This window comes from Amblyomma maculatum, chromosome 2 (genome assembly GCF_055883805.1).
Source record: "Amblyomma maculatum isolate TAMU_Amacu chromosome 2, ASM5588380v1, whole genome shotgun sequence".
Lineage (NCBI taxonomy): Eukaryota > Metazoa > Arthropoda > Arachnida > Ixodida > Ixodidae > Amblyomma > Amblyomma maculatum.
This window is the reverse complement of record NC_139345.1, coordinates 204,785,344-205,070,459: the sequence shown is the minus strand read 5'-3', so window position 1 is coordinate 205,070,459 and position 285,116 is coordinate 204,785,344. Positions and strand designations below refer to the sequence as shown.

The window sequence follows — 285,116 nt, the reverse complement described above, 5'->3', positions numbered from 1 at the left end:
GAGTTGGAAGCGACTCCACGCACGGCGTAATAATTAATTAGGATATTTGTAACCGCAGCTTCGTTATGCTGATCGCCTCAGGGCCATAACAGTTGCGAGCTGTGCAGCAGTGGTTAACTGCTATTCGCGTTAACTGCGGGTAAGTTCGATCCACAGTTAAGGCGTCCGCAAATGTTGATGTAATCGTTATCGCCTTCATCTGTGCGCCTGGAATTAAACGGATTAGTGGAACGCTGTGAACTTAGGTACGCTGTTAGCGCTGCACTCCGTTTAGGGCCATATTTATTTGAAGCACGCCTATAGACGAAGGCCGGTATATTGTACCTGAATATTGCCCAAATGCACGCCGAATTCGACATAGTGAAATAATGTAAAAAATAATCGGATGCAGTGTGCAACGAGCGCATCGCGAAAGGCGAGGGATATAGTGTATCCCTTCGGCTCGCCCCGTGGTTTGGCTTGTCGGCTGCTATTTTGGCCCGCCGTGTGAATGCGGTCGCGGGTCGGACCATGCGCGGTCGACACCACGTGACCAGCGCGCAGCCCAGTCCGTGGTCTGTCGTGCGGATACACCTTTATTGTTCTACGGATCAGATTTCTTTGTTATTCGATTGGCGCCATCTGCTGCCAATCTATGTCACTTTTGGACATCAAAACTGCATATATTATATTTCATTTCACAAGCAGAAGTAAGGTCATCCTTGCATCTTGCTTCAAATAACCACCTCTTACCACAATAACCACAAGAAAGTAAAGGCCGAGAGTGTGTTAGTTGGCTAAAGAATATCGTGGTTTCAACAGCCTTATTGGATTTGGATGTCAATTCATTAGATGTATGTGCATTTGGTCACCTGCATCAGATTCACACCCCTGTATCTATCACTGGTGACAAAACTTGATGCAGTTTTTTGTACCTGGCACAGTGACCTCTTCTGTGCTAGCATTATGGAAGCCGCAAAGAAGGCAATAAGGGAGTAATTACTCATTGACATCAGCCCAAGCGCAGCCGTACGGCTAAAAAGGAAATCTATACAGCTTTCTCAAAAACGTCGTAGTTAAAGAAAAATTCGTCTAGGTCCGGGGATCAAACTAGGAACCACCGCCTTTAAGGGGAAGTCGCTCTACCATTTGATCTCAGCAGGACGATTAGCAGATCAGATGATAGGGCGAGAAAAACTTGATCAATACCTCTGAGTGGGAACGGTGTTGATCGAGGTGTAACAATGGAATCTTGGAAAGCAAAACAGCGCACTTCAAAACACAGACACAGAAAGGGAACGACAACACAGCGCTGTGTTGTGGTTCCCTTTCTGTGTCTGTGTTTTGAAGTGCACTGTTTTGCTTTCCAAGATGATTTACCAAATATCCCGTTCCTTCACCCTTGCGTGTAACAATGGGCCTCTTCGATTATCAGGGCTTGGCTCGCCGCGTATCACCACGCCATGGAGCCAAGCATTCGGCTTTTTCTCGGACTATTAAGGCCATTTCCGGTTGCTGCCACAACTTCATTTTTCTTTGAATGGGCAGTTAAGGGTGCCTGCTGCCAGTCAAAATCATCAGAATGCTTTCGTGCTGGATGCACTCGTGAACTTTTATCTTTTTCTCTCTTATGTACATTTTAATTTGGTATGTCTGTGAGTTTCTCTAAGTAGTTTGTTATTCTTCTGAGTTTGCATACTTCTGTTTATTTTTTTGTTTTTTTTTTCTTTCCATGACAACCGATCCTGCAGGTGACTAGTATAATCTAGTAGGCTAGTCTAGAGATCGCAGCAGCAACCCACCTTTCAGCATTCTTAATCCACGTTGACTGATAGCTGTGCTGCTCACTCAGCAGTGTACCTAAACATTTAAAAAAACAATATACCAAACTCAATTCCAGTCGAAAGAAATTAATTATGACCAGTTAGACATACATAATGATAACTTGAGGCTACAGCGAGTGTCATGATTTAATTAACGTGGTTTGGAAAAATAGAGTATGTTCAAAACTTGTTTATACCTGTTAGTTATTGCGAAAGGCTTGAGACTGGTTGGTTTGTGGCGTTTAACATCCCAAAGCGACTCAGGCTATGAGAGACGCCGTAGTGGAGGACTCCGGAAATTTAGACCATCTTGGGTTCATTAACGTGCACTGACATCGCACAGCACACGGGCACCTTGCTTTTCGCCTCCATCGAAAAGCTGCCGCCGAGGCCGGGATTCGATCTCGCGTCCATGGGAACAGTAGTCGAGTGCCGTAACCACTGCGCCACCCCGGCGGGGCTTGAGAGTGGTTTAATCTCCCTACCCTGCGTACTTTTTATTTTGCTTTTGTTCAAGGTCAGACTCTCAACTGTGTAGAAGCTCGGGATAGCGATTGAAGGACGTACCTCGATCCAATTCTCCGCATGCAAACAGGAGCGATTAAGATTATTGCGTTTTTAAAGTACATTGACTCAACAACGCATTTATTGAAATCGCTAAGATTGCTGCCTTTGAACTCTGTATGCCTACTTAAACTGCGGCAACAGTGCGCGGTATTCCACTGTCTAAGGACCCATTTCCACTAAACCTTTTCAGACTTCCAAGTAAAACCAAAAGAGCTGGAACCCTTTTGGTTTTACTTGGAAGTCTGGAAAGGTTTAGTAGAAATGGGTCCTTAGACAGTGGAATACTGTGGACTGTTGCCGCAGTTTAAGTAGACATACAGAGTTCAAAGGCAGCAATCTTAGCGATTGATTGATTGATTGAATGTCCTTTATTGAATGGGAAGGCTCATGGCCATGGATGGGGATAAAGGGGAGTAGACATAATCTTCATTGTTTATTTAGGTCGTCACTCGAATCACATTGCTCTAACCAGGCCACTAAACGAGCCATACTTGGCAAATATCATCTGTGTGTTTGCATCAGTTTCTAGAAGGGAACGGTAGTTCAGGCGGTAGGGTTCGATCTCGGGGCGTCCAGTAGAAAAAGCAGGGCATTCCCAAAGTAAATGAGATATGTCGCCGCAGGTTAGAGTCGTACAGTGGGGGCACGTAATCATTTTCTCTTTATACTGACGCCAGCGGGCCATAATACGTGGCGTGTAAGCCGCATGGGCGATGAGCTTATTCAAAAAGACTTCTTGACTTCGGGTGAGGTGGGTTCTTCTCGTAAAAGGTGGGTCTGGTGTGGCCACCTGCATGCGATGCTGACTGAGGCTACGAAGACTGGTCCGAGTATAGTGCATAAGGGCAAGAGAAGGGGTGAGTTGCCCGCCCAAGGTCGAATACGGATGAAGCAAGGGGGGTGGGGAAGTAAATGTGGACATCCCACCTGCCAAGGCAGCCGCGGCGTGTGCCGCCGCATTGCCCCCTGATTCGTCCGAGTGACCTGGGGTCCAGTGAATAGCGACAGTTCTGGTCGAGAGTTGGTGGCGTTTAAGGAGGCGCTGTATAGCCGTAGCTGTTGCATCTTGTGAACCCGGAGTAGCGATTTCCTTGTAAGCTTCAAAGGAATCAGTAAGAATACGTATTGACCCAGGTCCGGTGCAAGGCACTCCTGACAAGGCTCCCCAAATCGCGAGGAGTTCAGCGTGAAGAGGGGTACCCTGAGGTAGATGGCAGGCATAAGCGCCTGAAAGGGAAGGGTTGTCATCGCATACCCAGGCCATAGATGCGAATTCGCTTGTAATGGATGCGTCGGTGTATATGTCAGTCGTATCGGGGATTCGCTCTTGTCGGTGATGGGCAGCTAGGAGCTCCCGGGGAATGACAAAATCGCGGTTTATAGGTCGGCGATGGACGCGTGTGACTACTGGCATCTCCCAAGGGGGAAGTGATGCATATAGGGCTGGTGTTTTGTCGTTACGCTGTTCATCCCAGGCCAGCAGGCGACGCCCCTGGACAGTGTTCTCTAGACGTATTCGATGACGCGTCTGTGACTCGGTAACGATGGTAGTGAGCGGTGGAAGAGCGGCCAAACGCTCAAGTTCGGCTATAGGAGTGTGCTTAGGTAGACCGGTAATAGTGCGCAGTGTAGCGCGATGAAGGCGTTCGACCTTAGCGAAGTCAGTCTTCGACAGTTGGAGGACCGGTGTACCATAGAGGATTTTTCCGACCGCCGCTGCTCTGGCCATCGCACGGCAGGCATGCTGCCGCGCACCGCCGTGCCGGTTGGACAGGCGACGAATAGTATGTAGCAGTGCTGGCCAAAGGCGTTGTAACTGACGAACCCATTTCTGGGGGCTGTTGCAGCTTGATATGGGCAGGCCAAGAATGCGGATTTGCCCATTTGAGGAGGTGATGGTGTTGCCTCCGATGTGAAGATGGATCTGCATACTGGGGTTGGTTTTATGTTTTCCGTCGATACTAATCAATTCTGTTTTATGTGGTGCGAGTTCGAGGCCAATTTTGGTTAGTGTATCTTCAAGACAAAGAAGGGCCGCCTGAAGTTCAGTCTCCATAGAATATTTGTCTACGTAATCCGCTGCCTCAGTCCAGACGGTAATATCATCGGCATATATAGCGAATCTTGCGCTTGTGCTGATTTCCAGATTCTCGGCGACGCGTGTCATGGCCAAGTTGAACAATATGGGTCCGAGAATGGAGCCCTGAGGTACACCCCTATCCAAGTAATAGGTTTTGGGCACCCATCCCGGAGCTTTGCCATGTAGCTGAATGGGTCTAGATGTCAAAAAATTGCGGATCCAGATTTGGGCACGATTACTAGGAAAGCGTTTGGCGAGTTCCTCCAGGATAACCTCATGGCGAACATTGTCAAAAGCTTTGTGTATATCGACAGCCAGGAGATAGTCAGGTAGCGTTTTACGATGAGCTCTATTCAGAACTCTTCGCAAAAGCCAAAGGCAGTCATGCGTTCCAAGGTTAGGGCGGAAGCCGGCTTGAGCTGGATGATTCCACAGTTGGCATGGATGCTCACCTGGCTAACCTTTGGCGTCGCGCAGATCACCTCACGCAACGTTTTCGGACACGCGGAAAACGTCACAAAGATCTCGTGCTTCTTCGACGACAATTCAAGCTTATCCGGGCATACCAGCTTCACCTGCAAAGTGAGGCTTGGCACTCTACATGCGACCGTCTTGGACAAGTACCGGGCCTATCACAACTTTGGCGCATCTTTCGTGGCCTAAATGGCAAGGCACGCGGGGCACCACCTCTCGCTGATCTCCTTCTCAATGGCAACCCGGCTGATGTTGAAGATGAAGTTATACGCACCTTTTTCCCACACGCCAGCCTAATGCCTCCACCAGCAGTTTCCATTTTCCCAGTCGGAAACCCTGATCCAGACCTGGATCGCCCATTCTCAAAGGGAGAACTGCAAGCAGCCCTCGGAAGAGGCCGAGCTCGCGCCACACCCGGGCACGACCGAGTTAGTTGGCAGGAGCTTAGCAATCTCGACTCGGCAGCCCAGGATGCCCTTCTCGACATCATTAATTCTTACTGGGAGACCGGAACGGTACCGGATAACCTCAAGCTTAGCGATTTCAATAAATGCGTTGTTGAGTCACAACTAACCACAACAAGGGAAGAGGACTTCTCTAGAGGGCTCACCGACAACGCCAAGAGTGGGAGCCTACTCCGATTCCTTACCGAAAATAATTTACACGAATTTCTATAATATGTCTTATGTCAAGCTTGCGTAAAAAAAAACTGCAACCCTTCGCAATTTTAACCTTCCACCGTGCCATAATACTTATTGGCAAAAAATAATCGAATTTAATGGTGCACAAATATCTGATGGCATTCCTATCTAGAATTGTTAATGAATTGTTGCTGTTTCATCTGCTTACACTTGTACGTTATTCTCTATTGGACCCAACACTAGCTCTCTGGTTATGGGTTGTTGAGCACTTTTTACATTGTGTGTCTAATAAAGGGAAAAAACGAAAAACGAGGTACCGAGCGAGTGCAAGAAAATGAATATAGTGGCCAGCATAAGGAAGCTCCCAAGGTAGAACAGAATGTGGGGCCCCAGTAGGTCCGATGTAGTCAATTGGAGTTGGGGCAACCATCATAAAACCTGCATCGGTCCCCGATGGGGCAAAAGTGGGCGAGCCCCATTTGGGCTTGCCCCTGTTCCTCCTACATGGGTCCCATAGCGGCGTTGCTCGGGCTAATGCAGAGCACATTCCTGCATCCAGACCACAAGAGTCCCTTGTCGTATATTCGAGGGCAATTCAACCTAAATGTGGGCTGTTTATGGGAAAGCCTTCATAGATTCGATATGAGGCCGTCCCCATAACATCTTTGTGGGACCTACATCGGCCTTAGTGGTGCAAAAAAACGAAATGCCCCCATGCTGCCCCAAACGGCCCCTTGTAGGTTACATGAGGGCAGGTAAAATATGAATAAGAGCTCAATTTTGGAAAGCCCAGGTGAAGCCCAAATGAGGCAGCCTTAGCTAAACCGCTTTATGTCCCACATAGGCTGTAATGGGGCTGGAAGGCGGGCGTGCCCGCATGATACCAAAATCGGTCCCTTGTTGGGAATTTGAAGGCACTTGCAGCAGCAGGTGGGCTCTAAGTTCAAAAACAACAACTAGTCCAATTGGGGTTGCCCACACAAAACTGCTGTAGGTCCCACATCGGCCGTAATGGGGCTAGAAGGCGTGCGTGCAATTGTTTCATCATTATTTCCAACCTTTATTTGTATTAGATGGTGCCCTAATAACTATTATAGATTATTTGTATAACAGCTGTTGCCATGTTTAGTGGGTTAGAAATATTACGTGGCTTTAATTTTCGCGCTCATGCAAATTACGCTAAAATACTAAAACATACTGATTGCTGACTGTTGCTCCTTGTGTGGTTGCTGTGGACAGCCTGCAACTCTCAGCACAATATTACTGTTCAGAACACACATCTCCATAGCCTGATCAAGATGTACATGAAGTCATTTAGGCTAGATTAATGTTATGAATTATGTTATGCCTAGTAAAGAGCAGAGACATTAGTCGGCCAACCAAGATCCGTATAACTCGTGCTATGGTATTTCCAGTTGTGATGTATGGATGCGAGAGTTGGACTGTGAAAAAGGCTGACCGCCGAAGAATTGACGCGTTTGAATTGTGGTGCTGGCGAAGACTCTTGAGAGTTCCTTGGACTGCCAGAAGATCAAATCAGTCGATATTGTCGACCATAAACCCTGACTGCTCATTGGAGGGTCAAATTCTAAAGTTAAAGCTCAGCTACTTTGGTCATCTGATGAGAAGAGAGGAGTCGCTGGAGAAAGATTTGATGTTGGGAAAGGTTGAGGGTCGCCGGAGAAGGGGTAGGCAGTGAACGCGATGGTTAGATGGCATCCTCGAGGCACTGCAGATAAAGTTATGTGATGTTAGGAAGAGAGTGAGAGACCGGAAAGCGTGGCGTAACATGGTCCATAGGGTCACGAAGAGTCGGACACGACTGAATGACTGAACTGAATGTTATAAATTATTGTAAAATTTATTATTGTGGCTCTTTAGAAAGGACAGGCATGTATAAATAATTACTTATGTGCATAAATATTGACTGGGAAAACTTAGACTAGGGCTTCCCATCAATTTCCTGCGTCGGACCCCTATGAGAATATCGTGGGCACGTCCAAGTGCGGCTTGCGCTATAGAACTCGCATCGGTCCTATGTCATTGTCCGAGGGGCTAACCGAAATAAAAAATAAATGCTCATCCAGAGCGGCTGCCCGAATCTGTCCAAAGTAGGACCATCGGGGGAAGTTGGCGGAATGTTAGCCCTTTTGGCAATGAGGGAAAAATGTAGGCAGCCCCGCAAGGGCTGCCTGCATCGGTTCCTGGTGGGGCCCATCGGGGCTTTGTCGACAGCCCCCTTCAGGCTTACGTCTGCCCCTCTTGCAGCACCCACATTGAGCTCACCGGGGCCGTCCTGCATTGCCTACAACGGACCCACGAGGGCCACCCCCCCCCCCTTCATAGCCCACTTTGTGCTACCTGGGATATATGACTAAGTGGAATGATACCCAACGTGCACAGAGCATGGAAAGTCAAAAACAGAATCCCTGCTTCTAACCACAGTGCCAGCATACCCATAAGACAAAGTCGGCATAGACCTCTTCATATTTGATGGGAATTAGTACGTCGTAGTAGTCGATTACTGCTCCCTTTTTTTAGCGGTAACGGGTGCAGAGGACACCTAGAAAAGTCATAGCCATAGTCTTTAAATCAATATTTGCACGATTCGATGTTCCGAAGACAATACGCATGAATGATGTAGAGTTCGAAGAAGTAGTGCATCACTGGGGAGCCTCACACACAACTTCAAGCCATTACTATACGAAAAGCAACGGTACGGTATGGTTGAAAGGACTGCGCAGGCAGCAAAGCTGTTCTTGGGGGTCTTCTAACGTATACGAAGCGCTGCTTCTCCGCAGGGTCACACCCGTTGCGGAAGAGTGTTCACCGTGAGAACACTTAATAGGACGCCGCTTGAACACCAAAGTACCAACCACCTCGAGAATGCTAGCCCCGAAGAGGAGATGATAGCTAAATACGACACAATAATGAATCCTACAGAGCCCGAGCGAAAGTTACGACACACAGCACAAGGAACGGAGCTCAGAGTGCTTCCACTAGGTACAGATATACGCATCTTCTCTGAGGCTGCATTACATGACAGCGACACAGCCAGCACCACACGCGAGCGCCTGCACTGTATAAGCTGACCGGGGACCAACAAGATGTACAGCGACACATTTCCAACCCCTTCAGGACGTGAGCACCGAAGACATCGATGCGTTTTTAGGAGACCAGGACGCCTGGAGCTATAGAGCCTGAATCCCAAAAGGGGGTTGTTAGGGGAGCATTGACAGCAGCGCACTAACGGAGAGAGAACCTGGCGGACCACGCGGTAGACGGCGAGATAAGAAGACGAAGCCCCTGTCGATACCATTGCTTTGAGGTCAATAAACAGCCTCCTACCTATAACGGCTACAGTTAATTGCTACAGTAACTGAAAATGTTTTCAAGACCATCGGCCATACCGTATTCCTCATGATGCCCGCAGCCCTGACGTTTAATAAAAGCAGATCCTCAAGAGGGGATTTGGGCAGTTGTAGCCAGGGCAGTTGTAGGGATTATCATTAGGCTGAACAAGGTTGACGACTGGGCGAGTTGGCATTGGTTCATAGTGTTTCTTTGGTTGATTTTAAGATGAATTAATAGACGCATGGTGCAAAAAGGGTGTCTGTAAAAAGGTATACAGAAAGTACCAGTCCGGGTATCAAAATAGACCCAGAAATCTTATTTGGTAAACTTTTGTGTGCGGCCTAATTGAAGTATGGTCAACTAAGTGATGACTGTGATGTTGGTGATGGTGATCGCGAGTGCGTGGGTGACGAGTGCAAAACAAGACAAGTGCGGATGCGTGCGGGGGGAGCCAGTTCATGCCAATTTGTTCGAGGCGGGCTTGAAGAACGGACGTTCCCGAGAGTCGCTAGGTGATTCTTCCCTGTTCTGGGCCTGGCATCAAAAGGCTGGCTCACCAGAACCCGCCGGACACCTGGTCAGTGGTGTGGTGCCACACAGCGCTCCATCACGCTGCGGGCTACTCCCGAAGTCAGCTCGCCTGCACCACCGCACTTGATCCGCCGCAATACCAGGCGTGACCCGATGCAATACCTGGCACTGGGACACCGGGGCGTGAACAGGGCCAGTGTCATACCCCGGCCGCCGGTATCTGGGAACCAGGGATTGGTTCATGCACAGTAATGCGAAAAGTGACTGCTGCCGTTGGCAGACCACCATCTCAACCCAACTAGGGCACTGTCGAGATCTCCTCCACCGGCATCTATCCACCGACCTGAGCAAGCAACAGTAGGACGTTTTTGGACATGCACTGTTAGACTTTAGGTGTTAGGCTGTATGCGTGTAGTGGTTGTTTCAGCTGTCAAGAAAATAAAAGCGTGCGTGTGTCCGTGAGCCTGAACTGTTACCTGCCCAGAGCTCCTGCACGGGCCTGGGCCGACTAACATCACAGTTATGCCCGTCCTTCAGCTCTGCCTCAAATACTGAAGCGCACTGGCTCCCCCACACATGGCCGCACTTCACTTTTCCACTGGTCACCCGTGCATCACAATAACACCCAAATCTGGGTGAAGCTATTGCAGCCTCTTCTGCTGATTCCGGAGTGGAGGTGGGTGGAAGGGATACAGAGATTAGTGGGCGCCCTGTGTTGTTCACAAACGCCACTGCAGAGCACGTATCCGTGCAAGCTGCATCGCCCAAGGACTTATAAAACGAGCTGCGGCTGAATCGGGCCAGGACGACTCGAGAGAGCGCATGCATACCTTCAGTGAGCTTGAGCTGACGCATGCCTATCGAGTCGAGCGTCAGCTCTACCCCCCACCCCGCCAATCCCTTACTATCCACCACCAAACTTTATGGCGCCGCCTGCAGACCCGAATCCTTTCCACACCCTACCTACTATCCCGCATGCACCCAGGTGTCTTCACCCCATCTTGTGCCTTGTGCTTTCATCCCACCGCTACACTAACACATATCCTGACGGAGTGCCCGGCTGATCCTCTCCCGCTGGGCTCGGAGCTCTCTACCTGGGAGGAATGGGAGGCCTTACTGCGCGCGACGGACCCCCATCGGCAGAAGACCGCCATCACGCGGGCCGCGGATGTGCGGCAGCAACATGGACTGCCACACATCTAGTGCAGTGAGGCCGTGCCTGGCCCGGGCCCACACCAGCAGACAATAACGTTTTCTCTCTCTCTCCAAATCTGGGTAGTTCACACCGAAATTCGGCACCCCTGGACTTCCAAAATTTCACCTCGTGAAATTTGGCGCAAATTTAGCATCCATCTTAAATCGAGTATGACCAAGTAAAGCGCCTGCGCAAGTCGTTATCATTCATTCTAGATTAAATTACGTGAGTAAATAAGTACAGCAGCATAGATTTTTCAAGATTCCATACGGCAACAGAAAGGACGGATTAAGTTGACGGACTGTAAAAATAGTCGTTGGCATGGACTTGCGACCTAATCAGCGTGATCCCTGCCAATGTCGTCACAAGGGCCCGGGAATCATTACAAAGCCCTTTCGTAGTTTCCATGTTTAAGCGTATAATTTTCAATGATTTCTAACAAGAATAGTTCTCATGATCTGTCCAGCAAGGCAGACTACATGTCTTCCATGGAAGGGCGAAACACAGCCTATTGTCGAGGAGTTTCTGTGCTATGTGGCTATTCTCTTTACGCTGAGCAAGGACTTCAAATACTGGGTTCAGCAGGACCCCGGGGATTGGGGGTTCCACCGGCTCTCACTTAATTATATTTTTCTGCGTTTTTGTTCTGGATATAAAGATCTGAGAATCAGTTCGAGGTTGCCATTTATTAAACACCTGGCTGCCAAAAGGAAGAAAACAAAAAGCTCCTAACAAAAATAATCCAAACGACAAAAACACTAAGATGAGCTCGTTCACAAGCAACATTCATTAATTGCGACAGCAAAAGGCGGTACTGTGGAACATACAGATGGCTGTTTGTGTTACACACGGCCGAAAGGTTTGCGCATTCGCGAATCTTTATGCCGCGAGGAACACGACGATGGCTTTGCCAAACGAGATGTTCTGTTGCGAAAGCAACACTCCGGCAGCCAAAGCGAGACTTCGGTTGGCCGCAGACCGTGAAGAGGAGCTACGGTCTCCATATAAAAGAAAAACTTGTCTCCACCTTGAATCGAACCTCCATCCCTCGGATCCCCAGGCGAGCGCTTTAACCAACCGAGCCACGCCCGGGATGTTTTTTTCCAGCACAGTACTTATTACACGCGTTTACATAGAGCAGTAATCAGCCTGTAGCCCAACAAATTCAATTGAAGTATACAACATCACAAAAATAAAACACGTCCTAACACTGCACTAAACGATCGCTGAGAAAACACATCAATACAAAATGTATATTAAAGCCACGCCCGGTATCGTGAATAACGCATCTTAATTCTCCTTCTCTACGTGAGCACCATAATGATGATGATAAGCTAGTAAGCGAAGCATATCGGACGAGCTTGTACTCAGCATTGGACATGATTAAATGCAACTGCATTTGATTGGATTGGACTGGTTTGGACTGAATTGGACACGATTAGATTGAATTCGACAGGATTGGATTGGATTGTATTTGACTGGAATGAACAGTACTTGATTGGACTGGATATGATTACACTGGAGTGGTTTGGATTGGGTTATATTATGCTGGATTGGATTGGATCACGCTGGATTGGATGGGATTAGATTGGATTGGAGAGCAGTAGACAGCCCAGCGCCAGGCACACATGATACCGCTACGTATATCCTGGCCTATCTGAGCTAAGAAACCGCCCATTTCCAAGCGTAACCGTAGCTCCCTAGCTTTCGCTAGCTCTCGGTTTTAACCAGAGCTAAACCACAACTAATTTATTTTATGCCGATAAGTCTACAATATTTGTAAGCTCCTTCGCGCTGCATGGCCAGAGGCAGTTGTCGCCGAGGTGACTGCATATAATAGTACGCTCAACTGTATTGTTCGTCGAGCAATGGTATGCACATGCGGTAAGCCAATATGTGGTGGGGTGATTATTCTGGATATCCACGTCCAAGGAGCAGATGCTGGGTTGCTCAGCACAAGCGAAAGGCCCCACGACGACAAGCATTCCCCGAGCGCGGTGAATTTGAAAGCAGTCGACTTTGTGATGCGTGATGTGTACATCCCAAATGCCTTTAGTGATGACCAGAAATGACTTCCCGCGGCTACTAGGATATATAGAAGTAGGCGAGGATGCATGAGGGAGCCAATAAATCCAGCCTTTTCCTCCTACTGTCCATGTATTTTTCGGTTTGCGTTTACACGAACCACGTTAACCAGGATTAGAGGATTCAACCTGCTCTTTCAATCAACAAACATCATCAACGGATAAACATGGCCTAGAAAGTGCTATTGACCGACATTCTCACAGCGCCTCTTAGCAGAAGCTAGATGACTACAGCTTTTTTTCAGCTCGCGACCTAGAAAAATGGCGTCGATTACATTGTCTAGCTACAGGGCACAAACACGAGGAACCTTCCACAGCCTTTGCCTTCCACAAGGCAACGGTAATGAGCGCCATGATTACGAGCCGCAGTACACAAGTACAGACTCTGTCGGCATTGTTTGCAAAATCTACTTCAGCACACCTGAAATGCCACTTCGAATCAACCGGCAATATTCTTGCCAGCCATCGGTGGAATACAAGCAGCTCCGAACAACTCGCACTGCTCGATAGTACTGGGCTGGAAATGGCGGCCGTAGGATCCTGAACTGATGCCATAGACTATTCGCAACTCAAATAAATGACAGAGGGCACTGCGAAGTCTGGCTGCGAAGTTAGCCATGTGGTTCGGACGCGTGTTTCATCGCTCCTCCAATTGCACGCGGCCACCGGAAACGGACGGACTCGTGGCAGCGGGAGCATCCGAAAGCGTCAAATAGATGAGTTCTTTCTTTTATTACTTTATTAGTTTTCTGTTAGGTTAGGTGCAGCCTACAGAATAGATTTTAGCTCTTTGTCCTAGCGGCCTGGTTTTCGTGCCGGCAGCTAGGTTTTTCGACGCTCATTATTTGACTATTTTGTTAGCTTGTTAGCTTTTTAGGTAGTTATTCTTTTTTCTAAGTTATTCGCATTCGCATAATTTATTTTAACGTGTGTTTGCTAGTCGTTTTTTTTTTTTTGTCCTTCCATTGCAGTCTGTATATTCTGAGAACTCGAAGTAGGAATAGTTGAGTTGATATAGGCTTAATGTCTTTAACCAAAAGAAGGTTAAGTGCACTTATTGTGAGGCGCAGGTTATTCTCAAAGAAATGCATTTCGACTCGGTAGAGAACGCGGAAGGCACTGACATTTTGTGCCGGTTTTGCGGCGCTGAGTGCGCGTCTAGACAGATTTGAACAAGAAAATGTCGGTCTTAGAAAATGAATTAGCTTTATTAAGGGCAGAAAATCAGAACCTGCTGAGACAGCTTCCTCAAATGAAAGGAAAAATGGCCGACACTATACTTGGAAGCGACGAGGACCGATATTCCAGTGCGGGCCACGTGGCTAGGATCAGCACTGGCATGAATAACAAAAGCAAAATAGGTCAGGCGGAGCCGAACCGAGTTATCCAGGAGTAGCTACTAAGAAGTCTGGAAAGAAGCAAGAAGTAAGGAAGAATGGAAAATCTCAGAGAGGACACAGATAAAAGAAAGCAGGAGCCAACAATTGGGAGGGAGAGAGAGAATGCTCGGTTGCTTATCGCTGGGGATTCCAACATGAGCAGGTGCAGTCGAGATATCATGGAACGCGTAAAGGGTGCTTAGCAAGTATTAGTTGGAACCTTTCTAATGATGACAATGAACGCAGTGTTGACAGAGACCAAAAATAGGCTGTCGAAAAATTCTCCAGAGCTCAATATGGTGATAGTAACCGCGGGGCTGTACGATGTCCTAAATGGTGACGCTGTAGGAGTAGTGGAAAGTTTAGCTCAGGGAGTGGGCGATATCAGGGTGATAGCACAGCAAGCGCAGATCGTTGGGTGCACAGCACCGGAGGTGCTGGGAATTAACGGAAAGCTTGAGAAAGACGTAGTTAAAATTATTCATCGCATAAGAACGTTAAGCCCGGAGAAGTGTGTCGAAGTGGTTGAGGTGAACAGGGGGTGCATAGAGCAGGTTTTGGCAGGGCTGTTCAGCGAGATGACGTCAATTTTGACAGATGGGTGGTAGCAGAGGTCGGCTGGCGCCTGGCAGGCATGGCTGTAGCTTTTTTAGGGGATCGGCGAGGGCTCCAGGCGCAGGGCTAGTTGGAAGTGAAGCAGAACAAAGCGCTATAAGGGAAGCTGAGCCCAACAAAATGGCAAAAAGGAGGTAAAGAAGGAAAAGTGAAAAAAAAGATTTAACACTTGGATCGGCTACATAAACATGCAAGGGGCAAAAAGAGCGAAATGGTTAGAGATAGAACAGCAGTTAAAGGACGACGAAATAGGTTTGTACGCTCTATGCAAGACTCATCTCAGGGATCTAGAAGATCCGCCGTTTATAGAAGGCTACGTCTAGGAAGGGTGCAACAGAACGAGAACGGAAAAAAGGGGTGGAGGGGTAGGTATGTTGATACACCAGGGAAGAAATTCGCAAAAAATAGAATCATCTTGCAGAGAACATATCTGGGTATCAGGAACAATTGCCGGCATAAGGACATTGCTAGGGGTAGTTTATTTATGAACAGGACCCCAATGTGGGCAGGAAAACAAGGATCTCGTTGAAAGTCTCAGCGACAATATAAGCCAATTTGGAGACGGGGCCGATATTATTCTACTGGGGGACATGAGCGGCCACATCGACGATCTGGATGGATCCACGGATTTTAACGGGAAGCTAATGCTAGATGTCTGTGAGTGACACAACCTAGTTATTGTAAATAGAGAAACAAAATATGAGGGAAAAATTATGTGGAAATTCTGTAACACGCAGACGACCATTAACTACTGTTTAATGTCGCAGGGAATTTATAGCATCCCTGCAAAAGCGGAAATAGACGAAGAAGGGGAGTGTAATCTCGGAAGTGATCATAAGCGTATTAGTCTGCAGATGGGACCCTTGATGAAAAGAGAAATGGAACTTAGACAAAACGTAAACGCAAAATTAAACGACGATCAAATAGCGCAGATAGCAGCAGACATAAAGGAAGCAATAGAGAAAAGCCACATGGAAGACTGGGTTTATGAACAGGCGGAACTACTCATAAGGAGAAACATTCAGGAGGTTAAAGTAGCAAACCGCTGCAATGCAAAGAGGAAGCCCCGGAGCTGGTGGAATAAGAAAATCATGGAAGCCATTGAACAACGACGGTCACCTTCAAGGGAACACCGAGTGGCGAAGAAAGCACAGGTATCTCAGGAGGAAATCGACCAAAAATGAGAATCATATCGACAAAAAAAACTTGATGTACAGGCCCTCGTCCAAAGTAAAATAAGGCAGTCAGCCTATCGCTGGATGGCTGAAATACACGATGCCACTAGAGGCGGACCAAGACAATTTTGGAACACTATAAGTTGGCTAGGTAAAAAGAAAAGAAGAAAGCAGGACCGGATTCAAGATAACGAGGGAAATTGTTTAAAGGGAGATAATGCAGTGAACTACATTACATCAGTTATAGCCGAGTCATTTAAGAGCGACAATAGGGTAATCCCCGCAAATCAGGAAGCAACACAAGATAGCCGAATGCAAAGCAGTTTAGAATTGGCCAGTCTAAACTGGAAAAAGGCAAAAAAACATTATTCCTAAAAGCACATCTACAGAAATAGATGATATTCCGATCAAGCTGATTAATCAACTTGGTTAAAGAAGTAAGGAAACGTTAAAATCTTTGGAAACAGTCATAACGAATAAGCGCATTCCGGACAGCTGGCGGCAGAGTAAAATTAATTTGATTTATAAAGGGAAATGAGAAATGGTGCACATAAAATCCTACAGGCCGATTACCATAACATCTGTTATGTACAGGTTGGCCATGCAGGCCTTGAAATTGAAGATGCAATCACGGGTAGAAAGTACGAAGATACTTGGAGAACTTCAAGATGGCTTTTGAAATGATAGGCGCTTAGTTAAAAGCCTGTTCGTGCTTACCCAAGGCATCGAAATATCTAGACTGGAAAATAGACCTTTGTATTTGGCCTTCCTGGATATAAACGAGGCGTACGACAACGTAAACAGGGAACTCCTGTGAAACCTATTAAAAGAATGTATCGGCCATGAGATAACAGATTTCCTACAGGAAATATACCAGGATAGCAATGTAGAAATTACATCGGAAGGAATAAGAAGTACGGAAGGTGTCAAGGTATGCAAACGATTATTTATTTATTTATTTATTTATTTATTTATTTATTTATTTATTTATTTATTTATTTATTTATTTATTTATTTATTTATTTATTTATTTATTTATTTATTTATTTATTTATTTATTCATTTGTACCCTCAGGGCTTACAAGAAGCGTTATAGAGGGGAGGGGCTTTTGCACATCAATATATATATGAAATACAAACAAGGTGAAGAACATAATTGCATCGGCAAAATAGAGACAAATGAGTAATATGGCAACTGAACAAAATAGATACACAAAAACAGATAGCTTACGGTACGCGAAAGGAAAGGAAGTACGGAAAAAAAACCTAACAAAAAAAAAACAGTCTTATATAGGAATAAACTCACTTCCTGAAATATTTGTTAGTGCTTTGCGAAAATGATCGGTGTCGGTGATAGCAACTAAAGACGCCGGCAGGTGGTTCCACTCGTGACAGGTCCTGGCAGGAATGAATATGAGTAGGTGACTGTGCGCTGCGAAGGTACATGAACTTTGAAACGATGATCCACACATGAGGAGATATAAGACGCTGGTGTAATGATCCGTGACTTAAGTATCTGGTTATGATAGTAGACTTTGTGAAAAAGGGAAAGACGTGATAGTTTTCTACGGGAAGAAAGAAGGGGAAGGTTAAGTGCGATCTTCATATTAGTAATGCTAGCAGGACGATTATAATTGTTAAGAATAAAACGGACAGAACGATTTTGTACGCTTTCAAGGATTTTTATTAGAGTGGCATATCCTGGGTCCCATATTGAACATGCATGTTCGAGGATAGGCCTGACATTTGTGATCTAGAGTTGTTTTTTTAGAGGTGCTGGGGCTAGAGAAAAGTTACGTTTGAGATAGCCAAGAACGCGGTTAGCTTTCGATGTAATGTATTGAATGTGATGATTGCATGTGAGATTGTTAGTGATATGCACGCCAAGATATTTGTATGAAACAACCTTGTCAAGTGGAGTATTATTAAGTATGCAAGTGGAGCAAGTTGACTGATTTCGAGAGATTCTCATTGTTTTACATTTTGAAGTGTTTAGTTTGATTACCCAAATCGCGCACCAGTTTGCGATGTTATTCATATCATGCTGGAGTGTTATTTTATCGTTACTGCTTTCGATTTGCGGTATATGACACAATCGTCATCGAATAAGCAGATGGAACTTGAGATTTGATTAGGAAGGTCATTGCTGTAAATTAGGAAAAGCAACAATGCTAAAACGGATCCTTGAGGTACCCCTGAGCCGACTGGTACCTCAGAAGAGTCACTGTCGTTAGTGGTAACATACTGCGTGCGGTTAGAAAGAAACTCTCGAATCCAGTTTAAAACCAAAGGATCAATGTTTAGTCTGCCCAGTTTTAATAAGAGTAGGTGGTGGGTAATTCAATCAAATGCTTTCGAAACATCCAGAAATATACAGTCGGTAATAAAGCCAGTGTCCAGAAATGTATTAAGATCGTTACAGAATGTTAATAATTAAGTTTCTCAAGAAAAGGACTTACGTAACCCATGCTGACTGCTATGAAAAAAAAAAAATTATTTGATTCCAAGAAGTTAGCGAGATGTGAGAAAATGACGTGTTCAAAGATTTTACATGGAACTGATGTCAATGAAATAGGTCTATAGTTGTAAGGGTTATGTTTGTCACCGGCCTTGTGAAGAGGAACCACCTTGCCTGTTTTCCAGTCCTTCGGTAAAGAGCTATTCAAAAGGAGTTTGTGAAAATTATGTTTAGTATAATGGAACTATATTCTGCAGTGCTCTGCAATACTTTGGACGTAATGCCATCGATGCCGCACGAAGAAGACCTTTTTAGATTGTTAATAATCGAGTGTATACCAGATGAATCAAATACGAACGGGTTCATTGGAAATAAATTAGAGGAATTGGGTAAAGCTGCTAGAGGATGCGGAGCTAAATGAATGGGTGAAAGCAAGGTTAGTACAGAAGCACAATGACTGCTTGGTATTACATCCCCTGATTCGTTACTGAGGGTAATAGGTTGATTATCGTGGCTTTTCGCGACATTCCAAAAGCGCTTCGGGTTTGTTTTAAGTAACGACGGGAGGGTGGTGGTAAAGAAATTAAATTTTTGCTTCCTTGAAAGCTCTGGTGTATTCTTTTGCTGCAATGGCGTAAGCGGACCATTTGTCAGCAGTAGGCGAGTTTTTCGCTGCCTACCTTTGATGTTTGATAAGCGGTTAAGGTGTCTTGTGTACCATGGCGCGTTAGATGATTGATAGACTTTCCTTAGGGGAATGTATGCTTTTATTAGGTGTAACGCTTTACCTTTAAAAGATGCCCATAGGTCATGGACTGATGCATTAGGATTTAATAAGATGCAGTCGAGAAAAGAAGAAAGATAGGCATTGATAGCGGCAAAGTCAGCTCTATTATAAGTTTCAGGCGCTTGTTCCTTTTAGAGGCTGGTACGGAAACAGAAATATGTAACAAGTCATGATCACTGAGTCCGGGCAAGTGGATTACTGGTGATGTAATATCAGGCTATGACGTTAGTATCATATCAAGTAAAGAAGATGTGGTAGAAGAAACACGTGTAGGATGATGAACTAGTTGAGATAGATTGAAATCTAAGCAAGTGTTAAGAAAGCTAGTAGCTTCAGCGGAAGCCGGCATTGCAAGCGAACAAGAATGAGTCCATTGAATTTAAGGGAAGTTGAAATCGCCCAGAAGGAAAACTGGTGTACCGGGTAATCGTACCAGTACTTGGTTTAGGCTGTCATGAAGATCTTCGCAAAAACAGCTGTTTGAGTCAGGCGGACGGTAACCAATTCCAAAAACGATCTTTCTAAAACTAATGGTTAAGCAGCACCACACCATTTCTAACTTGGTTGATATATTCAAAAGAGCACAGTCAATGCAATCATTCACAGCAATGAGGACACCACCACCTGTTCTCTCATTTCGGTCACAACGATACACATTGAATTGTTTCTGGTACTGAAAAATTTCACTGTTTGCAATTTCATTAGATAACCATGTTTCAGTTAATAAGATTATATCAGCATCTGTGTCATTAATTAAAGCGCTCAGGCTGTCTCTTTTTGGAACGAGACTGCGAATGTTGATAAAGAGAATAGATAGTTCTCGCGTGATCCTAGCTCGTGTTAGTAGGTGCGGCCTGATATGGTCGCCCTCGAGGAAGCAGCACTGGCATTTGGTGAAACAGATGGGGGTTGCAAGGAAGTTTGGTAAACAGAATTCTCGGAAGCATTGAACATGTAGCACTTATTATTTGCATACAGCCTTTTGTACCACAATTTGAAGGTTGTGTTTAAGCTAAGGCCGAATTCCCCCTTTCCGCTTTCTACGAGCGTAGCGAGTTGATGCAGAAAAATCTTCGGTCATGCTTGTGCCACTATCCTTTAGTTCGGATCGTTTAGATAAGAGAAGTTCTTTTGACTTGTAGCTGGAAAACTTGGCAATAAGTGGTCGATCTTTGCCCGGTATATATTTACCTATTCTGTGCGCACGAACTATGTCTTCAGATGTTAGGCGACAAGGTTATCCTCTATCACCACTGCTGTTCATGCTTTATATGATAAATACAGAGCGGAGGATACAAGAAAGTAACCTAGGTTTTCACCTGTCATATAGATTAGGCGGAAAGGTGGTAGTGCAGCACCTCCCCAGTTTAATGTATGCAGACGATATTGTGCTGCTAGCAGATAACAAGGAATACTTGCAAACTCTAGTTAAGTATTGTGGAGACGAAGGGGACGCTCTAGGCTTCAGTTTTTGCGAAGTTACGTCGGGTCTGATGATTTTCAACGGCTCAACTGATACAACTAATCAGGGTCTTAAAATACAAGACCATGAAATACTCACAGTTGCAGAATATAAATATATCGGGGTATGGGTAAATGAAGGATTGGCATACATTGAAAACATGAGCAATCACTTAGGGCAAAAGGGCGAACAAATGCCGGGATAATGAAGCATAGGACATTGTGAGGATACAACAGGTATCAAGTGTTGATAAAGAAATTATGGTGCCCGGGCTCACTTTCGGAAGTGCGGTTTTGTGCCTAAAAGCAGAGGTACAGTCGACATTAGAAATAAATCAGAGAGCCGTTGGACGATTAGCACAGGATGCCCACCGCAAAACCACAAATGAGGCGGTAAAGGGAGTACGGGCTGGGAATCTTTCGAAGTAGGGAAGCTAAGAGTAAAATATTATATGAGGAACGCCTGAGGAAATTGGATAATAACAGATGGTCAGCTAAAGTATTTAAATACCTTTAGTAAAAAGCGCTGGCTCCCAATGGAGGAAAATAACTAGGAAACTAACCAGTAAGTATGCTGGTCACAAAGACGAAGAAATAAAGAGCGTTAATCAACAGCTGAAAAACACAAAAGGTAAAAATTGGATACATTATATGAAAAAGTTAGAGTGCTGAACTACACCAAAAGTGGAAAAGGGTGCTTCAGATATCAGATAGCAGATACCGGGGCTGGCAAACATCTTTTTTTTTCCTTTTGTACATACAATAAATAACCACTGCAACAACAAGATAAGGAAAGAAGCTTTCCTTATTAACTCAAGAGGCAGTGCCCTACTTTTTGAAGCTAGATCAGGGTGCCCTAGAACAAGCAGCTACAAAATGAAATTTAACCATGAAGATGACACATGTGCAGTATGTGGCAAATCCACAGAAACAAATAACCATCTTATACTCGAATGTGATGGTATCCATCCGGAAGTCGATGCAGGCGCAGTCACTCATCCTGAGGCCCTGGGTTATAGAGTTACCAGTGGCTGGGTGAATGAACCTGCGGTGGAAGCTAGCAAAAAACGGTTGGAATATTAGTGGCTTAAAAGCAGAAAAGTAACATAATGTTAGTAATGTAGAAACAAAAAATCAATAAATAGAAATACACTATAGTTATCCTATCTAAAACAATAATTAAGATATAAGGAAAAAACGAGTATGATAGTAGCTGCTACCACCCCATTTCAAAGCGGACGTTCCTATATTCGATTCATCGATCCATCAATACTCCGCGCAAAATGGCGAAAATATTGAGGTTCCCGCGTAACTCTTCCCTTGAAAATGTATTGCTGTTCCTTGCTTGCCACAAAATGTGTGGTGTTTTGTAAAAATTGTCGCGTTTGTGATGGTTCACGCTTGATTCTGATATGCTCCGAATGCACCAGGGATTATCAGACCGAAGTACAGGCACCGGCGTCGCTGAAGATACTCAAGAGATCGTGATCAGCTGTCGAACCTGCTTACGAAATCTACCGTGGAGGAAAGCGACGTGTTACTTTGTCGCCGATGCTTCTGAGAACCGGAAGCACGTTGGCATTGCAGTGTGTTCACATACTGCTGCAGGTAAAGGCTTGAATGATTTCGCCATTATTTAGCGCTCACCGTGCAAGCCTTTGTTGGTCGCGCTTGTTGACGCTGTTTTATAGTGATCAGCTGTAAAAACTTTTTTTTTTTCAGTCTACGGTATTTTTTCGTTTCCGAGGAAAATATAAAGCTATTCGACACGAGAAGGGTCATCGCGAGTATTTAAAAAAAAAGTTGTTTTGATGATATTTCACTTGTGCACGATAGTGGGCCTTAAATAACAGTGCATTTCACTGAACTAGTACAACAATTCCTTCGTGATTGATGGTGCCGCTTGCATTGCTCGGTGTCAATTTCAGCACGCAGGTGTCTTGTGTTTCCATGTTATGTCGCTAAGCCGACTGTCTGTCATGCACGTATGCATTCGCTTTCCTCGAGAGTACGAACGTGCTAAGTGTGCCTTCGAAAAGCCTGCGTGCTGCGTGGCCTCTTTCGCGTGTGTATTTACGTCTAAACTATCGGATACCATAAACTCGTTCCCTAGAGAGACCCTCGGGAAATTTCGCTTCGCAGGCAGTCTGTGACCGAGAAGCTTGTTAGTATAAATAACGTATTGTGTCGTATTCACACGCTGCTCGGTCCGTCTGGCTTGTGTCTACCTTTCGACGAAGTACTTCCAACCAAGTTTTAGGGTTAAACAAAAAAGGCGCTAAGAAAATTGCTAAAACAGCAGACAGGAGAGTAAATTATAAGACAGTGCTTTCCGTTATCCTGCATGGTTCGTCAGCCTCGATTTTGTCTTGCTCTTTGATACTTGCACCAGCGAAGTGATTTAAGAACTAAAGTGAAAGTGAAGTTATAGCACCTTTGCATCTCCTACTAGGCACTCTACACAGTAGTTACCAGTTGTGTTAAGGCGTACACCCTGGATGTGTGTGCCTTGATCATTCGGATACCTAAATCGGTGTGCCTAAATCATTTGGACCATAACATATTGTTACGACGGGGATTTGACGTCGGAGCGCTTCACAGGTCGAGGAGGCAGACAACTCAGCTGGTGAACGGCTGCGAGTGCGGCACGGGCACGAGAGTCTCCTCGTCTTTCTCAACGTTCTTTTCCCTTTCTTCTTCTAAGTGTTTTCCTCTTCAGGATTGCTACATTTCCCCCCGAGACAGCCGAAGCCCCCCTGGGCGAGGGAGTTAGTCGTTCCCATGGGATTGGCACGGCTTCATCCGGGCGACATGAGCGAGTCCCGTTGTAGCTGAGCGACGACCAGTTGCAGTCATGGTTGCGATTTGGTAATTCAGGTGACTGACGCGGTCGAGGACCACGTAAGAGCCAGCGTAATGCGCCGGCAATATCTGGGCTAAACCACGTTCCCGGAGAGGTTGCCAAAGCCACACTATGTCTCCAGGTGCGTAAGACACATGGCGATGCTGTCTGCCGTACCGAACTTTGGAACGCTCTTGCGAAGCAAGAATCCGCAAACGGGCGAGACGGCAAGCTTCTTCGGCCCGACAAAGAGTTTCGGCGATGCAAGGTTCGTCATGGACGGAATAGAGAAGAATGGTGTCGAGGGAATACCGAAGATCACGGGCATAGAGAAGAAAAATCAGGCTGTAGCCGGTCGTCTCATGTGTTGCAGTGTTGCAGGCAAACGATATAAACGGCAGTATTGTATTTCAGTTCTTGCGGTCTGATGCAATGTATATAGACAGCTGTATATGGACATGGGCAGGACATGTAGTGCGAAGAGAGGATAACCGATGGTCGCTTAGGGTAACAAACTAGATTCCAAGGGAAGGAAAGCGTAGCAGGGGGAGGCAGAAAGTTAGGTGGGCGGATGAGATTAAGAAGTTCGCAGGCGTCAAGTGGATGCAGCTAGCACAGAACCGGATTAAGTGGAGAAATATGGGAGAGGCCTTCGCCCTGCAGTGGGTATAATCAGGCTGATGATGATGATGATGATGATGATGATGATGATGATGATGATGATGATGATATAGACAGCATGTTGGCGAGTGTGCGGTTGATGCGCTCCGTAAAACCGTTGGTGTCAGGGTGGTATGGTGTGGAGTGACGAAAATGGGACGAGCACAAACGAAAAAGCTCTTCCACAACATCTGTCGCAATCCACGACCACGATCACTGATTATCAGTCGCGGAGGTCCATAGCGCAGGATGACGGAACGGAGCAAGAACATGGACACGTGGGGAGCGGTGGCTGGAGGAATAGTGGCCGTTTCGCAGTAGCGGGTGAGGTGGTCGGCACAAACCACGAGCCAGCGATTTCCATCGGAAGATTTCGGGAAGGGACAAATAAGGTCGATTCCAACTTTCTCAAATGCACCATGTGATGGAGTCAGAGGATGCAGCAGGCCCCGTGGCGAGGGCGCAGGATGTTTGTGCCGTCGGTACTCAGTGCAGCTTGCCACATATCGCTCAGTCGCCTGGCGCATCTTCGGCCAATAAAACCGGTCGCGGGCACGGTGGACGGTTCGTGCAAAGCCCAGGTGACTGGAAGTGGGGTCGTCGTGCATGGCACGCAGGATCCACGAGCGGTAACTCTCGGGAACCACAAGTAGAAAATTCGTGCCGGTGCTGGAATAAGCCTTTTTGTACAGAAGGCCGTCAAGGAGACATAATGGGCTGGGAGCTGTGGAATCCCGCGCCGCTCAGCAGTGGCTCGAGGCTTTTGTCGGTCTCTTGCGCAGTCCGCAGAGCCGAGGCGTCAAGAAGCTCGGGAACAACGGATGAGATGTAGTGATCAAAGTCAGCAGACTCACATTCGGTTGTGGGAAGGGGGATACGTGATAAACAGTCTGCATCGGCCTGTTTACAGCCACTCTTATACGAGACAGTGAAGTCGTATTCCTGCAGACGAAGGGCCCAGAGTGCCAGACGAAGGTTGACGAGCCAACACAGGGCATGATGGTCTGTCACAACCGAGAAATGGCGTCCATATAGGTAGCACCGAAACCGCTGAACAGCGAAAACTACAGCGAGACACTTGCTCCGTCACAGTGTCGTTACGCTCAGATTTGCTGAGGGAACGGCTTGCATACTCAATTACATGCTCGCCGGTTGCCCAACGTTGCACAAGCACAGCACCAACGCCAATCCCACTTGCACCAGTGTGAACTTCCGTCGGAGCGGAGGGTTTGAAGTGCCGTAGTATGGGATGTGACGTAAGCAGAAACTTAAGCCGGTGGAAAGACACGTCACGATCTGAGGTCCAGTCTAAAAAGGACGTCCTTTTGTAGAATGGACGTCAGAGGGTAAGCGACGTCGGAACACCTCGGGATGAATCGTGGAAAGTAGGAGCACAGCCCCAGAAAACTGCGGAGCTCCTTTTGATTCTTTGGTCTTTCAAATGCTGCAACTGCTGCAGTCTTCTGTGGATCTGGCCGAACTCCATCGCGGTCGACGAGATGTCCGAGTACCAGCGCTTGACGCTCGCCAAAACGGCACTTTTTAGAATTCAGGACAAGGCCAGCCTTCTGCAGGCAATCTAAAAAAATAGCGAGGCGCGTGTTCAGTAAAAGTCCGGCCAAAAATAACAACGTCGTCTAAACTGGGCATGCAGATTTCCCACTTGAGGCCACGCAGTACTCTGTCCATAAATCTCTCAAAAGTGGCCGGCGCATTACATAGGCCGAAGGGCATCACATTGAATTCAAATAGGCTGTCCGGCGTAACAAATGTAGTTTTTTCTTTGTCAGCGGGGCCCATAGGAATCTGCCAATATCCCGCTCGCTAATCAACCGAAGAGAAATAAGATGAAGAGAAAAGGCAGTCTAAGGCATCGTCGATGCGCGGGAGAGGATAGACATTCTTTTTGAGTAAATGAGTTGAGGCGACGGTAATCGATGCAAAACCTCCATGTTCCGTCCTTCTTTTTTATCAATATCACGGGGGTAGCCCAAGGACTGGAGGACTCCTGAATTACGCCCCAGTTCAGCATGTGTTTAACTTGCTCGGTGATCACCTTGCGCTCTGACGGCGACACGCGGTACGGCTTTTGGCGGATCGGATGGGCAGATCTCGTGTTAATCCTGTGGTGTGCGCGCGACAGCGGAAAACTCTGAGAGCCGTCGGATTGCGCGAAATCAAAGACGGACATATGCTGGGATAAGAGGTTCTTCAACATCTGTCGTTGTGAGGTGTTCAACGATGCTCTGATCATCGGAAGAAGCTTCTCGTCAGGAGGTGAGTTAGTATAGCGGGGTTATCAAGGCAAGAAATAAGGTCAGTCACATAATTCGGGAGAGCTGCGCTACATGAAGCTAGTTTAGAGCCCGCTGGAAAAATAACCGGTTCCGGTGAGCAGTGTATAGTCCACGGTCCGGTACGGCCCTCTTTCACGCAAACCAAACAATGCGGCACTAATACATTTTTCTTTACGCGCTATATATTAAGAGGCACCACAGTAACCTCAAAAGAGTCATTAATAGGTCGGAAGCAGGACACCTCAACGCACACTGCAGAATGTGGCGCCACATTGCACGGTACGACGACTTCACCACACACACACAAAACGTCTTCATAATTTGACGTCTCTTCCAAACGTTCACGAGGAAGAAAATCACTAACACTTAGCTCTCCCGTTCGACAATCTACTGCAGCACCGCACATACGCAGGAAGTCAAATCTCAAGATTACATCGTGTGTTGATCGGGGCAGTACTGCAAACTCCGCCGGAAATACTGTGCCCCCCCCCCCCCCCCCAAAGAAACTTTAACGCTGCATACCCAAACCGGACTCAATAACTCTCCACTTACTCCATAAAAATTACAGTTTTGTCCCAAACAAACATAACTTTGTTCTTCAAATGGTTCTTAAAATTTGGAGGACGCTTAAGCTTCGCCTTCAAGAGTGGAACGCGATAGCGTTATTGCATCTTGTTCGCACCGCCCACTCATTCGCTCGGTATGCTCTTGAGTCACACAGACATAGTTTTCATACTCAACACTTCTAAGTGCACTGTACAACTTTTTCTAATTATTTGTTCGAACAAGTGCTTCTCACAATCTACATTATCGCACTGTGATGTGCACACTACAACGTTTCTTGCTCCCGTGTTCCTTTAGCGTTCACACGCACTGAGTATGTCGGTCAGTCAGCACACACATACACACACACCAAACTGGCATTTTCACTCATCGTAGTGTAAGTCATTTTGGACTCCTTCAAATCAATCTTATGGCGTGCCACACCTGGATGAATGTCGTTCCGAGTTTTCCTGCCGCTGTTGGCGCCGGGCCTCGGCCTCACGTGCTCTGAACTCGGGGTCTTCCTGCCGCTACTGACAGTTGACTTCAGCTTCACGCGCCCTCAAATCAGGATTTTCTTGCCGCTGTGTGAGCGAAGATAGTGATCTAAAGAAAGGAAAGACGCTTGATTCTACAACCCGTGAGGGCGCACGGCGAAACGTCAGGGGCGAGTGGTGCGCCACGTGTCGGGGCAGCGCCGCACATTGCGAGGAGGGGTTCTTCTGCGTTTGCCGCAAGATGGCTCTGCATGTGCGCAGAGCGCAGAAGAAATGGAGCGGAAACGTACTTCGCTACTCGTGTAACTGCGACTTTGTAAGTAACATGCTCATAATTACCGATATACACCGCAGTATAACGTTCTACGGCAAGTTTCTAAGGCAACACCGCATTCACTAGAAGCGCTTTTGTACCGCTTTCAAGCATCGAACTCGTGGCTGAGTGGTAGCGTCTCCGTCTCACATTCCGGAGACCCTGGTTCGATTCCCACCCAGCCCATCTTGGAAGTTGCTTTTTATTTATGAAGTGTATGCCGGGATTTATCGCTCACGGCCAACGCCGCCTACGCCGACGACACCGGCTTTTCTGCGACACGAGCTCCTTAACGCTACTGCGTTAAGATCTAAACTCATTACTGAGACAGCAGCATCAGTGTCTACCAATGCCATCGTAGGTAAACCATCAACAAGCACATTAACCTTGTTCTTTAACATGCACACAGACGGTGGAATAATAGATAGCAGCGCACATTGTCCAGCGACCTCACCTCCAATGGCCGCGCTGGCTAGTTTTCCTGCATTGGGAACGGGGAACGGCGGGGAACGGCGCACACGAAATGACGGAGGTGGTGTCACACTACGGTCAGACGCTGGAGGATGGCTACTGAGCCCTTCGTTTTGAAAACGTCCCCTCCGGGATGGATGTTCTGGCCGATAGCTGTCGATGTAAGGCTCGATGGCTTGTCAGTTCGATGCCGTCGAAGGATTCCTAAACTGTGCGTGCCCATTTCAGTAGCGGGAAACGTGACCGGTGACACCACGCCTGTAGCACCACGGGAATAGGTCGATCAAACAGCTGCGCTTCTTCAGGATTGCTACGTTTAATTGCTACAATATCTCACCCATTACTTTTGCAACTGACCTGATCTCAATTTAAGGGAGCATGGCATCGTTGGTGTAAGATGGGTGGCAAAAAATTCTTTTATTTTTTTTTGGCACCTGCTTCTTGGAACTTTGCTGGTTACATGATATATAACCTGTTCTTTATAAACTACAAAGTGCCACTAGAAATATATTTCAGACTAGAAAAAATTCTGTTTGAGGAAGAATATGCTTCTGCACATTTTCGGGGCTAATAACTCAAGAATGGTATAAGAAAAGCCACTTTCCCTTTCTTTAGGGTGGTAGACTTTTTTTTACTAGACTGTGGAACAGCATTTGATTGTTATTTTTAATGTGTTATTAAACATGTTTCTTAAGGTGTTGTATACCTTTGGTAAAGGAATCGAGTCTTTTTTTTTTTTCTTCAGTTTCAGTTACTAACTCCCTTTTGAAGTTATTTTATTTGTACGCGGTTTGCAGAGGCTTTCTTCATCGTAATTTCATGCTTGTACAATTTCTATGAACCATAGTGCTCTTTCATTTACTGATAGCTTTTATTTTCATTGTTCTGATTGTGTTTCTTAGCAATGCAGCTGAAAAGGCCGACCACATCAACCTACTTCGCTGAAGCTTCCAAGGCTAAAGAGCTTCTGTAGAAAGCTGCGAGAGGACCGGCGAGTGCCTGTGTGTGGAACATGCGGCGCAGAGGGCGACAGGAAAACAGTCGAGTCTATGACACTAGACATTCTCTTGAGTGGCTCCGATATCAAAAGGATTTCTTCTCGCATATATTGCACATACAATCTCTACCAAGCAACAAGGCTTGCTTCTCAGCCACGTGGTGTATTCCAAGGAACGCATAACATACTATAATTTAAGGAAAAGGGTGCTGTTTACCATGTAGAAGTTTAGAGCTTGAAGGTAGCATGGTACTGTATTGCATGACTAAGAAATAAACTGATGCTTTATCAATTTTTACAAACCATGCATCTGCAGTGTGTGCAAACAAAATTCATGCAAAAGTTTGATCAGACATTTATCCATTGCTCACTCGAATCTAAAAGCAAATCTGTCTGCACTCTAGCCACAATTGCTTAAACGCCAAAAGAATTTTTGTTTATTATTTTCATGCAAAAACGGCTACAGGTAAAAACACTGAGTTGAGATACATAAGATAGGCATCACATCACTTCAGTTTCCTGTCTCTGGGTGCTGCGCCCATGAACTGGTCAATAAAATTCAATTATGGAGCAGTTGAATGGCAGATAAGTAACACAACTCGCCTGAACGCCAACTAAAAGAATCGGCTTTGTCTTTTGCAGTGATGATTATTGTATATTGTGTGAATATATTGTTAAGAGAAACGTACACAGCGGTAAACGCTAGTTAACTGTCAGATGCACACACCACCGGAACAAACCCAGCTTAGCCTGAGCGTCGTCTTCTTCACAACACCACACCAGCGCGTCGTCGTCATCTCGATACGGCGTACCGTAACAGTATTCCTCGCGCGGGAGAAGCACCATCTCGGTGCTGCCTACACAGGAGAATTTGAATAGTATGGCTTTAGACGGGCGACGTCCACGATTTCTGGATGAGGGGTTGTGGAAGGATACTTGGGCTGTAGAGGGGCGATCTCATAGGTCACATCGGTGACTTGCCACAGGACGCAGTAAGGACCCACATAACGAGGCAGAAGTCTCTCGCACATCCCCACACGGCGGGTCTGAAGCCAAATAAGCACGAGGGAACCAGGAGGGTATTGGACGTCTTCAAGATGAAGGTCATAACGACGCTTTTGTGACCACTGAGACGCTCCAAGCCGGTCTCGAGCAACGTAGCGGGTGGCATCAGCGCAGGCGATGGCATCCGAAGCGTAACTACAGGAAGAGTCGTCAAGAAGCAGCAAGGTGTCGAGGGGGAGCAAAGGTCGCGGCCGAAAAGTAGATAAAAGGAAGAGTATATATCCTGCGGTATCATGGCGTGAGGAGTTATAGGTGAACGTGACGAAAGGTAAGGAGATGTCCCAGTCACGCTGGTGATCGGACACATAGATAGCATGTCGGTCAGTGTGCGATTAAGGCGGTCAGTAAGACCGTTCGTTTGCGGATGGTAAGCCGTGGTGAATTGGTGACGAGTAGCGCATGAGCGGAGAAGGTCATGAACAACTTTAGAAAGGAAACAGCGGCCACGATATTTGAGCAGTTGACGCGGAGCGCCATGAATCAAGATTACGTCATGCAGAAGAAAGTCAGCAACGTCGGAGGCGCAGTTTGTGGGGATGGCCCTGGTTACAGCATATCGGGTAGTATAAGCAGTCACCACAGCAATCCATTTGTTTCCAGAAGTCGACGTCGGAAAAGGGCCAAGAAGATCAAGGCCCACACGAGAAAACAGCTCCGTCGGCAGTGAGATTGGTTGCAGGGTCGCACTAGGTTGAAGCGAGGGTGTCTTACGGTGCTGACATGGCTCACAAGCGGCGACGTAGCGACGAACAGAGCGGTAGAGACCAGGCCAGAAAACTCGGCGTCGCACACGGTCGTACGTTCGTGATACTCACAAGTGTCCTGCTGTAGGGGCATCGTGAAGTTGGGCGAGGACAGTAGAGCGCAGATGAGCCGGAACAACCAGTAAAAGGTCCCCGCCATCTGGAAGCATATTGCGTCTTTATATTGTCTCGTTATTGAGAACAAACATGCTGGCGGAAGAATCGGGGTTGTTGCGCAGCTGGTCTATAATTGGTTGCAGGGCAGGATCACGACGCTGTTCGGAGGCAATATTTATAAAGTCCGAGATGGACGAAATGTAGCCGTCAGCAGTATGGTCGGACAAATCGGGAGGAACTACAGGATGGCGGGACAAGCAGTCAGCGTCTTGGTGTAAGTGGCCGGACTTGTATACCACAGTAAATTCGTACTCTTGTATTCGCAAGGCGCAACGACCTAAATGGCCAGTGGGGTCCTTAAGTGAGGGCAGCCAACACAAAGCATGATGGTCTGTCACTACACAGAAGTATCGCCCAAACAAATAAGGGCGGAATTTGGTCAGCGCCCAAGCAGGTGCAAGGCATTCCCGCTCTGTAATTGGATAATTGCGCTAAGATGACGAAAGGAGGTGGTTGGAATAAGCAATGACGCTTAGGACCCATGCTGCGACTGGGCATGGATAGCACCAATACCATGGCCGCTAGCGTCGTTGCGCAGTCCAGCAGGTGCAGAAGGATCGAAGTGCGCCAGAACCGGTGGGGTAGTGAGGGCGGAAATAAGCGTCGTGAAGGCATAGGCTTGATCACAACCCCATGTGAAATGTACGTTTTTTTTTTTTTCAGAAGAGAGGTAAGCGGACGAGCGATGTCTGCGAAGTTCCGAATGAAGCGGCGGAAGTAGGAGAACAGGCCAAGGAAGCTTCGCACGCCACTTGAACTACGCGGGGTAGGCAACTCGCGCACGGCTCGTACATTGTCAGGGTCGGGCTGCACACCATTTGCATCAAACAAATTACCCAGGACTTTGATTTGGCGCTGACCGAAGCTGCATTTTTTGCCGTTCAGTTGAAGATCGGCGCGGCGAACAACGGCCAGGACTGTAGAAAGCCGATCAAGGTGGGTTGCGAACGTATAGAAGAGAAAACGACGACGTCATCTAAGGAGCATAAACATGTTGTCCATTTGAAGCCACGGAGCAGTGAGTCCATCGTGCGCTCGATGGTCGCAGAAGCATTACAGAGTCCAAATGCCATCACCTTGAATTCGTCGGGGGTGACAAATGCGGTTTTCTCGCAATCCCGTTCGTCGACAGCAATTTGCCAGTAGCCTGAACGCATGTAGATGGTAGAAGAATAGCTGGCACCATGCAAGCAGTCAAGCGCGTCTTCAATTCGCGGAAGAGGGTAAACATTAAAACAGAAGCTTCGGCATGTTGGTAATCCATTCTGTAGAACAGCGCGAAAAAAAAACCACAGGGACAAAATAAGACGACAAGACGAGCGCTGACTTTCAACTGACAAGTTTATTGCATGCCTGCATAGATATATATGAACACGTTCACACAATAAAAGAAATAAGAACAGCTAAATAAACACCGGAAAGTGTAAGAATGCAATCGCACTGTCATCCAGAAATTTCACAACGCATCATTTTCTCGTGTTCATAAACCTTACTTCACGTTCCGATAAAGCTATAGACGGGCTGCTGATACAAGTTTCCTTTATCCTGTTGATTTCTTTTGCTTCTAAAATCTCCCGAACTGTCTGGTCATTATGCCGATTGATTATTTTGTTTCCTCTAGAAATGGCTGGCAAGCGTCGCTTTTACAGTCCCTGCAGTGTATGCCCATAGTTTCTTTTACCGTACCCAACACATTATTGTGATGCTCCATTAGTCTTTCGTTAATACAATGCCCCGTCTGTCCGATATAATGTTTTCCACAAGACAGCGGAACTGAGTATACAACCCCCTTCTGGCAAACCACATAAGGGTCTTTGTGTTTTATGGTACAGCCCTGACCTATGCTTCTCGTACCATTAACTTTTCTGCACATTTTCCCTAATTTATCGGGAGCCGAAAGGACAACTTTCACACCTGCCCGATTTCCTATACGTTTTAGTCTATGCGAGAGGTTATGAATATACGGAATGACCGCTATCTTTTCTTTCGTCCGCTGGTTCGTGGAAAACTCTCCAGGCTTGCCTGAGAAGATTTTAAACTTGATAAAATAGTCTCCGCTACCGATACCAACAGCTGCTTGGGATATCCTGCGTTTTGAAGCCGTCGAGTTTGATACATGAAGCTATCTTTAATAGAATGGATGCATGATTTTCTTAAAGCATTAATATAGCATGATTTCACTACGCTACGTTTCAGTAATTTCGAATGTGAAGATTCGAAGGAAAGCAACGGCTTGCTGGCGCGTGGCTCATATGTCCAACACGTGTGATTAGGCACAAATTTCAGTTTAAGATCTAGAAACCTGATCATATTGTCCTGCGGCCATTCACCGGTTAATTTTAGTGGATTCAAGACATCGCGAAATTATCTTTCTACATCTGACTTAACAGTTGCGAAGTTATCACTATCAGGGTCTAACAGGACTAAAAAATCATCTACATACCGAAGGCATCCTAAAACATTCGAGTCACCCAAAGTTCGTTTTAGCATTCGATCTTTTTCCGCCAGTAATAGATTGCTTAACACAGGAGCTATGCATGACCCTATGCAAACCCCTTGTTTTTGCAGGTAGGTGTCACCGCCCCAAGTGGCAAAGGTAGACGTTAAGTATATACGCAAAAGTTCTAAGAAGCCCCCCACCGACAAACCTGTCTCATTCTAAAATGCTACCACCCCTTGCCTGTCTATGCAATCTTCTATGCAAGAAAACAATTCCTCATGTGGCAGGGAATAGTAAAGATCTTTTACATCGAACGAACAAGCCATGACTGTTTTGTTTCTATGGGTTTCTAAAAATTGGATTACTTCTACTGAACTTTTAGTGTAGTACGGATCATCCAGGGTAAGCTTGCTTAGGATTCCTTTCAAATACGTTGATACACATTTTTGGCCACGTACCATTTTCAGAAATAACTCTGAAAGGACAATCTGGTTTGTGGGTTTTGGCACTAAAGAACAGTTGTAAACCCAGACCCTTGCTTTTCTCGATAGATTTGCTTAGTGTTTCCAGATTAAGTTTTTTACAAAGTTGTTTAGCTTCCGCTTTCACCTTTTTTAGAGAAATGTTTGTCGCAATATTAAATGAGGAACAGACTGCTTCGTGGCCTTTAGTTATATACAGATGGGAAGGTAACACAATAAATCCCCCTTCCTTGTCGGCCGGGAGCAAGCACAAAGGATTCTGTCTTAAGTATGAAACAGTTTTCCCCACTGGAAGGGTGTTCACCGGACCTTGGTAGCGAAGCACGGCGTCAACTCCCTCGGAAACACACCGGTCACTCTCAGCCTCAGGTGCCATTCTGGAGACTAGTCTGGCCATCCCTAGAAGTTCGGCAGCCGTTTTCTTTGGTTCCGTAGCGAACTTTGGACCGTGGGAGAGAACTCGACGTACGTCCTCCGGGAGGGAAACGTTGCCTGTTTTATGGATGTCGTTCGTGGTCTTCTCATCTCTGGCTTGCGACGCACGGAGCTCACAAAGAGTTTTTTGCCACATAAAGTCACCGTTCGCGTTAGCCAAGTCCGAATATTCTTTCCATTTCTTCTTCCCTTTCGTAGGACCCTCTGCGGTATGTAGCTTGAGCTATAGGCAGTTGCGGTAAAACCGCGCTTGTCTGTTCCATTCGGACTTGAGGATTTTGCAGATCCTGGAGCAATGTCCCTGTGATGGCTGGAATCCTCCAAACAGCTGGAGAACGTGGACTGGCACACAAGCAACGTTTCCCTCCCGGAGGACGTACGTCGAGTTCTCTCCCACGGTCCAAAGTTCGCTACGGAACCAAAGAAAACGGCTGCCGAACTTCTAGGGATGGCCAGACTAGTCTCCAGAATGGCACCTGAGGCTGAGAATGACCGGTGTGTTTCCGAGGGAGTTGACGCCATGCTTCGCTACCAAGGTCCGGTGAACACCCTTCCAGTGGGGAAAACTGTTTCATACTTAAGACAGAATTCTTTGTGCTTGCTCCCGGCCGACAAGGAAGGGGGATTTATGGTGTTACCTTCCCATCTGTATATAACTAAAGGCCACGAAGCAATCTGTTCCTCATTTAATATTGCGACAAACATTTCTCTAAAAAAGGTGAAAGCGGAAGCTAAACAACTTTGTAAAAAACTTAATCTGGAAACACTAAGCAAATCTATCGAGAAAAGCAAGGGTCTGGGTTTACAGCTGTTCTTTAGTGCCAAAACCCACAAACCAGATTGTCCTTTCAGAGTTATTTCTGAAAATGGTACGTGGCCAAAAATGTGTATCAACGTATTTGAAAGGAATCCTAAACAAGCTTACCCTGGATGATCCGTACTACACTAAAAGTTCAGTAGAAGTAATCCAATTTTTAGAAACCCATAGAAACAAAACAGTCATGGCTTGTTCGTTCGATGTAAAAGATCTTTACTATTCCCTGCCACATGAGGAATTGTTTTCTTGCATAGAAGATTGCATAGACAGGCAAGGGGTGGTAGCATTTCAGAATGAGACAGGTTTGTCGGTGGGGGGCTTCTTAGAACTTTTGCGTATATACTTAACGTCTACCTTTGCCACTTGGGGCGGTGACACCTACCTGCAAAAACAAGGGGTTTGCATAGGGTCATGCATAGCTCCTGTGTTAAGCAATCTATTACTGGCGGAAAAAGATCGAATGCTAAAACGAACTTTGGGTGACTCGAATGTTTTAGGATGCCTTCGGTATGTAGATGATTTTTTAGTCCTGTTAGACCCTGATAGTGATAACTTCGCAACTGTTAAGTCAGATGTAGAAAGATAATTTCGCGATGTCTTGAATCCACTAAAATTAACCGGTGAATGGCCGCAGGACAATATGATCAGGTTTCTAGATCTTAAACTGAAATTTGTGCCTAATCACACGTGTTGGACATATGAGCCACGCGCCAGCAAGCCGTTGCTTTCCTTCGAATCTTCACATTCGAAATTAGTGAAACGTAGCGTAGTGAAATCATGCTATAATAATGCTTTAAGAAAATCATGCATCCATTCTATTAAAGATAGCTTCATGTATCAAACTCGACGGCTTCAAAACGCAGGATATCCCAAGCAGCTGTTGGTATCGGTAGCAGAGACTATTTTATCAAGTATAAAATCTTCTCAGGCGAGCCTGGAGAGCTTATCCACGAAACAGCGGACGAAAGAAAAGATAGCGGTCATTCCGTATATTCATAACCTCTCGCATAGACTAAAACGTATAGGAAATCGGGCAGGTGTGAAAGTTGTCCTTTCGGCTCCCGATAAATTAGGGAAAATGTGCAGAAAAGTTAATGGTACGAGAAGCATAGTTCAGGGCTGTACCATAAAACACAAAGACCTTTATGTGGTTTGCCAGAAGGGGGTTGTATACTCAGTTCCGCTGTCTTGTGGAAAACATTATATCCGACAGACGGGGCGTTGTATTAACGAAAGACTAATGGAGCATCACAATAATGTGTTTGGTACGGTAAAAGAAACTATGGGCATACACTGCAGGGACTGTAAACACGACGCTTGCCAGCCATTTCTAGAGGAAGCAAAAATAATCAATCGGCATAATGACCAGACAGTTCGGGAGATTTTAGAAGCAAAAGAAATCAACAGGATAAAGGAAACTTGTATCAGCAGCCCGTCTATAGCTTTATCGTAACGTGAAGTAAGGTTTATGAACACGAGAAAATGATGCGTTGTGAAATTTCTGGATGACAGTACGATTGCATTCTTACACTTTCCGGTGTTTGTTTAGTTGTTCTTGTTTCTTTTATTGTGTGAACGTGTTCATATATATGGATGCAGGCATGCAATAAACTTGTCAGTTGAAAGTCAGCGCTCGTCTTGTCGTCTTCCTTTGTCCCTGTCGTTTTTTTTTTTTCGCGCTGTTCTACACAAGGGTAAACATCTTTGTTATTTGACAGCCGACACAAAATCTCCAACTTTGGTCTTTCTTTTTTTTGCCCAATACGACAGGGGACGCCCAGGGACTGCAGGAAGGCTCAATATTGTTTTGCGCCAGCATCTTGTCAACTTATTTCTGTATAGCATGCCGCTCAGTAAGGGAAACACGATCAGGCCGTCTGTAAATGGGGCTGGCGTCACCCGTATTGATTCGATGGGTCACAACGGATGTTCGGCCCAATGGTCGATCCCCGAAATCAAATATATCTGTACGACAGCAAAAGGTCGGAGAGAGCTCTGGCTTGGTCATCTGGCAGATCCGCAGATATCACGCTTGAAAAGAGGTTCGAATGAGAAGAAGCTGATATATGCTGCCCCGTCAGATGCTGAGGCGTTAGAGCAGCAACTTCGCTGTCCGCCAAAGGAAACAGATCAGCGAGTGCGATGCCATGGGGTAAACTTCGGTCGAGCGGCTGAAGGTAAGGATGGGAAGATAGGTGCGGTTAGCAGTGACAGTCACAACGGTACGAGGAATTATGACGTTGCGACAGAGAATAACATCGGTAATTGGGCAAGTGATGTATGTGCCGTCAGGAACTGCGGGGAAGAGGCCAGCAGAACATAAATAGCAGCTTCGGGTGGTAGACGTACAAATTCGGCGGATCGCAGGCGGGGCTTGACATCGGTGTTTTCGGAGCAGTAGGGCAGGTCTAAGCGAAGGCCAGTTGAGCAATCTATCAGGGCAGTATGGGCTGTTAAAACGTCGATGCCGAGGATCACGTCATGTGGGCAGCGGTCGATAACAGTGAAGAGGACAGGGGTAGTGCGAGCAGAAATACTCACGCGCGCTGTGCACAGTCCCACGATGGCAGCGACGCTTCCATCGGCGACACGAACGGCGGATGAAGCGGCGAGTATGACAACCTTTTTGAGACGGCGGCGAAAGGATGAGCTGAGGACTGAAATTTGGGCACCAGTGTCAATGAGGGCAGTAACAGGCGCACCATCCACACAGATGTCTAGAAGGTTGCGGCGATGAGCAAGGGTCAGCAGAGGATTTTCGGGTCGGTTCGTCAATGCGGCATCACCTCCGGGAGCTGCATTGGTTAGTTTTCCGGAAGAGAGCCAGAGGAGTGGGGAGATGATGCATGGTAAGGTTGGGGCGAGCGGGACCTCCGGGTCTGAGGCGACACTGAGCGACTGGACATGCGCGGGGCTGGCGAGGTAAAGTCACGAGAGCACGTATCACGGAAATGGTTTGGGTGTGGACCATATACGGCGCTGCGATCAGGAAAGTAGTGGGTTCGAGGTTACGGAATCCAACGACTACGGCAATGACGAGAAATGCGGCCGGCACGTGAACAGTTGAAGCAGATGGGTTGGTCATCTGAACAGTTGAAGCAGATGGGTTGGTCATCCGAGGTTCGCCATTCGTCCGGGTTGCGGTAGCGGTATCGCGTCGGGAAGGGCGCAGTCTCAGCCGCAGCAGCTACCACCAGAACGGTGGGCTGGACAGATGGCTGTGCGTTAGGTTGGAACGAGGGCTGTGTGGAAGACTGGCCAGAGTTGAAGCCCACGTTCGCGTTGAGGCCCACTTTGCGAACTGCTGGCGAACGACAGATTGTATTAAGGCTATAGTAGCATCTGCCGGCTGAGGAGCGAACGCAACAGGCGCCATAGCTTCTATCTCTCGGCGAACAATCCTGGTCAAGTTGGAGGGATAAGATGGCTGCTGCAGTGCTGGACTATTTTCGCACGAAGACGCAGCAGCTGTGTTTGGCAAACGGTCGAATTGGGGAGTAATGCGACGGTGTTTTGCTGGCTCAAACTGCCGGCAAACTTGGATGGCTGAGCCTACCGCCGGACAGGCTTTGCAAAGCAGCAAATTGTAAACATCTTTTGCAATTGTCTTTAATATATGGCCCACTTTGTCTGACTCGGACATGGCGCTGTCCACTTTTCGGCATAAGGCTAGAATACCGTGAATATAAGACAAACATAATGCCATCGAAGACTGGGCACGGGATGCGAGGTCTTTTTGTGCGCCGAGCTTGCGTCTGATTGGCTTGCCGAAAAGGTCGCGAAGCTTCGCCTTGCACATATCCCAGGATGTTGTATCTTCATGCGTCTAAAATCAGAAGCACGCCGTACCCGCCAGATAGAAGATGACGTTGGCGAGCATGAGGGTCGCGTCCCAATGATTGTGCTTGCTGACGCGCTCGTACATACCGATCGAATCTTCTACGTCGACATGGTCGGTGCCGCAAAAGGTGCCCAAGTCATGAGGCTGTGTCATGAGGACGGTGGAAGCTGGTGTTGCTGCTGAAAATGATGTCGCGTCGGATGGCATAGTGATGGTACCAATCTGGCGGCCACTGCGGAGATCCAGGTTTGCTACAGGCGCACTTCCAGCAATCCTCCACCAAATGTTAAGGGCAACGCACACAGCGGTAAACGCTAGTTAACTGTCAGATGCACACACCACCAGAACAAACCAAGCTTAGCCTGAGCGTCGTCTTCCTTCACAGCATCACACCAGCGCGTCGTCGTCATCTCGATACTGCACACCGTAACAATATGCTATGACGGTGCTGTATTCTAGTCACCTAAATACTTCTTTGTAAAAATGTACTAAGCAAAAATCATCACAGTTCCTTCGCAATAGCTGTCGTGCATTCTTAGTCGGCTCTGGGAGGAGGTAAAATACCTATTTGGGCACCCGATCTTCAATAAAGTATTTCACAAACTGTTAACCTGCCAAGCTAGCCTCCCTGGAACTCAGTATTGTGCTTATCCATGATTGTAAGTACTTCATAATGTTTTACATTAAGGCCCCACTCCACTGTCACGAAATCGGCGCACATTTTTACCAAGCCGCGTGGCGCGAGGCCCGCGCGTCGCCACAATGTTCGAGAAAAGCCTCCTTCCCCGCGCGAGAGAGCGCGTAGCTGGCGTATCTTTAGGCGTAGCTTTGTACGCGTCGCCGTCACCCTCTTTCCCACTGCCCGGGGATGATGGTGAATCATCAGTCTGGAACACGCCAGAGCGTTCCAGAATGTTCTACGGGTCGCGGCCAATGACGACGCGCGGCTCGACGGGAGGAGAAGGGAGCGCGCTAACAAGCGAAGCTAAGTGTGTGTGCGCGCTAGCCTTAGCGCACCTTAACAGACAGACGCAACGCGCCCTATTTATTGGGGCTGCGCCGCTTGTGCAGTCAGTCAGTCAGGCAGACAGTGTTTGCGACGTGTTCGCTTGTGCTTCGGCTGGACTCCCGGGAATCACCCGCTGCTGGCAAGTCCACGGACCTGCGAGGGAGCGGCGCTCGTCTTGTATGGCGGCCACATCGTGACTCTCGAGGCGTCGGACTGCAACAGTGCCCGGTGAACAATTTGGTGTTTGTTTATGTTGTAAAGCCTCTGTGTTATATTGAATACCTCTGTAATGCATGCTTAGCGTTTGCATTTTGTGAGCCTCTCGTCTGTGCAACTTTAGTGTTTTTGTGTATTCCCCTGTATCGTCTCTTGCTGTATATAAAGTTTGTTTGTTTGTTACTTCTGACTCCAACCCTTACTCTGGCTTGAACCGGCGACAGCTGGGCACCAAACGGCCACCCCCTTCTGTCACTACAAGGTAGTTGAATTCCGGCTAAGCGTGCCACGCAGGTCGAGGGCATCTCCTTCGCGACCAGAACAGCCACCCCCACCTCACTCTAAGGGTGTCTGGGAGTGTGCGCACCATTAAGGGCGCATTGTTAATAAACCCCCTAATTATTAACGGGTGACAATTATTTTGGCGTCCGCGACAAGACGTTCGGTGCACTCAAGCTCAGAGGACGGAGAACGAGTTGGAAGAGTTTACGAAGAGGTCGTAAACAGTGTAGCAGCAGAGCGACAGCGCGAGGTAGTGCCGCGCGGAAGCGTTTAGGCGAGGTTCGCTAAGCAGACTCAAGGCTACACCCAACGGTTCGCGCTTCAGATATGAATCTGAAAGAGCTGATTGAAGCTGGCACCCAGCTGGGGTGCCGAACTGCGCAAATGGGTTAGCCAGAGAGAAAAAGAGGAAAGAGAGAGAGAGAGCAGAAAAAGAACGAGAGAGGGCTCGAAAGAAAGCCGAGGAAGAACGAGAGAGGGCTCGAAAGGAAGCCGAGGAAGAACGAGAGAGGGTTCGAAAAGAAGCCGACGAAGAACGAGAGAGGGCTCGAAAGGAGCCAGAAGAGGAATTTCAGCGGGAAAAGGAATTACTTACTATAAAACTTCAGCTCCAAAACTCAGGGAACAACGGTTTTGCTGAAGCGCATAGCCCTAGTGAAGGACATAGCAGCTTGCGGATAGACGCAAGTAAATTAATCCCGAAGTACGACGAGAGAAGAGACGATCTCGACGTGTTCCTCTTGCGCTTCGAAAGGGTCGCTATAAATGCAAATTGGACAGACAGTGAATGTGCTGCCATCTTGAGCACTTGCCTTAGCGGCGAAGCATTAAGTGTATTTGGAAGACTTCCTCCTGAGGATGCAGGCAGCTATAACAAGGTGAAAGCTGCATTATTTAAAAGGTTTAGATTTACGACGGATGGGTTTCGTGAGAAGTTCAGGACTGGAAACCCTATGGACGGTGAAACGGCAGCAAAGTATGTTGCGCGAGTGAGTCATTATTTTGACCGCTGGACTGAACTCTCAAAAATTAAACTAGAGTATGGCGCACTTCGCGAACTCCTAACTAAGGAACAATTCCTGGGCAGCTGTCACCCTGGTCTGTCGCTTTATTTAAAAGAAAGAAAAGCGCTTACATTCCGGGTTCCACAGCCGCTTTGATTCTGCATAATGTGCTGCTGCCACTATGTTCAGCATTTTTCGCGATAGTGTCTTTCTTGTTCTTTTTCAGAGGCTTTATAAGCAAGCTGTTTCGTGAATAAATCTAGTTGGAAGTCTGCGCCTTGTTCCTGCCTGCGTGTTTCTTATTCCCGCTTTTCGTGCAGTTTTACTCGTTCCACAGAAATACTCTACGGCAAGGTGATGTGTTAATGCAGTGACATTGGCCACCTGTTCCGCGAATGCACCAAGCCCAAGATCACAGCCACCATCAGGGCGGAGCAGCGACGATCTGGCAAGGACAACGGCACCAGACAAGCGTACTGTTTCTTGCACTCCACTGGCGGTACACTGCCTGTCGTTACACGCCGCGTAAACAAACCGATCAAGATTCGCATGAGAGTGAAGTAAACGTGGGCGAAGATGCTCTTCGCGGGAACATTCGTACGCATGACCGACAAACTACGGATTCGAGTCGTCTTCAACCGGAGCATCATATGAGGCGCGGCAACGCTGCATGTTGAAGTTTGCGATATGAAGGTACTTTTGAGTGACGTTGTCATGACGCTGCTGCCAGAATTCATCCACCTCATTCTTGGTTCGGACTGAAGCCGTGCTGCCAGCGTAGGCATGACCTTCATACGACTAACGACATGGCTCTTCAAATCAGACTTTGCTAATGTGTCATCGAGGTCACCATGTCCGGTGTCAAAATCCGCATAACGAACAGGAAAGGCCTTGATATCATCGCTTTAACAGAAGTCGGTTGAACCTGAACTCAACGACAGCGGCTTTTTGCGGCTAAAAAAAAAAGAAAAATCTCTACTCCGACGACGACTTCACGGCTTTGGTAGAAGACGCAGTATCTAAAGTATCGAAGACCGCAAACGAAAGATAAAAGGGCTTGTTAAGGTTCATTTTGCATATGCATAAAAAGGCGTACAAATAAAAAACGGACACATTGGCACGTGTTATCACGCAGGACGCAGCATTCAGTTGCGGGACGGCGTGCTGATCTCATCGAGACTCCAGCGGACCGACAGTTTATCCGGAAGCAAGTAGACGACTGCCTTACCAAATGAAAAATCCGACCGAGTGAGAGCGAATATGGCGCCCCAACGATAGTAGTGGACCAACCGCTCCACCGACGGCGCCGCAAATGGTGCACGATCACCAAAAGCTCAACGGGAAGACAATTAGCAGAAACGAACAAACTTGCGCAAAACGTGGAGGAAGAAAGAGACGTGACGACAAGATGTCTCTTTCTTACTCTACTTTTTGCGCAAGTTTATTCCTTTTTGCTAATATGAGCCAACTCACCCAGATAAAAGTACTTTTTGAGAAGACCATTAGCCACTCATACCCGATTCCGATCACGGAGGATGTCATTGACAACATCATGAGGGAAGGCTCGGTGCATTTCACTGTCATGGAATCAAATGTCGCCTTCCTAACCACCCGAATAAAGCCCGAAGACATTCACAATATCCTGTGTTCGTCACCCCGGACGGGAAGTACGAGTACCCCCGTATGGTCTTCGGCTTCTGCAAGGCACCACAGATAATGCAGAGTGATGCGTCGCACATTTGGCGGCCTGAAGAGAACATCAACGCACATGGGCAACATCAGACAGGGAGCTGCAATGATGACAGGCGCTTGAGCTACTTGAACAGAAGCTGACAATCATCAACGGTCTCAAAATAAACATACGAAAGTGTCAGCTTGTTCGAGACGAGGCTATCTTCCCGTCTACTCAAGCTGCAAGGCGGCCCAGAGTAGCTGAGGACGACCCACCTGACTATGAGATCGAAGATAGCATCGTTATCAGGCGATCGATTCAATACGATTGCATCTGCAAGCGAGTGATTCTCCACGCCACACTCGGTTGCAACCTAATGGTGGTTTTCAACAACGGCCACCTCGTCATTGAAAAGACCAAAGACCTCATCCGGAGAAAGTACTGGAGGCCATCCATGGTGAAATACATCTGCTAATACATAGAGACCTACCACACGTGCCAGGTGATAAACGCCCGCACCATGCGATATGAAGGATGCCTGAGGCCAAGAGATATCCCCACCGAACCGAACAGTGTCTTCTCGTTATACCAACACGATAGCCCAACGGGCGAGTTGGTGAAACATGTTTTTTTTTTATTGTGCACTTGTTGATAGAGCGGTCAATGTTTCCATATACTGTGTTCCTTCATTAAATAAACTTTCAGTTGTGAGTCAGCGCTCATCCTGTGGTCGAGGCGTGCTCCACCCATGTTCTGCTACTGACATTTGCCTCAAAATTCTGTTGACGCTCAACACAATAGTTTTTACCTCATACATGAGTGCCCACAAACATTGGCTGCATGAATATTCGACAGAAAACTCATAAACGCCATTATAAACCACCGACGCCATACATTAACAGTAGTAATCTATGAAGCCGGTCTGTAATATCTATTAGAAAGAGAATTACGTGAACTCAAAATCTCAAATTGTTTGACAGCTCACTAAGCTTGCATTACCTTGGTTCAGTTCTAGAACAAATATTTCTGGAAAGGGGAAACTTTTACGAATGGAATGTCACTGCACCCAAAATGGAAGACTGTACTTATATGCGGATCTGCCTGCAGCAACTGCAATTCGGTGCGAGTTGAAAAAGGAATGCAGACAGGCATTGTGAAAAATGGAAGATGTCGGCTGCTTTCATGATTTTCTACAGAACCTTATCCCAATCGAGAAAAGACAAAGCGCCGAACAGAGGTTGCTGCAGACATTATTTCGCAAGTGCAAGCTTCCGCTGTACTACCAAAGCAGTTGCATGTTTTCAAGGATTACCGTCTTCTGGCATTTAGTTACCATTTGACTGCGTTGTGCACATGACACTGTAGAATCAGTTTTGCAGGAACGACTAGGTGACATAAGAATATAACATTAAATGCCCTTTAGAAGCAAATTGCTAATTCTCTTCAGAGATAAGCACACTATAAAGAAGCACACTATACAGAATGGATAGGCTTTATTGAGCATTTCTGCTATTAGCATTCTCACAGCCACTGTTTAAAAAATATAATGAAACAAGTTGTCAGCAGTCAATGACCGCATGTTGAAAAAAAGAATATGTTTCGAACACATACGGGTCGCTTCCGGAATATAGATCTTTTTCATAATTAATAATAAGCACAAATAAACAAAAATCAGGTGTTTTCTCTCTGCAAAGAGACAAACTTTGCTATTGTTTGAAAGTGCAAAAAGATTGAATATGTTTTTGAAATTGTTTCTCGTCCAAAATTCGTTTAGTGCACATCACCGCCGTTACAAACATACACTTCATACACACAAGAATTCACGGACACTTACAGTATGCCCTTTCTCTTATAGTCAAGACTGCACAAAAATTTGAGCTTCTTTTCAACACTTAATTATGGCAAAAAGCTCCAGCAAATTTCACCCTAAATTAAAATAAGCATCATTGTTACAATGGAATGCAAATGTAAAACTTACAGGCCCCCAGATAATCACAGTGCATATACTTAAGCCCTCGAACAAGTATCATAAAATTGAAACTCACGAGAATGACCAAATCGTCAATCGTGTAAGCAACCACCACAAACCTGATCATAATGCCACATACTTCGTTAAAAACGCCTTTGCTTTGAAAATATCAATTTAAGAACATACAATTGAACATTCAAGCAGTTCTCATAAAAGCGTCTGCAGCCAATTGCACTGACCAGTTGTGATGACGTCACGGACAACTGGTCTTGCACATCCTAGAGTCAACAAGCCAGCTTCTCTGCCAAGTACAAATCATTTAACTGTAACGTCATGAGAGTATTCCGAAGCTATTGGTCAGCGGAACACCTATGAGGAGTGTTTCCAAGCTTATTTTTTAGTTGTATCCAACTGCTGACTGAAGCCGTAAAAATAATAAAGCATGTAAAATGCTTCCAGTATTTCCCAGTTTTCACAGGGTTTTATAGGAGACACCAACAAGTCTGGTACGATAGATCATGACAGTTTCGACCTCTCTGATGTGGCACCATGGTTGGCATACCAAGCCCTTGTGCTGCATTAAGCAGTTTCATAACAATTAGCAAAGAACCAAGCTACATTGGTGCAATGTCAAATGGCACATCCTTGCTATTGAAAATAGCTGTCACATGAATGATGTGCAAGATGCCTGTTGAAGGTTGAAAACTTACGGAAACGAAGGTTGAAAACTTACGTTTTCAACCTTCGTTTACTAAAAAAAAATAAACTTGCAAGCATCTTTCATGCTCTTGGGCTAAAAAAGGTACAGTGTGTTGCTACTGCACAGAAGTACAAAGAGCACAGTTCAAAGTTGCATAATTACATGCTGGCGCCCGAAGAGCTATTCTGTTTACCAGATGCTGTGGTGCACGATGATCTGCAGCTGCCAAAAAAAATGAATCCTTGCACGTCCACGGCAGTGTAGTCGCAATACTGAAAATAAACCTTCGCCTTGCAGCCTTTGATCGCAGGCATTATCTGACCACTGCATATATAAACACTTTGGTGAAATAACTCATGCTCATCATTACCTTCATTCAATACAGAAGTGCTAAATGTAGAAAAATGCAGGAAAAAAAGAAACCTGCTTTTGTATAAATTATCAATAAAAACTAACCTCAACAGTGAACAAATGTTGACATGTAAAATTCCCATAAGCATCTCATATACTGGAATGTTTCTAAATACAGATATTTATATATGGACGAAATAGTTTCAAAGAGAGAGTAATATATTCAACCGATCTTCTCAGCGGGCATACATGCAGAAGCACGAGAAGACATGTACTGTTGGGAGCAAAAGTGATGTAGGAAATTTCCATTACAACACAACACGGACGAATTTTCAGATAAGATTAACAATGTAAGACCATTTCGTTGGTTTCCAATAGGAGTGAATGTAAATTAAATTCGGTGTAATTCTCGTAGCGCAGAAACCCCAGTGTCATCGTCGTTGTGAGCAAATCATCCTGAGACGCACCAGTTCAAGCGGAGGACTTAGTGGGTAACGTAGAACAAGACGTAACGCACCACATTATTTGTGCAGGTTCCGGTGGATGGCTGTGCAGTGTGCGAGATAACAGTTTCAGTCGTCTGTTTGAGGGCGCGACAATCTCTCCGTTAAAATGCAGCCAAACGTACAGCCGCCAAGTATCTTGGAAAACAACCACCCTGTAACACTCTTATAAAGGTGCTATGCTGTCGCATTTACGAACCTGTAATGTGTTGTTGTTGTTTTTTTTTGCATAATGACTGTGACTGTGAAAGCCGATGTCTGCGTCTCCAAAAAGCAACTGAAACACCTGATGGTGCATATTCACCCTGCAGCGTCATAACCTTAAAGACGGAGCTTAAGTGTCTCCCTAGTTCTTCCGGCGTGGTACATACGCTGAAACTAAAATAATGTTATTGAAGCTACAAAAGTCAGCGTGAAACACACAAGGTAACACACACAGCATTAATTTCCGAAAGCTATGTATTTGTCCTTGCCTGTTCATCCCCGTCACGCTACGTATTCCTTATTATCATGCACCAAAAAGCCCAAGTTTGGTTTATGGTTTGCGCGGTTAACATCTCAAAGCGGCTAAGGCTGAGAAACGCCGTAGTGGCGTGCTCCGGAACTTTAGACCACTTGTTCTTTAACGTGCACTAATATCAAGCCCACGCGTCTACCATTTTAAGGCCGGGGACGGTTTTTAACTGATGTACCTGATTTATTCTCTCAGCTAAGTTTGAAAAGTCACTCATAGGTGACCTACAAAATAATGTACAGCCAAATTTAACTTTTGCAGAACAGACTTAGATCACGCAATGAGAAGCCAAATACAAAAACTCTAAACATGTGTCTGCTACTTACAATGCATAATTAAGCTGTGGTTCCATCTTTCAGTGGAAACTACTAGGAAGAATATGGTTTAATAAAAGCGCAGAGTTTGTTTTGGAATTGAGTATGAGAACATCCTTCGATCAGCAAATCAGGCCCACAACTTTATCCAAATTGCTATGCTACAGGAAATTTAGATTTTGATGTTACATACCAGTGGAATTTATTTAGCGCCTTGAGATCACTGTTACAATATGGCATAGGACCACACTCAAGCGCCATATCATGCCGCTTTTGTTCATAAAGCCGGATACTTTCCTACAGAGCAGTTCAGGTGGTAGGACAAATAAGCTAGACAAAACAAAGGTGCAGAAGAGGTTACGAATTTTGCACTTCATGGATCTCTTTGGCACCAGTTACATGCATTAGAATGCATTTGAACAGACACTTCGCTTTCTCCTAAGCTACTTGGTGGCTTCTATACTGCATTGGAGTGCAAACACAAGCCTCTCAAGAGGATCTGAAATGACTTTTAACGACTAAATGAAAACATTTAGTGGAAATTTCTGCCAGCAATCGACCTTTTACTCCTTTTACATCCAGGAACCGAAACATCTAAACAGTACATATCATTGAGGTTTTCTTCAACAATGATTTAGTTTGCAGTAAAACCTGATCCGGCAAAGAATTAAAAAAGAAATAATTTTGTCTTGTTTTAAGGAGAGCAATCAAATATTGCATGATGATTACAGGACAGGCCATTTCTACAACCTTTATTCTCCGACCAGATCTACCAGTTTCAGAGAGAATGCGTGCGATTCTGTGTACGCTGGCTCGCTAGAAAATTTATCCAGAAAGTGAGCATTGGTATAACTGCAACACACATTTCAAAACACTCGCCAACGAACGTTTTAGCCGCAGCGTTCAATCAAAACAAGACGACCAAATCGAACGATGCAGATGCCTTTTTTTCCACTTTTAGAGTCATAAATTGCCCCGTCGAGTTGGACCACATAGAGCTACAAAAATAGAGAAAACTTGCCTATTGCAGCCAACCACAACCTACTAAGTGGAATAATTTGTAATTGCCGCTCATGTTATGTCCCCCCTGGGGACCCTTGAGGTTCTAATAAATAAAAAAAATATTGTACTCCCATAACGACTACAGATGCGGAGCCAAGAGCTGTAGAGCTTCCTAATTGAGCCCACAAGTTTTCCCTGTTACTGGGTGCGATCGTATGCACGAATGGGCAGGATTTGAGGAGGAAAAAGGCGAAAAGGGGCAGGCATGTCACTACTTGGTCAATTCTATGTTGAAACAAGGAAGCAGCCACGTGGTGCGGGCTCAAGTGCTCTCCAGGGAACTCGACCCGCATAGGACGTTTCAACTGCAAGGCAAGCGACCCCAATAATATTAGCCTTAAAAAAAGCAAGTACGTGAAGCATCGCTTTTCAGAATCTTGAAATTGTGGTTGGAAAACAACAGGCAAGCCGTCCACAGAACACAACTGCTAAACACCTCGACCAGTCATATCGCAAGCAGGATGCGCAGAGTGGAAAGATCACGGAAAGAAAAACGAGGCGAAGACGCGGTCAGACTAGTACAGGCACTTGTGAGCAGAGTGTCATGCGGCCTACTGTTCATCTCTCCTCAAAGAAGCAAAAAAAAAGCTCAATGCAGTGTTCAAGGCAGCGTACAAATGACTCAGCCCTATACCACCAACGAGAGGCTGGAAGCCATAGGCATTCACACATTTTCTAACAGGTACAAGGTATCACCTTACTACCTCAGAGAGAGCACCTTCTCAATGCACAAGGGATCTATCTTGAGAATACAGGGCACAGGTACATGTAGCCCTAATGCCGAAGAAGATGTCAGCCCACACAAACGAAGGCAGACGAAAAGCCCAGGTAGATTATCTGCGGAACAGTGGGACAAAGTGGAAAAGAAGTCTACGAAAATGCAACTATATCATCAAACAAATCAAGCACTACAGCAGTGGCGGCCATAGTGAATTCAAATCTGCTGGAAATCACCAGCATGGCACTCAGCACTGAATGCAAAGTCATTGAGGCAGAAACTGCAGCGACTGCATTAGCCATGCAACAGTCAGATGACATAAACCGAGAAATACAATCACTCAGTCGCAGGCAGCATGTCGGTCCCTCCTAGCGGTATGAATGCATGAAAGATTGCTCAAATTAACAAGCTACAGCAATTGCCCCAACTCTTTGCTCGAACACAAAATCACCTGGATATCAGCAAACTTAAGAGTAGCGGTATCGCAAGAAGGGCGTGGATAGCACACCGCAAAGATATGCAAACCGAGCAAGCTATGCACAGACGCATGCCACCCAGCCAGAGACCACAGCAATAGCCAAAATCTACAACACCAGACTACAACACTTCCGGTCAATCCGTTTTCTTCCCCCGCAACACGAGGGACTGAGAGCACAGGAGGCTAGGAAATGCAGGCAACACCAAGCCAACAACTTCTCAAATTTACACAAATATGGCATATGCTGAACAGTACACGATATTAAATCACGTGGGATTTTACAGGCGGCAAACCAGACAACCCACGAAGTAATACTTGTTGCTGTGCTAGTTGGTTCATGATCGTAGGGGAGAAAAGTAAGCGCAAAAAAAGAAAAACAAAAGCGCGTTGTTCTGTCTCTCGCGTGTCTTTTTTGCGCTTACTTTTCTCCCGTGTAGACAACCTATCAACACACATACACGAACGAACACTGGGAGGCCGCTTTATCCATCTCCGACCTGAAAAACCAGTGAAACCTGGCAAGCGACCGCCATAGTCATTGTAGTCCTGAAATAAGAAGTCATCTGCAGCAGATGGCTTCGTCCTGATTTTGAATTGCTAATAAATGTTCTCGGCTATAACCACTACTATTACTGCTGCTGATACTTCTGCTGCTGCTTGGCCCGTCGTTGTTCTCGCTATACCTCACTTTTGCTCCGCACAGTACTTGTTGCGCAAAACGTAGCATGTAGGTTCCCAAACGTAGATACTATTAGCACTGCCCTACCATGGCAGTTTTCAAGAAGTGTGAAACAGTATAAGTTTAGTAACAAGTGTTGACCATGTGGAGTACGAAACTTTGTCACGAAGCTTTCATGCACTGCATCTCGCCTCGTTTTATGGAATGTCATCGCAACCACACGCAGGTAAAGAAGCATAAACCTCCAAATAAACGTCTCGTAATTATTGCTGCAACACTTTGTTCTAGGGGCATTTGTACAATTCAAAGAGCTCTTAGCAGCCCACTTAGACTACAAATACTTTATTTTTAGCTTGCATAAGCCAGAAAGCCGGAAGAGTGTTTGGCGCAAGGCAGAAACTCTCTAAGGCTTACACTGAAATTTATCTGCTACACAGAAATATAGCTGAAAACAAATGCACAGCACGATGCAGGAGCGATCCGGCTCGAAGTGGTTCATGTGTGACCTGTCGCTGACATAAACTGCGAATTCATAGTATATGCCAACAACTCGTTTTCAAACAGCGAAAATGTCGCACGGGGCAGATGAGGCGCTGACAGATACAGAGCTAATGCAGGAATCGATGCCTCGCGTAAACCAGAAATACATGGTAAATAGTGGTACAATGAACACGTGCGCTGGTCGCATGTGCTGTGGGCATAATTCCTACTTTTGTTGCAGCGCCCGTCACAAAGAGGTCACATTGTAGCTCCTCCCCAAACAAGACAGTCAGCCGAATATTAACCGGAAAATGGAACAGTATTACATATACCAACAAACAGGTTATGAACAAACTGTGTGGCACGCTCCAGTAGACATGTGAGGAGAAACAGCCAGAAAATAGTAATGAAGCGCAATTATGTCACGTTCTGATACCTCTGCTAGAATTAAATTCATAAAAAGATGCAGGCAGCTGCCCCACTGTAATATTCAGTGAAATGATTGACCCATTATTAAATCTGGCAGTTTGTTACCACATCTCAATCCACGCCCTGTAATTAATGCGAAACACGGTGCACACAACCTCAACTCACCAGTAAGTCATCAATCAGCTAGATCAGAGCATGATTGTCTGCCTTTTCGATTACCAAAATTCCTTTTCATGACGTAATACAGAAAATATCCAAAAACAAGATCCAGAGGGTTCCGCAGACGTTTTCCGAAGTGACGGTCACAGGCTAGTCGGTGTGTGCCAGTGCGTAAAGCGCTCGAGCGCACAGCACCAGTCGTTGAAGAGAGCTCGGGATGCAGCCCCAAGCTCTGCTCTCGGTTGAAAGACGGTGCCTTCAGGCTGCAGGCTGCGCAGCTCTGCAAGGTCCTTCCAAAACCCTGCGTAAAGCGAGCTGTCCGTCAGCACTTCCATGACTCTGCTTTGCTGCCAAAACAAAAATGTGGATCGAGAAGAAAGAGAGTAGAATGAGACAGGGAAGAGAAAGGGGATGACAGAGAGAGTGTATTTTTCTCTCTCTGCATCTAGTGAGACCATCTTCCTCTTTGACTCTGTGAGAGAGCTCTCCCTCTCTCTCTAGAGACAAAGATTAGCGAGAGGAGAGACTGTTTCTTTCTTTCTCATCACTGACTGCCATTAATTGCCGCTAACTATAACTCTCGATTACTATATACCAAAACACCACCAATATCCAGGGGAATCCCGCGGCATCCGGCGGACACGTCTGACGCACAGTTTCTGCACACACTTATTGCGGGCGGCACTAATAAGCTGTTAAACACTTTCGCCTTAAAAGACACTGGTTGTACATGCCCTCGTAGAGAGCAAAATAAAACAGTTCATCGATCGCTGGATGGCACCAATCCGCGATGGAACTAGAGGTGGATCAAGAAAATTCTCGAACCATAGGGCTGGGTAAAAAGACCCAGAGAAATCAGGAACAAATTCTAGATACCGAGGGAAATGTTTAGTGAAGGCGATGCTATAAACTACATTACGTCACTTACAGCAGACTCATTTAGGAGTGACGATAGGGTAATCTCACATGACCAGACAGAAATCCGCTTAAAACATGCCAATCTGAACTGGAAAAGGGCGGAAGCAAATATTCTTAAATGCATATCCGCAGGGATTGAAGTAATTCCAATGTAGCTGATTAATTCACTTGGTCCGAGAAGCAAGGAAGCATTGCTAAGAGCTTTGGAAACCGTCATAGCGAATAAACAAATTGTGAACAGCTGGCAGTTGAGTAGATTGGTTGGTTTGGTTGGTTTGTGGGGTTTAACGTCCCAAAGCAACTCAGGCTATGAGAGACGCCGTAGTGGAGGACTCCGGAAATTTCGACCACCTGGGGTTCTTTAACGTGCGCTGACATCGCACAGCACACGGACGCCTTGCTTTTCGCCTCCATCGAAAAGCTGCCGCCGAGGCCGGGATTCGATCCCGCGTCCTTGGGAACAGTAGTCGAGCGTCGTAACCAATGCGCCACCCCGGCGGGGCAGTTGAGTAGAATAAATTTGATTTATAAAGGTAGATTGCAAATTAAATCCTAAATTAAATGATACGAGACTAGATGGCAACCTATCCGTGCTTACCCAACGCATAGAGGAAGCTAGGGTGGAAACACAACTCTTGTATTTAGCTTTCCTAGACATTAACGGGGTATACGACAACGTAAACAGGAAACTCCTGTGGAACATATTAAAATATGTAGGTATAGGTCACGAGGTAAAAGATTTACCTAGAAGAAATACACCACGATAAAACTGTAGGGAGGAAATTACACGGGAAAGGATAAGAAGTGTACAGAAGCTACCGAGACATGCAAAGTATTAACACTCTATCACCCCAACTGCTCATGCAATATACATATGGTAAATATGGAAAGAAGGCTAGAGCAGAGCTTCCCGAGTTTAATGTATGCGGACGATACTGTGCTGTTAAGAGATAGACAGAAAGACTTCCAATGACTAGTTAATTCTTGTGGAGACGAAGGGGACCCTCTAGGCTTCAGCTTTATCACAATTAGGTCGGGTCTGATGACTTTCAGTGGTTGAACCACTCAGGTACTTAAAATACAAGGCCACGAAATACCCAGAGTGGCAGAACATAAATATCACGGGGTATAGATAAATGAAGGATTAACAGAGTTGGAAAAGCAAGAAGAGCATGTTATCAAAGGAGGGTGCAGACGTGCCCAGATAATGAAACACAGGGCATTGTGGGAATACAACAGGTGTGAGGTGGTGAGGGATATCTTGAAAAGAATTATAGTGGCAGGGCTTACTTTTGAAAATGCAGTTTTGGCCCAAAATACAAAGGCACAGTTGCGATTCTAAATAAATCAGGCCTAATATTAGACGCTTAGCACTAGCTGCCCACGTTAAAACGATAAACGAGACGTTACAGGGTAATATGAGCTGGGCATTTTTCGAAGCGCAGGAAGCTCAGAGTAAAATATTATATGGGGAACGCCTGAGGGAAATGGACAGTAAAATGTGGGCAGCAAGAGTATTCAAATACCTGCACCTAAACGCGTTGATGCAACATGAAATGATGTAGCAAACTAACCAGTAAGTATGCAGATCTTTAGGGCGGCGAAATGGAACGTTACAAAGCATGCAAAAGAGACAGAAGGTAAAAACTGGATATATTCTGCACAAAAGAAGAAAGGAGTTGAAATATCTCGAAACTAAAAAAGGCAGAAACAATCTTTATTGTGTAACTAAAAAGGCAGTGCCCTACTTTTTGATGTGGGTGCCTTAGAACGCGAAGCTACAAAGAGATCTTTAAACAAGAAGATGACCAATGTGAAGTATACCGTAAATCTGTAGAAAGAACTGAGCACCTTATACTCGCATGCGATGGTATACCCATCCGCATCTCGATGCAGGCGCAGTCACTCTCACTGAGGAGTTGGGATTTAGAGACACGATGGTCGGGTAAATGAATCTGCGGTGCAAGTTAGCAAAAAGCGGCTAGAATATTGGTGGGTGAAAAGCAGAAAGGTTACGTAAGAAAGAAATAAAACTTTAACAACAGAAATGACAAAAAGGTGAGGGGTTTGTAACAGCATTCAAAATGTAGGAGGGGGAACGAGCATTGTGGAAGTGTGCCCATCCCATTTCAAAGAAGACGCTCTAAAAATACATCCACCCCTCCATTTTCGCAATGCAAACGAAACCCCGGGCAGTCTGGATTGGATGTGCAACGCTATTTCCGAGCACAATACCCGATTGGTGCGGCATGGTTGAGCCGCGAGGCACAAGGATAAAAACGACACCTGTTCTCAAAGTTTATTGCGGTGGGGCAGGTATGAAAGGGAATGGCAGCGGCGTGGAGCGTAACAAGTAGGTCCTTTGATTGGCTTTGGATCACTTTCATGGCAAACGTGCGCCGCATTTCTGCCCTGAATTTCATCAGCTCTTTTGCGGCTCCTAATCTTTGCGGTTGCGCTTCCGTCGAGCGATCAATAGCACAAAAACAAACACTTGCAGCTCGTGCACGTTTTAAATTAATTTAGACGACATGTTCAGTCTGCACCTCATCTTATTAATTCGAACGTTCCCATTCGACCACACTACAGCCCGGGAATCTGTTCGTACAGAAATGGACATAAAATCTGCTATCGGAATTACCTTTAGCGGTCACACCGAACCGCTAAGCGTGATGTTGTCTGAACAGTACGTATGCAAGACTTGTGAAGTAGCGCTATTTTTCAGTTTTCACTTTCGAAAGTTTCAGCCAGTGACCCATCATGGATTCTAGAAGCGACTAAACTTCGTTATACGATCTCAATAACGCCACACAGTGTTCTTTCCCAGCCTAAAATTCTTAAAGCGAAAGCCTTTTTTTAAAAGGCTCATGGTGAAAATGTGGCATGCGTTGTTGTTGAGTTTAACGACGCATAAGCAGCTCAGGCTATCATGCGCCAAGCACATGGTTCTACCTTGTGTTTTGCGGACTATATATATATCCTACATTTTCTTTAAAAGGTTTGCTTTCTTTAGAACGCTAAAAACAGAGGACAGATCCACAAGTTCATTCCACCTACAATCAGTGCTGGATGGAATGGAACGTGTTCATTGTAAAAGCTAGTAAAATACTTTTTTCTTTGTGCTTCAAGTCTTGTGCATGAAATTAAAACAGGATTTACGGTGACTTACTCTCCGCATTTTTCACACACGGGATCGCTTTCTTTCCTCAACAAAAAGTTATGCGTCAGGTGAGTGTGCCCAATGCGGAGACGGCATAATATTACTTCTATAAAACGTTCCTGATGATATGATTTCCATTCCCCCAGAATTGAATACACCAATTGCAGTGTATTATTTAGTTCACTACTCTATGAAGCCTACCATTCTTCCTTTAGTTTGCGGTGCATTAACGTTATGCAGTCTCTGCGCGGCATACTGACTTCCTTGATTTGTTTTTCATGAGCTTGACTAGCGCAAACGTCTGCTCTCTCGCTGCCTTCAATGCCAATATGACTCCGGACCCAACAAAATGTTATGACCTTGAACAGAGGCTGTTGTTATGTTGTGTATGATGTCCCCAAGTACTGGCATAACTGCGTTTCAATGGTGCAGGACTGTGAGAACACTTAAGGTGTCTGTGTAAACAATACCGTTTGTGATGTTTCCGCTGATTATTTTTGTTACAACCAGAGCTAGTGCGTAACACTCGGTAGTGAAAACACTTGCACACTGAGGTAGACTTATTGTTTTTTCCATTTCCTTGTACTACTGCACTACAAGCGTGTTTTGTTGTCTTGAAGCGCCATCTGTATAAAATTATTTTCAATTCAAATATTTTTTTTTAAGAGCTAGCTAGGAATTCGTGCAAAACAAAATGTGTTCATGTGGTGTTTTCTTTCTACAAATTTGAGTTAATGTGAACTCACAAACAATGGGGAGGCTTTAGCATGGTGGATCATATGTTGATGCAATATCAGGAAGGGCATTGAGTATTCCTAGTTCTTGGCATTTGTTTCATAACCGAAGTAACCAAGGTTTAATTGAATGGGGTCTGTTGTTGAACAAAACTCTAGAGGTACACTTAGTATTAATAGGGTAGCATATATGGTTGGGCAGGGAGCGTATTCATACGAAAATGTAAGCGTGTTCTGTGCTCGAGGGAAAGCTCATTTGTTTCGACGTAGAGACTGCTTATCGGAGAGGCTCTATAAGCACCAGATGCGAGACGCAAACCAAGGTTATGCACTGGGTTTAGGCGTTTCAGGTATGATACTTTTGCATACCCGTAAACTACACAACCGTAACCCAAACAAGATCGCAGAACAGAGTGAGAAACGCGTAAACGGCATGTTCTATCAGATTCCCAGTGTTTTTGCGAAAGAACCTTGAGAATATTTAAGGATTTGGCAGCTTTATTTTTAAGAGCATTGATATTTGAGCATTGAGCATTGAGAAAGTTATCCCCAGGAATTCGTGCTCATTTTAAACGTAGAGTGGCGTCAGTCTGTACACGACGTTTTGAGAACATAACTGCCACAGTGTTCTGAGCAGAAAATTGAAATCCATTTTTGTCTGCCCATGCCCCTAATTTGTTTATTGTTATTTGTCTCTCGCACGTTGGTATGTTCAAGGACGTGCACGCTATTTGAATATCGTCGAAGTGGACAGAGTATATAATATATTTTGGTATTACTTTGGAAATGGGTATCATTTGTACCACAAAGAGCGTGGTGCTTAAAATACATCCCTGAGGGACACCATTTTCTTGAACTTTGACAGTGTAGTACCAAAAAGAACCTGTGATGTACGGTTGGATTGCAAATAATTCACAACTTTCAGCATTCTGTCACGAAACCCTAAGTCAGCTAGGTCGCGTAGGATCGCAAACCTCCAGGTTGTATCGCACACTTTCTCTAGTTCAAAGAACACAGCGAGGCATTGTTGCTTGTGTAAAAAAGCCTCTCGGACCGTGTTTTCGAGGCGTACTAGACCGTCTGTTGCTGAGCATGTCCTTTTAAAATCACCTTGGTGGATGTCCAGAAGTTTACGTGATTCAAGTGCAAACATTATTCTGACATTAGGAACGGTTTCAAATTATTTGGCTAGACAGCTGGTGAAGGCAATAGGCCTATAACCGCTCTTGAAGATGTCGGTGGTGTTTTGGTTTTAGGGACGGTACAACTATAGCTTTTTGCCAAGCCTGTGGGATTAACCCGGAAATGCATATTTTGTTTTAAAAAATTTTAGAAGTGCTTCTACTGATGGTTCTGTTAGATGGGCAAGCATTTCATAATGCATTCCATCGGAACCGAGTGCAGTGTGTTTACCTGCAAATAGGACTCTTTTCGTTCTTTGACTGTAATTAAGATATTGTACTCTTCCGTTTGCACTGCCACTTGTTGCAAGTTTTTGTCTTTCAGCTGTTTTTTTTTTTATATTTCACAAAGGATTCCGTGTAGTGTGCAGAACTTGCGACTATGGAGCAATGTTCACCCAATATATCTGCCTGTTCATCTACACTTGTTTTTACATGTGGGGAAGTCAGAAGAGGAAGTACGAAGTGTATATAGGTGACGCTGAGTTTGTGAACACGCTCCCACATTTCCTCGGACGTTATTGAGCTATTTATTAATGATATGTATTTATAGCAGCAATGTTTTTCTGCGGCACGTCGGATACACCAAGCTTTAGCCCTTTCGTTTTTAAAAGTATGAAGTTATCATATGTTGGGTACCTACGGAAGGCGCCCCATGCTTGATTTTTAGTCTTTTTTTTTTTTTTTTTTTTTTTGCTGCCCTGCATTTCTGATTGTCCCAATATTTGTTATTTTGTCTTACCAGTCCCAAGGACTGAGGAATGGCAAAGTGTGCAGCAGGAAGGATGCAGTGAAATTTTCATTGAGTTCATCGATGGTAAGGCTGTCCAAAAAAAAAATATTCTTTCTTGGAACATTGCCCAGTCTGCTAGGTGTAACTTCCAGCGATGGGAATGATTAGCGGTGCAGATGATAATGTTATTAATAGTGGTAAATTGTCACTACCATATGATTTATCTAAACCATCCCATTTGAAATCGTTAAAAACAGATGGTGAGCTAAAGGTCAGATCTAAAAAAAACTCATTTTACCTGTGATTGGGGAGCACTAAGTTGATTTGCCCGCATAGGTAGGTCGAGGCGCAATAGACCAGCAGAACAGTCAATGAGAGCGGAATGACCAGATAAGAAGTCGAGCGCAATAATTACGCCTCGAGGACAGCTGTGCAGAGTGGTGAAAAGAAAATAAGTATGGTGATCGACAACATTTACAGGAGCAGTACACATGCCGGCTACAGCGGAACTACTGCCACCGGCTATCGCGGCTGGGGTCATTACTTTTTTTAGGCGACGGCGAAACGAGGAGCTCATAACAAATACCGCGACACCAGTGTCAATGAGGGTAAGAACTGGAACACCATCCGCCGAAATAACGATCAAGTTACTTGGTACAGCAGAGGTTGGTAGAGGATTTTGCAGTCTGGGTCGAAATTGCAGCGTCACCTCAAGTTTCCCACCGAAGTGGCCGTTGTAGGAAGGCGATGAGCTGCAGCGAGGAAGAGGAGCGGGAGCGACTGGTTAGCGGAGACGGTGAACGACTTAGGGTAGGTGCGGGGGGGACTTGGTCGAGTGCTTGAGACGGAAATGCGATATATAATGGCGTGGTAGATAAACGTCATACCGATTGACGAAGAATCGAGGTGCTGAGTGCCAACGGCTTCGGTACGGCATTAGCGGGAAATATGTCCCACACGATTACATAGAAAGCATATGGGACGACCGTGAGGAGTGTCATTCCACTGCATGCCGAGAGCCGTATCGGGGTAGAAGCCATTAGGGCAGTGGTAGCGGCAATAAACGGAGGTTCCGGAATAGTGCGGTGTTCGTCCATGGTGTGGCCTGCGAACATTCCCATATTAGCCACCTCTTGGCGGACGACTTCTTTGATCAACGAAACCGTGCCAGCGTAGTTAGGAGGTTTGGAGGAGTAGTGGGGACCGCAGGTGCTAGTGCCTCTAATTCTGGGCAAATGATGCGGGTGAAGTTATCTGGCACAGACGGCTGCCTTAAAGTCGTGGAATCAGCGTAGGTGGAACTAGCAGCGGTGTTTGGCAGCCGGTCAAAACGAGGCGATATTCGAAGAAGTTTAGCTTGTTCGAAGGGGCGACAGGTCTGTCACACCTGCAGCATCGACGGTTGCACAGTTTTTACATAGCAGAATATTGAAGGCGTCATCGGCAGTACCTTCGAGGATATGGCCAATTTTGTCTTTTTCAGTTATGTCCTTATCAACCTTACGGCCCAAAGCGACAGCATCTTGTATATACGCAGCGTATGGCTCTATGGCCGTTTGTGCGCGTGACGCCTTTTTTGACGGTGAGCAGGTTCCCAAAGGGCTAATTAAACAGATCATGCACATTTTGCTGAGAAACTTCCCATGAAGTTACTGTAGGGCCGCGCCCGAGGCTAATCATTTGCAGGTGCGTGTCTCTGCACGGCGCCGCAACCTGCCTGTCTGCTTCTGGTATTGTAGAAGCGGTCCCCCTTCTACAAGCGTGCCGCGGGTGGGGAGAGCCGACCGGACCGTCGGCGCCGGGTTTGCAGGACCGTTTTAGCCCGAAGGTCATTCATGGGAACATGCGTAGCGGAACGTGCTGCCGGGTGCTCACATGTATGGCACCCTTCGAACTGGCCGGCAGCGAGCACCCAAATGACCCTTCGGCCTTTTTTTTTTACACTGCGACTTTGAGCAGTGCGAAAGGAAGTTTATCCTGTCTGCAGATGCGACAAAAGAGTGCCCGAAGAAGCATTCAGGAGTTGACTCGGGTATTGTGCTCAGAGCGGGCAAGCCAGAAGCTCCCCTTTTATCCGGCGCCAGGCCTGCAGAATGGCGGCTGGTTGATCTTTCCCTTTCCATGTCGTTGCTCGTAGTGGCAAACACGGGTGGGGCGAGGCAGTGCACTGTGGAAAGGATTCAGCCAGCAGCGTCAGCGTGGATGAGGCGGCGGTGTGCGGGAGACAAGTGGGAAGAAAGTCTCCCGAGAGGAGAGGGTTAGACATCCTCACTGGGGAAAGAGTTTCGCTGTGCTTTGTTTGTTGTAATTTGTATTGGTAGTGGGGCCCTGGGTTAGAGGCTAAGGCCAACCCATGGGGCTGTGCCCAGCTAGCATTTTTCCTTATTGGACAGTTTATGTGTGGGGCTGGCCTCTGAAGATGACCGCCCCTATTTCTTTGTTTTGTGAAGGTGTAAAATAAGACGAATCCACCAGAGTTCAGTCCAGTCTGAGCTGGGGCTCCATGCGTAGCATGTAACGCGGCTGTTCTGCTTAGGCTCTAACTAGTTAGGTCGAAGAGTAAAGTAGCGCAGAGTGTTGTTTTTGTAAATTCATTTCATGTTCCAGTTTTACTTTGTATATATATATATGTCATGCTCTAAATATATGCTCTACCATCATCACCTTCAAGTACGCCTCCTAGTCTTCTCTACGCCGAACTACATAACAGGAAGGGTTTAAAGAACCTTCCGAAAAGAAGCGAACGACATAAATTCTACTGGCGCAGCCGACAGGATTTGGCACGTCTCACCTACAAGGTCAAGCATTGCACCGGCAACCACAAGCCATTCGACACGGAGCAGCGAGGAACCGTCAAGGGACGACTCTACCTCGGCTGCCGCCGACGCTGTTAGAGCGAACGCATCATCCGGGCTCTGGGCGGCAGACAGCAAAAGATATGCGCCGGGTGAGTGGGATTTCTTGTGTTTGTTGAAGTTGGCATGGTGGTTGGTTTGTGGCGCTTATGGTTGAGACGAGGAGAATGCTAGCCGCTAAAGAAAGCGAACCTAATCCTGAGGGTGAATTGAGGTCAAATCCTCAACAGGAGCAGCAATCGCTAGAGGGCGGAGTAGAGATGGCTACTGATCAGAGTGAGGTAGTGATTATGGAGGGCGATTACAATGTAGAGAGCAGGTTACAGGCCGGCTACCAGAGACCGACATTGTCACTAGACGCGACAGGAGCCGAGACAGAGAGGATGGCTATTCGCCGTTTGGAGTTACAGGTGGAAATAGAGCTCCGATTGCGTGAAATTGAATCCCGAGAGCGACTAGCCTTAAAGCAAATGGAGCTTGGGCTGTCGAATGGTCGACTGTCACCACTTGGGTCGGGACGGAGCGATGGTATGGTATGGGCCCAGATTCAATAACACAGTGTGCGAAAGTCCTTAAGGGCTATAAAATGCCATGTGATGCTGATGTGCCACTGTGGTTTGAGGAGGTGCAGAAGCTGTTCGCTACTTTCAGTGTGCCGTGCAGTAGCCGAGTGCATTTAATTATGCCGGCACTGACAGAGCGAGTCCGGTACTTGCTTCGTAACCTCGACGGAACGGAATGTACGGACTATGAGGCCGTAAAAGGAGCGGTTCTAAGTGGACTAAAGCTAACCCCGACTGAGTACCTTGAAAGATTTGAAAAAGCTGTGAAAAGGAAGGAGGAGACATGGGCTCAGTTTGTATCGCGCGTGAAAACGTACCTAGCATACTACATCCAGGCTAGAGAGGTGGGCTCAAAAGAGACGCTGACCGATCTAATGGTGTCCGATCGCATTAAGGCAGGTCTCAGCACGGAGGGCATTGCATATGTGCGCCTTCGCGAAGGAGAGAGTTGGCTGAAGCCTAAAGAGCTATCAAAGGCTCTACAAATTTTTGAGCAGGCAAAAGGTAAAGGCCGGGCTACAACGCAGGTTACGGTGCCAGTACAGCAAGTGAGCCAAAAACAGAGTAATGCAGAAAAGCGCACAGTAAAATGCCACCTATGCCATGGGCAGGGGCACATTGCTAGGAATTGCCCGCAAGCAACGGGAAATTAACCGCGCCTGAAAGAAGAAAATGTGCATGGGCAGAGGCTGCAGAAATCTGGTCGCGCTGGTCGATCAGACAGAGGTAAAAGAACCAGTGGTTAACCAAATTACCGGTTTAACTGCTAGAGTTGAGGTGCCGATCCAAAGTTCGAAGGCAGACTCATCAAAACTTCAGTTTGAAGACCTGGTGTGCGGAGACGTTCGCACAGAGGCAGTTCTTGATACAGGTAGTGAAATAACCGTAATACGAGCGAGCATACTACCGCAGGAGCTGACGCAACCATCAGGAACAGTGAAGCTAATGTCGGCTTTCGGCAGATCAATTCAGGCGAAGTTAGCGACCATTCCTATCAAAATATCTAAGCCAGGACCAGTGGCAGATCAAAAAATAGGCGTAGTATGTGCCCTCACTGATGAGCTGACCGATGGGGTGAACTGTTTGCTGTCGTTAGACGACTGGCAACTGCTAAATGAGACCAGTGCGGGGGTGCACATGAATACGAGTACTAAAGTCAGTGGTCCGCCGGTTACAGAAGTTGCAACCGCAGGAAATCAGAATTCTGAGGCACTCATATACGAGGTAAGCGAGGCACTGAACGTCGACAATCCATGGCGAGAGGAAGCTGATTCAAGTGAGAGAGAAGATGCGGTTTCGTTGTCCAGCCAGCATGAAATGTTTCGAACAGTGCGGGTCGGCAAACACAGCTTGAGATATGCATGGGAGAATGTACCTGAGCATATTGAAATAGCTGGCCCACTAACAGCGCTGACAAAGCGCGGAGTCTCCAACGTAATCCAGTGGTCGGATTATGCGCAGTGCGCATTAGAACAGCCGAAGGACTCGCTCTGTAGAACAGTGGCGTTGAGCACTCCGCAACCTCCCGAGCCATACTGGCTGCTCACTGATGCATCAGCAACGGCTGCTGGGACTTGTTTGGCACAGGCGACGGAAAAGTGCGATGAGAGGCCTATAGCGTTTGCAAGTCATTGCTTCGGCGCGACTCAGGCAAGGTGGTCGACCAGAGAGAGCGAGGCGTTCGCTATTATCTGCGCTCTAAAGAAACTCGATCACGGGCTCTTTGGCGCTGAGGCCAATGTCTTCTCTGACAACCGCCTGATTACGTGTACTCCACACGGGGCTAAATTAGATACGTTGGCGCTGGCACTCCAGCGCTGCAACATAACGGTGCAACACAGAAAAGGCATCGGGAATGGAAATGCAGATGCCATTTCCATTCCCTCCTCATGGCTCCTCAGATTGACCTGAGACTCCGAACTAGCAATGCCACCATGCCAACCTAGACAAGCGTGAACGTTCCTAGTCAGCTGACGCTGGATGCGGTGGGCTGTGTATGTGATATATCGGACACTTGGAAGAGAGTTCTCGCTGATATTCAGCTGGTGTCGTCAGTGTTGTGTGCGCGGACTTGCGAGCCGCGACGAACAATATGACTTCGTATGTACGCCTGTGTACATGAATGTGGACTCCCTGCAGAGTGATATTGCTGACTACTAAGCAGACCTGGATAACAGCATGCACCAATGTTGTGTTTTGTGATTTGCTTACTTCGGTGTATGTGTTTTTCTCTGAGTGTCGCGGTGACGTATAGACATTGGCGTCCCAGCAGGAGTGACATTGCTGCCGTGAAGGTAGTGCGGCCCTTGTGAAGAGTTAGTATGAACGAGCTGATAGCAAGCTCGGTTATACTTTTAGAAGGGGCGTGTAGGGCCGCGCCCGAGGTTAATCACTTGCAGGTGCGCGTCTCTGCACGGCGCCGCCACCTGCCTGTCTGCTTCTAGTATTGTAGAAACGGTCTCCCTTCTACAAGCGTGCCGCGGGTGGGGAGAGCCGACCGGACCGTCGGCGCCGGATTTGCGGGACCGTTTTAGCCCGAAGGTCATTCATGGGAACATGCGTAGCGGAACGTGCTGCCAGGTGCTCGCATGTATGGCACCCTTCGTACTGGCCGGTAGCGAGCACCCAAATGACCCTACGGCCTTTTTCTTTTACACTGCGACTTTGAGCAGTTCGAAAGGAAATTTATCCTGTCTGCAGATGCGACAAAAGAGCGCCCGAAGAAGCATTCAGGAGTTGACTCGGGTATTGTGCTCAGAGCGGGCAAGCCAGAAGCTCCCCTTTAATCCGGCGCCAGGCCTGCAGAATGGCGGCTGGTTGATCTTTCCCTTTCCATGTCGTTGCTCGTAGTGGTAAACACGAGTGGCGCGCGGCAGTGCACTGTGGAAAAGATTCAGCCAGCAGCGGCAGCGTGGATGAGGCGGCGGTGTGCGGGAGACAAGTGGGAAGAAAGTCTCCCGAGAGGAGAGGGTTAGACACCCTCACTGGGGACAGTTTCGCTGTGCTTTGTTTGTTGTAATTTGTATTGGTAGTGGGGCCCTGGGTTAGAGGCTAAGGCCAACCCATGGGGCTGTGCCCATATAGCATCTTTCCTATTGGACAGTTTATGTGCGGGGCTGGCCTCTGAAAATGACCGCCCCTATTTCTTTGTTTTGTGCAGGCGTAAAATAAGACGAATCCACCAGAGTTCAGTCCAGTCTGAGCTGGGGCTCCATGCGTAGCATGTAACGCGGCTGTTCTGCTTAGGCTCTAACCAGTTAGGTCGAAGAGTAAAGTAGCGCAGAGTGTTGTTTTTGTAAATTCATTTCATGTTCCAGTTTTACTTTGTATATATATATATATATATATATATATATGTCATGCTATAAATATATGCTCTACCATCATCACTTCAAGTACGCCTCCTGGTCTTCTCTACGCCGAACTAAATAACAGGAAGGGTTTAAAGAACCTTCCGAAAAGGAACGAACGACATAAATTCTACTGTTACTTCTGGCTCGTGTGTGACGTGCCACTTGCGCGCCGTGCCAGTCAGAAAGAAGATAAAGTCGGCTACCACAAAAAGCCACGCATGTGCAAAAGCTTGACCGGCGTGCTGCAGCGAGCTCCTGACGCAGTGCAGGTAGGGACACAGGAATGACCGTGCGTCCAGTGAGCGAACTCCCTCAAGCTCCGCCCACAACCGGTGCCACCGCGCAGCGGAGTCTGAACACTTAGCTTCATGAACTTCACATGACTATACACGCTCGTACAGCCTCGTCCGCTTCTAGCTAGAACACGGTCACTGCTTTTAAAGCAACATTGCATCCGACCCGGCCATGCAGTAATCTAAAGTGGCTGGCCATGTGAAGCAGCACATCCGTGTCTCTGTGTGCTTGTATCGCTTTGCATCGATATCTGCCTGCGTCAGATACAATGTTGCTTTAAAAGCAGTGACCGTGTTCTAACTAGAAGTGGACGACCCTGTACAAGAAAAGACAAAACAGCGATGTTGTCAGGATTAAGTGCATTACTCGTGCAACAACAGCACAAGCACAAAGCTTGCGGCAATGGTGCCATTTGCGGACGCGCTGGGCGACGAACTGCACTGATTCTTGCCTGGCCTAGTCGCTGCTAGGCCTAGCCGGTGTTGTATCAAAGAGGCAGCGGACCGCGCTTCACAACGGGCCAACACTGTAATAAAGGCTCGAATTTCATCTCCGATATACTGTGAAAACCATCTTATAATAAGCAAAAGCGCGCTTTGCGCGCCGCATTCTGGAGCGGAGCGAGCAGACATTTAGCGGTCGACGGGCGCAGCAGCAGTGGTTTTGTGAAAAAGCTCGCTTGTGTCGCAGTTATCACTCGTAACAGCACTTCAGTGTTGGCCAGCGATCTTTACAATTTTCTCGTCATTGACAGCCCTGTAACCAATTACTTTTTATTTACTCAAAGAAACAATACTAAATCATTTTTTCCACGCCGTGTTGACTCCAAGCGCTGGCAGGCAGGCACGGTCGGGTCGCCCGCTCGGCCCCACCTCGACTGCAGAGCCGAGAAGCGCTTCACCACACAGCAACACAGCTCTCCTGTAAGGCTGTAAGTGATAAACGGCCGCTTTCTTTTCTTTATTGGCGTTTACACGCGTAGCCCGCGCCGCGTCGAAAGGGCAGCCGAACCTGCTCGTCGGAGCCAGGATTGCAGCGTTTTTTTTTCTTTCGCTCCCTTCCTCCGGTGCTGGCCGTGCCCCGAGTCCGCTTGCAACGAGGAGACTTCGTTTTTATCACCTCCCCGCCGTTTGGAGAATTTCGAAGACGCGACAATAGCTGCTCTACCCTCTGTCCGGGAGGGCTCGTTTCCCGGCAACACTCTGTGGCACAGCTTCCTCGGCGGTCCCCCACGCGGCGCCGCTAACGAAAGAACGCGACTGTTAATGGAGCTGCACTCCATTCAGACACCCCAGCTGCACGCTATTCAGCCCGAAAATTGGGAGTGCGCCCTGGAACACCTTACGGTAGATCTTCATCGATGGCCTCCCGCTGCGCAGCTAACGCAGCGACGATGTTGTTAATGCAGCCGTTTCGAGTTTTCTCCTAAGTGAAAGCGCGATCCGACCTCGCCCCCCCCCCCCCCCCGCCACGGTGTCTCTCCCGGTGCAAGCAGCAGCGACGGTGATGAGCCCCTCCCGCTAATGGCCACTGACTGAATTGTCACCCTGGCCCCTGTGTTTAACGGGATGGCATCCTCGTCTCAAAACCCCTCGCGGCGCTACATCGGGAGACGAGGCAGCGGCGCGGCTGGGTCCCCGTGGAGACCGTAGGATGGGAAAGGAGGACGAGCGCCGGTGGGAAGAGGTTGAGAGCCTCGAGCGGAGAGAGCGTGCAGCGTGTATGCTGCGTTTTTATTTTAAACAATTACGAACTTGGGTCCGAGATTAATGACAACCCTGCGGGGTTGGGTCGTCTTAATCAACTGATTTGATTGGCTGCGTAATTTTGAGGCAGATCACGTGAAGCTGCCCCCACATGTCTTTGTCGTTGCCATGAAAAAGCAGCCATAAGACCCGGTTGAGTAATTCTGTTCAGCCAAGCACCACTGGCGAAGCCATGCTAAACACGTAAGCAATACTCTGTGTGAGTTAAGTGGTTCTGTGTGTGAGATGTTTTGTGAATGTGATATACCCTATTGCCACGGCGGTGGCAGCTCTGTGTGAGGCCACCAGTGCAAATTCATTTGTTGTCTGTTTAGAATCTGTAAATATATCTTCCCTTTCCATTCAACACCAAGGCTATCTGACTTGCCATATTCCTCTGTCGTGCCAAATCCCCCTTCTGAACTTTCGGAAGGCGACACCGATCTTCACTCCTCCTTCCTACGTAACCGTGACGTTGCCGCTCTTCGCGCTCGCATTGGCTGCCGCCACTCGCCGGAGCATCGCTTCGCTACGCTTCGCATGCACACTGCCGGTGACATCTGCCCGGCTGGACGCAAGCCTCGAGCGCCGGTCTCCGAAACGGACTCGTTCGGACGCGGCGCGGCGGATCGGACTCGTTTTTCGCACATGTGTCCCCGCCTTCATAGTGGAACCCTACCGATTATTCGCGCTGGCGCGCTCATGCAGGTACAGCCAGTCGTCTACGTCGACGTTGTCGTCAGTGCCACAGAATGCGCCAGGGTCGCGGGTCTGGACCATGAAGATGGCTTGCGAGGCTGTCGCAGCCGCGAGCAACGAGGCAGAGCCAAAGGGATGACCAAAGGATACGGTTGATTCGCATGCCAGTGCGTAACAAAAAGAAGCCGGAGCATCCGGCACTCAGCGTTTATATAGAAAGGTGCTACGCTCTACCAGTGTGACATCACACGTGCTTTGCACGATACCACACTCTTTCCCACAATGTTTATGGCCTGTACCAATCCCGAGGTTTCCTTGCACGAGCAGCCCCGCCGGGGTGGCGCAGTGGTAAGACGCCCGAATACTGTGCCGGAGTTCCGGGTTCGAACCCGACCTCGGCGGCTGCGTTTCGATGGAGGCGAAACGAAGTGGCGTCCGTGTGCTGTGCGATGTCAGCGCACGTTAAAGATCCCCAGGTGGTCGAAATTACTCCGTAGCCCTCCACTACGGCTTCTCTTTCACTTTCACTCCCACCTTCCTCCCTTCCCTTACGGCGCGGTTCAGGTGTCCACAGAGCAAGTGTGACAGATATTGCGCCTTTCCCTTCCTGTGAACCAACCAACCAACCAACCTTGCACGAGCGCTGCGCCGAAGAGACTGCCCCTAGATGAGATGTAGGTTCTCGAAGAGGCGTCGGCTGTGCGGAACCTTGACGTAGGCCATTCCGCTGGTCCAAGGGAGCCAATTCTTCGGGTAGTTCCAGCGGTGCTGCCGCAGAGCTTGGAGACTCCAGACCAGGAACACGATGCCTCGTGTCAGACGCCTCCGGCACAGGGTGTGAAGCTGAACTTGGCACCAAAGAGGGAGGATCACTGGGCCCTTGTTCGTAACTTTCAAAACAACGCGGACGTAAACTATCTACATGCACGAATCTGTTCTCCGGTCCTACACGCACAATGTACGTGATGGCACTGTACCTTTTTTCGACGACCCCAGGCAACCATTACACTTTCGCCCTCTTAGAATGCCCTCCACAACCCTCTTTTTTTCGACTTGGTCCTTTACCTTGGAGAAACGTTTTCCATACGTCTCTCTAGCTCTGCCTGCTGCACTTAGGCGAGTGCGGGCCTTCCATGACAGGAACAGTTTAGCTGGTGTTTGTCCTGTTTTTGTGGTCCGAGTGTTCCGGTACCTGAACAGAAACAGGTCTATGCGGTGCTTTAGGGTCTTCCTAGTGCCCAAAGGCTTTTCGCCGAGAAGCTGTCGCAGAAGATAGCGTTTAACCGTCTGGACGTATCTGTCGGCGCTTCCGTTTGACGCAAGATGATACGGAAGTGTCCTGGTATGACGCACTCATTTCACGAGCAAAAACCCTGTAAAGCATTTCGCAGTGAACTGCAGTCCATTGTCAGTGACGTCCTCGCCCGGAAGGCCATTCAATGCGAACACACTCAGTAGCTTTCCAATAATCTTTTCTGTCGTTGCTGAGTTCATTACGAACACTTCAACACATTTGGAGTGTGCATCTAACAGCACAAAAAGCCACTGGTTGTCTGTGGAAGCAAAATCCAGGTGGATACGTTGCTATCTGCGACTTGGTCAACCCACAAATTTGTAGTGGGGCCTTCAGTGCAGCGTTTTGCGTCGTGACCGGTACAGCAGCTTTTAGCAGCACATTCAATATCTTCAGTTAACTGAGGCGACCATGCGTAGTTACGCGCGAGCATTTTCATACGCGTAACTTCAGGGTGGCCTTCGTGGCAAAGTGCCAACACTTGTTCGCGCAAACAGTGAGGAACAACCACACGATTCCCCCACGTAACGCACTGCTGATCTACGGACAGCTCCTGCCGACGAACCAAGTATGGGGACAATTCACTGTCAGTTATATGCGCAGGCCAGCCACTCCTTGTATACATCAGCACTTTCGACAGCACGCTATCAGTGCTTGTTCTTTTCCTGATTGCGTCATTAGATACGGCAAGTTCATCGACACTTCTGAAGAAATGTACGTAATCTGATGCATCTTTATCATTCGCCAACGGCAAGTGCAAAAGCGCATCAGCGTTCCCAACATTGCTGCCTTTACGATGCACCCATTTGTAATCGTACTCCGCTAGCAACAGAGCCCAGCGTTGCAAGCGTGCCGCTGACATTACTGGAACGGGCTTGCGCGCCAGAAGACTAGCTAATGGCTGCTGGTCCGAATAAATGACCAAACTACGTCCAAACAGGTGCTTCTGAAACTTCTTCAGCCCAAAGACAACGGCGGGAGCGTCTTTCTCAATGTGAGCATAACTTTGTTCTATTTAGTCAATGCCCTAGACACATATGCAATTGGCTTTCCCTCTATACCTATCTTATGAAACAGAATGGCGCCAACGCCGTGCGTGGATGCATCACACACGAGCCCTAGCTTCTTGGCTTGGTTGTATGATGACAAAACCTTTTCTTGAGTTAGTCACATTTTAGTTTGCTGAAATACTTGTTCTGTCTCATGTGATCACTTAAAGCTTTTCCTTGATTAATGAAGTCGTACAATGGCCTTAGCTTCGCGGCCATCTTGGAAACAAACTTCCCATAAAAGGTAATCAACCAGGTAAGCTCGCAGCTTTGCCTCATTCTCTGGTGGTGGCGCCTCCGTTATAGCTTTCACTTTTTCATCTGACGGATGTATCCCCTTTTCGTCAAGAATGTGCCCCAAATACGAACCATAGGTCTGAAAGAAGTTGCACTTTTCTCTCTTCAAGCGTATGCCTCTGTCCTGAAACCGTAAAAGCACACTTTCCCCTTTATGAAAACACTCGTGAAATGTAGCTCCTGCTAACAGTGCGTCATCCAGATAGCATGCTACACGATGATGTCCTTTCAACACGTCATCCATCCATAACTGCTTGAAATCTCGCAGGTGCACTCGTGAAGCGTGGCCAGGATAAGGCGTTTTTTCTGGCAATTCGTCAGCGTCGACCGCGTTTTTCTTTTGCCGCCGGAGAGTATCTTTTGGTCAAAACACCGGGATCTGGCGGAACAGAAAAAAAACGCCGACGGCGGCATAGGGCAGCGACAGGTCAATGAGAGCTGGAGCAGCCGTCACGTAATTCTGGGCAGAGCCACGCCGTTCGACCAATCCCTTTCTCTATGGTTCGACCGAGTCGCGCAAGCGACTCGCGAAAGTAGCCGTTCGTCCCGTGCGGCATGAGCGTCGTGCGTGGTGGTGCATCTGCTGACCCGGCACTGAAGAAGCCGCCCTCCCGCCGAGGGCCACCTACGGGGGCGCCTCCACCCCGTTCTCTCACTAAATGCCTCTCGAAGGTAGCTGCTCAAGACTTTAGCGAACTAGCTAAACTCAAGACTGGAAAAGTAGGAATGGTAATGGCAGCGAGGAGGGGCCTCTATGAAAGGCACCCGCTCCGAAGAACGGTGCATGTGAGTCGCTCGCTCAGCATGTTGTCGAAAGGATCAATTTTATGGCATTTTCAAATCGCAGTCGCATCCAGTTTGTTGCATGAGGGCGAATTTGGTGAAGGCTAAGGTGGGCCACCCGCTGGGACCACTTGGGATTGTCCACGCTGTGCTCAAATACTGCAATGAGCTGCTTGCCTTGCCAGCGGACCACAGACGCCTTGCTTGCACTATGGCTTCTCTATTTAAATCCATAGCGGTTGGAAATGATGCCTGTGTATGTTTTCTTGGCACACATGACCCGGAAGAAAGATAACTAGAGCTCGAAGCTCATGGTGACAGGTAGAACTAGATGAGCGCGGCCGGAGCGGGGCGTGCGTATCGTGGCACCCTAGGGAGAACCGGTTTCCGCACAGCTAGGCAGCGAAACAACGGTGCTCGTCTAATGCGGGAGTGAATTCGTCAACGCTGGCGCGGGCGTTTGGCACATACTGGCAGCACTTAATGTACCTGAACAATCCTAAATGTGTGCTGACCACGACTAGTGACTGCGCCTGCGGATGCAATTCCAGCTGCTGATATGCAGTAGACAGATGAAGCACAGTAAAATATTTGCACCCGGCCATTCTAACAAACATATCCTCCATGACGGGAAGGGGGTAATGATCCGTTCTAATGTATGGGTTTAGCGTTACTTTGAAGTCAGCACACACCCTGACCTGGTTTTTCGGTTTCGGCACGACCACTAGCGACGTTGCCAAGTCACTCTACTGAACAGGTACTAACACTCCTGTCTTCATGAGATTCTTCAATTCCGAAGACATTGCTTCCTCACGCAGAAATTTCACCGATCGCGCATTGCAAGAGACGGTTGTACTACCCTCTTTCATTACTAATTTAATTGCACTGTTCTTGATTAGGCCCACGGTAGGCCCCGAAATCTTAACCCACCTTTCGAGCAAAGCCGCCACTTTATACAAGAAAACATCAAGTACACTAGACTAGCCCAACTTTCGTGCTGCCAGCCAGTCACATCCGGACAGTAATGTTGGTATTCTCGTTTGTCTTAACAACAATTAACGGAAGTTGCTTGTGCTAACCGTTCAGCTCAACCGAAACGTTTATCTTCCCCGTTACCGGCAGCGGAGTACCTCCGTAAGCCCTTAGCTTTAGACTGCATGGCTCTTTAGGTAGCCTGGGCCAGTATTTCTTGTTGAGTGCCTCTGGCACAACCGATACAGACGCCCCCATATAAATCTGCATGCGAACATTTTTCCGCTCTAACTTTAGGCAAATTTGTACAGTGCGGTGCTTTCCTCACAGGAGTAGATATTACGCAGCACAGGTTCATACGCACCACTGTCCTCAGCTATCGCGATCACAGAGTCTCTACTTCTGTCCTTGCACGTCTTCGCTAAGTGTATAACGTTTACACAACCGGCAATACTTGCGATATCTGCAGGTAGCCGCTTCATGCGCTGATCAGCATCGGAAACAGTCCGCTGACTTCGGCGCCCTTTCCCAAGCGGACAACGCAGCAGCGCCCTCCCTCGAACGCGGTGCACGTTTCCCGCTATCTGGCTTGCGGTGGTGCTGCATATAGCAATGCTGCAGATAATCCAACCACTCCGAGCATGCGTCGATGGTCCCTCTTTCCTTCTTCCCCTCCTTTCTTTTCTTCTCTATATATTTCCGAGCTGCAAATAAAGCGTCGTCTCATTGCTCTGCGAGTCGGCCTGGTTTTCTTCGCGTAGCTGCCGGCCTTTGGCCGGTAGAACGTAACAGGTGGTGAACGCTGAGGGTTCCTTGCCCCACGCTGGACTGAAAATCCTGCATTTCCTTGCAGGCCAACTGGATACTCTTTACGATATCACAGGCATTTTTTAACGTTAACTTGCTCTTCTTCAACAACTCAGCTTGAGTTTCTCTATCACAGAGCCCGGCCACCAAAACAGTCTCGAAGATCCTCGTCCAGAAACGCTTCATGCGCTGGTCCGTGTCGGAAACAGTCCGGTGACTTCGCCGCCCTTTCCCCAGTGAGCTACGCAGCAGCATCTTCCCTCGAACGCGGTGCGCGCTTCCAATTGGGCGACCGCTGCGAAGGTCCAGCGTGGGGTAGCGGGATCCAATTGCAGCCTCCATCAAGGCGTCACGGGGGGCCTTAATATGGCCAGTCAACACAGAACACACAGCACAGCGGAAAATTAGTAACGCCCAGTTAACCGCGCACACTTCAGCGTCATCGTCTGTCTGCACAATCTCTCAATTCTTCATCACATTATTTCCGTAGTAACGGTCCCTAATTTGGGAGCATGGGCCTAGGGTGGGTCTTAGGGTGGCCGCCATCTTGGGTGATATCAAGTTGCCTATGGTGGACGCCATCTTGGGTCGCATTAAGTGATCCACGGTAGCCGCCATCTTGTGTGGCCCGGGAGCAACCCACCATCGAGAACACTGCTTCGGACTTAGAGAAATTCTAACTCAAGCCATTGGTGGTCACATAGCAGACCCAGACAAACCAATGCGAAATCGCCAAACGTGAGAAGCAAGAGCTAACGCTCTTAAAAATTGTTTCCATGCCGGAACTAAACCACCATCCGCCCGCGTCCCAGCCGATCACGCTAAGCACTAATCTATGCCTACTTCCAGGGAACTTGTGCATAATTCTCCTTGTCTAGAAAAACGCCGCTATAGGGTCAATAAAGGTCATTAAAAAATATTGTGAAGAAAAAGAAGTACATGTGGAACATTTCTGTCAGTGGCATTGCTATCACTGCGCGTGTTCGACCTGACTGTCTACGGGTTGTATTTGCCACTGTTCTCCGGGTCCCAAAGTCTTTCAATAAACCACCATCCTGCGTTTGGTGGAGTCGCTGGGTAAGAACATCGATCCTGGAGTTCCGCAGCCCCATTGTCTTGCCACCTACGGACGTGACGGGCCCGGCTGTCCTCTGCCGGTTTCATTCGCCAGCGGGACCTGGCTATCTTCAGCGAGACCGTTGACCATTACGTTTAAAATTGGGTCATCTGCTACGAACGGGTGAGCCTCTATAGGACGACACAAAGCTCAGCAACGTCATATTTAGCTTGCCGGCGTCGCTAACTTGTGGTAACGGAACCAGGAGAGGGACATCCGAACTTGAAACGCCTTCAAAATTAGTTTCTCAGTAGTGTCCGGCCACACGGAAGTCAGGAAACTCCGTGCTGAACAGCGCATGCATGAACAGTCGCAGCAGATAGGCGAAAGCTTTAAAGATTGTTTTTTGAAACGCGTGTAACAGGTAATCTGCAGCGCATGAAACAAATCATTGCAACAATTTCTTTTTGTTTCATGTGATATGACAGCACAATTTTGTATCTTTATGCTCATCCACTCCTCTTGGCCACCTCTCTAGGGCTTACAGTGTAATAAATTAAACTAAAGCTACATATATGTCACCGACTTATGCAAACGGGTGAACTCCAACATGTCGGAAGTTGACAAGATAAAGCACGTTTTATGAGCCAATGACGCTCTTTAGATGCTAGCCCGTGACTTGCGTACCGTTGCCAAAAGTCCTTACGCTCTGCCAGAGCTTCGAGGAGCTGCGCAAGCAAAAGGCGCTGACTCGTCGGCACCCAGCTCGAGTGGAAACGCTTGCCGGACTGAAGCCTGCAACGACAACTCCTTTCTGCTGCAGCAAAGAAAATATTTCGTTCGTGAAGCTGTGGCGCGTCAGCTCTCACTTCTGCCTTGACCTAGAACAGCCACCGTATATCGCCCCTGCTTTCCGTCAAACCTTGCAAGAACAGGCGGATGAGGCCGTTCCGTCACTCCGTCCGCCATCACCTGTCTCCGCTACGCTGACGTACGCCAACGTCCCGCGGCTTGTTATCGCTCCCGTGAGTTACGCCAACGCCGCCCCAAAACCCAGCGCCGGTCCACCGACGTACGCCGCAATCCTCGGAAGATCTCGACCGCCTACTTACTTTGCGATGTCAGTGCCGCCGGTATCATCATATGATCGACCAGCTCCACGAGAAAGCAACCCATGGTGCAAAAATGACACCAGTCCTATTTGCTACATTTGAGGATTGCCTGGCCATAGTGAAAGTTATTGCCGTCGCTGTTACCCAGTGCCAGCACTGCCTACCCAAGCTTCCAGATACTGGCACCCATCGCATTACTACTCCGCACCTGATGAGCAAACATCAAGTCATCCTTTCTCTCCAGAACATTCCGCCCTGTCGAGCCACCGTTCCCCTTCGCCGCGATGCCGCTCCATCTATCCGATGCGTCGTCGCCAGAATATTCAAGAGGAAACCTAAGTACCGCAGTTCCTGAGGCAAGAACTGCGTCTCCATCAAACTTTTAAAGGCATCTGCCAACCTTATTGAAATTTCTCTCGAGAGCACTTCTGTAAAGGCTCTTATCAGTGCCGCAACCTCAGTAATGGGCGCTAATCTTTGTCGCTCGTTAAAGAAAATGAAACCTGTTTCAGGAATATCGATGCGTGCGGCCACTGCTGAGCCCATTACGCCGTTAGCAGCGCCGTGTGCTGCCATATCCCTGCCTGAGCGGGCCAGTCCAGGTTGCCGTGTTTCCCAACAAAACCATCCGCATTTAGCCATTCGTCGCTCTCATGTCTTCCTCGCTAGACCTGGGGCGCTGTAGCGTCCTATCACGTGCGACGATGGTACGACCAAAGACAACAGGCACCAGCATGAGCAGTGCGCGAATAGAACAGATTGGTCGTATGGGAATACAAAACTCTAGCTGCGCACAATATCGTTTCGCCTGAATGATCGGGCCTGATAAAACATATTCGTGGAAACCAGGCAGTAATGTCGGTCTAGATTTTCTACGCCGCAATGTCGTCGGGCGTCCGCACGAAGCAACTCGCTCGATTAGGCCAATGAAGTTTTCGCTTCAAAAGATGACACGTAACACAGGCATAACAAGCGGGAGACAATGCATGATCATTCTTTGTTTTTCTTTTGTGATGTCTGTTTTGCGCATCGTCTATTTTTTCGAAACCGTGTACCAATTATCCTCCAAGAGTATTATTGTGATATTTTGCCTCGCAACAGCAGCGGCAACTCTCAGGCCTTAGCATTAATTACTCCCCTGTTCTCTATAATTTTTTTAGTTAATTACAACATGAGAAGGGCAAACAATTTCTGCATTGTTCCATTTATCTATAGGTTGCTACTTTTCACTCCTCTTTGCGACAGTTAGGGCCCGCATAAAATGCTGCTTTTCCATGATGATAATTCCTCGAGAAATGAAATTACTCCTTCAACATCTCGCATAAAAGTAAGTCCCAAATTGACGGAAGCGCAGAAACACTATGCTGTAAGGTAGCCACAACAGCAGGAACTCTGCAGCGGTAGCTATTGAAGGCCCGTTCTTTGGGGTAAGGTTGAAGGCTGGCTATATTGGAGGAAACAGGAGGCTTGCATTGAAGCCATTCATGCGTCACTGGCACGAGCCGCGATTACAAAACACCTGTGTTGTCTTCCCAACTTCCCATTGCTATGATGACATTCCGGATAACATGCACAGACTTCGTCGTTCAGACTCAGGCATTTGTATCATAACTTGCAACATATCTCTTTCCACTTGTCAGACCACAGTGCTTCCTTGACGACGTTTAAGGAATGGCAGGAAACAGCGACTTCAAGCGCGAGTGTGGCTCAAAAATGAATCCACTGCGCTATAACTCTGCACATGCATTTTGCTTCCAGATTGGTAACTTCAACCTATCGAGACGTGATTAACACTACCTGTGCTAAATAAAGCGTTTTGTCCAATGAGGTTTCTCTTTTTAAAGGGACACTAAAGAGAAAACTGATGTGGGCTTGCATCGATAGAATGCCAATTCCTGATTAAAAAAAGTCCACTCTTACTGAAAACAGAGCTGTTATAAGGTAGTAAAGAGAAAGAACAGAAATAGAGGTATTGCCGCCACAGCCGAAACTCGCAACTACAAATCACGTGACGCGCTATGGATCCCGGAGGCTGACAAATGCGAATCACGTTGCCCGTTTGAACGAAGTAGTAGTTTTTGTCTCGAATATAACACACTTTCATCATACGTAAACGACGGCGAAAAGACGACGTAAACGTTTCAAGGCAAATACCAAAATATACTTGGAGGCGCCACAGGCGCCCACTTCAGTTTCGGTTATGTTCCGGCTCAGGCACTTCGTGCGTGCTCGAATAGTTTCAAGTTTGGACCTGCAGCGCCTGAATTACGAGATTGGAGCAGCAGATGCCCCTGGCTCGTTAACATTTGAGCATTCGGAGGCGCGAGCGAGTGAAATTCGCTGCCGCCGACACGCTCCTTCGTTGACACTTCTGAGCCAGCATATCGCCGCCGTCGCCACTTCGACTGCGAGCTCCGGTTAACCCTGACCTGACCGCTCGACTGCAGCTACGTACGCCACGAAAAGCATACATATGCTAATTGCCGAAGGAAAAACGCATTATCATTCAATTGTTCACTAAATCATGGCAACAAGAGCTTCAAGGTGATATTTGCAGGCGTCGTAAACAAAAGGGACCAAGGAGAGCGTCCACCTTATTCCAAATGTCCTCCTATTGCATCCTTGCCTATTGCGCTGGTCGCCCGGCGAGAAAAGGGCCTCGGATAGAAAGTAAAAACTAAAAATAACCAATTTTTAGAAAAAAAACGATACCACTAGCGGGATTCGAACTCACCACTGCTTGCTCCGTAACGTTCGGCGCTAACCACTCCGCGTAGCAGGCCCGGAAATATCTCTGCATATTATGTCACAGCCGCATTTATAATGGGACATGTTTCGAGGTGTACAGGCCATTGTTGCCGGTCTAAAAATTACAACTTCTTGACCATCGGAGCATGCTGCCTGCTCTGACGACTTGCAACTAATGTTCTGGATGCCTATGTGCACTGTATTGTGCGCTGGAGCCATTTTAACATGTGGAATTTCACAGCGCTGGCAAATTTAGGGGCACCGGCTCTTTAGTCATGCTCTGCTACCATGGATGTAATTTTTCCTGAACACAGAGCTGTAGCTCAAACCTTGCAGGCAAAAAAGTGCGACGAAGCTTCAAGGTGGCAATCGCAGCAGCTAGGACACTATTTTGTGGTAACTAAATCTTATTTGTATGTAAACATGTCGGGAAGCGTTGTGATGACCTAGGGCTCGGTTTGTTTATACGCAGTGCAAGAAGGAGCGCGAAAGCTTGAGAACCACCTAAAGTATTGTGCATTACAAGCGCTCTGTTTCTTTTTCTTTCTTTATAGGCCCAACGCTCGGTAAATTACTCTCTTCATCGTTTTATTTATTTCGGCTGTGGCCGTCACTTACTGTGAGCCGATGGTAGATTGCGAGTACGCTGTTGCCATGTTGGCCGATGCTCGACGCCGCGGGCAGCGCCGGCTCGCTAGCAATCACGGAGTCCCCACTTCGGTCATAGTGCGCGTCACTCTACCCGACTACGCAGTCGGAGGAAACAGTTTGAATTCGACCGGCGGGAACATGAAAAAACATCAGCTTTTTATCGCAATATCTCAGCAATTATTCGACTTTTTTTTTTTGCTGCCGGATATGCGGCGAAAGTGTCACCAAATGTAGTTTACTAGATTTTCATAGCATCTTTGGGTGTCTTTAGTGTCCCTTTAAAGCGATGGCTATAAACCCCAGGTACAAATTCAAGGACCGCTGGATTCTATCGTGGTGACCTTGAACCTGAGCCAAGGTCAAAGTGGGCCCACTCCAGCGACAATTCTCCCTCAGTATGTTATGATAGCAACGAACAGCGCACAAATCACGATAATATAGAGAAGCAATGACACGATAAACAAGGGCTGACTTACGCATAGTTTTATTTCGAACCTTGGCCTTGTATATATAGGATGGGTATGGCCATCATCACTCATGCGCGACCAGCGGAACATTCAGGCGCCCACGGAGTACAAAATTTCAATTTGGGTGAGTGCGATGGATGGCTTCGATATGCATGAGCCACTCAGACGATCTTTCATTCCAGCCTTGATAATTTCATGAGTCAGTTTATACGCGATTTTAGAAATCAAAGTGGAGTATTGGTAGACAAGCTGTTATGCTATATTACCCTGGTGCATCACACATGATTGACCATTTGACCAGGAATAAAAACCTTTGACTTTCAAAGGTGACTGATATTCAATAACGTCCGAGAGCACGTGATATGCACGATATCACTTCGCCTGTGCAGATAGTATTAACAAGCAAAGCAGAGCTATCATTCATCATACTTGGTTTAACCACTGCTAATCATTTTCCTAACCAGCTCCGCTTGTGTGCGCGCGCCCACACTTGTCAACTCACCGACAGCAAGACCTGCGAGGTAGGCGGCGCCAAGTGCGCTGCTGTCCCGGTTCGACGAGCGGATGACCGGCTCCTGCAGCAGGTCAGCCAGCAGCTGCATGAGGAACGAGTTCTGCGCCACGCCGCCGCTGAACCTGAACAGAGCAGGAAGCAGCCGCTAGTTGCAATGCTCGGAGAGGCGTCTCGTGATGGACGACACAGCATTACAAGCCACGTCGGGAGAAAAGCGTCGTGGGTCAAATGACAACAATAGTAATAATGACCTAAGATATTAGACACTTAAATATCCCTATCAGTTGATGCGATAACATTACGTCGTCGCTAAATGAAGGGTGCAACTAGTAGCCGGTTAGTGATTCTCATCACTACTTATATTTTGTAGTACAAAGTAGTAGGGCTAACGGTAGTTTTACATGCTGCGACTGCAGGGAAAATCATGTTCGGTGGGATCAGTGATGCCGCAGTGCGATTTGCGTACAGTGTTTTCATAGGCAGCGAACCCTGCCCCGGCATGAGTTGCATTCCACTTGCATTCTAAAACTCGGCACCATGCATGCTCCTGATCTAGTGAGGAAATACTGGCGGCTATTACATAATCACGGCCTTCAAAAATCGAAGCTGTGAGAGAAGCAGTACTGCAGGCCGTGTCTGTTAATCGGCACGGGCTGTTCGAGGCACGCTGGTAGTTTTGTTACAGTGCTATCCGCTGCGACAGCGCGTATGTCTTCTACTTGCACCCCTCGCAACTGGCCTCACCTGATACGACCGGTGTTGGGCAGCCCGCGGGTGTCCCGAAGCAGGGCGTACAGCTGAAAGGCGCGGAAGGCGAGCGACTCGAGCATCGCACGCACCAGGTGAGCAGGCCTCGAGGACGCCGACAGGCCCAGGAAGCCCGTGGAGGCATACGCGTCGTTCACAGGAGCCTACGAAGGTCGCAGTATGCGGCGCGTTAGCGTAAAGGAGTGGCACGGTAAACAAACCTCATTTCCATGCATCGAAGTCCCAGCTCTGATAGAAAAAAGCCAAGAGAAAAGAAGAAAATAAATTTCCAGGCTAACCCTGTCTATTCCAGCCTTAAGCCAAAGTAAATAAAGCGGGGAGACAAAAGAAGGAAAAAGCGAAATGTAGTTTTAAAGCAAAGACCAATCATAATAGGAGAGAGTGGCGGTATGCATTAAGTGAAGCGACCAAGCTGAGGGCAGACGAGAAGGGGAGAAATAAGAAACCAGGCTAAATAAAGCGCTAGATATTTACAAAGAAGTTATGCTGCCGAAATCTAAAATTATCTTGCTTTAATGTATTACCCACACCATCTCGGTAGATGCACACACCTGTTTAAAACGATCCCCTCTATTATTATTACATTCAAAGATTGGGAAGCATAGCGTCGCCATTGACGCAACTAGGATCATGTCCCATAATGCTGGAAAAGGTTTTGGAGCCAAAATCCAGCGGCCAGCAGCGACAGAATTCTCCTCGCCCTTTCTCTGAGATCCGACTTTCGCAAAGGCAAACCGATGCGCGACAATGCCCAAGATACAAAACAAAAACCGCCGTGGTTCCGAATCTACTGCATATTCGGCATGAAGGCTGCGAAAAAGTCCAGGCTATTGGGCTTTTCTGCTCAAAGCCACCAAATAAGCCAAAAGGAAAGTCCAACGTCAAAATAGCATTCCACGCGCGGAGAATGCGTAAACACACCGAGGTTTAGGTGTGGCGCACCTAAATTGAGAAGTCAACACTGAGATGGCCACTGTCACATTAGGTTGTCTACCAGTTCTGGTCAAATACGCACCAAGCCAAATTTTGGGGGTTTCAAGAGGCGAAATTTTCAGGGTGGCCCGCCAGCATTTAGAGCTCACCCCTTATTTGGGCATACCTTAACTCGGTTGCACATCATTTTTGGTGAAAATCATACGAAGCGAAATTCTTAGGCTCCGGAGCCCAAATTCCGGAGACTCTGACGAGGTCAAATATTGGGTTACAAGGGGCCAAATTTTGGAGCTGTATCATTTAAATGTAGAGGGCACCACTACTTTGTTCGACATATATTTTAGTCAAATTCTGACAAGGTCCAGTTTTGAAGCACAAGGGAGCAAATCTTCGAGGTGGCCCACTCAAATATGGAGAGTTCACGGTTGAGTAGCCCTTACTTCAAACAGGTTAGACACCAAAATCAAATTTCGAGTGTACTACGACGGGCCGATTTTGACGGGTCCCAAAAAGACACTTTTCCTACGTATACTATCTGCGGGCATTTTCTACGCACATGTTTTTGTGCCATAAGCCCATTAATTTCTTGTTATTTATATATCAACAACTACAGCGCGAAGGCATAACAGAGGAGCGGGGGGGAGGGGGGGTCACAATAAGAAACAGATAAATACGTAAATATATGATATCTCTGCTACTAACAGAGTAGAAAGTAAAAAGGCGAAAAAAATAAACAAAGGAATGTAAACCACTTGGACATCACATTTATAGCATTGAAAGAAAAAAGAAAGATTTCATGCAGCACCTATTATTTCACTCGACAGCCTATTCTATTCCCGAATGGGTTTAGGAAAGAAAGACACCTGAAACAATTCAGTTTTAATTGCAATTCCACGGATGTTGAAAACATGCTCAACACGGTTTTCTATTTTATTTTTATTTATACAGTACTGCTAGCCTCAAGGTGAGGCTGTAAGCAGGAGTGGGAGACTAATTAATGCATCCGAAAAACAAAACAAGTTACAACAAGCCTGCGTCCGCAAAAAGGATTTGCAAATACATTTCGCCTTCAGCAGGAACTTTTGGGAAAAGCTACAGTGCGTAATTTCATTCCGTGCGTATCAAGCGATTCCCAGTAGAGTGGTTCTTTCGTACGCGTTGCACTGTTCCGAAACCTACGGGTGCCGAAACGAGAGACAATTCTTTGCACCCTCTGAAACTTACACCTTTATCTCGAGCCGTAGGTGGATCTCAAACCGTACACGCGTATTCAAGAGCAGACCTGTCTTGTATAAGATGTTCCGCCATGACATTGGGAAAGTGCTTGAATTTCGCCGCAGGAAACATAAGGTTTTGCATGCTTCAGCAAGTGATATAATTGACATGAAGGCGCCAGTTGAAATCAGAAGTTTAATGCACACCTAAATACTTAAATTCAAACACTACTTTCAACGACCTGATGTTAGAAAATATATGCATGAACGTTCAGACTTTTTTGTACAGCTGCTATCAACTGCTTTAAACAAACTCATGTTCAGAGCTCATTTAACGCACCGCTCAGAAATTATATTCCGGTCTTTCTGATAGCTTTCAACATCGCGATCACAAGCAACTACCCTATAAAGAACGCAGTCATTGGCAAATAACCGTATGTCAGGTCCTATTCCGTCACAAATATCGTTCACGTAGAGCTGCTGATGTATTAAATGCCGGCATGTTGATGCTGACGTATAGAATAAAACACGGCATCCGCTATGTCCAATGCCGGATGAATGTCGTATATAAGATGCTGCTAAAATGCGGTCACACGTATAAGTCGCTCAGACTGAACGCCGTTAAATTAGACATTTTTCTTTACTTCTTCTTAAAACCCAAGTACTCGTGTCAGCTAGGTTCGGTATGCAGCCTTTAATCTTGCACTAGATCGCCTAACTGCTCGCTACAGCAATCTGTCAAGGATCTCGCTGCAGAATAGATATTCAGCTTTAACCGAGGATGATGACTTCAGCGTAAAAGCAATGAACAACAATTTCAGAGATATCATTACTGAGTGCACGACAGAACTTGCACGTAGAATTGCTAGGATACCGGTAAACTCTAAGGGGATGAAAGATTTGGTTAAGAAACGCAAACGTGTGAAAGCTTCTAACCCAGCAGACAAGACAGAACTGGCAGAGATATCAAAGCTAATCATAATCGTAAAGTGGCCGACATAAGGAAGTATAACATGGGGAAAATTGAGCATGCTCTAAACAATGGGAGCAGCCTTAAACTGGTGAAGAAGAAATTGGAAACAGACAAAAATCAGATGTACGCACTAAGGGACAAGGAGGGCAATGCCATCACGAATTTAGACAAGGTATAGTCAAAGTAGCCGAGTTCCACACTGATCTCTACAGTAGCCAAAGTAGGCGGGACAATAATGAGATTATCAGCAGGGAAAAACAGTCAGACGTTCAGCCAGAGACGAAGGACGAGGTTCCCCGCCGGGGAGGTGCAGTGGTTACGGTGCTGGACTACTGTTCCCAAGGGCGCGGGATCGAATCCTGGCCGCGGCGGCCGCTTTTCGATGGAGGCGAAAAGCAAGGTGCCCGTATGCCGTGCGATGTCAGTGCACGTTAAAGAACCCCAGGTGGTCGAAATTTCCGGAGTCCTCCACTACAACGTCGCTCATAGCCTGAGTCACTTTGGGACGTTAAGCACCACACACCAGGACGAGGTTAAGAAAGCTCCCAGTCGAAAAAAACTACAGAACTGTGTCAAAAATACGACAAAAAATCCTGTAGTTCTGTCGTAACCATCAGACTTTTCTGTAGTTCTGTAGTTTTTCTGTAGTATAATTCTGTTGTCTGTAGTTCTGTAGCGCTTTTCTGTTGTAACTACAGAAATTTCTGATGTTACTACAGAATGTTCTGTTGTCACAACAGGTTTCCCGTCAAAAACCGCACAGAAATTATGTCGTAACATCAGAAAATTTTCTGTAGGTTTTTCCGACTGGGCTTTATCTGTGAAAAGAGGGAAAGCTGTTCACGGAATGCCTGATATCGACGGTAACAGATTCACGGAAGAACGCTAATAGAGACATTTAGCTTACCGTGATCCGCGATCTGCCACCGTGACCCTCTACGCGCGTGGGTGGGGCGGGGCACACAAGCTGATTGGTCCCGACGCGGCACGGTCTATGTGCCGACATCCCGTATGTGGCGCCATCTATCGGCGTCAAGGGGATCTGGGCATGCGCAGTGGAACGCGCGGTGGTAGATCCCGGTAGCGGATCGCAGATCACGGTAAGTAAATCTCTCTAATATTGTCTTAACTCATAAGGGGAGGCCAAGGGCTTGAATAATTACAGATAACCTTCTATATGTTACATATAAGGTGTTTACTAAGGTAATCGCTAAAAGAATCAGGACAACCTTAGACTTCAATCAAGCAAAAGATCAAGAAGGATGACCTAGAGGAAAAGTAGTAAGGTAGGCTTAAATATCAATATGCTGAAGACTAAGGTAATGTTCAACAGCCTTTACTTTAGCAGGAACAGGAACAGCAGTTTACTTTAGGTAGCGAAGCACTGGAAGTAGTAGGCGAATATGTTTACTTAGGGCAGATAGTAACCGCAGATCCAGACCATGAAAAGGAAATAACAAGAAGAATAAGATTGGGATGGAGCGCATTTGGCAAGCACTCGCAGGTCATGACTAGCAGCTTACCGGTATCGCTCAAGAGGAAAGTATACAACAGTTGCATCTTACCTGTACTCATATATGGGGCTGAAACGTGGAGGCTAACCAAGAGGGTTCTACTTAAGTTGAGGACAACCCAGAGGGCTATGGAACGAAAAATGGTAAGGGGTAACATTAAGAGATAGGAAGCGTGCAGAGTGGGTCAGAGAAATAAATCAAGTGACTGACATTCTAGTGGAAATTAAGAAGAAATGGGCATGGGCAGGGCATGTACGTAGTGCGAAGAGAGGGTAACCGATGGTCGTTTAGGGTGACAAACTGGATTCCAAGGGAAAGAAAGCGTAGCAGGGGGAGGCAGAAAGTTAGGTGGGTGCGGATGAGGTTAAGTTCGCAGGGGTCAAGTGGATGCAGCTAGTACAGAACCGGGTTAATTGGAGAAATATGGGAGAGGCCTTCGCCCTGCAATGGGTATAGTCAGGCTGATGATGATGATGATGATGATGAAGACTGTGCGTGCTCGATGAGAAACTGATTGCCGCTGCATGTGCGCATTTTCGGACGATGGGACAATGCTTCGCCGCAGCTCGGCCTCCCAGGCACATCGGAAAATTGGCGACTAGTTTTACGGATACACGTCTGCACGAGCGGCGTCTCACTGCATCTATTTTAATAGAACAGTGACGGTGAGATATTATTGACCCCAGGACGCGTGTCGCATCGCGCAAAGCCTCCGTTCCGCTCCCTCTGCGGCGTGTTTTGCTTACTGCGTCGCATATTACCGTACCAACGTTCGCTGAATGTGCTTTAGCTGGTATAACAGGGGTGTTCCTATTGTCAGCGCGATCTTCCTTGTGGATACGTTAAACGCCGAAGTTGCACTCCTTTCAGTGACAAATGAAGCGCGAGTAAAACAATGGAATCGCCCACAGGGCGAGATTTTAGTTGTAGGAAGCGAAGCTCAGTGGCAGTTATTTTCATCTCACAGACGCATTAACTTCTATATAGTAACAATCCCCGTTTGAATTTCTTACCTAAGCTCTTATAACTAGGCACTCAACGCTAGCGTTGTAGTCATCCGTTCGTTTTTCTTTGTTTTTTGACACTGATATGTACTTTGCTTGCTCGCAAAATCTCTTACCCTTTTGTAACCTCACCGTGTCTCGTTTGGATACCTACGCCGAGGTCATTTTGTTATCACGAGGATTTCATTAAGTTCATGACAGGCGAATGAACGGTGGTCGCTTTCTTACATTTCAAGATTTCCATTGTCGTGACGCCTCTATGTAAGTAATCGGGAGTTATTAAAGTCTGGCTTTCGATGCAGCACAGTTTCACTCCTTTATCCCCTCAGTGAAATCCCTCAAGTCATGTAATTCTTATACATGTGCTTGCCGAATTCACTTGAAGGCCCTTTATGTTCAGAAACGTGACTGAAGAAATACGTCCCAAAATACGTTTACATGACGCGCGACGAAAGACTATGGTAACGATGACGGAGCCAGAACGATGCTATGATAAAGTGGTTGAAGATGGCGTAACATTACAGCTAACGTAAAACTTGATAGTAGAAATCCATGTCAAGTAATTTTGGCTGAACAGTTACGGCGTTCATTTTTCCACCTTAACCGCGCATAGTTCTGCCACCGCCACCGTGGGCCTAGTTTTTTGTCCAAAAGTAAAAAAAGAAATCATTCACCGCCAATAGCACGGCACTGTGTCGTCACACGCTTTTGTGACATCACAAAGTCACGTGTTTGCTTTTCTGCACAGTTCGCAGGGGGCGCCAAGAAACACGAAAGCTTTCGTGTTTCTTGTCCCTTGTTTTCGTGTTCGCGCTGTTTATATCAATAATGAATAAGTACCAACTCGCCCAACAAAGTATCTTGGTGCGCCAAGAAAATAAAGCCTCGCTCAGAGTCGAAACGCAGGCTTCTTTCGCTACATCTGCTCTTTCTACCACGTCGGAAGAGCGCAGAGTGGTTCAGAGAAATAACTCGAGTTACTGACATTCTAGTGGAAATCAAGAAAACGACACGGGCATGGACAGGACATGTATTGCGTAGAGAGGACAACCAATAGTCGCTTGGGGTAACAAATTGGATTCCAAATGAAGGAAAGCGTAGCAGGGGTCGGTAGAAAGTTAGATGGGCGGATGAGGTTGATAAGTTCGCATGGGTCAAGTGGATGCTGCTAGCACAGGACCGAGTTAATTGGGGGAATATTGGGGAGGCAGCTACCCTGCAGTGGGTATAGTCCGGCTGATGATGATGACGATGATGATGATGATGATGATGATGATGATGATGCTTAATTCCTCCTAGCACCATTCCACAAAGAATTTACATGCGCCTGCAGCCACTCAATCAGGCGTCATTCAGTCCGACTGACGTATACGTGTGACGACATGTAAGTATCTTATATGGGACACCTCTCTGGCATTGAACATATCGGATGGCGTGTGTAATTACGCCGCGCAATTGCTGAAGCAGTCAGACGTGTACACATCAAGCGTCGTAAATAATACCGCTGTCCCACGGGCCCTTTGGAATGTGTTTGGCAACGATCGTGATTGAAGTTTCAAGCGCGGTCGAGATAGACAGTGCTACCCTTTCCCACTCGATTACGATCGACAAGTTAGATTGCTACGCGAAAGACGGCACTACGCGCGTTGTGAACATCGTGGTTTGTTCGTAATATATATAAAAATATAAGGATTAATTAAACTTTGCTCTCCTTTTTCTGCCCACAGCTTCAGTGGACGAGTAACAGTGTCATCCATTGCGCACGCAGGCAGGTCACCAGGCGACACGCGGAAAGTGGCGAACATGGTCGAGCCAATGTCGAGCCCGCACGCCTGTTTACCACTGCCACTCCACGCACGTGGTGTCAAGAGTTTCAACATTGTTTTGCAGTTCAAATCACATAAATTTAAAGACAAAGTTATTTATTTTCAAACTGTCTATTTTATTATTATTATTTTCAGTAATTTTTAATTTAGTTGGTATATTTGATGAATGTCTGCGAGCGAGAGTGGCAACGACATCTCTACCGCGGTCGAGGTGGCAGGATCGTAGGCGATCACGATTGAATTCCTCGTGTAGGAACGCTGGATCTGCATCGAGCTCAATTTCGATCGACTTGATCACGATCCAAAGTGCGACCGCGCTATAAGGCTAACAAAGAAGGAATTGATTTATCTCTTATGTTCCCGCTGGCATAAAACTGATTCCGATCATTATTTTGTCCCCGTATTATGACCCGCATGGTTTGATAATATACGCCACCAGTAGCAGGCAACTTAACTTGTCGAAGAGGTCACTTGCAGCGGCAGTGGCAAGGAACACCATGAAAATGCTTGAAAATTCCAGCAAAATACTGAAGTCAGGAGCTGAGAGCTAAGCCAGTGATAGCATTAAAGGGACTTTGAAACGACGTCAATGACAATATTCTAATTCAACAGATATGTGATCTTTGCGAGTACTCGAGTCAAATTTGAAAGCTTTGCGCGGCAGCCTGTAATTTTCTTTTTTTAAATTCTCCTGACCGATTAGGGCGACACCTCAGCGAGCGTCCGTAGCTTCCCCCTTCCCGTTGACGTCAATGGGGATTTCTGGATGCTTTCTATCATTGAACGCTTTGAAGAGACGCCGCAGGTCATCGGCTCCTGTCTTGCCGACTTTTTTTTTTCTTGTGCGCTGGTGTACGCTGAGCCGAGGGGGACAGGAAGGGCCCCTTTTTTGATCAACGATACCTTCACTGTTAGTGAAAGTAGTTTTAAAATATTTGTTTTGCGTAGACGTCTGATGGAAGATCGATTGTCTGTGGACGTTATCTGGTTTTAGTAAACAGCATTTCATGATCTCTTCGTGGTCCTGATGCACAACCGCAGTTGTTCAGAATTGCTTCCTGAACCGATTACACCTACTAGGAAAAGGCAGCCCACCAGCAAAAAACAAGAGACGGAAGGACAATACACAGCGCCGACACAGATGCAGTTGTCTAGTCCCCTCCTCCCTCAAATTTGTGCATGGTGCGCTGTCTTTTCCTAGAATGTCGCACCAGTTGGCTCGTCAGTCTGCGCTTTTACACCTAGCCTAAAAGCAGCCATTTCGTCGTGACCAGCTCAATTACCACACAATAGGCTGTCTTCTGAAACTGCGGACTATGGCCCAAAGCAGTCGAGCATATACGTGGTCAGCTGCGACTGTTATGTTTCCGGGGCGGGGTCGGGATACGTCACCCCGCTGCTTTGGCCGAAGGGGGAAGCTAAACATAGACACAGTGCGACAAAGAAAGAGTACAAGGCATCACACGCCCCACAGCGCTTCTTCGTCGCGCTGTGCGTATGGAAGCCTGATGTACCGACCCGCCCAGCAACTGATCCGCGGATTCTGAAGTTTAGCAACCGGGCTTACACGGAGGCTAATTCACAGTGGTTACATATCAGACCGATTCAATTATTTTGCTTTTCGATCTCGTTTGCCACATTTGCCCACCGCTATTCTGTAAACAATGGCAGTCACAACATCAATATATGTATCGCATCATCTGTATCCCTCTTTCATTTTCCGCTCGTGCAATAAAACAACCATTGCGCCGCCTGACAGTTTTGCGAAACGCACCTCGAAGAGAAGCTTAATTGACATCTGACACTGCGATTTAGTGCGCTTAATAGAGGCTTTTGTAATAGAGGCAAGTGAGCGCTAGTGCTCACTGCTACGGCCACCGCGAGAGCGTCAGTACGCATGCGGAGATAACCCCGAGGCCGACAGATGGCACCACGCTCCTCACAAAATCCGCCGGACTCCGCAAGCAGCGACCGATCAGCGCGTGTTGTGCTGACGACGCGCGGTAGCGGTAGACGGCCGCGGTAAGCGGCAGCGGTAAACTCAAAGTCTTTAATTAGAGAGATTTAGCTTACCGTGATCCACGATCCTCTACCGTGATCCGCCACCACGCGTTCCACTGCGCATGCCCAGATCCCCTTGGCGCCAATAGATGGCGCCACATACTGGATGTCGGCACATAGACCTGCCGCGTTGGGACCAATCACGCGCGGTAGAGGGTCATGGTGGCAGATCGCGGATCGCGGTAAGCTAAATCTCTCTATTACTTCTTCTCCGATACTCACAGTCAACGCTCAAGTACGCTCACAGCTTGCCATTGGTTCAGGCAGCACGAAAAGTCCGTGAAATTTTGCCGTGTGTTTGTAAAGCACCAGTGTTATGCCCGAGCACTGCCAACACTATGTCAATATTCGACCCATCGTCTGTGTTGCCTGGACAAGGGGAGTATAATCCACGGTTACCTTTCTCAGCCCGCACAAACGAGTATAATGGGAACACTAACCTGGAGCCCGCTGAACGCTGGAATGAAGAAGACCCCGGCTGAACCTGCGAAAGGATCAAAGTACACGGGGCAAGGGTTTACGTGTCTGAGAGCGGTGGCATCTTCCGACAAAACGTGAGCACGCCACGAGGCCACGCAAAGCAGACTCTAGAAAAATGAGTGCGAATACTACTTTTCCAAAACCAATACGAACAGTGAAGCTTTCCTAGCGAATCGAATGCCAATAATATAGTCACAGACCTAATCGAATATAAATCGAACCGCCGCAGCAGCGAAGCAAATACGCATCGAACACTTTTACGAATATTCGCCACTCACGCGAATGTTTGTACAAAACGAATAGCCTCGCTAAGTAGCTAGGCGCTGCCAGTGGTGCTGTGAAATGACGCTAGAATACTCATTGAGATAAAGCTATAGCCGGCAAAAGAATTAGCACTAGTCTCCACTAGGAGGCGTACGCAACACAGTCAGTATACGCCGTGGCCGTCATGACAAATTGTTAGAAATATTACGTTTGCTACTAGTTACGACAACGAATAAGTTACATTGCTGCACTTGAGTCGAATAGACGGCTACGTATGCGTTATAAACGCCGATCTGTGGCCTCAAGGATGCTAAACCTGCCTGAACCTTGCATAATCACCCATTCTTACAGGTCATTCATAAGCATCACAAACGGCGCCACACAGATTGGCCGCGCATCGCAGTGGGCCATGTTTTTACTACAATAGCAATACTGCGCCAGGTTTCGAGCCGTCGCCTGGTCCCGGCGGAGGCCACGCTTGACCTTGAACAGCCGAGGAGGAAAAGGAGGCTGGTAACTTACGCTCTCGCATCATACTCTTAAAGGATGAGCTTAAGTGTCCCCAATAATGTAGCACATTACACTGATAGGGCCTGATAGGGTTAATGTAGCAGGCAAAATAAGCTTCCGCCGTTGCTATCGCGATTCCACTAGGGTTAACCAGAGTTAAACCACTGCTATTTTTTTCAAATAGTAGTGGAGAAAGTTACGAAGCCTCATATTCAAGCCGTAATTATTCTATAACTACTCGAAAATATGACCGAGATTCGATTAGGTCCAAATAATTTGTAACATCCAATATTCGATTAGTTAAGCCAGTCAAACAGGCGAATATTTGATTCGCTATTCAGAAACTTCTCATATTCGCACACCACTATCAACTGTGAATCGCTACACTGTGACCAGTGATGTGTCATTTCATATCTGAACGAATACAGAAAAAAAAACGACATCATGTGAGCAGCAAGCAACTGCGTCCAATAATTTCAGAGCTCTGCCCTTTACAAATGCGTCTGCGAAGTATAACTGAGGTTTGTGAGCATGACTTTCAAACTATTATCTTGTTAATAACTTACAAAAATCGCTGAGATGTAACTGGTCCCATGCATCCTGTTTTGCGAACACTTTCGCGTCCTTTTAATCCGACGCCGTCGGAAACGTGTGCTGGCCAGTCAACACCGCAGCTATCGTCCGAGGTTAATCATAACTGATCTTCAATTGCAAAAAAAAAAAGAAAATACCAGCGAGTCAACCGTAGTTTGCTGAACCGGTTGGTTGAACTCTGTTCCAGTCGGTTCACCATGGTTGAAACGAGTGCAACAGAGACCAGAGATGGCTCGTTTTTGCACCGTTTTCCATGGCTCAGCGTTTCTGTTTCGATTTTACTCGCCTAGACCTTTTCAACGGTATATGCATATTGCAGCCTAAATTTGAATTGTTTATAACGAATAACTAAATAATTGCAATTATTCTGTAAAAGGCCGGCAGTGTCATTAATAATATGGACCAGAGTTCTACTCACATATATACAGCAGCAGAAGTAGTCAGGATAACAATGAGATTGACAATATTGAAGAGAAATCGGAAGTTCCACCGGTAACGAAGGACGAGGTTCAGAAAGCTTTAGAAGCTATGCAAAAGGCAAAAGCAGCTGGGGAGCATCGGATAACTACAGACTTCTTGAAGGTCAATGGGAATATCGCACTAGAAAAACTGGCCACCCTGTATACGCTATAATTCCTTATAAACGTCGACGCTACCGGAATCCTGTACAAACGCTAACAAGATATTAAAACATAAAAAGGGGGACACTAAAAACTTGAAACATTACAGAGCTATCAGCTTACTACCAGCTACGTATAAGATATTTACTAGGGTAAATGCTAAAGGAATCAGGGCAACCTTACACTTAAGTCAACCAAAAGATCAAGCAGGTTTACGGAAAGGGTACTCTACCATCGATAAAATACATATCAAACAGGTGACAGAAAAAAATAGAACGCTGCTGAATGAATGTGTAGCGAAAGCATTAGCTGCGGGTAACCGAGCGTTTTTCTTCCTGTTCCTTTTCCTCTCCTTCTTCTTATTCTCGTAGGTACGCCTCTTCACGACGTAGCTGCGGCCACCCGAGGTCTTGAAAACCTACCACAGTGTAGCTTTTGCTATAAAATGCTCGAAATATAACCAGCCCCCATACATATCAATCATTGGTTAGGAGAAGGCAATGGGCTCAGTCGAAATCCCAGCAGTCATGCAAGCATTCCGAAATAAGGTGTAGATGAGTCATACCTGAAAGTACTGGAATATATTTATAGTGGCTGAACAACAACCATAGTTCGGCATAAAAAAAAAAAAAAAAAAAAGGTGTTAGGCAATGAGACACGATCTCACCTGTACCACTCGCAACTGGCTTAGAGGAAGTAGTCAGTGGGATCGGGGCAGTTAGGGATAAGGCTTTACTGAGAATACCTATGTAATCCGAGAGCACCGCCGGGGTGGCGCAGTGGTTACGGCGCTCGACTCCGGCCTCGGCGGCCGCTTTTCGATGGAGGCGAAAAGAAAGGCGCCCGTGTGCTGTGCGATGTCAGTGAACGGTAAAGAACCCCAGGTGGTCGAAATTTCCCGAGTCCTCCACTACGGCGTCTCTCATAGCCTGAGTTGCTTTGGGACGTTAAACCCTACAAACCAAACCACAAACCAAACCATTAGCTGATAAGATTGCCTTGCTATGTAACTCAAGGGATGAACTACAAAGAATGATTAATGAACTAGATAGGAAAAGCATGAAATTAGACCTAAAATTATTATGTAGAAGACTACAGTAATGTTCAACAGCCTCGGGAAGCAACTGCAATTTACAATAGGTAGCAAAGCATTGGAAGTGGTAGGCGAATATATCTACTTAGAACAACTAGTACACGCAGGCCCAGACCACAAAACGGAAATAACCAGATAACCAGGAGAATAAGACTAGGATGGAGCACATCTGGCAATTGGCCGCAGGTGTCGCTCAAGAGAAAAGTATACCAACAGTTGTATTTTACCGTTACTCACCTACAGGGCTCGAACATCGAGGGTAACGAAACCAGTTCTACCTAAATTGAGGAGAATACAGAGAGTTCTGGAACAGAAAATCACAGGTGCAGCTTTAAGAGATTGGAAGCATGCAGAGTTGGTGAGAGAAATAACTCAAGTTACTGACATTCTAGTGGAAATCAAAAAGAAGAAATGGGCATGGGCAGGACATGTAGTGCGAAAAGAGGATAACCGATGGTCGCTAGGTTAATAAAGTGTATTCTAAAGGAAGGAAAGCGTAGCAGAAGGCGGCAGGAAATTAGATGGGAGGTTGAGGTCAGGAAGTTTCCAGGGGTCAAGTGCACGCAGTCAGCACAGGAACGGGTTAATTGAAGGAATGTGGGGAGAGGACTGCGCCGTGCAGTAGATATATTCCACTGATTATAAAGATGATGATGAATCACGGCCTAATATTAGCGCAATGCAAACCTACCCGATAAATTTAACATATGAGATATGACGATGTTGCAGCATATATTTTAGTCACAATTACTAATTACGACATTTATTTATAACGTCCATTTGCGCAGCGGAAATACTTTGTGTAAGCTATTGAACGATTTATGACGAAGCTGTGACATAAAGCTTAATATTTATCGCTACCTACTAATCAAATGTAATTAATTACGACGCGTAATTAGCAAATCTCACGATATAACACTTAAGTTGCGATGCCTTGACTCGAAGCTTTGACACTGAGGCTGAGTTGAAGGACGAACGGACACAGTCCGCCGGTGCTCGACTTATGCACTGAGCAGAGCTTCGGCTCTAGAATCTAAAATGCTCTTCACCAGCAATTTTTTTTTTTTTTCGGGAGTTGCTTGCGCCAAGAAACGTTTATGCAGGTCCAAGCAAGCAAATACCATGTTTTCTTTTTTTTTTTTACAGCAATCGCATTTTCTCGCTTAAGCACCGCTCTTTACAGCGGCACGAGGCGAAATTGCCGGGAGCCGGCCGGCAGCAGGCGCGAGAACACGTTGAGCGGTGCCGAAATGTGCGTCATTCGTAATATTATTCAGCATGTCGCAATGACATCTGTCCCAACGTCTCATCAAGGAGAGTAGCCGGGCCCCCCCAGTTGGTACATGATAACTAAAAAAGAGCGCACTTTCGACAGGACACAGGACAGCACCCAATCATTGGCGCTAACAAAAAAGGAAATCAGCTATCTGGACCAGCAACGACGATAAGGAGTGACAAGAGGACGGTTTCTGGCTTCGTTTTCAGGGAATTTTGTCTATTTATTGCAAGCGTGCAATAAATTTTTTTTCAGTTGTTAGCGAAGCCCTGCGTGGTGTCTTACTGTGTTCTGTCGAAAGCACGCTCTTTTTTAGTAGCCGTCGTCTTAGTCCGTTAATTATACATAATGGCACGGGCAGAGGCATATTATTTTGCATTACTTTTGGGTAGCCTCACCATAATATATGTCCCCTCGTCTTCTCGAAAAGCAGGAAGCCATTACTGTTACGTTGTGCACTGCCACACGCAACACAAAAAAAAACCACCGGTGAGATATATCGCTTCTTCGGCATGTGGTATGAGTAGCAAAGGCGCAAAGCGTGCATACCTACGGTCCGCAGAATCCAGTAAATGTCCCATTTCCTCAATGCAATAAAAAGCTGCGCTAATAAGACACGGACGAAGGAAAGGCAGGACGAACAAAAACGCAGACTGACAACTTTATTTCGTGAAGAAAATCAAGGCATATATACGCGATCTCCGCTACTATCTAATCACAAAAAACAGCAAGCGAAGAAGTGACGTGCACTAAATCAACACAAAATGTAACATTCTGCTGCAGAGATGATAAACTTAACTAGGGCCGGCCCACTAAGTACACCAAAACCAAAAATCTTCCAGTCTAACGGATTATCAGCACAACCATCAAATGGTAATGCACGAATACAACAGTGATGCAAGACAAAACCCGTAGTACATCATACCATCATCTTCAGGTTGGACAACGAAACATGGTATAAAACCAGGTCACACAAGCAGCTTATACAAGCCTCGTCAGAAACAATAAATGCAGTGAAAAAAGGCACTGGGGGAAAGTGTGACTAAACGAGACAAGGAAATGATTGTCGGCGAAGGGTTGGAATGCATCTACCGTCATGTGAGTGACTGAGCTATAGTGAAACCGCCGCTCAAAAAAGTAGCCAATTATATGAAGTCAAATAACCTTACGGTTATACAATCTGACAAAGATAGGGCTTTGTAGTTCTACCGCAGGGCTTGTTTGAAAGCAAAGCACTGGAGGCTGTGGCCAAAAACTTCAAGCCAGTGAAGCATGACCCTAAGAAAAGAAAACGGGAAGCTGTCAAACTTTTAAAAGATTTGGAATTGGTACAAATGAGTAAGGCCGTGAAAGATGAGGTCAATGGAAGTCTTTTTCACCGGGAAAACACACAAAATTGATTGCGCCTTTCGTTTAATTGTGTCTGACAGAGAATGTTGGCAGCGCAAGACGGGAAACTTCCTTCAAAAACAACCTGAACTTGCTTCGAGGGAACGACCCGTTCCTTGTTCGCAGCTCTAAGGAAGTCATTGAACAGATCAAGAGTGGGCTTCCAATTGAGACCACAGCCTTTTCAGTGGATATTGAAGACATGTTTTATTCGATTCCACACGGTGGTCTGTTCGCTGCCATCAGAGAAAGTGTTGAGCTTCATGGGGAACTGCGGTTTCAGAATGCTGTTGGTCTCCACACAGGCAATTTCCTAGAACTTTTAAGTTTTCATCTCAAGTCTTCAGCCATCCACCACAACGGACAGTACCACATTGAAAAAGCTGGAATTTGCATAGGTTCAAGCATAGCTCTCGCTCTAAGCGATATATTTCTGGCTTCCTTTGACAGGCGCTTACAAGGGAAGTTGCAAGATTTGGGTGTGATTTGTGTGTGCCGATATGTTGACGATTATCTGGTTTTCCTGAGTGCTCCTGCGAACGGCAACATCCAAGATACGGCCGCGATGGTCCTGTCCACTTTTTCGGGTGTTTCTGGCGGGCTCCGGTTCACCAGCGAGTTTCCTTCAGAGGGACAGCTTCAGTTCCTGGACTTAGCGTTGCACATAGGGGAACAATGTATATGTTGGTCCTTCAAACCCAGGTCGAAAAAAACGCTGCTTCCATATTGCAGTGCCCATTCAAAGCTGGTCAAGAGAGGCATCATTTCGTTGTGCATCACGTCGGCCCTGGAAAAGGCATACGTCCATATGGCTGAACAAAGTTTTCAACATCAGCTTCAGCGTTTGCGAGCTGCTGGATATCCTCCGCACATCATTTTGAGAGTTTGCGAGAAATTGCTACAGAAAATGAAGTCTGGCAGCAATAGTAATGAAGAAGAGCAGTCAGTGAAGATCCACGTAATCCCGTATTTTCATAAATTTTCGCACAATGTCAAGAGAATTGCGAAGAAAGGCGGCGTCACCATTGCTTTTTCCGCACCTTGCAAACTCTCGAAGGTGTGTGCGATGATGAAAGAGAATAGGAAGCCTCCCTGCACTATCTAACACCAAAGGAAATTCACAGAATGTGCTTCTGGAGTAGTTTACCGCATTCCCCTGAGTTGTGGAAAAGTTTACATAGGCCAAACCGGCAGATGCTTTAATGAAAGAGCAAAAGAGCACAAGTTGAATGTAGAGAAAAATGAAAGAGGGTTTTTGGCCGAGCACTGTGCTGACTGCAAGAAAGAAAACAAACGGGAATGCGTGCCTTACTTTGAGAGGACGAAGTTTCTGGCCAGGTCGACAGATAAATGGGAGCGCCTAGTAATTGAAACCTTCTACATCAGCACCACAAGCTTTTGCGCCAGCAAGCCCTCTATTTCGTTGTCGGAAAAAGAGTAAGTTTTTGGAAGGTCATATATAGGCTCTGCTTTGGCCTTCTTTCATTGTCTGCGTTGTGGGTTGCTAGTTGGTCGGATGTCATAGCTTCGCGATATTTTTTATTTTATTTATTTTTTTATTGTTGTTGTTGTGGTTGGTATTAATGTTAGACAATTGATTTTAGCCTGACTTGGTGCCTTTTTTCACTGCATTGTTTCTGACAAGGCTTGTTTAAGCTGCTTGTGTGACCTGGTTTTATATCATGTTTCGTTGTCCAACCTGAAGATGATGGTATGATGTACTATGGGTTTTGTCTTGCATCACTGTGTTGTATTCGTGCGTTACCATTTGATGGTTGTGCTGATAATCCGTTAGACTGGAAGATTTTTGGTTTTGGTTTACTTAGTGGGCCGGCCCTAGTTAAGTTTATCATCTCTGCAGCAGAATTTGAATTTGATATTTGATAGTGCACGTCACTTCTTCGCTTGCTGTTTTTTGTGATTAGATAGTAGCGGAGATCGCGTATATATGCCTTGATTTTCTTCACGAAATAAAGCTGTCAGTCTGCGTTTGTGTGCGTCCTGCCTTTCCTTCGTCCGTGTCTTATTAGCGCAGCTTTTTATTGCATTGAACTATGAACCAACTAGCCCGACAAATTTTACTCCCATTTGCTGTAGTGCCAGTTTAATTCGTATCGCGTAGCAATACTAGTGGTCGCAGTCGTGCCTCACATTCATTCGAAGGGTGGCTTTCTTAAACGAAGGCCTGTATGCCCTACCTAAAAACCGGCTCGCTCGGTGCTTTTCATGCGCTATAAGACAGCGCAGTTTGCGGCAATGTTAAATGAATTTTACAGTGCCGCATGCAACTGGCAGGAGAAAATTTTAGCTAATTTATTTTGAGCCATTCCGAATTAGCAGCAGAACGCGAAACAGATTGACAAGCGGCAGGCTTCCGGCGCTTGTGTGCATCGCATGTGCATGGGGCAATAAATATTATTACAAAATAAAATAAAATAAACTCCGGAAAACTTACTTCGCTACACGAATGAAGAAAATTGTACACAAATTCACACCGACGACGGTTTCGTTCGGCGTCTTGTAAGCCACTGTCTGCGCCGGCGCTTGGCCGTGTTCTACTCTTAAGGGCTTCCTTTGTTTCCATTTTCTTTTTACCTCCTTCGTACTAGTGATACCCAAAGCTTGCGTGGACTCTTGGCATTCGCGCAACTAATATGGTTCGGCGGCGGCAATCCTCGTGGCCTGCCCCTCACGGCCCCTTGTCGGTTCGAATATTTCATTTCATTTATTTTTCCATTAAAGGCCCAAAGGCATTACATAAGGGGGCAGCAAACTCAATATACAATGCGAACACGAACAGGGAAACATTAAAATAACAAGGAAAGAAAACAGAAACAAGAGAAATAATGCAAGGGTTAGCGAAACAATATTAAAAACAAAAATGACAATATACCATAAGTAAATGACGCCGAAAATGTTATACAAATTTGCATGAGAAAAACGCTTTCACGAAACTGGTGAAACTTGAGCCGGTTGGTACGTCATCGATGGCAACGTCAGCAGAACTACAAACACACGTAAAAAAAGTCAAGACAAGGTAAGCGCTGCCTCCCCCGCGCGCCCACAATTCTGCCGACGTCATCAGCGACTTCTTCACGAAAGGTGGTCGTTTAATTTTATCCTGAATGATTTGCGATCAGTGCATGATACGATGGTGTTTGGCTGGGCGTTCCACAGTGCTATTGCGTCCGGAAAAAATGAAGAATTTAGTGCTAAGGTGCGACAGTTGATACGTGCAATGCTATGATTATGGTTTAGGCGGCTAGATGTCCTGTGGGGGGGGCTGTAGCTTTGCATGTCTCGTACGGGGATGATAATAGAAGTGATGTAGAAGACATAGGCGAGATATGATACGGCGTGACATGGGCGATGGAATGGCGATGGACTGTCTCAGTGCTGTGATATTGGTTTTATTTGAATAGCAAGATGTTATAAATCGGATGGCGCGATTCTGCACGGCTTCAAGGTCGGTGGCGAGATGCGCTTGTGATGGGTGCCAAATGGAGGACGCATTATCTAGTTTGGGGCGAATGAAAGTTATATAGGCTAGTTGCTTTATTTCCGGGGATGCGGCCTTCAAGTTACGTCGCAGATAACCGAGTGTGCGTGAGGCTTCTGCGCAAATGTTTTGAATGTGGGTTACCCATGATGTGATGGTGTTAGGTGGAGGCCAAGATGTTTGTGGGATAATGCGGGGGTAATGAAAAGCGAGCCAATACTATACTGATGCTGATTCACCGTGCATCTGGTTCCGCATCTGGTCAGGCAGCAGCGCGTGCACACACATACGCACACAAACACACACTTGCGAGCGGCCGCTTGGTCGGCGTTCAGCTAGGCGATGAAACCGCCGTCTAATGACACCCCTTTTAATTCTGGCATTTTAATTTTTGTCCCTGACACACATTGAACACATTAGAAAGCAGTCTTTCCTATTTGCTAAGATTTCCACACCAAAAATATCCTTCAAGGTGCATATTTTTTAAAAGCCGCACTTCAGCCGGCACACTGCGAAATGAGGCGCCTGAACCACCCGCCTCCCGCGTAATGGAATTCCCGCCGAAGGGGGAGCTGATCGCTTACTCTTGAAGCTCCGCCTGGCCCAGGTTTGGATCCCTTACTGTCTGCACTCCAGGTTCGCTAACTACAGGCGAAGTATATCGCGACCAGCAAGCCGCAAGTCCGACTTCTGCCAACCGGGCGGCCTGGCGACCTAGACGGAACCATTCGCTGTGCCCGCGGTACATAGGTGAACTGAACCGCTTTCTAACCTTTCAGCGCCTTCCTTCCCATAATCCTTAGACCGCAGGTCATGGAGTAAGAAAACAACTTAGGAGAGGCCCTGACGTCACTTTTTTGAAGCCGGCCGCTGCAACGTCTCTCCTCCTCCTCTACCCTCAGCAATTTCTTTCTCCACGACGCTCACGTACCTCGGCCCCTTAGCAACGCCATTGCTAATGACCCGTGCTTTCATATCAACAGCGATGCCGTTGCTAATGGCCCGACTTGGCTAACCCTAAATTTTTAAGTCACTTCCGCCATACTTTCTCCAATGCATTGGGAATGGCAAGGGCCTCTCCTTAGTTGTTTCCTTCCTCCATGCCGCAGGATCATAGAATGGATAAAACATGTGTCAGCGCACAGTTCATCACTCGTGACGACCCAACTCTCGCGTAACCGCGGCGACCCGAAAGGGGGTGCTTACGCCACGCGGATCCACGCGAAGAGCACATTCGCTCGGTCGGTCTGTTCATCTATCCACCTCCGTTACGTCCGCGCGCAGACTTCACAGCCCGCGAACCCCGCCTGAGTTATGTCTCCTCTCGAACTTTGCGCTTTGGAGAAGAAACGCGGGGACTCGACGCCTAGGGGAGGGGCATTCGGAGATGAGATGAGACGACGCGCAGACGCGCACGAAGGCGCACCACATCGAGCCAGACGACCCTCTGCAAATCGACCGAATTTCTTTTCAAGTATTAATGAACAGTTCTATTTTAATTCCTCATCTGACCTCACCGCTATCATGACGCAGCCTACAGGATCTGCAGAGGCGTCTCGCGAATGCGAAGAACCACCGGAATCCACTGTGTTAAGCAGAACAACATCACGAGTTACGAGACCACCTTCATCTGGTCTCCAGCGAAATCGACAATGCGCAGTGTTCTCATCGGGTCGAAAAATAGCGACTGGCCGACGAGGTTCGAACCCGTGTACGACCGTGCAGTGGCTGTAAGGACGCTCTCGTCACAAGCCTCCTGGACGACAACGTTCGCCTTCAGGCCTCGCTGGCTGCGTCCGATTCAGCTACCAGCCAGGCTGAAGCAGTAGACGATGACAACGGAGGAGCGGATACGGAAGGACTGACGACAGTCGAAGTTCTGCAGGCAAGAGTTGACGAACTGGAATGGCATGTAGCCCAACGACGCACGTCACAAGCAGCGAGTGACGCAAAGGGGCTACTGCAGCCAGTGTCGATACGAGCGGGGCACGATACGGACTCCCAAAGCAACGACGGAAGTCTCGCCCCTGCTACGACAACGAACCAACAGCCGGCATACACCAATCGTGGTACACCTCCGCAGTCCTCGCGGGAGAACAACGCTCCAGCTCCTGAGGGTTCGCCAAGCCTGAACGAAATCACGATCATGTTCGCACGCGCGCATTTGCAAATGACGGAGGTATTGTCGAGAGTGTCAGAGCCAGTTCAGCCCGTTCTGATCCAGTCAACGAACGACAACGCGTCCGCCATCCCCAAGTACGACGATAATCCGCAACAAAATGTCCAGATATGGATATCACAGGGTGAGCGTGTAGCTGCGTTGGCACACTGGTCCCCATCACTGACGCTCGCTACTGCAGAAAGGATTGGCACAGCTCTTACGGCATGAATTGCGAATCGTGGGACTCAAGGAGGCAAGCCTTCGCCTCGCGCTTTGACAGGAGGCTCACAATGCAGGAATTCCTGGACCTGCAGGGTGATCGAAGACTGCGCAACTCAGAGACCTTGGTTGAGTACATGTATTCGAAAAACGCTCTGCTTGACAAGTCTCTGTACCCGATGGCGAACGAAGAGAGAATTTCGCTGATTCTCAGCGGAATCGACGAAGACACATGAACTAATCCACTCGCTGCACAGCCCTGCAGCAACCTCGCTGAACGGATCCACCGCGCAGCGCTGCTCGACACCAGACGACGCAAGAAAGTCACGACGCGGTTCTGACAATCTGCTCCTGGGCGGTCTAACCAGATGAGCAGCGACGGATCCACGGCGGCGACCGACGGGAGCACTGATCCCCGCGAACAGTTAGGGCCGCGAGAACAGCCAGAACCGATGCGGGCCACGCGAGTAGATACTTGTTTCAACTGCGGCACAACGGGCCACTTTTCGAGGGAGTGCACGAGGCCGAAGACGGTAGCCATGATCGCTGCGGAACAACGCCGAGCAGCTAGATTCAACGGCGCAGGCAATACCGGGGCGACAAACAGGCAAGGGAATTGTTTTCTGAAATCAAGGGGAGGCAATTTGCCCATCGTCAAGGGCCTCATCGATAACCAACCGGTGAGAGTCTGCATAGACAGCGGCTCAAACATGTCCGTCCATAACGAGAGCTCTGCGGGCCTTAACGTTTGCCCCCGACCGTGGGCGTCTCCAGATCACGTAAAAGTTCTTGACCGATGCATCAGACCGACGAGAGTGGCAGCGTCGGACATGAGTCTCGAAACATCGACCGTGCGGCTAAGAGGTAGTGATCGCGCCCTTGCCCAGTGCCATGAATCTGATTCTTGGTTCAGACTGGCGCCATGCCGCGAACGTTGACGTCACGTTTCACCCTACGAACGATGTCACCCTCGTCCCCATACAACCATCGGTACGTGAACCGATCGTACACACTCCAGGCGCATGCAGTATGAATCGTACTGGCGAGACGCTGATAGCAGCCTTCAGCAACCGCAGTCATAGACGAACCAACAGAGAGATACATCGAATTCGTGAGATTGAACTTGAAGGGCCCGGGTCCCGACGAATATTTGCTTGACCTGGTTGAATAGTCTGTATCTAAAATGACCCGCGACGCGAACGCTAACGAAAGAGATGAGCTCCGCTCAATTCTGCATCGTCATCACGACGCGTTCACAACGAGCACGGATGAGCTGACGCTTTGCGCTCACGTAGAGCACAGCATTGAACTTAGGGACAACTATCCCGTCGCCACATGGCCGTACCGATCTTGCCCTGCGGACCGACAGTTCATGAAGGAACAGGTGAATGACTACTTGGCTAAGGGGATTATCCGACCAAGCGAAAGCCTGTGCTCCTACCATTGTAGTGGACCAACCACGCGCCAACGAAAGGTTCACGACTACAGAAAACTGAATGGGAAGACCATCAGTCCACCGTACCTAATGCCAGTGATGGAAGATGTAATCGACGATATCATGCGAGAAGGCTCGAGGCACTTCACTGTCTTAGACGTGAAGTCCGCCTTCTTCACGGTGCGAGTAAGGCCTGACGACATCCATAAGACCGCCTTCGTTACACCAGATGGAAAATACGAATACTTAAGAATGGCTCTCGGGTTCTGCAAGGCACCCCACACCATGCAAAGAGTCATGCGCGACACGTTTGACGGCATGAAAAGAACATCCGCATACAAGGACGATGTCGGCCTTGGAGCAGCTACGATCCCCGAAGCGCTGTCACTGCTCGATGAGGCGCTGAGAAAAGTCGTCGTTAACGGCTTAAAGAAGTGTCAATTGAGCGAGACGACATCTCATTTCTTGGCTACAAGATTTCCGCAGAAGGGCGAACCCTGGACGAGGCGAGAATCGCAGCCGTCGACAAGTTCCAGCCTGTAGGCAACGCCAAGAAATTGTACTCGTTCCTGCAACTCGCAAACCATAAACGCAAGTTCATCCCTGAGTTTTCGAACCTCACGCACCCACTGCGTCAACTTGTCTCAAACGATGTGCAATTCCTGTGGACGACAGCGCACCTGAAAATCGTCGACGAAATCAAGAGTTGATTGAAGAATCCACCGCTAACTTGCGAACTTTCGTTCAGACTGCTCAACGCAAGTGCACGCCGACGCTTCGCAGACAGGTCTTGGAGCGATATTGACACACACACAAGACGGACGAGAACGTGTCATTGAATATGCCAGTCGATCCCTGAACAAGCATGACAGAAATCTACATTCGAACATGCTCGAATGTATGGCGCTGCACTGGGCCGTCACAGAAAAATTTTCCATCTATCTGCGCAGGGGCCCTCGATTCACAGTGCATACAGATAACTTCAGTCTATCCTACCTGGTGGAAAAGGGGGCGAAAAACCGCCGATTCGCAAGATGGACCCTCGACCTCGCGGAATACAGCTTCGATGTCAAATACACGCCGGGAAGGCAAAATGCGGCTGCTGATGCTCTCTCGAGACAGGCGGTTGGAGCAGAAACAAGCGAAGACGAAGTGATCACCAATGATCTCACCTGCCTCGCCGTGACCGTGAGAAAGCACAGTCGAATAAGCGAACTTCAAGAGAGTGACCCCGAGTGTGAAAAGTTCCGGGCCGAAGGCGGAACGAGCAATTCCAGCTACGAAGTCGAAAACAACATAGTCCTGCGAAAATCAGTCGAAGGAGGCCGCGTTTACAAAAGAGTTGTAGTTATTGCGGCGCTCCGGAGCAGCCTCATGGCGATGTTTCATGACAACAACGGTCACCTGGGAAGTGAAAAAACAAGAAACCTGGTGCAACGAAAGTATTGGTGGCTATCGATTACAAAGGACTATCGGTTGCATGACTCGCCGCTACGTCGAGTCATGCCACACCTGCCAGACGATTAATTCCCGAACAAATCAAGCCGAAGGACGCCTCAGCCCCGGAGAGGTTCCGAGTTTAATCTCTCTCGATCACACGGGTCCCTTCGATGGAAGGGAAGGTTATATTCTGAAGTGCATCGATCACGCTACTAGGTACATGGATACGGTAGCAATGCCTAGCACATCTTCAAAACACTACCTGGATTTCCTCACGAACCGGTGGATTTCCAGATTCGGCGTCCCGAGCATCATCATCACGGATCAAGCAAGGGGCTTCGTGAACTGGAGAACAGCGCAAATCTACCATAGACTTGGAATTCACCACCTGAATTCACTTCCGTACTGGCCACAGTCAAACGGACTGATTGAAAGAATGGTGGGAACCTTGAAACAGATTCTACGAACGCTTATAAGCAAGTATAAAAACTGGAAAAAGGGACTACCCAAGGCTACGTTGGCCATGAACGTAACGAAACATCACCACGGCAAAGAAAGCCCATTTTGGCTAATGCACGGCTACATTTCAAAAGTGGCTGGGGAACTTAACATCGGAGCAATCGGTGAAGAAATCGATGACGCACAAAGACTACGTGACATGGCCAAGGGGCGCCACGACATGAAGAGCTCTCTCGAAAAACGTCAGGAGGAAACAGCGAGACGGTACAACGAAAAACGTCGAACGCCGACCTTCCGGTGTGGAGATCGCGTTCTTCTCGAGCTCGGCGCGAGGACCACATTAGACGACAAATATGAAGGGCCGTTCGAGATAAAAGAACTGATTGGTCCCAACATGGCTGCTATAAGCAGAATTCCCCATCTTCCTGAAAAGTCAAACGAAAAAACCGTCAACGTTGAACAATTGAGACGGTACAAGAAACGCGTCTTGGACACCGATGAATTGACACTAGTGAATACGCGCCCCTGCGGACAGGCGCAAAATTAAGAGAGGCCGTGTCAGCGCACAGTTCATCACTCGTGACAACCCAACTCTCCCGTAACCGCGGCGACCTGAGAGGGCATGCTTACGCCACGTGAATCCGCGCAAGGAGCACGTTCGCTCGGTCGGTCTGTTCATCTATCCACCTCCGTTACGACCGCACGGAGACTTCACAGCCCGCGAACCCCGCCTGAATTATGTCTCCCCTCGAACTCTGTGCTTCGGAGATGAAACGCGGGGACTCGGCGCCTCGGGGAGGGGCATTCGGAGCTGAGACGAGACGAAGCGAAGCGCAGACGCGCATGAAGGCGCATCACATCCATTCAGGTGACCCTCTGCAGATCAACCGAATCTCTTTTTAAGTATCAATAAATAGTTCGATTTTAATTCGTCGTGTGGCCTCACCGTTATCACGTGTAAGTCTTCTCCTTCGCTACGTAGCCGACAAAGAAAGCCATCATAAAGGCAGTGTGTAAAACGTCTGCAAAGTTGAGGAAGGCAGCTTGTCAAGTGTTTTTAGTCATGCACAGTCGAGAGTGAGCATACGGGAGCACAGTTGAGAGAGAGCATGGACTATACAACCTTCACGTCTCCAGGCGAAGGATAATTGCAAGGAACAATATGGTAACGTGCCGAATGCAACAAACGAAGAAGCTAATGTTGCACTGAAATCAACTCTTTATTGGGCTCACTTCAGCCCGCAAAATAAATACACAACAGGGCAGCTGCAATGGCGACCAGCGTGCTCGTCGGTGCGTTGTACGGCACGTGCTTGTAATGTGCGTTGCACTTGTCAGCGCTTAATTTAACGTCGCAAAAGACATGTTTAAATGGAGCCACTAATGGTGGCAACAAAAATGTGGAACAATGTGGAAGCAGGCGAGAGCGGCTGTAGTCAACCGAGATTCACCTCGGAGCATCTTGCGCGACAGAGAAAATGATAAAGCAGCATTATGGTGACACAGAGCGTAAACAACAAAAAGCGCAAAATAGTTCTTCCTGGTACAAACAGAGTGATAAGGCCGCATGCCAGCAGATGTCAACGGCAACAAATAACGGTTACAAAGGTTGACGGAAATATGCCTACAATTATATGTTGCTCATTCAAATAAAAAAAAAGAGAGAGAGAACAGTACACCTCGTTCAGTTCACTAAATACTCGGTTTTACAAGAAACCCAACGATTGTGCACTGGAACTGTCTGCAATTCCTTCATGGAATTGCCTTTCTATATATTGTGCGGCATAACAGTTCCTTGTCTCCATGGTGCAGCATTCAAATGCAATCTTGCAGGGCTTCCAAGGAAGACAATAAAATGAAATATTATCGATTATCGAAAATAACCACTCTTACTGAGGATCCGTACATCCCACCATGTATCGGCATACACAAATACTTACTCTGAACGGACTGAGCAACGGAGTCGCTTTCCCCCGCATTCTTGATCAGACCTGCGAAAATATACAACACAGCATATGATTAAGAAAGGTATTAGGCAAGGAGACACGGCCTCCCCAGTGCTATTTGCAGCTTGCTTACTGCGATTTGCTGATGGCATTGCCTTGTTAAGTAGCTCAGGGGGCCAATTGCAGCTAATGATTAATGATCTCGACAGGAGAAGCAGAAAAGTAGGCCTAAAGATTAATATCCAGAAGAATGTTCAACAGCCTGGGAAAAGAACAGCAGTTTAAAATAGGTTAAACCCTGAAAGTACATTGTACGGTTACTCCGGTCGTTTAACCGATGGTGTTTATTTGAAAGTGAATTTTTATTGGTGACGGAGCATCGATCGTCACAGTGAGAGCGTCTCAAGGTGTAATGCGAGCAGAGGATTTTCAGCGAACTTCCGCCTTTGGTGCGGCCGTAAGTGCAGGTGTGATTGTGCCCTTTGTGTCCGTTGTGCGCGGCTCATGAAAGCAGCGACCGTGCGATGGGCAGGACGCGTGCAAAAGCAGCAGCATCGACGGAAGACGGAGAGAACTGGGTGGCTTGGCCCAAATGAGGGGCCTGGCTTGACTTACAGGCCACACCTTTCGAGACGTTGAAGGAGGCGCGGGAGGCAAAGAAGTTTGAATGCAGGCAATGCGTCTGCATCAACCTGTTGCAGGGAGAGGTGACCCAAGCCATCCGCGACTGCAAGGAAAGCTTTTCTCTACAGATAGAGGACTGGAAAGCGACACTTGAGGCTAAGGAAATGGAGATAAAGAAGTCACAGGTGGAGCTGCAAGAGGAAATCTCCAGCCGCAAGGCACTGGAGTCCCTAATGAGTAAGCTCCAGCTGTCTGTGGGCCAGATACAGGCAACTGACCAGCAGGAAAAGAAGCTTGGTTATGACAAAGCAGCCATGAGCCAGGAAGAAAGTGCTAACAAGTTGGCACAAGGTGACCATCAGCAGAAGTCAGAATATCTCGATGCGAGGTCCCAGAATGGGTTGCTGGTAGGGGCTAAGTCTTACTGCGAAGCTGCCGTGCACGGATCCCAGGGCCAGGTAGAAGACAACTTAGCCGATCCCAAGTCTTTTTATGAGCAGCCAAGCGACAGCAGCAGAGCGTCGGAGACTAGTCAGGACTTAGTGGACCTAACAGAGACTTTGACTCAAGAAAGTGGTGTAGCACCCAGGCAAGGTGGCCCAGCTGGGACTTTGTCATTGGATGAGTCTTTACTCGCCATTAATAGTGCCGCATATGAGGAACCTGAAGAAGAAATTTTGAACTCTATCATAAGGCATATAACAGAACCAATTACCAAACTTATTCTTAATGGTATAGAGGTTGAGCGACATGAACTCGCTAACGCTTTCAATGATTTTTTCCCTTCTGTTGCCCAAACTTTGTCATCTTGCGAAGAGGTACCGCTAAACTATTCTCGCAGTAACTCAACAATACTTTTGAATCCAGTTTCAGAGGGAGAGGTGGTGGCGGCTTTCAACAGTCTTAACAATAGCAAATCTGAGGATAGCGCGGGTGTTCAGATAATGCCAGTAAAATTTGTTATTCATGATATATCAAACTGCCTGACACGAAAATAACTTACGTTTATCAAAAGACGTGTTCCCACGTAACATGCAGTCGGCGAGGGTCACAGTATTATACAAAAAAGGCGATAAAAACGACCTTTCCAACTATCGCCCAATATCTATCCTGCCTACCTTCTGAAAAGGATTTGAGAAGTTAATTCTTGCTCGTCTTACGTCCTTTATTAATCATCATAATAGTTTAAACCCCGCTCAATTCGGGTTTCGGAAAAACAGATCTACTGAGCTTGCCCTTCTCGCACAAAAAGAGTATATATTAACTAATTTTGAAGAAAAGAAACTCGTCTTGGGCATATTTTTAGATTTTTCTAAAGCTTTCGACAGCATCAACCGCAAAACTTTACTCAATAAACTAGACAGGTATGGCATACGTGGCACAGCCTACTCTTTAATATCTTTGTACATAGCCAATAGGACACAATATGTTGAAATAAACGGTTTCTCCTCTACAGTCAAGCCAGTCATCTCGGGAGTTCCACAAGGCAGTCTTTTAGGCCCCCTTCTTTTTATTCTCTACATCAATGATCTTGTTTCCATAGATTTATCTGCAAAACACATTATTTACGCTGATGATACAGGTCTGTTTTTCTCTGGTCACTCAGGCATAGAGCTATCCAGTCGGGCTAACATAACCTTGGAAAACATTGAACACTGGGCGTGTCAAAACAGTCTAAAACTCAATGTCAGTAAAACAAAAGCCGTTCTCTTCCATCCCAGAAATAAAGCATTCGAGCTGCCTTCTTTTGTACTGAGTGGCACGAAAATAGAAATTGCTCACTCTGTGAAAACGTTGGGCGTGTACTTCTCAGAGCACATGACATGGGATGTTCACATAGAATATTTAGTCAACAAATTATCACGCACAATAGGTTCTCTACGCCGACATTTCCGTGTATTTCCACTTACTATTAACATTATGCTTTATAATTCACTGTTTTCGTCTATTCTGAACTACTCCTTGCTAGTATGGGCAACAACAACAGCAGAAAACATTACAAAGTTACTACTCCTTCAAAAACGTGCAATAAGAAATATCACTAAAGCTTCTTACCTCGAACATACTGGACCAATATTTAAGCAGCTAAAAATAGTTAAAGTAACATCTTTGTATAACTACAGGCCTTTGCGATTATATAAACAAGGCATCAGTAAAAAAGACAACACACTAACACTCATAGCAGCGCTTCAAGACAACCTAAAAACATACAACACCCGTAACCCGGAGCATTGGCACGTTACAGCGTGCCGGACGATCTATGGCAGGCAGATGCTTCGCTTCAGGCTTCCTACCATATTAAATCAATACTTTGCTAATAGTGGTCAAGATTTCTCTCTTCCACAACACGGAAAGTTGAGCTAGTTGGTACATATTTTTAAGGAATAACAGCGCGGAGACGAAGGCACAGCGCAGGTGTTGTCTTCTTCCTCGTCCTTCGTCTCCGCGCTGTTATTCCTTAAAAATTTCTCTCTTCCTCCCATTAAATTAATCCGCGAAATGTTTCTATAAATACATATTTTTAAGTTAGGTGTTCTGTCTTGCGGCGTTTCTGTTTTATTTTCATGTATTTTTCCTGATTTACCTAGTGCTTTTTTGTAGTCTAATTATTTCTCCATTGATTGTTTACTCACTGCTTGGGCATGACTTTCTCTGCTGTGAAATGCCGTCATATGCAGGGGCAGCCGCCCCGTCAAGCTGCTCTTTGAAGCAGCTTTTTAGCGGCTGCTCCTTTCCTTTCCTTGTAGTAAAGGAAAAATAAATTATTATTATTATTATTATTATTATTATTATTATTATTATTATTATTATTATTATCATTATCATTATTATTATTATTATTATTATTATTATTATTATTATTATTATTATTATTATTATTATTATTATTATTATTATTATTATTATTATTATTATTATTACAACAAAACAAACTATGCCACTCATACAGTTGCTAGGTCAGGCACTCTTCCACATAGGAACACCGCCGAGGCAGACATCGCGCGGGACAAGTCCTGTCAAACGGCTCAACTAAAGCGTACCAGACTGTCGTCCAAGAGAAGCACGCATCATCAAAAGATCAACAGAATATGGCAAGGAAATGCGATCCGTGCAAACAGCCATGGCAAAACATACCTGGGAGAGTACGAAGAAAAAAAGCAAGACGAGCGTTGAAGCGCAAACATGAGTCAATCATGTTCCTAAACATTCAGGGCGGCAGGCGTAACCAAAAGTGGGAAGAGCTCTATCGGGTATTGGAAATGGGCATCACAATTACTGGTGTTGCAGAGACGCACTTGAGAGAGGATGAATCCCCTCCAGCAAACAAAGACTAAATATGGGAAGGCAAAAATCGAGGCAACGGCGAAAGACGTGGAAGTGGAGTAGGAACCTTTCACAGGGCCAACACGCAATGGCGAAGGATAAAAACAAATTGTACCCAGCATATATGGCTTCGAGGACACATATGTGGCACTGAAGTAGCACTGGGTGTGGTGTACATGTGGACAGGGAGAGGAGCTGAGGAGAAAAATAGAGAGCTCTTCACATGCCTCAAAACTGATGTACAAGCCCTAAGCATCCCCTTCATACTCGTCGGAGATTTCAGTGGTCATATAGACATGCTTGACAAAGTGACCGACCGCACGGGGAACATGCTTCTCGAGTGGGTTGATGAAACAATGGCGGTTCTCGAGAATATAACAGAAAAATGCATAGGCAAAACGACCTGGGTGGCTGGGGACAGGACGTGGGGACGTGCGCGTGTGTTGTGTATCTTCTCTTGTGTTTGTGTTTGTTGCGCCACATTTCTGAATACGTCATCCATAGATTATTGTGTGATGTCGCCAGAATTCTATGACAAACTTAACTTCATGGAAATTGATGAAGGTGTAAAAAGCCTAGGCAGTGACCACAACAGAATCCGACTGGTGTTCGGGGGCAGCCGTCAACATAGAGAGTGTGCAAAAAAGCAAATTTATCTACACAAGCTATCGCCCAAACAAATAGAAAACCTCGTCACTCTATTGGAGGAAGATGCTGAAAATGTTGAGGTTGAAGATTATGAGAATTTTATTCACTGGGTGAAAGAGTGGATGATGAAGTGTCAAAGCAGGAGACCGAGAAGTGGAAGAAGACTGAAAGGATGGTGGGAACAGAAATAGCCGAGGCAATACATAGGCGCAAGAAACTCTGCAGGGAACACCGCCATGCACTCCGAGGAAGAGAACAATCCCAGATAACAACTCTATGGGAGCAGTATAGAACAGCTAAACAAATGCTGCACAACTTGTACAGAAGAAGGTCCACAAACTCATAGCTAAACTTACTGAAGACCTCAAGGCGGCTGGTCGTGATGCCGCAAAGAAGTTTTGGCAGCGTGTCCATGCAGAACAGGCCGGGCCAACTCAGACGGCAACTACCCTTAGAGATCACGTCGCTAGGGAAGTACATGAAGGGTCGGCACGCTTGAGGTATGTTTAAGGTTTCATAGCACAGAAACTCGCCCAAGTCTTGCCAGGCGAGCACCACAGGGTTGAAGCGCTGACAGCTTTGCATGACCGAGAGCGTGAGCTAGAGAAAGCCCTCAAGCATATGAATGGACGCACAGCTGAAGGCCTCGATGGTATACCAGTTCAGCTGTTGAAGACACTGCAGCCCAAAGCGAAAGAACATCTGCGCCAGGCACTCAGCTCAGTAATGGCAAAGGGCACAGTGCCTGATGACTGGAGGTGTTGCAGAGTACGGCTGATACGGAAGAAAGGTGGAGATACCCAGTCACTAGCCGACTACCTATCAATTTCAGTAACATCGGTCCTCTATAGGCTTTTCGCACGCATCCTCTGTACAAGACTGCACTCCTGGCCTTAAAAAGAGGGCATTCTTGGGGAGCTGCAGATGGACTTTCCACCAGGCCGTCGCTTGGACAACTGCCTGTTTGTTGTCACCCAAGCCTGGGAGTTAGCGACGCAGGAAAACAGGACTCTCCTGCTAGGATTTCTAGACATCTCCCAGGCATACGATGCTATAGCGCACAAAACACTCTGGACAGTATTGAATGACCTTGGACTTCCAGCTCAATGGATACAGCTGCTTCAAGAACTGTACAAAGGAAATCTAGCAGTCATACAGTGGGGCAGCGATTGCTCTGAACCGGTGGAGGTACAGCGAGGTTTGAGGCAAGGGCGCCCGTTGTCCCCCCTTCTCTTCATACTGTTCATATCTCCGTTGACCCGACGGCTAGAGACGAGTGGCCTTGGTTTCAACTTTACATATATGCAGGAGGGAATAACCAAGGAGCGATATCTTCCGGCGCTCCTGTTTGCCGATGTAAATTAGTAGCGTAATTATTTTTTTTCAATATCAATGAATTTCACCATGCAGCGATTAATTTTCTGTAACGTTAAAGTGCAAGCTATGAATCAGTAGCCGCGAAGACATCGTAAAAACTGCGCTTGGTCGCTGTCATCCTCTGGCAAGAAATTTTGAAGGCTGAAGGTTTCCTTATGATTGTAATTATTGTTCAGCAGTGACTTGAGGCGGTTCTGTCATTTACTTCCGGAACAGGTGCCTGAAAGAAATGAAGTTCATCCTACCATGTGATTATAAATATGTATTGTGAGCCTTCTGTGGACTTTCTTTCATTTGTACATGCCATCATCATCTTCTTTCATTTGTACATACCATCATCATCGTGCCGCGGCGCGGGCTCCGGCGCGTGCCTGGGTTGGTGACCGGATTAAAACGCTAGACAAGGCTTCGCTGTCCTTGCTGCCACGACCTCGCCGTCTTGTCCTAGCCTTCTTCCACAAGTGGTGGAGGTGAGAATTGATCCCCTTGCTGTTTTGTGCCCTGCCTCTCGCTGGAGCTACGTTCCGGTCGCTGTTTACCGCCTGCCACCATCGTTATGTCTACCGAGAGCACCCACGAATCGGCAGGACCCTCTACCTCGGCTGCACCACCCCCTCCGACTGTGCCCGCACGACAGCGCGACCCGCCGCTGTTCGCTGGTCGTCGCGACGAAGACGTCGATGACTGGCTGGACACATATGACCGCTGCAGTAACTACAACCGGTGGGACGACGCTCTAAAATTTCTGAACGTTTCTTTCTACCTCATTGAGGTCGCCAGAACCTGGTTTATTAACCGCGAACCCCACACCACTAACTGGACAACATTCAAGCAGCAGTTCCGCCAATATTTCGCCGACCCAGCAGTTCGGACTGAGATCGCGAAGAACAAGCTCGCCTCTCGCCTCCAAGGTCCCGATGAGTCGTACGCGTCTTACATAGAGGCCATACTTGCACTCTGCCGGCGTGTTAGTCCCACCATGCCGGAACCTGAACGCGTACACCACATCTTAAAAGGAATTAATTCTGTGGCTTATAATACCCTGATTGCCCAGAATCCTTCTACTGTTGACGCCATCATTGCGACCTGCCAACGCATCGACCAGCTGCAGTCCTCCCGATTGCAGCCCGGCATTGCTACTGGCCCGACCTATGCTGACCTGAATCTACGGGAACTGATTCGAGCCATCATCCGGGAGGAGCTCCAAGCCCTCAAGCCTGTCTGTCGACACGGGTGCGATCATTCTTCCGTACCTTCTAACGACGCCGGTCTACGCAACATCATTAAAGATGAGCTGGCAACAATCACGCGACCTATGGCGTCCGACCCTCCTGCACCCCGCCAAGCATCGATTTACGCGCACGTCGCAGCATCACCCCCTCCTTTTGTTCCGCCGCCCCAACTGGCATCGCCCTACAACCACATCAACGCCGTGACGACGGCTCAGCCTACGCCACCCTATTACGCACCCTGGCGCCCCTCTCGCCCAGTGTGCTACTACTGTGGAATACGAGGACATATATCCCGCTTCTGCCGTCGCCGTATTCAGAACGAGCGGCGTGGTTATAACGCCTTCGAAAGTGACGTACCCTCATATTATCAGCGACGACCTATTTCCAGCCCACCTCGAAGATCATCCCCACCTCCAGAATCCTCGTCTGAGCCTCGTGGAACCCATGCATCCCGACGTCGGTCCCTATCCCCATACCGCCGCTCAGTTTCCCCTCTCCGACCCGCAACAACTCTCCCTGTCCGCCATCCGGAAAACTAAGCGTTGCAGTTTCCGGAGGTCAAACTGCAGTCTGCGAACTTACCAAAAGTCCTCCAGATCGCCCGTATAATGTGATTTCTGTTTTCGCTGAAGGATTACCGGTCGAGGCATTGATTGATACAAGGGCTGCAATTTCTGTCATTCACGCTGATTTGTGCTACCGTTTGCGAAAAGTTACGACACCATATGATGGGCCTGAACTCCGTGGAGCCAATGACGTCCCTTTGCGCCCTTTAGCAAAGTGCACCGTACGAGCTGTTATTGACGGCGTCCGCCATCATGTGCAGTTTGCTGTGCTCTCTCCATGTGCGCATCTGATGATTTTTGGATGGGATTTTTTGTCAACCGCTTCGGCGTTAATTTCTTGTGGCGACCGTGTTATCCATATGACAGACAGCGATTTTTCATCTGAAGTTTCTGAACGACATCATTCCCTCGTTGCCGCCGCTGATACTGTTCTGCCTCCTCAGTGCGAAAAACTGCTTACCGTTGTTTCTGACCACATCGGTGACGGGGACGTACTCATCGCACCATCTTATCGTCATCTTGAACGCGGCATCGCCTTCCCGTCTAGTCTTGTAAGGTTCTGCAACGGCTCAGCGACAGTAGCGGCCACTAACACTTCACGTGAATCACTCGTGCTCCGAAAAGGAACTTCTCTCCCCTGCATGGTGGATGTTCAACCTTTGTCCTTGATGGTGCTCACCGCCCCTCAGCCTCAGCACCGTGTTTCGACAGACGTCTCTCTTTCTGTTCTCACAAAGACTAATAATCCTAACCTCACGCCGAAACAACGCCAAGAACTGCTGACATTGCTTCGACAACACCAAGCCATTTTTGATGCCACTTCCCCACCACTGGGACGGACTAGTGTTGCGCACCATCGCATCATTACTGAAGGTAACTCTATCGTTCGCCGACGGCCTTATCGGGTTTCCCTCTCTGAACGAAAAGTAATTGAAGAAAATGTAAACGACATGCTCCATCGCAATATTATTCGTCCCTCGACAAGTCCATGGTCCTCCCCAGTAGTGTTAGTTAAAAAAAAGGACGGCTCGGTACGCTTTTGTGTTGATTACCGCGCACTCAACAAAATTACCCGCAAAGATGTATACCCAATGCCAAGAATTGATGACGCCCTTGACTCTCTCCAAGGCGCCGAATATTTCTCGACTTTGGACCTCCGCTCAGGTTATTGGCAAATACCTATGCACGAGGACGATAAAGAAAAAACCGCTTTCGCAACTCCCGATGGCCTTTACGAATTTGATGTTATGCCTTTCGGACTCTGTAACGCACCAGCGACATTTGAAAGGATGATCGATACTGTGCTTCGTGGCCTAAAATGGAGAACCTGTTTATGTTACTTGGATGACATTGTCATCTTTTCGTCAACTTTTAACGACCATCTCACGCGCCTGAATGAGGTCCTCACGTGTCTCGCTTCAGCGGGCCTTCAGCTCAACAGCAAGAAGTGCCACTTTGCACAGAAGGAAATCAAAATATTGGGACATCTAGTCAGCCATGACGGCATTCGTCCAGACCCTGAAAAAATCATCGCGGTCTTGAAATTTGCTCGTCCACAACGGACTACAGAATTGCGCAGTTTTCTCGGCCTGGCGACTTATTTCCGGCGTTTTATAAAGCATTTTGCAAGTATTGCTGCTCCACTTCATCAACTACTTAAAGCACGCAGCCCTTTCGTGTGGACTGAACAATGCGAAGCTGCTTTTAATAACCTGAAGCACGCCCTCACATCAGACCCTGTTCTTGGCCACTTCAGTGACAGCGCTCCAACCATCCTGCACACTGATGCCAGTGGTATCGGTCTTGGCGCTGTACTTCTGCAGCGCGATGCAACTTCGCGTGAGAAAGTGATTGCCTTCGCCAGTCGGACTATGACTCCAGCTGAGAAAAACTACACTATTACCGAACAGGAGTGCCTTGCCGTCGTCTGGGCTGTCCAAAAGTTTCGCCCTTACCTATACGGTCGGCACTTCACAGTTGTGACCGATCACCATGCTCTTTGCTGGTTGTCTTCGCTCAAAAATTTGACAGGCCGACTTGGCCGTTGGATTCTACGCCTGCAAGAATACAATTTTGACGTCATTTATAAATCGGGTCGCCAACACCAAGACACCGACGCTCTTTCTCGCTGTCCACTTTCGGAATCGGCTTGCTGTTTTTCTTCCCAATGCATTTCCATTTATGACCACAGCCGACCCTCTCTTTCCCCGACGCATATCACAACAGTTTCATTTGAAGACTCTGAGAACAAACACGCTCTCCGCTCACAGCAATTAGCCGATGCCTACTGCCGTCCCATCATCGACCGCCTTATTGGCGCTTCGGACCCACCCAATGCTCGGCTTCGCCGACAACTTCGCAATTTCAAGCTCGAAGATGGCATCCTACTCCGCTTCGTGTATTGCCGTGATGGAACTCGCTGGATCCCAGTCGTGCCGCGTGTGCTTCGTCAACGTATACTGGCGGCTCTCCACGATGACGCTACTGCAGGTCACCTTGGTGTTGACAAAACCTACGACCGCGTGAAAAAACGATTCTTTTGGCCTGGCCTATCTTCCAGCGTTGCCAAATACGTCGCATCCTGCCCTCTATGCCAACGTCGCAAACGGCCAAATTCTTCACCCGCTGGCCTTCTACAACCTGTTCCCTGTCCCGCCACGCCATTCGACGTAGTCGGCATCGATTTATATGGTCCCCTACCTCTCTCCGATGGGGGTAACCATTGAATTATAACAGCTGTCGACCACCTTACACGCTACGCTGAGACAGCACCTGTACCGACCGGTTCCGCTCAAGAAGTAGCAAATTTCTTTTGGCAATCAATTGTATTGCGTCATGGCGCTCCTCGGGTGCTCCTAAGTGACCGCGGGACGGCCTTCTTATCGACAGTCGTTGCCGAAGTTCTTTACGCGTCATCCACCCTTCATAAGACAACCTCGAGCTACCATCCCCAGACTAACGGGCTGACTGAGCGATTTCACCGCACCTTATCGGATATGATCTCCATGTATATCACACCGGATCATCGAAATTGGGACACTATTCTACCATTCGTAACTTTCGCCTATAACACAGCAGTACAACGGACTACCGGTTATTCTCCATTTTTCTTCGTTTATGGCCGTCCTCACGCCCGACTACTCCACATCGGTACCTACCCAGTTCTTATCTCGTGTGGCCAGATGCCGTCATCTTGCCCGCCTCAACACAGCAGCGTGCCAGGAATACCACAAGAGCCGCTACGATTCTACGCATCGCGTGGTCTCTTATCGTCCCGGTGACGAAGTACTGCTTTATACTCCACTGCGCACCCCTGGCCTTAGTGACAAATTCCACCACCGCTACCTTGGTCCCTACAAGATCATCAGCCAAACTTCTCCAGTTAACTACAAAGTCACGCCTGTTGATCCCCCAGCCGATCGACGCCACCGTGGAACTGAAATTGTTCATGTCTCTCGCTTGAAACCGTTTGTGCGCCGCGCTACATCGGTTAGTTAGGAGCGGCCAGGCTGGCCGCTTCCGACCCCCCGGGCAGATTGTGTGAGCCTTCTGTGGACCTTCTTTCATTTGTACATGCCATCATCATCTTCTTTCACTTGTACATACCATCATCATCGTCCCGCGGCGCGGGCTCCGGCGCGTGCCTGGGTTGGCGACCGGATTAAAACGCTAGACAAGGCTTCGCTGTCCTTGCCGCCACGACCTCGCCGTCTTGTCCTAGCCTTCTTCCACAGTATTTATTTCCGAACTAAATACCGATGGTAAAGCCTGTATGAAGCTGTCTTACTCCCCTTCCAGCAGCACCAACTACCTGCACAGCAGAATACAGCCCCTCCGGAAATTTTGCGAATCATTGGCTGGAATCTTATACCATTGCGGAATGAGATCAAGGTTATGCTCGAGTAAAGCGTTGGTATACAACTTTTGCACTTTAGTATAAAACATGCAGAGCGATTTGGGCGAGTTGGTATCGACCCATCGTATCGAACAGCGCGAGAAAAAACGGAGACTTTCATTAGTCCCATGTTTTCTCGCACTGTTCTATACGATGGAGTATAAAATGTCATACGCAAGTTGGTGGCTGCGCCGCCGGTCGGAAATGCCACGAACCGTATGTGGGACGCCGGTTGCAGAGCATTTTCTCAATGCGCTTGTTTGGCCACCTACGTAGTGTGGGCTACGAATCAGTCGCGAAGTAACGTTCACATAGTCCATAAGTCACGCATAAAAAACCATTTCTAAGCAGTTCGCAGCTCGAAAACTATTCACTCAACGTAAAGGCGAATCTGAAATCAAACCCTTAACTGACACCAGATAAGATTTGGTCTATTAACACTGAGACCCGCTCTCGTAGCCTTGGCTGCATAGCCCCAGAAGGCTATCCCAGGATATAGTCATTTGATTCATAGCCTGCGAGGATATGGCAGCCAGACTAAACCAGTGAGTAGCGATCTGTCTGTCTCGATGTGTCAGCCCTTTACTGCAGCGTCACACAGGTGCAAGGCTTTCAGCAGACTACGTAAGCAGGCAAAGACTGAATGCACTACCCGCGAATAGGGGCTGCACCGGGGGTCACTCACCCATGTCCTGAGCCCAGTCGATCACCGTGCCGGTGTCGAAGCTGCTACCTTCTGCAAAGTAGGTCACTTCGCCGCCGATCTTCCAGCCCACCACCGGGTAGAGGCCTAAGAGAAAAGGAGATGACTCGATTCACTCCGCGCAGTCCGATGTGTGAAGCCTCAAAGGGAGGCAAAAGTGGATAGAGCGAAATTCTCATGTAAGCTTCCAGGAAAGCTGAAGGAGAGAAAATGGGATGTCAGAGGCGACGGACGGTGAACGGGTTTCGCGGACGCGGGAATGAAAGTCGAGGAGCCATGAGAATGAGGAGGGTACGGGAAGGCGCTAAGCCGAAGACGCAGTAAAGACGAAGACTATGCTAGTTCGCTTGCCGAAATTGAGAAACAGCGCACCAATAAAAACGGCAAGAGGGGGACAAGCGCTACAATTACAATTAAATTTCAGCACCACGTCACACGGACTGCTGGATTCAACCGAGAAAGCGGAAAGAGGGAACAGCGAGTAACAGTGTGCGTGGTGGACTAGAGAGGCCACCGGCTCGCAAGGCCTGAAAACGGCAGCGGACCATGAAGAGGGACGCACCCACACTGGACGCGTGCGGCTGCCCAGCCGTGTTGGCGTCGAAGAATGTACCGGTGCCCATCGTGCACTTGACCTCTCCGGGTTCGAAGCAACACTCGCCAAAGGCCGACGCCTGCTGGTCGCCCGCCTGCGTCAAAGCCAGAAAGCGGCACAGTCACTCTGGCAGGGCACCACAGGGCGTCGGTGAGTGATGAACATAGATGACGCTGTTCCTGATTGGAAACAACCTTTCGGCGATGCAATACTCCATGCTTAGAAAATGATGTCCGCTTGGAGTAGAGGAAGGCCTCCACCTCGCTAATTCAGCATCGCGACAACGCGGTGCTTACAGCTAAGCCTAGCGATAGCTGCTCGTCCGAAAACAAAACAAAATCGTTTGCTCATGTCTGCTATATTCTTCCTATAGGACAGTCCGTCACTTGCAATTCCTCAAAAATGCGCACCCAGCTAGGGCACATCCTAAAATGACGATAGCTATTCGCCTGTTAAGACAACCATTTTAGACTTCACAACGTCACATCCGGCCGTCCGAGTGGTTGTTTCAACCTCGCCCGTTGACATAAACACACCCTAGCACTATTGATTTCACCACCTTCAGCACAGGGCACAACCTTTTTCGCAGCAAGCTGACATAACTGGTTCACGCCTCTAAGCCTAAGCAAGTATGTATTTATGTCAGTGTCCCGTTAAAGCGCCGATATGTGCAATATTCACCACACAAATAGGTTTCATTTGCACGAAATGGTCTTATAGGTACCCAGAGTGCACATTACAAATCTTTATACAGATTGCACACATTCACGCCATCTGCTCCAAAGCCTCATGTGCACTTGGATTCCTCCGTCATCTGAAGCAAGGTGCTGACATAAAGAACGTTCGACCGCTCCGAACTGGAATATGCAATATGAAAATGCCTGGCGCCCTTCGCCAGCACAGCTCACCTTGCCGACCTCTTCATCAAAACCTTTTCAGCCCAAACCCAATAAAGTTGCTGGCGCATTCCATCCCAGCATCAATGTTAAACGATAGTTTGGTTTGGTCTGTGGGGTTTAATGTCCCAAAGCGACTCAGGCAAACAGAGACAGCGTAGTGGAGGGTTCCAGAAATTTCGACCACCTCGAGTTCTTTAACGTGTGCTGACATCGCACAGCACACGGGCGCCTTGCTTTTCGTCTCCATCGAAAAGCGGCCGCCGCCGCCGGGATTTTACCCCGCATCCTTGGGCACAGAAGTTGAGCGCATTATAACCACTGCACCCCACCGGCGGGGCTAGCTAAGTTAAACGGTAGTGTCACTGCAATAAAAAGACCTCTTACCCTTACCACTCTCATAACCTACTTCGTAGTAGAAGGCCTCTCTTATCGTTTACCCAAGACAGTGATACGGCATACGCCATATACCGGGTTTCCCAGCTGATTTGTACCAAGGGTTAAAAAATTAAATATTTGAGATAGGCCAGGAAAACCAGTTGCATACAGCTGCCAACCGTCTTGCGCACGACAGGCAATCTTCTGTTTAGGAAATAATTAATCAGTTAATTTGGTTATTTTTTCTCATTTACTGAATAGTGACTTTAGACAATAAATATGATTTACAAAGTTGGAGAGCACCTTCATAAACTCCCATTCTATTTATTTACGATATAGAAAGTCGAGCGCATATTTTTTTCCGAGTTGCAAAGAAAGCCCGCGAAATACAAAAACAACCACTTGATAAGAGCAAACGCGCGGCACGATTGTGCTGCTGTCAAACACATCACTATTTATTTATTTATTTATTTATTTATTTATTTATTTATTTATTTATTTATTTATTTATTTATTTATTTATTTATTTATTTATTTATTTATTTATTTATTTATTTATTTATTTATTTATTTATTTATTTATTTATTTATTTATTTATTTATTTATTTATTTATTTATTTATTTATTTATTTATTTATTTATTTATTTATTTATTTATTTATTTATTTATTTATTTATTTATTTATTTATTTATTTATTTATTTATTTATTTATTTATTTATTTATTTATTTATTTATTTATTTATTTATTTATTTATTTATTTATTTATTTATTTATTTATTTATTTATTTATTTATTACATACTGCAGACCCTTGGGACAGGCTGGATCAATACGAACGGGCTGCTGCATTCAATCGTTGGGATGACGCCTTAAAAGTATGAAACGTGTTCTTCGCCTTGGATGGAATCGCTCGAACATGGCATGAAAACCACGAGTCCTCCCTTACGGGAATATAAGGCATTTGTCAGCGTCGCGAGGAAGGAGAGAGCTGAAGGAGAGAGCCTTCAGTCTAAGGCACAACTCCCTAAAAAGTCATTCCTCGCTTACGTAGAAGAAATTAAGCGCCTTTTTCGTCGCGCGAATTCTGACATGCCCGAAGAAAGGAAGGTGCAGTTTTTAATGAGAGGCGTTAAAGCGACACTTTTTGTCCGCCTTGTCAGCAGCCCTCTGATAACCAGTGCCGAGTCAATTCAGGAATCATCAATCATGGAAAGCACCTTGAAACGCTCCAGCCCGGTTGCGAATTAAACACCAGCAACGTACCGACACCCGACGCTACAACGTACGACGACACGAGGCAAAGTAGAAGCCGGGAGACCAAGCCTGAATTTGGACGCCGTCGCGGACTTAGTGAAACGTTGTTACATTGATGCGTCATACAAAATCCTTCGTCGCGTCAGAAAACTGGAGTGTGAAGTCGTTCTCGACGGTGCGACCGCATCCCAACGGCGACGCGCGCACCGAAAAATCGTACATGTCGTAAAACGTCTTAAGGCGTATTATTAGCGTTAAAGAATCCGTGATGTTTAAAGCTTTTATGTTTACCTTTCTCTGATTATTTTGGTACATCGAGGCGTACGGGGGGAGTAATGCAGCAAACAACAGCCGCCAGTATGCGGCCTTATCACTGTAAATGTAGCGAACGAACCGATCTTGCACTCTTTGTTCATGCTTGGTGAAACGCGTTTTTATCGCTTTCTTCGTAGCACGGGATGCGCCGAGGTTGGTCTGGAATGATCGCAGCCGAGTACAGCTGCTTCCGTATTATTCCGGACTTTTTCAAATATCCCTATGGCCGGCTTATCTAGATGTGCCTCCTTTAAATTGAGCACTGAAGAATTCTGAGTTCGACGACCGACGATCCTCCCTGCCATTATCGCCGCCGCCGAATTGCTCAGTTTTGTGGGCGCAAGTCAGCCCAATAAAGAGTTTATTTTAGCGCAACACCCGTCTCCTCGTTTGTGGCTACCGGATTTGTCACCAATCCAGTTTTTACTGCCAACGCATCTACGACGTGGCCATTTTTTCTGGCATTTGAAGAAAGTCCGCGTGATATGAAAAAATCGCGCGTCACTCTTCTGCGGTGTGAAATTGCAACGCTCCAAAAACTTTCGGACGTCGAACGAAACGCACGCGCCCAAGTTAGCAGCCGGCGCTCATCTGAACAGGCTGCACCAAGACAGATACGCGCATACGCACACACACGCACGCACACTAGACAAACAAGCTTGCTTTGAACTAGGCGACTTTAGTGCTTTTTCTTTCTTGTTTATTGCGTAAGCAATACTACGCGAAGTTTCAGCCCGTCGCGTAACGCCGGCCGGTAGCCACGTTTGACCTTTACAGAAGAAGAATGAAAAGAAAAAGAGGAAGAAGAAGAAGGAGGAGGAGAAGAAGAAGAACAAGAAGGAAAAGAAGAAAAAGAAAAGGATGAAGAGGAAGGATATATGATCGTGCATTCCCGCGCCGCGTCTGGGAAAAGCACAAAACGGCGCGAAAGCTGTGGATATCTACGGCACTTTACAATGATATTCTGAGACGTAACAAGTTATTCGAGCAGTTTCTGAAAACCAAAGACATTTCAAAACTTCAGGAGTACGAGAAATTTCGCAACAGACTGAACTCTGACCTAAGGAAGGCAAAAATGCGCATTATTTATACAAGTTTGAAACTATAAATGATCAACAAAAGTTTTGGAAAGTTTATAAAGAGATATGCGGTCCCTGCACTACTGATATGCTTCCGGAGACACTGACTGATGGAGTGACTATTACATCAGCTGAGTTGCCTTAAAGGCTAAATCAACACTTTCTGTCTTCGGGAAACATAAAAAAACCCCGAAAATATCAGCTCGTGGTTCCGCAGATTATGTGCGGACACGAGTAAAAGATAGCATTTTCTTAAAACCTACGGATGAAGCCGAAATCATAACTATTATTAATTCTCTAAATAAAAATAGTGCATCAGGCTTGGATGAGATGAAGGTTAGACCAATTAAAGAGGCTGCTGTCATGATTGCACGACCGCTTAGTCATGTTTGTAATTGTTTGCTCCAGGAAGGATTATTTCCGGATGACCTTAAGCTGGCTAGACTAACTGTGATACATAAAAGTGGGGTCAAAAATAATTTCAACGATTATCGACCAATATCTGTGCTGTGCACCTTTTCGAAAACTATAGAACGTGTTATTTATTGCCGACTTTCAGACTTTCTGGATAAAGTTAATTTCACCGTACCAGTACGGATTTCAAAAAAATACGTCAACTGAGTTAGCTCTATTGTATCTGAAGGAAAGGCTCATAGAAAACATTGAACGTGAATTATTTACAGTGGGAATCTTCCTTGATATACGCAAAGCATTTGACTCTGTTAAACACCATATTTTACTCGATTAACTCCCGATGTCTGGTATACGAGGACGAGCACTTCAACTTATTGAGAGTTACTTGCCAAACCGTAAGCAATGCGTGATATATAATACAACCTCTTCAACATTAGAACCAATTTTAACAGGTGTGCCCCAAGGCTCAATTCTTGGGCCGTTGCTTTTTCTGTTATACATAAATGATATAGTCAGTATTCCATTCACACAAGAATTGCTCCTTTATGCAGATGACACAAATGTCTTCTTTTCTAGCCCCAGCCTTTCTATATTAGAAATAGACGCAAACAGTTGGCTATGTGAACTGTCTGAATGGTTAACTGCAAATGAATTGGAGCTTAACACAAGCAAAACCAAATACATTATTTTCAGAGCTCGTAACACCAGAATTACTGCGGAATTTTTCTTGAACTTTCAAAGCGATGTGGTAGAGCGCACAGACGTGATAAAATTTTTAGGAGTTTTCTTTCATGAGCACCTCTTTTGGAACGCACATACGAACTATCCTAAACTAGAATTATCTCGACTGATACGAGCATCGTGGAGAATAAGAAACGAAATCCCTGGAAAATTTAGAGCGCTTATTTACCCTACAATGATTCAGTTCCATATATATTACTGTCTTCTCGTATGGGGCACAACTACTGCTACCAATTTGGCAAGCATATTTATTACACAGAAAAAATCGATCCGTGCCCTAGAAGGTTTCAAGTAAAACGAAAGCACGCATGCTTTTCGTTGCAGTTATGGAGTAGTGAAGGTGGATCAACTTTATGGAAATAAACTTGCGATTTATATATACAGTCAAATCAGAAAAACCGTGACAATTTTGCACAAATCAAAATTTTGACCTCAGGAAAAAACAATACAGACTGCCAAAACTGAGAACAAATTACGGTGGGCAAAGCCTGCGATCCTAAATACCCATGCTTTTGAACAAAAATAAGGGTCTTGTTAGCGCTATTGAGCGGCATGCATCACTTGGTGTATTTAAACGTACACTGATCGAGATGTGTACGTTTGGCAGCTCTGCCATATATGGTAGCGCAAATTCTCAGTCCACGAGGTGTTTTTTGTTTTCATATTCCGCGGACCTTCTTTAAATGCTGCACAATACGATCACGTAACAGTACGTTAGTAGAAAAAAAATGAGCCGGTTGTACCTGAACCCGCTCCGAAACTTATTTAAAGGCACTTCGCCCCAAAGTGAACAAGAAAGATTTTGCACAATTAATCTAGGTTAATTCCCTCCGTCATAGCCGGTCATTGGTGCTGATATCACCTACACTTTTTTATTTAATTTTTTATGTCAATGGCATTGTGAACATTAGTGCCAGGCCAGAATATATAATATAAGCGGATATATAAATAATATACGCGGATCACACAACACTCTCATTTCGAAACAATGACAACAGCCAGCTTGTAAATAAATAAAGCAATTGTTGGATCAATTAAGCACACTGAAGCAAATTTAATTCATTAAAATACATTTATCCAAACCAAAAGACATGCTTCTTTTCCACAAGACAGTCACCACTGAAAAACATATGCCTTTAAAAAATATAACTTTTGATCATTCTTCTACTGAAATCGTTTATCAATTAGGAACACTTGGTGTTTACTTCCATATATATATGTCCTGGGATAGGCGCGTAAATGAAATGATTTCTCGCCTGTCGAAAATGGTAGGTATATTAGCAAAATTCTATTTATTTCTACTGCCCAAAATTAGGCTACATATATACAACTCGCTGACCTTGCCTCAACTAAACTACTGTTTCCTTGTAGGGCGCAAAACTGCACGAACAAATTTCAAGCGATTATATGCACTCCACAAAAGGTTATTCATCTTACAGCAGGAAAATACTACGCTCATACCACGCCGCTGTTCAAGAATTTGAGAATAATTCCAGTGCACTATCTCCATTCGCAAAAATTAACAGTTCGCTAGAGACAGCACAGACATCTGAGGCTATAATAGTTGCGATCGCCAATTTCAGAACACTTACACGAACATATCCTTCACGTTCTACAGACACTTCGATTGTTCTGCCCTCTCCATTAAACCATTTTCGCGAAAATAAGGTTGATATTGAAAAGGTTGATATGTAAACAATAATGTTACGAGTGTAAAGAAGACAAAGAACGGAAAACGCTGCGGCATCGCCATCACCATCGCTTGTCTCGGGCGCCCTTCTTTCGCGCTGAAGCTGTGCCCTGCGGCTGGCAATTCGACCCTGCTGTGCCCGAATTACTGGCAGCGCTAGACGTTCAAACCAACTATTAAATCCACATTTCACTTGGTGGAGGTCAACCTAAGGTTCCCTGTACCCATCTCGCCCTGGAACTTCGCAGCAGAACGTTGACTACCCCAACGAAGGAGCCGACTTCATTGCACCTACCTCCGCCCGTCACCTGCACAGGTGCGCTTCGTCAACGGGACCCCGCTACCTTCAGTGGAAGCAGCGACGACGTTGACGATTGGCTGACCACTTACGAACGGGTCAGCCGTTACAATAACTGGGACGACAAGGAAGCCAACTTGCACGGTGCAAAGAACACCACCGGCACACCGTAGCGATTGGCTACATTCTCGAGGTTGTGAAGTACCCTGTGGATATAGGGTACAACAGCCGGTCAGATCATTGGTCTATCGCCACCTTCGGGGGGTGTTCCTACTTTGAATCTTTGCAGCAGCGTCTCTGCCACAGCGACTCCAATTATAGAACTCCGGTGAACTTTGATGCGTTCAACGGAACGCTAGTTGTGTTCTACAAGGGGAGCGCGACATACCGTGTGCAGCAGCAAGATGGTGTAAACTTTATTGGCCATTAAAATGTAGGTGGGGGCACAGCCACTCTCATGACCTATGGGAGGGGCCCGCGCATCGGGCCTCCTTAGAAATGATGTGCCAGCCACTGGAGGGCCAGCCTGTTAGCGGCACTGGAGATCGCTGATCTTGTAGTGATGAGCTCGACATGAGCTGTTCCCAGTGGGTGACTGCCACCTCTGGGAAGGGAGGATGTGGATATGTGGAACAGGTGAGTAATACATGAAGGAAATCGGCTGGTTTGCCACACAGTCGGCAAGAGGCAAAGAAGAGGTAGGGGAAACGTCCGTGCATGACTCTTGGGTATGGGAGTGTACGAGTTAGTAGCTGCCGCCAAAAAGTTGATTATATGCAGGACAGCGATTAGTAAAACAGTGCGTTTATCTGTGTAATGGTAATAGTATTCAAAAATGTCGTTGAAGTTTATCAGACACTCCCCATCAAGGGTGCCGACGTGGTGTTCTCCCGCCCGGAGGGTAAGATCTCAGGCGAAGGCGTGTGCCTCCTAGTTTCCAGGTAGTCCCGCATGGTCTGGCGCCCAAATGAGCGTTACGTTTCTGGCTGGGGTCCGGCGCCTGCGTATAGTGGTGCGTGCCGACAGATCCGTCTAGATCTAAAATTTAGGATTGCTGTTTGAGAGTCGCATAATTTTGGTGGCGACCGAGGTGGCGATGGCTAGAGTGATAGCCGCCTCCTCAGCCGTGATTATAGATGAGGTACAAATGGTTCCTGCAGCAACAAGGCCGCCATTGCTGCGAACGGCCGCTAGCACTGTCTGTGCGCCTGTTGCATATAGCGAAGCATCAGTGTATACACATTGGGATCGTCTCAATAGTCTGTGCAGTGCCGGTGCACAGACCTTCCTGCGTTTTTTATTGCGTTCTGGATGCATTAGTTTTGGGAAGGGGGTACCTGGAGTGCAGCTCATGTGGACTGGGTCAGTACCGGGTATTCCACCGAGTGATTGGTGAAGCGACTGCAGAAGAGCTCGTCCCGCAGTGGTTCGTGTGAGTCTGACTAGTTGTGCCGCTTTGGTTGCTTCACAGAGTTCCTGGAAAGTGCTATGCATTCGTAGCCGAAGGAGGCGCTCTGTGAAGGCGCTCGGGAAAAGGCGAAAGCGGCACGCGTGCTGCTCCTAATCAGGCCGTCTAAGCGCCTCCTGCCTTTCGCTAGGATGGGGAGGTATGGAAGTGCGAATGTGATTCTGTTGGTAATGTAAGCCTATGTAAGTCGAAGCGTGTTTGATTCCCGTAAGCCCGTTTTCCTGTGTGTCATAGGTTTGATAAACCTGATTGTCTGTTGGCGTGCTTTTGGAATGTCTGAATTGCATCAGTGTATGATGTTTCAGGATGTTTCAGTGTACGATGTTTCACGGATGTTTCAACCCCCATCCGTGGGTTGTGAGAAACATGCTTATTATGCGAATCGTTGGGGCTGTGGGAATTGATTTGGTGCCCAAACTGAGCTGAATATTGGGTGGTGTACATTTTGAGCAGGTGAAGTACACTTCGTCACGTACAGTTGTGTGCATGAAAAAGTGCCGATTTCGTGGGGTAGCATGACAGCCCTCTCTCACTGACATAGATGGAAATTATATTTAGCGCTGCTTGAATCAGTGTTTTATCTCCACGTTGCTACCTCGGCATGTCCAGAGCATAATGTCATCGGCATTAAAGCCGTGGTGCAGGTTGGGTACCGAATCTAACATTAAAGAGAGTCGGAGAGAGGACCGTTCCCTGTGGAGTGCCTCGTGCGCCGAGGGAAATGTAGCTGATGGAGTACGGGCCGAACGAGAGATGAACGGTACGGTTATTGAGGAAATCACGAATGTAGTTGTACATTCGTCTTCCAACAAAAAGGGATTGAAGTTTCGTTAAGATAGCCTCATGAGTAACTTTATCAAAAGGCTTATTGAGGTCTACTCCCGATATGGCTTTGGTGTCCTTCGTTTTGGATTCTAGTACGTGATTTTGTAGTTGTAGGAATATGTCCTGTGCAGCAAGCTAAAACCGAACATACTGGTAGACAGGAACTCATTATCCATCAAGTTGTTGTATAGTCTCGTCTGAACAACATGGTCGAAGAGATTGGCTATGCATGAAGTGACCTAGGTTGGAGATTAGTCTGAGGGAGCGGCTTTCCTGGTTTTGGAACAAAAATAACTTTCCCTGTTTTTCACTGAGGAGGTAGGGAGTCATTTTGCTAGCAGTCATTAAAATAGTCTGTTAGGGCTTCAACGGAGGGAGAGATTTCGTAGTTCCCTGCTTGCGATCTCGTCCAGTCATGGGATGGAGGATGCGTTCAGATTCTGAAGCTCCGCCCATACTCAGCCGTAATGGACTGGTCTAAGAGCGACTTTGGGGCGGCTTCGTGGTCGGGGTGCGTTTGAGGTGGGAATGGTGGAAGGTAGAATATATTTAGGTTCATGTAGGAGGTCATGCGGTTTGACCATGCTAGCACGAATGAGTTTAGTGAGGTTGGGATTCCGTGTTGTTTTGGATTTTGTTGGGCGTAGAAGGTGTCTAAATAGGCGCCATGTCTGGGAGAGTCATGTTTCCATTGAGATATAGTTTTCCAATTCTACGGCCGTCTGCTTTACTATTGCTACATTTTTTCTACAAAGTTTTTTAAGAGTTCAGTTCCATAGATGCATATGTTGGCGGCGCTCGAGACCTGTCTTTGCCTCCCACAAACGCAGGAGACGTGCGTCTACCGCCTCGCTGGGGCAGTACTGTGGGGTAGAGAGAGTTGCAGCTCGTATATTCTGTTCTAGCAATCTGTTGTAGGTTTCAGCTCGTATATTCTATTTTAGCAATCTGTTGTAGAATTCTTTCAGATAGTGATCGCTACCTACGTTTCTGTTAGTGTTGCACCATTTGGCATCATGAATTAAGTGCGCAAATGTAAGATTCAGTGTGGTTTCCTTGCTCACACTTGTGCCCACACGAGTGGGGTTATCCGGGTCAGTGAGCAGGGTAAATGCTTCCTGCTGTGCAGCTATCTCGACTCGGCGTTCCTTGGAACTGTTGGTAGGGTACCCCCATGCTCTTTGTGGAGTGTTAAAGTGCCCTAAAACTAATAGGGGTTCTTTTGCTCGAGTTGTTTGACCGCTGAGAAAATGCGGTCGAAGTTTGGAAGGCCCCGTTTAGGGGAGCTCTAAAGGTCGAGAATAAAGAGAATCAAGGATTTTGGATTAGTGAGAACAAGCTCAATGCAGACATGCTCAATGTCGGTGACCGGAAGAGCGTGCACCCCCACGGGGCATGTTCCCTTCAGGAGAAAAGCTACGTTGTGTGGCGCCTCCGATGACGGTAGACAGGGCATATATCCCGGAAGGGTAATGGGATTAATGGGCTCTTGTAGCACCACGACGTCCGCGCCCAAAGCACGTTGCAACAACTTTTGTGTGATCCCGCTTTTTCTCCCGAATCCAAGGCAGTTACACTGCCAGACAGTGCATAACGGTTTGGAGGGCGCCATCATGTGGGATCGATGGGAGTGCTTGCAGCGTTATGGTTGGAGGAGATTGACATACGTTCAATTTAGGGGTGTCTTGATATTCTGATGCTTTTGTTTTCAGCCTACAATAGGGGTGACCGTCAAAAGCAGCCAAATGCTTCTCTATTTGCTGAAATGTATGAGCTGTGCATTCTCTGTGCTCTTCAAACACTTTATCAAAGGTCGTAGAGATTTGACTGAACACTTGGTCGATGTTTTGCAAAAAAGCTGTTATTAATTTAGTTACTACGGTCTTTTAATACGTTCGGCCAGGCGAGCTTCCAGATGAGCACATATAATGTTTCCAAAGCGATCTGCTACTGTTTGGAGGTCTGCTTTAATGAGTTACCCCTTTTATAGCGCTATTTGTCCGGGAGGATAGTGATGCTACATCGGGCTCACAGTCCACGTGCATTGATGGGCTGGCAGGGTTGTCGTCGCTTTGAGGGGTTGCGTCTTGTTGGTTTGGTGAGACAGCATCTCGAGGGTTGATAGGAGTGAAAGAGGGGGGGGGGGGTGAGGAAGGAGGGGATGTCCCCCAAGAGGTGACACTTAGCTTTTCTTCCAGCAGGGCGATGCGTTAGATGAGCATTGCGTTTCTTTTACTGTAGCTGCTAGTATGCTGTATCCTACGTCGTTGAGCCTGCCTGCATCGTTCGGTACGCAGATGATGTACAGCCTGTGGGCGACTGCAGCACTTTCTGCACCCACTTATCCTGCTTGTTTTTCGCGTAAGACCCCGTGGGGCCCTGGTGCTATTCGGGGAACGCGGGCCATGAGAGTTGCAGCTAGATGCAGTCCAGTTCGTTCGAGGCTTGCTTCGGAGGTGGCTGACGGGCCTTACAGGGTCCTATGTCCGTGTGGTGTGGGCCATTTCAGTGGATGCATTTCGGTGTGCACTGTGGGTCGCTACTTGGATGTTTCACCCCATATCTGGGACATAGATGGGTCTTGGGTTTGGGGCAGACGTCGTATCGACGACCCGGTTGCCTGAAGTTCATACAGGCGTCCGGGTTGCCTCTGAAGGGGAGCATCTGTAGATGGTACCCATGTAATCGATCGCGTAAGGAACGTCATCTGCGTCGAATATTATCAGGATAGAATAAGACTTCCCCATTCTCGCGCAGCCAAGATGTGGTGCGCTGGGTCCCTTTGCACGACGTCCTTGTAGATTTATTTCGTAATCATTCCTCGAGCGGCGCCTGGCGGTGGTGCCACATAAGGTTTGCATTCGTACTGCTTGCCACTAAAAGAAAGGTGGGTCACTTGCATCAGGTGTTGGACGCTCTCGATGTGCGCCGTGGCTACGGTGAAAGTGTTTTTTTGTTGGATGCATTCGAAGCAAAGCGTCGGCTGGCAAAGGCTTTGGTAGTTTGGCTTGAACTGCTGCACGTAGCTTCATTCCGGGCATGATAGAAAGCAGGATCTCGCCTCACGGGCGGAAGACAACCCTGACTGCCTCTAAGGGCAAAGGCGGTATTCGTCTGCTGCGCTGCGAGACGAGGGATGAAGCGCGTGCACAATCGGTCGCGGAGCCACACCGGCATTTGGCGTCATGGCCGCGATGGAGAGCAGGGCGTTCCTAGCGTTTTCGTTAGCGTTCCCCGTGGTGCCGGGCCTCTCAAGCGATATAGGAGGAACAGCTGCCTTGACTTTTCTTCCTGCGAGGGTCTTATACGAGCGATCAATACGGTGATCCGCTCGCTGGGCTGCAGTTCTTGTTCTGGGATGGTGCGTCCCTCCACGATAACGTTCATGGTGATACCGCGGGCTCGCCGGCCTGGCGCGATGGCTAGGCTGCCGTCAGGCTTGGTGAGGTGGCGTTCCCGGACTGCAGAGGACCGAGCCGGAATCCAAAAAAAATAATGAGTTTTGGCTCACAGCCGGGTTTGCGCACGCCACTGGTGGTGTTACACTCTTGACTGGTCATTTGGTTGGCCGCTGTGAAACAATTTTCTCAGAAAACACAGACATTTAGCCTCAGCCCATGTGCAGAGCGTGCAACGCGCGTGGCCCCCTGTGCAGTAGCAACACTCAGGCTTTCATATTTCTCCACTGCAGGTTCTGCAGTGCTCTCGGAATTTTTTTTAGCTGCTTCTGTTTGAAGTTGTTTTGGTTGCGGTTCTTGAGTCAGTTGTGTGTTTCTTTGTTTAATAATTTATGGAGGTTAACATCCCAAAGCGACTCAGGCTATGACAGTCGCCGTAGTAGAAGGCTCCGTAAAGTTCGACCACTTGGGGATAGAAAAGCAACCGACGCGGCCGAGATGCGTAAGCATGCGTGCGTGTGTGAGAGAAAGAGAGACAGAGAGATATGCCTCTACATTCCGCCTGCAATAAAGCGTCAGTTATTATTTGAAAGGTTACGTATACTTACGCGAAGACGGGACACAAAAGGCACACATGTACAAAGCGCAACTTCCAACTGGTTTAATTTCGAGAAGGCCGATACATTTAAACCGGCGCTGTGCAAACACAAGATTAAATATCAAATAAACGCACTGCTCATGCAGCGTCTCGCCGGCAAGTGTTCCGCCAGATAACAAGCGTGTAAAACTGATATCCTTCGATACAATAATCAAATACAAGAAAAGGCCATGACACGGATAAAAGGGAAGATGAAGCATGAAGTGAATGATGAACAAATAACATTTCTTAGCAAAAGCAGTGTCAAGGGAATAAAAAACAAAAAAGCGGACAATGTGTAAAATTTGCTCATTGTAGCAATAGCATTGTCAAAAAGTAAAAAAGAACTAGATGCTGAAAGGCCAGAACAAGGCAAACACGGCGGGGAAAGGCTTACCTAACGAAACACCAAACGAAGGCTACGTCAACAACCCACCAAAACTAAGGTGAGGCAAGCAAGAAAAGGAATTCACACGTGTGTCCATCTAAGAATGTTATCTCTTTGTCCAGCAGTACGACAGAAGCAGTGCTAATGCATCTGTCACCAGTGTTAGTAATATGAAAGGCTTCTATTATTTCTCTTTTAGTTTAGTTTTTGCATGTGCCAGGATCGAGGTACTGCTGAACGAAGGCTTGCATTTATGAGTCGCGACATGCTCCGGCAGGCAGCATCTTTCACTGTGTTGCACTGTCCTATCATGTTCCCGCAGTCTGTCGTTGACGCGTTTTCCCTTTGTACAATGTATACACAACCACAAATTAGAGGAATGCTGTACACTACGTTGGTGGCGCAACCGACATATCTTTTTCCATGCTTTTTCTCACATGACTCCCGCTTCCTGGACAGGACAGTGCAAATACTAGATAGACGACTGGGAGCTGAGAAAAGAACCTTTGCATCATGTCTCTGGCCTATCTTCTTTAGGTTGTGGGAAATATTGTGAATATACGGAATAACCTTCATGCGTTGTTGGGAACTGTGGGTCTCGAAGGCTTCTTGTCTCCTGCTTTTAACTTCGGTAGAAGACTCACAGTGACACTCCTGATGACATCGTAGGGCTAACCTGCTGTCTCGAGACGGGCGACCTGATTTCCGAAGCTGTTTTTCATGAGGTGCGGACAACTTTTGAAGAGCGCTGCTCGAAGAAGAGCCGTAACTATGCCACGTTTTATCAATATAGTGTGGGCACTCTCATACGGAAGGAGACTCTTCTTTGTGCGTGGGTTGTATTTGTAGCACAGAGGCATTCAGAATCACCAAAGATGATCTGTATGTCCAAGAACTGGATGCATTTGCCTTGAGGGAGTTCCCAGGTAAACTTGAGGCCTTTGGATTCAATGGTAAACAAACTGACGATCTCAGACACCAAATCATCAAGATTGCATCCTGACGGAGAATCTAGAATAACTGAGTAGTCATCAACGTACCTCAGGATTTTGAGTACTGCCGTACCTGCCAGGTTTTTCTTGATCCGGTTGTCCATGGAAGACAGGTATATGTCACAGAGTACCGGTGCGACTGCAGATCCAATGCAAATTCCATCTTTCTGCACATAAGATTTCCCTTCGAAGGATATCGCTGTCGACTGCAGGTAGAATTCAAAGAGAGTGATCAAGTTTTCTGTGCTGGTTCTGGAGGAATTTTGAAAGCTTATCTTATTTGTGTAACCTATCTTATCCCGAACTGCTTCTAGAAGGCCTCCGTGTGGGATAGAATAGTACAGATCCTCGACGTCTATTTAAAATGCTGAAGTGGCGGAGTCGAGGGTTTGAAAAGCAGTGATGGCCTCTATAAGACTTTTGACTAGTAGCAGGCTCTTGAGTTGTAGCTGTAGCTATTATTAGTAGCACTCGCGTCATCTTTTCCTTTCATCCCGTCGTTAGCGCGAAATTTCAGTAACGCTTTTTCATGTTCGTTGCGCCGGCTTCTCCTCCTTCTACGTATTTGACAGCGAGAGCGCCGCACAACACTACATTTCGCTGCGTGCAGCCTCCCTTTCGTGTAGTTTCTAGCACAGCTCTTTGTTCGCGACACCGGTTGCCACGCTTTTGAGTGCATCGTGCAGGCAAGCGGCGGCATGCGGATATTCAGGATACCTCCGGTACATCGAGACGCTGTGAATAGAATCAGCCTGGCTGACTTCATTATCACTGCTCTGTGCAGCAGATGGACAATTCCTCACTCACCAGTAATGCTGCAGCAGGCAGAGACACACACTTTCCGCGGATTCGTTACATATCTACAGCTGCTGAGTACCACATGTACCTGCTACGTGTATTTGCAATTTTGGCATCCGACAGTGATGGAATCGTTGTCTTTGGCCCGAATTCAAACTGCATCATTTGAATGTATCGCTGCACTTAAGCACTGGTAGTACACTGAGAAAAAAGGATGCTTAAAATTGCAGAACAACGATCTTGTCTACTTCGCGCCCCCTTAATGAAAAAAAAAAAGAAAAAATGTGCATGGATGATTATATCGAAAACCGTACAAGGTGCTCCGCGCGAACCCTGTTCAGAGAATTCTAGTCGTGCAGCGAACGCCAATGGGAAAAGGCGTGCGAGACTTCGTGCACTATTCACTTGCCCCAATTGTGTTGCGTTAAACTTTTGTACTTGATGGAGCAAGCCTTTATCGTGGTATTTTTTCTGATTTTTCCGTTGAGCGGGATCAGTACGCGATTGTTTGAGCCGCTGATTTTCAAAGCTGCGTCACCAACAAACTACAACCCGAATGCATCGATCCTGATTGTTCGGAAGCAGCCGACGCTAGGGAAGCCGCCTGCCAAGCACGAGTCTGAGGCACCATATGCGTCCACCGAAGCCTGATGAGAAACTTGCATCCGTATTCCGAGTTTGCGTCCTTATCGAAATTGTTTCTATCTCCCCGACTTCGAGTCATTCGATCGGTGAGAACGCGGAAACGGGATGTGATAGTGGCCTCCAGTTCCGGCGTTTCCACCAATCATATCACTGGAGGTCAGGGAGATAGAGACCTTTTCGGTAACGATGCAAACTCGGAGCAGGATATGGGTCAGCCGCATCAATAGTCGAGCGCTTTAACCAACTATGCCACGAAACGCAGCTAAGCGAATCCTAAAACGATAGCTTCGCCCCTTAACATTACACAAATGCCGAAAGGCATTGGAAGAACCGCGTGTTGTGCGCGAAATCCCCAACTTATCTAATTTTCCAGAGCAATGAATTCTTCGAACACTATTACCGCTATTCACAGTGCAACGTCTCTTATTTTGGACCAAATTATTTCCTCCGGCTATGTCAGATGGAACTGATCGTTTCTGCTATGTTTTCATTCTGGTAAGGTATAAATCGTTTTCGTGGCGAGGAGAAAAACAGCCTCGAACTTGGAGCGCCACGGGCGCGGCGGTGGACGCCAGGGAATACTACGCAGAAAGCGCACGCGCTACAAAGCCTTTCGCACACAAACCGTCTTGAATAGCAAAAAAAAAAATGTCTAAGTTGATTAGCTGGTAAGACAACAGTCCGGAAAAATTACATAAGATTTTCTGTTATCACAACAAAATTTCTGTCCTGTTTCTGACAGTGAACACGTTGTTACAACGAAACCCTATGTAGTAACGTCAGAATTTTCTGTACTTAGAACAGAAAAGTACTACACAACTACAGACTACAGACAAGTACGACAGAAAAGACCACAGAGCTACAAGAAAATACTACAAACTATAGAATATTTTCACGTATACATTTTTAAGTTCAATTTTTGACGCACTTTATTTTAGTATTTTGTCTCCAAACAAAAAATTACGCTCGGTTCAGCTCTGGCTAAGCCTGGTCGAGTTGCGAAAGCAACAGCTACATGGCTACGCTTATGGTTAGTTGGTGTTTCATAGTGGCAGCCATGACTTTTACAAGAAGGCGAAGAATGGTTGAAGTTGTTTCCAAAGGGGTTGTTCGTGAAACGGCGGTGAAATTCTCGTGCGGCCGACTCAAGCTCGCCCACTCTTTGTGCAAAGTCAGCACGTCTACGATCTTCGACGTCTTCAGACTCAACGATTGAACCGGCCAAAGACCGCTTCCTTCTTTTCTCTAGACGTGCAGTCCGCTCTTCATCCGTTTCTTCGGCACGAGGTTTTCGTTGCGCCTACGTCAGGCTTCTTCTGTCGCACCATCGGCTCTTTTAGCTGCAGCGCCGTTTCTCGAGCCTTCTTGTACATTCTTCCTCGGCACGTCGTTTGTGCTTCGTCTCATTCCGACGTTCTTGGGAACTCAACCCGGAATCTTCCGTAGTCGTCGTAGAGTCACTCTGGGAAGTAGGACAACTTCTAGCTGCATCTTCGCTTCAACGCTTCTCGAGTCCTGTAGCGCATTCTTCTGCTGTCTCTTGAGCACGCCGCCTCTTTCTAGCTTCGTTCTGTCGTTGTTGCCTCTCTTTAAAGCTCTCCATAACGACTAGATTCCACCGAGGCGAAGCGCGCTTATATCCGCGAAGCGTCACCTCCTCTCCTCTGCCCGTGGAACACACGTCTGGCGGGAGCGAGCGGCAGCAATGGAATGGATGGAATATAGGAGCGTCCCCTTTGAAACGGGGTGGTAGCAGTAGCTATCATGCTCATTTTTCTCCCTATATCTTAATTATTGATATAGATTGGTTAACTAAACCATCATTCTATTTATTAAATTTTTGTTTCTACATTACTAACATTACGTCACTTCTCTGCTTTCAAGCCACCAATCTTCCAGTCGTTTTTTGCTAGTTTCCACCGCCGGTTTATTCACCCGGCCACTGGTATCTCTAAACCCCAGAGCTTCAGGAACAGTGACTGCGCCTGCATCAACTTCCGGATGGATACCATTACATTCGAATATAATATGGTCAATTGTTTCACTGGAGTTACCACATACAGCACATGCGTCATCTTCCTCGTTAAATTTCTTTTTGTAGCTGCGTGTTCTAAGGCACCCCGATCTAGCTTCAAAAAGTAGGGCACTGCCTCTTGAGTTATAAAAAAAATCTTCCTTCCTGATCTGCATTTTCCACTTTCGGTATAATTCCACACTCTTTCTTTTCCATCGAATTTATCCCATTTTTACTTTCTGTGTTTTTCACCTGTTGCTTATTGCTCTTTATTTCTCCGTCCTTTGACTACCATACTTACTAGTTAGTTTCCTAGTTCTTTTGCTCTATTGTGAGTCAACGCTTTTTAAGTACAGGTATTAAATATTTTAGCTGCCCATCTGTTACTGTCCAATTTCCTCAGGCGTTCCTCATATAATATTTTGCTCCGAGTTTCCCGTACTTCGAAAGATTCCAAGCCCATATCTCCCTGTACCGCCTCATTTGTGGTTTTGCCGTGGGCACCTAGTGCTAATCGTCCAACGGCTCTCTGATTTATTTCTGATGTCGACTGTACCTCTGATTTTAGGCACAAAACCGCATTTCCGAAAGTAAGTCCGGGCACCGCAATTCCTTTCCAAATACCCCTCTAAATATCATACCTCTTGTATCCCCACAATTCCCTATGCTTCATTATCCCGGTATTTATTCGCCCTTTGGCCTTAAGTGATTGCTCATGCTTTCCAATGTATGCAATCCTTCGTTTACCCATACCCCCAGATATTTATATTCTGCTACTCTGGGTATTTCATGGCCTTGTATTTTGAGACCCTGATCAGTTGAGCCGTTGAAAATCATCAGACCCGACTTAACTGCGCTTAAACTGAAGCCTAGAGCGTCCCCTTCGTCTCCGCAATACTTTAACTAGAGTTTGCAGCGGCGCAGCGAGCGCGGCGCCATCTGATGGAGCTCGGCTAAGCGGTTGCACGGCCGGTCTCGAGGGAGAGCGCGCGCTCTGACCGGCCGTGGCGGTTGCAAGGCAGTCGCTAGGCGAGCTAAGCGTAAAGTCCGGGCTTTAGCTAGGCGTAGTGTTCCTGTATATGCTCCCTAGGGAGCAGAGTTGCGCGACTGACATCCCTGCGCCGCTTTTGGCGATGACGTCAAACGTTCCATTCGAAGGAGTCAACTTGCTAAACGCAATAGGAGGAGCCAACTTTACAGGCGAAACATTTTTCTCCCCGCTTGCAGTGCCGTCAGCTGTCGTCGCATCGGATTCTACAGCGTGTTCCCACCTTTTTTGTGCGCTCTAATGACATGGCTGTGCAGTGCAGAACGTTCTCTTCAAATATGACGGGGTGCAGTGCGCCAAACTGCACAAACCGCACCGAAAGCGGCAAAGTGTTTTATTCAGTGCCCTGCGAAAGGTTTTGTCCTACGTCGGCGACTACAGTGGCTTTTATGTATGGGCCGCGTGAAACAGCCACAAAAGGAGCTCGAATATGCGAGGTAAGTTCTTTTCATTTCATCTGAATGCATCCTTTCCGCTTATTTTCTGTAAAATGGCTTTGTTTATTAACTTTTCGGCGATCCCTGGGCGCGTTAATTTGCTTGCACTTGAGAACTGCTCTTTTTCTGAGTGTAAGACACCAGCTCTTGCAGTATAATATGCTGGCGGTATATACAGTGAAACCTGGTTAATACGTACCCACTTACTAAGTAGTTGTGGTTAAACGTAGTTGTGAAGATTTCCCGGCTGAGCCGCTATTGAAACCCAGGTATGGGTTGACCGTTTAAGGCATAGTGGCTCGTGAAGTGCCTACTTGTAATACGCACTTTTCGTTGCAGTTCGGCTGACGCCGTGCTGCGACGCAAAACGTTTTCATCTTTCAAAAAAGCGTTAGGAACGTGCGGACTGCCGGTGATACTAGAAAGTATTTAGAGAAAATACGCGGTTATTTTGACCATGTTCCAACCACGACTGGCTTTATTACCAAGTAATAAAGCCGGTCGTGGTTCCAACGAACTCTGTTCGCGGCGATGATGTCCATGCAATAGGCAGCCCGGGAATCGTCGGCCGCTCCAATATCATTGGCAGCCCTATCGCAGTAACCATCACAGTCACCTCAACCCGCCCACGAGACTTCGCGCTACGCGTGCAGTTGCGACGTAGCCTATCTTTCTTTGCTTAGTGGATGTGGTGTGCAACAGTTAATTACATCGTCTGCATTGACCTTTGGTGCTTTGCGAAGCGGTTGTTGCGTGAGCGTGTGTGAACGGGCAGCACTATGCCAAAGCCTACCCGCCCGAAGTATCGCGTGATCAGTGTGAAGGAAAAATTGGATATTATTCGTTGCATTGAAAATGGAACTGCGAAGACTGTAGTAGCGCGTGCGTGGGACCTGCCCTTGACTACAGTTTCTGGCATTTGGAATGCTCGGGAAAAGTTGAAAAGCAGCGGGGCTGCGTCGAATATGAAGAGATGCCGCTTGAGGGGATCGGCTTTTACCGACGTGGAAGAAGTTTTGGTGTTGTGGCCCAAGAAAGCTGGAGCTCAAAAGCTGCCTTTCACCGCGCCCCTTCTCGCAGAAAAAGCACAAACGTTCGCACCCCTGCTGAACCACGAAGATTTCTCTTGCAGTAATGGTTGGTTAGCAAGATTCAAAGCACGCTACAGTATAGGTGCGAGTGTGGTGTGTGGAGAGGCAGCACACGCAAACAAAGAGGGTGCTGAAGAATGGCAAAATGGGCAGCTTCAACACGTGTTGGCCAACTACGCCGCGGAAGATGTTTTCAACTTCGAAGAGACGGCGCTTTTCTACCGACTTCTGCCCAACAGAGCGAGGGGTGAGAACTGCACTGGTAGCCAGCATGCCAAAGAACGGATATCAGTCGCTTTTGCAGTCAACATGACAGGAAGAAAGTTGCCACTCCTTGTTATTGGAAGGTACGCCACATCAAGGTGCTGCAAAGGTGCCCGACTGCCCTCAGGTGTTTACTACAGAAGCAACCAAAAAGCATGGATGACCGGAAAGCTTTTTGAGGAATACGTCCGGCTGTTGGACCGCCGTTTCTTGGCAAAAAAAAAAAAGAAAAATTCCACTTGTGCTTGACAACGCATCCTCACATTATGATTTAGACAACTTGGGCGCAATCAAACTCCTCTTTTTGCCATCGAACACCACTGCGCTTGCGCAACCTCTCGACCAAGGCATCATTCGTTCAGTGAAGCATCACTATAGGAAGAATCTCCTGCGTAAAATGTTTCTGGCAATGGAAAGCGGGAAGGTGTATTTAATCGATCTGCTAGGTGCGGTGCACCTCCTAGCATTCTCGTGGTAGCAGGCTGATCCACTAACAGTGCAGAATTGCTTCGTAAAGGCGAAATTCATTGTGCGCTCAGCAACGGCGCCGATGACCGTGACACCCTACTAGCGGAAGTGTTGAAGCCACAGGGCAGTGCTGAGACTGTGGACTTTGAAATGATCCGTGACATCGGCGGCGAGCTTGCAAAGTCTCTGATATGGTCGGACAGCGAAATAGTTGCCGCTGTTGACCCTCCCCAAAGCGATGCGGATATCGAGAATGAGCACAGCTATGATGACTTAGAAAGAGCCGATTCAGGCCCTACTGTGACGGAAGCCGCTCAGGCATTAACTGTTATGAGAGCGTTCGCCGAGAAGATGGGCGTTACGAACAAGCTTACTCGCGGTCCCGCTGATTTTGAGACGGCGGTTGTTGCCGCGCGACTGCCACGCCGGCAACTGAAAATTACCGACTTCTAGTCGGTAGGACGGCAATAAAGGGCTCGTAGTATGTGTATTCGCGGGAAATTTACAGTGTCTGGTTTTTTCTTCACTTTTGGAGGGTGAGTAATGGAAAATTTGTTGTAGTCGGTTAAGGTGTACTGCCGGATAGTACGTATTATTGCCGCGTCCACGCCAACTACGTATTAACGGGCTTTTACTGTAATGCTACATCTCTTGCTTTTGCTGGCTGTCACCTCACCGTTTCGGGAACCACGTTATTACTTCCCGAGCAATATTTTACTGGCCTTCCTTATATTCCCCCTAACTTCCACTACTGTAAGTCTGTTTTCACTCTAGTGTCGCCGGGTCACGAAAGACAGTGAAGTGCAGAATTTAACGCGAAGCTAATGTACTTCTGAAAGTAACTAAACAACGCGATTCATAACTTGCACGAAAACTTATTTGTTGTGCTGGCTTTTTCTCTGGCCGGCTGTGGTTTCAACAGGTATAAACTGCATCCTTTTCCGTAATTTTAATGTCTCGATTTTCTTACTTGCGGTTCAGTTGCGTGTCGTTGTTGCCGTTCATTCGCCAATGTGTGCTACAGTTATTGTGACCGCGAAGCTGCGGTTAAAATTCTGATCGTAAATTCGCCAGCGGGACGGTGGAAAATTGCGCGGAATGTGGTAATGCATGATTACTGCTATTTTTTGCACACTTCCATTGCGGGGGTCATAGAAAATTGTCATGAATTCATGATTGCACTGTCGCATCTCTCATAACCTGAGTCCCTTTGAGACGTTAAACCCCACAAACGAACCATGATTGCACTGTGCGTCACCTGTTGCACATCGACCTTTTTTAAATACAAATCCAGTCAACAGTGTTCGTACATGTTTTCTTCTGCACATAATCCTATGTAGGATCATTTCACAACAGACCAGTTTGAGTGGTCCTACTTCAAAGGAAGGAAACGACTCAAGCCAGATGCTGTGCCTACCATTTTTTCTGGTGGGCGAACCATTTGGAAATTTCAAGCTAGCATTGCTCTCAACTCTCCATTCATTGGGATACCAATAGTGTACTCTAGCTCATGCAAGCACGCCTTTGCAGGCACTGGAAAACAGCATGGCTGATAAGCTGTCCCCACTGACGTTAGGTTAATACATTCAGCTCGATCACGCAGTAGCTGTGACGTGCATGAAAATTATGAGGTGCAAAGTTTTCATTCTGCCTTTTTCCCCTGAACAGCCATATCAGTGTGCTGGGCTTGTGACTGCCCAGAACATGCATTCACTATCAGCATATGAGATCTTTTAGTGTCCAGTGAACGATATGAATACTGAACATTAGGATTTTCTTTGAATAATACTAATTCTTCAGGCTTAGACCTAACTCTTCATTCATTGCAATGTCAACAATGTACTCTTGTTCATGCAGACACGCCTTTGCAGGCACTGGAAAACAGCATGGCTGATAAGCTGTCCCCACCGACGTTAGGTTAATACATTCAGCTCGATCACGCAGTAGCTGTGACGTGCATGAAAATTATGAGGTGCAAAGTTTTCATTCTGCCTTTTTCACCTGAACAGCCGTATCGGTGTGCTGCGCTTGTGATGGCTTATGAGGATGCCATCTAACCATCGCGTTCGCTGCCTACCCCTTCTCCGGTAACCCTCAACCTTTCCCAAGATCAAAGCTTTCTCCAGCGACTCCTCTCTTCTCATCAGATGACCAAAGTAGCTAAGCTGTAACTTTAGAATTTGACCCTCCAATCAGCAGTCAGGGTTTATGGTCGACAATATTGACTGATTTGACCTTCTGGCAGTCCACGGAACTTTTAAGAGTCTCCGCCAGCACCACAATTCATATGCGTCAATTCTTCGGCGGTCAGCCTTCTTCACCGTCCGACTCTCGCATCCATACATCACAACTGGAAAGACCATAGCACGAGTTGGATCTTGGTTAGCAGTCTGATGTCTCTACTCTTTACTAGGCGGTCAAGGTTAGCCATGGCTCTCTTTCCCAAAAGCAGGCGTCTCCTAATTTAATGGCTGCAGTCACATTGCGGGGTGATCTTGGAGCCCAGGAAGAGAAAATCTGTCACGGCTTCCACTTCTTGTCCCTTGATGCTCCAGGACTTGATAGGGCAAAACGCCATGATCTTTGTCTTTTTAATGTTCAGTTTAAGCCCAAACTTCTCACTCTCTTCTTGTACGCGCATCAGAAGTCTCCCGAGTTCCACTTTACTTTTTGTCATTAAAGTGGTATCATCTGCATATCTAAGGTTGTAGATAAGTTTCCCAGCAATATTCACTCCAGCTGAAGACTCGTCCAGACTGGCCTTCCTCATGATGCACTCAGCATATATATTAAATAGGCAGGGCGACAGTATACAGCCTTGTCTCACTCCCTTTTCAATCAGGAACCCATCAGTAAGACCATGCTCAGTTCTGAATGTGCCTCTTGTCCATCATAGAGGTTCCTGATGAGCCAGATGATGTGAATTGGAACTCCTATCTCTTGGAGAGCTTGCCACAATGATCTACGCAGTCAAACGCTTTCGCATAATCAATAAAGCAGAAGTAGATGTGTTTCTAGAACTCTCTTGCGTTTTCCATGATCCAGCGAAGGTTTGCAATCTGGTCTCTCGTTCCTCTTCCCTTGCAAAACCCAGCTTGCACGTACGGAAGCTCCCGATCCACGTACTGCCGCAACCTACCTTGGAGGATTTTCAACATCACCTTGCTAGCATGCGAAATAAGCGCGATCATGCAGTATTTGGAACAATGTTTGGCACTGGCTTTCTTTGGAATGGGGATGTAAACTGACCTCCTCCAATCCTGTGGCCACTGCAAAGTTGTCCAAATTTGCTGGCATAAGTTATACAGAATGTTAACAGCGTCATCGTTAAGGTTTTGAAGCAACTCAGCTGGAATGCCATCAATTCCGCTAGCTTTGTTCTTAGCAAGCCTGGCTAAGGCCCATCCAACTTCACTCTTCAGGATGCCTGGCTCGAGATCAGTGATCACAACTGTCTTATGTTGGGTTTGCACATCCGGGTCTTTCTTGTACAGTTCTGTGTATTCTCGCCACCCCTTCTTTATCTGTGACGCTTCAGTGAGGACCCTGCCTCGTTTGTTCTTTATCACGCCCAGCTTAGCAGAAAAGCTTCCGTTGATATCTTTGATTGTCTTATACAGAGCTCTTGTGTTCCTCAATTGGCTGTTGTCCTCAACTGCTTGGCACTGTTGCGTAGCCGACCCTTATTGTGTCACAGGTTCTCCTTCTGTCACTTAAACTATTGCACTTCTCGCATTGTGGTTAAGCGTGAAGTGTGTCTTCAGGCAACATATTTTTATCTGTGTGCAGGAACCTCGAAAGAAGACCGGGTGCTAGAGCTGGAGTGACCACTCAACCTGGACCTCCTCAAACAGCTTTCAGCTGAAGACACTTAACCAAGTTGAACGTCTTTCCTGGTTTCTCTTTTCTTTTATAACAGTGCAGCGCCTACGATTTACTCCAGCATTGTACTTAAATGATATTTGTATGGCTGACATTGTCTACTTCCCCCTGATGCTGCAACCACCATTTGGCAGCTTAGTCTGAAACTGAAAATAGATGCTCTATATTATTAACCAGCCACACACAAACTCCAATATGGTGACTCATGCTTACCTTTCAGGAATAACCTTTGTCTTTCTACACCATGCATTATCCCAAATAAAAGAAGTCAATGAAAACTAGTGTCTACCCCTTTATGGTGTTATGGCCTTTAATGACTACCAGTGTTTCTGCACAGGGCCTGCATGTCCCTCTGAGTGTTCAGCATTACAGTGAAGTGTAAAGCGATTGTCAAGCACAATCTCTTTAGCCTCTCTACTTATTCTGCAGTAATGGGGTTATGTAGTGTACCTGTTACAGGAGCACTAGTCGGCTGTATACAATAAAGTTCTAAATACAAGCTGTTTGTAAAGTGTTTTTCTAATCCCTATCTCCCGCACAGAAGTAGGTTGTCAGTCTATGTCTGCATGCTAACTAGATTTGCCTACTTTGGTTAACTGTTCTACTTATCAAAAAGCCCTGAGGGACCCTCTGATAACGATAGTATTCAGGGGGGGGGGGGGGATAAAAATGGAAATGAATATACAATACAAATTGGAATACTACAATCGTAGCATTTTGGGTTACAGTGAATGCAGCCGTTAGAAAAAGACAAATTCATATATTAAAAACGGAATGATGCTTACAAAAAGCACGCGACTGGATAAGGGCAGTTGTGAACGATCGCAGCATGGAAAATTTTCAGTGGACGAATGCAAGTCATATATGGTGCTATAGGTGATATATTGCAAGATAATGGAGCGCGAGCAAGCCTGCGACCTGTGCTATTGGTACATTTCACCTGTTAGTCAATTGCATTGCTTTAGGCTGCCTGGCTTTGAACGGCGTGCAGCGGGGTTTTGTTGTAAGCTTCGTCTAATATTGCAGACGATTCCTACAGAATCGTGCACTGTAATGTTCTTTCTGCCGAGGGATGCAAAACGTTTCCACGCAAAACTTGCGTAGTATTGTCATTACTTGTATTTTTACATCATTAATGTCATAACTACGAGCTACTGCAACCGTTTCGCCATCTCTGACAGATCATGCTGTGCTAGCATGTTATGCGAATCAGATGAGTTTTCGATGTTATGATTTCCAGAAAATGCACGATGCGCTGGGCATCAATGCCTGCGCCTTTATAAAGCAAAGAAAAAGGATGCCTGTAAATAGAGCGCGATGTACATGCCAATAAAAAAAGCGAACTGCTTTACATCGTCTGCCCCGCCATGATCACAGCCCCTGTACGCCCAAGGAGTGGCTTTCCAGCAGAGCCCCCCTGTAGACGCAAGGAGCGGCTTTCCCGCAGAGCTTGGAACATAATGGCGGACCTTCGCGCAACTCTGCTCCCTGCGGGAGCATATACAGGAACACTAGCTAGGCGCGGCCTGCGGCGCCATCTGGCAAAGCTCGGCCAAGCGGTTTCCAGGCGCGGCTATTCAAGGTCAAGGTCATTCGAGGCCGCGGCCACGGCATACGCCACGAGCTGAGACCTGGCGTAATGTTGCTTTCACAACAATATAGCGAATATTGCAACTATTTTGGGATACATTAATTTTTCTTTTCACTTAAAAAGTCGGAGTATAAATGATTTCATTCTTAGGGACGTCCCAGCCGCCTGCTTTCCGTGGGTTTAAGTACTCTTCTCAAAGCACGTTTTTCTTTCCTGACAACAAACTGCTAACTGCAGGCACTTTCGCTCCATGAAGACATCGTCTACTTCGTCTTGGTTTGCCACTCGAGCACTCTGCGGACGACTGTCCGCTCGCACCGCCGGTTCTATGCGGGATTGCAGCACTGCTCCCAAATACCGTGCCGATTATTTTTATTTACATTTACGAGCAGTCGCAGTAATATTTACTCTCCCTATCGAGTTGGCTCGAAAGATTAAGATAGCATTCACATCTCTGTTACTATTTGTTGAGGTTAGGTGACCGAACGTGCGTGCAACTTCTGCTTCCCAGCACAGCAGCATCAGCGTGGAGAGAGCAAATTCGACCATCTCGAAAAAAATAATTTTGACGAAGCATCCCTATGAATATTCACTTCATCTCAGAATGCAGCTGTGTTCGCACGACTATATTTGCTGACGGGGCTGGGCTTCTTCCACTGCAATTGATATTCAGTGATTTTTTTTTTCTGTCCCTCCCAACTTGCATAAGGCCGCCGCCGACTATTTAAGTGCACAACAAGGTTATTTGCATTTGGAACCTCTATTACTCAGCCTCAAAACTGAGGGTCCTGCAGCCACTCTTTGCTAAATATCTGCTCGTACTTCGCACCGCGTATCGCGCGTGTTCGAATATTCGCGGCCTTGACCTCGCAGACGTCGTGCGCTTACATAAGAAAATACTATAAAGAACTTAGATTGTTCTAACAAAAATTGGGGGACCACCAAAATCCGCCAATGACCAATCGGATTTCAAGAAGGCTAAATATCCCGCCTCGAGCAATACGACAATTCCCCCTTAAACAGTATTTACACCTGCTAAATTTAATCGCAAATCCCGAAATGGCAAAAGGCTGAGCACATACTCACTCACCACAGCACATATTTTACACATCCACTTTCCAAAATCTGTTACGACGAGCGGCATTTCGTGCTGCTCTGGCCTCCTCCTCCGCGGCGTACTTTCTCTATCTTCTTCGCCCGCGTGTAAGCAGCTTGATAAAAGCGAAGAGGTTGTGTGACGCCAACTACAAACCAGACCATCCCCGAACCTCCAGCTTTATAGCATGTGGCACACGGAAATTTTCTACCCCAGGTGCAAATGTTGCGACAGATGCATAACGGATATCATCTACGTGATACGGAGGTATCCAAGCCTTGGAGAACATCAGAGAGCAAATGAGTCTGGGAGGCACTGCTTCTCGAACAGGACGCTTCTCAATAAGAAAAACTTAAAGTTGTCTGCCTCGCAGTGGCTACTGCCGAGATCCAGGAGATTCGACGGCTCACAGGGAGGACAAGGCTGGCACTGAGCTGCGCCTTGAATGCTCGACAAACTTTTGACGGATGCTAATTAATGTTATTTCTCTCTCCTCGCCCACGGTAACGAATGAAGCTCTGAGCCAACGCGGAGACACATGCAATGTGGGCTGCTGCCGTTTCCCGAACGTTGTGCAGGTGCTGCCGTTTACACTTCCCCCGCCCTCCCCAGCGCCGCTATCCTTTCCCTTAATGCCCTCCGGCGTCGCTGCTGACACTTAACTCGTTAAACCTGGAAAGCGCATAAAAAACAACGGACAACAGCAAGAGACAGACACACGAGCGACACTCTCCGACTGCACTCTGTCATCCTTTCTCAAAACGTCACATTGAAACAGGTTTAGGATTTTCGTCTTAAAAAAGCTAGTCTGTTCGTTCACCTGTCCACCTGGCTGCATGGTACACGCAAAGGTACGCTCGATCAGGTTGAAAGCATATCCGCTGAGTTCGCCGCGAATCTGTGATGGTCGGAGGAGAGGCTAACTCAACAGCGTTGTTAAAGCCTCTGTCTGAAACGTTGTGCCGTTTTTAAACAGCCTTATTTCACTGGCAAAATTCGAGCGGGGTGCCAGCAACTCTTTCTATAATTTTGACAGTAAACCATTCAATCTATTCTCAAATATTTTATCCCATTCATCCGTATTATTCCTGCGGTCGAGGCCCGCACATGCCAATCGCTATGTATCTCGGGGCTAGATACAAAGTCACCGAAGTGGCGACAACTCACCAGGCATGCGATCGGTATCTCAGCGCCCAGGATACCGGGATCAGTTACACCGAACACGCCACTGCAAAGACAAGACAGCGAAGGGCCTTAAAGTGTTAACACCTACCAGGGGCCTTTAAAAATCGCTGCAGCGCCTGCAGACAGACACACACGTAATGGCTCTCTCACAGCGAGTTACGAGTAGCTGCAGAGCGCAGCCGCGGCCTCTTTACAAATACAGCAAGAAATGCAGCACGCAAAAAGTGAAGCTTCTAAACTGCAACCATTTGCGTCGCAACTAAGGCCTTTCAAACAGCGCTCGTCACTCTACTGTTAAGTGCATGGCAGTCATCGCTTCGAAGCTGCTGCGCCGCCTCCACAAAAAGGACCTCCAGACGAGGCTTTCAAGCAAACGCGCCATTTTATTGATTTCAGGTATACGCTTGTAATACCACTCGCCATTCAATCATAAAGTGACTAAGTTCATCGTGCTTTTACTGAACTCAAAGCAGCAAGAAACTTTTCCTTCACCACGCAGCGCTATGACGCACTTCGTCTCTTGTGTGAATTACGAACATCGCACTCGAAAGTACCTTGCAGTGCCCGCATTGGAGTGTTTGAAAAGTAGAACACCAATACAACGATACCATGAGGTGAGAAAAAGTCGGCACTGGCACTTACAATAGAACGATATGGTTTCAACACATGTTGTTTTAGATATTTTTTTCCGTTAGCAATTAGAGAAAGGAATAACCACCACCGTTCAAACTTTCTTGCAGTCATATGAAACAAAACTACTGAGTGTAATATGTGTGAAGTCTAACACCACTTTATAATCACACATTTAGTTCTCTATGCTGCCTCATGAGAAATGTTGTCCTGAAATGTGTTTTGTATTATGTTTTGTTATTAAGTTTTTCTAAGGCTATAGATGTTTGTCCCTTTCCTGTAATAATCTAGAGTGGGATCGGCCGTATTTCTAAAAAATATAGAGGTCACTACAGAAACTACCCCTTCATGGATCACTGCCTTGTCGTGGCGGAGGGGCTTGCGAAACTCGATGAAGTCGTGAGCTCTGCTGTGTAGGGCCACCCAAGATGGACAGGTCACGGCAGAGAGTTCTGACAAAATGTGATTCACTGGAGAAGGTAATGGCAACCCACTCCAGCATTTCCTGCCAAGAAAACCCTATGGCCAGTCTTATGTGATGTTAGGAAGATAGTGAGAGACCGGAAAGCGTGGCGTGACATGGTCAATAGGGTCACGAAGAGTCGGACACGACTGAACGACTGAACTGAACTGAACAGAAACTGCATTTAGGAAAATACCAAAGCATTAGAGCTGGCACGAAGTTTTTGTAATTTTTAGTTCTTCACTTTTTAATGTGGTTATCTTTATTTTGTGCTATTTAATTTTTTCTTTAGCTCTAGTTTTTATTTTGTTATTTTATTTGATATTCCTACATTATTTTTAATTACCACTATCAGCAATTATTGCCACCATTATCACTATTTTATCTGTATTATTATCATCCCTTAATTGTCATTACTTTTACATAACCTACTAAGGTTTCCAAAAAAAAGAAAAGACGCTCTATCTGTCACACTTTCTCTGTGTGGGCAGATACTGTTTAGATATTTAGGTTTCGAAGAGTTAAACCCCACCAATTTTTTCCCCTATTAAACCAACTGCAGTAGTAACCATGTACAGTTCTTTGACAACTTGTCTAAAAGAAGTCAAAACAACCGAATGCTCAGTTCCTGCACCAAAGTCCCCAATTTTAAACTTTTCTTGTCTGAACAGGGGCCGCGCATTTGGTACAACTCAACCTCCCAATTAAAGATGGTTTTTGTTTTGTCAAACCGACTGACCTCATAACTATGTACAGATCTGTGAAAAAATTCCGCATACCTAAAAGCAACCGAAATTCAAGTGCCCACACCAGAACCCACGATCCTGTAAGTATTTTTGTCTCAGCAGGGCCAGGCTGTTGAACCAAATGTCACTTCAAAATATTGTTTTGTTTTTGCCAAATTAAACCCACTGATCCAATAATCATGAACAGTTATCTGACAACATATTCAACTAACTTTAGGAGAACCAATTGCGCAGTGCCCAAAATAGAATCACCCATCCTAAATTTCGTGTCTGAACAAGGGCCGGACAGTTGAATCAACTCTAATCCCAAATTGAAGTTCGTTTTTGCCTCGTTACACAGATTGCCCTCATAACTATGTACATTTTCCTGAAAAAATATTAAAAGAAACGATAAAAAACGACCTACCTGGTGTCGAGTACCTTGGGCAGCATGGCAGCGGGGATGCCCAGCATGTCTGTAATGAGGCTAGACCACTCCATCTGTAAAAGCACTCGCAATGAGATACACTGCATGGAGGAAAGGAGAGGGAGCTTGTTTCACCGTGAAGGGGTCGTAGAGTCCCGTGATGCAGGCGCACGACGGATCGGTGGCATGCACGCGGCCCCCGGTCAGCCGCCACAACAGGAAGCTGTCCACGGTGCCCATAAGGACGCGGCCCTCACGGGCACCCTCCAGGAGCTGCAACAGATTGAAGGCCCGTTCACACTTGCGACTAGCAGCGGTCGCGCGACCGTTTTGGTCGAAAAGCAACAGTCGCTAATGGTCGCATCGGTCGAAAAGCGACTGCCGCGGGCCGATCGGGCACTGCTCGAATTTTCAGTCGCGCGACTACTAGTCGCAAACCATTTCACCAATCAGCGAGCTCCCGGAGTACTCGATCGAGCACCTTCTCAAAAGAATACCCCTACCTTTTCAACAAACGGCACCCGGAATTCAAAGGCAGGGAGATAGGATATGGCCTGGGAGGAGATTGGAAAGATATTCGGACTATCCGGTAAATACCATGAACTTTTGGGAAATGGGTTTTTCACGCAGGTGCAACATTTTATATTGACATCACGGTGATTGACATCGTCTATTCGCCGTCGGCGTTCTTGAAACACGAGAGCGCGGCATGCGTACCGGCTCGCCTGAAAAAGCTGAAGTGTCTGGCAGGCGGCAGCTACCGACGTTCACTGTCATCGCCCAGCAGCTCTCCTACTTCCAACTCGTCCGGAACGAGAACAGAACGATAAGGCGACTGTCGCAGGTGTGAACATCGGTAGTGGCGAGCTCCTCTCCTCTGGTCGCGCGACTGGTAGTCGCGCGTCCTCATCTAGTCGCAAGTGTGAATAGACCTTGAGAACGCGTCTGTCCAGCGCCCGCTGCCTGCGCCACGGCAGAGCGGAATCGGTGGCTCTAACAACCAAAGGAGGAAAGAACAGATGGAACCGATCTCCCTTCACCCAGACACCAAGTCAGCCGTGCAAAGTGGGCTCGCTTAAGCAAACTGCGAACGTTACGGCGCAGTGCCGTACGTCTGGTCAAGGGCAGTTTGAGCGGAGCAGGCTCCGTGGTCACAATGCGGACCTCAATAAAACAGCGTTTCTTTCTGTTTTTTTTTTTTTCGTATTTGAGGGAAAAGAAAAGGATGAACATGCCCGGAGCAAAATGAAAAACCTAACATAATGGTAGAGAACAGCTTCGCTGAGTGTAGTTTGCATGACGAACAATGTTTGCTACCGATAGGTAGCAAACGTTTACACTACTCGATTGAGCGGGGGATAAATGTTTGGGCGCAGTTATGTATTTCGCTGGTTAATATGTGTAAATGTATAAGGGAATCTACATACTCTGGCCACTGATAACAATACTACGCGACTAGATCATGATGCAGAACATCTTTTTTTTCTTTTGAACATGCGTGTCCATAAACATATACGGCCGGTAGTATGTACACCAGCTTAGCGGACTGAAAACCACCAACACATCTGAAAAGCGAAGGCTTTCTGTAACTGATATACCCTGACGCACGCACCAGCGTGTATACCCATTCGATTTTCTTCAGCCTGAACGCGTGAGCGTCGTCCGCCAAATCGACAAGCGCCGTGCAACGTAAGAAGCACAACGGTGAACGGTGCAAGAATACGCGCAATGAGCAGTCCGGTGAAGCTGTCCTCTGCCAGGATGTTCTGGGAACCGGACCCCTTCCCGGCTTATCTTGAACACGCACCGTTATCGTCTTATCATTTTTTTTTTCTTTTCCGAATGCTGCCATCAAGTTATAAACAAAGGGTCAAGTGGTAGCTCTCGAGAGGATGCAATGCGATATACACCCACTCATATCATACTAAGCACGTATCACGTTTTTTTCTTTATTTTTCCTACGGTTCACGCAGCACTTTCTCGCCACAAAAAAAAAAAAGAAGGTACCTGTCACTGCAATCCCAATGATTACAAATTTCCATCTTGCAGAGAATACGCACCAGAAATAAATTTACTGCTTTTTTCGAGGCAAAAACAAAAAGAAAGCGTCAATAAGGATTTATATGCTCGTACTGGTAAGAAAGTAGATGAATGGTGTTAACATACCGTGAGGCGTGACAGTAACGACATCTGATTGGATTATTCGCTTATCACTTACCACCTTCCTCTCCTGCAGAAACAAAGACGACACCATGTTGCCTTTTTCTAATTTTTCTCAGTTGCGCACAGAAAACATAAGCAAAGGCGACAAGGAAAAAAAATCAGGTGGGACTGGGTTTGGTTCCCACAACAGCGTGGAAGGCAAAAGCTGCGCCAGACCGCTCATATAGCGCGCATGCGCGGATTCTAGCCCATTTCGCAGCTGTGCTCCGTCAAGAGCGCTTACCACCTTAGCGGTCTACGCTCGCGCGTTCAGGTTAAAACATTGGACAGGTATGCAATTGAAAAGTGAACCCCTTCCCGAGGGAGCCACTGCGTCAACAAGCTGCATCCAGTGCAAAGGTAGCAGAGTGCCGCCATGCTGTCAACGCAGTCATAATGGGCCGGTGCATTGCGCCCACCAGAACTGTGGCGATACACGTTAAGGACTGCGCATGCGCTGTCATAACCCACAGAAATACCGGATACGGAAGCTGAATGCGCAAGTCCTCATCATCAGCCAGACTATACCAAGTGCAGGACGAAGGCCTCTCATATTTTCCTCCAACTAACAGACGACGACAGCTCGGCCAATCTCGGTTGGAATAAAATTACCTTGAGAGTTGTTCTTTTGAGACTTAACTGGCCACTGATTCTACGAACCATAGGCCAATGAATTCTAACCAACTGAATCCACGCGAGACCCGACGAAACGAGCTTATTTCATTCGAGGTACTGGACGAAGTAAGACTGAATTTAGGAGCGTCCCCTTTCTGCTAAGTGGGCGATATACACGAGTTGAAGCTCCCACCGCGGAGGCAAGATAAACAACGAAGCTTGCACATTCCAAAATTATATTTTAAACACACAAACATGGTTCTCCAACATGAGCCACATTTATGTTGGACCCGCTCCGCTGCTATCCGGAGATAAAAGTTGCAACTACTGTGGTAGACTTGTGTGACACTAGTGGTGTTGACGCTTTGTCACTAAGCTGGCATCTCGACTGCCAGCATGCGGAATAGGCGCATTGTATACAAACCTCGGCACTCGTTTTGGGCTGATTCCCACAAAACTAACAGGTTCGCTCAGAGCCCATTTCAATACCACCCCTCCGGATAAAATTTAGGGCCACTACGCCCTAAAAATAAACGGGACAGCACCGTTAACAGCGCCTTTTTATTCCACGAACTTCTTTTGTTTAAATAGGTCTTTTGGGGACAGCACGGCGCAGTCTCTGCCTCACTTATCGGTGGACACTTAGGCTTACATTAAACGGCATACAATCTCACAGGTACATGCATATGTAGTCGGTTCGAATCTCTGTCGCAAAATAGTCTCCCGTTTGACTACCAAGTAGATGTTATAGATGTGGAGCGAAATAGATACCTCACCATCCTGGACAAAGAATGAATGCATCACGATTTTGACGCAAAATCAGGTGGCCATTCCTTTTCGATTTTGAGCTACGGGGACGGCGACGTCATTTAGACCGAACGGACTGTTATATGCTATCGCGTAAACTTCGCACACGCGGGCTGGTAAACATGGATGACACTGTGCACGACAGTTACACATACGGCGCAAAATGACACCCTCTCTATCTTGGTTTCGCGCGAATATTGGAGAGGATGGGAACGCGAAGGAACGTGCTGAAAAAAAAAATCCCGATATACGCAGTGGTGGCGCTCATAAGTGCGCACGCACAGCTTCCTATAAACGGGAGCTTACCCCGGGCACGTTCTGGAGCACCCACAGGAGTCTCATCACCACCTGCCAAGAGGACAAAAGAAACGGCACAGGGTTAGTGAAAGGCCCCTGGCCGACTGGGTGCACAAAGCGGGCCTCCACTTACCAGCCGAGCATCTCGGCAACGACCCATGTGCGCCCGTCCTTTTTGAAGAAAACAAGGCTTGACCATCCAGTATATATATAGGTCATTATCAAAGCGTCAGTGTTTTTCACCAGTTGATTTTTTTTTCTCTATTTGCATCAAGCCCTCTATATCATTGCTGTGCCACGTATACCTCACCGCATCCGCTTCCAGTTGCACGCCCACCATCACACACCACTAATTGTTTTTTAGTGCATAGTACTACTAGCCGCAATCACGGATTTCGCCTATGTCTGTCCGAAGCCGCTCACTCTCTCTCTTTTCATGAACTTGAAGTGGAAAAAGACTCTCCGTGAACTTGAGAAGGGAAAGAGGCGACGCCCGCATCACGAGACTTAACACTGAGGGGGCGGAGCGGCCGCATAGATGCACTCAGTGAGAGAGTAAGACATGAGAGAGGGGCGTGTTTGTTGCTGGCGTGACGGCCGTCACTGGGCAGCGTTGCACAAGCGTGTGTTACCCCGGAGTGAGCAGTCGTGCGTCGCTCGCGCGTCCTCAACTTCGGCATCTCTCCCCTCGCATCAGTCACGCCTCAGCCTTCACGCGAAGTGCTCCGTGGATCTCGGCTCCGACCTGTTCGTCGCGTCATGAAGCAGCTTGTGCTCAAATCCGCGCGTTAACTGGCGCTCGCCTTCAAGCGTGTTTCCCTCTCTCTTCTTTCTCTCCCCCTATCATCCCAACCCAGACCTTTCGGCCGCAGAGCAGTGCATTGAAAAGGGGTACATTGTGCCTGTTTTCGCTCATTTCTCAAGATGTTGTAAGGAAAGCTGAGGACGCGGCTGCGCCGCGCGTTTGCTTCGCGTCGCAATGGATAAAGCCGGGCCGTCTAGCACAGCGGCGCAGGTTCGCCGTGCTGAAGTGCAACAGTTACGAAGGCAGCGGGATCGTGAGTCTACTTATTATGATATTGCAGCTAAACGCTGCAAGAATCTAGAAGCACAAATGATTAAGGAAACGTGCCGAGCGTGCTCAGGAAACTGCTCAAGACACTGAGGGTCGTCGTGAAACGGGTGCCAACAAACGTGCGGTAGAAACTCCTGGACAACGGACTATGCGACTGCAAGGTATAGCAGGGATAAGCAGTGCTACGCACCGCACCTACTTCGCATTTGATTACTGTGCAAATCGGTCGTAATTTGTTTTTTGCTTCGCTGTTTTCTCTAGCAGCTAAACAGCTCCGACAGTCGCCATCGCTTCATAATGTGCTTTTCAAGACCGCGTAGCCGATCACCTTCAACGCTAAATAATCATCGCCGTTTGAATCTCAAGTGCATTCCCACCTTTTATGTAACAACTCGTAAAATGGAGGCCTTTATAGGGGTCATAACAGGTAACATTTCAACATAAACTGATTACTGAATTTCATTCCACATATGTGAAGTTATATTTAGTCGAAGTTTGAGCTCCTCCGATGCAGGAGATATCTTTTAGTGACTTTTTCTATTGTTTTATAAGCAGCTTGCGGTCTGTCAACCGTTGATCGCTGACGTCACAAAGGCATATCAACACTACGCCGTCTACTATTCGCTGTTTGATGTATTGAGGTGGACGCTGGTCCGTGGACGCTGGTCGTTTAGAATATTTTTTCTTTAGCAAAAAGAACTAATTTGTGTATTTGTTTTTTCTTTTGAAAGCCTTCAGCATAATGTGCTAGCTATAGTGACCCTCGGAGAACTGGGCTTATTCCGGGCTCACTTTCTAGAGATTGTCGAGAAAGCCGGAATCGGTGCGCTCATATACATTAGCTGAGCATATACATTTAGAGGCATATTACTCGTATGTTATGCGACTTGTAACATTTTATCAGCTAAGTGCTCTCGCATATGAAAAGCGACAAACAAGTCCGGTGATTGCTTCCGTCCTGGTGCGCCGCGAATCGAAGTTTTCTCGTTGATGCTTCAAATACTGCATGTGTGTGTGTGCGCGCATTTGTCGAACATATGCATTTTCTTTTCTGTTGGTAAAACTTTTTCTTTTTTTTTTACAAACCTATGGCCGGTTTGGCCATCCCCAGTCACGAAAGAGCACGCCACCGCCTAATTCCGTGTTCTCAACGGTAGGGTCCCGCAACTTCTTTTTCCTCTCCCTCGGCGAGTCAAACGGCGACTGTTGCTGAGAGGTGTCTCTTAACGCAAACTAAAGGTAACATACACTCACTGAAGGCAGAAACTAATTACGGTGAAGGCAATTGCATAGTGTAACCGTTGCCATGCCATCACTTCCTGGCTTTGTCACGGCTGGTTTTGCGGATATTAAGGATCAAAAACGTCACGTAATGCAGCCTAAAGAGGAACACACCCCAGTAAAAATATTAGTAACTTATTTTAATGTACTGAAATAAAAAAAAAATGAGAAAAATGCACTCAGAGGATTCGAACAGATGTTTTAGTTCAGAGATAAGCATTGCTAATCCATTGCGCCACAGACGCTTTTTTTTTCTTTATTACCGATATTGGCATGGAGCCGGTACAAAGCGTAATGACAAAACATGTCAGCAACAGATTTACTGGCGTGACAGGTTTGAAATGTGTTCACATTAGACAACGGATAATCACGAAGGTGGGCCTGCGGTGGAATGGCGATTGTGATTATGAGAGTGGACAATCGACAATCGCTACACCGCCAACCTCTGCGAATACATAAGCGCAACTGGACTTCACTCCTTCTTTTAATTTTCTATCTCCTGCATCCCATTCCCCCTTTCTCAACCTATGCCTTGTGGCAAACTTTTCGAAAAAAGAAATGTTTTCGAAAGGCCCAGTAGATCAGGTACTCCAATCCATGTTCGCTGGTCAAGAAGTACTCGATGCACTTCTCTGAACCGTGTGACACAGAAGCGGCGCGGTGTTATTCGTTTTGATAATACTTCCGCTATTTGACGCCAGGTGACGCTGCTCAGAGGACCTTACCGTTGAAATAACGGAATCGCGCCATCGCCGGCTCTCCAGTTTGGCCATCGTAAAACTCGGCGCTGTTCGCAAGCTTCACTATCCGCACCGATAACGGCCGCCCCCTCAGTCTCGCCTCTCTCGCAATCGAGCGCGACTGCGACCGGCTCCCTAAACTACAATCGCTTTTTAAGGTGAAACTCTTTCTTGGCTCATGTGTGGATGCATGTGTCGGCAGAAATGTTCAACAAATTGTACGCACTAAAACCGACGCCAAAAGGAAATATGCGTCTCCACTAGGAATCAAACCGATATCCCTCCGATCACCAGCTGAGCGCGCAAACCACTACTCCCCGCCGGGCTCGTGAAGAGCAGATCGTAATCCTCCTTGTCTAGCGTAAAGATGACAGTAGCGATGACAATAACGATGCAGTTAGTAATAATGATGACAAGCGATTAAAATGATGCTGCAGTTAGTGATGATTATAATGGCAAGTGACAATGAAAATGACGGTGCATTTAGTTGATAATGATGATAGCAGTGATACTGATGATGATTACCGGAGCAATTACAGTTACGGTGCAGTTAGTGAAAACTACTGTAAAGTGGATTTCGCTACCTCCCCTCTGCTTAGCTCAGTCCAGTATTATTCTAGTGCTTGTTAAGCAGACAACTCGTGCGGTGCATAATTTATTAATGAGTGTTTCAACATAAATATACACCATTTATTACTTAACAAGTGAGCCAAAAACTCTAGTACGAAAGCGCCAATCTGCGGATTCCGACTTCGCCCCAGCGTGCTTGTTGACAATGTACACAAATATTATAAAACATTCGCGCAAACGTTTAGTGTTTACAAATGGCATGTATATACACAACTCGTTTGTACTACATCCAACGCAAACTGAGCTCTAATTGTCGAAACTGTTCTCTTCTGGTTCGCTGCAGTTGCACCAGATTTATTTGTTCACACACTATGACAGCGTTGCTAGAAAGTCGAGGATGCGATATTGTCTTGCGATACTCGCAGGTTGTTGACTTCACGTATAGACCGGCGCTTCTTACTAATTCTGCATTCGTGCTTTATTTCATTGTTAAGAACATACCTTAATCTTAAAGTGTTCTAGAATCACGCACAGTGACCATTTCTGTTAAATAAAGCGGCAAATTTTGTTCACAAGCGGCCCCGACAGCTGCCGCCTACATTGCTCACCAGGCAGGGCGATATCTGCGCGTACCGCTCAATGTGCAAGCCTACTCTGAGCAGTCACTGATTTTTGACCACTACTGCTAGAACTACAATCGATAGCCACAAGCGACTGTTCAAACTTCTGTATACGCCCTGGCCGGCAGCAAACCCAATTTGCATGAGCGTTAAGTCTCAAGATATGAAGTGTAGCCACTTGTTTCCTTTATCTCTAGCAAGGTTAGCCTACAGACAGGCGCACCTATTCAAGCCGTTACCTCACCGGGCGTGCAGTTTTTGCTCGGCCTGCAATCGGTCACCGATGTTTTCTATAGGCACCGATCCACTGATCAGTTTCGTCGGCGTCGCGGGCATGGGAACCTCACACTAGGACAATAGGTAACCTCTAGTGATGCTAACGTCACCCCCGGTATAATGAGATACATCCGCGCATCGATCAGCTAAGGACAACCACCGAGTGTGAACGTGCCTTAAATGTGCCAAAGAAAACACATTAAATTTTACTGGCTTTGGGCAGTAGCATATATCCGTCAAGCCCCCCCTGCATGAGGGACGACCGCTAGCTCATTCATTTCGGAAAGGATACGTACGTGATGAGGTAATTCACTCACCAGGCCGGACTCGAAGCGCAGCACACTGGCGGCCAGGTAGCGGTCCTTGCGGGTCAGGAAGTACAAGAAACGGGCGCCCATCCGCATCGCCTGCGTCATTGCCGATCCGTCAACACTTGCTCGATGCTACGTCAAAAACAAATCACCACCATTTATATAGACAAACGTTCTCCAACGGGGCCTATTTCTTTTGTGACGCCTTTCTTCCACCGAGCAAGCATTTCTATGTGGGTAGCAGCTGCAGTGGATTTGATGTGCAAGCCCGTGAAACCGGCTAATGCAACAGGGAACTAGAATTCCTACAGCATTCATTGTAAAGCTATTGATTCGTTTATTTATTCCTCAAACGCCCCCGGGGTTTTACATGAGGAATGGTCATCTTCGGTAGAGGATGACGTGTTAAGTGGCAGTCCTGAAACTGGCAGCGTTCGAGTGGCGCACGGCTTCTTCGTCTTGGCTGGTTGAACGAAGAAAGAATGAAGGCGGGACGACGTGCGTACGTGCGGAAGGTATACATCTTTAGAATGGTTTCTACGGGAAGAATGGCATTGCGAAAATGAAATGAGGGCGCAATCTAATGGGAAATGATAAAACCTAAGAAAGAGACTAAGCCTGATAAGTTTTCGCCTGGCTTCAAGGCTAGGAATATCTAGATACAGTTTAAGCGATGTGACTATGGTGCAATAATCATTGCAAATAAAACTAGCTGCACGGTTCTGGAATGATTCAAGGTTGTTGGAAAGGTTAATCTCACGAGTGTTCAAAACTTAGCGCGCATATTCCGCTTTGGGTCTAACAAAAGATTTATAAGCAGGAACGTTTACGGAAGGTGAGCAGAATTTTAGATTTCTGCGTAGGAAGCCAAACCTGCGGTTAGCCTAGTTGGTAATTCTTTTTATATGAAAAGACTATGAAAGATTGTGTGTGAGAATAACTCCAAGCTATTTTCGCGACGACACAGCTAAGTTACCAAGAATACAGTAAAGGGCTAGGCAGGATTTGCGACGGTTAAAAGAGATAATTGAAGTTTTCTTAATGTTGAGTGACATTAACCGAGTTTCACACCATTTCTCTACTGTGTTTAAGTCGTATTATAAAGCGAGGACGTCCAAGTTACTTTAATGGGTCTGTAAATAACAATCGTCAGCGAAAAGTCGTACGTTAGAAGAAATGATACTAGGATGGTAGTTAATATAGATTAAGAAAAGGAAGAGAGCAGAAATGAAACCTTGTGGTACACCGGCGGTCACTGGGGAAATGGAGGAAGCGGTTATTTGCGGAAACGAACTGATGACAGCCAGTTAGCGAGTTACATGACCAAGCATAAATTAAAGAATGAAGATTTAAGCATGAAAGCTTCAAGAACAGTCTGCTATGAAGGACCTTGTTGAATGCTTTTTCGAAGTCTTTTTAAAAACACGGAGTCAACCGCTATGTTCAGGTCTAACTGGGAGCTTATATCATTAATGAAAAGAGCAAATTGTGTGATTTTTAAGAAAACCGTTTTGGCTGGCTTCAAATATTATCGCATCCAGGAAGATGCAGAAGCTTGAAATACGGGGCTGGCCACAGTATCGAGACGGCTGAAAGGCAGAAGTGTGACACACACATCGAGCAAAAGGGAAAAGAAAAAACATGGCATAGAAGCCCGCAAAAGAAAATTAAATACCAAAAGAAATAGATGTGCCCACAACACGCTACATCGACGCTGCAAAATGCGAATAGCAGAACTCAAAGCACGGAGCTGGTGACATGTCCGACGTATTCAATGACTTGAGAAATGACCAAATAACCAGGTGACGCGCAAATGCGTAGCCTTACGAGAGCTGAGTCCAGGCCCGCTGCAAAAAGCCAAGCACACTGCGAATGAAATAGGCGACAGTTTCAGACTGAATATGAATGTCACTCGACGGCACAAGTGTAGGCGGGTCAGCGCCTACCCCCGTGTGACGGCGTTCTGGTCATTTTCGGACATGGCGCTTTTCCAATCACCCAGCTAAAGAAGCTTGTTTCTTCGCCACAGATCATGCCTCGATCGCTAGCTGTCTAACAGTCTTCGCATTATTTCACCCCAGATCCCAGGAAGAAGAGAATTTTCTGACAATATTTTTCCAAGGGAAGCGTAGCTGAATGAAGCGATCAAGAGTTTTCGGTCAGGGTAATTTCAAACCGACAACGAACTCCGCAAAAAAAAAAAAAAAAAAAAGAACTACATGGTACACGACAGGTGACTAGCTTGTTGGTGAAATGTTTCCTATAGTGGCATGCGTGAGTGCCGTTAAGCAACCAGAAGTAATCGCAGTAGCTGTTTTGATTAACTGGGCCCGATGATTGCATGGGGGATCAGACGCGGGCATCGGCTGGGGCCTCCAAGTTCTTTCATACGAGCTGGCCTTCACCGCAGGGTGGAGATCAAGGGGTTGCAGCCTTCAAGCTGTCGTGCAGCTTTCGACATACAAATACCGTATGTAGCACAGCTACGGTTGTATAGTTTAGAGCTCCCGGACGCCCGTCTTCGGATTGTACGTCGTTGTCGCGTAGCCATCCACCTGGCAGTCGTTGCAGGTAGTAGCAGAGCGAATCGGCACCTGTCAAGACTAGCAGGTGGTAAACTGGAGAGATGCATTGGAAACTTTAAAAACGCAGTAGACACGGGACAGAGGGAGGGAGGCAACGACACACTCTGTGTATCCTGCGGTTTTTAATTTTCCAATGTCTCACCAAATGGCCTATCTACACTCGTAAGATGTGGAAATACCGTCTCCATATTTAGGGATGAGGGAAGAGGTATAGCGTGGCACTAGACCGCACTTTTCGAAATGGTGAGAGTAGAGAAATGCTCAACCGAAGGGTGGCTGCATGCACTGGGAAGAACCGAGAGTGTGGCTACCGTGACAGGTCGTAAAAAGAGCCAAGGAATGCATAAACTATAGTGTGGTGCTACAAGAAGGGTGGCTACAGCGAAAGAGCAAGGTTGTGGCGTGAGCGTACGAATGCATCCCACAGAGGGAAGAAAATTAAAGGTGGTGAGCCTACAGGGTGAGAAGGGCAGCAGCGGAAATGAGAGAGGCTCTGACTTTTAACGCGAAGAAAACTACTTCACGGAGTAGACCAGAAAAACACGGTGTATCTGTGAACCATCGACCTCTGACCTGTAAACATACCTCTGACCTGTGAAGGTCGCCACAGTAAGAAGGTCGCCATCTGTGATCAGCCTGAACGCACCTTCCATGCACGATTGAATTGCGTTGTTTCAAGAGAGGTGAGCGGGGCCGGAACTAACAAAACGCTTTGCATTATTTGACTAAAACAAAGAAACGAAAGCATCTTGAACATCGTATGCATCTGTCTGCAAAAGTTCGCCGTGTAAGGGGAACAGCATATGATCGTGGGGCCCGCTTCCAGGACGCTTTGAGAAATATAAAGATCGTGTTCTGCCCGTTCGAGGAGTACGAAAAATGAGAGGACGTCTCCGGCTAAAGGTGCACTGTTACAGCGAGCAGTTTTGCAAATCCACTGCAAAATTCTGAAAGCTAAAATGATTCTCGATTCTCGATGACTGTGCTCTCGTCCGTCGCCTGCATGGATTTCAACAAGCTGAACGACAGTAACATTTCTTGTAGCCATTGTTACACAGGAGTGTAAGCATGCAATGTTATTTTGTGTTTACGTTTGTGCGTAGGTATAATGCGCGAAACATCATAGTTTCAACTGCCTTACTAATGACAATGCATTCGTTCCGGTTATTATATTTGCAGCTTTACATGGGCCCTGCCAAGGACTGGAGTAGTTCTCTGGGATGTGAACATCATCAGTGACAGTGAACGTTTATAACTTTGAGAAATGCCATTTAGAGCTTCTTCGCACTTTAAACTTGGAGGATTTCTTGGTTTTTGACGCCGTGCATGAAACACGGACTCCTAGTTTACAACCCCGTGAAACACGCCAATTCGAACCGCCTTTGCAGGTTGAAGTATTCGAAACCGGTCTTGCCCCAGAAAAGTCGCAGAGGGGTTTGCTGAGCGTCTTTCAAGCGCACACGCCTGTGTAAGCCGGAAGCCGGCCCAAGTGACGTTTGGACACATTTTTAACGGTGGATGTCCGGCGGCTTTCCGCAGCCGAGATGGACGCCCAAACCACTGGGCCAGGACTGTGCAAGCACTCAACGTGCAGCCCAATACCTGCCGTAAAATATCGATTCGTCTGCGGGCCTCTCAGGCGATTCGAAACGAGCCTGCTCACGTCTTCATAAGCCGTGTTTACATGAATGCGACAGCTAGCGCAACGCATCGCAACCGGTTCCTAGCGCGTCGCATTCATGTAAACAAGGGTAATGCGCTAGGAAAGCGCCTCGCATTAATGCGCCAAGCAGGGCTGAGTTTAGAGGGGTAAGTCGACTTACCCCTCTCAATCTCAATAGGCAACACCGCGTTCCGCACGCTAGAGATGATGCGCTACATGTGAACGCTGTCGCATCGCATTACCGTGAGGCGCTACGAAATGCGATGCGATACGATGCGCTACTGTCGCCTTCGTGTAAACACGGCTATATACGTTGCGGCTGGTTGCAGCATGAACGCGATACCTCTAGTCAGGAAGCACCCTCACAGATTCGACGGCGCGAGTAGGAGGCTTTCCTACTTCCACAGGAAGGTCAGCCAAACCCCCGACATAAAAAGGGTGCAGTGCAATTACCCGGTCGCATCTTTTCTTGCCTCCCATATACTTATTTTTTCAATGGGCTTATCGCTTGTGCTCTATTTTCATCACTTTAATTTTAATTTTGCGAACCAGAAAAGACAAGTGCTCAGAGTAACTAAATATTAATGCGAAGGCCTAGGTTCAAGAAGCGTTGCGCTACTATTTACCTGTGCTTCGAAGATTATCTCCAACAAGCAAGAAGATTCTTGAAGTCGCGCGGATTAACTGCTGCTTGCGGATATGCCTTGGGCTACCAAAGGGATGCTCTGCACCAGGAACACTTGCAGAAGCAGGATGCCTGCCGTTAGATGTGATTGCTCCGAGATATCCTTCAAGGGAAGAAACGCTTCTTACGTCGTGCCCACATAACTCACTGCAACTCTGGCTTTGGTCAAGCTGTACAGTTCCTGCCCCTCCCTAATATTATTCAGCCACAAAATCTACTACCACTCACCTTTCCCCCATGGACAATATCGTCTCTAAAGATGAATATGTCTGTTTCTAGCATGGATGCGAAGAGCCGCATGCCACAGGCAGCACTTCTGCAAGCGGCTCTCACCTACTTACTCAAGGAATGTACGCAGTACAGCCAATATTCACCGACGGTTCAATTATTCAAGACACTTCTTCCTGTGGCCTTTATGTGCCCTCAACAAACCATGCCCTGTCTTACCGGCTGCAGCGGAAGACATCATCTACGACAGCTGAGCTCAATGGCATAAATAAGCTGTTTCCTATATCCTGCGCCAAACCCCCGGACAATAGATTATCTTCACTGATTCTAGAGCATCTGTGCAAAACCTGTAGAACCTGCTGAATAAAACCAATCATCAGCCTGTTTCCCTTGACATCGGGTATCTGCATCATTTGGATATTGCCGAAGGTCACTGCATAACATTTCCGTGGATACCAGCCCACTGTGGCATTAAAGCCAATGAAAAGCAGATGAAGCGGCTCGTAAAAGCCACCAACATCAAAGATACATTCGGACCCTTTTCACGAAATCTGATCCATTCCAACTGGGTAAAAAATTTGCTTCCGAAGCAAAGTATCGACTTTGAAGCTTGCCGAGGCATCACTACCAATTTCTTTATTCAACTGACCCACATCTAAAATCAAGACTTCCTCCGAAATATCCTCGCCAACTAGAAGCTTTTTACCACCGACTTCGTCTAAACTGTGCATGTACAAACGGCGTCCGATACCGTTTTGGTCAGATGAACAGTCCGCATTGTGACAACTATGACTCGGTTGAAACTGTGCAACACACCCTGCTTGAGTGTCCTGAGTACGCTGACGAGCGTGCGTACTATGAACATAGCACAGAGAAGCTCTCCCCAGTGCCTTTAACAATGAACATTGTTTTAGGTTCCTTAGCCTGCCCTAGGCAACAAAGACTCGCAACGAACTTTTTTATTAACGCATTTGGAAGACATTGGACCTCTAGACAAACTCTAAATTCACCTTGAATGTTACCCTCAGGCATTTTTCACGCAGTGAACTCTATAAGCACATTTATCGGACTATGCAGTTCATCATTCCATTTTATACCAATACTCAAAGATGCAGCTTACAACGCATTTAATGGCCGCATTTTATCTCCACCTTAATTTCTTTTGATCTCCTCACCATTCATTCTTTTTCACAATCTTTCCCTCCCCAACTCCTCTTCCTACAGGGAGTAGCATGCAAGCGAAATCTAAACGCCGGCTAAATGCTCTGTTTTTCATTAAATGGCCTCTCTCTCTCTCTCTCGAAGGTATAAAACGCAGAGGACAAAAAATAAAATGGCGACGCTTTAACTGCATCTTACGTTAAGAGGAGATACACGGTAGCAACGTGGCCGCTATTACAATCATAAACACTATTATCACCAGAATCGCTGAAATAGAAGCATATATAAAACTACAAAAGAAGTGGCACCTTATTTATTTATTTATTTATTTATTTATTTATTTATTTATTTATTTATTTATTTATTTATTTATTTATTTATTTATTTATTTATTTATTTTCAATACTCTCAAAGCCCGGAGGCATTACAGAGAGGAGGGGCATACAAAATCAGCCATAGTCTTAAAATTTCCGACATCGGTGATGGCAGTGATGAAGGGAGGTGGTTCCAGTCATTCGCAGTTCGAGGAATAAATGAATTCAAACAAAGTGTTTTTCGGCAGTGCGGGATCCCTACCTTGAGGCTGTGATCAATGCGTGAGGATATACAAGAACGAGGAAGAATTACCTGATCTTTGAGAATAGGATTAGTATAATAAATTCGGTGAAAAAGACATACGCGAAAATATTTACGACGCAGAGAAAGCACAGGACGACTAAGAGTTGATTTTATTGCAGACACGCCTGCAGTTCGTGAAAAATTAGAAACAATAAAGTGAGCGGCGCGGTTCTGAACGGACTCTAATTAAAGTTACTTGATTAGGATCCCGGAAGCAAAGGTGTCGCCATCCTGTGAACATCGCGAACACACAGCCATCAACGCTGTGAATGGCTCGGCAGTTTCACAATTGAAGCTGCATTCTCCTTGGGAGGTGGGAAAGCAATCGAATGATATCTCCCGGCTTTTCTGCTTCGCTGACGGACGAAAAAAATGAGGAGCGATTAAACGCAATTCAACCGAATTGAACGACCGATATGTCCGCTGTAAAACTTGTTGCTGAACTAGTTCATGATCGCGTAGGAGAAAGGTTAGCGTAAAACAGACTAACACAAGACAGATGCCCTTTCCACCACGTGCCATTTTGTTTTTAAAGTGTCATCGTTCGTTTTTGTTGGTTTTAGACCCTATGATAAACATGGATTTCTTTATCGTTTGATAACTGCATGTTTTCTGACGTGTGCGGTAAGTGATAGGTTGTGTGATGATGTTGTTATTCATGCTCGTTAGGCTGGTTTTTTAATCATAACTTCAGTGACAGCGCAGCTATAAAGAAGGGACGGGATAGAGCACAAGAGAAAAAAGCTCTTGTGCTCTATCCCGTTTTTCTTCCGTTCGATATGTCTGTGTTGGTTTTGACGAAAATCATTGAGATTACCACCTTATGATAACAGCCTCTGACCGAAGAAGCACTCGCGACGGGCGAGGAAAACCTCGGAGAGAGCTGAGTAGCGCTCGGATATCGAGCCGTAATAGAGGACACGCTGGCTGCGATTCGTGAGTCCTGACCATAGTAGGACTGCGCCATGCAGCCCGACTTTTGCTGCCTTCTTGATGAGGAGGGCATGAAGCTTGCACGCGGTGCCACCCCAGCGAAGCTGCGAAATTCGCCAAAAGTGCCAATGGCGCGTAGAGTCACTGTACATGGCTTGGTGTTGGACCGCCTTCTGGAGGGGAGAGGTTGAAAAGAAAAGCTTCACTCGCCCAGCCCGCTGCCTTAGAAAAGATAACGCAGCCATTTTCGCCAAGTGCCATTGTTGCTGATACCGCAGAAAGATAAAAAAAGAAAACATTCTTGCAGATATGCCATCAGTGGTTTTGTTGAAAAAGGAATTAGAATTTTTGCGCATACCGGCAGGATGTTAAGACAAGGGAGAAGTTGGCTGCAGGCATGAAGTGAAGTGCGGTTTCTTGTTAATATAGTTGTCAGTGCAGCGTTGTGTGTGCGTGCGTGTGCGTGTGCGTGTGTGTGTGTGTGTGTGTGCGTGTGTGTGTGTGTGTGCGTGTGTGTGTGTGTCTGCGTGCGTGCGTGCGCGTGTGCGCGTGTGCGCGTGTGCGTGTGTGTGTGTGTCTGCGTGCGTGCGTGCGTGCGTGCGTGCGCGTGTGCGCGCGTGTGTGTGTGTGTGTGTGTGTGTGTGTGTGTGTGTGTGTGTGTGTGTGTGTGTGTGTGTGTGTGTGTGTGTGTGTGTGTGTGTGTGTGTGTGTGTGTGTGTGTGTGTGTGTGTGTGTGTGTGTGTGTGTGTGTGTGTGTGTGTGTGTGTGTGCGTGCGTGCGTGCGTGCGTGCGTGCGTGCGTGCGTGCGTGCGTGCGTGCGTGCGTGCGTGCGTGCGTGCGTGCGTGCGTGCGTGCGTGCGTGCGTGCGTGCGTGCGTGCGTGCGTGCGTGTGTGTGTGTGTGTGTGTGTGTGTGTGCGTGCGTGCGTGCGTGCGTGCGTGCGTGCGTGCGTGCGTGCGTGCGTGCGTGCGTGCGTGCGTGCGTGCGTGCGTGCGTGCGTGCGTGCGTGCGTGCGTGCGTGCGTGTGTGTGTGTGTGTGTGTGTGTGTGTGTGTGTGTGTGTGTGTGTGTGTGTGTGTGTGTGTGTGTGTGTGTGTGTGTGTGTGTGTGTGTGTGTGTGTGTGTGTGTGTGTGTGTGTGTGTGTGTGTGTGTGTGTGTGTGTGTGTGTGTGTGTGTGCTGATTTCTTTCAAGAGATGTGTGACACCAACTAGCTCAGCGTTCGACTCTATTATTATTCTTGCAGATACTCCGACTTTTTCTTTACGGCAAGGTTTCCCTTTCGTTTGTTTGTTTTTTTCACAACGACGTCGTAAAGTCTGGTAAAATGACATTTCGCTGCGAAATTCATCTGCGCCCAGTAAATAATTTGACAGATTTTTTTTCCTCAAGCAGTATCAGTTTCGGCTTAAAAAGCACAACATTACTACTATATCCACCGTGTAAACGATCTGCTTGGCGATGTGGGAGGCTTAATTCCTTTTAATAATCTCAAGCTATTACACCAGCCTGCTTTCGGATCCATAATAATATTCTAATATACTACAGAGCTAATACTGAATATACTATATTGCTTGCCCTGGCCACAGCATTAGCTGTGGTGTTACGACTGGAGTATGGCTGCTTGAATCGAAACCACGTGAGTAGAAATAAAATTAACCTCCAAAGCGAAAGCACTTTTTGGCTCATGAAAGTGATTTCGATGCATGACCACAACATGTGTGCAGAAGGTAATGATCATATCCAAGGATACCGAGGCAATTAACAGTAGGTCATTAATGATAATAAGTCACGGCAACGCAACGCACATATTACTAGTTAGCCATGACAGTCGTGAAATGATACTGAGATAAAATATATTACTTTAGTTTCAGAGGTTTCAATGTTCCAAAGCGACTTTGGCTACGAGAGAAGCCGTAGTGGAGAGTTCTGGAAATTTTGACCACCAGGGGTTCTTTAACGTGCACTGACATCGCACCGTACACGGACCCCTTGCTTTCCGCCTCTATCGAAAAGAGGCTGTCGCGGCCGGGGTTCCATCCTGCATCCTTGGGCAGCACAAGATAGGCAAGACCGATAACCAGTGGCGTCGCGAGGGAGGTGCGGTCCACACGGGGTGCAGCTGGGCAGTGAGAGGGAGGAAGGGGCAGGGTGCGAAATGAATTATTGTGTAAGGACGCGAAAAGGAGCGTATCGGTGACACTGACTGGCAAGTGTGATCTCGTAGAACGAATTATTTTGTTGTGAGGAGTGCTTGAAAACACATGCCTAAGTTTATGCCCGAGACTCCTCGCCATTTTAATGTTGTACCGGGCCTGGTGTACGTGCATGTACCCTGGAAACACCAGCATTAACTGGAGACCCATCGAAAACCTCTACACCGGAGCTAGACGACACCCGTCGGCGGCCGACCCATCGAAAACCTCTACACCGGAGCTAGACGATACCCGTCGGCTGCCGCGTCGCCGCATCGCCTCTTTGTGTATGTGCAGTTCTCTCTCCTTTCCCTGGCACGGACCGCTGGCAGTATCCCGTCGGCAGTCTTGCCTTGTTCGATCTCCTGTGCCTTTCTCGCTCCTCGGGCCAGTCACACATCCCCCTCACATTTCCCTGAAAGTGCACAGTTCATCATTTATTGCCGCGAAATTTGCTTTCTTATAGTTGCGTATAATCTTTTTTGCCTTGGTACGTTTGCGGGGTGCTGCATTAAGGTGAAAAGTAATTGATAAATGGTCACTAATGCCTGGAAATAGAATAATGTCTGATACAAAATCCGGCCTATTAGTCAGGATGAGATCAAGGGTGTTTGAGGCATTAGGTCATATTCTAGTTGGTTCAGCAATTAGTTGTGTCAACGAAAATAAGGAGCACAAGTTAATGAATTCATCGCCCTGCGCAGAGAAGGGAGACAAAATGGGCACCGTATTAGTGTTCCAGGATATGTTCGTAAAATTAAAGTTGCCGAGCAGGAGTATAGGAGTAGGAGGGAAAGGCGTGCTTATTTTATTAAAACAGTCGTGAAGTTCGTTTATAAAGGTAGGCGGTGCAGATGGGGACCGTTAGCGTGTACCCAGTATCAATTTACGATGATCAAGAATTAACGACACCCAGATTATTTCAAGCCCAATGTTAATATGTCCTAGAAAAATCATTTTCAATAAAGCTATAACAGCTCTTATGGTATCGATGTCGTAGTTTGGCCACTACAATATAGACGCTCACACTAAAGAAGCACCATGAAAATGCAACGTCAAAGCGCAGCCGCTCCCTTGTGGCGAGGCGTGTAATTTCCTCCCACCTTCATGCGGGCGCAGGCATTCCACTGACGGCACAGGGGCTCTGCGCGGGTGTCCTTCCATGAGATGAACTTGTGCAGGGGCCGGCCCGTCTGCCTGCGCAGCAGAGAGACACGTGGCGACGCGCGGCATTTGTTTGCAGCCGTCTCTAATTTAACTGGAAATCGTTCTTAAGTATTTACCGCTTGATTTGCACTGTTCAGAGCACTGTCAGCAGAGATTTTTATTTTAAATAAAAAATAAAATCACGACCACGGAATACACGCATGCGCGAGCTACTGCCGAGAGCCCAAGAAATCTCTGCCGGATGATGGCACAGCAGGGCCAGAGCGAGAGTTTCTTTACAAAACATTCACCGTCTTTCGTCGAACCGCCGTCACAATCGGCTCATGCCCTTACGCCTTTCACTACAGATATACTATACATTAAAGTCTAAAACCATGTTCGTTTCCTTTTGTCTATATAAAATGTATAGAATATACATGTAACACTCTATCAGTCTTCATTTCGTTTCATTCATATAGAAATTCTACATAATATCTGTATACAGTCTTAAATATATGTATGGGCAAATGTCTAAGATCTGTGTTCAGCTGTCAATCAATAGAGAGTTTATATACCATACTGAAAGCGCACGTTCCCTGTCACGCTTCCTTAGGACTTGTTCCCTTCGCACTGTGAGAGCTTTGCTATGTTGTTCAGTAGCTGTCGGATAAGAGAATAGTTTCAGGCTGCACACTGTTAACGGCCCCTTCGCTCATTGATCACGAGCGTAATGCATCAGTCGAACTGGTCCAAGCGGAGTACACGGTGCCAGAACACATGATGTGCCTTCAAAGAAGTGACGGCGGAAAAGTGCTCATCGAGGCGCCAATAAGCGATGCGGCAACAATATCCGAGATGAAAAAGAGCCAGCTTTGCGCGCGCACTGTTCTTACGGCGTCGTGCGGAGGGAAGCGCTCCCAGCAGTCTAACTGAACACAGGACAAATACGATGACAGCCACAGACTTCCATCTTATATGCCTCTCATACAGACTCCCCTCATTTCCGTGCTGCGGAGGACAATGATTTGCACAGCTACAACTGAATAGCGTCTGCGGCGTGGCCGTAACAGAGTGACTGACGCCACCAAAGTCACGCCGGAGACCGTGCACACAGTCCTGCGACACACGGGGATGCGTCTCACCTGTCCCAGCAGACGAATGTCCCTCGCTGCGTGGAAATTCCCAGGGCCCGCACGGAGCGCGCCGGCACAGAGGAACCTGCGCAGAAAAACCGCTACTCAGAGGGAAGCGCAAACTACTCGGCCTTCATTTGCATGTGCTGTTGATCAAGAGCGTCCATGCCAAATTGGTTCGCCTATTGATTGTTTCTATTCTGCTTCGGAAAAAACGGAGCGTTTCTAAATCTTATACCTAAAGGAAAAACAGAGATCACCATCTTCTCGAATTTTCTGAAAAGAAAAGGCTTTCTGTAGAGCAGAGGAATTCCGTGAAATGAAGTTTCGTGTTAGCCTTGCCTGGTGTTGGGCTTGAAAAGTGGAGTCTGCTCTGGAACAGGTAACGGCGCAGCAGTGCTCTGCCTTACGAGGATAATAAATACCTTTAAACTGTGTTTTAGGCGTTGGTCGTTGTGCAGAGCCTACCTCGAGACTTTGCGTAGATGAGGTCCGTCCAAGTGAAGCGCCCAGACAAGAAAGATAAGGAAAATGGGAGATAGCCGTGAATAAGTATCAGCACATAGCTAAGCATTCTGTCCATATGTAAAAAGACTGTGTAGCGCTAGAATCTCTTGTAAACCCCGGTATCATCTCTTACTGGTGTAACCCACCCTGTACAAAGAGTAAACAACCTTATACTGCTCCGTTATGGCGCTCAAATTGGAGCGATCAGTACGGTATGGTGCTTAAACTCAGCTGACAATGTCCACTAACGACAGGGCAGCGATTGACCTGTCGTTCATTTTTCATTGCCGTCTCTGTTGCACTGATACCTTCCGTGAAGACCACATCCGGTTCGGCGCTGGATCAGGGTGGACATGGCCGGTGTTGAATTCAAATCGGACAGACCACACTCGATTTCGAGATCAAAGCGGGCAGACCGTGACCGGTTCGAAACTCTTACCAAGACCAGTCGAGTAGTAAACTAAATCGGAAAAACTATTCCTGTTCAGAGATGTGCACCAAATGGGCGCTCTTTTCTGCAAGACTTGCATCTGGAAATAATTCTTTGTGAACACAACGCGTCCAAACCATGAAAACAAATATACTACACATAACTGATCTGCGTATGTAGATAATATACATTACTTTCTAAATACGTCCAAGTTATGATGCCATCGAAGTGCATCCTAACATATAGGCTCATAGCATTTTCGTTACGCGCCACCGTTCGACCCACGCTTTTTTGAGTAATCACCTGTGTAAAAAGCTTAGTCGAAAGACAATTATTGACAATGGCCGCACGTGAGCTAAATAACGCAATATGGCACAAATTGCGCCAGATATCTGTCCCATTGAAAAACCTTACTGCGTCAAACCGATTTTTACTGGGCCTGTATGGTCCGGTATATCGCATACCGCGGTGTCAAACGTCTAGCGTATAAACAGGTTCCTATCGGACCAGTATAACGCTCCAAACGGATTACGATGATTACATCAGTGATACCGACAAATTCTCAATACGCGCGCAAAAACAACCTGTGACGTGGCATATGACCAGGCAGCAAACGCTGTAGACGAACAGGCCGGAATAAACTAACATTGACAATGGCAACGCCACCGTTAACGTGTCATCGACTTGTACAATCGCTGACCATTTAGACAACCTCTAATGCATTAAATAGGACAAACAACAAATCGCCCGCAATCTACTTGTGTTCTCTACGTGCCGTTCTAAACACGTAAAGGCTAAATAACTAAACGCACCTCTGTGAACGAGGTACCACTATGTAGTGTTCCGAAGCGTCCAGAATTTCACTCGGGGACCTTCGGGTTGTTGAGCGTCATGATTGACCATGTCAACTGCCGTCGACTACATGATAGCACCTGGCTCACCAACCCGCTTCGAAAGGTGCTCTCCTAACATCCACACCCCTCTTCTACACACAGACGCTTCTCCGGCGGAGGAGAGCGCTCGGACGAGATGCGCACTATAGCCGGATACAACTCAAGTCTTCAGTAACAGCCTCACATATTTCCTTCGTGACAAAAAGTAGCCTGCTGCGAAAGCTTTTCTGGTTACCAAAAACAAAAATCTAAGCATCAGATCTAGTTATAAGCTCAGGATTTGGATGCATCTGCCTCATTTACTATGGTGAAATATCAAAAACTGATTTCATTCACCGTTCTTAAGAGAAATAAACACGCCCAGTACCACTGCCTATAGGCAGTAACTGTTCCTCCTTGAAGGTTAATCCCACCACATAAATGTCGCACAGCAGTCAGAAGACTGTAGCGAGCGCCAAGCAGCCGCTGCCCCAGCCGTGTGAGATTTGAAACGTACGACAGCTCTCGCAGTCAACTGATTGATCTGATAAATAGTTCTTCCTCATTGAATTCAAAGGAAAAATCCACGCAGTAATCCCCGAAATCGACAACAGCAGATGCAGAGGCGAAAGATCTGGGGCGCTCCCGTGCAGCTGACAACGATAGGCTTACAGCCAGGCGCCAGAAGAACGGTCACATTCGCACTGTGGACTACGCGTGGCTGTAAGACACCTGCGTGCACACGCTAGGGTGGACGAGGCGATGCAGAGAGGGAGGGGAACGTACCTTTGAGGGCAGCCTGCAGGCTGCTCTTGGCCACCCGCCACAGGTGTTCGGCGTCCACCTCGAAGACGCCCGCCGAGGGACACTCGTTCCGCAGCTGCATGGGCGCAGTGAAGACACGAGCGATGAACACTAAAGCACGTACCGTGATACGATTACCTAACAATCACTGTAATGGTGGCAAATGAGTGCCGCCATGATTTTCATTTCCCAGAGAAGCCGCTGGCCCAGTCCGAACAGACAAACCCCACGTGCCACGCACGCTGCTCTATCGACTAAACTGCGGCTGCCTAAACAGGTGTTTGTTATAGTTGGGAAATTAATGAGGCAAGGGCCAAAATGAAGTTTAACTATGTGTAGTCAGTGAAATTAGGTGAAAGAATGATTTGCTTGTGTCAAAACCGACACTAAAAATACAGTCTAAATGGCTGAAATCCAACGAATAAAATGAAATTTAAATGAAAGCTATTAGCTGGGCTTTGGCACCAGCACATGGGCGAGGAATTTCCTCCTATTGTACTCGGTTACGCCGGCGCCTTCTTGTTGGCCCTTTTAAACTGGCTACCCTGAGTATACAGACATTAAAATGCCGACTGTAGGTGAATACTGCATTACGTCGTCACACGGTGCAATGTGGTTGTCCCCTAATAAACGTGAAGCATAAAATGGCATACGAGGTTGATACAATTTTGCAAAATGAGTGCAGCGTACGATGTGCTTCGTAAAATGAACAGGTTAAATGAATATGGGCCACTGCAACCTTGCTTGTGAACAGTCAGCCTTCGCTTAAACCGTTACAGCTCTGACGAGATGTTGCTTCAAAGCAGTGCAGTGGGACTGTCGAAGTATCCGTGGAAACCCTCAGGTCCGGAGGCAAGAATACCAGGGTCCATTTTACCTTCAAGGGATCTGGAACGGCGGGGGTGCATAACGATTCACACAAGGTAGCCCGGAAGCAGAAGAACTGGGCTAAACTTTTCACAAATGCAGAACAGTCACGGAAGAAAGCTTGCGGTGTGCGATCTTGTGTGTTAAAGTGACTTCGATACGGTCGGGCCTAGAGAAAAAGCATATACCAAGACCAGTCATTCGCACTCCATACACCGGAACGCATACCAGCTAAACAGAGGGCGAAAAAAGCAGAATGTGTTGCGAAAATTTGAATGCTGCAAATTTTTATCCTTTGTTTTAATCTTCGTTCATACTTCAAAAGACGAATGATATTTCCCCTGACGCCCTGCTCCAATCCAGACCACAGTATTTCACAAGTGAGAAAAATTGTTTATTGGTGTGTTAACATACTACTTTGATGTTGTATTGCTATCACGTAATGCCTATACGTGAGACCTTTGAGGTCCTATTCAAAATAAATAAAATCTAGACACTTAACAGCTAGGCACTTAACACCGTGGTAACAGCTGGGTCATGGTTACCATAAAGCTCGCTTTCACGATTCCGATGCGGACGATTTTGTGAGACTTCTTTCTGCGCTGCTGTTATTGAGGTTCTACATATTGCTTCATTGTCCTCTGCAGGTCCTTACGGTTACCCACGAAGGACCTAACTAGACATTTTTTTTTTTTTTTTTTCAAAAAAGGGCACGGATCCGATTCGCAGAAATGTTGCTGCGGCTCAGGTTCGATAAACATCAATGACAGGAAGGTTTTGGGTTTGGTGAACCTTGAAGTAAGCACACTTTTTCTTTCTTTTTTTCATGTTGGCGGCTGGTCATTAGGCAATAGCGAGGTTGGTGTTTTTGTCGAATTTTATGACGGTTTTGAACCTTTGACACTGTCGTTTTAAAACCGTTCTTCACTCTTCTGCCAGGGTATCGTTGTAGCGGAATCCGCGTTGGATAGCGTGGCAATGGGCTGAGGAAACGTGGCTCCGCAGAATCCCGGTGAGGGAAGCAGGTCTTGCAGCATGCGGCGCCCGGCAGGCGAGGGCGGACAGTGAAGTTCATCGTTGTGACCTTGACGTTCGCATGTTTTTTCAGAACTATCGAAGGCACATGTCGAGCTGTCTAGGGACATCACTTTTGACTGCGCGAAGCGAGCAGCCGCGTGTCCTACATACACAATATTTGACATGCCCGTGACGGAGCGATAAAATTGCCTTAATCTACGTGAAGGACAAACGTTATTGTAAAGTGTATTCGATGTCCGCACACAATGCCGCCTCGCGGTCTTCTCCGACCAAGAAACCTGCCACTGACCCTTTCCGAGGCGGTGCCGCAGACTCTGGCGCTCCGGTCGTAAAGGTGGCAGCGCACCCACGAAGAGCCCACGTCCAGCGACGCTACGTACTGCGCGCTCTGACCATCACCAGGCCTGCAAGAAAAAGAGAGCTTGTATGCACGCTTCACCTCGAGTTGTCAGCATTTCAAGTGCTGCAGAATGTCACTCAGAAGCGACTGGGCCATCCGCCTGTTTATGCAATTGTTGGGTCAATGTCATAGCCACAATATCCATGAGAGATTCCAAGCAGATTCGCACTGTTATTCCAAACAGATATGAGCACTTTTCAGAAGCCCCAGTTTTACGGCGAATTCATTTAATCATATACACCAAGGCGTCAACAGCATACAGAATATCACCTAAATATGCACAGCAGTAGCATATGTATGAGTATAGTACATACGTAGTGGCATATAGCCCAGTAACAGCCACTGAAAACTATTGAAAGCGTTTGTCCTTATCAGATCGTTTAAAGCCTTATTTATCACTACTGTCGGCATCCAGAGACCGGTGGCCGTTGGCAGGTAACAAAGTGAACAGCAAAAACTCTGAAGGTAGCTACCATGCGGAAAAGGATGTTAGGCAAAAGTAGAGGAATGAACAACTGGAAAGTAAATGGCTACCACCAGAAAAGCCCGTTGAGTAGATACCACGGAAGGAGGTGTCTATGACGAAAGTAGAGGAATGCACAATTGTAGGGTGAATAGCTGCCACTGAAAAAGTCAGGAACGGCTACCGTGGAAGGAGGTGGTTATGACGAAAGCAGACAAATGCACAACTGCGCGGTTAACTGCAGCACCTGAAAAGCCAGCAGGGTGGCAATCGTGCATGGAGGTGGCAACGCTGAAATCAGGGAAATGCACCATAGAAAGATGAATGGCTTGCGCTAGAAAAAGCCCCAAGATTGGCTAGCCTGGAAGGAGGTGGTTATGGCGAAAACAGAGCAATGCACAACTGGAGGGTGAATGGCTGCCACCGAAAAAACCTTGAGAGTGGCTACCCTAATGGGAGGTGGTTATGACAAAAGCAGACGAATGCACAACTGAATGGAGAATGGCTGCCACTGGTAAAACCCGGAGGTTGACTACCCTAGAAGGAGGCGTTTATGACGAAACCAGAAGAACACGCAACTGGACGGTAAACATGAAGCTGCCAATTGAAAAGCTCGTAGGGCGGCTATCTCGAAGTAGGTGGTTGTCGCTAAAGAAGAGGAATCAGGGGAATCTAGAATTGGGGGGTGAATGGCTGCTACCGCAAAACCCCGGTGTGGCTACCCTGGAAGCAGGTGCTCATGGCGAAAGCAGAGAAACACGCAGCTGAAGGGTCAGTGGCTGCCAATTGAATAGTTTGAACAGTGGCTATCTGTATGAAGGGAGGTGGTTATTTATTGCGAAAGCAAGGGAATGCGCAACTAGAGGTTGAATTGCTGCCGCAGAAAAAACCCGGAGGATGGCTACCGTAGAAAGAGGTGATTATGGCGAAAGCAGAGAATGCACAACTGGGGGCGGTTGGCCACCATAAGAAAAACCCGGGAAAGGGTGTCTACCGTTGAGTTTTGTGCAACCATAGGGGGTGGCGCGGAAAAGCGGGTGGCTACCGTACAAGCAAGCACAGTAACTGTCTCAGGCTGGTCAGACAGAGAAGAAATAATGTGCCAATGTGACTTGCAACAGCGAGCGTGTGGCCACAGCACCAGAAGCACGGTGGGGCCGACAAGCGGCGCGCCTGAAAATAGGTAGAAATCATTCTGCTCTTCCAGTAGCCAGATACATCCCCTGCGTCACCTACCCCAGACACAGCGCGTTTATCTTTGCAGATAAGAGGTTTCTGCTGGAACCGACGGTTTCATCGAGGATATCAGGTGCAGAGAAAATGAACGAAGAAAACCAGTGCGACATTCGGCACGCAAGCGCCGGCGATGCGAAAACGCAATGTCACCGTCAAGAACACACGGCACAAGGCTGAGTGCCAGAACAGCAAAACCCTTTCTGCTTTCAAACGCGTAGCTCACCACCATGCTTCAGGGAAGCGCTCCAGCCACGCTGCGTGGGGCTGCAAGTCATATTGAGTGGGGTTAGTACGTCCCCTGTTTCGTGATTTTTGCTTTAATCCATCCACGATAGTCCAAAACAGAGAGATTGCAACCTCAAAAGTCCCAGCATAGTTCAATTAATTATAGATGCATTATCAAACAAGTTTCGATTTCGATCTCTCAAATCACGAGCGGACGATGACGTCGCAACTTGAAAGTAGCAGCACTCTCCTTCGTGCCGCGCTTTCCCCCTCGATTCTCCTCGCGCGGCGGCTGCCAGCGCTCCAATATGTGCTACGGTGTTACTGGAACGGATAAGCTTCAAAGACCGAACAAGTATTTTGCTGTTGTTGTTTTCCGGCAAGGCAGCTGTATGGATGTACAAAGTCGTAGCAGAGCCCTACAAAATTATACGCACTGGCGAGAAGCTCGACGCGTGCAGCTGCGAAGGCGCGGAAACGAAGCTCGCGTCGTCTGCCAATTCGTCTACTGCTTCGCTCCGCTGGTCACTGACCGCGCCGTCGCAGGGACTGTGGCTAACACCGCCGGCGTGATTTCACGGCCTGCGTTTCACAAGAGACCTGGTCCTGCTTGAAGCCGACCTTGATGGCTACTCGAACCGGTCTAGAAAGGAGCGGAAAATTAGCCGCAAGCCCCGAAGCGTGGACTTAATACATTCTGCAAGATTGCCACCGCCCGATGGCATCGTAGTAAGGAGGGGGAGCAGAAACATTACGTATTCTGGTACGACGGCAACAAAGGAAAACGCAATGCCAGAAAACTAATAACAGGAAAAACGCATGCACTACAGAACTGCGCGCAATGACAAACCTGTGATACGAAAACGCGGAACAGTCCTTGGTGGAGCTTTCAACGCCAGCAAGCAAAGCTCTTTTAGTCACGATCAAAAAATGAGCTTTTAAACGCCCCAAACTTAGATTTTACGGCTGACAGCAAAGCGGTTAGGGTAAAAATGAGAGATGCCCATTGCAGAATCGGGTCTTAGTCAATGTTCGGCTTTTGATTGTAGATGTCACACATCCGTTGAGACATATAAAATGTTTTTTTTTTTTTTTTTTTTTTTTTTTTTTTGCGGTTAGCTGGAGAATCCCAATGAGACAATCCCTAAAGGAAAACGGTCTTGAAAATGGTGTTGTGTTAATGAGGCTACCATGCACCAACACAACGTTACAAGTCTGCTGTATTCACGGATCTCAGTCAATGAAATTTATAGTTTGTTTAGCACCTTTGCTTCTTCTCAAACCTAAAACTGCAGCAGGCAAGCCACCAAGGTCATTTTCACTTAGAAGCAAAGCTGGGTGAAGAGGAATGTATTATTTGTTCAAAATTGTCGTTTTCTTAGTGTTTCGAGTTTTCTGCATGAAAGTAAAATATGATCGTCTGCCCATCTTCGCGTGCATCACACTGAGGCTTCTCCTTTCCGGCTGGTACGAAGTTATGTGTTAGGTGTGTGTCCTGTGTGGAGACGTCATGAAATCGCTTTGAATCACCCAGAGCAGGTGGACGACATCCACCCTTCTACAAAAGACTTTATCAGGTGGAGTTTATTATTGACTTCAGCGTTCCAAGTGACTGTCATTCTTTATGACCTTACTATGCACTAACTTCACGCGATCTTTAAGAAGTCTGTTTGCTTTTCTGTTTCTCTCGTCTCGAACTTGGGTGTGATGGTGACAAACATTTATTTATTTCTTTGTATAAGGAGGTGTTTGGACCGATGCCCTATTGGCCCAGGCCCTCACAAATCTAGGTGGATCTTCTATCCGGAGCCCCAATGTCGTCTAACACCGCTCGCGCCCTGGCGACCAAGGTCCGCTGGGACTGTATATGTATAGGTCATGCAGCTGAGCAGCGCCGCCTCCCAGGCCTCCCTAGAAGGGTGGGTAATGAAGGATTGGGAACGGTGGGGATTGGATGGACAGGCCCAAACCATGTGGAAAACGTCCGAGAAGGTCGCTCAAAACAAGCCGTAGCTCCCATCAAAGTCTGTATTGAATTGCTTCAAGACTGCCGGGCATAGAGCATTGTGTTTTTAAACATTTTGAGAAGGAGCCATTCGTACGCTCTCCGGAGACCTTTACAAGGCTCCGGAAAGCGGCGATAGCTGTCCTTATAATGTGTGGTAATTTCTTTGAATGCGATAAGGTATATGCTCCAACCTTGATCTGTGAGTGTTGTTATCCTGTGCATGAAGATTCCCTGAATCGATGTAAATGAATTTCTTGAGTGAAGCGCTGCGACTATACTTAAGAAATGTGCGTATGTGATGTCCTTTTCACTTATTTTCAGCAGCAAAGAGCACATCATTCAGCAGTGAAGCGTAAGTTATCATTTCCTCACAACTTCCTCGAACAACTGCGCTTTCAACGTAAACGGCCGTTTTCGGACCGCAGCTATAAACTACCGCGGAACTGCCGTCTTTCAATCCGAGCTAAACAGTACATTGTGGTGGAGTTTGTCGCTTACGGCACTGTGTAAAAGTGAGCTCGCAGATTGCGGGAAATTTGCACCACGTAGGTAGCGGGTCAGGTCTTTCTGCAAATAAAGTATTCAGAATACGGAGGTCTCGACGCATTTCCTCAAATATCAGGAGCAGTTGCCTCGTGACCTGAGGTTTGTTGATGACTACTTTTCTAGACGGGCACTTGGTTTAAAAGGTTGTTTTTTGGGCTATTGGTATAGCGTCATAACGTTTGGAAGTGCTTAGGCAGACATACACGAGAGAAGTGGACGGGACAAACGCTACTTGCAACAGTGTTTATTGGAACCCTCCTGTCCGGAGACCAGTCTTTCTGCGCAGACGCAAGAGCTTTGACTGGCGCGACGTAATCAACAAAGATAAAAGAGCCATCATCTAACCAAGGCCTAGAGGCCACGTGTGCGTGACGCTAAATAGACAATGAGGAGCGTGTCCGAACCGCTAAATTTCTTTGCACCTAAACAGAACCTCTTTCTGCAGCAATGTCACTGATGCATCGCTTACGCACTTTTCACCCAAGCCGTGAATAAGCGAGGCTTCCAATGTCTCTCTCTCCAGCTGTTTCTTCCCTCGTACCACGATAGCAGTCTTGTGCGGAGCAGGGGAGCAGCATGAGCACTTTTTACAGTCTAGTGACAAGTTCGAACCACTGCCTGCTCCGAAAGAACGTTCATGCTCCCTGAGGAGTTCATTAATACATCGGCCGGACCGGCCGATGTACACTCTCCCGCAGGTAAGTGGTATCTGGTGGACGACACCTATGCGGCAAGGAATATTTACATATTGGTGCCTCCTTTCGCAATCATCTCGCCGACAAGCCTGCACAGCTGTCAGAGCTTGCACGGCGCGGAAAACACCAACTGCACGCCGTACTTCGAAGTAATTCTCTTTAGATTATACGATACTTGGTGCAGCAGGGCATAACCTCATTCTTTTTGTTTTTCTCTGGTTGCCGTTCTCCCACGCCAGGATCAGAATGAGGGCTCTTAGTCTTCTTTAAAAGCGATTCTGCCACCGCCTGCACCAGATCCTTCGGATAGCCAGATTTGCTCAGTTTCTCGACCTGTGTGGCAAACGAAACAGCTATCATGTATTCACAGGACTTTGACAATGCTGACTTCGAGCAAGAACCCACCCGACCTCGCTTTACCACCTTGGAGTGTTGCGAATGAAACGGCAAAAGATCGAGAGAGAAATATTGGAAGCCTCGCTTATTCACGGCTTGGGTGAAAAGTGCGTCGTCGATACGTCAGTGACATTGCTGCAGAAAGAGCTGAGTTTACGCGCAAAGAAAGTTAGCGGTTCGGACACGCGCCTCATAGTCTATTTAGCGGCACGCACACGTGGCATCTACCCCTTGATTAGATGTTGGTTGTTTTACCTTTCTTGATTACGTTGCGCTTGTCGATGCTGTTGCGTCTACGCAGGAAGACTGGTCACCAGACAGGTAGGTTCAAATAAACACATTTCCTAGTAGCATTTGTCCCGTCCATTTCTCCGTCCTTGTGTGCCTCAGCGCTTCCAAATGTTATGATGCTATACCAACTAGCCCAGGAAATAACCTTGTTAAAGTATATCGCTTCTCCTTTGGGCTCTTTTACATGTAACCTTACATGGAAACTGACCCTGGCAACGTTTAACATATGACCCCTAGCTAGTGAAGCTACTTTAGCAGTGCTTAAGACGTGTGACAAGCGCTTGTCACACGTCTTATGTGTTCTTCTTTGTCCTTTGTGTTTTTTTTGCGCAATTTTTTACCCAATGGATCACCAACTAGCCCGGCAATACGCTCTTCTTTAGCAGTGCTGTTAGAGGAACTAGAGGGTATGAAATGGGATGTCATAGGACTTAGTGAGGTTAGGAGGCAGAATGAGGCATATATTGCACTGAAGGATGGGCATGTGCTGTGTTATCGAGGCTTACCAGAGAGGCAACAACTAGGAGTAGGTTTCCTTGTCAATAAGTATATAGCGGGTAATATAGATTAATTCTATAGTATTAATGACAGGGTGGCAGTCATCGTAATTAGGCTTAATAAGCGGTATAAACTGAAGGTTGTACAGGCCTATGCACCTACATGTAGTTATGATGAGCAGGCAGTTGCAAGCTTCTACGAAGATGTAGAATCGGCAATGCGAAAAGTAAAGACGCAGTATACTGTACTAATGGGCGACTTCAATGCCAAGGTAGGGAAAAAGCAGGCAGGAGACCAGGCAGTAGGTGACTATGCCATTGGTTCTAGGCACAGCAGGGGAGAGTTACTAGTTGAGTTTGCAGAGCGCAATAACTTAACAATCATGAATACCTTCTTCAGCAAACGGATCAACCGGAAATGGACAGGGAAAAGTACTAACGGGGAGACTAAAAATGAAATTGACTTCATAAGTGTTCAACCCCCGCCATTGTGCAAGATGTAGAGGTAATCGGGAAAGTGCGACGCAGTGACCACAGGATGGTGAGGTCCCGAATTAGCCTAAATCTGAAGAAGGAACGCAAAATATTAGAAAGAAACCCATCAACAAATTAGCGGTGAGGGGGAGGGCAGAAGAATTCAGGATCTCGCTACAGAATAGATATTCAGCTCTAACCGAGGATGGCGACATTACCCTAGAAGCAATGAACAATAATTTCAGAGATATCATTACTAAGTGTGCGGTAGAAGTAGGCGGTAGGATAGTTAGAGAGGATACCGGTAAGCTGTCTAAGGAGACGAAAGATCTTATTAAGAAACGCCAGAGTATGAAAGCTTCCAATCCAACAGACCGGATCGAATTGGCCGAGATATCAAAGCTAATCAATAAGCGCAAGGTGGCCGATATAAGAAAGTATAACATGGAGAAAATTGAGCATGCTGTAAAGAACGGGGGAAGCCTTAAAGCGGTAAAGAAGAAATTGGGCATAGGCAAAAACCAGATGTATGCGATAAGGGACAAGGCGGGCAACGTCATCAGGAATATGGACAAGATAGTCAAAGTAGCCGAGGAGTTCTATATAGATCTCTACAGTAGCCAAAGTAGTCAGGACCGTAACGAGATTAGCGGCAGGGAAAAACAGTCAGACGTTCCACCAGTGACGAAGGACGAGGTGATGAAAGCATTAGAAACTATGAAAAAGAGGAAATCGGCTGTAGAGGATCAGATAACTACAGATTTGCTAAAGGACGGGGGGGATATCATGCTTGAAAAACTGGCCACCGTGTATACGCAGTGCCTGGTGTCATCGACGGTACCGGATCCATGGAAGAACGCAAAAATTATCCTCATTCATAAGAAAGGGGGCTCTAAGGACCTTAAAAATTACAGACCAACCAGCCTACTGTCTGTTACGTATAAGGTATTTACTAAGGTAATCGCTAATAGAATCAGGACAACCTTACACTGAAATCGAGCAAAGGATCGAGCAGGTTTTCGGAAACGGTACTTTACTATCGATCATATCCATACCATCAATCAGGTGATAGAAAAATGCTCGGAATATAACCAGCCCTTATACATAGCATTAATTGATTACGAAAAGCATTTGACTCAGTTGAAACATCGACGGTGATGCAGGCATTGCGAAACCAGGAGGTAGACGAGCCGTACGTGAAAGTGATGGAAGATATATATAGTGGCTGCACAGCAACCATAGTTCTGCATAAAGAAAGTAGCGAAATTCCCATAAAGAAAGGTGTTAGGCAAGGAGACACAATCTCCCCAGTACTATTCACAGCTTGCTTAGAGAAACTATTCAGAGACTTGGAATGGGAGCAGTTAGGGATGAGGGTAGATGGAGAATACCTCAGTAATCTGCGATTTGCTGATGACATTGCCTTGCTAAGCAACTCGGCGGATGAACTGCAAATAATGATTGATAACCTAGACAGGAACAGTAGAAAGGTAGGCTTGAAAATCAATATGCAGAAGACTAAGGTAATGTTCAACAGCCTCGGGAAGGAACAGCAGTTTACATTAGGTAGCGAAGTACTGGAAGTAGTAGGCGAATATGTCTACTTAGGACAGGTAGTAGCAGCACATCCGGACCATGAAAAGGAAATAACAAGAAGAATAAGATTGGGATGGAGCGCATTTGGCAAGCACTCGCAGGTTATGACTAGCAGCTTACCGGTATCGCTCAAGAGGAAAGTATACAACAGTTGCATCTTACCTGTACTCACCTATGGGGCTGAAACGTGGAGGCTAACCAAGAGAGTTCTACTTAAGTTGAGGACAACCCAGAGGGCTATGGAACGAAAAATGGTACGGGTAACATTCAGAGATAAGAAGCGTGCAGAGTGGGTCAGAGAAATAACTCAAGTTACCGACATTCTAGTGGAAATTAAGAAGAAATGGGCATGGGCAGGACATGTAGGGCGAAGAGAGGGTAACCGATGGTCGCTTAGGGTAACAAACTGGATTCCAAGGGAAGGAAAGCGTAGCAGGGGACGGCAGAAAGTTAGGTGGGCGGATGAGGTTAAGTTCGCAGAGGTCAAGTGGATGCAGCTAGCACAGAACCGGGTTAAGTGAAGAAATATGGGAGAGGCCTTCGCCCTGCAGTGAATATAGTCAGACTGATGATGATGATGATGACATGTAACTTTTCTTTCGGTGACTGTTGCGCCTTTCTGTCCAGTCTCACCGCCTTGACTACGTGCCGGGCCAGAGTGTTGGCCTACTGCCTGAAGAAGAACCTGTGTCCATTGGAAGTGGCCTATCAAATTGGCGTGTTTTCGCCCTCACCAGGGCACTGGAAGAGGACGGATAGTGAAGATCCTGAAATCGGAATCCTGGCGTCAGGTTCGACTGCTGCACGTTTGGCTGAAGGTTTCGTGTCTGCAGAGTAACGGTCCAGGGGCGCAAGCAGAAGGACGCTGAAAAAGCCGCCGTCGCTCTGCAGGTGGTTGGGCGACATTCCTTTGGAGCACTGTTCTGCAGACGCTGCCAAGGAAAAGACTAGCGCCGCAAGTAGGAAACGTACCTGTGATCTACCTAAACGGTGCCCAACTGCCATCCCAAATTCCCAATGTGCTGCAGCAAGGTCCTGAGTTTAGTCTTGAACCATCTCTGCAAAAGCAGAAGCTACTTGCCACCGTTCATGGCACAGCAAAGAAGGCACCGCACCAAGAGAAAGTAAGGCGCATTTTTGATGCTGTAGATTCCCTGAAATGAACGTACTCGCAGAATAAATCTGCTTGGCCTGTTTTTCGCAATGTCATGGAGTGTTTCCAAGAATTGGATTTAAAGCTTCTTCAAGCCGACAAGAATGGGAGCTTCGCTGTCCTCCCGAAGGGCCCCTTTAATGTGAAGGCGAATGAAGCTATAAACAAGAACTTCAAGCTCGTGGCAGTGAATTCGTCCAAGGCGAAGAAAACAGCTTTGGCGCTTCCGAAAAAAGTGCGGCTGGAAAAACTACACCTAGAAGTCAAAACATCGAAAGCCGAGGCACTGAATGTATTTTTTGCGGCCAAAACGCACAAAGATATGTGCCAGTTTAGAGCCATTGTCCCTGAACGAGGCACGTGGCAGTCACTCGTGAACAAGTGCCTTCGGCGACGCCTTTCGATGCCATCACCGGAAAACCCTACGAAGCTCGACAGCTCGGGGACCCTCGTAAGGACCTTTCAGGAAGGATGGCACGGTGCCAACTGTGCGATATCCGTTCACATTGAGGAACTCTTCTATTCAATTCCACACGCGGAACTGTTCAGTGCCGTGCCTAACGAGATTGACTTGTACGGAAGTGTCGCATTCCAGAACGCCTGTGGTGTCACCGTAGAGCACTTTCTCGAGCTACTGGCCACCTACCTGGATTCAACACTTGTGTGCTTCGAGGGAAACATGTATGTGCAACGAAAGGGTATCTGCATTGGCTCGTGCGTCGCTGCAGTTTTATGTGAGATACTCTTAGCACATTTTGACCGTCTGCTGAACTCGACATAGCTCACTCGAGCGTAGTTAAAGTCTGCCGCTACATTGACGACTTTATGGTAGCCTTTCATTTATGGGGCACGTCTCAGCTAAAAGCTACAGCAGACAAGATTTTAAAATCTTGTAGCAATTGTTCTCAGAAATTGCGCTTTACTGTGGAAATTCATAAAAACAAAGCCCTTCACTTTTTACATATACAAATTGTTTTTAGCCACGACGATCATGTATATGCTGAGGATACATGCTGAAGTCCAGAACGACACTTTTGCCGTTTCATTCGCAACACTCCAAGGTGGTAAAGCGAGGTCTGGTGGGTTCTTGCTCGAAGTAAGCATTGTCAAAGTCCTGTGAACCCATGACAGCTGTTTCGTTTGCCACACAGGTCGAGAAACTGAGCAAATCTGGCTATCCGAAGGATCTGGTGCAGGCGGTGGCAGAATCGCTTTTAAAGAAGACTAAGAGCCCTCATTCTGATCCTGGCGTGGCAGAACGGCAACCAGAGAAAAACAAAAAGTATGAGGTTATGCCCTACCAGCACAAAGTATCGCAAAATCTAAAGAGAATTGCTTCGAAGTATGGCGCGCAGTTGGCATTTTCTGCGCCGTGCAAGCTCTCACAGCTATGCAGGCTTGTAGAAGGGCCACGTCGCCCAGATGATTGCGAAAAGAGGCACCAATATGTGTATGTTCCCTGCCGCACAAATGTCGTCTACCAGATACCACTTAGCTGCGGGTAAGTGTATACATCGGACAGACTAGTCGAAGTATTAATGAACTCCTCAGGGAGCATGAAAGTTCTTTGGGAGAAGGCAGTGGTTCGAACTTGTCACTACACTGTAAAAAGTGCTCAGGCTGCTCCCCTGCTCTGCACATAACTGCTATCGTGGGACAAGGGAAAAAATTAGCTCGGAAGAGAGATTTTGAAAAGCATCGCTTATTCATGGCTTGGGTGAAAAGTGCGTGAGCGATGCATCAGTGACATTGCTGCAGAAAGATGTTCTGTTTAGGTGCAAAGAAAGTTAGCGGTTCGGACACACTCCTCATTGTCTATTTAGCGTCACGCACACGTGGCCTCTAGGCCTTGGTTAGATTATGGCTGTTTTATCTTTGTTGATTACGTCGGGCTAGGCGAAGCTGTTGCGTCTGCGCAGGAAGACTGGTCTCCGGACTGGAGGGTTCCAATAAACACAGTTGCATGTAGCGTTTGTCCCGCCCTCGTGTATATCTGCCTGAGCGCTTCCACTTGGCTACAAATGAATGCCAGATGTGCTTCGGTAGAGATCTGATTTTAAGGACTAGGCGAATGTAAGTGAAGTTTTCCTGATTTCATGGAAATGATTCAATTCATTCTTTATTTTCCCAGAAAGAATTGGAATGGTCTCCTAGGCTAAACGCCCTAGGCTAAAAGCTGAGTGAGCAGCTTGAAGGGGCCCAGGAGACCGTTACATGGCAGAATTGTGAAGGAAAGAAACACTGTGCGTATACATAACAAAGTACATCGTACGCTAAAAAAATAAATAAAATAAATACGAGTTGTGGCAATATCACGGTTTATGATAAATCATCTTCGTCAAAATGTGATTGGAAAGTAGTACCAGTTTACATAAATAACAGAGTCTAAATTTTAAACAAAAAGAAGCACAGTAGAAAGAACAAGGCATAACATCCCATGTGGTTCACAATTTCAGGAAGTACAGAAGCAATTTCTTAGGGTTCAGACAAGTTGTGTTTTGGTGCATATTAAGCATTAATGGCAGGTTATGTGCTACTGATTGATGGCTATAATATGTGCGAAAGTACGGGATTTCCCAGACAGCTTTACTTGCGTGTATATTTGTGCTACGTAGTGTTAAAGATACCAGAGAGGGGAGCAAGTTCTTTACTTCAGTAGAGGAAAAGAAGAAAGTTCGGAGTAGTCGATATATGTACAAGTTATCAACCCTTATGACGTTAAAGAAAACAAACGCATCTTTAGTTCTGAATATTGGTTCAATATTTCCAATGTAGCGGACAACCTTTCTTTTTGTAACAATTGAAGTTTGCCTAAATTAGTCTTTGTTGTGGCCCATGGATACGAACGAACAGTAGTTTAAGTATTGAACAAAGCGTTATATATTTTAAGTCCAGCTTTCACTGGAAGAAGTCTCCGACAATGCGATATCACGCCTGCAACTGAAGATAGTTTTTTCCTAAGGTTTTTCCCAAGCTTAAGTTGTAAGAAAACTGCATACCGAGGATTTTATGGACGTCGACAATTTCTATGTTCAGGCGCTCAATATTAATAGACTGGTGTATTTCGACAGGCTTATTTTGGGCATGGAATATAGTTGTTTTTGCTTTAATTGTATATATTCTAATTAGGTTGAGTAAAGGCCACACGGATAACCTCTGGAGGATTTCATTGCATTTTAATATTAGTCGGTCCACATTGGACTCGGGAATAAGCCTGGCACTGTCCTCAGCATATATAACACAGTGAACCGTGGCATCTATGTTAGCAAGATAACTTATATAAGTATTGAATAATAACGGTCCTAACATACTGCCTTGTGGAACGCCATGAGTAACTGGTAGGAAGGAGGACGTATAACCTTTTACATATATGCACACTGAGTCCTGTGGCAGATAAGATTCTAGCAGCTAGAGCCAAACGATTACCACGAATACCATATGTCCGCAGCTTACTAAGGAGAGCTTACTAAGGAGAACTTTGTGATGTAGGCAATCAGATGCCTTGCTGAAATTGATGAAAAAGTCTGGATATGTGCTCCACATGGAAGACGAAGTAAAGTACGATGGCAGTCTAGTGGAAATCAAGAAGAAATGGACACGGGCAGGGCATGTAGTGCGGAGAGAGGATAATCGATGGTCGCTAAGAGTAGCAAATTGGATTCCAAGGGAAGGAAAGCGTAGCAGGGGGCGACAGAAAGTGAAGTGGGCGGATGAGGTTAAGACGTTCGCAGGGGTCAAGTGGATGCAGCTAATGGGAGAAGCCTTCACCCTGCAGTGATACAGTCCGGCTGATGGTGATGGTGAGGACGACGACGACGTTCGAACTCAACCGTATTCACTATGCAGCCATAGTCTAAGTAGTAGCTCATAACAGATGGGTAAACTTGTAGGAGGCATCAGAGAGAGAAAAAGAGTTTTCATGAAAGAACGTTTAGTGTGTTCAGGGATCGGGAAGATTTATTTTTCAGTGCGCTTATGCGAGGCAGAAAGGTTGGTTGTTTGCCGAAAGTTACGCCTATCAATTCGTGCCCTCTTTATTTCATTCATTCAGGTATAGGGCAGAATCTGCCCGTAGGCCTATTTTGAACGAAAAACTAAGGCCACTGTTTTGTGGAGAAAACTTGAAACCATTTTTGTCTGCTAATTTCGCTAGTTGTGATCTGCACTTCCCTTTCGCAACTTTACGTGTTGGAGGGCGTGCTAGCAACTTGAAGACCGTCAGAATGAACTCATGATGGACCGCAGGACAATTTTGATAAGAAGTTTCTTTCCATTTTTTCACAACGAAGTCTGTTGTATACTTTATATAAATCCTTGAAGTACGCCATTGTCCAGGATGCAACTGTTTGAAATGGTTGAGCTCAGGTGTAGATGAAATAAAGGTTGGACAGGATGTCTTTTATACAGTTTAACATCCTGCCCCGGATGCCAAGCTCAGCTGCAGGTCTTCAAGAATTCCAAATCTCCATGTTGTGGAATGCTTTCTATAAATCGAAAAAGAAACAGCAAGGCAGCCTTCTTTGTGCATGACAGCTTCTCTGACAGTATTTTCAAGACCAACTAGGTGGTCAGTTGTGCAGCATGCCTTTCTAAAACAACACTAATGAACATCAAGACACTTGCGGACTTCTAGCAAGACGGTTAATCGAATCTGCAAGACAGTTTCAAAAGATTTCACAAAACGGCTAGTGAGAGCTATGGGTCTGCAGCGGCTAGGAGAGGCTGGTGGATTTTCGGGTTTTAAATATGAAACAGTGATGGCTTTCATCCGGGTTTCGGGTATTTTCCACGGAAACCAAACTTTGTCAAAAAACTTTAAAAGTACCCATGTGGTAGGTACTGAGAGCTGGGCTAACATTTGGTGATGAATTTCGCCAGGTCTGGCTGCAGTCTGCTTGCCAGCTGAGAGTACAGTACGAAGTTCTTGAAGTGCAAGTAGTTTGTTGAAAGGCTCGTCTGTACTGTCACTTGTCAGCAGCCTTTGTTTATCAGCTGTCTTTTTGTATTTTACAAATGAGTAGTGTGACAAACTGGAAGCTGCAGAAGATTATTCACCCAAAATGCTGCCCATTGTTTTATAGTACGCGAGAATTGTGTGGGATCCTCACACAAAGGTAGAAATAGAAAAACAAGAAAAACTTCAAAGGTTGGACGTTCGTTTTATTTATATAACCGCTATAAACGCCGAGACTCTCTATCCGCTATGTTAAATGACGCAAACCTGGAGTGCTTGAATGAACGCAGAAAAATTTGCGAATTAAATTCCTTGATCGCTTATATTTTTCGAAACTAGGCATTGATCCACATGAATACATAACTAAACACTCCTCAAGGAAGTCTCGTCATAAGCACAAGCACTACATAGAACCTACTTTTGCTCGCATGGATGTCTATAAATTCTCCTTTTTTCCTCACACGATCTCTGATTGCAATGCACTGCCGCGTGATTCCCCACTGCTTGTTTCCGACGAGTGACTGCATCATTAATTGACACTGTCTGTAATGCGGTGTGTTGTTGACTTTGTGCAGTGTTTCTTTCAACTAGAGTAGTCTTTTGCCGCGTGATTTCACACCATTTAGTTTTGTATAAAAATTCATTGTTCGTTTTTGTTTTTTTTTTTTGTTTTTGTGCGTGTTCTGTCAATACCAATGCTGTTCAGGGTCAGTTTTTTGTTTTGTACCGTGCCTCTCCTGCTTGAACCATGTTTGGTCCGCAGTATGTGATAAATAAAATAAAATATAGTTGCTTGAATCCCAGGAGTAACTGTCAGAAGAGAAATTGCGAAAGAGAAATAAATGTCATTTAGCTTTCGGACCTCTTCCCGCATTCTTTGTTTTGTTTTTTTTTTTTTTTTTTTTTTTGATGGCGTGGAGCTATTTATTGAAGATACATAATTCTGCCATAGAGCTTGTACGGTACTGCGGCAGATATATCGGGCTTCGGCTCTCGCCTTTTTGAAATGAAATAAATTCGATTCCTTTGAATAAGGATGAAAAATTCCACAGGCCTTGTTTTCTTCTTACTTTTTTCCATTTTTTTTATACCAGACTTCGTAATTTTGCTTTATTGTTCAAGAGGAATCGCTCGCCCGCTGCGGTAATAGAGTATCTAAAAGCTTCATTAGGCGCTCTATACTCAGGACATCTGAGACTATTTTATCAAGATCCGTTTTTTATTGGAACACTGCTCAGTTGGCTAAACATAGTTTCAACGAATGGATTTCGTTGAGGTGATCTCCGGTAAAGGCTAGTACCGGTAAATGGTCACTTCAGTATGAGTTGTCTATGGTATCCCATTTAAAACATAAAAACAGAGGGGGAACTTAAAGATAACTCTATACAGGATATTTTTCAAGAGCTATAGGAAAAAAGGTGGATTTTCGGGAGTTCAAGAGGCAAAGCTTATAAAATAATATAAAATCCCCAATAACTTGACCTTTAGAATCGGTTCGGTCGCTACCCCAACATGTAAAGTGTGCATTAAAATCTCCGATGTTTAAACATAGCTCAGGAAGCTTCTCTAAAGGATTCTCTAATTCGTGGATGATTATACTAGGATGTGGTTCTAAATGAGTGCAACACATAGTTATTGTTTTAAACGCCTGTAAAACGACAGCCTCGGCTTCTATATAGTGGTCTTAAGCTGATATTCTCGTGCTGCAAGTCCATTTTGTTTTTCTTTTTAAAACTACACAGTGCCTCCCTAGAGCGTTCTCGCCTGCTCTCGGTCGCGGCAGAAGACTAGTTTTTGAGAATGTTCCTGATTATAGATCCTGAATATGTTTCTTGCAAACACAAGGCTAGAAGTGAGAATGTGGTTAGTATGTCTCGTACGTCATTTAAATGTCTCCAGCAGATTCAGTGCATAAAAGCTATTGTGAATTTTATACGCGTAAAGATGAGTTAGGTTTTGTTTTCAGGCCCTTGATACGAGGCTTCTTTTTTGTCGACTGCAATGCGCTGGACGTCAGCGGAAAATGCGTAGCGGAATGCTTGTGGTCGGCTTCTCCTTTGGGCCCACTGACCTGGCGATTCGCGCGACCTGTGTTTCAGGTGGTGGCGCAGCGCTAGCCGCTGCCACCGAGGACACAGGTGGCCCTGCTCCACTGTGTTTGACATGGGCAGGAGCCGGAGGCTGCTGTGGTGCTGTGCCCTGTTGCGCCGCAGAGCAGGAAGGCTTCCGTCGCAACGATGAAAAACGATTTCACTCTCTCTGGGCAGTTATGCTTTCGTTTACTTGGATGTATATTTACTTTACATACTGGGCATACGCATCAGTGTATGCACAATGACTGCCCTCACAGTTGCGGTTGAACTCCACCTTTCTCAGCGGCATGTTCATGGGAAGCACACTTTGCACGCGTCAAGTGATCCTGGCAGCTCTTTCGATGTTCCAAAACAGAGAAGGAAGAACGTAAACCTTAAACAATAAACATCATTGGCCTAGAGCGCGAGTAATAGGGCTTAAGGCACACAACAAGCACAATTTCTGAGCGCGCACGGCGCCGCAGGAATGCTGTCGCGTCGTCTGGAAACGATTTCGTAGTCCAAATGTCCGACTCGGCGAAGGCCTTTGTATGGGCCAAACTATCGGCGTAATAGATTTTCACTGAGTCCGCGACGGCGCGTTCAAGCCTAGACATGGCCTCCCGCGGTTTGTATACTATGCGTCCCGTTGTCGTAAGTTGTAGCGTCGAGCATCGGTGCATTTCTGGTCTCGCAGCCGGGCAAGTCGTCGCGCTTCCTCGGTGAAGGATATGTGGCCAAGTCGACGTTGTCACGTGCAGCAGCATCGCGTCGAGCGTTGTCGTGGGCCATACGTAAGTTGGCGTCGACCTGAAAATCTCCTGGACGGCGTTGTATGCTCCCGTAGGACAGTATGGTGTCCCAGCTCTCGTGTTGAGCCGTGCACGGCGATCATACCTGCGATGATTTTGTTAAGACCTGTAAGTCTGCGGATGATAGGCAGTTGTCTACGTTGGCTGTACTTCAATACGGTTTCCGTGAGCTCCGTCGTAAATTCTGTTCCTCTGTCCCTGATAACAACTTCAGGAATGCTGTGTCGCAGAATTCGCTCAACGAAGAGCATGGCCCCTGCTGCTGCGGTGTCATTGACAAGGGCTTTTTCTTCAGCATGGCGGGTAAGGTAGTCGGTGGTCATGATGATCCACCTGTTACCCACTGACGAATTTTGGAAGAGGGCAAGGAGTTCCATCTCTATTTGGTCAAAGCGCTTAGTCGGGGTATAAGGTTCAGTAGCCCAGCAGGTCTCATCGCGGGTGTCTTGAATCACTGACACGGCCTGTTTTGACGTAATATTCAACGTCTGCAGCTAACCTTGGCCAATAATACTTCTGGATTCGATACAACGTGTGTGAAAGTCCAAGATGTCCTGCTGTCGGCTCATTTTGAAACGCCTGCAGAATTTCCTCTTTGAGGTGTTTGGCCACAAGAAGATATGCGGTCCTTTTGGATGCAAATTCTTCACGAGGATAGGCAGTCTATGCGGAATGCTTACTAGCAGACTTAGAGAGCGCGGTGATGTCCAATTCCTGAAGACGCAGGCTGCATCGAGCAAAGGCGCCGGAGAAATCTTTAAAATTAGTGAACCTGAATAGAGTGTCTGACATCGCTTACTACCCTGAATGGTCGACTGTACAGGTGCAAACGGAACATCGAAGTAGCCCAGACGATCGCGAGGCATTCTTTCTCGCTTCTCGTTCGAAGAGTAATGGAATTCGGTTTTGGGCAGAGAACGGCTAGAGTGCGCGATACTTTCTCCTCTATCTCTCTTTTCTGAATGAGCACCGCTCCTGGGCCACGTTGCTTGCGTCGGTAATAATTTCACACTAAGAGTTTTAATCAAAGTACCTGAAGACAGGGGGGGACTGCAGCAGTGCTTAAGTTCCTTGAAGTTCATTTGCAAGTTCGGTCAAAGGTTCAGCGATAAGCGAAAAGCTCCTGATAAATCGTCGGTAATACGCACCCAGTCCTAAGGAACTTGCGCATAGCTTCCGCGTCAACAGGTGGTGGAAAGTGTGCGATCGCACACACACGTGTTGGTCTGGGCGAACACCGGCCTTGCTTACGCTATGGACCAAAAATAAGAGCTCCTCGTAGGCGAAGTGAAACTTTCTCTGGTTTCAGCGTTAGTCCTGGTGACTTGATGGCGCCCAGCTTTTAAATGCGGTCTTCAATATTTGAAGAGAAGATAACATCATAAAAGTACACCGGGCATATCACTTCAATCCTGCAACCAGTACAGTATCCAATACTCGCCGGAACTCTGTTAGTGTGTTGCAGAGGCAAAATGGCATCCCCACGATCTCCAAGAGGCCGTCCGGTGTGATGGACGCGGTGCTCTCGCGATTTCTTTCGTCGATCCCTATTTGCCAGTAGCTGCTCTTAATGTCTCTCGACGAGAAATATTTTGCACAGCATAGCCTTTCCAGTATGTCGTCGATGCAGGGGAGGACATCCTTATACGTTTTTCTGTTCAAGTGGCGGTAATCGACGAATAAGCGAGGTGCACCTTCTTTCTTCACCAGACGACTGATGCCGCTTAGAAGCTCTTTGATGGTTGCATCACGTCATCTCGAAGCATTCCTCCCACTTGACTGCGAATGGCTTGGCGTTCTAGCGGAGACACACTTTACTAACTTTGTCGCAGACGTCAGGCGCCTTCACCCGTGACAATGTGGTGTTTGGCTAGCGGAGTTCGTCAAATCCTCGACGCTGAAGAGACGCACTAGATGTATATTTGAAAAGGCTGATCTAGCCTTGGCTACTTCGGTATAGTGCCGGGTTTATGTCGAACGTGGGCTGATAACATAGGTTAGCTACATGGTCTGCGGGTTGGTCGGGGAGGGTGAATACGTCTCGGATATCTTCTGCTAGCTCGTCGAGGAAAGCGCCATGTCTTTGTTGAGATGCCGGTATTGTTCGAAGAAGTTCGTAAGCAGCACCTGTTTGCCCTTTCCAGAAATGGGCGATGCGCAGTCGTCCTCGGTCCAGAAGCAATAGGGGATTTCTCTCGAAGACGCCTTCAGCCCTTTCGCAATTTCGATGTACCCAGTACACACGCAGATGATGACACGATCAAGGTAACACACAAAATTCTTAGTCGAGGACATTTACAGCGATCTGACTCAGCAAAGCTGTCATAGCAGGTATGACTGCCGACAGCTTTATGAGCTTTGAGTGAATCATCGTCTGGTGTTCACTCAGAAAGTTCGCAACCAAAATCACGTCACGGGAGCGCTGCTGCCGGACCACGAAGCTGGCAATGGAATTACGTCCACTTACAATCACTCTTGCCGTGTATCCCCCTGACGGCATAATAAGGTTGCCACGAGTGATGCGGGTCAGCGGGCCATCCCAAGTGGTAGTTACCTTCTTCAGCTTAGCGGCGAATAATCTGCTAATCATTATAAATATTTCAATCTGCTTTGTGGTCATTAGCTTCATATAGAGACATGCACATTACATATATATGCTTGGGTGCGCCAGATTTAGAGCATTCCATGAGCTTTTATACAAGCTAAAAGGTGCCTGTCGGACATATTAGCAGGCTGTGGTCCTCCTGACTTGCTTCATATAAATACTAGTATAATCTTGTTCTGTGAGCAGGCGAAACTTATTTTTGTAAGTCCGTCGGAGGTCCGAGAAAGATCCGTCGGACATCCGTGGATGTCCTATGGACATTCGTATATCCGAGAATCCACGTACATCAGACGGCGATGTGTGTCCAGTGGTTGGTTGGGCGAGTCGGAGTCGGTGTTTTCGGTTTTTATTTTCTGAGAATCCGGCTGACTTTTTTCGGTGTTTATTTGCAAACACATCTTCCAATTTTTTTTTTCGGTTAATATTATTTTCTGTTGGAGAAATGTCGGTTTTTTTCGGTGAGATAAGAGGCACCCATGTACAGTTAAAAGTGGCGTAGTGTTCATTTTGGCACTTTTTTTTTCTTGCACGTTGTTTTATGCACGTTTATTTAATGTACAGTTGGTCATATATACAGCTAAGCTCCTGTAAGAAAATGCTATTGCCATGACGAAAACTAGAGTTATGATAAAACGCATATGTAAAAAATAAATTCACACGTTAGACTAAATATTATTTATTACAATCAATTTTTTTTATAAACCAAATCACTTAAAAAACAAATGCGCTTCTCTCGGCTTGTGTCTGAGAAGCATCACGTGGCAAGAAACTGGTAGGCTTTGGTCTTCGCGATCTCCTAGAATTTGCGCTGCAAATGCAGCGCATCATACTCCTTCGCCCCTCGAAGTGCCTGCCTTGCCGCAGGCGACCATCCTCGGACGCTTGACATGTTTATGAGGATCGGGAAGCACAGCTGTCATTCCTTCCTCATTCGTGAGGCCGTGAAAAATGCCTCGAAGCCCCCAACCGCTGCACTTAAACCAACAATCCCACTGTCTCACATCATAATAATAATTATGCCCCTGGATTGAACAGTGTTGTAATTTTTCTCCCGTCATCGAGAGTTCGCGGTGTGCATAAAAAGGTACTGACCTTTTTCGATTTAAACCGAACGTTCTAAAATGCTTTCGGCGTGCATTTATCGGTGTTCTTCGGTTGAAACCGAAAAGTTCAACACCTACCTATAGGCCAGGCAAGCACATTCGTACGACTTGGTTAAAGTGAGGCATTTATTTATTTATTTACCCACAACGCCAAGCGGCATTACAGTGGGGGTGGTCGGGTGGTCTTTATCCGCGTGGCAGCTTACGACCGTACGTTAATGAGCGTGTTTTGAAACAATGGAAACATAAAAGTTTGTCAAGGCTCTGTCTTCAAGAGTATGACGCGATCCCACTAGTGGCTCCCCTCTGTCCGGTTAATCGCCCCTTAAATTGTGCCCTTATTATTTAACAAATACTCATTAGTACAGTCGTAAGCTACACAGCTATATAAAAGTATACCCCCCCCCTTTCCCTAAATTACCAATACATCACCGCTTTAACCAAGCCGTACAGATGCGTCTGCATGGCCAGGCAGTAGCATGCATCATACTCATCTCTCAAAGGTCCTGAAAGATTCGATACCAATCTGCAAGGGTATTGATGGGCGGCCGGTGGGTTGGCCGGAATTTATAAGCTATAATTATTCGGGTCATTCTCAGCCTGCCCACCGTTACAGTCTCCGTACGTTGGAGAGGGCGGAGCGACAAACTCCCCCCCCCTCCCCCCCCCCCCCCCCCCGTGCGAAATAAGGTTTGGACTGGGGACCGGCGACAGGGTCCTTGCCTGACTGGCCGTTAGCGGGAGTAGCAACACACGTTACTTACACTAAAAAAGGAGGGAGAGGTTACACAGCTCAACAGCGAAATCACAAAGGCATGGTGTATACGTATCAATCAGAAAGATGGCGCAGGCAACTATTGACATGAAGCGGGAAAAAAACAGGGAGATGACTACAACAGCGACGAGGTAAAAAAAAAAAAAAGAGTTCGAGAGAGTGGCGGGAAAGTTTAGCTCAGCTGGGGTGGTCTGGCAAGGTTCGGTCGCAGGGAGCGTCAGGCTGCGGATGGTAGCTGCGGTACCGGGGTGATGTGGACACAAACGGAAGAGGGCCACGCGTCTTCGGTGCCACCGTCACTGCGTTCGCAGCGACAGACACCCGCGGCTCGCTCGCCGACCCTGGCTAGTACTCACCCACTCTGGCTGACCTCATACACACGTCCGAATGCCCCAATTTCTCCAAGCCCACTGGCGCGCGCCTCTGTCGCAACTGCTTCCTCGCGGTAAAACCCGCTGTAACCGGAGGCACCACAACACCCTCACAAACGTAAACACGTGCCCGACTCGAATGCTTCTAACGAACCATTATACGACACAAATATGCAGAAACCACTCGGCGCTAAGCCTGTGCCGAATTCGCCCAACCCCTGGACAGCCCGACAGGAGGACGTCGTATATTGCCCCTCCGTAACCGAGAGTCGCGGTGGCCCGCGTTCGAGACCGGGCGGTCGGGCCCTAGCTTCCCTCCCTCAAGCCGGACCAAGTCGTCACTAGAAAAATAAAGCGCTCAATACAAAAACAGAAAGAAACGGAGAGAATCAGAGGGTCGAACTAGGCGCCACCGTGCCTGAGTCTCCGCTGCAGCAGAGCTGAGGAAAGGAACAGGGCAGGCACAAACTTCGTGGCGCCATCCCATTCTACCACCTCAAAGGAGAAGCTCGAACAGCGCCTGCCATATCATGAAGTCTCAAGACATCACACAACCCGCCGACTATATGGTGACTGCCATGACCGCTATTGCTCGCTCACAACGCCGACCATGTCGGATTTTGTGCGGGACTTAAACGCTATCGCGTATGAGTGGCTACGCGAGTAGCAATGTTCATGTACGCAAACGAGGATCGCCATGTGGATTCACAGACAGCTGTCACTCTGAAGGCGGAGAGTCCCCCAAGTTTTCCCGTCATTGTTTAGGTGGAGTCCGAAGCGCCCCTGGCTGACATTTATCTCGTCGAACGCGGTGCAAGGAGTGCTGGCACAGCAGAGGCGCATTTCGCGATTCCACTCGGTGCTCTCGGAGTGACAAAGTGAACTGCGGTAACTACTGAAATCAGAATCTCAGTGTTGTTTTTTTATGGAGTGTCCACGGCAGAACTTGCGCAGATGATGGTGGTGTTTATTGAGACGTGAGGCAAACAGACCGGTGGATCGTGTATGCGGAGACCAGCATCGCTCTCCGCCTGTCTGGATTCTCCGAAGCATGCACGCGTGGTTCGGGCACGGAGTGTTCCGGATGGGGCCCAGGAAGGGAGTCACAGAAAAGACTGAAATGTCCATATTTGCTCTGCCTTTATGCGCCTTTTCAAATATTTACCAAAGGAGCCCATTTCCATGTTTCAGCTAAAGCACTTAATTATGAGCGTACATTTCCTGTTTATATCCTCTAAACCCTCAACATAAACTATGCTTGGGAGCGCAACCGAAATTTTTGTTAGCAATTGTTGAGTATATTTAGCATATTTGGGTTCATGTTAGTTTTCTCTCGATTGAACTCGCACGCTGCAAAGCGTCAACACCTGCTCAAAAGTCACTTTTGTAAGGGATGCACCCACGCTTTGCACAAAATATGAAATGAGCATCAAAGTGTCGCGGGTATAGCATTTAGCCCTCGAACCTCCTGTCCTGGCCAAACAAAAGCGCTTCCCTGGGAATAGTGGAAAAACATTCCCTTTTCCATCACCGGACGACCCATTGAGCTCTCTACCCCTCTGAGCTCCAAAGCGCCAGCGCAAGAAGTCCACTGGACAGCGCACGAGAGGAATCGGCGACGCTAGCTGTCTTCTCCCTCGCGCTCGACGAGAGACAGCAGCAAAATGATAACGCGCATCGTCCGACCGCGCGATATGCGGTACTTCCAGCTGTCTCGACAGTGCTCAAGATACGTTACGTGCATTGTTCTTGGGGCACGCAAGGACAGAGACAGGGAAATGATGAACAGATGCTGCAAGCAAGCAGCGCTCCTCGAAACACTTACATCTCCTGCAAAGCTGCAGTATTTCCAATAAAATAGCTGCTGTCGCGTACGCCGTGGTATTTCGATGTTTATTTTAAATAAAAATCGGCGGTGGTTTCCCGGTGTTTATTACACTTCAGGGAAATCGACATTTTTCTTATCTCACCAGTGGCGTCGCCTGATTGTGTCAGCAGAGTGTGTGTGGACACAGCCTGTCATCATAACGTGTCCGCACGACAAAAGAAGGTCGTGGGTTCGAGTACGGCTAAGGGCTCGAGTCCCAGAAAAGATCATGGGCTCGAATCTAAAGAAGGTAGTGGATTCGAGTCCCTCGCTCGCGTCATAGTAAATGTAAAGGCGTGCACGAGTTCCTCTCTCACATGTGTCACAGTTGTCATAGCAACTGTGACGCTAGCCGTTGTCTAGTCATCGAAGCAGCGCTGCGAGAGCGAGCTTTCGCCTTCGTACGCGTAGGCGGTTCTAAACGCCTCGAAATGTTTTTCGGTTAGTTGTGCAACGTGTTTTAATCGGCGAAAATAACTGAAATCGTACGAAGGATGTGCTAGAATTGAAGAGATTCAGTTTTATTTAGAGCGAAAGCATTCAAACAGCTGCCCTCCTCGGAGAAGGAAAATCAACGAATTCGTGGCTTAGCCTAGCTGCCAGCAACTGTTTTCCTGGCATGCGCGGCCGGCGCCCGGAAGGAAAAAAGAAAGAACCGTCAGAGTACCGTCGATTCCAACCCAGGAATTCCTTCTGCGACATGCTCTCGCGATGCATGTCACCGTCAACTTCCATCAGCGCACTAAAGTTTTAATCTCCCATGTCCAATACGGTTTTGCTGCGTTAAAACCCTTTTTATCATTTCTCATACATGATATGAGCTAGCTGGCCGGCAGGAAAAAGAAAAATCGGGATCCTGGGCTGATGCGCATTATACGCCCCCATCATCATTTCACCTTTTTAGACTGCCCTCCTCACCCTCCTTCCCACCCACCCATTGTACTTGTGAATTTTAAGTGCGCTAAATTTTAAAATAACTAAATGCGATCATGCCCCGACAAAGCACATAACGGAAGACGCGTCCGGGAGGCATGTCCTTTCTATTTATATTGCAGGCTAGTTGGTGCATGAACTTGCTGGAAGGTTAGCACAGGAAGACGTGGACAAACACACCGGAAGCGCTATGTCCTGTCTCCAGTGTGTTGGTCCTCATCTTCCTGCGCAAACCTTCTGGCAAATTCATAATTCTCTTTCCTCGACTTCTTACGATTAGTCATATGGCACATCGCCCAGAAGGCAGATGTAAAGGCGGTTTTCTCAGCCCCCGTGAAACTCATGAAGTTGTGCTATATAACTAATACTAAGAAGAAGCTCAGTCCTGGATATAAAATAAAGCAAATTAATTGTAGCCTGCCAGAAGTCCGTTGTATGTGTGATAAAGCTGCCTTATGTGAAAACGTACATGGTCCAAACAGGCCGAAGTCTCAAAGAGACTGTACGAACACAATTATATTGTGTGTAACACCGCATCAGGCTCTGTGTCGAAGCAATGCCGCGAGTACGTACGAGCACAAGCCTGCCTGCAAACCTAACTTTTCCGATTGCGGCATCCTGGCCAAACCCGATTGCAAGATAACGAGAGATTATCGAGGCGAAGGTAATAGCTAATACGTAGACTTCATGTGTCAGCACACCATCGATTCTGCTATCTGAAAAAGAGTTCTATTTCCTTGATGTGCGAAGGCGAACCGTGTTAAGGATGCCGGGGGGTCCGCATCTTATCTGACCTTGGTGTGTTTGTTTCGTTGAAGTTGTTTCGTATTTATTCTCACGCGCTCCTGAATAAAATTTTGTTGTAAGTTCAGCACTTGTCCCCCTTCCTGTCCATGTGTTCCCTGGTGCGCTGTCTCATAATCAGTAAGAATATTCATAGGAGGTTGTCGTCAATTAGTACACCACGGTTACCAAATCCTGTTCTGGTGAAGAAGTGCATTTTCCGGAGGTGTTCACTGGATAGGTCTTACCTCAAAACCCCTTTATGCAATCCTATCGCCACACGGATTTTTGTTTTTTTAATCCGGTGGGGAATCGCGCCGCACCGGGATTCGAACCACGGTCCTCTTACCCGCGAGGCGGACGTTGTACCTCTGCGCCACCGCCATCCAGCCTTAAACGCGGCGACCCCTGTCTCACAGGCCAGTGTGCCGGGGGTGGGGATGCATATTTTCTCAGTGGAAAATTACAGACAGGACAAAAAGAGGAGGCAGACAAGGGACAAGCGTTCGTCCCTTGTCTGTCTCTTCTTTTCGTCCTGTCTGTAATTTTGCGCTGAGAAAATATGCACTCTACTTATCAAGATCAACTAGCCCGTCTTTCTACGTTAACAAGGGGGTGGGGATGATTGGCCTGTCGTGACCGCACAACTGCCAAGTTGGCGACGTTTCGTCTGACGAGGTGAACTTCAAGAAAAATAAAAAGAAACGCCATCCCGTGAGAGACGGCCCGAGGTGTTTTCCCACGCTTTGTTCGACTGTTGATCCTTCCCGTCGAGAGGCGCCCATTTTCAGCGAGGGATGATCGGAGTGACCCGTCAGCAGACGTTTGGGAGAAGAAAGGAGCCTGGGAATTACGGTAATTAGAGGCCGCTACCAGTGACCGCAGGAAAGAGTTGAAAGTCCGACGATGCTGGGAGCCGTCTCCTTGGCGCCGGTCGTATACGTCTGCTTCTGAGAGGGAAACACACCGTCATGGCGGATCTTTGCAGAACAAGCGGAGTTTACCTCCTCCCCGTTCCCACGCTCTACACAAGTGACCACGCCCGATTAAATAATACTGGACCAGTCAGTGCATCAGACCATCAGTGCGGTGATGTGTTCGATTGGTTGCCAATATCTGAGGGATGTGCCCTGGAACTGATTGGTCAGCATTTTCAGAGAGGGGGTGGACATAAAGGGATTTAAGGACAGTACAGAGCATGAAATGATGCTCTGAACCTGGGTAAAACGGCTCATCCAGACGCTTTTTCGCTATGAACTCTTAACTCTTGCCATTTTGCTGTTCCTACTTCTTTCGTCATGCAAATAAATTTTCTCAAAGTACCATTACACGCTTGTTTTCGTTTTATCAATTTTGAAGCTTCAACCCTTCCTCAACCTGAAGTCTGCACGCTACCAAGTGAAGGCCGGGTCGAGTTAGTCCCAGCGTCACGACAGGCCTTTTCTGGTTGAAAATAAAGTTTTTACAATCAATCAATCCCATTTCTCCAGTGCAGATTCGGCAGTGCTCTCGGAACACAATAACGTCGCCTCCTGAAGTCGACATAACTACACAACTATTCCGACATACTCAGGTCCGGTGGCCGGAAGTGAGGTATCCCGTGATCACTTTCTACGTCGCCATTACTCCGGTTGGCTATTTCGGCGTCCAATTAGCTTAATTTGCTCCAATTATGTGAGCACCTACTCAACAAGCATCAAATTTTATCTGACAACATTATGTTGCGAAAGCAAAACTGCGCTAGTCGTCGAGCCATTTCGCGTGGCACAGCGTGGGCCAAGCTGCGCATGCACGAGGAGCCGCGTGTGACGTCAGAGGCAGCAGCTGGTGTTTCGGAGCTACTGTCGCGGCCGAGCTAAAGTGAGCTAGAATGGGAAATTCTAGCTCACTTTAGCCGCGCGCTCCGCCGGTGCCGGAGAAGTGACGTCATAACCACAGCCGGCGCCAGCTGCGCATCACACTGTTGGTTGTGCGGAGAAGAGGTGTGTGTGCGGTCATAAGGAGGCTATGGTGCGGTGTATATATAGCTAGGAGCGCGCGGCCAGAATCAACCAACTGTGGAGAAGGAGAGCCCCGCCGCTGCTCAGCGCGTAGCCTAAGCTATCCTAAGAGTAACCATGCAGCTGTTGCTTTCGCAACTAGGTTTAACCGGAGCTAAACCACTGCCAATTTGTTTTCATCCTCTATCGACAACAGCCATTTGCTTTTTCCTATCGCCCTTCACTTCGACGCAACCCTGCCGACAAAGTTCTGGTGACAAACTCCTCAAACCTAGCTACTTAATGATTACGCATTAATAAAACCTGACAGCCAACATCCGGGCACAGAACGAGGTTTCACAAAACGAGCTGTCCTAGGGTTCCGCGCCCTCTCCAAAATGGCTCCCCGGCAGACACTCGCGCGTAGAAAGCTCGACGCCGGCGGCCGAGGCGATAGGCAGCAGCTCGAAGAGCGTTCGGCAATTTGCAATCGAGTTTGTCATTGTATTGCATCGTCAGCTCATGGCCTTTCTCTCTGCAGGCAGTTGCGTACAGGTGCTCGGGGAACACTCGAATGCGCTCCTTCTACATACAACTAGCGGCAAAATAAGTCGAGGCACACGACAGGCGGCAAGATCAGATAAACCTGCATTGCCACGCTGCCTGACGTTGCACTTCTGGTATCGATACATAGCAGTACGAATGCGCGTCCTTTCTTTCTCGCAGGAGTATATTTTTTCTTTACTTGCAGAGTACGAGGTGAATAAATGCGGCGCTTATAAGGCGCTAGGGGCCGCTGTTTGCCCGGTGAGGGCGAAACGCTCGCTGCTCGATTTTCCCTGATTAAACAGATAAAGTATCGTATGTGTCGCGGTGACAAACCGGCGCCACATACAAATGTCTTCCCTTTGCATTCTTTGTTTGGGTCAATCATATGGTGAGATGCTGAAGTACAAACAAGCACACCGAAAACCTGTCAGATGAGACGAAGCAGACGAGGAAGAAATAACGCGTGCAAATATCGGCGTGCTCGTAGGTTGAACATGAAAGAAAAAAAGCAAAAGCAGGGATTAGTGACAAAAAAGTACCAATGGAATGTGTCTTTAGCGTCCCCCGTACATTAGCAGCGAGTGAAGTGAGCGCCTGCGGATATGATCTCTGACATCCTCCTAGGCATACAGTCGTAAAGCGAGACGATCTCGGTTAGCTTGAAAGACTTCCCACTACTCACGACAGGCGTTCCACAGCGCGTCCGGTGTTGCCCTGGACAGGGTTTTGCTGGACAGGCACAATTTCATGCGTGGCCACACATTTTTTACGCTCGATTCCGCTCGATTCGGAGGCCACAGCTATGTTCAAAATATGAGCAGATAACACAGCTATGTTCATTCTCTCTCATCTTGTCCAAACAAAAGCAAGCAATGCACGCTTCACTCATGGTCGTCCTCTGGAATTAACAACGCGATCCCTGGCGCCATGTGTTGCATGTTATCAGCTCGTACGCTGTAAGCGAGGAAAAAGGCACGGATGTGAGAATAAAAAGACGGCCATGCGCGCTGCTAATACCTCGACGCCAGAAGTGCAACGTCAAGCGGCGCGGCAATGCAGTTTTATCTGATCTGTGCCGCCTGTCGCGTGCCCCGACTTTGCCGCCGGTTGTACAGGTGCGGACAAAAGTAAACGGAGCGCCCAGCCGAAGAAAAAACTGAGGGTCAGCGCCGCCTAGCCGAGCCGGCCGAAAGCAGGAAATCGGGGCGCACATCTGCACACTTCCGCCGACGTGACCCTCCCTTTGCTCTGCATGCCTTGTCACTGTCTCCGCGTCACTGTCGCGATAATGATAATCGTGATAGGATGGTCGCGCTTAAGGCGAGCGGGCATTTTAGGTGTGCGGACCACTGATTTGATAGCAGAGCCCGCATGGACTGTGCTACATTTAAGCTGCATCATCCATGGGATTTACGCCCGCAGATGCTAGCGTGTTTTGTGTTTTGAACTTTTGTGGTCACCGGGATTCATTTTTATCTAGCTGCCGACGAAATGTGCTCGACCTCGACCAGTTACTGTTAATGCTTCGACATTAATACGGCCATGGGGGGAAAGTACCCGTATACAGAATATTTCTGCAGGTGTTTGCATAAAAATAAAATTGATAGGGAGTTAATCGACAACTGCTAATCGGTATATTAATTCGTAGCTATGGCAAACTCAGTGATGAGTACCAAATTGATGTGGCCACTTCGGAAATTTGGCACACTGGAGCCTCAAGATTTGTCATGGTCCGAACTTCAAATTTAGTATTCAATCTGATTTGACAATGGCCAGATCCGTGGTGCCCTTGATGTTTAAGGACGCTGCCCACAAATACGGACCTATGGTCCCCAAACTGAAAGAACCCAATTTTCGGCAGCACCTCACTTATTTCGAGCAGGTCGACAGCGAGATACAAATGAGTGGCGGCGCCAACAAACCTTCAATACACGCCGGCCCATTTGCCGCTTTCTCAACGAAGCGGCTGAATTAGCACCGCCCCCGCAGGCTATATCAAGGCAGCGGCCGGCGCACCTTAAAAACCCGCTCGCTTTGAAGAGCGCGACCATCCGGTCATGATCATCATCATTATTGTGAGAGTGACGCCGGACAGTGACAAGGCATGCAGAGCAAGGGGAGGGTCGTGCCGGCAGGGGGCAGGAAGATGCGCGCGACGATTTTCTGCTTTCGGCTGGCTCGTCAGGCGGCGCTGACCCTCAGTTTTTTCTTGGGCTGGGCGCTCCGTTTACTTCTGTCCGCACCTGTACGTTCTTGTCAGGCCACCCTCTCTTGATGTCTGGGTACGAATTTGCATCATTCTGCATTTCAATGTCGTCATCGTCAAAGCTAATTAACGAGCAATATCAACTAAGAGAGGCAGGAAGTGCCTTGCGGAAAGCGATGACTTTGCAAGATATCCAGGAGATGTCGGGTTAGTTGGCTTTTCTATGCCATGAAAATGTTATTGAGTCTTGTTTTCGTGTTATCCTTTTTGCGCATTACCTTTCATGGCATTGCGAGTTATACGCCACGGCAGAAGACTACTGGCCCCTGCCGACAACGCTATGATTATGCGGCCGTTCACGAAGGTGAAAAGGCCACCATAGACCGTCACTGTCTACGCAAGGCCGCACCATTGCAGGCGATATCGCTTCGATGCGAAAAGAACAAACGAGAACCGCTGACCGCCCAGTTGGAACGAGAAAAGCTGTGGTGTAGTGTGTTGTGCTGTGCACAAGACCCATGTCAAGATTGCGGCTAGTACCTGAGTCCATCTACTACCAGTGTTCTATGGCCGGAACCATTTCATGCTACGGGAGCGGCAATGATTATTTTGGAACGAAGCTCCACTTCTTGTATGCAGAGCTGGCAGTCAAATCAGGTTTGGAAATGACCTCGAACGAATACAAACCGCCACCGCTGTTGTGCGCTTCGCAGTCACGTCCGCTGCTGCGCCGACCGTCGCATCGCCCGTTCCCTCGTCTTGTGAGTGAGTGAGTGAAAAACTTTATTAAGTATATTTAAGGGAGGGGGATGTGTAGGTGGGGTCCCTAGTCCGGGACTCCAGCGGCTGCCGCTGCTACCCACGCACGTGTCACGAGGGCCCGTTGGGCCTCTAGTCCAGAGCTGGATAGGGCAGCCTCCCACCCCTCAATTGTTGGCACTGCATTCGGATCATCTGGAGGATTGTGTGGGCAGGTCCACACAACGTGGTGCAGGCCTGCCTTTTCCCCGCAATATTTGCATTTGGGGTCGCAGAACCCGGGGTGTATTGTGTTTAAACGGGCTGGTGTGTTACATGTAACTGTCTGTAGGCGTCGCCATCTAACTTCCTCCGCTTTGGAGAGCCCCTTGGCTGGGGGTGGATATTTTCTGCGAGAGAGTCTGCAGTGCTGTAACCGCTCCGCATACGTCGCCAGAGGGCCGGGATAGGGCGGTGTGGAGGATGGAGGGGTCGAGTCCCGGGGGAGGAGAGCTCGGGCAGCGGCATGGGCGCACTCGTTCCCTTCCACGCCTTGATGTCCCGGTGTCCAGACGACGCATTTGTCTTGTTCGGGGTGTCCATAATTTTTCAATATTCTGGCAGCCTGGGGACATATTCGCCCTTTGATGTAGTTGCGGTAGGCAGCCATAGAGTCTGTTATTATATAGGCGGAGGTGGTATGCGTGGCGGCTAAAGCAATGGCCACCTCCTCCGCCATTTCTATATTGTCATCGCAGATGGTGAGGGCATCAACCAGTTGTTGTTGGTGAATCACAACCGCTACCGTGTACCCCGCTTCTGACTTTGCTGCGTCTACGTAGTAGGATTCAGTGTCCGTCCCGTACTTTTCCTGGATGTATTTGGCCCACGCCTTCCGGCGCCCTTGGTGGAACAGAGGATGCATATTGCGGGGTAGGGAATTGGCTATGAACGAGTCTGACCACCCGGGCGGTATAGCCTGTTTTTGTACGAGACCTTGCGGGCTAGTCAGGTTAAATCCATAAGAACGGTCTGGCCCGTGCGGGTTGCTGCTAGTCGATTTATCTGGGTGGCGCGTTGGGCGGCAAGGAGTTCTTCGGCTGTATTGTGCACCCCTAATTGCAAAAGACGTTCTGTGGAAGTGCTTTGGGGCAGGCCCAGCGCCTTTTTAACTGCGTTTCGTATAATGAAGTCGATTTGCTTATAGTCTCCCGTTTTGAGGTGCAGATACGGTGTCGAATACACAATTCTATTAATGATGAATGCTTGAACCAGGCGCAGGCTGTCTTGTTCGAGCATACCCCTGTCGTTGGTAGTGACCCTGGCTATCATACGCGCAACCTGCAGACTGGTGTTTTTGAGCCGAGTGATGGCGTACACATTTCTGCCCTTGTCGTTGATGGTGTCCTTCTGTGGTATTGGGTTTCCATTGAGGTTGACTTCAACAGTGGGTCTGCGTTGGCGGGAGCTGTGTAGTACCAGCAACTCCGACTTTTCGGGGGAGCAAGTAAGGCCGCAGTTAGCGGCGTAGGCTTGCACGATGGTTACGGCCTCTTGAAGGCGGTCTTCGATTTCCGCGGTAGAATAGGCCGTGGTCCAAATAGTGATGTCATCCGCGTAGAAGGCGTACCGTAGATGCGATACCTGATTTAGCTGGGCTGGGAGTTTGATTAAAGCAATATTGAAAAGTAAGGGTGATAGAACAGCACCCTGTGGCGTGCCGCATGTGCCTAGCTGTATTTGGCTGGGTTCTGCCAGACCGAGGTCGGCGTAGACGGTACGACCGTGAAGGAAATCTTTAACATATGCATAGGTCCTTGCACCACAATTGATGTGGCTCATATTTTCCAAAATAGAGTGGTGCTTTACGTTATCAAACGCCCCCTTGAGGTCAAGAGCGAGAATTGTCCTGAAGAAAGGCTTGTTAGGGGGGTTTATGACTTCTTCCTTAAGCTGGAGGAGTATATCTTGGGTGGATAGGCCAGGCCGGAATCCGAACATGGTGTGTGGGTACAAGTCGTTTTCTTCAAGATATCGGGTGAGCCTGATGTGTACCGCAATCTCCATAACTTTCCCTAGGCAGGAGGTGAGAGAGATGGGCCGTAGATTAATATTTATGGGTTTGCCCGGTTTGGGGATGAAGTGCACCTCCGCAGTCTTCCACTCGTTTGGCAGCCGGCCCATGCGCCAACAGTTGTTAATGTAATTCGCGAGCTGCGTGAGGGCTGCGTCGTGGAGATTGGCGAGGAGTCCCACCGTGATCTTGTCTTTCCCAGGAGCTGTGCCTCTGCGCATGGCTAGGATGGCGGCCTGTATTTCTTTGACGGTGAATTCCGCATCTAGTTTCTCGTTTGGCTGCCCATTATAGGGAGGGAGGGGTCCGTGTCGACTGTGGTGCAGAAGTACTTTTGTTTGATGGTTTGTACTAGATCTCTATTGGAGTCCTAGCAAGGTTCTTGCGTTGGTCGCTTTTGGAGTTGTTGGGGTCAATGAGGCATCTGAGTAAGCTCCAAGTTTGCTTCGAGCTAAGGTTACCACTCAGGGAATCACATCTTGTCAGCCAATTTGATTGAGCAAGGTTCCATGCATAGTCCTCTGCAGCTTGCGTTAGGGTTGCGATGCGGCGTTTGAGCGTTCTGTTGTGGCGCTGGTAGCGCCAACGTTTCACCAGGCCTCTGCGGGCGTCCCACAGGTGCAGGAGATGGGAGTCAATAGCAGGGCGGTCTAAAGATGTTTTCAGGGTTCGGGTGTACTTAGAGGACAGGTGCCTAAGGTCCGATGCCCAGGAAGCGTAATCAGTGATATCTGGGTGATCAAGGTCAGCTTGCTCTTTTCGAAACGCGGTCCAATCAGTGATTTTGGCAGTACCGCGCATATGCCGATGAGTTTTGCTTGCAAGATGGATGATCAGAATGAAATGGTCACTGCCTAAAGTTTCCAGTGTGTTTTCCCATAGGCAAGCTTTACCGCCGTGGGTTAGTGTGAGATCGGGGCTGGTGTCACGCGTGACACTGTTGCCAAGTCGAGTAGGTTGGGTCGGGTCGTTCAGCATGGTAAGCATGAGGTTTGATATGGTGTCTGCTAGGATGCGGCCTTTCTTGTTTGCTTTCGGGTAGCCCCAGGATGGGTGTTGCGCATTGAAATCGCCCAAAATAAGGAGCGGAGCTCCTTGGGCGACAGTGAGTGCCTTTGTGAACACCCTGGCGCAAGGGAAGGCAATTTGGGTTAAATGTGTGAAGAAGATGGACCCCTTGGCTGGACACTGACGAAGAAGAAGCAGTTTGTGGAATTGCTATCGCGCAGATCATGCTGGCCTTAATCGCCCCGCTTCCTCACCGATCTCGGCGTCTTAATTTAAACTTTCTTCTAAATTTGGTGGAGGCCGTATGGCTGAAGGCGGTCACCCACCGGCAGCCCCGATGACCCCCACGGTCGTCTACTCTGGCTCCTTACGCCAGCGAGACCCTGCACTCTTCAGTAGGACTGGCGACAGTGACAACTGGCTTGCTTCATACGAGCGAGTTCATACAATAAGCAGGACCACGCCACGAAGTGAACGAACGTTATATTTTATGGCGAAAGCAATACACTCGCACTTTCAAGCCTTCGCGTGGCCCGGCCGCAGTTACGTCTTACCCACGTGACGCTGTGACGTCACACCCCACGTGACATACGGTTGGTTTGGTTTGGTTTGTGGGGTTTAACGTCCCAAAGCGACTCAGGCTATGAGAGACGCCGTAGTGGAGGACTCCGGAAATTTCCACCACCTGGGGTTCTTTAACGTGCACTAACATCGCAACGTGCCACACGGGCTGGCTGGCAGGAGCTGCCAACTTGGGTCTCTCGTTTCACGTGGGACGGTTATGTCAGAATCAGCCTGCTAGGACCCTGGCATTCAAGTTGCACCTATAGGCCACTAAGGCACGTTCATATAAGTTGGTTAAAGCGGGGCTTTATATGTGGGCTGAGGAAGGAGAAAAAGAGAAGAAGAACGCTTGGTCACCCTCAGCTAATGCTTTCGCTCAATATTTGGTTCAGCAGCGTTGAACCCTTGTAATTTTCATTTCCCCGGAGTTGCCAAGATGTGGTATCGTACCCACAAAGCCGATATCACGACTCAGGACTCGTTCAAGGCGAATCTTACAACCGTGTTTGATAGTCCTGCTGTACGCAAGCTGCGTGCCGAACAACGCCTGCACGATCGATCACGGCGGCTAGGCGAGACATTTACAAGTTACATTGAAGATGTGGTCCATCTGTGCAGTCGCGTCAACGCCCAGATGTCCGAGGCAGACAAGACAAAGCACATCCTGAAAGGAGTCAAATATGATGCCTTTCAAATGTTTAAATGCCGGGATTTGACTACTGTTGCCCAAGTTGTCAGCCTTTGCCAGAGCCACGATGAGTTGCGCAAGCAGCGCCTCCTCTCTCGACAGCCTACCGCGCCAGTCGAATCACTTTTTAAACTCTCCGGTACATCTGAGAGTTCCTCGCTGCTGCAGCAGCTTAAAGACTTCATCCGGGAGGAAGTTTCTCGCCAGATGTCACTACTGCCCACAAACTGCGAGCTGTCCCCAAATTTGGCGCCCCTTCGATAGGTAATCGCCCACCGCATGGCGGAGGCCCTTCTCTCTGTCCCTCCGCTAGCGCCCATGCCTCAGACCGCACCAGCCTTGACACCCTCGCATACGCCGACGTCCCTGTCGCTCCACCAGTGACATATGCGCCACCGCTCCTGTCGCACCGCTGACGTACGCTACCGTCGCTGCCCGACCAGACCACTTAGCTACCCTTTGGTGTACACTAAGCCTCCAGGGCCTGCGCAGGAATTTCTTCAGGCGCCACAGTCTTCGGTTCCACCTCGTCCGCAGCTCCGTAATCCTTAGCGAACAAGTGATAACCGTCCCATCTGTTATTCCTGTGGATTCCCTGGCCATATTGCCCGGTACTGCCGCAATAGCGCTCCCGACGATTTCCTGCCGCGCCGAATGTCAGCTTCTTGGCGGCTGCCAATCCATCTGCAAGTTTCGTAGCGAATGACCGTGCCATCTTTTCTCCTCGCCGCATCACCGCTCCCTATCTCCTATGCGATGGCGTCCCAAACTTACTCATGGAGGTGGTGAAGGGTGGCTGTTCCTGGCCCTACAGGGCTGGGATTGTAGGTCAACGCCGCTTGCGGCGGGGGCTAGCCAGCCACCGAATTTTTATCTGTTTTAGGCCATCATTGCACCCGCCACCGCCTATGTGGTGGACAACGGCTGTTGCGGCGCGTGTCTTTCTCTCCCTCTTCTTTTTTTTTCTTCTATACTTTCTCTCTTCTGTCCGCACGAGGCAGCGGAGGTGCATCAGCTACAGAGCCAGTAGCAGGCCCGTGCATTTTCTTTTCCTTCTTTACAGCCACAGCAACAAGAAAACTGAATGCCGCAGTTCCTGAAGCGAGAACTGCGCAACGAGCGAACTGTAAAATACCTCACGCATATCCCGCGAATCTGCTTGAAGGTTCTGTTGAGGGCGTTGTAGTACTGACTCTGGTCGACACCAGCGCTGCTGTTTCTGCCATGGCTGCAAGTCTTTGTCGTTCACTACGGAAAATGACACCTATTTCCGGATTATCGTTATACACGGTATATCCAGCCTGCAGGGCCATAGCGGCGTGCACAGCTCGAGTCATCATTCAGGAAGCCGTGTAGGCAATAGAGTTCGTCGTTTCGCTTTCTTGCTCTCATGATCTTATCTTGGGTTGGGATTTTCTGTCGTGTCATAATGCGGTGATCAACTGTGCTCGTGCCGAACTGGGGTTTTTTGCACTTGGCGAACCGTCGCGGACGTTCCTTTTCCCAAAGTCGTCGCTGCCGAAGATACTGACCTCCCTGTGTGCTCTTTCGTCCCACTGCCCACCGCTCGTGCTTTTTCCCGCAGTACCGATGTAATTTTCACCTATATTTTCACCTATCGCCTATATTTCTAAACCGTAAAAATCTTCCCCTGCTTTAAGCCGTACTTTCTATATCAGCTGGCCTCACCGCGCTCTGTATTTCTAATCCGTTCTCATTTCCCGCGTCCCTGCGTCGCGGTGAATGCCTCGGCACCATACAGCTCATTGATTCCATTATCACCGGTGACACACAGCCGCTTCACAGCCCGCTGACTTGGCTGCACTCACACCGCCTGTTCTTACGCTGGACCAGTCGACTGCCGACTTTTTGCTCCGCTCCATCGATGCCAATCTTCCTGGGCCTCAACGCTCTGAACTTCTCGCACTGCTTCATCAGTTCCGTTCTTCATTCGACTATCTCCAGCCTACTTTGAGCCACACATCAACTGTCGTCCACCACATTTACACCGGCTTCCATGCTCCTCTGCGTCAGCACCCCTATCGAGTGTCTGCCACCGATCGCTGAGTTGAAGCTCAAGTTCACACTTTCAGAATGGGGTGATTGAGCCTTCTAACAGTTCGTGGTCCTCCCATGTTGTCCTGGTGAGGAAGAAACACGGTTCCATTCGCTTCTGCATCGACTACCGTCGCCTAAACAAAATCATGAGGAAAAATGTCTACCCTCTTCCGCGTATAGATGGTGTATTGGACTGCTTACAAGGCGCTGCACTCTTCGCTCTATTTACGATCTGGTTACTGGTCGGAGCCCATGGCTGCGGAAGATCGCCCTAAAACCGCATTTGTCACCCCCGATGGCCTCTTTGAATTTACCGTCATGCCTTTCGGTTTCCGTAATGCTCCTGCTACTTTCGAGCGTATGATGGATACGATTCTGCGTGGCGAAGTGGAAGATGTGCCTGTGTTACCCTGACGACATCATGGTGTTCTCGCCGGACTTTTCGACCCACCTCTCTCGCCCGAAGCAGGTCTTGACATGTCTTGCGAACGCCGGTCTGCAGCTCAACTTCAAGAAGTGTCGTTTATTTGCTCCTGAGTTGACCATTTTAGGCCACGTTGTGTGACATGTCTTACGAACGTCGGTCTACAGCTCAACTTGAAGAAGTGTCGTTTTGTTGCTCGTCAGTTACCATTTTAGGCCACGTTGTGTCCAAGGAGGACGTCCGCCCCGATCCCGCCAAACTTCGAGCTGTGACTGCCGTCCGAAAATATATTACAATTAAGCAACTAAGGAGTTTCTTGAGCCTGTGCTCATGCTTTCGGCGTTTTATACGGAACTCTGTTTCTACTGTCGCCCCGCTGAGTCAGCTCCTCGGCAATAACACAGATTTTTCGCTGTGGTCACCAGCATGCGACGACGCATATGCGACAAATTTCGCCGCCTCCTCACAGCCCCGCCCATCCTGCGTCATTTTGACCTTCAGGCACCCACCGAAGTTCAAGCAGACGCCAGTGGTGTCGACCTCGGCGCTGTGCTTGCTCAGCGCCCCTCCGGCTTCGGTGAATACGTAGCCGCTTACGCCAGCCGTACTCTCACGAAAGCCGAAGCGGACTACTCCATAACTGAAAAGGAGTGCTTGTCCATAGTCTGGGCACTCACAAAGTTTCACGCTTACATTTACGGCCGTCATTTTGATATAGTCACGGACCATCATTCCCTCTGCTGGCTTTCATCGCTCAAGACCCCTTCGGCCGCTTGGCACGGTGGGATCTTCGTCTGCAAGAATATGATATCCGTGTTATTACCGATCTGGTCGCAAGCATAAAGACGCTGACGCTTTGTCTCGCTCGCCGCTTCCAGCCGACCTTGCCAAGCCTCCCCATCTTGGACTCCATGGCGCCTTCGCTCGACGTCAGTGGCATGCCCGCCGAACAACGAAAGGATCCATGGATCGAATCTCTTATTGGCCTCTCCAACCAATCGGCGATTACTCCTTCACACTATAATATTCGGGATAGCCTCCTTTACCAACGCAACTACAACTCAAGTAGATGGAAATGGCTCCTCGTGATTCCGCGCCAACTACGGAGTCAAATATGCACAGCTTTCCACGCCGATCCACAGTGCGGTCATGCCGGAGTTTTCAAGACGTACACTAGAATCCGTCTTCGCTACTATCGGCGTGGTATGTACAAATCGGTTCTTATAGGTACGTTCGATCGTGTCTGGCTTGCCACAACGCCGATAACCTGCCTCTCACCGTTCGGCTAGTGAATTACAGCCTCTCAAATGTCATTTTAGATCCTCCGACCGCATTGGCACTGACCTCTATGGTCATCTTCCGTACACAGCTGATGGCAATCGTTGGGTCATTGTCACCGTCGACCACCTGACGCGATATGCCGAAACCGCCGCGCTGTTTGCTGCAACAGTCCGACATGCGGCCGGTTTGTTATTGAAGAACTTCATTCTCCCTCACGGTTCTCCTCGTGAATTGCTCAGCGACAGAGGTCGTACAACACTCCTACGCAATCCAGCACGGGTTTCTCTTCGTTCTTTTTGCTTTACTGTCGGCATCCGTCTTACGTCGTTTAAGCCTTGCTCTCTCAGTGCAAAATGATTTACCGGACTTGCACCTACCACATGCAAACAAACGGCCATACTGAACGATTTAATCGCACCCTCGGTGACATGCTCGCCAAGTACGTCGGATCCAACCGCACGAATTGGAACACCGTCCTTCCTACTCGTACAACTCCTACGCAATCCAGCACGGGTTTCTCTGCAATCTTTTTGCTTCACTGTCGGCATCCGTCTGCTCCCCTTGATACTGTCCTCCCCTAGAACCCGGACGCATCTGAATGTACCACAGTGACCGAAGCTGCACAGCAAACCGAAGAATGCCGCCAGATTTTCCGGTCGTTCACGACCGATTCTCAGTGACGCCAAAAACATCGCCATGACACCGATCAGAAGAATGCACCACACTTCGAGCCCGGCTCACTCATGTGGCTATGGATTCCATCCGGCAGCCCTGGCCTCTCAACAAACCTGATCTCCAAGTACCATGGCCCTTCCGTGTCGTCGAGCGCACTTCACCAGTGAATTGCATTGTTGAACCGCTTGCGCCATCTTCCGATTTCCGGCGACGTGGGCGTGAAACTGTACATGAGCTGCGCCTTAAGCCGTTCTACGACCCCATTTTATCTTCGTCCCCTTAAGTCACCAGGATGGCTCCTTTTTCTCTGGGTGGCATTGAGAAGAAAAAGATGGACCCTTTCACTGGACGCTGACGAGGAAGTAGCAGTCTGTGGAATTGCTATCGCGCAGATCGTGCTGGTCTTGATCGCCCCGCTTCCTCGCCGACCTCGACGCCATCCTCGACGTTTTAATTCAAACCTTCTTCTAGAGATGGAAGAAAGGATGCATTTATGCGCGATCCTCCTGTGAAGGTAGAGACCTCAACCTGAACCATCATCCTGCGGCCACCCCGGGTAGGAGGGGGTTGTTTCTGGGAGCGGGAGATTGCAGGAGCCAAGGGGCTCCTGCAACTTCCAGCTTATTCGCGCCGAGGCGGGGTCGCATTGCCAATGCACGACTGTACCAACCCGGCAGGTCGAAGCCTGACGCGAGAAAATCTTCTAGTAGCTCACTTTCAATATTCTGCTTTCTCCTTTAAATGTCACCATGGGTTGTCCCCATTCTTCAAATAACTTCTTCATACCCAAGTCGTCTCTGTGAAGGTGGAACCAGTTCGTTTTTGATTTTGACCTTCACTTCGATCGTGGAGGCTCGGGGTCTTATTCAAGTACGCTTCTCTGCAGCGGGTGAACCACACCTTCATGGCAGTTGACTCAGGCCAGCGCTAACGCAAACTGCTTGCATCGTTCCTTTGGGAGCGGGTTGAAGCGGCGCAAGTTGGTGTATGTGGTCCCAGGGACGTTGAACATGTCTCGCAGACGCTTTAGGAACGCCGCGGGAATGAGGCAGTCCAGAAAGATGTGCCCCGCTGTCTCCCGGGCCAAACAGGAGAGGTATAGGTCTGATGTCACAGAGATGGTGTGCCGTCTGACTGGCCAGATCACTCTCGCGAATCGCCACGTCAGGGAAGCTCGCCGCGCATCGGGAAAGTGGGCAGTGATACACCGCCAGCTGGCTCTCCGTGCCCGTAGCGTGTAACTTTGACGAATTGGAAGCTATAGTGATCATAAAGATATCTTTCAAGGGCATGGTGCGTAGGTCAACGCCAGACCAGATTCCCTTCCCGTACTCTAGGTATGTGGTCGCAATTCGGTAAAAGGGAAGGGGTGAGCTTGCATGCGGTGTCTTTCTCAGTGAACGTTCGCAGCCACTTGGACAGATAGTATGAGACCATCGTTTCTGTTAGCGGTATGTCGCATTCGATGCCTCTGAATGCCCCCTTGGCTGCAGGGGGCATTCATGTGCAGGGCCCTCGCGAGGATGTCCAGATTAGGAAACCAAGACCGCCTTTGATTCTGGTGCTGTTTTTAAAAATGCATTACCAACTAGCCCGGTATCTCACACTTCTGATTCGGGGTAGGCATATGAACGCTCTCTTGACTTTATTATGATCGGATGAGCTGCGGAGACCACCACGTCCGATCTTAAACGGTCCCAGAAAGGGGGGTCTGAGGTTGGTTAGATAATGCTTACGTTATGTAGAGTACAGGCCACTGAGCATTCTCCCGCAAAAATTTTTAATCAAGCTTAAGTAAAACAAGAAATAGCGGCTATTCAAAATGACCCCCTGCCTTTTCCCTCTCAACTCGTGCATGTGAGCGAGGCATAAAAACAAACCTTACAGGCGGGGCCCAGGCTCCGCCCACAAATATACGTCACCGATCGGATCGGTTTGTTGACTTCCGGATTGCGAGTTCTGTCACTCGCTCGCTGTCCCGTCAGCCGGTCGTTTTTTTGGTCTCGTTCCCGCTTCTTTTTGGAGATGGACCCCGAGCTCAACGAATGACTTCTGCGAATAAGCGCCGAGCTGGGCTTCGAGCCTTATAAACATAAGCCGTTTAAAGATCCTGCGCAGAACGACGAAGACGACGGTGACTCGTCGGCAGGCTCACCTGACTCTCCCGGAGACAGCGGGGACGCAGATGCGCAGTGGTAAGTAGCAGTGTAGTACTTGAATACATTTTGGTTTATTATAAAATAGGAATAAAAACGGAACAAAAATTTAGTGGTGATGTTAGCAAATTGCCGTTAACCCCCGAGCTTAGGTCGGGATGCTACGAATTCAACGGCGGCGCCGGCGGAGTAGCACGTGAGGTACACGCAGACGACAGGACAGAAAACCGGAAGTGCTGCAGTCATTTTTGATACCGCACGCTTTAGGCATAGTAAACCTACACGCAAATGACTCAATTTCTTTCTGAAATAAGAAATTATTCCCAAAAAGTAAAAATGTATTGTATCTAGTGCTTTTATTTTTGTAAATGCAGGGTGTGATGTTGGCATGGCGAACCAATGATAGCCCTCTAGCAGGTGACGCAATAAGCCAGATGTGATGCAATATGCAAGGATTCGCGCTAAAGACCGGCGCTGCTGGTCGCCGCAAAGCGCGGAGGTGGCAATTTTCAAAAATGTATTCTAAATTATCGGCTCGCTTTTGGTAGTGTTGGTATGAGTGAGAGAGAGTGCGGGATAGTGAGGTGACAAAGACTTCCTCATAATCTGGCCTGCCTCTCATCTAGGGGACCTAGGGATTCAACCCTATAAAAACTGGCGACAAGTGTGTGTCGGGGGTCGTAAACAGGAGACTGTTCCTCTAGTCAGTCTCCCACTAACTAACGCTACCATGTAAATACTGTATATAAAAGTTTACCATCTCACTTCAAGTTCGTTTCCAGCCACCTCGTCCTTGTTCCTGCCCCGACAACTCAACCGGGCCTACAACACGCAACCTGGGTCACGACAACTTTGCCGAGCTGCCTGCCACAAAATGAGGTATATGTGTGCCCGGAGCTATTTTTTCTTGTCAGCGGTAATCTCGAAGATTCTGGTCCAAAGCCGAGGGTGGAGATCAGCAAGGTCTTGATGATGGTGGCCTGAGGAGTCAGGGGGCATTTCAGTGCACTGAAATTCTGGGCCATCGTGCTTACTTGCTCTTCAGACTTGTTCCAAGTTCTGGACACTGGTCCGGTGGAATGGAAGAAATATTCTGGGATGTGTGCTCGAGGGTGACGAAAATTCAGTGGATAGCAGTAGAAGGCAGGGAGGCGGTAGGCGAGAATAGTGCATTTTCTGTGGTTTCGGCGAGCGCCACACGTTTGGCATTACTCCGTAGTTCGAGTACTTGCCCCGCTGATGCTGCGTCTGGCACCACCATAGAAACGTCATCCGCGTAGGTGAGCACTGGAGTGCATGGAGGGCCTGCAAGAAATTGCATTTTGCGCGATAGCGCCATCTGTAACAATATTTTACGGGAGGGATTTGACATATAGAGCAATAAAGAGAAGAGGCAACACTGTCGGACTCCCCGATCCACATTGAAAGGCATTGAGATGCGCCCCTATGCTGCTTGTGGTGCCGCATAAAGCGTTTTACACATTTTGGTGTATTGTACAGGAATGCGCGCGAGCTCAGGTGTCCTAGACAGGTACTCATGACTTAGGCTGTCGAACGCCTTCCAGAGAGCAAATGAAGCCGTTGAACTTACGCGACTCCATCCATGTCAGGCCTCTCAGAGCCGTACCAAATGCCCTTGGACACAGCAAGCCTGTTGTGGGCCTACTACTGACGCCAGAGTAGGCGTCAGGAGCAAGGAGAGAGACTTGGCGATCGTCTTGTAGTCTACATTCAGGAGAGTTACTGGCATCCATGCTTTAACGTCGCTGCTCCTGGAGACGGCCTTGCACAGGAGCCTTCATTTATACTGGGTGTCAGTACCCCTCGCTCGAGAATGTCGTTCGCTAAGTTTGTGAAAGCGGCCTTCAGCGATGGCAAAAACTTGATGTAAACAGCAGGAGGGAGTCCGTTCGTACGCCGGCTCCTGTTTGGCCTCGTCTGTTTTGGGCTGTGTGTACTGTACGCCCGACATAGCACGTGACATATCACGCCGCCGCGACAGCTTTGCGCTGCGCAATCGCGTCCGCCGCCGCCCCAACAGCTCGCTCTCGCCAATTGTGTCACGTGGCTCATTCGCTCTTGCTAGAGAAAAAAACATCGACGGACAGCGGAGGAAGGTGGCTGATCCTGGCCCTGTGGGGCTGGGAACTCAAAGGGCCCAGCGGAAGTCTTCATGCAACCGGATGAACCTGTCGTGCATGCCGTCGTCGCCCTCGCTGCTTCGGCAGCTACCCGAGCTTTCGCTCCGTAGAACCTAGCTGGTTAGGTTTGGTTTGGTTAGTTGGGTTTAACGTCCCAAAGCAACTCAGGCTATGAGAGACGCCGTAGTGGAGGACTCCGGAAATTTCGACCACCTGGGGTTCTTTAACGTGCGCTGACATCGCACAGCACACGGGCGCCTTGCTTTTCGCCTCCATCGAAAAGCTGCCGCCGAGGCCGGGATTCGATCCCGCATGCTTGGGAACAGTAGTCGAGCGCCGTAACCACTGCGCCACCCCGGCGGGGTCTAGCTGGTTAGGCCGAGTTCAGCCACAGTAATTTTTATTTATCTATTATGTACACGCCTCACGCGCAAAATACTGAAGGTGTGAGCGAAGCTAAGAAGATACTGATCGCTTGTTTTTTTTACTTACAGCAGCAAATAAACAAACAAAAAAGATTTTATTGACGTCAGCTAAAATGTGTATTTCATAAAGGGCTCTCTCCCTCATGACTTCGCTTTGCAGTTCCATATCCTGCCGAACACTTTATTGTCGTGCATAGCTTCCGACAAAGCCGATAAGGTTACATGAAGACCGATGCAGTTGCAAGCACTGTAGCGTGTTTCATGAATGGAAACGAACGCGCGCCTCCGTGTCTCAAGGATGGGGCTCAAAAGACAAAGCGTCGGTATGTAAGCTCGTTGGAGGTACCATTTCTTTTTTCTACTAATGATGCGAAGCTATAGTGGCTGCGACAAGAAACTTTTGAGCAGTCGGTGCAAGAGTTTCTGGTGCGTAACTATAGGTAAAAATTTAGGTTCTTGTCTCGTACACAGGGTCTTACAGGCCTTCACGCACCATGGTTCAACTTGTTCGGCACCATAAGAAATGTATTTACTATAATTATCCTAGTCCAATATGTAAGTTTGAAGTTTTAATTGTAAGTCAGTTTTAACTCCTCCAATATACATTGTAGTAGAAGTCCGGATCGCAGGGCACCATGGCACTTTATATTTTGCCTCTCATGAAATGCGGCCGGCAATCGATACTGTGACTGCGCGGTTTTGTTGCTTGTCTGGAAAACGACGAAAAATCCCCCTTCTGCACAGCACATAACAGGTAAAAAAAAAAAAAAAATGTAGCGCGGAGGGCGTACTCTATCGAATGCTCCAACCAGTAATGTTTTATTTGCCGCTCGGCGACTGTAAGCTATAGCCACCCTATAAGCCAACGAATTTCCCTGAATTTATTTGCCGCAAAACCGCTACCCACTCCAGTCATCATCTTTGCCGGGTTTTGCTCGGTAAGCGATAAGACTTATCGCTAGGGTTTGTTCGTATCCATGATAAACTACGCTCATTAGGACTAAAATGCACGCACAAAGGAATACAGCGGCCGCAAGATACACGCCGGGTGCTTCTAGTACCGCTAGGCGGCGCCACATGTATCAGCAAACTTATTTTAAGGGTGCCAGTAAAAACATAGCGCTAATACATTAGCTCTATGAGTAAAAAGGAAAATGACACAGCTTAGCTGACATCAAGGATAAGAAATTGGCATGATGGTTTGGTTTTGGGGTTTATCGTCCCAAAGCGATGAGGCTATGAGAGACGCCGTAGTGGAGGGCTCCAGAAATTTCGACCACCGGTGGTTCTTTAACGTGCACTGACATCGCACAGCACACGGGTGCCAGCTTTTTGCCACCACCGAAAAGCGTCCGCCGAGGCCGGGATTCGGTCCCGCATCCTTGGGTACAGTATATAACCACTGCGCGCCACCCCAGTGAGTAGAAATTGGCACAAGTTAGGCCATATAATAAGAATTAAAAAAGGTAAGCTTGTCCCTTGAGATGACGGAGTTAATTCCAAGAGAAGGCAAACAGCAACGGCCAGCTGATCGACAGATGGACGGACTGTTAACTTGTACAAGTTTGGGCATTGTAAAACAACAAGTAAAGACGCGTACAGCAGTGAAATATATCAGCAACGGCGAAAGTGACCCGTTGACTGGCGCATAGCACATCACCATAACACGTACGACACAAAACGGCGTACTACAGCGCCGAGGCAAGGACGGAACATTATCCTCACGCGCCGCACGTACCTGGTCATTCAAGACGCGCGCTCGCCCGGCAAGATCAGGTGAACGATCCCGTGCTGCGCGATCGCTCCGCGGCGGCAGGCGACGTACAGCAAACATTCGCGTAATGCAGCCGCTGGATCTGTGCAATAGTACTCACGGCATGGCCATGTCTCGTCGAGTACAACGCAGGAACCCTCGGTGCCCACGGGCAATAAGCGGAAAGTGTCAGGCGACGCTCACACAAACAACCTTACAGTTGGTAGAGAGCGAGGTGACGTTGATAACCTCCTTACAAATTTTGCGCCGCTGGGCTGGCGGATTGCGTCTGCTAACACACGCAAAATACATCACACGTTTTTCCACCCATTGTTACTTACGCACTTCTATGAGAGTCAATGAAGTATAATAATAATTTGTAGTAGGGTTCAATCACTCAAAGAATTAAAACATTTCATTTCTTTTTTGTGTGTCAGCATAAGCATAGCATAAGGCTGCGACTACTTTCAATAAAAAAAAGTATTTGTACCCGAGCTTTGATGTCAACATCGAGACAAGTCAAGTTGCTGTCAAAGCCTTCTGTGCACCAACGTGGTTATGCCGTTATGCGCCGTTCTGTACACAGTGTGTATTACCTCTTCAAGAGCTTTTGGAATGACTTGACCATCACGATATTTTGACTTTCGGACCATTTGGCATCTTAGCTCATTTTTACAGAAGTGGAAATGGCAGCATGTGTTGATGAGACTGCAGTTGAGGATCGAGAAAAGCAAAACGATGCTTCTACGAAAGAGACTGGCTGTTGCCTGAATAAGTCTCCTGGCGACGGGAAGGTTCAACCAGGAATTGCCCGGATAAAGCCTGAGTACTGCGTCATTTTTGTCCTAAACGCTGCTTTAAGCCAGCCCCGACAGTCGTGAGCCGGAGAGCGATGTGTGTCGCCGTGTGGTTTGGAAAGATCGCGCGTTCTGTCTCTCGATGCCAAGCTCTTGGTGATGCCGATCTGTCTTTTGTGGCAACGCCGGCGTGCGCAAGTTCTGTTATATAATATTGGTGAAAGCTTATCTGTTTATGCAGGTTCGTAAAGCAGAGCCCGACACGCCATGTGGATGCTGCGTTTGTGGCGCCTTCGGATCGGGCGGCCGACGACGGCAACGGGACGCCGCCCCCGCGCAAGAAGCTCCGCGGCCAAAACCACAGCCGGCCTCACCACCGGCCGCAGCCGCAGTCGGTCAAGCTGTGCTTCCGCCACCTGGCCGGCGATTGCCTTCACGGGCAGCAGTGCCGGTACAGCCACGACTTGCAGGTGAGGGAGCTTGCTGTGCGCCGTTGTTGACCAACCAAGTACTAGGAACAGTGTAAAAAGTGCACTGCAATGAAACTTCAAGAGACTTCTGCAGTACAAGCGAAATATGTCCCTGTTATCGCATGCTAGATGGGGGGGACTCCACAGGAGGGAAATATTTTCAAGAAATCGAACGAAATGTATTTATATGTAAAATTTAAGTATATACTGCAGCAGTTCAAGACATAACGGAAATAAAGCCATGTAACATACGGCCACTTTTCGATGGACGCAAGAAGCAATGCGCCTCTGTGCTGTGAGATGTTAGTGTGCATTAAAAAATCCCAGTTAGTCGAAATTTCTGAAACTCTCCACTACGGTGTCCCTCACAGCCTAGGTTGCTTTAGGGCGAACTCTATAAACCAACCACCCATCAGTATAAATTTTCAAGACACTATTAGTTAAGTCAGTCAGCTATCAAACAGGATGTATTTGAAAAGCATGCCATACTATTTGCACCCTACGTGTATTTTTTTTCCCTGGATCGTTACCAGAAATAAACTTACATTTCTTGACAGTCCTTCAAAGTGCATGCCCTCACTAATGCCTTCTTTCTAGGTTCTCAGTGATCCTTCGCTGAGGAATCGCTGTGGTCTAAAGTACTTGGCACTCTCACATATTATGTGAGAGAGAAACAACATCGAGTTCATGTTGCAGAGGCTGGATGGCTATGCAGCTGGCGGACATGAGAAGTTGAGAGAAAGTGAAATGCCATGGCTGTGTGGTGCATGTGTTGCCATCAGATCTTTACACCAGTGACTCAGGGATTCCTTTTCCTTGTCACATTGATAGATGCCCAGCTGCGTCATTTGTCATGGTAATGAATCATAACTAGGAGCGCTGTGCATTCTTCTGCTGGCAATGCTAGGCTGGCAATGCTGGCAATGGGCAAGGCTATACAAGTGGTTGCACACAGACTAATACTGTCATGTCCTAGCTGTGCTAGCTTTGGGCAGAGGGGGAATAATATCCAACATTTGGCTAGTATATGCAAAAGCAGTACTGAAATAAGAGCCTTATGATTATTGAGTTGACATCAGATGAAATATGCACATATTCCTATTGTGCGCAGTTTCAACTATATCTTGTGCATTTACAGTGTACTGCAAGCATGAGTTTTCTGGCATAGTGAACCAGTGTTATTGAAATTTACCATGGTAATGGTCTTGTGGACGATGCCCTGCTTTCTTTTCAATATAGAGGCGTATATTCTACCATATAGGCACCTTCTATTTTAACTAATATACAACTTTAGTACATTCTACCATATACATACAAGCCAACCCTTCCATCTTTCCTTGATGCCAACAAGAAATACATGACAGTGTCAGAAAGCTTTTTTAACACCATATTTTGTCACAAACTATTTTGTTTGGGCCTTCCTTTATGCACAATAAGAACTCATACTCTTGGCAGGGACTCCTGTTAGGCGACCACTACCAATCAATTGTGTAGTTTGGTATAAGACGCACCTCAATTTATTCAAGTTAGAGCAATAGGATTTGACCGTATTGCTTGCTCGACCATCGCATGCTATGTGCCTGAAAGAAAATTTTTTACGTGAGCTTGCGAATGCTAGAAAAAAAAGACACAACGCCTGTGCGCGAAAAATCTCTTGCTCAGTGAGAGCAGAAACACTTGCTTTCCTGGATATATTACTCTGAGCCTTGAAAGGCTTCATCGTGGTACGCGGTCGCCGATTTCTCGCGACAGCACTCAGACGTCCTGTCTGTGCTCATAATCCCTGCGCTGATCGTCGCTGCACACAGGTGCTCTGGCGCACGCTGTAAAAAGCACATACCGGAAGGAGAAAACACACATCGAATGGCCACCAAACAATGTTATAAATCATAACTGGAAAAAAGAGTCGACTCAATCTGGCTTGTCTTGGCAACGTGGAAAAGGCCAGGAGCATGGACGTGGCCGCCTTTTGGCATTCCACCAGTGCGACATCTGTACAGTTCTAGAACACTATAACGACTATAAATATTGTAATCGCTCCCGTTACCGTTTCACGATAAATTTCGCCTATGAACATTCCGCAAAACAGGAAAAGAAATGCACATAAAATTCACCTTCGTATAGGACACACTACTGAATATTTTGTAAAAAAAAAAAAAAAGAAACTGTCTTGCGCATCGGAAAATATTGCATTCACACATCTCTACTTTTCACTAGCTTCATAATACCTTTGATTTGTGTATCGCCAGCTGCATAAATAGCTGTAATGAATTATACATCTGTGTATAGTTTTGGGGTTATTAGAGCGAATAAATTGGGCTTGTGGTTATGACAAAAGCTATGGAGGCGCTGAAAGTCTTGAATGTGTTCACGCAGGCCTTCCTGGATGCCAAGCCATCTGACTTAGGGGAAAAGTGCCCTCTGGTTGACGCACATGGTGGCTGCCGCTACGGTGTGGCCTGCCGCTTTGCCCAAGCGCACCCAGGTGGAGCCACTGCTCCCCCTCACCATATCAGTGGTGTGAATGGAACACCAGGAGAGTGCAATGCCCTGGACAAGGAACTTCAGCAGGCGCTGAGGAAGCGGCAGTTTGACTTTGGGCCAGCAGAAAAGGTAAGGTGCTTGACCAGCATTTTCACTTGGAGGTTTGGCGTGGCTTCTGCAGCGTTAGCTCTGCCTTTTAAGCTCATGAGACTGCCAGTGAAGCAATTGTAAACAATGTTGTGAAGTAACGGCCCATGGGACCCTGGAGCCACACCAGGGCAACACTGAGAACACGCCAGCAAGCAAGGCACTTGCAGAGGTGTGATTTCTCAATGTATGGGGCGAGGCAGCGGTTTAAAATAAATCCCTCACCAACCAAAACACTCAACCCTGTGGAGTAAAGAGTAAATTTATTGCTTGCCAATGATCCACCCTCTGAGGCAGTAGCTCTCAGCCATGGATGTGTCGGAACCCTTTGTGGACTGGTAGAAGTGGTCTAAATACAATGTTTGGTATGAAACGAGTGCCTTTTATTGTTACATGGCAAAGAATGGTCAAACAAAACGTTCTGTCATGTCGCATCGAAAGAGACACGGCTGTTTGCGGCTGAAAATTTTCTCAAAACATTAATTTTCGATTGCTCGTTTTTGCAATCCTGGGAGGTTTCTGCAGCTATCTGCAGATTTTGTTTGGAAAGTAGTACCTAATTCATACGTTATAGCATTTCAAAGTCGTGTCTCTGCGCGCTTGGCTCTTTAAGGGGGGACATGGCTCTTAGAGCTGTTTTTGTTCATGCTGATTTCAAATTTGCAGTCTTTCTTCCTGTAGCCCAGTTAGTCTTCAAGATAATTAATAATCAGTTTTCATTGTTTAAGGCTTAAATTCTGAAATAATGGATTGTTAAAAACTTAAATTTAATGCATGGTTAGATAGCCAGAAGAGTAAAGAAAGAAATGTTGGGAGCGGTTTCCTGATATGCTAATTAGCACTAATTATGCAGCCTTATTAATTTCAGTATATGAAGAGTGTGCATCAAATGGGAGTAAACTCGTCAAAATAATGAATTTTAACTTTCAGAAACAAAAAATCTGCTTCCAGCATTTCGCACAGCATACATTCAGCTTCCCACTGCAAAAAAAAAATTTCACCTAATGTGCTTAGGCTGCTGAGATAGTGAAGCCACAAAACTGCTAATGGTCAACAATGCATGTTTCGAGAAAAGAGCAAAAGAGAACCGGGAGATTATTTAACAGGCGTTTACTGGTTCAGTGCACACATTTAAAGTTTAAAATGGCTAGAAACCTTCTAGCATGCAGACTCATTGCTTTCCAACGTCCAAGTGTCGCCTCTTTCATTTTGATTTGCAGTTGCAACACATTCAGTTGTCACGTTTTCAACTGCGCAAGTCATATGCAGGCAGTAACTTCTCTCTCTTTTTTTTTTTCTTTTTCCACATACGTCATTTTTGCCACATTTTCGCATCAAGACCGCGATGAGGAATGTTCATTGTGGAAAAGAAATGTCATTTGGAACTTTTTACTGCTTCCCAGTGCCGTGCATGGCGCGGGAAGCAAGCGCATTTACTAATGACTATGGACGCGATCCGATCAGCACAAACGCGCGGCGAGACTCCATGAAGACGTGTCCCCACAGTTTACGCACTGGAGAATAGTAAGTCTGATGGCGATTTCTTTTTTACACTCACCTTTTTCAATGCAAATATCGCTGCCGTATCTTTTACACTTCGCCAGTCTCTGCAAACTGTTTACATCTGACGATCGTGAACTCCGCCTCGCCAAGCGGACTGTCCGCCACTCTGCCGTCATCATCACGTAAACAATCCTACTACCGCTTCGTTGTTGAAGTTGCCGCGAGTTCTAGCTTTTTTCTGCAATATCACTCTGACGCAGCAGGTGCAACCGCTGGCAGTAGCAGTCTCCCGTGCTGGGGAACATGCTAGGCCTACTTCAGGCTCGTACGCTCGATCGTTCGGTGCACAACTTTCTTCGGCCTGAGCGCACACAGCCGGGGCAGGGCATCACTTGAGATGATTGATCACCAGTTTTTATCTTTTTCCTAAATTCTTGCCGTGAATGCACCTCGTGGTTCGGAACCAAGCGTGACCGGCGTCACGTCTCCGCCCGGCTCGCGCCGAGCAGGCACTTCCAGCCAGCTCCACTAATGCGGTGACACCCTGCCATCACATGCACCCCGGAAGCCAATGGGATTGCGAATGCCACATTTTCTTTTTTGCTATTTTTTATGCAACCAATAGGCAAATGAAAACAGCAGATGCAGCAATTTGAAGACGAAAGGCAGTTCAATCGAATGAGATCTAGATGGCTACAGTGCCACGCACGAATTGGGAGCTACGCCTCGGGAAAAATGGTTGTTTCGGGGCAGTTTTCGGCCAAATTTGGGCGACATTGATTATATAAATTGGCATTGTGACTAACATACTGATCCAGAGATGAAAAACTTAACGGATGGTATATAAAGAGCTATTGATTTCGAAAATCACATTTTCTAAAAAGTGATTTTTTAAAGATTTTTTGGTCCGAAAGACCCGAAAGGTCATATTATGCTGAGCTTTGATTGTTTACAGTTCTAGAAGGTATGCGCTCCGTCGGCATGCGCTCCGAAGGTATGCGCTCCGTCGGTCTCGTTTGAAATCTTGCAATTATAGCCATACTTCAGTTCATGACTACAAGCAAGCCCTTGAAGCAGAAAGCAAAGGAACAAAGTTGCACATAATATGCGCTGCTCTTGGATTCTGAAAGCACATGCCCACAATGATGACTTTTTATTGGCTGCTGGCATCAACTGCTTGCGGCCTGGTGTCATATTGAGACAGTCGCGCTGCTATGCTTGTGGCCCTAGCGCTGATTCATCATCATAACCGCAGTGTGAAACATGTAATGAAACATGGAATATTTGGATCCGCAGTCATTACTGACCTAAAACGGAAGAAAGGTAAACATCAGAGGTGCACCGGGGATGCGGCATCGCTGCATTATGTTATTTGCAGTCAGCTAGAGTACACTGACGCTTCTTGATGGCCTGATGACAATGGACCGATGACAACGTAGACAAATGCTTGTCATAGCAGCATTCTGTGCACACAATCACTGCGCAAATTTTCTTGCTGCATAAGCCTGGGAACAATAAATGACAATAAATATTAAAAGCACGTGATCAGAAACCTATCATCATCATCAGCCTGACTATACCCGCTGCAGCGCGAAGGCATCTCCCATTTTCCTCCAATTAATCCGGTGCTGTGCTAGCTGCATCCACTTGACCCCTGCGGATTTCTTAACCTCATCCACCCACCTAATTTTCTTCCGACCCCTGCTATGCTTACCTTCCCTTAGAATCCAATTGGTTACTCTTGGAGACCATTGATTATCCTCTCTTAGAACTACATGTCCTGCCATTCCCCATTTCTTCTTCTTAATTTTGACTAGAATATCAGTAACTTGAGTTATTTCTCTGGCCCACTCTGCACGCTTCCTCTCTCTTAACGTTACATCTACCATTTTCCGTTCCATGGCCCTCTGCGTTGTCCTCAACTTAAGTAGAACCCTTTTCATTAACCTTCACGTTTCAGCCCTATAGGTGAGTATCGGTACGGTGCAACTGTTATACACTTTCCTCTTGAGCGATACCGGTAAGCTGCTAGTCATAACGTTTGAGTACCTTCGAAATGCGCTCCATCCCAATCTTATTTTCCTAGTTATTTCCCTTTCGTGGTCCGGATGTGCGGTCACTACCTGTCCTAAGTAGACATATTCGCCTACCACTTACAACGCGTCGCTACCTATTTTAAACTGCTGTTCTTTTCCCAGGCTGTTCAGCATTACCTTAGTCTTTAGGCCTACCTTTCTGCTTCTCCTGTCTAGATCATTTATCATTAGGATTATATAACTTGTTGGTGCATAGCTAATTGGATGCTGCCTCAAATGACTACATTCGTGTGGTTGACAGTGTTGCAGGGTAGTGGTGTCGCAAAGCTATTGTACGAAAACTGTGAGCATTACCCTATTGTTGAGAAACTGATAGTTATAGGAGGCCGGCCGCATGCTGCCGTGGGCATTTGAACAACTACATCCCGTCCCTAAAGCACGTTGGCAGCGAGGGTCCTGGCAAGGAGAGCATTATTGCCCTGGAAACCATCATGGTAGTGTGTGCTTTGAAGAATAGATGGGATGATGCAGGTTTTACAAAATGAATGCCATTTTGGTAGACGTATCTTGACAGATTGTGAGGAGTCCACTCAGGTATACAATATGCAGGCCGTGTCATTGTGAGTGCAAGTGGGCTGTGCTCTGTGGCTGGACTTGTTGGACTGGATGTGGCTGTGGCACACATTTTTAGTCTCGTTGCAGTGAGGTTAGCATGCTGTTCTGCCCATAAGGTAACATTTTAAAAATAACTCAATTTTCTTTTCTTTATTCACATCTATGTTTAGTTTTTAAACATATTTACGGGGTATTGTGGTTAAACATGACGCCCTGCAATGCGTCATTTTTTAACAGATTTAGGTCACTCCATTGTGTAAAAATGCTGAAAAAAAAAAGGCCACAACTTGTCCTACAGGAAATGTGATATGCGACTTGTTCTTTCAGCATACCCTGTCGGGCATAAGCATTCCATTACATCCGCACTTTTCACCATGCTTTCCATCTGTACTCAAGCCTGAAGAAACTTGGCGCTGCACTGCAGATCACGAGCAAGGACCTTGAGCAGTGCTGCTCACATCAAAACTCAGAAGAAAAGGTCACTGACAAAAGCAAGCAGGCAAGCATCCCGTATGCTCCAGGAATCAATGAAGCAATGGCTAGAATATTTAAAGAATATAGCGTCCATATTGCCCACATGCCATCAAGCAAGAAGCAAAAACTTGCTATGGTGAAGGACCCTGTCGATCCTAACCGACATCCTAAAGTTGTGTACAGAATTCTGAGCAAAGACTACAAAGCTTCATATGTCGGCGAGTCCAGCAATTTTGTTAGGCTTTTCGAAGCAACATCAGAATGACGTCACCAGTGGCCACACAAAAGAAAACGCCTTGACAGGAGGGCGACTGCTGTACCATAAATGCGAAATTTGTTAAAATTGCACCACGCTGCGCCAAAATACCCTAACTAAAGTTTTCAGTCGCACAATATTTTTCAAAACATAAATGCCACATTGGCAACCTGCAGCTTCACTGGTGGCGAATCTATTTCAGTCACAGAGATGTAACTAATAAGCGAAAAACAAATGCGTGCTAATTTCATGGCAGATGTCAAGCAAGCCTATATTTCATCATGCTTGTCGATGCCGAGATTGTTTTAGTCTGATTTTGTTTCTTCTTGAGTTGCTGTCCCCACTGGTTGCATCCCTACTCTGCATGGCCATTCAACATGAGCCCATTTAAGTTAGAAGCTTCACTCAAAAAATTTCTATGCAACCAATGTATTCGACAGAAGCCCATTTAACAAGTGCTGCAAACATAATGCCATCCATTTGGGCACCAAAATTGATGCTGTTATTGTTTCCAAGGCTTTCATTAAAATGGCAGAGCAGACACATTGGAATTAGCAGGTCACATTTAAGCTAGTACCGTTGTGTCTTAAGTGGCGCATGCTTTATATGCATGTTTCACTTGTCTTTTGATGTAGCTGCTCGAAGCGGTTGGTATCTGTTGCTCCATTCATGCACCGCAAGATTGTTTCAATGTTGTCTCATCGATAGAATTACCCCACCCCCACATTGTCAGGTAGTGTAGCAGGTGAATCAGTTATGGCTTATGCATTTGTCCTAATAACATGACAGGGAACTTGTGAACTTTGGTTCAGGCATCACTCGGTCAGAAAACGGGCATTGTGCGTTTTCTCCACGATAGAGCGCAAGACCACCAAAAATAAGAAAAAAACGTTTACAACTACGGAACAGAGCAATACTGCAAACTCTGATTTATGCATGAAATAAAACTATTCTTATTTTTTGTGTGTGTGTTCGCTTCAGGACACCTGAACACCATCGTCACTATCCTAGGTTGTAATTTTTAGCTCAGAAGCCTTTCGCCCTCAGTATTTGCCTGGTTGCTTATTCTTTTCTTTCTAATTTTCGATTAACATTTTTTTTTTTTTTTTTTTTAATGTACAGCGTTCGCTTTTAAGCACAAGCCTCACACGAAGCAAGCAGTGGATTTCACAGACAGTGAAACATTCCTCTGCGAGTGTCACAAGCAAATCATTCCGTGATTAAGGTAGTCAAAATACACTAAATGCAAATTTTTTATATTTTTCTATTTGATCTCTGAAATTTAAAAACATTGACCTCCTTGGCTTTATGGTTCATATTCATGTGATCCGAAGTTTACGTAAAAGCCCGCGTATAGTACGAACCCACGTGTAATACGAGGTATAATTTCAGGATAGCAAAGATGGGAAAAAAAGTTTTCATCTGCATATAATGGGAGCGGTGAAAATCAGTAAAATTATTTATTTGCACTGCATTTCGCAGTTGCCCCTGCGCCTTCGTGTCCAACCCCCACACCAAGTGCAGAATAGTGCCACGAACCTTCATATGCTGATGCTGGTTCACTCCCTTTCTCGCGCCGGCATGGTAGATCAGAGAATTTCACTTACCCTGGTAACAGCAGCTCGCATTCGTCCCGGCAATCACAGAAGCCACATGTTCCTAACTTTTTTTTAAAACTACTAGGTCGCTTCCAGCTCGGATGCGGGACGACAGCGCACAAGCTACAGGCTAGAATTCGCTGCGCTCGCACTTCATGTTTAGCCCTGCATGCAGGCACTCGACGTATATGCCCAAGAAGTGTTCTCGGATTTCAGGGTTTTCAGGATCATCATTGTCCAGTGTACGTCATTTGCCTAGAATCTCTTGCCAAAGGCATCTTTCTCGTACCTCTAACCACATTTTGTATCCCGCATGTTTCGAAGGCTCGACTAAGAGACTTTTTTGGGAGTGCTGGTGAAACGTTGACGGTTCGCCTGTAGGGCGTGTACAGCATGGCTGGAGAGGCCTGTTAGAGACCCATGCAATGTGCCAAGTGATCCTTTCGCTATCTCTACATCGACCTCCTTCTGGCCATGTGCACATCGCAGGCACCGTGGTCACGAGGATTGCGGGGTCAGCATGTTAAAACCCAAACCATCGAAGCAATCAGCCAATGCCACCGCTAGATAGCGCCTTCTTTGGCTGGAAGCCTGATGAGGACAGTGCCGATTAGTAACGAGGCCGGAAGTGCAAATTTAGGCAGAAATTCTTTCGAATCCGCATATAATACGAGGTGGCAATCTGACATGATAAAATCAGGAAAAAAACTTTGTATTATGTGCGTGTTTTTGCAGTACATCTTTTCATTTTTGTGCCGAAAGTAAGGTATTTTTCCCTGCTAAACTGTTCAGTTTTTGAATTCGTGCTCCAAAGTTTAGCTGTTTTTTTTTTTTCATGAACGGCTCCAAAACAAAGATTTTCCAGCTCCAGAAATTGCTCCAAATCCTACGTCAGCTGTTGCACCTTGGCGGAGCATTGTAACACTGTGAAGCATAGCATCTATTGGAACAATGCCTCAGTCGGTGCGACGGAAAAGAATCTGTGAATGTGACGGGCAGAGGCTTTTTATTCTACTTTCTTTTATGGTTGCCTCACCATATTATATGTATCTTAAGTCTCTGAACATTCTCATGACACACGTCTTAAACGTAGGACAGTCTTGCTGAGACTTGCACATGCAGATTGTGCCACATAAGGCATAGATAAGCCACTTCCTTTGTCGCTTTGTCCGTCCGCTTTCATTGTGAACAAGGGATCTGTGCTGACCCCAAAATGTCAGTGTTTTTCCTTTCTTTTCTATTTTGGCAAGTGTTCATTTTTTCCCAATGTTTTCGCTTCATCGGATGGGTTTCCATCACACAGTCGACTATGTGACATTTTCTCGTGTCTTAATCGAGCACCTTCCACCAGTATGCTACGATTGATTCTTGGTCCACTTCTTTCCCTCATCTGCATGGACAATCTACTCTGCAGTAGTTCTTGATCAATGGTTTCTTCTATGGCTGAATGTCTTGTAGAGATGACCCACTCCTTCTTCATAACAACTTGAATGTAATAGGAACTGTTGTTGTTAGGAGAACCTGCTTGTGAAATGCAATGTATGAGAAGCTTTGGTGCAGTGGAAAAAGAAAAGAACTGTGTGGGTGGAAACATGGAATATGTACTTGCAGTGGCTGCACAGTATGAGGGAGAAAAGCAAAAAGCGAAGACCAGTAGTAGCCAGGTGGCTGGCTGATGGGGACCTTTCCGTGAAGCTTAGGAAAGAGAAACTGGAACTAAACAGTCACACTCTACTTTGAGACGGAGCTGTCCACATCAGTTGTCACGCCTGCTCTTGTGCTCGCATCAGAGGTGCACAGGCGGCTCTGCAGCATGAAATTGAAGTTTGCTTCGGGCTGTTTGAACAATCACTCACTGTGTGGGTCATGTGGACAACACAGCTTTCCCTTGAAGCCCATCTGGCACAAGACCTGAAGCATTTGATGCTGCGGTCCTGCAAGATGTTGGCGGGAACTGTGTTGAAATTTCGAATGATCTGGGTTTTCAAGTCGGGGAGAGTCAAATTAACGAGCTGTTATTGTATATATTCTGCATTCGTTTCGCTTTGTCATTAATGCATCATTAATGCCTGCCATAATCTTTTGCAGAGCAGGCACCTTTTGTGCATTTCCTGTTGTTACAGATCTTGAAGGAAATCGCAACTGGAGCTGCCACTGCAAACGGCCTCACCAATGGGCAGCAAGCCGAGGAAGGTGCCGAACATGCAGGGCTGGACGAGCCCAAGAAGGTGAGCGACGGTTCCTTTCCCTGCTAACCCCAGTTGCTGTATTACCTAGCACTGCTGTCGTACACTGAAAGGTATGGCTATCAGAATTATATAAAGTCGAACCCAGATATATCAAACTCGGAGGGGATTGCGAAATAGTTTGATATATCGATAATTCGATATACAGAAATCTACTTGAGACGCTGCTTACGATCGTGAAAAATGATACCGTATTTGATACCGTCCGCAGCCGCCATAGCTCACGCTACTCCGCACATTCAGCACGACGACAAGGATGGACAGCTCTTGCAAAAAGAGTAATAATAATAAAACCCGGATCTGCCGCTTCTTAACGTTCACAGCCACCATAGCTTACGTACATTCAGCACAACGACGGGAGACGCGCATCGCACGTCAGCCGCCGCATGCAGGGGGTTCACAACACGCACTGGAGAAAGCGTCCGACATTCTGTCTGCCACGGGCTGAGCTGGCTTGTCTGTGCATGCGTAGTGCATGCTACTGCAAATGAAGACCGGGAAAGAGAGAGGAAGCTCGGCAGAAGAATGGGCACACCCTTGCACTTCACTCTATCGTGTTTTTCCCCTTTCCCAAACACCAAGGCTACATTGGCTGCGTCTGCTCCGTACCAGCTGTTGCCAAACCAGTTCCCTCTCGTTCCTTCACGCTCATGGCTTGCAAATGTCACGTGCTGGCACACGGCAAACGATTGCCGCAGATGCGCGCGCCTTTGGGGAAAGGGCGCAGCGCTGCCCTAGATGTGGCAAACGGCCGAGAGTGATGCGATTTTCTTTGAGGGAAGACGCACCTTCCAATGCGAGGTGCGGAGTTCGACATATTGAACGACTTGTGAAATTGAGTTCGATATAGGACGCAGCTTTCTTATACTTTTACATGAGATTTTCGAGGGGATATTCCGTGAGTTCGATATACCTAACCAAAATTCGAATTATCCGGGTTCGAGCTATAATTGTTCCCCCAAGAAAACTATAACAAGGGTGATATTACATGTGAAATATTTCTAAGGGAATTTATTTCTTTTTTTCCTTTGGGAACTCTTGTTTCGGTTTGCTGACTTCGCAAAGTGAAATAGTGAAGCTCACATGAAATTTCATTACTTCAAGTGAGAGCTTTCAGGTGCTCAATGCGACAAAAATTTTTAAACCTCTACATTTTAGGAAGGTTGCAAAACATGAAGGCAAAGGCATCCAGAAGAGCCACCCGAGTCAAATTTTTGGGTAAATGGCGGCCTAGCTTTGAGCCTGTGGCATAGTTTTTGTTCATGGCGAGAAACAGAGCACCGGCCTCACAACCTCTCCTTCGCAGAAGGATGATCTAGCAGAAGCGAATTAAGTGTACACTATAGCCTCTGCATCCTCTATTTTTCGTCGCTCTTTTTTTTTTTTTTTTTTTTTTTGTATGTGCACCAAAACGGGACTAGAGCAGCAATTTTCTGGGGCAATGACTAACATATTACCGGTTGCTTGAGCACACAAAATAAATACTACCTAGAATGAAAACATTCTCTGGAACAATTAAGTTATCAAACTGTAACGCATTGAGATTACATTTCTTAAGTATAGTGCGCATCTCTGGATATTTAAAGCTACCCATTACAAGAATGTTCCACGTTATTGAAGGAAAAAGCAAAAGGTTTGTTCTTAGATTAGTGTACAGTTTTACAAAGTTGATGACTCTTAAATTTCTATGCTTATGTCTTTATACGCGTTCAATTACACGCCCTGCTTGTAGCCTGTTTGTGCGCCGCTTTCCTCTTCCCAGGCCTTAATTTGGTGCTTAAGCTCGGTTGTTTTCTTTTTTATTGCCTTTCATATATTCATTTTCTTCGTCTTTAGCTGCCCGCTTTCTTCTCCGTCGTGCATTTACGGTGCCGTGTGAAAATTCCAACCCTTTGTTCACATTCGCAGTCGCTCTTTTCGCGGCACCGCGTGCCTTCCACCAGCCCCTTTCTCCTTCCATGGTAGGCGACACGTTTATTATTTTATTTTTTTCTTGTGCAATTTTTACCTCCTACTTCTTCTACCTTTCCTGATCCACTCTGTTTCGTTATTCAAATACCTAGTTTACCTGGTGTGTCGCGTTTCTCGTGGCTTCAGATGACGTACTAGTCGGCATGTTTTGTGTGTGAAACAAAGGAATATACTACCATTTTGGACTGTTTTGATAGTGGAGTAGTGATGGCCAGCTTTAGTCAGCGCTCGAATGCACGCATTGCACTTTTGACTTCTTCATACATCCTGTCTCCACACTGCCCTCTTTTCAAAATGAGTACATTCCAAAACGTGAATTAGGTGCTTTATGAATGCTAAAGCAAGCTGTACGACAAGTGAAGTGTGCTGTGCAAGTCTGAATTCGTGCGCCCTCTCCAAGCTGTTTTCTTTGGAGCCCAACTCCTGTCATGTTACTTCCCCGAGGTGTTGCCGATGGCCAAAATGGAAAATAAATTAGATGATTACTAACAGTACTGAGCCTTGTTAACCGTAATGTCGCGAATAGCTCGAGACGAGCACAAGCAAACAAGAACGTACAGTGCACATGGTATGCGCCTCGCCGCACAGCACGCATACGCAGGCGCCCGGGCGGCCGGCACTCCAGTTGCTGGTGGCGCCCTCTGCACTGCGGTGCCTCCGTTGTCGCAAAAGCGGCCCCTCGCTCCCATGCTTTTCGCGGTGCGGTCAACATACTGCCCAATCTTCTAGAGCACTATACCCTCTGCATGGCAATAGGCAGCAACTGCAATGATGATAGTGCTCATTTCCTAACTGCACGCAATGGCACTCGCGGATTTCTTCACAGCAGTCCATCTTCGCCACATAGGCTGAGTGTTCACATTATTCGCTTCTTGGTATTTTATTTTTATTAAACATTCAAATTTTCATAGTAAACATGTACTGGGCGGCAATAAAGCTATCGTATCTGATGTACCGCCGATAATTGATCGTTATATCTGATTTATTTTTACATTGGTCTAATGGAAAAGTTGATAAATCCTAAGAATTTCATTGTTATAAGCAATATATTGTTATACTATCTGGTATTATAAGTGGATTGTACTGTACTTGTACATACGCAAGAAAACATCAGAGTTTCAGTACTGACATCATCTTCAACCAAGAGGTCGCAACAGTCGATGGGGCAGTGTCAAGCTGCTTGCAGAGGCCGGCTTGCTTTTTCCTTGCATCGATTTCTTGCAATTTCTCCACCTTTTCCTGCAGAAAAAACTGCTTTTGTTTCCACTTGGTGCCATTGCTGGCTGCATTCATTGTCGGATCTTGCACGTTGCACGAACTTCACAGTAAAATCACCATCAACAAAAGATACCTGGCCACGCACGCAAATGGTGCAAACATCCAACTGGAAAACGACACCTCACACAAAGAGAAAGAGGCAGGTGGCTAGGCCTGCTGGCTACTGCATATAAACCACAGCTCAGGTGGCTCTGGGAGTTGGCACTACTGTGCATATGGTGCTCATGACAGCTATTGCCCACCAGGCATTTGCACAATAATGACAGTTTCTGTTTCACGCAGAAGTTGTGGTGCTGTTTATTTTAGCCAAATTCCTAATATACTGATGTTTCTTGACTGTAGAGGAAATGACAAATTAGTATGCACATTATTCTGAAATTTGTGCTGTACTGAAATTTGTACTTCTGGAATATGTTTGCATTAAAAATGTTAGGAGCCTGTTGGAGATACATTTAAAGTATTCGTAAGTTGGAAAAATTTGTTAATTAGGCTTAGATTTAAAAAGTTAGAGTAGTAATCAGATTTGACTGTACCACTAATAGAGCTTGATCTTCTCTTTCCAAAGGTGTTTTCGGTTCTAAGATAGCTCAGTCGTTTTTTATTCTAAATGGTGTGCGCAAGTAAAAAAAAAAAAGTATATGCTTGTGGAGATGCTGCACATGGTGCTTTTTTTTTTTTTCGTCTCTAGTACTTCGCTGAGTACCATCAGCATAATGTTGTTCCGTTAGGATGCACCATTTCAAGGCCATTTCATATCTGGCACATCACTGGGTTTAAATATTTAATCTGCTGCCTAATACTGAGAACATTTCGCACCTTATGAATATTATCAGTTGAATTAAAATTTAGATAGCTGTATGCTACACACCTTAAATGTTATGCATGCCAAATTCAGTCCAAATGGACTACATTAACTGCTGCAAGAAATATACACAAAAGCTACGCTTGGCCCAAAATAACCAACTAAGAAAAACATGATTGAAAGCTATAAAAAGCTGTAGCAGAAGAGTATTATTCTGGGAGTGTGAAATTGCAAAGCCACCTTTTTTGACCACAAGCATAATCCTATCGGCTTTCACAAGCCCAATTGCAGACGGCACCATGATTTGATGCTTCATGTATTTTGAAATGGGTTGGTTTGCACGTCTCATAGCCGCTATAGACCCTTTACAGCGCGAGCGCATGGGCGCTGCCATATTTGATCACGTGACCCTTCCGCCATCGCCGGCCTTCAGGCCTTCTGGTTTGACGGCTTCCGGCACGCTGGTACTAGGCTGCACGGTGCGGCGTACCAGCTTTTGCTGGGGACAACGAGCTTGTAGACAGGCAATTAACTTCATGTGTATGCCTATAGCATGTGTAGATGCTAAAAAATGTTTAATTTAACCACGTAGTTCATTTATTGCGTCCTCCTAAATGTCTGCATTGGCTAGAACGTTTCGACAAACCCATCAGCCGTCGACTCGGTTTTCTGTTTTGCTTTTTTTTATCAATTCCCTTTCTAGTGCTCTTTGTGGAAAACGTGACTTTCTGTAAAACTGAATAGATTGCAAACTGATTATTCCCTCAAACTTATTTTTTAAAATTTTCTTGCGCAAAGGGCGAACGCATGCATTGCTCAGACTATGCTGGCTGAGACGCATTATGAATGTTCATTTAACATTGTGCCCAATAATTACTGCTCAATATGGACGCGCGTGTAATCCCCGATAATTGATAAGATATAATTTTATCTCCTGTAAACGTCCTGGCTTCAAAAGACTATTACGCTGCTTGAAGGCCGCATCAGGCGCTCAGCGGCGTTCACCTGCGCTCGGGCGAAGGTGACTGGAAACTGCACCGGAATTCAGAACGCACAGTACGCAGCCCAAGCAAACGGGGATATAAAAAAATCTTATCATGGTAAATTTCATCATTGGTCCGTGCATTAGTTTCATAAAAGCAGCAGTTATTACATGTATTTCAGCAGTACTTGTCTAATTAAAATTTGGTTTTGTTTGTGCGGTGTTACGTCCCAAAGCGACTAAGGCTATGAGCTGGAGGACTGCGGAAATTCTCATCCCCTTGGGGTTCTTTAATGTGCACTGATATCGCACAAAACACGGGCGCCTGGGTTTTTGGCTCCAGCGAAAAGCAGCCACCGAGGCCGATCGAGATTCGATCCCGCATATCCTAGGGAATAGTACCTAATTAAAGTAAACAGATGCACTTACATGCCCACACTAACTTTCCTTCTCTGCGCAATCAATTCGTATAACTGCATAGACATTAATAGCAACGTCAAGGTACCTCTTAACGCCCTGCGAAAAAAAACTCGGCAGCAGTGCAGACTCAATATCAAATTCCTGAGAAAACGTCAGGGTCGTTCTCGCATTCCCATGGCTACTGCAGGTGCTAAAACGAGCTGGGGCGTGAGGTATAGCCATTCTCTGCAATTCACAGGCGCTTTCTTGTCCCAGAAAGGAACATGAACTCGTGATACATCTCCCAGAAAAACGGTTGCCTAGGCCATGATGTGCACCTTATGTAGAAAGCGTCTTCTGTTCTTCCGCCAATAAACAACAGGGTCATTAGCTCTACTTCCTCGCAGAATACTTCGACAATACAGATGACACCTGCATCAAAGCAGCGCTGTTTAAAAGTCAGCTGGTATTCTTACACAAGATACACAGCAGCAGTTAGCACTGCGCGCCGATGCGTTGCGAAGGCCAGCAATGACGGCCGTCCTAGTGGCGCCACCTGTTAGGGAAGAGTGGAACTACTCGCTGTAAACGGTCTATAAGTGCTTCGAGTTTTTTTAATATTTTCTCGATTACGTCTCGCTCCGAATTTTTTTACACCATGTGAAAGAGGATCGATCAAGGCTGCTCAGAGTGAAAAATGGTAAAGGTTCAACTACTGCTGAACCGAGTTTCACAAGTGTAAGCCATCAGCCACAGCTGCAATCACTGCTGCCACTTTGACCTTGGCTCTCATCTGCGCTTAAATGAGCAGCTCAGATAACATTTCATGAAGTTGACGATGTTCACTGCACAGCGCGGGAGTGTGTGTGTTGCAGTTGGAACTTGATGTCTTGATGAATGTGATGATGCCTGCTGCTCAGCATGAAAACGTGTTGTAGCTTTAGACAAGGTGTAATCGACTGTGATGATAGCATAGGGCACTTGTGCCTGGACCAGGGAAGCTGAGCTGTTTTTTCTGGCATCTGTTCGAAACACAGCCACGCCAATGTTTTTGCAGCGCAGCTGTGGCGAGATGTATGCGATACTGGCGCATGCCCAGTACCTAGCTTGTGCAGATGAATAACATTGGAGAGTGAAGACGACAAAGTTTGCTGCGCAGAGCGCAAGTTCAAGGTCGAGTTTTCGATGCTGAATGACCTTGAGGTTTAGCATGGAAGAAGCAGAGCTTATGCTCGAAACAAAAAAATTCCTTTTTTTAGATGATGATTGCCATTTTTATTGTGCAACACCCGTTAATAATCGTCGTAATCATCATCAACATGACTATGCCCGCTGCAGGGCAAACATCTCTCCTATATCCCTCTGTTTAAACTGGTCCTGTGCCAGATGCATTCACTTGACCCCCACATATGTCTAATCTCATCCTCCCATCTAGCTTTCTCCTGCCCCTTGCTTTCTCTTGAAATCCAATTTGTTACCTTTGTCGACCATCAGTCGTCCTCTCTACGCACTACATGCTCTGCCTATACCCATATCTTCTTCTTGGTTTCATTTAGAATGTTGCTTACTGAAGTCATTTCTCTGACTCACTCTGGATGCTTCCTACACCTACCATTTTCCGTTTCATGGCTCTCTGCGTTATCCTATATGTAAGAAAAAGCCGTTTCATTAGCCTTCCCATTTCAGCCGCATAGTTGAGTACGGTAAGATGCCACTGTTATATATTTTCCTCATCTCTTAAGGTAAGATGTCATCGATGACCTGCAAGTACTAGTTATTCTCTTAGTTATTTCCTTTTCATCATCCGGATCTGTGACTGCTACCTGTCCTAAATAGATGTATTTCCTTACCACTTCCAGTGCCTTGCTACCTATCATGCACTGCTGTACCTTTATAAGGCTACTGAATATTAATTTTCAAGGCTACTGTTTTCTTTGCCAGTCTGTGTTATTAATCATTCCTTGCAGGCCATCCCCTGAGTTACTCAGCAAGGCAATGTCATCAACGAATCACAGATTAGGTATTCTTCAACCCTTATTCTTAATTGTTCGCACTCGATGTCTCTTGAATACTTCCTTTAAGCAAATGGTGAATAGTACTGCAGAGGTCTTGTTCACTTGTCTAGGAATCTTTCTTACGGGGTTTATGCTTGCTGTGCTGCCAACTTGAATATATTGCAGTATTTTCATACATAGCTCACCTACACCCTGGTTTCGCAATGCCTGCATATCTGGTGAGGTTTCGACTCAGTCGAATGCTTTGGGATACTCTATGAAAGAGATATAGTATAAAGGTCGGTTATATTTCAAGCATCTTTTTATTGATTGTGTACATGGTCTATGGTCTTTCTTAATTGCCAACGTTACATCCAATTGCTCTGTGCTACTGACGTTCTCATCATCGTCATGATTACACAGCTGCTGTATACATAGACCAAGGTGGAACTCTTCAGCTACATTGACTTTTCTATCCATGTTGGTTAGGATGTTGCCTACCTTGTCCCTTAGCAATGCCTGCGAGACTAGTGAGGTTTTGACTGAGTCGGGTATTAACATGTTGGGTTCCGCTTTGGTTTCAGTTTTGGTTCAACCCATGGTTTTTGAGGTCAGGCAGGCTAGAGATAAAAATTTGCTGAAACTGGTGATTGCGGACCTCAGTGGTGAGGCAGTATAAAATTTTGGGGAATGCACCTTTGCAGGGAAATGTGATAACAGTGTGTTCTGGATTTGTTGTGCATCGATGGATGTTTGTGAAGATGATGACATGCCAGCCACAGTGCGAGAAACTGGCAGTAAAACACGCTGGGTGTTCAGCAGCAGGGATGGTGCAGGGATCTAATACAGGGGTCAGCGAAGCTGGTTTGTTTGTGCTGCTGTGGGATTGAAGCCCACTTATAGCCATAAGTGTTCTATGCCATTTCGAGGTCAAGGAGAGGAACTGGTCTATGCTATTTCAAGGTCAAGGAGAGGCTTTAGATAGACATTGGCAAAATCTGAATTTGGGGATTATATTGCTCACCCATTAAAAGCTGACAAATGTCACTTGCGTCATGGTAAATTTATGTGGTGCAAGATTGGGCAGCGCAAGATTAGAACAGTGCAACAGCTCCTAGAATTGCTTCAGAATCTGTCCCACCACAGGGGCTCAGTGGTTAAGGCAACGGACGACTGGGCCATGAGACTTTGTTTCGATCCCAGCCTTGGCAGCTGCTTTCGACGGAGGTAAATTGAAAGGTGCCCGTGTACTTCTGATGTCAGCGCATGTTAAGAACACCAGGTCGGTCAAATTATCTGTAGCCCTGCTTTACTCCTCATACGAGTTTCTTTGGGGTGTTAAACTCCATAAAAGCACCAAAACTTACTTCAAAATGTTAAGTACCTCTGCATCACAGTTCAGCATAGTAGCGGCGAAGTCCCCTTACATGTGAGTAAGTATAATGAGCCTTAAAAGAACGAGATAAAAGCCTCTGCCTGTGCCACGTAACATTCCTCCCTTACAAGTAGCTGTTTCGTGTGTAAGGGAAATGAGCAGCAGCAGCAGTCAGCCTTCAAGACAGTGTGCCCCTTAGATGATTGGCTGGCTCCTTTGTGGCTAATAACCACCATCACAGTTGGCTATTTTGTTGAAGTCTTGCACACTGATCATACCTGTTCAATCACCTTGTTTCTAAAGCCTGTTCAAATTAACTGGTGCAAGACCTTTAAGTATCAAAATTAGCGAGAATCTGATGCCATTGACTTACCATGCCAGCAGTTGAAATGGTTTAAATTTCTAATTTAACGAGCTCATATTAACGAGCTTTGCAATTTCTTGAGAATTGGTGGTTGCTTGTCAGTGGTGAGAAGTGGAGCCCAGTAATTTGCTTGTGACCATCTGGTTTATGCTTGCTCACTGTTCAAGCAGCTGGTTGAATTTCTCTTTGGTGCTGCTAGCCTCTCAGGCCCAGTCTTTCTGGAGATGTTCGGGTAGATTAAGGTAATGGAATATGCTCAAATACTCTGGAGGTGGAGGTTAAGTGGAGAGATATGGGAGAGGCCTTCGCCCTGCAGTGGGTATAATCAGGCTGATGATGATGATGATGACTCTGGAGGTGTCCCCTGTCCTATCCCTAAACCATTTTTTCACAAATGTTGAAGAGTGCTTCATGCCTTTGTGCTGCTAAAGCAGACATCCATGGCCCAGGTACATTCGTACCTGAGCCATGAATCGGTGTCTTGTGCACATCACATGCTACGCGTTGCCGTCAGTTGGCTGAAAAGCACTCCTGGGCACTTCTGCTGAGGCAAACCTATAACATGAAGACATTTTAAGGCAAAAGCCTTTAATGCCTTATACTCGCATCCGCCGTCCTGTCCCACTATAGCTGTTAATCATCCTGACTGGCCCATGCTGGGCACATGAGAAACATATCTTAGTGCTCCTTGCCTAGCATCATGCCAGCGCGTTTACCATGGAGACAACCACTGCTACTTAGTGGTAGTTATAGTGACAGTGATCATGACAATGACAGAGATGACTGTGACTATGACGTCATCACCTGATGATGTAATGTCATGATCGTATGTGACATCATGGTATCACATCCGGTCATGATGTCACTCATGCATATACGAAGCTGACCCCGCCTGGTGTCCGATCGAGGCATTCATGCTGCGTCTGTCATTTGGCGCTTCCTCGAAAGTCACACCAAACAGCATACAGAAGACGCAGTACAGCAGGCGTCAGCGGTGTTTCAAATTGGTTTGCAAGAATGAAAAGGCGCAGTACCTGTCACAATTCTCCGCAGACACCTGAATCGCACCAGAAGGGAGGAAGATAGGAATGAAAAAAAAAGAGAGAAAGTGGTGCAATAGTGGAGGGTTCCGAACCATCGTGCAATAAGATTCTTTTGCCTCATCACACTTTAGGGGTCGAAAGTACCCCGTAGAATTTTTCGTGGGCCATTGTGTCATCGGAAAATGAGAGGTATTTAATAATAGTTTAGCAAAGGAGAAAAATGAAGTTGCAGAAATGACCATGAAAGGATGAATGCAGATAACCAAACTTAAACCTAACAGCTACACCTGCAAAATGCTTGGTGAAAAAAGAGCGCGTCGTCAGTTCAAAATGCATTCAGATTAACTGATTTAGTATGTTATTGGCGGCATATTTTGAATGTACGCATAAAAAGTTTAAAAAGCAGTCCGTTCAGTATATATCAGACTCAAAAGGAATTGTGAAATAATCTGATATATATAAAGCTTGGCACAGAATAAGGTTACCTGTAATCTCATTGAAGTATTTTGGAATGCCAACACAAAGGACGTGCCGTATAGCAACTTGCCACCCACCGATAGGGCGACGTGCCGCTCGCTGTGCCTAGCCCGCTTCGCATTGAAGGCTCTTTGCAACTAGTTATAACCTAGTATAAAAAGCCTAATCACAATATTGTCCCAATATAAGCACAATAAACTTTCATTTGGATTCAGGTACAGTTGTGTTTGCAGGCCTTTTGGCAGTAAGGTGAATCAAGTCTGATGAAACCTGCTGGCAGCCTTCTTTCAATGAGGTTAGCTTCACCACATGACCAGCGTGTGTTGTATTGAAAGTCAGCTTCCACACATGCCAGCATCTGTGAAAGAGGCTCTGCCAGACAAAAGACATTCGCTTGTCATGTTCCACTTGTGGTGCAGAGCTGTGCTTTTGCATGGCGTTTCCGAGAGGAGGTCCTTTGACTGCTCAATAGAGGCAATAGTTGGGTATATCCGAGCTGGAAAGACATTTGTTTCATTTTTTTTGTTTAGCGCTTTAGGTGACTAAAGTGCTGGAAGTCACTGAATTGCTGTGTGCCTTAGTGGGCTCCCTATGCACGTGTTAGTTGGAAGACTTGTGCATGCTCAGAATTTGTGTGTTTTTTTGCAGGTGGACTTCAGAGGGAAGCTGTACCTGGCACCCCTTACTACAGTAAGTGAAAATTTCAACTGCCAGTGATAAGTGAGTCAGTGGGGAAGAAGAGCTGATGAAAAAGAAGAGACCAATGTCATTGTCAAGTACATGGTTGAAAGTGCTGCTCCATTTTCTCCATTCTGCTCCGAACTTCTTTCCCTGCTCCATCCTGCTCTAAAGCCCAGTACTGCACCAAAACTACTTCATTGTTCTACAGTCAATTCAGTGAAACTGGTTTTTGCCACACTGTGGACCATTGTATTGCCTGCAAAAAATGTGATCCAATTCGATTAAGCGACCATGAGAAGCACAGCAGGCTGAGGGCATGTTGTCAGGTGCAGATTTGTGCTGTTGGATCTACCATAGTCAGAATGATGGCAGTGCACCTGTAGCAAGCGTGTAATGCATCTCACGCTGTGCCTAATACAAACAAAATTCTCGTAAACTAGAGAGCATGGAGAGCAAGCTTGCATCTAACATTGTTCAATAAAAATCAAAGCCTCAAGCCATTACCATGTGATTCTTCATATGCCGCTGATTTGAATACAAAGTTGCTCTTGAAGTGCCAGTAAAGTCGATGCACCAAGGTATGGGACACTCTAACTCACAGGCTTAAATGGCACTCTTCTGTGGTTGATCTCCTCTCCTAATCTTGCAAAAAGGCACCAAAGAAGCGAGGCAGAGGCATATCACTACGATCATAAGCACAAGGAAATAATGATTTTCTCTAAACTGAAAACTGTACATCCACAGCAGAATGCTCCATGCTTTCGTCTTCTTCATTGTGGCACCTATGGTAACTGTTGCTTCTCCTCTCATCTAATTTCAGCCGTTGAAGGATGTGAACGGTAAAATATTGCCAATTTCAAAGTTGGTTTCCAGTGACTTTACAACTGCGAAATCTGACACCAACTAAGCAGTTTCATCAAGCCATTCAGTAGTTATGCATTCTTTCTTGGCAGGTATTGTTAACCTATATGCCAGAAACAAGAAAGCTGACGACAAGTTTTGAATTTAAACTGACAACACAGAGATCTGCAGAAAGTAAAATGAGAAGTGTAACGCTAAGAGACGGGGAAAAAACTTAGAGGGTCTCTTAGATGTTTCTTCTGAGGAGAATGGCGAAAGCAAAGCCACCTAAATACTTGGTGAATGCCTACCCTTTCTCTCTTATCATGTGCCTCTCATTACTTGCCTCTTATCAGCGTTCATTGCAGTGCTACATATAATTTTAATTGGTTTACAGGAAAGGAAAGGCACAGTACCTGTTACACTTACTTCATCAAGTGTGAGTTTGGACAGTGCACCATCGCGCCTGTCGCGTGGCATTCCTTGGCGCACATTCAAGTGTGGAATTGCAGATGGCAGGAACATTAGACAAGAACACTTCTCGCGGAATATGACAGATCTCATACACAAATCTTGCGCACAAGTCTCACGCACGAGATTTCGTTTTGAAACAGAGGTAAGTCAAGGAACAAGCGCGAGTTCACTGTCATTCTAGGTGAAATCATGAAGAAATGGGCATGGCCAGGCCATGTGTCGTGAAGGCAAGATAACCAGTGGTCGTTAATGGGGGAAAAGAAATGGATTCAACGGTAATACATTGCAAGGGGCTACAGAAATTTAGGTGGGCAGGCAGCTTGCGGAACTAATGCAGATGCAGCTAGTACAAGACCAGAGTAATAGTAAAGATGTAGGAAAGGACTTTGACCTGTATTCTGTGTAACTAGACTGATGATGATAATGAGTGTGATGATTACAGTAGCGTGGGTACATTGGTTAGAGGGGGAGGTGAGAGCAACAGCTGCCACAGAGTGAAACAAGTGACGAAGCCAGTAGCTGTGACACTGCAACACTGGATTTTCTGAATAACGGGACCTTTAACGCTATCGCATTGAAATGTGTGGTAAGCAAGCAGAACGTCCGTTAGACACTATATCGCATTGAAATGTGTGGTAGGCAAGCAGAACGACCGTTACACAGGGAGGGCATTTAACTGTTGAGCACTGGGAAAAAAATTGACAAGGTGGAATCAATGTTGGGCGTGATGTAACTAAGCCGCGCTCTCTTTCATTGGCACAGGTGGGCAACCTTCCTTTCCGCCGGGTGTGCAAGGAGTTTGGCGCGGATGTGACCTGTGGCGAGATGGCAATGGCTGCCAACCTGCTCCAGGGGCAGCCATCTGAATGGGCACTGGTCAAGCGGCACTCCTCAGAAGACCTCTTTGGCGTTCAGGTGCGGCCTTGCTGAGCTTTTGTTCTATCTGGTTTATAGACCGCCCGGTTGTTGACCGAATAGAACTACCGGAATTTGGGTGCAGCTTGATGCCGCTGCCTCCCCTGTCGATACACCGATTAACCCCTGACTTTCAGTACCCATGGCTGCGGGCCAAATGACCAAGGCAGCAGTCAGGCCTGTGGCGCTACAGCTGATCATGATTGTGATGACCAGTGGCAGTATTCATGCACAAATTAGAGCTTTGATTAGGCGTTTAGGGCATGCATCCTGTGGGGCAGTGCTTGCATGTTCAGCATTAATGTAATTGGTAAACAAGTCATATCCCTTCCTATATCTTGGGTGACATCGAATATTCTGAGGCAACACTTGGACCAGAGACAAGTGCATGTGGCTGGAGTGGTGATGCCGCCACGGCCTCTATGCCCATCATGGAGACACCTTATGCTTTCCAGGTGTTCCCGCTATTTATCTAACTGCCACTACAGTTGAGGCGGGCCAGTGGATATTTTTTAAATGTCCTATTATTTTTTTGCTTCTTTTGAGCACAAACTAAGTGGAAGCAGTGGAGACTGCTGCGTTTTCCAAGTAAGTGTGCTGACAGCAATAGTGCATTGTGCCAACTGTGGCCCCTTGCGGCAGACATCGTAGGTGTTCCTATGATGTCAGTTTGTGTTCTATTGTGATGATGAGACTTCCACATGATTCTGCCAAATTTTCAGTAACTCGGCACTAGCTAGCTGATAGTCGCTAGAGCAAGTTCATTATTTTCAGTCCACTGCTTCAACACCGTTGTTAATGGAATCCTCAAATAGACACGCTTTAGTGTGGGCATTATTCGGGAGTTGCAGAACTTTGTAATATAATTTGCTACATGGGGCCATTACCTCTCAGGTTTAACTGTATTTGCATGCGCTCATGGACAAAGTGTTCAAATAGTTGCACAGTCCTGAAAATTATATATGCTCTGGCATTTCAGTGCATGTACCCCGTCTCCGCATGGTCAAAGTTGACCCAGATAGAGCCTTGTTTACCTAGAGCATACCCTGTAGCCAACAGAAGAGGGCAATTTGGCAAAATATTTGATTGACCATACATGTTTTCTCTGACAGTTGACACTTTGTGCGGATCCTGCCTTAAATGAGCTTTCGTCACCAATTATGGATGCACTGAATGCACACAGGAGGAAATGACTGAAAAAGGCACAGGGATGTTCTTTTATAGTGACAGCTATATTGACATGCTTGGTGATAGATGGTGAATAGTGGGAAATAGTGAATTTTCAGTTTGAAAGAATATGAAGCGAATAGTCGTGCTGTTCAAATAGTTTTGAAGCAAAGGGAATATTTTCGAATTAAGGTAAACAGTTTGCAACTGGAAGTGTAGCAGTAAAAAGAGAGAAGGAGAGAGAGTTAGCATTTGCCGAAATAGGTTTGTGAAATTAATTTAGACAATTTAAATAAAATTAAATGCATTAAAACTTACATTAGGTAATGTTCAATAGGCAGCAAACTGAAGTGAACTAAGGGTTATAGTCTTGAACCCTTACCGTGAGATTCTTTTACATGGTGTAGATTTTAAATATAAAATATAGATATATATAATAATTTTTCAGACATTATCTATACTCAAAACTTGTGCTGCAATGAGTCACCCATCCCACAGAGTTAAATGTACAAGCGTGGCTGAAATTTCAGGCGCGTCGCATCTGACACCACAATTTCTGCCTCAAATCTGATGATTTGCATCACCTATGATCATGGGTCTGCACTGCACATGATAGTGCTTTCGTAGCACTGCCAGAGAGGAGGCTTTAGCTTAAATTGTCTGTTACGCAAAAGTCATAAAACGTCAACGAAGGCACTGCGCATGCCCCTAACGTGCAGTGCACTTCATGCCCCTAAATATCAAGTGGAGGACATGGTACCATCTGTTGCAGAAGTTTGCAGCCCAACGCGCCGGGCGGAGGAGCAGTATCACTCCCGAGAGGCGGCGCTGCACCCGCCGGCGCTGCCTGGTGAGAGTGAGGAGGCTTGTTCTCTTCCCCTCATCCAGCGGTTGATATCGCACATCTTTGCTCTCAGCCGCAGGATGAGGGGAAGACAACAAGCCTCCTCTCTTTTTATAGCTGCGTCACCAGGCAGCGCCGGCGGGCGCAGCGCCGCCTCTCGGGAGCGATACTGCTCCTCCGCCCAGCGTGTTGGGCTGCAAACTTCTGCAACGGACAGTACCTGCGATTTCTGGCAAGGGTCCTTGAGGAGGCAAACCGCAGACCAACAGAAACACCTGACGATGCATATTTTTCTAGAAGCAGGAGAGCAGCGTGCCGCCATGCTGTAGCATGTGTTCACATTGCAGTGCACCCTCAGCATGTGCATGCCTCCGAAAAGCTCTGATATATGCAGCACTCTATGCATGCACATTCATTACTTACAGAGTCACTGTGGTTGTCCAAATAATGTGTCTAGTGTGCCACAATAGCTGTGCATAGTGTTGCTTCGGATGGGGGCATGCTGTCGGCGTGGGCCAGCACGAGGGGATGTGAGCGCGCCCTCTTGCTCTGTCAGACACGTCACTGTGTGGAGCCACGGGTACACCTATCTTTAGAGCGCACGTTTAATTAAATTGCATTCTTTCATGGCGAGTGCTTAAGGGGGATGCGGTGCTAAAATCATAATTTTCACTAAAAAGCCATGTTTTTAAATTTTTGATGTTTTGGGTAATGCATGTAATAAAGAAACTTGTCAGCAAGTTTAGTTGTCATCTGCATAGTGGAAAGGTTAAAATTAATTTTATTGCGAGATCGACTCCACTCACCACCAAAAGCGCCTACGAACGCTGATTTAAGACGCAGTCGTATAGCAGGCAAGAAGCTGAACGCAGAGTGTACCGCCAAGTTATAATGCTTGTTTTTCACACTCTAGCCAAAAAAGACCTGCTATCGCGAGTACAGAAGACAGCTAAAAAAAAGCAGAAAGAACCGACAAATTTTGGGAAGTGGTAACAGCGGTTTGCTGCTACAAAACTGAATTATTATTATTATTTTTTTTTACTTAAACGGGGAACGTAACTCTCGAACACTGTTCGAGCCTGCCTTACCAAAGTGGTCGACAAAGTGGACATAGGGAGCCTAGACGAAGATGCACGTCAACCAAGAACGCTGGACAGCTGTAAAGCTGAGAAAAGGCAGCTCGAAGCAATCGCCAGAGAGCAGGCTCCTGTTGAAAGGGACAGCACAACGTATGCACCAGGCTGCTTTGATATGTTAATTTAGGCCCTAAACTTTAAGAGCTTGTTCTGGAATTTTTTAACTCATTTTTCTCACTTTGTACTTCTTGCAAGAGCACAACCATTAGGAAAACTGCCATTTCTAAACTATTCCGCAAAAGCCTACTTTCATGATGCTTTCTGAATTAAAATTTTGTTGGGAACAAGGTAAGGAACCTATTGGATTCCTAAATATTCCAAAAGAAAATAAATTATCCAATATGTGACATACTGTGACAACAGAAAAAATTAAGTCCATTTTCGAAGTGCTCAGATTTTTTTTAAGAATGTCATAAAGAACCCACACTTTGCCTTATCCTGCACAATGAACTACGTATCTAGAAGTTATCTGAGCACAGACGGTTAGTACACCCTCATGATTTTTTTAAATGATAGTTCTCCTGAGCTAATACACTTAATTTCTCATTACGGTAGCTGCAACTCTTTTTCAATTTGTGCTAAGGTGATGAAACTTAAAATACATTCCAGTAAGAGGAAGTTAAGCCTTCCCCAAAAATTTTATCGAAATTGGTCCAACTGTTAAAAGTTGGCCCTTTAGCCCCGCATTCCCCCTTAACCAGGCAAGAAGGTGTACAATCAAATCTCGTTACTGCAAATGCCGCATTAATGCATTTTTCAAGAGTTTTTAAAAATTTCCTACTGAGTTTCTATATTTTCAATGTAAAAGTATTTCAGAATTATGAATTTCAATATGGCATATATTTCAGAGTAACATATGTAATTTATTTTTCTTCTGTAATCAACAAACATCAGTATTACCAATTTCGCCTAAAATTAACAGCACTGCAACTTTTGCATGAAACAGAAACCACCTTCACCATATCTAGTGTCAGCTCATAGCGCCACCACAAAGCATTAGTTTATTATGTAGTAGCCAGCAGGCCTAGTCATTTGTATTTTTTCTCATTGGTGTGTATTATTGCCGATTGGTCATTCCTACCATTCGTGCATGCGGTAAGGTAGTTTTTGTCGCAGAATATTTGCAAAATTTGTGCGAGATCCGATGATGATTGCAGCCAGCAATGGCACCACGAAGATATGAAAGCAGTTTTCGTTGCAAGAAATGCAAGTAAAAAGAAAATCGGCCTCTGCAAACAGCTTGGCATTGTCCTATCAACCGTCGCAATCATTTTAAAAGACCGACAAGAGATTTTTGAACTTTGCTGAACACTGAAGATAAGATCATATCAAACTCTGATCGTTTATTGCGCATAAACAATGTACACATTTCATTGCTCGCGGCAGTCACGTACCCGATGAGGTGTTGCGCAAAGTGGAAGGTGTAGTGTGCCGTTGTGTGTGTTGCATACGGCAGAAGAAAATAGCTGATTTCTCCAAATAAATGAGCTTTGAAGCGAGTGCAACATTTTCATTTGAGACTTTGCTTGTCTGCACACATGCTACTGCCAAGATATTTTATTTTTCATATCTAGGTTTGACTACCGGCTTATAACTGCAGGTTTTTCATTACACTGATGTTCTGAACTAACGAGCAATTTTTTTCAGTTCTGCGTGATTGTTATATCGAGATTTGACTGTAGCAGAGAAGTATTGGGAGAGGCGTGCCTCTATGCCATGTCTGTGACCGTGAGAAGATGGCTGTCCTCTTCGGAATGAGGACTGTGCACATACGTCAAAATACTTTATGGGGCTGTCTTCTTTCTAATCGCAGTACCTAAAATAAGTGACTTTTATTTTCTCCTTTTAATTCCAACCGCACAAGGGTATAATGGTTAAGCTGTCACATGCATTGAAGCTGGTTTCCAGTGACACCACAACTATGAGAGCCAATGCCTTCTTTGCCTTTGTCATTCTGCTAGTTGTGCATTGTTATCTTTTCCATCATCTTCGTCTTTTGGGCCTTCAATGCAGTGGACGCGCAGTGCAGTTCTTGCCACAATGTGCTCGCTTTTTCATCTAGGCCTTGTCTCATGACGGGCTCTCATGGACGGCGTGCCAAACGGTGCAACCGTTGAAGGCCGAGCTGTGGATGCTGTCGCGTACCGACATCTAGACCAGTGAAATCTCACAGCAGTGTCAGAGCGGACATTATTAAAAACTGCTTTCTCCGATAGTTTATTACTCCGAGTTCTAGCACTTCGAAATACTTTGAAAACATTTGGAGTTTTTGAATGCTGCTATTTGCTTCTTAGCCGGAATTGAATCCTGAATTTTTCGCTTTCATATTCGAAACGTTTGAATATCTGCATAACCATGCTATTCAGGCAGAACGAGAGGAACAAGATGGCTTGCACAGTATGAAGGAGCACTGAATAACAGTAGAGGGTGGAAGCCTTAGTTCGCAGATCAAACCAATGTTTCGACAAGTCCACTTGTCGAAACGTCCTTTATTAAGTGCTGTTTCTTTCTTTCAGTGGTAGCTGTGAATTACTGACTGGTACAAACAGTCACTCTTACATGCGCTATACATACTGCACACCCCTTGACTGGCTGCTGCTCTCAGTTCCTTCAACACTGAGCACTATACTATCTTGCCCGTAGTGCTAATGTAACGGCATAAACAGAGGAAGCGTCTTGCACCTCTACAATAGTTGTTGGAATGCTGCACTCGCTAAAATCCAGATTATCGCAAAAATGAATGTATGTCAATATTTTTTTTTTGCCTGCATGTGAAAAATGGCTGCCTACCTCTGCATGTCCCCTGTTGTGCCAGCTAGCTGGGAAAAATGGAGCGTTTCATTTATTGCCACGTCTGAGCTGCTAATGAACCATTTCATCAAATTGTTCACAGTGTGTTGAATTTCGGGCCTAGCATGTGTCGGCTGTGTTGCCCACTCGCAGCTGTGTGGGGCACACCCGGATGTGATGACCCGCTGTGCCCAGCTGCTCAGGGACAAGTGCAGGGTGGACTTTGTCGACATCAACATGGGCTGCCCCATTGACTTCGTCTACAAGAAGGTGAGCTGTGGCTGACTGATTACTGGGAAGCACAGGGAAGGCTTGGTTTGCTCAAACTGCTCTCATACACAGCACTTTCATCTCCGGAAAATGCTCTTTGGTCCGGGAAAGAGGCAGAAAGAGCAGTTTCTGTACACCATATAACTCATACTCGGATTTCACGGAAACCATTAGTAGAATCTCGATGATACGAATTCCAAGGCAGCACGCAAAATATTCTTATCATCCCGAATTCGTATGATCCAAAACAAGTCAACTTCCAAATGGGAATGAATCGAAAATGAACGAAACTTTATTATGGCCAACTACTTGCGGCCGAAGAAGACCGTAATGCTTGTCTGCACTTTTTTGCTGTTGATGTCGCGAACAAACTCCGCCTGAAAGGCATAAAACCGTGCTGCGGTTTCGTCGCTCACGCTGCCGGCACTTACAGTGCGGCACAGATCGTCCAAAGCGTGAAGAGTATCTGCCGTTGAAGGCGGCTGATCACACTCGTCGTCAGCGTCACCATCGCTGTCAGGCTCATTTTCGCAATCATTTGCTTCGTTGACCACGTCTTCAATAGACCTCAGCCCACAGGTCGCGACGTTGTCGTCCGCGGTAACGAAGTCCCGAGTCGAAGCTTCAGTTTCCAGATTGTCCCAGCCATCAATCGTGAGGTCATCTGGCTCTTGACAATCTCCTGCCGAAGCCACATCAAGTCCGATGGCAAATCCGCTCTTTCTAAAACAGTTTGAAATTGTGTCTGAAGTTACACTATCCCACGACATGGCTAGAAAGTGCAAAGCATCTAAGAGACTGATTCGCAAGTTTGCTTCTTTACGGTCAATTTTTGCTAGCAGACGCCTCACTAGAAGTCCTTTGAAATGATGTTTCACATTTCTAATTATCCTAGCGTCCAGTGGCTGAAGATGGCTGGTAGTGTTCGCCGGCAGGAACCTGAGTTTCACATTATTGAATGTCATTTCCTTTGGGTGGGCAGAGCACTGGTCCACGAAAAGCAAAATTTTCCGGTTTCTTGGCGCCATTTTTCGATCAAGGCTTGTCAAGAACTCGCGGAAAACATCTGCAGTCATCCACGCCTTTCGGTTACCTTTGTAAAAGACAAGCAAACGCTCCGCCGATTGGAAACACCTCGGTTTCTTCGACTTACCGATGACTGTAAGCTGGAATTTCTCGGATCCATCCGAGTTTCAGCAAAAGAGTACTGTTACTCTTTCCTTGCTTGTCTGGCCGCCCTGGCATGCCTGGCCTTTTATGCACAAACTTCTTTCCGGTTGAAGGTTGAAAAAGAGGCCTGCCTCGTCGGCATTAAATATGTCGCGTGGCGAGTACTCCAAAATCAGCGCCGGCAGCGTGTTCAGCCACTCATCTACAGCTGACTGGTCCACTTTCTTGCCTTCACCTGAGACGACCCAGTAGACAAGCCCGTGCCACGTGCAGCCATCCCCCAGACGCTTGGAAATTTTCAATTCCAAGCGAAAGCGCGATGGTGTCGACTTTTTCACGTAGCACCTTGCCGTCCACGTTGACGCCGGTCACTGTCACTTCGCGGAACCAAGTCAGCAGAACCTCTTCCAGCTTGACATGGGTCGCTGTTTTGGCCTGCTTCACGTTCGCATTGAAGTGCTGCACATTCTTCAAGATGACATCTCGCTGCCCAACGATGGTGCAGAGCGTCGATGGTGCCAACCCTAGCTCTTTTGCTAAGTCGACACGCTTCTTAGGGTTTTCGTCAACCCTCTTCAGCACTTCAAGCTTTTCCTTAAAAGAAAAGGCTTTACGCTTCCGCGGCATTTCGGCAGCAGTGAACGCTTGCGTCTTTCTAACGTTTGGGCACTTCACGTCACATCGAACGACAGAAAGAAGCAGCGAACGGAGAACCGGAGAACTACTGCAGCGGCAGCCAGCGTCACAGGCCTCGTGGGAACAGCCTGCGAGACAACTTTTCGATAGACCAATGAGCTGCCAGCGAGTGAGTGACGTACATGACTGGGCACATGCTCGTCAGTTTGCTACGAAAGGGAGGTGGGGTGAGGGGGGTTGGAGAGGAGAGGCAGCGGCCATGGTGGGTACCCTCTACCCTGTGAGCTCTTGCGCTGAGCTGCTCGGTGGCTTTGTGTGTTTGTACAACGTTCGTTCGTATCATTCGCGACGGGGGGGGGGGGGGGGGGGGGGGGGGGAGAGGAGTTAGCGGCGGCCGCGGCGGTTATGTTACCTTCCTGAGGCCAGCCACGCCGGCCCGCTCGCATGCGCGACTGGTTTGCACGTTCGTATCAACCGCGGCGGGTTCAGAAACTCTTCGTATCGCCCCGAATCTTAATGTATTCTATACAATGTAGTCCGTTCAAAGCATTCTTAAATTTCGTATCTTCCCGAAATTCGTACCAGCCGTAATCGTATCATCGAGATTCTACTGTATTGAGATCTCTGAATTACATTACAGTACCTCACACAACCTCGGACAAAGGGGCCTTTTCTTACTTTGATGCTCAGGGAGCTTTTGAAGTTTCAGTGTACTACCAGAAAACATTTTGTTGGCATGTACTTTCTTACTAGGAGAGGTTATTGCCGGGCTGGTTGGTTTTATTTCATTGCAATAATATCATTCACTGGCAACTGATTTATTGAATGTAAAGATTCGAGGTATAATATGCTCGCAGACCTGCGTAGGCACCACCATGCAGGAATCTTAAAAATCAGCATGCAGGGTTTAACGGATGAAGCGAGAAAGAAATTTTATCTTGCTTTCGTAGAGGGCAAGGGAACTTTCTCACAGAGTCAAGTCTTGCTTTTCTGATCAAAAAAGCCTCTAAAATTTCGCAAGCAACTTTTTGCCTGCTTCTGCCGAGGATTCTCATGCAATGAAACTACTGTGTACAATCATTGCAAGCTTTACAATGGTCCACAAGATGCATCCACTCATTATTAGCAAGATCTTTTGCGTGCTCCTGTGTTTTGTCCTGTGTGTTTCTTTCTTTTGTCTTGTGTTTTGTGTGCTATATGGTATTATTAAAATGGCATTAAAATATCCCGACAATTAATTAGTGCAATAGCATTAGAGCTTTGATCACACCAGAAGCCTCACATTATCTACGGCGAAAAGGAACTAACAAGAAGAGTAAGATTGGGATAATGCGCATTTGGCAAGCACTCGCAGATTATGACTAGCAGCTTACCGGTATCGCTCAAGAGGAAAGTATACAACAGTTGCATCTTACCTGTACTCACTTATGGGGCTGAAACGTGGAGGCTAACCAAGAGGGTTCTACTTAAGTTGAGGACAACCCAAAGGGCTATGGAACGAAAAATGGTAGAGGTAACATTAAGAGATAGGCAACGTGCAGAGTGGGTCAGAGAAATAACTCAAGTTACTGACATTCTAGTGAAAATTAAGAAGAAGAAATGGGCATGGGCAGGACATGTAATGTGAAGAGAGGATAACCGATGGTCGCTTAGGGTAACAAACTGGATTCCAAGGGAAGGAAAACGTAGCAGGGGGAGGCAGAAAGTTAGGTGGGCGGATGAGGTTAAGAAGTTCACAGGGGTCAAGTGGATGCAGCTAGCACAGAACAGGGCTAATTGGAGAAATATGAAAGAGGCCTTCGCCCTGCAGTGGGCATAGTCAGGCTTGGGATGATGATGATGATGATCTACGGCAAAATTTCATTACTGTGATTTTGTAAGGTAATAAACCTCTCAACAGGTTGGCGATGAAGTAATCAAGTCACTTGACCTGATGCTAAAAGCTGATTGGTCGGCAAGATGTGTGACGTCATGTACCCAAGTTGTCAAGTGTGCTGGCAGATGATATGGCCGAGGTGTGTGACATTCCTGTGACATGGCCATGTTTACAGGTGCCGAGAGTGGTGGCATTAGGTTAGATCCCCAGCCTCCTATAGGCGCTAAAAAATGCAAAGACTGTAAAAAAAATGCGAGAGAGGTCACTCTGGACTGCGCTGAATAAAACCTCTAGCAGCAGCACTGCTTCTTATGCTTTCGCATTCCATTCTTAAGGTGTGTTCAGTGTCTTCCATAAGGCTATACATTAATGTGATAGTGTTATGCTCGGGAAAACCCGACATTGGCGATGTGGGCATTGTGAGGGAAAAATGACGGACATGGCTCTGGCAATTGAGAGCTGGAGCACTGATTGGCTTTAGATATATTTGATGTGCTGTGGCAGGGCCGATTTGACAGTGCTTTCAACTCGGGCCTCTCTCTTCATGTGGAAAGGTGCGATCAGAATCCAGTCTTCCCTGCATTCTTAGTCAGCTACGCCACCCCTAGGCCAAGCAGGCACATTTGTGTGGCTTGCTCAAAGGGACAGAACACTAGCCAAAATATGTCATGATTATGGTGGAGATGAAAAGATCTTGCCTCATATAGTACAGATCGAGCACTACATTATGAAAGAAAAGAGGCTTTACAATTTTAATTTCTCATTGAAAATCGTATAAAAACAACCAAGGCGCTATCTAGCGGAGAAACCCTAGTACTTTCAGTGTAGCCCCCCACGCGACCAAAATATTACTGATTTTCGTAACTGCACATTGTTCTTTTTTCTTTAGGAGCGCTTGCCATGATTTATTATGTTTTGCACTCTCTCCAGTGCGTCCTTAAATAAAAACTACCCCTGCTTTCGCACCGCGAGAAGTATGCTTTGAGGTTTCACAACTAGATGGCGCCACAATGTTTGCAATTTCGTAAATGAAGCAATGACAGTGCCCACTAAAACCTTCGTCGACGAGAGCGTGCGTTTTTGTGCTGTAACAGCATTGAGTGTGAAACTTAAAAGGACGTTACTCTACACAGAAAATGTCTGATTACTGTCTGGCGAGTGTAAGTTATATTTGTTTCCAGTACGTCTTTTTTGTCGACCACCAGTAACCAGTCGTCTTCACGGTCGCTTCTCATAGTTTCCAGCATCGGACTGCATAAAAACGGGCACACCCGTTGATCGAAAAATTCTCGGTAAAAATTTTCTACAGCGTTTCTAACAAAACCGTTATGGAATCGGACATTTTAGACATCAGTCTTTCCACTGCGGTGAAAACAAATCAAGACATAAATTCCAGTGTTCTGTCTTTTTAATCACGGCTCTACGTCTATGTTGAGTGGCCTTTCATGTATGACTGTATGCTTGTGTGAGATATTAGAGGAACAAATTAAAGGATTAGTAGTTAAGCAAGTTGCAGAGCTCATGTATCTGAACAGCTATTTTGCATGGAGTGCTGATAAACGGGAGTCATTGATGCTGTTGTTTCATACCCTAAAGGCGGCGCTTAAGTGTCCCCTGAAATTTGTTTCACTTGCTGCCAGTCGTTCTTGTCAGTGTAGTAAAGACTGCATTCAGTCCTTGTGTTTGATCTGCGGTTTATGTGGTAAGTCCTCCCTGGAAAATAGTTTACTTTTGCTGTTACATAAAAACGACATAGGATTAAGACATGGTGTCAAGAGTGGCTTCTGTCATAAAATTTGCTAATTAGTCAATCAGTTGTGTAATGTCATAAGACCACATGACAGAGAGCTTTTCGTGTCAAGCTAGAGTAGCCATAGTGGCAAATTTAATGCAATGGAAAATCCCCACCAGCAGTTAGTTCGGCTAGGGAACTAATGTGTCACAGAAGATTGTCAGCTGGACGTCTTCAGCACATGCATCGAGCAGCACTTAAGTAGGAGGACAGGCAGGCCAGGTGGACTTCAAACTCTAATGCTATCACATTCTGAGCATGTGTAATTATCTCCTAAGCTTTTATTTTTTTTTTTTTTTTTTTTTTACCTTGACTTCAGGTGTCACTAATTTCAGCTTTTCAGATTTGTCAGGAACAGCTCAGAGGTCTATAAATTGAGGCAACATAGAAGAATCGCTTCTCATTTTGCAAGTTGACAGCAATCTATAAGTGCATTCTCTCTTGGCATCCATCATTTGTACAGGCTATACGAGGGATGCTCATGAAGTTCATATTGCCAGTAGCATTAATTCATGTCAGGATACACGACAGGCATCATAATATGTCTCTGTGTCTTTAGGTCTTTCTCAGGATATAAAAATTGTGCTTTGTACAGTAGCGCATAACACCATCTAGGCCATGAAAACTAAAGTGGCAGCATTCATTGGGAAAGCTGAAGCACATGCAGTGATCTGCTTTCTGTAACTGTAGGATCACTATGCCAAGAAGATTCAAGTCAACCTATGTACAGGGACAGTGCCCCAGCTTCATGTATTAAGAAAAGGAACGCCAACCAAAGGTGGTTATTAATAATACAAAAGACGTTTCGGCTTTCATACAGATCCTTTCTTGATCACTGAGCGGAAAGCCAAAAGCACGAAGCTTAAGTGCGTCGCAGTAATCACCCTGGGCATCTTGGGTACGTAGGCGGGAAATTGCCTGCATTGTGGTTAAGGATTTGTTCTATTGTTTGGATTATCAGGGATTCCAGATATCGACCTGACAGCCAACTCTTTTTTTTTTCTCTTCTAATGACGGATGCTTCTTCCCAGGCTGTTTTTTTTTTTTTTCTCTCTTTTGCCATAAGATCAGGCTGCTGACCTACGCAAAGTGCACCAAGAACTAAGTGTGCGGCTATCCTGAGCACTTCATGGATTCAGTTCTACGACAGTCATCATGCCCACCAGAACCAGTCGATCCTCTTTGCTAAGCCTGGGCTGCCATCCCATATGTGCCGGTCGTAAGCGAGTCTTTGGCTCACGTTCTGCGCACTTACAGTGTGCACGTCACTCACATTCCTACTTGCAAGCTGGAGCACGAGCTGGTGGCCATTGAAGACAAGATACAGAAGCAGTTTTCTGGCGTCATCTATAAGATTCCCTGTGCAGACTGTGACTACTGCTATATTGGTAAGAGCAGAAACTTCGAAAGACAATTGAGGGACCACAAGAACGATGATGTCAGAAACAAGAAGATTGCATCTAATGCACTTGCGGAACATGCGGAAGCCACGACGCATAAAATAGCCTGGGAAGAAACATCCATCACCGGAAGCGAAAAGAATTGGCTGTCACGTCGATATCTGGAGCCTCTGATAATGCAGGCAATCTCCCGCCTACGTAACCAAGATGCCTGGGGCGATTACTGCAACACACTTAAGCTTTCCACTCGGTAATCAAGGCTTCCATATGGAAGCCGAAACATCTTTGTATTATTAACAACAACCATTGGTCAGCGTTTCTTTTCTTAGTGAGTGCATGAATCTACTACCCAAACAGACGGTTTCAGTGCCCCAGCTTATAGCACTGTGGTCTGGTCAAATTTCGCAATGCAGTCAAACAAGGCTAGACAGCGAATAACAGAGTGGCCGAACATCGCTCGATGGTGAGCCACACATTGCTGGACTTGTGGAGGCTCTAGTGCTCACTGTATGGGAGGTAACTGTTGAAGACGCAATGTAGAACACATAAACCTAAGTACAGGCTAAGTGCATGGCACCCTTTGTGAGAACCTGCACATGATGAAGGCTGCTAAATGCTGGATTCCGTAGTTGTGGACGCAAATGCAAATGGGCTTGCCGGAGGAAGCTGCTGCAAATATTTTGCGGCAAGCGTTTTCGGGTCACTGAGGAAGTGACCGCTTGAGAGGAGGTCTTCCAGAACTCTCAAAAGGAAAAGTTCTGAAGTGATGGTTCGCAACAGCTTGTCTGTCAGTGGCAGAAGTGTTGAGGCCTCATGCGGAGAATATGTGGAGTCCCACTCAAGTCTCATCTCATTATCTTCGTTCCTTCGTGCTGACACTAAAATGAACTTAATGAACAACCGTTACAGATGCACCATCAGTGCCATATCGCCTGGAAGTGTATAAAGAACAAGTGACATTACTGTTATACACTGACACCATAGGACACACAGAAGTCACTGCAGTCTGAAAAATTAAGCATGTTCAAAATTTCAGCACTCATAAAATCACTCGATAGCTGTTTGCATAAGAAAATATTTGAGTTCACATGATAATGTTTCAATGGATCCCTGCCCACTGCGGCCTCCATGGGAATGAGAAGGCCGATGTTGAAGCGAAAAGCGCACTCACCAATGGCTTCCAAACAGCTGTGCCTTTTTCAAGAGCGGATACGACGTGTCTTCTAAAGAGTTATATGAATATTGCTACAGCAGCTTACTGGGCTCAACCAGACGCCCGACACATACGTCTAAGAAGGCTCGATCAAACATTTCAATTTAATGTTCCGCGTGATATTCCGCGTCATCAGACATGCTTGATACATAAACTTCGTTTAAACGTGGCTTTCACGCGCAAGTACTTACATTTAATTGGACAGAAGGACTCACCGGAATGTTCAACTTGTGGCATCCCAGAGACTGTGGACCATGTATTATTGGTGTGCCCAGAGTATGCGAACGAAAGAAATGTGCTAGCTGCTTCCTTGAAGCGTTTAGACAAGAGGCCTCTGTCGGAGGAACTGCTGCTGGGCACTTGGCAGGACAAGGGGAAGGGCGTCCAGGCAGTGTGCGCTCTTTGCCGTTATTTGAGCGCCAGCGGACTTGATTCACGCTTGTAAAGCAAGCTGCTGTGTCTGTATATATATTTCATATGCTTTCTCCCACATCGTCACCCATCATGACCTTCTTTCTTCTCTCCTTCCCCTTCCCCAGTGCAGAGTAGCAGGCCAGATTTGAATTATTCGGGCCAACCTTTCTGCCTTTTCCTTTCAATAAATCCATCTATCTACCTATCTTGAGTTCACAGTCGGGTTTCTTGTGAACAGCACCGTGCCGGGGTGGCGCCGTGATTTGGGCGCTCGACTACTGTGCCTGGCCTCGGTGGCTGCATTTGCCTCCGGCGAAAAGTAAGGCACGCACGTGCTGTGCGATATCAGTGCACATTAAAGAACCCCAGACGGTCGAAATTTCCGGAGTCCTCCACTATGGCATCTCTCATAGCCTGAGTCATTTTGTGACGTTATACCCCACAAATCGATTCAGATCTTGTGGACAGCAGACACTTTTTCGACAAGCTTAGCATTACCTTGACAAATTATAGCAGAAAAGATGAAAGATGTAGTAAGTGTCTGTTTATGCATACTCTTCATTCAAAGGCAGTGCCATGCATGACTGGGTCAGTTCACCAGTTTTAAAAATTTGGTGAGCATAAGTGTGTGAAGCATGGTAAGACAGTGTCATCTTTTGGCACCTGTTTGCAAGCTTTTCAGGTCATGTCTCAACATTCTGTTGCACAATGAGAAGATAGGTGCCCAAAATGTATTGTACACTGTGCTTAAAAGGCCCAACAGATCTGTAGGTTGTACTTGTTGATTGATGAGGTTAGTGGATGTTGTGTGTGTGTACTTCTAAGTGGATGCAGCTAGCACAGAACCGGGTTAATTGGAGAAATATGGGAGAGGCCTTCGCTCTGCAGTGGGTATAGTCAGGCCGATGATGATAATGATGATGACTTCTCCCATAATTCTTTATTTTTATTTTATTCAGTGACTGTGTAGGCAATACATGGTACTGCCCGTGGGGCAGGACAAAAGGAGGTAATTAGTCTCCTGACGAGGTCCTGGTCCCAATGGGTGCAATAGCTACGGGTACAAAGTGCAGACAATGCACGTGCAAGTAAATACAACAATCTTCAGCGTATATAAATACGCATGAATAAAAAATAGAAAACAAGAGAGAAAACAAAACACTGAGGTATAACCATCACTACAGTGCAAAATACACATTCAGACACGAGCCAATATCATAACATTAGGAAATGTAACAACAGTTATCATGAAACTCTAACAATATAAAGGAATATCACAATACATTGCGATTTCATATCTGCTTTGGTCATGTATTTGGTTCCCTATTTGAAGTTAAAAGAGGTTTTATTCAGAGACTTCCACTTATTCTTGAGATATCAAGTATGTCTGTATAATTATTACATAGTTTCATGATTATGGTCAATTTTCTGTTTAGCATAATTAGTCCGAGGTTTATCTACTACAATGAAAGTCCTCCGCAAATTGTGACCAGTATCTCTGTTTAGATAATGACTAGAAAATATATGTAATTGCGCAACACTTCAGAAAATATGTGCATAGATAACCGTGGAAAGGTAGGATATTATGTGCTGCCATGAATGTTACGGTATCTAAGTTTTCCTTATATAATGCTCTAATAGCCCTCCACTGCAGTGCAGATAGTCTATCATTATCAGTCTTAATTCTGGTACCCCATACTAATCAACAATGATTAAAGTGAGAAATAGAGCTGCTTTTTGAGCCTGAAAGGGTAAGATTTTTAAGATGGTTTAACATTCCAGTACATCTCGTTACTTTCATTCTTACATTTTCCACTTGATAGGACCATGTTAGGTTTGACTGGAAAGTAACACCTAAAAATATATGACAATCTACTTGCTCAAGCAAACCATCATTATAGTACATGGTCATATTGTTGTCCTTGATCTCTGCACTGTTAACCTCAAGAAGCCAAGGGGTCCCTGCTAGTGCTGAAGTGTACATTGTTTGAGTGGTTCTGTTCATTACGTTGCAGGGAGCTGGATCGGGGCTCATGGGCCGTGCCAAGAAGCTGGCGGAGATTGTGTATGGCATGGTGGGTGTCCTGGATGTGCCAGTGACGGTCAAGATGCGCGCGGGGATGCAAGAGGGGCGCCAGATTGCACACCAAGTGATCGGCCAGCTCGTCGGAGCACCTCGCAAGCCTGCCCTCATCACGGTGCGTGCTTACTTCCGTTGGGCTTGCTCGTATTTTATCACTAACGTTGCTGTTCTGCTCTTCCATTTTAGTTCTTTTCTGATACAGAATGGCAAGTAAGCGGCAGAGTTGGTCAGCAAACGTTCACTATGGAGAAAGTGTCAATGTGATTGTTGCTTGCCATCATTATTTTCGTCGTACTTTATTTCACAGTTGATGGTTCCTTACAGGTAGGCAATGGTTCTTCTGCACCATCTGTGGCACACCGCATAAATCCAGACTTAATAATAATGGCAGTATACTGGCAATAATTCAACCTCAGATGATTTTACTTTTGGCTGATTGATAACAGATTTCATAATTTTTAGTTACCTTACTTTATTTTCAGTGCATTTCATGATCACCTGTGAGGAACAGAGTCCTAGAACTGTTTTTATTATTTTTGGCCAAGTACGATGGGATTAATTGTACCGTCGTATTCAGTTTCTTCAACCATTTTAAAATATGTATTTTCTTTTTCTCCGCTGGGGAATCCTTGAGGTGGTGTAGCTTTGTATAAGGGAGTAATTATTCATAGCATCAACCCAAGTACAGCCAAACGACTGCGAAGGAAAGCTATAAAGCTTTCATAGAAACTTTTCATCTCTTTTGTAAGACACTTCTTGCTATTTCGCTACCAGTGTTATTTATGTTCTTTCTCTTTAATGCGTAAAAACTGCGTGCACGTCACATGCCATTCACTGTTTGCATAGTGAAGCTTCTTCACGTGCCATTTGGTGATGATGCCATTTGTGAGGGGGTTCCACTGTTACCACTCTACGTTGTGAAGGGTGTCATGATGAATGTTTTAGAGCGGTTGTTTCAACGCCTGACATCATCAATAATGTGCGTGCAGGGAAGCATAGCCAAACTGCATAAAATCGTCAATGAAACTCGAGTTTTCACTGCAAATCAGTGTACAGTCAAACCCGTTTATAACGAACCCAGCTAGAGCGGATTATCCTTTATATCGAACACTCGAAGCGGTCTTAACATTATTCATGACAAATGTAATTTTATAACGAACTACATTCGTTATAGCGAACTTGAGTGCACGTGATTGATGAACACCCAAGTGCGCAGGCGCGCCGGAAACCAGGCTGGCCGGGCGGCATCACCACAATGAATTGCTTTGGTGAGAGAAGTGATTCTTGTTGGAAATGGGAGGAAAGGGGGATTCGACGCATTCAACTGTCTCCTCAGGGGCGAGGGATTGCTTTAGAGAGCACGCACTAAGAGAGGGCAAGCGCCGTACCAACCGAGCTACACCAAGCAGCCCCTCAGCCCTTTTCTGCTGCCTTCCCCTCTCCTCCCCCGATCTCTTTCTCCTCGACGCCGAGTTTGTTGAGGGTGCTCTCCTACTCGGCAACTGCTCACCACGTGATCAAGCTACGTGCTTGCTGCTTCAGGCCTGTCATGAATGAGGAGAAAACGGACAGAGCTGGTTTCAGGAGGCAGGAGAGGAGAGCCTTCAACCGCACTCCTTTTTTTTATCATCCATACTTTCTTTGTCGTCATGTCGTGTGTTGCTGTGGTGTTCAGGTGCGCTCAAGGATCCGAACAAGCATAGTACCTGCGGTGTTCTTGCGTTCGGTGCTTCAGAATGACGACGAAGAAGTGGCAAGGTCTGCCGCTTTGCGACAAAGTGGAGATTCTTCGTCGTGTCGAGCATGGAGAAAACAAATCGAATCTCACTGCGCACTACGGGATCGCGAGAAGCAAGCTGAGCACGATCCTCAGAAACAAAGCTGCCATTCAGGCAAATGCTCACGTACGACCGAATGCTGATGGCCAATGCATCAGGAAGTCAGCTACGAAATCCTTGTATGCATGGTTTGTGAATGTGCATGCACGGAACCTTCCTGTCAGTGACCCCATGCTGCAACAAAAGGCAAGATATTTCGCCTGCGTTTTGAATATTGAAGGATTTGTGGGTGGCAGTGGGTGGCTGCAAAGATTTAAGGAATGCTATGCCATAACAGGAAAGGTGGTTGCTGGAGAGAGGCAGGCAGTTGACACGGACAGTGCCAACAAATGGATAGATGACGTCTGGAATGAGGTAACAAAGAAGTACAAACCGTGCAACATATTTAACACAGATGAGATGGCCTTGCTGTGGCAGATGTTGCTGAGTAGAACCCTGGCACTTAAAAATGAGAAGTGCCATGACGGTAAACTTAACAAAGCACGTGTTGCGCCCACTTGTCATTGGGAAATTCAAATCACCCATGTGCCTTCGGGGATGTGCTTCGCTGCCGGTCACGTACCACTCCAACAGCAAAGCCTGGATTACTAGGGCATTGTTCGAGTTGTGGCTGCATGACTGGGACGATGAGCTTGCGCTGAGCAGACGTAAGATTTGCTTGCTGCTGGACAACTGTCTTACCCACCATTGTGGCATCTCACTCAGGAATATTGAACTCCTGCTGTCGAACACGACGGCAGTGTTGCAGCCTCTAGATCAGGGGATTATCCGCACGTTCATGCAGGGATACCGAAAGTGCATAATTGAGTGGCTCCTGGTGAACCTGCGGATGAATGAACATCTCAAGATAAACCTGTTAGGCGCAATCCGGATGATGAACCGCGCCTGGCAAGACGTAACACGCGACACAATCGAAAACTGTTTTCGGCATGCCGGATTCTGTCAGGCGGGTGCCGAAGCCACCAGTGTCACGAGTGCAGCTGAAGACGATGAAGAGTTGGCCACTCCTTGGGAAGAATTTGCCCGCGTTCCTGATGCTGTGCCAAAAGAAGTCTGCCTTGGAAGATTTCGTGGCGGTTGATAACGAAGTAGCCATGATGGCAAGCCCGCTGGATTCCGAAATCATTGCTGATGTGCTGGCGCCCGGAGACATGGAATACGAGAAGCCACCGCCGGAAGACGATCGCCCTCGCCCTACTTTTGCTGAAGCACTTTCTGCGACAAATGTGCTGCGCCGCTACTGTGCCGACATCAAAGGAAGCGGACTTGAGTTGCTTGACATTTTATCACATGTTAAAAATGCAATTCAAATTTATGTTTCTAGGCGCTCTGTGCAATATAAAATAACTGCCTTCTACAAGTGAATGCAGATTGCTGAACAATAAATTGCTTTTGGAACAAATTATGCATGGTGAGTGCCGTGGCATTACTTTTATTAGCATGTTTGTCTGACTTCGCAATATCCTGTATAACGAACTAGGTGTTGAAATTCGCTAAAAGCTGGTTTGGCTATAAAGAAATATTTGATATATCGAACAAATCTCAGAAAATCGCGCTGTTTGTTATAACCGGGTTTGACTGTACAGAGGTTACCAATGCCCTCTTTCTCCAATTAAGTTTTCTATGCTGCAAAACAGTTCTTGCTAGTTTTCTGGGCGTCATTTCATGATTCACTATTTGGGTCAGTCGGGAATCTCTCCCTGTACTTTATACTATGAGGTTCTGCTTTAAGGCAACACTTCTCGTTTTATTTTTCAACCATACCTGTTTGGAACTGGTGGTTAATAAAAGAAATCAGTGCCTTTCAGCTGCAGTTTACGTGGCTTTAATATATATATATATATATATATAACTATGTTTGCATAAAGAAAAGCTTCAAAATGTTATTTTTATGCATAGATACCGGAAAGAAAATCACAGGTAGTTTCCATGATGTTTGGAAGAATCTCTAATGATTGTGATGAAAATCTCAGCTTCCTTGAAGTCCGGAGTAGCCGGTCTCTACTGTGCTTCTTTTTCTTTATCTCAAATTTATGTTAATTGGGCTTTAGCATTGTTTTCATGAACTCCGCTATAGTGATGCGATGCTGCAACCCTGTAGATGTAAACGCGTGCCTGCAGGTCCACCCTCGTTCCAGGGAGCAGCGGTACACCAAGTCAGCCGACTGGGCCTACCTCGAGCGCTGCGCTCAGGCAGCTGCCCCCATTCCCGTCTTCGGTGAGTCGGCTGTAGGCTGTAGAGACGGGGATCGAAAGGCTATCTTTGTTGTTAGCCAGTGCTTGCGTTGTGTTCTGTCGCTGTTGCAAGCAGGCTGCCTCTATATGCCTGCATATTATCAACTTTTCCAACTTTGGACTCTAGTATTGGTGCCTCATCGTTGTCGACTGAAGGTTGTCAGGAGAGGTGTCACGTTTTCGAGAGCGAGAGTTAAAAATAAATTAATAAACCTTGTCTCCAGTGGGACTCGAACCTCCATCCCTTGGATCCCCGGCCGAGCGCTTTACCACTGCGCCACGTCCCGGATCATGAAACGCTCTTCATAATTCCCCTTGTCTACAGTGAGAATGATAGCGGGATTCCATGACTGACAGAGACAATGCCTTTCCTTTTCAGTAAATGAATTATAGAACGCCGGTGAACTTAGATGCGTTCAATGGAATGCTGGTTGTATTTGACAAGGGGCGCACGATGTACCGTCACGACTGGTCATGACTTCGCCAGGCGATTCATGCATTGCGAAGCTAACCTTACCGGATGTCCGGTCCAGGCGTCCGTGCAGCGCCTTTCATTTGCCGCTTCCTGGAACGCTGCACCACACAGCATGCAGAAGCAGACCCAGATGTCTAGGAGACGTTAGTACAGTAGGCATCAGCAGCATTTGAAATTGATTTACAGGATAGAAAAGGTGCAGTATCTGTCACAATCCTCTGCGTACACATGTACCACTCAGTAAAGGAAGGGAGGAAGGTGGGAGTGAAAGAAAAGAGGGAGATAGAGGGTCCATAGTGGAGGGCTACAATCCACCATTGCTTTCGCCTCATCGCACTTTAGTGGTCTAAAGTGCCCTCTAGAATTTTTTTAAAATATGGGCTGCAAATTACTTCAGTCCAATATTTGCTTAGTACAAATACCATTCGGCTAAGTTACAGATGGAGTGTCTTTCCCCCCCGAATGTGCAGCTGTCGAGAGAAAGAAGGTGGGGGTGTTGACAGCAGAGGTTCTGCTTGTGTTCTTTTACATGCCCACGCACTGTGGAGAAAGCTTAGTGTAACAGTTTAGCTTGTTACATGCCTAGTGGGCTTACTGCATGCATGTGAAGGGTCCAAGGCACTGAGCACGTTCTGCAATGCACAATTCCCTTTTGTTACAGTCCCTCTGGACAGCAGTAAGTGTTTGCTGGGCAGCTTGTTGCTTGGGGGAGAAGTGGGAAGAACGACCAGCATGATTTCCAGTTGCGTGTCTGCTCTTTGACACCATACTGACCAGTAACCTAGCTTTGAACAAAGAAGGTGCCCGCACCAGACAACAATGATCTGCCTGCTGTACCTTGCCCAAAGTGAGGCTGGTGCTGCTTTCAGCCCATTGAGGCGCAGAGTTCTTCATTGACCAGCAAAAACCAAATGACTCTGTCCCTTGTGAAAGTGTGACCCTGGGACATCACACATATGCTGATGATATTGCTGTGTCAGGATTCATTGCAGGCAAAGCTGGCATCACCTTCTTGGCTTGTTAGCCACCCTGAAACACATTCCAGCAAACGAACTTTGAGAGTGCCACTGTTTGACACTGCCTGGTCTGAGGATGATGTCTCCTACCTGTGCAGGCAGTGGGGACATCCTGACCTGGGAAGATGCAGAAATGCGGCTCTCGGAGACTTCTGTCAGTGGGCTCATGATTGCCAGGTGAGACTACCGGTCAGTCATGGGAGACTGCATTCACTACCAGGCTTTGTTGAAAAGAGGCCTCAGACATTGTAATTCAAGGCATGGCTGAGTGCAGACCAGCCACGCTGGCCACAAGCAACAAAGCTAATGGTGTGAAACCTTCGAAGAAAGATAAGAGTGGCCATCAAAGTGACACCGGTGAATAGAACTACGATACACTGAGTGGGAATACTGTGTAATCGGTAACAGGTGCATGGCAAGGATGTAGCTAGAGGGCTTTCACTTTGGTTTCAGTGATGTGGGGAATGTAGGTGGTCCCCACATGTCACTGCAGAGCATTTCTTCTTTGCGCCTACTGATCACCCACGATGTGAATCAACATCATGTGCTCTCACTGTGCCTGTTTTGTGGGAAATAAAACGGAAATATGCAGTTTTAGCTACAGCCCCGCCGCGGTGGTGCTGTGGTAAGACACCCTACTACTGTGCCGGAGTACCCGGATTTGATCCTGACCGTGGCGGCTGCGTTTCGATGGAGACGAAACGAAAAGGAGTCCATGGGCTGTGCGATTTCAGCAGACATTAAAAATCCCCAGGTGGTAGAAATTACTCCGTAGCCCTCCACTATGGCTCCTCTTTCTCTCTTTCTACTTTCACTCCCACCTTCTTCCCTTCTCTTAGGGTGAGGTTCAGGTGTCCACAGAAACAAGTGTGACAGCCTTTCCCTTCCTGTCAACCAATTATTATTATTATTATTATTAGCCACACGAACATCAGGGGGTTGCATGATTTGGAGGTGTAGCGCGGTAGCGCATAAGTGCGGTGCTCAAGGCAAGGCTTAGCAACCATGCACAAGGTACCTTCCAAGGACTTTGGTCAGCATGCCAGAACTATCACACAAGCTTTCTGTCCAACATAAGCATTTTGATCCATGGACCTCACTATTGAGCCCTACTAAGATTCATTGAAGAATGTGTTTGTATCTTTTTATTTAGTTCCTGCCAAAGGGCAAACGTACACAATAGAAAAATATTCTAACATACAGGATAGTAAGCCTTCTGCTCATTTCCACAGAGTTGTGCATTCTTACACTTTGACCTTCAGACTGGTGTACATCACTGCATACAAATCTGCCTCTCTTTTAACGCAATAGCATTAAGGAGCTCGTGTTGCAGAAAAGCCGGTGTCGTCGGCGTCGTTGGCCGTGAGCGATAAATCCCGGCATGCACTTCATAAATAAAAAACAACTTCTAAGATGGGCTGGGTGGGAATCGAACCAGGGTCTCCGGAGTGTGAGACGGAGACGCTACCACTCAGCCACGAGTTCGATGCTTGAAAGCGGTACAAAAGCGCTTCTAGTGAATGCGGTGTTGCCTTAGAAACATGCCGTAGAACGTTATACTGCGGTGTATATCGGTAATTATGAGCATGTTACTTACAGAAGTCGCAGTTACACGAGTAGCGAAGTACGTTTCCGCTACATTTCTTCTGCGCTCTGCGCACATGCAGAGCCATCTTGCGGCAAACACAGAAGAACCCCTCCTCGCAATGCGCGGCGCTGCCCCGACACGTGGCGCGCCACTCGCCCCTGATGTTTCGCCGTGCACCCTCACGGGTTGTAAAATCAAGCGTCTTTCCTTTCTTTAGATCACTATCTTCGCTCACCCGCTTCTCCCCTTCGGGCCGCGCGGGTACCGGTGCGAGGATGCCCCAATACCCTTGCGTTTAATAAGTTTTCTCGACGAGGTGCAATAACGCTATCGCGTTCCACTCTTGAAGGCGAAGCTTAAGCGTCCTCCAAATTTTTTTCTCATCTTTTCTTTTTTTTTTTTTTCGCTACAAGCAACCATCTGGATATAAGGGATTTATACGAAGTCAACATATTTGCTGTGTCTATGGTAGCTATAGGTAGTGCACATCTCGAGCCAGAACCTCTTCTGAGTAGTATGCATGCAGTTCCACATGTCACACACAAAAAAAATGTAAATAGTATCTGGGCAGAGTGGTTTCTGTACAAAAATCTGAACCACACTCAGTTTACCTAGCTTGCTCACGTTGGCGGCCGCTTTTCCATCCCTGTGGCAGAAGTGCAATAATAAGCTTCCTGTAACTTCTGGAGGATTGTTCATTCGCACTTTGGTATAAGGTACTTCCAACCCGGCTTGTATAGTCATGTTTCTCACTGTGTTCAGATGCTTGCAAGCTTTCCTTTCGTCCTGCTGGCCTTGGGTTACAGAACCTTTGCCCACTTTGCTGAGCGTTATCTTTGCTGCATAGTTTTTTCACCTGCCTTGTTGTGATGCATAGCTGCGGCAGTGCAGAATGAGTGTGGTGGCTCAGGTGACCTTTTCCAGGGGGGCCCTCATCAAGCCATGGATTTTCACGGAGATAAAGGAACGGCGGCACTGGGACATCTCCTCCTCCGAGCGCCTTGACATTCTGCGCAAGTATGTCGCCTATGGCCTCGACCACTGGGGCTCCGACACAGAGGTGCGTTGCCTGCCAGCCACTGGCTGGTCTTGTCAGTGTGGACAGGGCGAGAGGGACACCGGTGTGCTTCGACATACTGCTGTGCGCCCCCAGTGACAGGTGCCCCAAATGCATGTGGCAGCCTTCACATCGTTGGCCATTGCATGTGATGGCCTTGACATCATTGGTGAATGCATTTGGCATCATTGGCTTGCCTCATCTTTCACACTTGGAACACTAATCATTTCTCCTGGCTGCTTGGAACTTGCTCAGCACCCTTACTGTTGTAACCTTTGCCAAGTTGGAGGGTCACCGTATTTCTTCGGTGAAAGAATAAGCCTCAAAGCCTAATCGCTAGTGCTGGTTGGTATTGAGGTAAGGGTGCTTTTCTGTTCAAGGCATGGCAACAAGTAGCATACGTGCGTGGCATGATATCAGGAGTGTTTGGCAAGCCTCCTTATCTGAACAGTGAATAGCGAGAAGACCATGCATGTGGCTGCAACCACCTGAGGTATTTACCAGCCAGAAGCAGAAAAGAACCAGGAGACACTGCTCTCTAGCCTCCTTAACCTCGGATGTGCAGCTCACTTTTCTCATGATCCATGTTTTTCTAAATTACTTTTATATACCAAAAGGTTTTAACAAGCTGGATTAGGTACTTATTCAGTAAGGTGAGTAAGTTGAACACGGCATATTCAGAAGGATTCTAAATTTGGAGTATTTCTTAAACACTCGGTAGATGCAGCCACACTTTTACACATTGCAGAACTTTGGCACATTTTTCATGGGACCACAGAAAACATGCGAGCCAAAATACATGTGTTTAACAAAAAGAAATACAGCGCTAAACACAATGTGACAGCAACTAGCCCCGCAAGAGATACTGTTGACAGAATACATGTGCACATTTAGTAACAAGTAACACTTGAAATAAAAATGGTACATCATTTTCTGCATTTTTTTTTTAATTCTCATAATGGCAACATGTGCCTCTGAAAAATATATAGTAAAGCCTCATTGATACCTTTTCTTTTTTTCTTTAAATGCGGGGGAAACAATGTATTATCTCTGCAAACTTATGACCCAAACTGATAAAAATTTAATTGCTGAATAAGGTACAAAGGCATTTAGAATTGAGACTTTGACTGTATAAAAGTGTAGATTAGCATTTATAGACATAAAGTATGCACAGCTCTTTTTTCAACTCTTGCAGAATTCAGTAAATATTTATGTTGTCGTAAGTTCAGAAGAGATTTAGTAAGAAATCTAGTTCGTAGAAGGCAGTGATCAGCCGGGATCGCTTTCTTGGTTCTTTTAAGATTCTTCGCCCCCTTACATCAGTGACATGTGGAGAAGCCATTACGATTGGCTTACATTCGCTGCGGTTTTGCTCATAGTGCATCCCCCAGGCCTGGCCCACTCGTATGCAAGCGAATAGTAGTTCCAGTTATCAAATGGTTCACCCCTATGCCCCTAAAGCACCTCAAAAAAGCCACTACATTTCTCCTCATTAGGTCATGTTTCCGCGGGAATGGGCGCCATATATGTGGGCTCGTTAGCTTTCTTTGATGCTTCGGCCCTTTGCTCCTAGGTGCTGGAGGAAAGCAACTGTAGCGGCTGAGCGCCGCTGATAAGCTTTTCATGTGATGAGTGCTTGTTAGCACACATTCATTTGACCGTAAAACATATCATACAACCACAGTTTGGCGAAATTTCATGTATAATAACTGGGAAATCGTGTTATCCGGGAACATATCAACGAGGTTCTACCGTAATGCTTCCTAGCTCCTGCTGTAGTTGTGCATGAGCATAGCATACTAAATGCTCTTCGTCTGCATGACCAACTGTGGGCGGAAAGGAGGCAGCAGTCTTCTTGTGGAGTGGGCAAAGTTTTGGACCACGTGCGGGCTTCCACTGTATTCATGACGGATGCCTTAATCCTCTGCCACCCTCCTCTATTGAAACCTGAAACTTGTGTCGTTTGGGCTGCAAGAAAACTATGGACATATCCCGTCAAGTGCTGCTCATGCATGGTCACATAGTTCTGCTTTTCCGCCTTCGATCGTTTGGAACTTCACTGACAACTGCAACAAGAGGCATGCTGCCCATAAGTGCACGTGCATTGTCATAGGTGCAACGCCTGGAAATGGGGATGGCCAAGCACCGTACGGTGTCCCATTTTGGGCATCAAGTTACGATAAAGGCCGATGAGCTGTGCGTCCGTCGGTCAACTCAAGTCGATGCCTTGCAAATACCTTCTTATACTGTCAAGTTGCACTGCCTTCCTTGCCTCATTACACCACATAGTTCTGTGTTGCCCTTTGCAGAAACAGAGTGAATTCATCCTGTTTCGAAAAAGGGTAAATCAGCGCAGAACACGGGACGAAAGGTAGAAGAGAACACACAGCTTGCCTGAGCTTCCGCCTTAACTCATCTGTTCTTTTGGTTACAGGGAGTCGAGCGGACACGTCGCTTTCTGCTGGAGTGGCTGTCATTCCTGCACAGGTGAGCTCCGGCAGGGGGGCAACAGCTGTGCCAATTGCGCCATTTGGTACAGTTGCATATTTCTGTGCCAAGCTGCGTGATAAGCGTGACATTTGTTAAAGTTTTGTCACACATGCCCCAACTAGCTGCAAAATTTTGTAGTCGCACTAGATTTGAAAAAAAAAATGAGAGCCACGTTAGGTACCTGGCGTCTCGCCAGTGGCCAGTTAAGTCCAGTCGTGGAGGCACAACTAATGCAACAAAGGAAAACCACGTGTGTGCTTGTCAATGCCAAGAGACTGTCTTGGTCAGATTTTTATCATCTGTACCACCAGTGTGTTCAATGGAGACGGGTTTGATAGGCGCTGCCAACTGATGCCGTCCATTTGGGCGGGCATATCTGCGGCCAGAATCGTTCGTATAATGATTTGAAACGCTTTGTTGAATCAGCAAAGCAAGCGTGCATTGTTTGTGATATTTTTACTCTACGGTCGTGTTTTCATGCTTTTAATGCACGTGTCACGTGTTTTCTGCTTGTTTGTTTTTCAGAGGTATCACTATTTTGTTGAGGTGTTCATGCACCATAGAGTTATTTATGCTGTCTGGTCAGTAGACTTATGTTACCGTCGGCGGATAATGTAACAAGCTCATCGGTTACAGCTGCCGGGCCGGCGCATGTAAAGTTTGTTTCGGGCATCGGCTAGTCTGGAAACGTGCAGCAGTCTTAGATTTTGAATTCCATAATGCCACAATGAAGCCCAAGACTGCCAAAAATAGCATCTATGGTTGCTGAAACAGTGGAATACTATAAAGTCTGCTTTGTGCACAAAGTATATAACCTAATATTTTGAGCCGTCGCCCACTTCATCTTAGGTAAAATATCAATTAAGCCAAAACCACTCATTTATCGCATGCCCCTAGAAAGTGTAAATCACGAGCCAAAGATGCACTCGCCAGTTTTATATACTTACAACTTGCTTTCTTGTCATCTTTCAGCGTTTGTCCCTTTGCCTTTTGGTCAATATTTTCCTTTTTTGACTTTTTTTTTTTTTTTTTTTTTTTTTTTTTTTTTTTCATCGACGTTTTATTTGTTGTTGTGATATTGTACTGCATTCACGTTTGGGCTCAAGCTGATCGCAGTCACGGCTGCCTTCAAACTGGGCTCTTCTGGAGCTGCCCTCGCGGAACACAAGCTGTGGATTTTGTAGACTGTAAAACATTGTTTAATGAGTCTTGTGAGCAAGATAAAATATAGTGATTAAGTTTTCAACTGAGCTCTATGAAAAAAAAAAAAGAAAAAAAACATATTCTCTAGCTATTGTATTTTTTTATTTGGCCCCTGAAGTTTAAAAATTTAGTCTCCTTGATTTGATGGTTCACATTGTTATTTTTATATAGTACAGGTCAGATTCCCCAAAAAATCTAACAAGTGCCGGGGATAGGTGATCCTTGCTTGAATTTCTTTGGATCACTATTGATATGATCCAGTATTAACATCTTTCCTTTCTTTTTTTTTTTTGCCAAAATTAAAGTTTCCTCACTGTTAGATGGCTCCAAAATTTGAATTTGGGCTCCAGAATGCTGTCTTTTTTTTTTTCTTGTAACATGCACCAAATTTTCAGTTCAGTTCAATTTTATTCGGTCAGCACCACAATGTGGTACAGGCAGTGTGGCAAAAAGGCCAGCAAAATGATCGGCTTGACGGGAACCACGCCCCTGGTAAACAAACATCAGCGGCAGTCGCGCTGCATTTTTGTGGCACTGTGGCTCGGCAATTCGAAATAATAAAGGCAAGTTAGAGACTTGTGGGTTGAACTAGAAATTGCCCCACAAAGTTATACAAGTAATACAGGCAATCTCCATTCATTTCTTTTCTTCTTCTTTTTTCTTTCTTTTTTTTTAATTTTGTGGCGTACACTTTCCATTTTCACAACTGGCGTCACAGAAAAAAAATACAATGTGACGTAGGAATTGCACGACAAAATACAAGCAAGATGTTAGAAAATAAAACTGAAATAGAGTAGATTTATATACAAGGTACTGCAGTTTCTATTTTTTATCTGTAAGGGAATGGGGTTGGCTATCAGAAGAATATATTTTGTTCAGATTATGCGGTAGGTGATGTTCAGTTTTTTGCTGTCCATAATTCGTGCGGCTTGCCGGAGTATACCAGGGCAGTACTATGTGACAAAGTGATCTTCTTGCATTATGTCTTAAGTTTTTAATGTCTTGCAATATTCTGGTGTGTACCTTTATCTCTTTTAAATACTGAAGCACGAGCATGTATTTATAGAGCTGTTTTACTGGCACAGTTCTGAATTCGGCAAATAGATGTGTAGCATGGGAGTCATATGGAAGGTTAGCTATAATATGAAGGGCTTACATGAGTAGGAAAAATTTAGTTATATATTAGCGGGTTTGTATTATGAAGTGAAGTACGCATAAATTTATTTAGAACTCCGCATGCTGTTGAAAATTCGACCTTTGGTTGCTCGATGTGAGTGTCCGATGATAGGCATACATTTAAAGTTACTCCCTGAGGTTTAGTGTCATTAAATAGGGTATGTTTGCATTGCCTAGAAACAGTTCTGGTACGGATTGTACAGCCTTATTTTTAGTTCTAAACAGAATTGCTTTCGTCTTCTCTGCATATATAATATGAGAGTTGTTTATGTTCCATTCATGCAATTTTTTTTAATGTATGAAGTTTGGATTTTACTGCTCCAAAACCAAGATTTTTCTGCTGTAAAAGTTGCTCTAAATCATCCTTCAGCTGTTGCACCCCTGTTAAGGGAGCCCACGCTAGCTGTCGCCTGCACCCATAGTAGTGTGTGTAGAAACAATCACTTGGCAACGTGGGTGTACCAGTTTGCTTCAGGGTGAATTTTAAATTATTGGTGTTGAGTCTGAACAGCAAGGGCTGAGCCGCACTATTAAAACTGCAATATGTCATCATTGTAACCTGCCTAGCCTAATGTTCAGATGAGTAAATTGGTCCTACAGTTCCCACTTCTTACGCTGACACCACCTCTAGACAGCTGTGCTCACTACAGTTGGGAGGATCGCATAATGTACTCTTACCACAGCTACAGTTTTTGGTAGAGTTCTTCATAAGTACGCTTTCAAATTTCAAAAAGGAGGAGGAAAGACTGATGCTTCTGCTGACATAGTTTCCGAACTCTCCTTTGGCTGCGGTGGTGCACACAATGTTTGGGGAAGGCCTGTCACACTGCTGTGTTGTGTCAGCATGTTTCTGCCATTGCTGTAGGTACATCCCTGTAGGCCTCCTTGAAGTTTTACCACAAAAGATCAACGAGCGTCCCCCACCGTACTATGGCCGTGATGACCTGGAAACCCTTTTTGCAAGCCCTTCTTGCGCAGACTGGCTGAAAATCAGGCAAGTGGTCAGGGCGTGTTGCAGCCATTGTGCTGTTTACACTGCAGTCAGGAGAATAGAAAAGAGGCATTTAAATGGCAACACAACACACATTGCTGCATATAATCTGGATGTGGTTTCTAACCACACTCACTTGTAAACAATGTATCGTCAAATCAGTGTGTCCCTATGTGCAAAACTGTTCACTTTCACTTCTGGCCCAGCTTTACATGTGTCAGGGGTCTCCCCCCCACCTTTCCTCTCCCAATTAGAGCTGCCTCGGCACACATTAGAGACATTTAATATAGAGTATGGACGCTTTCGTACGATAAACCAGCAAATTATGGGGCGTTACTCCATGTGTTACATCGGCAGTTTTAGTTGGCCGTATGAAAGCGCGAACACAAACTACGGTGCCGACATCTAGATTTAAAATAAAAAACATTCAGGCTGTTTTTTTTTGTTTTTTTTTACTCGCAAGATAAGACTAGTCAAGTCGCACTGGAGCCAGTTTCTTTGCTGCGGCAGTTTTGTTGCACTCCCAAACGTTGGTATTCCCGTGTTGAATACTTTTACCTTGTATTGCCGTCATGGTGCATAAGCGTAACGGCCTCCTTTCAACCCCGTAGCCCTATAGTGCCAAGCATATTTTTATGCATACAAGCGTGTAAGCAGTCAAGCCAAGACAATCCACTTTATGGCGTTGCCATGCCAACAAAGCAACGCAACTCACCAGGCTTACGGACTGCGCTGCCACCATGCAAAATAAAAAACAGAGGTAAATATTCGCTAATTATTTGTGCTGAATGCTACACGAGGTAAAACAAAAACCCTGTGTGTCATTTATAGGCGGCAGCGCGGCCAAAAACGCGGTAACGAAGACAAATTCACTTCGAAGCGGGCGGCCTGGACGCCCGCTTCAAAGTATGCGAGGGCTGGGCACGATAAACTCAAGTTTCGGCGTACGCTGGCCGATCGTACGAAAGAGCTCGGTCTCGAGTATCGTATAGCGCATGCGCAGTGCGCGTCACAATATTTTTGGCGTGCGCTATTCCTCTGCGTGTGTCTGGGTATGCTATACTAAAAGTCTCTATAGCACCTTTTGTGCCACGCTCTCAGAAGCCACATGTTTGCCACCACACCAGCCACAGTGCACCAATGATGTACGTTGGGAGAGGTCTATTTCCTGCCAACTTCCTAGGAACTTACCGTCATCACCTTTCTTGGATGCTGATTTCAACACATCGAAAGTGATAGTTGTTGGCTGCAATGCCTAATGGTATGTCATGATGCGCTGTAGTAACAGATTAAAGCACCACTTTGCATACCTTCATTACACGAGACATCATTTTAACGTGCAATTAGTAATCTTTAAATATTTTTTTGTATTGCACATTTCATCTGAGCGGTACAGTGTTTCTATGCTTAAAAACTGACTTTTCTGGAAAATAGACTCAATCGATAGTTGGCGTTGGTCCTGTCTTGTGTGTCCCATTTCTTTGTGCCAGTTCACTTTTATCATGCAAAACATGTCTCATAAGGTTGGAAGCCGATTGTTGGCCGCTCTCTTTTGTGTTGGCCGAAAAGAACAGAAAAACACTAGTTAGAGGATGTGCTTGTTTCCCATTCTGATGTTGTGGCTGCCTTACTATGCTACTGGGTTAACCAAATGGTCCATTACAGCTGGCCAAAACCTGCTGTTAAAGGCCTTTTGATTTGTTCGAGGTGTAAGGCAGCTGAATGAATGCTCACACACTGAATGCTTAAACATTAAAAGCAAGGGCCAGCTTCTTTTTTATGCAGTTATGTCTCGTGCATGGGAATGTGCCGTGATTCCTTTCGTGTCCTCTGGAGTGGAGCACTGAATCTGTTTTGTTGTGTGCAGTGAGATGCTCCTGGGTCCCCTGCCTGAAGGGTTCAGCTTCCTGCCCAAACATAAGGCCAACGCCTATTCAGTCTAGTGCACATCCAGAAGAGTTCTTCACTAGCATGGGAGCTGACCGTGCGGCAGAGACCAGGGCTGCTGCTGCTGCTTCCGTGATATCCTGCACCAAAAATGGAGAGCTTGTGCAGGCACTTTCCATGCACATCATTGTTCTGAGGACAGCACACTTATAGGATTTGAGAATGGATGTTGCTTGTCCTCCAAACTGTGGTGAAGATGCTGTGAAGGACTACCATAGTTCACAGTTGTGGGTGCATTTTGACTGCAGTCATGTGCACCCTTCGCCCCTTTCAATCCATGCACCATGCTCAGAATAAATGAATGAACTTCATCTGAATTGTTCGTGCGCCTTCAAATTGCTCCAGTGGCAGTAGTAGCTGCCCTTAGGGAGCACAGGAGTCTGAAATAAATGGGTTCTCTAGTTGGCTTGCTGGCATTGAAGTGACAAACTCTGCGGGTGAATCCTAGCCTGCAGCAGCGGTCCAGGGTATCCTTTGCTAACTGGCAATGGACCATAATCAGCTAGGTCACTGTGGGACCATTCTTAGGGGAATTCTTGTGTAAATTTATGAAGACCTTCAAATAGCCTAAAACCTGGTTTACTGCGCTGCATTTGAAGCTCAAATACTTGCAGAAAGGTCACCTGGTGGTCCTTCTCATTCCTTGCAGTGCTGCCATGGCTATCAAGCATGAAGGGGCAGCATTGTTGCACTGCAGAATGTAGGCCTTTGTATTGGGCAGAAGAATTGTTAAAACAGCACAAAACTTGTTCCACTACTGCTTTCACCAGGTCAACGCAAGGTGCTTGAGACAGTCCAGCGAATAATGTTGGCAAATGTGTGTAGTTCCGGTATAAAACTCTCGCCGTTCATTGTAGGAGCTGACCGACACTGCTACAAATGCCACTGGTACAGTAGAATCTCGATGATACGATTACGGCTGGTGCGAATTTCGGGATGATACGAATTTTAAGACTGCTTTGAACGGACTACATTGTATAGAATACGTTAAGATTTGGGGTGATATGAAGAGTTTCTGAACCCCGCCGCGGTTGATACGAACGTGCAAACCAGTCGCGCATGCGAGCAGGCCGGCGCGGCTGGCCTCAAGAGGGTAACATAACCGACGCGGCCGCCGCTAACTCCTCCCCCCCCCCCCCCCTCCCCCTTGCCGCGAATGATACCAACGAACGTTGTACAAACACACAAAGCCACTGAGCAGCTCAGCGCAAGAGCTCACAGGGGGAAAGGGTACCCACCGCAGCCGCTGCCTCTCCTCTCCAACCCCCCTCACCCCACTAGCCACCCTACCCCCACCTCCCTTTCGTAGCAAACTGACGAGCATGTGCCCAGTCATGTACGTCACTCACTCGCTGGCAGCTCATTGGTAACGTTGACTTAGCAAAAGAGCTAGGGTTGGCACCGTTCGACGCTCTGCACCATTGTTGGGCAGCGAGATGTCATCTTGGAGAATGTGCAGCACTTCGGTGCGAACGTGAAGCAGGCTAAAACAGCGACCCATGTCAAGCTGAAAGAGGTTCTGCTGAC

At 46.8% G+C, this 285,116-nt stretch overlaps 2 protein-coding genes and 1 pseudogene across 2 annotated transcripts; 2 read left to right on the top strand and 1 right to left on the bottom strand.

Moving 5' to 3' along the window:
• Positions 1-44,866: 44,866 nt before the first annotated feature.
• LOC146201101 (glycerol kinase 5) lies at positions 44,867-224,867 on the bottom strand. The gene is made up of 17 exons (XM_084595640.1): positions 224,683-224,867; positions 177,877-177,991; positions 175,665-175,758; positions 173,079-173,154; positions 171,894-171,987; positions 160,732-160,821; positions 155,862-155,903; positions 152,067-152,204; positions 151,932-152,005; positions 149,669-149,729; positions 120,358-120,484; positions 119,778-119,882; positions 107,421-107,471; positions 90,482-90,525; positions 80,493-80,659; positions 79,737-79,870; positions 44,867-52,063 (listed from the first exon to the last, which is right to left on the bottom strand). The coding sequence occupies exons 1-17, from the start codon at positions 224,691-224,693 to the stop codon at positions 51,906-51,908; spliced, it is 1,581 nt and encodes a 526-aa protein (XP_084451766.1). The 5' UTR covers positions 224,694-224,867; the 3' UTR covers positions 44,867-51,905.
• Positions 61,604-68,153, top strand: LOC146201102 (uncharacterized; annotated as a pseudogene).
• Positions 224,868-225,096: 229 nt separating the features above from the next.
• Dus3 (Dihydrouridine synthase 3) lies at positions 225,097-283,988 on the top strand. The gene is made up of 14 exons (XM_084595638.1): positions 225,097-225,387; positions 225,600-225,828; positions 228,205-228,441; positions 237,065-237,169; positions 248,521-248,562; positions 250,630-250,782; positions 256,873-256,989; positions 267,506-267,688; positions 271,533-271,629; positions 273,236-273,314; positions 275,650-275,785; positions 278,217-278,269; positions 281,517-281,645; positions 283,510-283,988. The coding sequence occupies exons 1-14, from the start codon at positions 225,248-225,250 to the stop codon at positions 283,583-283,585; spliced, it is 1,776 nt and encodes a 591-aa protein (XP_084451764.1). The 5' UTR covers positions 225,097-225,247; the 3' UTR covers positions 283,586-283,988.
• Positions 283,989-285,116: the final 1,128 nt, after the last annotated feature.

Bases quoted from the DNA above. Each gene is read 5' to 3' on its own strand.
- LOC146201101 (XM_084595640.1), bottom strand. The intron at 155,904-160,731 runs GTGAGTGAATTA...TCCTCTTGGCAG, and splicing joins TGCGCTTCGAGTCCGGCCTG to GTGGTGATGAGACTCCTGTG. The intron at 79,871-80,492 runs GTGAGGCCAGTT...TGCTCTGTTCAG, and splicing joins CCCAACACCGGTCGTATCAG to GTTCAGCGGCGGCGTGGCGC.
- Dus3 (XM_084595638.1), top strand. From the start codon at position 225,248: ATGGCAGCATGTGTTGATGAGACTGCAGTTGAGGATCGAGAAAAGCAA. The intron at 256,990-267,505 runs GTGAGCTGTGGC...ATTACGTTGCAG, and splicing joins TTGACTTCGTCTACAAGAAG to GGAGCTGGATCGGGGCTCAT. The intron at 278,270-281,516 runs GTGAGCTCCGGC...CCATTGCTGTAG, and splicing joins TGGCTGTCATTCCTGCACAG to GTACATCCCTGTAGGCCTCC.